Here is a 225,876-nt window from a genome sequence, read left to right as displayed (position 1 = left end):
CTTGCCCACCACGAGCTTGCCACCGTGGGGGGCCCGTGCCCACCACGAGCTTGCCACCCCTGGAAAGGAAATTCAATTTTGAACACGATTCAAAAATAAAATTCCAAAAATTATTTCGGGAAAATATTTTTTATAGACGCTTGATTGAAGGCATGTCAAAACGTCAAAATCCTTATTTAATTTTAAATACGTACCCCGATATTTAAATCATTCTGCCCGCGTTTCCTTTGTCTGCCCCACCACGAGCTTGCCACCCCTGGAAAAGAAATTCAATTTTGAACACGATTCAAAAATAAAATTCCGAAAATTATTTTGAGAAAATATTTTTATGGACGCTTAATTGAAGGCGTGTCAAAACGTCGAAATCCTTATTTGATTTTACAAAACGTAAGATCTTTACACGATATTTAAATCATTCTTCCCGCGTTTCCTTCGTCTGCCCCACCACGAGCTTGCCACCCCTGGAAAGGAAATTCAATTTTGAACATGATTCAAAAATAAAATTCCGAAAATTATTTCGGGAAAATATTCTTATAGACGCTTAATTGAAGGCGTGTCAAAACGTCAAAATCATTATTTTTGAATAGGCTACGTAAGATATTTACCCTATTTTTAAACCATTCTGCTCGCGTTTCCTTCGTCTGCCCCACCACAAGCTTTCCACCTCTGGAAAGGAAATTCAATTCTGAACACGATTCAAAAATAAAATTCCGAAAATTATTTCGGAAAAGTATTTTTATAGACGCTTGATTGAAGGCGTGTCAAAACGTCAAAATCCTTATTTAATTTTCAATACCTAAGATATTTATCCTATTTTTAAATCATTCTGCCCGCCTTTCTTTCGTCTGCCTCACCACGAGCTTGCCATCCCTGGAAAGGAAATTCAATTCTGAACACAATTCAAAAATAAAATTCCGAAAGCTATTTCGGGAAAATATTTTTATAGACGTTTTTGTGATGCTTACTTTTCTTGCCATATCACATATAGCACTAGCAGTCTGTAGCCTATATACGATTTTACGTCTCACTTTTCGTAATTGCAGTTGCTTTATCTTTGACAAGTTGAATTTCTTATTTAAATTTCTGTATTGACTGTTCATTTGGCTATGGAAAATATATAACATTTGCTTTGATGTGGTAACGAGAAGTGATTTTATCAGCTTCCGAGTGTTGCTACTTTCATCGCATTGTTTATCGCGCAAATTTTTACGGATCATTTTTTTAGGCTGATCGCGCAGAATTATTCTGCCAGAATGACGATGGTCTTAATACAATTAACATGTGGTGGCTAGAGATGTAAAAAAACGGTTTTTTTTGTTTTAAAAAAAAACGAGCTTGTTTTTTTGTTTTTTATCGTTTTTATTGTTTTTTATTCGTTTTTTTTTTGTTTTTTTTGTTTTTTTTACCTATTTTGACATTAAATGTCACAATATGCAGCAATTAGGGTAAACTCATTGTAATAGCGTCTCTTTCAACAAACAAACAGTCTCATAACTCCTATAACTTATTTCAAATCAGACTATATGTCTGGTATATTGCTTCATTACAATTTTGTAGATCTCAAATCGTTTTTTACGCTTTTTATTTGGGTAAAGGAAAGATTGATGAAAAGTTTGGCAAAAGCAGTGTAGTGCTAAAGTCTCAACTTTTAGCCCAAATCACATTTAAATGTAGTGAAAGATGGAAACATTTTGATGTTTTTTATTTTCCCTGAAGAGGTTCAATACTCCTTTGTGATGTCATAGTCATGTTTGTTTTCCCTTAATCACGCCATTGTGCTGTCATAGACATGTTTAAAAGAAGTATATATGGTTGCATTTAATCCATCCTATTTTAACTAGTTTACAGCACTTTGAGACTTTAGCACTTTTTTGTTTTTGCCAAACTTTTCGTCAATCTTTCCTCTACCAAAAAAAATATTTTTAAAGTTACGCATCATGGTTTTATTGGTGCGTAACGACAAGAGGTCAACTTCTTTTTATCTCAAAAAGTAGTAGGCCTAGTTCCCAAATAAAATAAGTTTTCATCTTTGATGTTTGTTTTGTATTTTTAGGCTATCCTGCATTGCGGGAATATGGGTAAAACTTTATACTTGTCAGGAAAAGTATTATGAAGCATTTATTCACTATGTGAACACTGAGCAGTGCTGAAAAACTCCACTTTAACGGGAAAATGTCTTCATTCAGGGCTGGTAGTTACTAGCAATAGTCAACATGGGTGGTGGGCATTTGAAAGGAACATTAACCTAAACCTTTTCGGACAAATGCACTTACTTTTTTTTTAAAAAAAAACGGTTCGTTTTTTTTGCATTTACATCTCTAGTGGTGGCACTAGTGAGTTGTGAAAGTGGGAACGCTTCTTTCCAAGACAACAAAAACAGCGAGGGGTTTGGAGAGCCTCCCCCACGGCCATAAAAAGGAAAAATTACATTTAACTTGGTGCATTCTGAGTGTGTATTCAGCTCTAAATTGTAATGAAAAGTTAAAGGGGACCTGAAATGAAAAATTAAAATTTTTTTGGTGATTCTTTAGTGTTTAAGTATTATATTTTTCAAAAAATTTTTTTGATATGCCTTTTTGTTTGGGAGATATAACCAAATGAAAATCGGCCACCTGATGGCGCTATGTGTCTTGTGACGTCATCGGCTGGCAACCAAGTAAACAGCTTCATGCATTTGCCTTAGAAACGTCGCATACGTCATTGTATATTGAGCATAAACAAGATGTCTGAAACAAGACAAGGATTTCTCTTTGAAGCAAAAAGACGGCGACTTGACAGCGAAGAACATCATTCTGATTCGTGCTCTGACAACACCAGTTCGGACAGCAGTCGGATGGAAAATTTGCATTGAAAAAAATGCAGGAAAATAATTTGCTTGAACCAAGTGGTTTATATCAACTAAAAGTAGCCTATGTATTCAGAGTTGCCTAATATGCCTTTGCCTACCCTGCCAATGTTTTACTGTCCTACTGACCTGTTTCAAAGTCTTGTTGTTTTCTCGCTTTGCTATTCGATCCAAACGCCCGATCGTACTCACAGACCTGTACCTAGGTTGATCGAGTTTTGTGGGTATACTGTATTGTATTGACAGTGGCTTTCACATATCTTGAAAAATCAAAGACAGAAGAAACAGCTTCAGGGATGAGCAGGTGTTTGGACTTGGTGCTTTGTAGCTCTGCCTGTAGATCGCGTTGGTAATCGCTGGCCAGAAAATGATTGGTGCACACACGGCAGTGCTTGTTTACAGGTGGGTTTTTGAGTTTCATCGTCGAGATCCATTTCTTCAGCTTGTCGTCATTATTCAGAGGTAAACGATGAAAGATTTGACGATTTTCCGGTTAATACAACCGGGAGCCATACAAGTAGTCACCATTTTAAGGGTGTAAAAACTCCCTTAGCACAAAATTGTTCGCTGTTTCGGTAGCCTACGCGATTTGTTCCTTGTGTTTGTACGCAAAACAATAGACCTTGTATGCCGCTTTGCCAGCCAATGACGTCATCAAATTTTTTGACCAATCAGAATCATTCAATTTAAAAAAGGTTTTTTTTAGGTTTTTTAATTAATGGTAACACAAAAAATAAAAAAATTGTTGAAAAACGTTTTATTTCAGAAAGATCTACAAATACAAAAGCTATGTATTTTCGTTGCAGTGCACCTTTAAGATAAAACTTTCGCGCTTTGCACTTTAGAAAATTGGATTTTTGCGAGCCAGATGCCGTCGTCAAAAGAGCCATATATGGCCCACGAGCAGAGGTGGGCAGTAGCGCGCTACTTTTTTGGTAAAAGCAGCTGTAGCGGCGCTACTTTTTAGTTGGAGTAGCGGCTGCAGTAGCGGCGCTATTTTTTCCAAAGTAGGCTAGTGGTAGCGGGAGAGGCGCTACTTTTTTTCTGTCGCACTTCCGCTACCTGCTACTTTTTAGTTTAAAGTGAAAAAATAGTCGTTTTTTAGCAACACTGATCAAGCAGCTATATTTACTGTAGGCTAATCGGTTTGGTTGCAAAATTTCGGTCTTTTCTAGCTGACGTCAACTTCTTCGTCGAATATCTCCTTGTGATGAAGCATATCTGCCAGGCTTTAGACATTCTCCAGTGCAAATCCAAGGCGTACCGGTATTACGAAGCCTTGCTTCCATGCGCGAATCTAAGAGTTTTTTTCTGGAGGGGCCAAAAAATTTGAAAATGAATTAAAAAGAAAGAAAAAGCTAAACAGATATGAACAATGATACTACGACATATACGATATGCTAGAAAATAGACATTAAAACAACCATTTTCATCAATTGTGATGCCGAGGGACTAATATCAGCTGTTTAGAAGCATATCAAACCATTTGATGCGGAAACATACAATTTTTTACAAAATTTCGGGTGCTTCCAACCATTACAATTTGCGTAGAGAAGTTGACCGAGATCAGTGATCTTGTGACCTGTGAGGAGTTGAGTGAAAGTCCTTGAAGTGAAGAAGAAACGAAGTGGTGAAGAAACGATTCAACAAATGCTTCAACGACATGAAATGCGTTATGGCACCATGTCTTTATCCCTCCTTCAAAACGTCGTGGCTACAATTTCTGCACTACGTTTCCTTGGATGATGTTGACGCACTGCGAGAAAAAGTCAAGACAGATGAAAGTCGACTGTTGCGGGAGACATCAAGCCAGGTTGATAACGAGAAGAGTGACACCAACACCAGTCACGACTCCGAGGATGAATTTTTTGGTGTGTTGGCGCCATCCCGTGAAACGTCGGTGCAGAAGGAAGCAGCAGTTGTGGACGCCTTTTTTTCGGACAGGGAGCAAGTCCTTGAGCTTTTCGAATAGCCTACCGAGTTAAAACATCTGTTCATACAACACCCCCATTCCTTCCAGTAGCCTACGGTAGCCTACTGCGGTGGAGAGACTTTTCTCTGTTGGAAAGATGTGCTTAAGCGAAAGTGGGCAGTACTTAGGCCTATAGTGACTCTCATTTTGAAATGCTCGTGTTTTTGAAAGATGCGTAGGCTAACAATAAATTTCCCTTAGAATGTGTTTTCTATAACGACGTTAAAATGACAGTGTAAACGAATGATAACATTCGTTTTCAAGGCCATTTTTGCATCACTAGGGGCTTGAATGTTTCCTAGTGTCATTTTATCCAAAAGTAGCGGAAGAAATAGCGGTAGCGCGCGCTACTTTGGTCCGAGTAGCGGTAGCGGGTAGCACGCTACCCAGCAAACATTGATTGCTGGGCCAGCGTCGGCTATATGCTGGGTATGTTGGCACAAGGCTGGCAATTTTGTCCAACATTTTGCCAACATTGCCAACATTACGCCAACAATTTCAATACTTCTTATTATGCGTTCAAAAAGGTCTTAAAGATTTTGTTTCAGGTTTATTTGTTTTAAACTGTAAAAATACTAACACAAACTTCTTTTCATGTGGTATTGCTTCAAAACACAGTTGTGTGATTGGCTGACATCGGTCAGAAGCATTGCCAGCGTTGTGCCAATTCATAACAATTTCGGGGTTTTCTTCAAAATTATGCAAATGTATACCATCATTTTGCTACAATTTTACATTTTAATAATAGGCTATCAATGCTGTTATTATCTTCTGATACCGTACAAGTATTCTATGAATACTTAAGACCAGCGTAGGTCAGAAGGGTAGCCAACAGTTTGCCAACAAAGTAGTTTCATTTTAGTTTGTTTATGCCAAACTGAGCAGAGGTCTAGAAAAAGGTAGGAGCAACAGAAACGCGAACGTGATTCCGTGCTTGATACTGAAACAGTTTAAGTTTCCATTTGCCCTACACGTTTCCACAAAATAAACAATTGCAATGTCGGCTATATGCTGGATGTGAGGGCACAAGATTGGCAATTATGTCCAACATGTTGCCAACAATACGCCATCAATTTCAATAACTTATTTCTTATCATGCGTTCAAAAAGGTCTCAAAGATTTTATTTCAGGTTTATTTGTTTTAATCTTTAAAATTACTAACACAAACCTCTTTTCATGTGGTATTGCTTCAAAACACAGTTGTGTGGTTGGCTAACATCGGTCAGAAGCATTGCCAGCGTTGTGCCAATTCATAACAATTTCGGTGTTTTCTTTAAAATTATGCAAATGTATACCATGATTTTGCTACAATTTTACATTTTTATAATAGGCTATCAATGCTGTTATTATTTTTTGATACCGTACAAGAATACTATGAATATTTAAGACCAGCGTTGGTCAGAAGTGTAGCCAACAGTTTGCCAAGTTTGTTTATGCCAAACGGAGCAGAGGTCTAGAAAAAGGTAGGAGCAACAAAACGCGAACGCGATAACGTGCTTGATACCGAACCAGTTTAAAGTTTCCATTCGCCCTACGCGTTTCTACAAAATAAACAATTGCAACGTTGGCTACTTTATTTCAGCTTCACTGGATTTATTCTTTGAAAATATTAATAGCCAACAATAAAATGACTCTTTAACTAAATGACTCATGTGGTTTAGTGGAAAAACACAGTTTCTTTCGCATACCGTATTCTTGTACCAACAACGCCATGATAAAAATCGTTTGTTCATATTCAATTGCTTTAGATAATTTAGTGCAATAAATGTCTTGTGATTCAGAGAACACTTCCAGAAAGTTTAGGCTTTGGCGCCTGCAATACCCAACTAGCATAATCCGTTCTTTTTACATTGATTCAACGTCTGCAGACGTTGGTAAGGTAACTAACAAGCGATAAACTTAAAAACGTGGTTGCTAATTCAAGTTGCCAGGTCTTCATTTTTTTCTTGTGTTCAACAAAAGCTTTTTTAATTTTCAAGTTTAACTATACTAAAATGTTTTGTAATATTTTTGAAAACATTTTTTCAGGACTAACCTCAAAATTTGCGTGCAGTTCAAGAAAATTTAAAACAACTTGTAAGCTTAATCGAATTCACTTGTTGATGTTTAGTAGCGCTCGACACAGCAGCATGATTGTGGTGATCATGTAATCATTGAGTTGCGGCTGCACTGCCGCCGCGCTGCTGACCTGTCTGCAGACGCTGAATCAATGTAAAAAAAATCGATTGATGCAGTATCACTTGTTGATTTTGTTCTGAGAGCAGTCTCGCTCACTGTCTGATTTTGACCACGTGGGTGAGATTCTCGTGTCGCCAACAAAGGGGCGTCTTTACTTTAAATGTAGCAAAGCTTGCACAATAGGCCAGCTTCAGGAGCAGTCATGTTGCGTCGAAATCTCTCCTCAATTTCTTGAAGCGAGATTTCACAAAACGATCGCTACTTTTACTTTCAACGATGCGGCGAATCGTTTTTTCTCCTCTCGCGGTGCATAGAACAATACTGCAGGCACAATAATTGTTGTGAAAACTCCATTATGACGTCACTACTTAAACTTTGACTGGGCAATATGACGCGTTGAAGTAAAAGAAGCAACAAAGCTTTAGAATGCGGCGATGCGTTATATCAACGTGAGGAGATGCAATTTAGCAGAAGAACTTGGTTTTTTTATGAAGGAAGACAAAGGCCATGACGTAATCCTTTGCTAAAGGGATTATGACGTCACTCGATTCACTTCGACTGTTCAATCATGGCGGTTGTGCTCAATACACAATTACGTGGAGAGCCGAAAGCACAATGCTTATGTGAACAGCGCTAAGAGGAATTTTCGCTTCTTGCATCGAAAATATAAAAAATCGAATTCAATTGAGATAGGCCTATTTACGGCCGAAAGAAGTTTTAGAAATGATCAAAATGAAACTATAGGAATGACTTACGACAATGTTTATGAAAACCTGGTAAGTGAATGTCTTTTATTTATTGAACCTGAAATAATTGTGTAAAGTCGTTTTTGTCACTAGGCTACGTTTACACAATTTAAAGAAAGTTATAAAACTCAATTTAGAGAAAGTTATAAAACTCAATGACCAATGGAAAACTTTCATATGAAATATTCTCGTGACAAATTTAGTGCCAGTGCTTCTAGATGAGTGCTAAGAAGATATCAGCAAAGTAGCAGAGCTTGTGATGTCCCACAACATGTGTAGGGTTCTGCTCAATCTTTGATTTTGCTACTCCGACAGTGTTTGCCTGACTGCTTGAATGTGTTTGTATTTTTATGTCGTGTGGATAGGTCTGTGATGGTTGTAGAGTATTTGCAAATGTAGCTTTCATTGCCGTCAACTGAATAATAATAATAATAATAACATGTTTTATTTTGCGCCCATTTCGACAACATAGCCTACAGTAGCCTACACTGCAACCTACATACGCAACAAAACAGACGACTGGAATCCCGAAATAAACTTTAAACGTTGGCTGTCATTTGTAACAGTCGAAAATGTCTGTAACAAGTGCTGAAGCTTTTTAATATGATGGATGAAACCCCTGTCATTACATTCGATTTACATTTTGCAGATAGCAAATTTAAGTCAAGCTGTTGGCAAAAATGCAAGCGATTGTATCAGTGGACTTATTACCAACTATTATTATCGAACACAACACAGTTCAAAGCATGTCGAGAAAAAAGAAAGGAAAAAAAAACGTCGTAAAGTCTAAGCACTCGTTTGAGTGTTTAAAAAAGAATCTGAAAAAGATTGTTCTTGGTGAGTACGGATAAATGTTTTTACTACGACTAAATGATTATGTCATAACTATGCCATTTTGCTCTTTTGATTAATGTATGATGTAATTGTGAAGAGTATTGAGTAATGTATGAAAATGTTTTAGTGGTGTATTCGCATTGATGTGAACAACGAACATGGTGGTTAGTAGGCTATGTCGGCATTTATATACTGATTTAACACTTCTTTTTTTACTTTCATGATTAGACATGGTGATGGCGCACGACAAAGCTGCTGCCGTGCAGCAAATTGATGAAGAGTTTCAGAGTGATTTCGAAATTGGAAGGACAGGCAAGGTGGCTGAAAACGGCAAAAACTAACTTTTGGTGAGCTTGTTATATGTTTGAAAGACAACAGCGCATGTGTTGCTTTAGTTGTTGAATAACTACTGTACACGCAATTAGAATGTATTGGAACTTGATTATTGCTCTGCGTGGCGCAGAATCGAATGATAAGTTTTTTGTCATGCACGTTGGAGAGAGGGATATTACATTGATATTGCAGATTGTCAATTAACTTCGTAGTATCCTGAACGACAACTGATCAAAATCCTACACAGTGGCGTAGCCAGAAAAATGTTTTGGGGGGGCCAAATATTTGATGAATTGAAGAGAACAACAAAGTGTTTGATTTAAAGCCATCGCCACTTGATGTGCAGTGGCGTATCCTGGTGGGTTGAAGCAATAAAACTGGTAGCGGGGTTAGAGCGTGCCGAAGGCACGCGTATTCTAAGGGGGTCCGGGGGCATGCTCCCCCGAAAATTTTTTGAAAAATTACACTCAAATAATGGATTATAGCGCTTTCTGAAAACACTTTTAGGGTAATATTTGTATGAAATTTATTAGCAGATAAACAGCTATTAACTTATTAAAGATAGTTCTTACACACGAACTGGCAAAAACTGCGGCTAAATTAGAGAACACCAAAAACACAGCTAAACAAAAACTCAATAACTACACAAAAGCCCAACAGAGTAAGCCATTCTGAAATTGCTTCCACAAATTAGTTCAAAGAAATGTAAATCGCGTAAATTTTAGGCGATTTACGATTTGGAAAATTTATTGGTGTCTTTCTGTGTGTCTTTCTGTAATTTCTGTTTCTTGTGTTTTTCTGTCTTTCTGTAAAACAAGTCCTTGGGGGTGTTAATAGCCAGATGTCTTGGAAAACGATATAAATTTCTACAAACTTTATTGCATTTTCAACAAAGGGCTCAACTTCGGAATCCAAAGTTTGAAAATTTGGGGGGGCATGGCCCCTTTTGCCCCCCTGGCTACGCCTATGATTCCTACACTGTTGCCAAACAGCCCTCTTGAATTAAATATTTTTGTTTCATTCGCAGGAATTCACAATGATAAAGATACACAAGAAAAAGCTGCTGATGTGCAATGAATCTCCATCTATCAATACGATTTGATGTGGCTTGTTTCTAATAAATGTGAAAATATACGAAGCTCGGCTGTTACTTTGCTTTGTCACAAAGGGAGAAGTGTTGCTTATAAATCCGTGTTGCTGCTGTTCTTTCGCCCAAGGATTAGCTAGGTTCAACAATAAACTTTTGGTGATGAGCGAGGTTTAAGTACAGAGACGTTTGGCAAATGTAGATGCCAATGCTGTTCAGATGTTTTATGCACCAGCTTGCTTCGCATGGCCAACCTTGGTCAAAGCGCGGGCATCACAATAGTCAATAGATCAGATGAAGCAGCATCATGGTGCATAAAAGTCAACCAGAATTTAGGCGCCAGATGAAGCAAAATGGTGCACAAGCCATCTTGCCAACGTTGGCCAGATACAGATGCCAACGTTGGCAAGATGAAGCAAAATGGTGCATAAAACATTTTGCCAACGTTGGCAAGATACAGAAGCCAACGTTGGCTAGATGCAGAAGTCGTCGTTGGCTAGATGCTGAAGCCAACGGTGGCAAGATGCATACGCCAACGCTGGCCAGATGCATCCAAATGGTGCATAAAACATTTTGCCAACGTTGGTAAGATGCAGAAGCCAATGTTGGCTAGATGCAGAAGCCAGCGTTGGCAAGATGCAGACGCCAGCGCTGGCAAGATGCATCCAAATGGTGCATAAAACATTTTGCCAACGTTGGCAAGATGCAGAAGCCAATGTTGGCAAGAAGCAGAAGCCAGCGTTGGCAAGATGCATAATCCAATGTTGGCAAGATGCGGAAGCCAACGGTGGCAAGATGCAGACGCCAACGCTGGCCAGATGCATCCAAATGGTGCATAAAACATCTTGCCAATGTTGGCGTCTGCATCTTGCCAATGTTGCGGCCAACTTCTTGCCAATGTTGCCCCAACAATCAATGTTTACTGGGTACTTTTGTAAACTGGTGGCGGGTAGCGGTATAGCGCGCGCTATTTTGGTCCAAGTAGCGGTAGCGAGTAGCGCGCTACATTAAAAGTAGCGGGTGCCTAGCCTACCTCTGCTCGCGAGCCATATAGGTTCCCGACCCCTGGCCTACAAGTACAAGGTCTGAATGTTGTTGCAATGAATTAAAATGCTGCAGCATATTGATGATTGTTTGTCACAAAAAAAGAACTGAGGCAAATTTGTTGTTATAGTGTCTCAGTTTTGATGCATAAGCTATAGAAGCTATAGTCGGCTATATATTAGACTAGGCCGAGCCTACTGCAAAACCTCAACAGCACTCCTCTATTCCTCTGTACTGTAGCGCCCCATAACTTTCTCTGACGTCACGCGCTTCGCTCTACTGGCTTGCGTCAGAACCCTGGAACAACTAGGAAGCGAAGATTGAGCTCAAGATCAACATCGATGAAAAACCCTGCTTTTCTTTCCAAACCCTAAATATTTAAAGGTAGTCCTGGGCAAGTCGCTTACTTATCGTCTACATCTGGAGTCACTACGCAAAAAGATCTCAACACGCACAGCTTTGCTATGGCTACTGGTCAGCTGTGGCTGGGGAGCCGGAGTTGACAACCCTGCGCGTTGCCACCATAGCGCTAGTTTACACTCTAGCAGAATACTGTGCATCTGTCTGGAGCCGCAGTGTCAACTGTAATCAATTTGTCACTGCCATAAATGAAGCCTTGCGTATGGTGACTGGATGCCTGCGACATACACAATCGGACAATCTCCTGTCCTTGCCGGCATCCAACCAGCTGAGCTACGTCGCGAAGAAGCCACCCTGTCACTTTCTCGCCTCGCTATAATCATATCAACTCCAACCACTTGCTCTATTCAAGTTTTTACGCGTTTGAAATCAAGACACCTATTTGTTCCAGACCACATAACTTTTTATGAAAACCGCTAAAGACCAATCCATCAGTAGGCCTATGGCTACTTGGGCAGAAAATCAATGGAGCTCGGAATTCATTTTGGTAAAGTTAGATATTATTTTTTAACTTCGCCATTAGTATTTCTAAGTTATAAAGAAAAATAAATTGAATATTGTGTCACAAAGAATAATAATTTTTAAGAAGGGAAAGCCGGACATTTGCTTAAATAAAACATTATTTTTCTTCCGAAACTATTTGAATGAATAGCCAATACCACAAAAAAATTTGAAAATTTTCATGCCACACTCGGCGGCAAAAATGTTAAGAATAGTTTTCTCAGCTCTGTTATAACAACGTGTCCACTTAAATATTTAGGTGCTTTTTGAAAAATATAGCTTCTCGTTTAATTTTGAAGAGAGGTGAACAATGGATCATTGATGAGGATCCATTGACTTGCCTCATCAAGGCGTAACCGTTTGCTCACTGATCTTGGACGCTATGGCGCAGACATGCTGCGCTGGGGCTTGGCAGAGAGTGCTGCTTGTGAGTGTGGTGAAATGCAGACGGCGGCCCACATTATCAAGGATTGCCAGCTATACAGATCACCTCATGGTATGAAAGGCCTAGTTTCTATCGATGACGACACCAGGCAGTGGCTAACCAACGGATGCCCTGACATATAACGACAACATGAGAGAAGAATGGATCATTATCCTCCAAATAAAAATGAGCTTTTTGCATAGCCTATTTGTTTTTTCAGATGTTCTTGTGTTGCATGTTTGGGGCAAAACAGAAACATATTGATATCACTTGCAGGACAGCTTAAAGGAAATGATATTTTTTTAGGGAGAAAATAGTATTCAAACAGATAGCTAGTCTGTTTGGAGACCTGTAAACAGCAAACAAGCATTGTTTGACAAACGGTTAGTTTGATTTTATTTGAATAAATTTAAAAAAATTCTTCTCGTTTTCATGCTGAATGTGCTGCTATTTTCGCCTTGCAATTGATGTCATATCACAAAAGCATTGACAGCAATGTCATCAATCCTATTGTAAAATAGACCTACCGGTGATCTTCTCGGCATTCTCTTGGATGTGTAAGTCTTAAAGGTGCACTGCAACGAAAATACATAGCTTTTGTATTTGTAGATCTTTCTGAAATAAAACGTTTTTCAACAATTTTTTTATTTTTTGTGTTACCATTAATTAAAAAACCTAAAAAAACCTTTTTTAAATTGAATGATTCTGATTGGTCAAAAAATTTGATGACGTCATTGGCTGGCAAAGCGGCATCCAAGGTCTATTGTTTTGCGTACACACACAAGGAACAAATCGCGTAGGCTACCGAAACAGCGAACAATTTTGTGCTAAGGGAGTTTTTACACCCTTAAAATGGTGACTACTTGTATGGCTCCCGGTTGTACTAACCGGGAAATCGTCAAATCTTTCATCGTTTACCTCTGAATAATGACGACAAGCTGAAGAAATGGATCTCGACGATGAAACTCAAAAACCCACCTGTAAACAAGCACTGCCGTGTGTGCACCAATCATTTTCTGGCCAGCGATTACCAACGCGATCTACAGGCAGAGCTACAAAGCACCAAGTCCAAACACCTGCTCATCCCTGAAGCTGTTTCTTCTGTCTTTGATTTTTTAAGATATGTGAAAGCCACTGTCAATACAATACAGTATACCCACAAAACTCGATCAACCTAGGTACAGGTCTGTGAGTACGATCGGGCGTTTGGATCGAATAGCAAAGCGAGAAAACAACAAGACTTTGAAACAGGTCAGTAGGACAGTAAAACATTGGCAGGGTAGGCAAAGGCATATTAGGCAACTCTGAATACATAGGCTACTTTTAGTTGATATAAACCACTTGGTTCAAGCAAATTATTTTCCTGCATTTTTTTCAATGCAAATTTTCCATCCGACTGCTGTCCGAACTGGTGTTGTCAGAGCACGAATCAGAATGATGTTCTTCGCTGTCAAGTCGCCGTCTTTTTGCTTCAAAGAGAAATCCTTGTCTTGTTTCAGACATCTTGTTTATGCTCAATATACAATGACGTATGCGACGTTTCTAAGGCAAATGCATGAAGCTGTTTACTTGGTTGCCATCTCTTCAGCGTAGTAAAATGCAAGTAGAAAGTTGTTTTGAAGTTTTGAGACGATGGTTTGTAAGAGTGATATGAATAACCCAATGAGAATTGATTTAATATTTAATTTCAGACTCCAGCAAAACGTTGTGATTTTTTTTTTGAAAAAAGCTGTGCTGACCAATGAATGGAGTTTGTTAAAAATAAAATCTTGAGAAAAATACAGGAATTTGTCACCGAGCTAGGACATAGCCTATCAATCACCTGAGATGGATCCTAAAAAGATGGATACTAGCGGCACATGTAAGTATTAGGATTTAAAGAAAATGAAGGAGTGTACCAGCAAACAGCTATAGGATCGGCCAATGAAACCCAAGATAAAATGCCCTAAAAATTCATTTAGCCTACTGAGTTCCATTAAGGATAGGGGACCTACTGACTAAAAAGCAGCTGGCCAGCAATTCTCCATCAAGTATCAATTCATTATTTTTTATTATTATTAAAAATGCACGGAAAATCAGCAGAGCCCTTTTTGTGGCATACCGGTATGCATTTCGCTCTACTGTGCTACTGTAGAGCATCATTAGTGCCTTATTCAAACAGAATCTATTTGAAATTGCAAACATATTTTTTTAGCTCTGATTTCTGTTAACTTAAATGTAGAAGATTTTTGGGGATATTATGAAAACAAGGCGGTATTTTATTGTCTCAGGTGATAGTCGCTCAATATTGTCCGCCTTATAGTAGCTCAGTGGTTATGCAGCCGACTCAATATAAAACGGCGCTGGTTTAAATCTCGGAGTGTGCGCTTGAGCAACGCATTTCAGGACTGCTCGCCAATCAGTCTCACGTAAGGATGGAATAATTCCCCGGCTGCAACACTGCAACAACTATCGAAAACTACACACTGCCAATCTCGGTAACCGGCCTGCGTCAGTACTTCAAAGCCTCTACAAGTATGCGAAACTGTCAGGATTAAGCTCTTAAAGAAAGCTTTCCGAGTCCGAGGATAAAGATTAAATCAACCAATCAAATACAGCAGTTACAAGCTATTACATGATGCTATACTCTTTCTGGTTAGTAATTGCAGTGCACAGTGCTTGATAAAACATGACTTCATAAGTTGTTGCGTCCACTGCATATCAATGGACCGAGTGTGTGCCAAGATCTCTCATGATTGTCGCCATTGTCTCCAAATTGCAATTCCGTCACTGGAAGCAAATCCTTATCCGTCAAATATCCTTCATCCGAAGTTTCAGGCGAAGAGTTCTTGTCACAATTACATTTCCACCTGTTGTTCTCACAGGTACCTGCAATGTATAAGAAACAATGCTTTGTTGGAAACAAAGCTTAACTTTTTACCTATGAAAAGAATAGATGTATGGAGGCAGTGGCGTACACAGGGAGGGAAAGTTCATTAACTTAACAAAGTTGATTTCGGCAGTTTTGTATGTTTTGGATAGACCTGTCAAAGCAATTAACAGTCTTGCTAAAGAATGAGCAAATACTAAATCAACGGACCAATCTACCTACCCCATCTCTACTTCACTACATTTTTTTAAAGCATTTATTTTTGTTTTTGCTAGCTTTGTATAGGCCTACTGTATGCACAATGAAGATTTATAGGGGCCCACTTATATTTACTTTGTGCTGCGTTTTTGGCTTGTGATTTTCCATTTTTTTTCCATTTTGAAAAACTTTTTCACTCGCTTTGCTCGCTCGCTTAACCACATTTCGTTCATCTCGACAATATTGGCAAGCATAGTTAGGAATTAAGGGAGTGGAGAGTTATTTGTGTCTACAAAAATTAAATAAATGATGCAATATTTCGAAGTAAACACTGCTCACTCAAATAGCCTAGTTAATTAATAATAATTAAATTGATAAATTTCAATATGAATCGAGATAGGTTATGAAGCGAAAATGTTTTCTCTGAAGGTGGGACGCCTCAGGTAAAATTTTCGAAGTTCTAGCCTGCTAAAAGGCTACAACACACACTATAGGCCATACAAACTTTCAAGAAATAAATAATTGAAATCCTTTTGTGGTGGTAAATTTGAAATAGTAAGCTAACTTAAATTTTCAACCAAACTTCTACAATCCAATTTTAATTTGATGAATTTGGTTACAAACAAAGTGTGCATCTTAATAAACAAATGTTGCTCTTAAAAATGCCTAAAAGTGACTAAAACAAGGTTATATTTATCAAAATTTTCTAAAAGCAAGCCCCTAACATCCTCTACCCGTTTCATTTATTTGGACGTTAAGTTTTGCATTCCATACTTATGTTGAAAATTTTACTTTGTTACAACTCTGATCTTTTCCCAACTTTTTTCTATATCCCCTTCTGCAATGTTGGCATAGTCTATTAACTATTTCTTTCTACAAAACCTGAAAAGTTGTTTACTTTTTGTTAAAGTAATAAATGTAAATTTTTCCCCACATTGAAAGAGCCTGTAGCTCTTGCCCGTAGAAAAACGATGAAAGTATTATATAGCCTACCCCTTTGACGATTCTCTGATTGCAGTAGTACAACCGGGAACCGTGCAAGAAACTACCATTTCAACGGCGTAAAAACTTCCCAAGTACAAACTTATTCGCTGTATACGTCGCAGCCTACACTACTTGTAAGTGTGTTTGTATGCCTGGATCCTGCGTTTTCATTCAATGATGTGACAAAATGTTTTGACGAATCAGAATCACTTAAATCAAAGTCACTTTTTTTAGGTATTTTAAAAGTTATGACAAAAAAAATTGTTTTTAAAATCTACGAATATAAAAGCCATATATTTTCGTCGCAGTGCATTTTTAAGTCCGGCATGGGGTGATATGTGATCAGCCGCGGATCTAGGAGTTTTTTTCTGGGGGGCCAAAAAACTTGAAAATCAACTAAAAGGAAAGAAAAAGATAAAACATATATGAACGATGATACTACGACATATACGATATGCTATAAAATAGACATTAAAACAGCCATTTTCATCAATTGTGAATGTTTAAAAAATAAATTTTGCTTGAATAAAATTGCTAAGCATGCAAAATAAACTTGAAATCTGGTTTAAAACCCTGTATGCAGTGTCCATGACCAATTGGATGTTTTTATGTTTGCGGCATATGCGGTAACTGATTGAAATTATAATGAAGACTAAAAACTATAAAACAGCCATTTAAGGTTTCAGATTGTTTCAACAGAGGTTATTTGGTTCAGAGTTGGTTTCAGCTGAGTCAGCTCCAACAAAATAATGTTGCTATTAAAATGTATTTGAAGTTTTATGAAAGAAAATAACGGAGTCTAATCGATGGATAATTTCAACCATAATAATAACAAAAAATTATTCCCCCCCCCCCGGAATAAGTTAAGTCCGCCGTGAGACTAATATCAGCACCATTTAGAAGCATATCAAACCATTTGATGCGGAAACATACAATTTCAACAATTTCTCACAAAATTTTGTGGGGGCACGGGCCTCCTGGCCCCCCCATTAATCCGCGCCTGTATGTAGGGGTGTTCAATTTCGATTATTTGAATATTCGAAATTCGAAATTCAATTTATTTTCGATTTCCGAATTTCGATTTCGAATATCACAACTATTCACCAAACTGCAAAATGTGATTTTATTGAAAGAAACGACATGAAAATTCGCTAGAAAACGCGAAAAAAAGCCATGACAATTTGCGAAAAAATAACACAAAATAACGTCTACAGCTCCAGGCCCATGTTGGTGTTTATGAACACAAGCTGATCGACATAGTCACCCGTCAGTCGGAATCTCAGCTTCGTGACGATCAGAGCTTTTGAAAACGATCGCTCCGCTGGAGCCGAGGTTGCTGGGATCCCAAACACTTCAAGTTCATTTTCACAGCGACCGATTCACTGCCGCAACATTTCACTGCAGAATGCAGAGGTTTCGACTCGAAAGCGACATCGAGTATGTTTGCAAGCGCATCAAGCTAAACGCACGCTCCGTCTACGTATGCAAATTATGTTGTTTTTGGGTGAATTCGACATCTGATGACATTGCAAAATTAGTCATTTTTACATTGATTCAACGTCTGCAGACATTAAATCAATATAAAAATGACAGATTTTGTTGTCTGGTGTTGAATTGTAGCATCGCAACTCGTTCTAGTGATTGTTTATCGCGAAGCTGTTGCGGTTTGCATTCAAAAAATGTTTTTCTGCTGCCGATCGCTAGTTCATCTATTGTTTTATGTATCAATACAGCATAAAAAGTTGCCCACACACAGAAATATGCGCAGGCCCGTAGCCAGCCGGGGTAGCCAGACCGCAGAGCAGGGGGGCACCTTTTTTCAGGGGTCTCGCCCCCCCCCCCCCTGAAAAAAATTTCTCCCCCCTTGGCATAATCTCAATATTCTCGGGCAAAAGCTACAATTATAATGATTTTGCATATTTAAATTTGTTCGGCCCCCCCTAAAAAAGTTGTCCCCCTTGCTCTGCGGTCTGGCTACGGCTCTGCCCCCACGGCTTAGGCGCCTATGGATTCGGTAAAAAATGGATAAAACTGCGACAAAGCTCAGCCTACACTTTCTGCTATTGCACAACCTAGCTATCTTTATTCTTGAGAAATTTGTGAAATTTGGCAATAAAAATGCCAACCTGGCATCCCTGGTGCAGGACTGGCCGTTGGACCCGCGAGAGCGTGTGATAGTCACGTGATCGACGATGCGCATGCGTCGAAGTCTTTTTTCGCTTGCAAAATGCGACAAGACAGATTTCGCGCCACTCGCGTTACTTTCAACCGCGTTCAGCCGAAAGGGCGGCTATAATTTCGAATATGTCCGACACGAATAACGAATTTCGAATATCACCATAATCGAAATCGAATCGAAAATCGAAATTGAACACCCCTACCTGTATGTGATTATACAATTTACGGGTTAACCAAAGTACATTAGGAGAAATTGCAACTGTACAAAAAATAATGTCTTCTAGTTTGGATGACGTAACCTACAGCAGAGAATTGATGAAGTAGCGAAACTACAAGAGTGCAATGCATTGATTTTAACAATACATTTTACAGTTTTTCCTTAACGAGTTATAAATATTTGTTCAAAGTGTAGCCTAGAAATATGCATTTTTTCATAGCTTAAAATGCAAAAGCAAAAACACTAGGGTACTTTGAAACTGCAAATCTTCAAAAATTTTAAATTTTTCTTTAAAAGCGAGGGCATCTCCTCCAAAAGATATCATGTATATATGTTCTACGCAATGTAATTTTCGTTTCACTCAGGTATTATCTATTTACAGTATGTTTATGGAAGCAGTAGAAAATTCAGCTAAACGACTTTTAGAAGTTGTGATTGAATTTGAAGAGGCCACTTTGCGTGACCAAAACTGACAAACGTATTTTAGTAAAAGCTTAAAACAATAAATGCTACCAAAAGTGCTCAATGCCAAGCGAAAAGCCAAGCAGAGCGAATTACATCAAAATTAGTTAACTAGTTCACTAAAAACCTTAACAGGCTGTTTCACCTTGATAGAATCATCAAAAGGAATTTATTCAAAGATAATTCTATTTTATTTTAAAATTATTCTATTTGAACAAGTTCTTTCTGATGATCCTATTGAAGTAAAATTTTAGTAGGCCGCCAACTTATATTTTCTGTTTAAATTTGAAGGAGCAATAAAAAAAAAAATATTTTGAAACAAGCTTACAAACCCAATTTTTATTGTTTATTGTTTTTTATCAAGTCCGACTTTGACTTCGCAGTCTTCTTTTAACAACAAGGTCTTTTCAAAGACAAGAAAAGTTCTCATGGCTTCAATACAACTTAGAGTCCCATAATGTTCTACCTTTTGTGAATAGGTTATTTGTTTTACTTTTATACACACGTACTGTATATATATCTGCACTACCAATTGTCGTTCGATTTCATTTTTGCATATTTTTTTGTGGTTTCTTTTCGTTTCACATTGCATCGGTATCTCCACACAACAACGGTATCTACATACAACAACGGTATCTACTGTACATACATATTTGATGGTTTAGAAAAAGTGACAGACGTACATAACGAGATTGTAGCAAATGACCGTTTGAATTTTATACATCATAATACAAAAACAGTAATTTATATCATATGTTATCCTTTGTTTTTTACTTAAAACTTAGAAATATTTAAAACAGAAAGCCAATTGGACAAAGCTGGTCGCTCTGATGTTTTGAGATGAAAACCAGGCTTTTCTGAAGCGAAATAGAGAGAGAGAGTGAATTTAAAAAAACAAGGTCCTGTTCGGATTCAACGCTCCCATACTTCCTCTCTCTCCATTTTGATTCTCTCTCTTTCTTGCAACATTGCTGCCATAAATTTGTGTTGACCAGTGTAATAATCAGATGTTAACGTTTATACCAATAGTTTGGAACAATGCTAAAAAGTTAATGAGGTTGTTCTCCAAGTTTTAAGCGATATAAAAAATATCAAATTTCATGTTTTGTACTTCCACCTCGCATAATTCATTGTTTGATAAATGTTGTTCATATACAGATACAAAATTATAGTTATGCAAATATTAACAAAAGATTTAAAATTTTTGAAATTTGTTATTATCAAAACATGTTCCATTGATAATAAAGTTATCTCACCAGTTTCTCCACATGCACAATAGCGGTTCCTACGTGACGTAGCTCCTCCCCAGTATATCTGTGCTGATCCATCACGTGACAACCAGGCAGCGGTTGTTGGGTTGTCGTCTTGGAACAAAGTTGATGCAACACATCGATACTGAATGAAAATAAGTGGTATCACTCGGTATCGGATGCCTCATCTACAATTCTACAACTATGACACATGAGACGTTATTACTTTAATTGCCTGAGCATGATTATTTTTTCAAGACGTTTCTGCGAGTTTACCATAATATTCTGAATAAAATCTCATCATCATCATTATATGTTCCTTCCTCGTATTTAGGGATGGATACAATGCGCCATTGTTCTCGACCATGAGCTGTTCGTACTGCACTTTCATAAGTTAATTTTGTATATTTGTGATGTTTGTTGTCCAAATCATTCTTGGTCTGCCTTTGTTTCTTTTACCGTTTATCTTCTTTTCTATTAATGATGTTTGTAACGAGTTTTGCCTTTTTCTGTGTCCGAACTTCAATTTTCTTTGTTTGACCATATGTAAGAGAATTTCGTTATAAACTGTAAGAGAATTTTACTAATAAAATTCTTCACTATTTACTTTAATGTCAAATTAGAATTTGTTAAAACGAGATTGTAACTACCGCGGTGTAGCCCGTGCAATGCATGGGCGCCCTGGAGCAAGGAGGACCGCATTGCTATGCTATATTTTATTGTTAAATATTTAAGTTAAAAGCTAAAATAAACTCATACAATCATACGTACCAACAAAATGTTAATATCTTTGGTATCTGTTCATCAGTTGCACGTTGTACTTAGCTCAGTGCATATTGAAGTTATTTCAGTCACTCATCACTACCATTAATTACAGACATATGCTTGTTTGTTTATTGTTTAGATGTAGGGCCTATTAGGTATTTCCTGAAGAGGACAAAAAGTTCTTGCCGAAAAAGTTTGAGTTTAATATGTTGTTATTTTATTAATGTATCGTATTTGTTTCAATCCTATCTTAATACGTTTTCGTACGCGGAAAGCACGTCACGGGCTATCTTAGCCTCGTGCTAATTAATCGCTAATAACTGGAGCTATGAAAATCACAGCGACAAAATATTTTACAAGATAATAGCCATGAGTATTGTACGTATAGAAATTCAATTTTTACCCAACAAATTTATTGAACTAAAGTGTTTGAGATGAAAAAATGTCAGAAAGTCGGTTTTTATTTTACTTTCCCAAAACTAGCTTCAAATTGAACTTTTTGAATTATAACATAGAGCAATGCTAAACTAAACACAAAATTACATTTGCTCATAAATGTAAGGCATTTTGGGCGTTTTTACATTTCAAAATAATTACACTAACATTTATATTGCACTAACATTAAATTATATATATCTAGCATTGCACGAAAATGTCTAGCCACCTGAAACGAAATGCTTATTGGGAAGGGCAGGAAGGTAGAAAAATGACCAGTGCAGGTTTAGAAAATTCGCAAAGAATAAAAACTAACAGTCAAGAAATTTCTCATTTCTAGCATATTTCCTTTTGAGAAATATTTCACTACTAGAGTGGGGCGTCCTCATAAAACCCCGTGTCGCTACAGATAGGGTTAAATAATGTTATTAAATCCTATTAAGTTACTGTCAGTCATTTGATTACGGTTCATGAAGCCTATGATCTGCTTCGTGCAGCACTTTCGTTTATTACTGGACGTTTTTGTCGTAGCTTACTTAGGGCTAGAGATGTAAAAAAACGTTTGTTTTTGTTGTTTTTTTGTACCGATTTTGACATTAAATGTCACAATATGCAGCAATTAGACTAAACTCAATTAGGGTAATTGTCTGCTTGCCTGTCCTTGCAAACATTGAGCCAGCTGCACTACGGCGCCAACGTGCTGTTCTTTCCCTGAGCCGTAAAGCCTTAAACCACGGCCATCTGCTACACGCAACCAGGCTGAGATATCCACCAAAACAACGGCTAAAATCAAGAAAGCCATTTGTACGCGCTGCACAAGACCTTCTGGCAGCCTCTGGTTGAAGCCCTAGCAAACAGTGGTTCCACGCGGCATGGTGTGAACAATGGTCAAGCAGCACATCCCCACTTCGCCAAGTATTCAGATCTCCGCCCGAGAACCAGCTGGGCCATGGCCTCTCTAGACTTGCCTCATCAAGGCGTAACCGTTTGCTCACTGGTGTTGGACGCTATGGTGCAGACATGTTGCGCTGGGGCTTGGCAGAGAGTGCTGCTTGTGAGTGTGATGTAATGCAGACGGCGGCCCACATTATCAAGGATTGCCGGCTACAGACCACCTCATGGTATGGAAGGCCTAGTTTCTATCGACGACGACACCAGGCAGTGGCTAACCAACGGATGCCCTGACATATAGCGACAACATGAGAGAAGAATTATTGTCTATGATCTCTATGGTTAAAACAATGATATCATTACATATGCACGTACTGTATAATGCTGCAGATTATTACTCTTAGGTGGTATTATAACTGTGTGTGTATTGTTGCCTTTTTATATGTGGTACATCGCCGTATTTTGTGCAGCGCTATAGAGCAATTTAACTATTTTGTAATATTTTTAGTCAAATTGGGCCCAAAATGGAACGTTGTTGTTTGCTGGCACGAAAGGCAATCATGAAAACACAATGTAGGCTATAAACGATTTGAAGTATTAAGAATGCAACAATATCATAGGGGGTCTGGGGGACGAAGCCTCCCAGAAGTTGGATTGACTTTGACTGCTGCGCCTCTGGACCCACCTACTTTTAACATGGTTCCTCCATACCTGGCAATAGTCTACGTGGGTGGTGGGCACTTGAAAGGAACATTAACCTAAATCTTTTCTGCCAAATGGACTTACTTTTGACAGCTAAAAATATCAGTGATAAAATCTCGTGCATTATGTCACAAATGATCTGCAAGAAGCATCAATGACAAAGTGTCTAAGACCTTACAACACACGAAAGGAATACTTCTGTTTCAAAGCATATAGGCTACATCGTTGCTAAGCTATAGCCTACGTTAAGAAACATGTTTAAACAAGCTATTGGCAATAGCTTGCATCAGCAAATTACCAGATATGGAGGAACCATTTTATAAGTAGGTGGGCCCAGAGGCGCAGCAGTCAAAGTCAATCCAACGTCTGGGGAGCTTCGCCCCCCAGACCCCCAATAACATTGTTGCATTCCTAATGCTTGAAATCGTTTGTAGGCTACATTGTGGTTTCATGATTGCCTTTCGTGCCAACTGGCGACAAATTTTCCATTTTTGAGCCTAATTTGGCCAAAAAAAATACAAAATTGTTAAAACGCTCTATAGCGCTGTACAAAATATGGCGATGCTGCCTACACACAAATAAAAGGCAACAATACAAACACAGTTATAATATTACCTAGGAGTGATAATCTGCACTCTACAGCATTATACAGTACGTGCATACGTAATGACTAGAATATTTATCTTGATTGATAGATTGCTCCACCAATCACACGTAACCACACCCACACGTGCTGCCCATCAATAGTGGGCTCAACAAAAAAGTTTGAAGATTGGATTTCATTATTAAGCTATCAAAAATAATCAAACTAGTGTGTATCAAATGAGTGAAGACCTTTTTTTAAAACTCCCTCCCTGATTTGCCGTTTTTGCTACCTTTTCAAAGAAATTTGGCTTTCAAAAGTGAGTGGGCCAGGCTCACTCAGAAAATGAAGTAGGTGGGACCAGGCCCACGAGGCCCATGTGGTTCCTCCATGTCTGTAAATTACCACAAACAAGGTAGTGTGTGTTCTGAATACTGCCATCTTGTTTTTGCCAAAATTTCGTCAGCCCAATGAGTTGTGTACAAGAATAACCAGGCCCGGTATACTAACATCGTAGGCTAACTTCCATAAAAGGAAAAAGAAATAATTAACTCATCTACATTATGCCATGTAGCAAATTGCTTTAATTCAATGTTTGTCAGGTCTACTGCCACAAACATGCCTGGGAATGAAGAAAGTGAAGCAACGTAGGACTATGCAAAAAACATAATGCTGCCAAGCACAAACACTTAGGAATTTCAGCACACCAATAAAACCATTTTTACTAGTTTAATGTTTTTCAAGAGCACTATAATAGTGAAATTAAGCTACAAATAGTAAAAAAATTGCAACTTTTCCAGAAAAAATGGGAAAAAAAAACAATAAAAACAAAAAGGGTGTTTTTTAAAAACACGCTTTTAAAAAAAAAACGGTTCGTTTTTTTGCATATAGCCTACATCTCTAGTTAGGGCTCTACTCTAGCCACTTCATGTTTAGTTCGGTTCATTTTATTCTTATGGAACTTATGTCTTGATCCCACATCAAACATCCTTTTCATTCTTTACAATTATTACGTTGTGACACAATAGTGTAGATTCAAATTTTGCAACATCCACGTTTTTATTTCGTATTTGATAGCTGCATGGCTAGAACCAGTCTAGGACAACTAGAATATTTTGTTAGCTTTTCTAAATTGCAGTAGCCTATATTAGATTTGTAATTTGAGCTATTGGAGTGTTCACATATTAGATAAAATTTAAACTAGATTATAATTAGTTAGATGCAATTGTCACAGATTATTTACTATTTGGAGAAAAGTGCCAATATGGCAACTCTGGACCGAAATGTCATTTTACCATCACAGCCATGGCGTCCTTTATACATAGGCCATGACAACAGGTAGCTTCAAATTTTAGTGAAAGCCGATTTGTTAGTAGCCAAAATTGTTGGTATACTGTGAGTTGATATCTTGAGTATTAGTAATTAAATGTAGTTATTGTATATATTTTGTTTGATTTTGAGTTACTTTTGTGCTTTTTTACCATACAAATAATAAACTAGATTTTGAAAATTATGTTAGAAATCTAAAAAGCCTCTGGCAACAGTGATATAGGTAAAAAATTGTCATTTTTTAATGTAAAACTTGGAATTTTGCAGTGGGTATCAATTCAAAAAGATACAAATTAAATTTAGCTTAAAATTTAAAATCGAAAATAAAATCAGCCTGTAGTCTGGCCTTTAGTTTGCCCGTTGTCAAGGCTTGTGTATATAGATCACTATGATCACAGTATTAAAACCTACTTTACCAAATACGTCATAACAGATGTTGTGACGTAGTGAATTAATAAGTTATACGAATTTTTTGATCTTCGTTGCTTCAGCGGTGCAATGACACTTTGAGTTTGATCGCTTTGTTACAATTTTCTTGGATGAGTTTGATAAGACAGCAGTTGCCTTTCATTTGCAGAAAATTACTGTTGGACAAACTAGAATTTTTGCCAAAACCGGTGTTTAGATTAGAACTACAATTAAATTAAACAAGTACTAATTTTTACCATATTATATTAGAATTACCGATCATTCGCTCCAGTTAATCCAATTAGACAACTAGAATCATCTATCGTTTCTAGCACTAGTTGCAACTAGTGCTAGAAAGGAATATTGTCCTGATGAACACTCAAACTTTTCAGTATTCAGTGGAATTATCTAGTTGTCTAAGTCTGGCAAGAAGCACTTAGCGAAAATGTGTATCCTTTTTTCTACTTGGCTTACAGTTTTATTGGCTGTTTTATTGAACTTATTAAGTTTTGTATTACAATATAACACTCCAGTTGACTACAATTTAGTATGAAAAAAGCGGCGGAGCACAAAAGAGACTATCTCAAAAGAAAAAAAATATTTGAGGCAACCAGAAACCCCAGCGATTGAGCTCGTGGCTGATTTATCGAAAAACATCATTTATGATACATGAAGCATTTAAAGCTGGTTACTATTTTCAGTTGAAGTCTAAAACTCCTTTCCGCTTATGTTCAAACGTCGTTTATAAGTTCACTTGCTCGCGTGATGCGAGATCGACATACATTGGTATGACCACGCGACATTTGGTGACAAGAGTGGGAGAACATCTGAATTTAGCTAAATTTAATAAAAGCAGTGCAATTAAAGATCATACATTAGAAAGACCATATATTAGAAACTGCCAATAGTGTTCAAACAATAAGTCCTCATTGAAGTCTTTCCAGATTGTTCGTAAGTGTTTGTCCGAGTTTGACACCAAGATTCACGAGGCACTAATAATTAAATCCTCCAACCCAGGGTTCAACAGGCAATTATTTGCTGGCGGAGCCTCCTATCTTTTAATCGTCTTTGATTGTCACGTGTTGTGCTGCGTAATATTTGAGTTATGCTTTTGTGTAAGCAAAAAGCAGTTTCACAATTGTTTAGAGTAGGCCTATACCATATGTTTGCTGCAGTAGCGCACCCAGAAAAAAATTTAGGGGGGGGCTAATTCAGAAATGTCGGCCTACTGATTTGCGACAATAGTGACAGTGACAATAGGCCTATACCCATCCCTTTGATTAATATTTAAAGGCACTCACGGCCCATAATCCATTGGTTGCCGATACCTGTGCCAGCGATCCAGCGGAGCGTTCAAGCTCTTTTGGAAAAATATTGATTTAAATATTTTACTGCGAGGCAGAGCGAACCATCACTTATGATCGCACAGTCAAAACAGAGCCATCACTCATCAATAATAATTAACGTTAAAACTTCAAACAACTGTATCATCAATATTTAGCGTTGCAATGTTAATAAATTGAATATTTGTTAATTTTATATTTTTAGGCCTAAATTTTATAGGCCATGAATGAAAATTTGAATAAAAGAATGGCTATTGTAGAGCTCTTCAAATCGGGCAAGTTAAGGAGTGATATTTGCAAGAACTTCAAAATTAACAGAATGTTGGTCTGAAGAACTCTCAACAAGCACAAAGAAAACTGGAAATGTCAAAAATCGAGGAGAACGTGGCTTATGGAACCATGTTCACAGTTCTCAAGAAGGATTTGAAGATGAGCCCATTTAAACACATGAAGAAACAGTTGCTAACTGCCAATACCATTGTGAAACGTCTTTCCAGTGCCAGAATTCTGCTCTCACGCATTGAAGGAGGGGGCACGCTGCCAAACCTTGTGTTTTGCAATGAGAAGAAATTTGATGTCCAGCATCATTTTAACAGTCAGAATGATCGTCTATGGTCAAGAGATGGTGACTTGGAATCCCGGCAAGTCACTCGGAGACAAGTGGCGGCATCAGTGATGGTGTGAGCCACAGTCATCGAATCAGGAAAAAGTCTATTGATTTTTGTGAATCAAGGAGTGAAATTGAACCAAGAAGACTACCGAAATGATATTCTTGAGGGTTCATTGTTGCCTTGGGCAAAAAACACTTCAAAAATGTAATTGATCATTCCAACAAGATTCTGCCCCTTCACATGGAGATAAGAGAGCGCAAAACTGGCTTTCAGCCAATGTGCCGTTCTTCATTTCCAAGGAAGAATGGCCTCCTTCATCCTCATACCTGAAACCCCTAGACTTTGGCATCTGGTCTTACCTGGAGAGCAACGTTTCGACTAAACGCCACCAAAGTTTGGAAGCGGTGAAGGCTAATCTGAAAAAAGAATGGACCAAAATACTTCAAAGAGTTACTCGTGACTCTTGCAAGTCTTTTTCGAAGCGTCTCCGACTTGTTATTGACGCAAATGGCGGACACACTGAGTAAAACTTGTTTATAATAATTTTTTATTTATTTGACAATGATTATATGTTTATTACTCAAAAATTGTCTAGCCTTTGTTAAATACAGTTGTAACGTTAATTTATTGATGACCCTGTATCTACGATGTCACAATTTTACTTATTCCTCCGGTACTTATTCATATCTAACCTGTAGGCAAAAGGTATAAATGGGGAACATATAAAAACTTAATTTTTGGTGGCGGGTTTGGGGGGGGGCTTGAGCCCCCTTAGCCCCATGCTGGGTGCGCTATAGGTTTGCTGTGATAAGCCTACTGTATGATTCCTTAGTATTTCTTATGCAGTATTTTCTTTTAGAAGCTTGAAAATGGCTATGAAAGCCGAAAACGTTCTCTTATTGCTTTTTGCTTTTATGATGTTAAATGCAGTGTTGTTACTTAATTATGCCAATTCTTATTTATAGGCTACAATGGTATTATTCTATAACTTTCAACATTTTAACACCGATGTAAATGCAAGTACTGTTTTATCGACGTATATTTTAAACTTTTGGGTTTTGCCATCTTACCCTTTTGTTGGTGTCAAATTCGTATGTTTACTTTGTCGTTCTGTACATGTTTGCGCCAGCAGCAAAAATAAAGTTTATTGATTGATTGAAGACGCTTTTTTTCAACTAAGTAACCTTTTTATAGTAGATGAAAGCCATCTCAAATTCTAAAGAGTCATGATGGCTATGAAAAGTGATTTCTTACCTTTATAAATTGCCGACAGGTTTCTGATGTTTCAATTAATGCAGCAGCTTGTGCTACCGCAACATTATATGTGATTTTTCTTCGATAGCATCTTCGACATTTAAAATTTGTTACACGAGTTTCTTCCATACTATCATGAGGGATTATGGTTTCTACAATGCAAGCACACGGTTAAAGAACCACTGGCTCTACTGTGGTTGTCATTACCATCTGAAACTCTCACATGAGTGGCAATGAATCACCTCATCAAATGCTTCGCTAAAAATATTTAACTTTATGTCAAACGTTAACAAACATTCTACTGTATCTGTATGATGTTTAACATTGATGAAATAAAACTAAATTAAAGTAGGTTAAATACTGAACTACCGGTAGCCTAGCCTACCTGTCGCATTTTCCGTAAAGTTGCAATAAACATAAAACGGCGTAACAAACGATCTGTCAGGTGATATCAAATAGAATCCCGATTGGTCAACTGTTCCATTGATGTAGTCACATGATTGAGGATGGTTTACTAAAGGTGCTAGTCAAATAAAATAAAATAAGATAGCAATAGAACGGTTGTATATTAATATACAACAAAGCTTTGGTAGAGAGTTTGCATTTTTGAACCATAGACAAGCATAATGCTTGTCTATAATAATACAACTGTGTACAATAATCTAAAATACAATACTCTTGCCTACAAATCAGTAGCGCACCCAGAAAAAAAAATTAGGGGGGGGGGGCTAATTCAAAAATGCTGGCCGAGTGATTTGCCACAATAGTGACAGTGACAAAAGGCCTATGCCCATTCCTTTGATTAATATGTAAAGGCACTTACGGCCCACAACCCACCGGTTGAAGATACCTGTGCCAGGGGAGCGTTCAAGTTCCTTTAGAAAAATATTTGATTTTAACAATGAAAATACACCCCTCTTATAGGCTCCTAACAAGGGCCAGTATACATTACTTTGCTAAATTATGCGTTTTCACTTTCCTGAGTTTCTAATGGAATAAACCAAAACTTTTTGACAGGTAGGAATGTCACGATTTCTTCTGCTTCGCGTTGCGCCCGATTCTCTTCGGCTTCTGCTTCGCGCTGCGCCCGCTTCTCCTCAGCTTCTGCTTCACGCTGTGCTCGTTTTTCTTCAGCTTCAAGTTCTGCTCGTTTTTTTCAGCTTCAAGTTCTGCTTTCCTTATTTCACGAGCAGATCTTCTATCTTTTCTTTCGTCAGCATCTCGCTGAGCTTTTTGGGCCATTATCTTGTGATACTCTTCCATCACAAACTGAGACTTTCATTGTCACTCAGCCCCATTCGTTCAGCCATGCTCCGTAAGTCTTCACTCATCTCATGTTTGACGGTATCCGCCATTTTGACAGCTTGTTGTTAATTTAGTTTCTTTCAATAGATCCTTCGGCGTTCTTCGGTATTTCGGTTTTCCCGGACGAACCCCCAGAATGTCACGTAGGGTATAAGATTCTTACATAATAAATATTTCGCAATCGGACATCTACTGTTAACATCCTTGTGACATCATGACAAACGATAATTGGTGATTGAGAAAACAACAGAATGTACGAGGTTCGCATCTTACAGAATGGTCCAGAACTACGTTACATAACAAAGATTCGCAATTCAAGGTTACTTCAGGTCATAACCGATAAACACATCGCTCAAAATTCCATAATGAAAACAGCACATTCTGTCAAGACGCAAAGCAGCTCGACGCGAGGCCTTGCACATTGATTGTGACAATCTCCCATCATTATATTATACATTTATACAATGCCTTATGTAAGCATTAAATTAGGTGAGGTTGTAACATAACTCCAGAACGAAAACAAAATTCACCAACCAACGAACTACAATTTGATGTCAAGCCGTCTTTGATGTTTCTGAAGTTCATTTAAAATTTCTGTTGGTGAAATTGGAATTTCCCAATGAATGTTCAACATTGCCAATCCATTTAGCCTTTCTTCTCCCATGCTACTTCGCAGAAAGCTTTTAATTTTCTTCAGTGTTGAAAACGAGCGTTCGCTTGTACAAGTGGTAACTGGCAAGGTAACAAATATTTTTAACAATTTGTAAATATTACAGTAGATGTCTGAATCGCATAGCAATACTGCTTCAATTGCCGATGTGGGTGAGGCGCGTCATTAGCATTAGCTTACTGCTAAACCGTTCGTTCAAAAGCGTCAATTCATTTTGCAACAAAGAATCAAAATCCAACTCCAAATCTTCGCATTCAAATTCACACAAATTTGAGAAAAGTTGTCTATCTAGGTTTGTCAACTGACATCCAGTGGGAAGTAACAGAAAAAGCGCCTCAAGTACGTTGCCATGCTTTAAAAAACGGGTGTTAAGTTGAGAGATGAAATCGTCGATGAATGGAATGAATATAGATATTCGGTAATAATCTTCAGGCGTTTCTACAACAACATTGTTCCGAGGAATGTGATGTTCAGCAATTCTTCTCAGTGCAACGCTGTCTTGAAACAAAGCAGAAACAATTTTTGCACCTTTCGTGTAAATTGCATTGAACTTTTCGACAGCATCCAGCCTCACGTCATTTAAAACTTTCTCAAGAGCTTTCTCGTGTGTAGCCTAATTGCACTTGCCATGTCCAATTGTTTATACTTTGTAGTTGCTTACTAAGTGGCAAAATGAACGAAAATATTTCGTTCGATATCAGGAGAGAAAATACGAAATCAGGCTTAGGTATTCTGCAGAACATACAAAAACTTCATTTTTGGTGGAGGATTTGGGGGAGGCTTGAGCCGCCTTAGCCCCATGCTGGGTGCGCTACAGCTACAAATAAGCACACCTCTTGATTCCATGCTGCGAAGAAAGAGCTATCTGTGACTTGATAAACTTTAGGGTAATTTTTATAAAATAAATCAGTTAAGGCTTTTTGGAATATTTTTTGTAATTTTCTCAAGCATTGTTTAAATAAAAAAGGAATATATTCAATACCAGTATCCTTTAAATCAAGGGTTTCCAACCTGGGGGCCATGGTTCCTTATAGTGGGACATGAGCCTTTTTCAAGGGGGCCATGGACAAATTTTAAAATGATATTTTTTTTAGTTTATCATCTCTAAGTCCACTCCAACACTATATAACAAAAGAAATAAATTAAAATTTAATAAAAAACTAGTAGTCTACATTTTGCCCAAATCTTTATGAAATGGTCTTTAATTCCTGGTTGTTTCAAAAATACTAATATAAGATTTCTATGTAAAGTTGTAAATAGTTTCGGCTGCTGTGAGACTAATAAACATCACTGAACTTTTGAAGACAATGCAGTGCAGTGTCTTGGATATTCAATATGACATGCGGCTTGCTCTTTCTACCACCAAACCAGCAATTAAGACATTGGCAGCAAAAACAAGCTCACCTATCACATTAACTGTATATGTGATAAAAACAGCTTAAAACATCATACTACATAAATTCTGAGTATTTAGGAAGCTGCCGGAAGCTGTAAAAAAAAGTTGCAAAAGTTGCAAAAACTTGCCCTACTGATAACTAATTAATGTAGGCTACTATCATGTTCATTGTGTTTATATCCTTTGATCATTCTAACCACTGGTTACGGTAAAAACAAGTTTAATTAAAATGATGTTTCTTAATGTTTTCAAAAGGTTAAAAAAAATAGGAGGGGCATTGATTTTTCAAAATTATTAAAAGCGGCCACGGTGTAAAAAAGGTTGGGAACCCCTGCTTTAAGTTGATAAAAAAATAAATAAAAAAATACACAAACCATAAGTATATCTCGTCATCACGGGTAAAGTTAATGACAATAGAAAGTGTTTTAAAGCGTCCACACGTAAAGGTTTCTATTTTGATTTTCTGTTTTGCAACGAACACCGAACAGAATAGGCTAGCCCAGCGTGGTCCAACTACTTTTGACTCACGGGCCACTTTACAAAAACGTGACAACTTGCGGGCCATTTCCAATAAAATGATAGTGAGTGCGTAATCGAAATTGTTAAACAATAGCAAATTGAAATTTGTTTCAAAGCTCTATCAGTGAGATGCCTGTGGTCGAGGTTTCTCTGATACTATCGTTTCTACATCAATTCCAATGTTAGTGGTAGCAAGTCGGAGACTATCTTCCAGTGTTTCGTCGATCATTCGATTTCTGTTTTTAGACTTGACTTGTTTCATTCTAGAAAATGTACTCTCACACATGTATGTGCTTCCAAACATTGAGTGCATTTTTAATGCAAAATTTTTCAGTTTGGAAAATCTATCCTTGCTGACTAATTTCCAGAAGCACTCTGAGGTTTCATTTTTCCTTGACAGCAAGAATTGGTTGCACTGAAGCTCACAGAGTTCGAGCTGAAGCTCTGGTAGCTGTGCTTCCACATTAACATCCATAGGATTTGTTTCTCGGCAGCCGATTTGTAGGAAGAATTGACAGCGATAGACACGTGTTTCGCCCATGAGGCTGGGCTCATCAGTATCGCACCGTATTCTGCTAGCGTGGAAGCTACATCGTTATGGTTGGCGAATCGCAGCTGCTCGCTGTACTAGTGAGTGCTCAGCCTTGTGCTGATAGCCGGGAAGAACGCCCCTTTCTTCACAATCCATAGGATTGTTATACAAATGGAGATTAGGTTTTAATCTGTCAAAATCTTTAAATCTATTTTCAAATTCACAAGATAAATCCTTAATATCTTTCACAAAACGGGAGCATTCCATTTCATAATCATCTACCACAAGTGCATGCAAAGAATCAAAGTGTGAAAGGTCGTTATTTTTTAAGCATATAGCAAAAAGGCGCAGTTTCCGCTGGAAAGTTTCAATGTGTCCAACTAAAAGTGAAATAGTTTGCTTTCGCCCCTGCAAATTTCGGTTTAACACATTCAAGTGCATTGTCATGTCTGCAAGAAAAGCAAGATTGCACAGGAAGTTTTTGTCGCATAACTGAGTTTGGTACATTGTGTTTCACCCAACTGTTCTGTTTGAAGAAATTATGGTATTTCCTTCCAAAGACCAAAAAAATGTTGCAGTACTTTTCCAGCACTAAGCCACCTGACATTTGTATAAAGTGGTAAACCACTGAATTGTGAATTCTGCATTTAACTCTTCTAGAAACGTAATGAAAGGCCTGTGTCTGTCCGCCTTGTTGCCGCCTCTAACTAAATTTACGACGTCGACAACTGTCTTCATGACATCACTCGTTTGTAACATTTTTCCACAGAGTGCTTCCTAGTGGAAATAAAAACGTTCGGAACTCTAGGTACATAATAGCCTGAAGCCCAGTTGTACTGACGAGACCTGATAGGTTGAAACAGTATAGGCCCTGCTGTCTACAACTTTGAATTAAATTTTTGACGCTTTTTATCCAAATGCTATACTTGTTCTAATTGAAATTACTTTCTGTAACATAAATACAAATTAAATCAATAGTGTGAAAGCTTGCCGGCCGCAAAAATTCTATCCGCAGGCCGCATGCGGCCGGCGGGCCTCTAGTTGGACCACGCTGGGCTAGCCTACAGATTAACGCAGTTATCTGCTAAAAAAAAACTTTCTGACTGTAGATTTTGTTAATCCAAGTTACACTTTTACTAAAATTAGTGAATTTTGTGAAGCTTGTACTTGCTATGACAAACGTGATTATGACCAACGATCTTCACCATGTTATATAAATGATGGCAAATAACAGAAATAAAAAAATGAAGAAGTAATTCTCAGAAAATGTAAAAAAGAGGTTGTAAAAGAGTATACACTTTAAAATGATATTTGAAATGATGTTAAAGCACTCACAACGTAGGCTTGGTAACTCTACTAACATATATTTAACAAAATTAATACAGAAGAAAATTCAAATATTGACATGTTAATAAAAGTTAGGTAAGCTAGGCTACCATAAAAAGTAATATTGCACCATCCTTACGTTCATTTTGTGCTTGTTCAGACCTATTCAGCCGAGCTTCGGTTTGCAAAAGACGCTGCCTCAGGACAGGAACCAGTTGTTCCAGTTCATTGTATTTTTGTGCCTGAAATTTGATAACTTGAGAAAACACCTATTCCCCAACATCAACATACCCATGAGGTAAGAAAGTTTTAATGAAGCGAAGTAATGTTGTTGCAGCTTAGTGTAGTTTCGTTTAAGACAAGTTGGGTAGAGAGGCAACTTTTTTAAACCATGAACAGACATAACTCAGCAACAACACTACATTTGACATTATAAAAACAAAATAATAATAACAATAAAACCAAATGTGATACTGTATGATTCTTTAGCATTTCTTTTAAAATATATTATATAGGTTGGAAAAGGGCTGTCTGACTAGCCGAAAACGTTCGCTTATTGCTTTTTTGTTATAATAATGTTAAATGTAGTGTTGTTGCTGAGTTAAGTCTGTTTAGTGTTTATTGTTTGATTTAAGAGCATGAAAAAGTAAAATGTGCTTTGATCAACGATACAAATTTTTGACATGAGGTGCAGATTTTTCTAGCAACAATCTCAATAATATCGTGACGAACAATATACAAATGAACGCAAATATTGCTGATCAAAGATAACCGTTCCTGGCCGCAGCCATGACTGGTAATGGCACTTTTTCTGTTGAGAGCAATTAAATCCAAATGCTCCCTCGCTCTTGTGTCCAAATGTCGCGTGGACATACCAATGTATGTATACAGTCCGCGTCGCGCGAGCAAGCGAACTTGTTTGGACTGAATTGAACTGAGGATTGTTCGGGCTGAGTAATTATTCTGTTTGCGATGATTAAGTTCTGTCTTGTTGAAGACCACAAAGACTTTGCATTATGTGCTGAGTTGTAGGTTCCGGCTGGTTCCGCTTGTAGCTGTGCAGTTGCTTTAGTTAAGTTGTTAAATCCGCTTGCGGAAGTTTGTTTGTTTACCTTACTGTGTTTTAAATTGCGCTTGAAAATGTGTGGGCTTGAAACAATTGGCCATTTTTTCAGGTAGCATTTAGAAGACACTGAAAAGAATCGGAAAAGCAAAAAAAGAAAATTTTGAAAAAACTAGAGTAGGGCCCTTTTTGAATTCACGTATTCAATTGGTTTCGTTAGAAATGATATAAACCTTTCTGGCAATTTACTAAACTCCTAAATATTTTAAGTTCGTCTAAGCTTCATTCCTAAATCGACTTGAACTAATGTTGGCTTGCAATAAGAATTTGATTCGCTGTAAACCTTGGTTTTGAGGTTGCAAATACAATAAACGTTACAGTTTTGTATTATTATATTATGCTACCTGAATGGCTGATTCCTTAAAGTGAGTCTCATTCAATAAGGTAGTATTCAAATCTTCAACATGGCGCCCAACATTATCTTCAATATTAAGAAAATTTTCTATACCCCCCAAAATGTTTTACTCTCCTACGGCCATGACCAAAATAAACGATTTGTTAAAATATAAATTGATTTGGAACATTACAGCATATTTTGATTTTAGAGTATTTTTCGCTGAAACACGAGAAAAGAAGCAAAAGCTTTAGTCACCTGCGTGAATGAAAGAATTCCTAGAATGAGACTGATTATCGTGATCAAGAAAGCACCAAGTATAGCAATGGTGGTCTTCGTGAAACAAAGGTTTTCTTTACCTGCAATTCAATGATCACTGAAGACACATACAATGAATTTTGCAATATGGTAATTTTGTTGTCTTGCAGAATAACCATTCGTATTCAACCACACATGCGCTTATACACAACACAACACTTAACTTCCTTCTACGCGATATATTTTACAGTCAATCTTTATGTTGAAAATGTTAACCAAACCTGTAAACAAAAACTAAACTTGTGTTAAATTCTAACAATATAACAATATGTAAGAATATAAGAATTGCAATAGATTGAGTTCCACTTTTAGCAGCATGATCTTTGCTTTCTTCACAATGTAGACATTAACAACCTGTTTTAGCCTGATGCTGCGAGTTCGTTGTGGTAATAGGGATTTGCACTAGCTGTCGGAACACAGTTCCCTAGTCATGTGCTGTAACGAATGATCACTAGTCACATGACTAGGGAACTGTGTTCCGAAAGCTAGTGCATGTCGCTATTACCACAACGAACTCGCAGCATCAGGCTAAAACAGGTCGTTAATATCTACATTGTGAAGTATAAGAATTGCTCTGTCATACTTTGAGTTGAGGATGCATTAGCGCTTGGAATCGCTGATTGATTATTCGGGATAGTGTTACCATATCCAGCTTTTGTTGGAGTGTCTCCATGCGTAGCAGAATCATAAACACCATCAGTGGCATCCTGCTTGTCAGCAAAATCCAAATGATTGTACTCTTCTTCCATTTTGTTTTAATTCAAAGTAGCAAAAATAATTTACAGAAAAACTAAAAAATCAAAAAACGAACTACATTAATTTACAAGCTACGGTATCACTTTAAGGTTAGGATTGCTTCTGTTTACTTACTTCACCAAAAAATTGTACACTGCACTCCACAAAAATATTTAAGGCAAACAGTGTTACTGCCATGATGTTGCTCTGAGCAACATCAATATTTTTAATTACTAGTTTATTGTATTTTAATTACATTGCTTATATTTTAGTCGGCTGTATAGCCGAATGGCAAGAGCAGTAGTAGGCACTCGAAAGGGCGCAGGTTCGACACCGCTCAAAAGCAAGAGGTTGTATCTTTGGCAAGACATTCACAAGTATGCATGAAAGTGGTCACGAAGATTGGTTCCTTGCCTTTCTATTCACTTAATCTAAATATTTAACCACCGGGTGTAAGACTGGATATGAAAAAAAGACAGACAACTTTGGTCTGATTGTTTTTCTGCTCTTTAATTTGAAGTTTATTTTCTTGGATTTGGCTTACTTAGCAGCATAGATAAATCTTACGCTTACTTACTAAACTAAAATTTCATATAGCAACCGTTAGCCTGTTCTCACTACTTCACTTGCAAAAGGCTGATCGAAAACTTTAGTTTGTAATCCTATGCTTCCTCTATATTTCTTACTGCTTTTAACGCGACAGGTCTATAATTAGAAAGTCATAGATTTATCAGTTTTAGTTTTAAAGAAAAAAGTAATAGCTGAACAACTGATTGACTCTAGTAGCCTGCTTAAACTGCTGATTTCTTTTACAAATTTGTAAAATGCGTTAACTCACGAAGTGAAGTGGCTGTGATGACGCGTTCATTACGAAATCCTGGAAGAAGTTCTTAACATAATTCTAAACGGAAATGCTCGTTTGCTTTAAATCTTGCTTCATTGTTTTGACATGCCGGGTTTGTGGATTAAGTTATGTACGGTACAGGGATATCTAGAGAAGGGGATATGAAGGCTCACAGCGATTGCCTTATTCTGATGACACTACCAGGGCGGTAGTTTGCAGCGCGTGAAACATGAGGTTCTTTTCAAAATTGCAGAATGTTTTGTAGTGCAACTGGTACAGTCAGCTACAGAAGACAATTAGTAAATGTTACATAGAACATATTTAAAGAATACTTGTTTGGAAAGACAGTTGAAAAGTTACCAAAAAGCTGTTTTTCTTAACAAAGCCTTTGCGGTAGGCTAAATGTAAAGCAAGTATACGGGTAGTTGAATTAACAAGTAACCATTAGCATGCAGTGAGTATCCAGGCTTGATGCTAACAGCGCAATGCAGGTTATCATAACAAGATTTATTAAACTACTATCGGTGCCAATTGTCATTTTACGATAAACAGAGATTATTTGCGATGAACAATAGCCCTATTATTGTCACACGTAACAAAAGCCTTCGTATCCCCTTCTTTAGATATCCCTGGTACGGTACCGTAGCCTACGTATTCTGCACAGTAAAGTGTCTAGAATCTATATGGTTGATATTGACAAACTCTTCACATTGCTTTTAATTAAACGCAGCAGCTGCCAGTCAGTTGTTGATTAATTTAAGGGTCCAAGTTAACATATTCGAAAAAAATTGTAAAGATGTCAAAACTTACGAATATGAACCTTTGTTTTGAATCAAATTAGTTATTACTCTCTACTAAACCCCTGACAGCCTGTTTCACCCTTAAAGAAGGATCATCACAAGGTCCTTATTCAAATAGAATCATATAGAAAATATATTCTATTGGAATAACGACCTTCTTTTAGGGTAAAACAGGCTGTCAAGGGTTTAGATAGTAATAACTATGTTTGATTTAATTCGCCCTGCTTGGTGTTTTTCTTGGCATTGAGCATTTTTTGTAGTATTAATCGTATTTATTGTTTAAACCTTGGTTTTGGGTTTTACAAATGTGCAACTTCGCACAATAGCAACCACAGGGCAACCTTGAATTTTTTGTTGTTATTCAATCCTTCAATGCAAACTTTATCTACGATTCCTTAGTTATAGTATCGTGAGACACAACACAAGGAAATAGTATGACGGTGTGATCTTCAAGAACAACTGCCAAAAAGCAACCTAGCGGAGCAAGCATACTAAGACAAACAGACGCTTTCCAACATGCACACAAAGGGAATCCCTAATGCACACCAATTTATACAAAATAATCGCATAACTTATATGATATTTCTATAAGTACGGGATGCGAAACTACCAGTTCAACGTAGGGTGCATTAAATAAAGATATTTGCAAATGCTCTTTTTAGCATAAAGTAATTGAGTAAGCAACAACAATATCAAGATAACGCTAACGTATATCAAGATCATCAGCGTACGCAGGTTCAGTTCTTGCACACGAAACAAGAAATAACCCAAAAAGAAAACAGGTATAGTTTAAACAACATCGTAATAGAGCCAAACTAAACCATATGAGCGCCTTTGAAATTAAAAATTTCTGTGTAATAATCTTTTCAACAGGCTGAATGATAGACTAATGGAAATCCATGGTCACAATAATTTTCATAGTATCCGCTAAATGAATATTGCACCTCCAGCTTCAACTTATACCTGCACCTGCACCTCCAACTTCAACTTATTTACCTTTGTTGATCAACGTGTTTTCATCATAGCCGTTAAGCTCTATTCCTATTATTGTTTGATAAAACAACTAAAACGCAACTTTCATTGTGACGACAATTCTTCTTTTGTATGACAAAACACTTAATTACTTATTTGATGCATACGCATAAACTGAAATCCCTTCTCCAACGACGCGTATGTTAAAACAGGGTTTCCCAAACTGGGGGTCACGTAACGAACTTTAGGGGTAGAAAGTGTAATAACTGTACACAATACAGTGGCGGCTCGTCTTAATAGGCTGCATCCTGCTCTCGTGAAATTGGTGAACGTCGTTATATAAGATACAACGTATATTTTACATGCAACATGCATATGCCGTTATATGGCCTAACATAAGTGCGCAATCCAGTTAACAATTATCCTGATCTTTGTTAATAACTTTTTAGCGTTTTTGAACTAACTGCAAAACAAATTTACATTTTATCAAAGCGTTTTATCATTTTGATTATTTTGATCATTTTACATTTATCGAAGCAAAAGTGTAGGCCTATCTAACAAAATCTCCAATTTGCACAGGCAAAGTAAAAATTCCATCAACGATCCTGGTCACCAAAGCATTTCCAATCTAAGATGTATCAGGTTAAAAAAATTAACACTGTTCGTTTGGTAAAGCGTTGAAGAGCAACGCATATCTGCAATAGATACAGCTTTATATAAAACTCACATTATTATTATGCAGCAAACTTTTCTTCACACATCTGTTTATTACATTATACATTATGCAGTAACGTCCGTGATATTTAACATGAAATCACAATGCCTGAAATTCAAAGAAAAAAGTGCTTGAAAAAAAGAAATATATATTTGTCTACGTTTTGTTTCCAAATCAAATCTTTTGTTGCAACAAGCAACCAAAATAAGAATAGTTAAAAATATTTCAGCCATATTTTCAATTGAAATGTGGTTGGGTTTGGGACATGATCGAACGCAGTAAATTGAGAAGCTTATAATTTTCAGAAATTTTTTTTTAAAATAAAATCCTTGCAAAAAAGTTATAAACGTTGTTAAGACAACCAGAAACAACAAGCGACAGTGAATACAATGAAAGGAATAATCTGTAAATATAATTGTTCGGTGAAATGAACAATTAATCGATGATTGAGTGAATACACTTTTTAGAAAGCAATCAGTTTCTTATAAAGTCAACAATTGATACTCAACATCTGCATTGCAATGCAGTGCATCAGTTCTAATCCTGGCTACGTCCACTGCATATCAATGGACCGAGTGTGTGCCATCCCTTCTCACTTCTGTCATCAGTGTCTCCGAATTGCAATTCCGTCACTGGAAGCGTATCCTTATCCGTCAAATATCCTTCATCAGAAGTTTCAGGGGAAGAGTTTTTGTCACAATTACATTTGTAACGTTTGTCCTTACAGGTACCTGCGTTTGAAACAGAAATATCTTGTCTTATCAAAAAATAAAGAGCCCAAAATGTAAATACCAAACTCATGTTCAGCAAACAAACGTTTCGAAAACTATACTGTCTTCATCTTCAGTGTTATACAGTAAATGTTTATTAACATTAACATTACATAACATTAACATTATTAACATTTAATTAATATATTATCAACATTTAATTAATAACATAATTAACATTAACATTTATAACACTAAAGATGAAGACAGTATAGTTTCCGAAACGTTTGTTTGCTGAACATGAGTTTGGTATCTACATTTTGGGCTCTTTATTTTTTGATTAGATTGACCAGGCGTTCCAACCATTTTGCTCCTAAGATCTTGTCTTGTTTGGTCATTTATGTTTTGTTCACGACTAAACGGAACGAAAGTAGGGCAATGTGATGAACAGCAAGAGCAGCAAATTAACGTGTCTAATTTGACCGTACTAAAGACATAGCTTTGGAGTGACACTTCAAAACAGCTTTACCTTGGATTAAAAAAACAGTAAAGTGTATAATATTTCGCTTTCTGCATCCATGGCCTACTTGAGATACGGCCTTATATGTCGCATTTTAGAGGCAAAAATTAAGAGGCTGATTGATGCATTTCGCTTTCCAAACAAACATGTGTTTTATAACCCTTCAAACGTTAATATTTGTTGAGGGAGGCATTTGCTGAATATTTCCACAACAAAAAAATGTGCAATATTGCTTCAACGATATAACAATTCAAAGATCTTGGTTCAACTCGCACCAAAGTTATTGTGTCCTTAGATAACACTTTCAAGTACAAGTTCTAAATATTGTCCCTCCCTCTCTTTGTCGAGATAGGATGGAAAATGCCACAAACGACCAAGCCAATCAGTTTTCATAATGTTTATCCAAAAATCCTACATTGTTAATTTTTTGATACATCTTTGCACTGTAAACCAAAACATCAAAAGCACAAGCAATGATTTCGCATTGAAATGAATCGCTGTGTGTGTTCTGCGCAAGCACCAAGATCACACGTATTGGGTTAATCGTTTAGCATGCACTCGACGACGAGAGAGGATTAACCTTAATTGGGAGAGAAAATGATTACAGTTTGCTATTTCTAAATGTTTGCAGTTGCAGCAGCAAAGTTGTGTTGTGAAGAGTGAACTAAATTAGCATATATCACTTTTAGTTTTGCTGAACTTAGTGAGCATATAACTTATAGTCTTTGCTTACTTTAATAGCCTACAGAACAAGTTTAATGATAGTCAAAAAGGAAGGTTTATCATTTGTTTTACATAGCTAAGAAATAGGAATTCAAGTTTAACATATTACAATTTAAGTTTGCTGGAGTTGCTAGTTAGTTTTTTCTAGTTGGTTAATTGAGAGATGCAGAATACTGTTGAACTTTCAGAGCTTGTTCATTTCACAATAACACATTAAATAATTCCTATCAAGTCTTCTTCTGATAATGTCATAGCATAATAGCCTATAGCTTATTCTGTAGAAAGTATGGAAGACAGTTATGTTATGGTATGTACTGTACACTACTGCAGTGTATTTCAAGATGATCATTTGATTGCACAAGTCTTGCAGAGAGTGAAAGATGACAAACAGTTTGAAATATTGGCGGATGCATAATTTATAGGCTGACATTCTGCAAATTGCATTTATTTTTTTATTTTTTAGCTACTGAAGTAATACAATATAGCATTTAACTTAGATATCAAATGGTAAATAAATGTGTTGTTTTCGGATGCAAGTCTTGTTATGACACAGGCGAAAATGTTGCATCGTTTCGTTTTCCTTTTAAAAAGGACGATTTACTAGCCAAATGGATTCAGTTTGTTAATCGTGCTGATTGGTCCCCATCTTCCAATTCTGTTATTTGCTGCAAACATTTTGAGGATAAACTTATAAGCAATGGAAAAAGGAAAACACTGATTTGGTCTTTAAACCCTATACCTTCTATTCATTCACCCAGTTCTCTCAAAAGGCCTTCAACATTATACACTCCTACAGAATTACGAAAACCACCAAAAGTTCGTGTCTTCCAAAAAGATCAGCTTGATAGTTTTGAGAAGAAAGATGTTATCAGTGATTTTTCTGACTTATCAGAACAAAATTGTCCAACAAATTACTCCTGTTACAAAACGAAGAGTTGCATTATTTATTATCGTCTCGTTTTCGATGAAGTCAATGATTTTCCAGTTGTGCGCGAAGCGATCAAAATTGACAGTGATCTGCATGTTAAACTCCAAGTTATTGGCAACCCTGTCCCATTGCCAACATGGTTTAAACAAGGTCGAAATGCAAAACTAACCAGCATTTCAATGTTACAAAATTTCCCAAATTATCTACAAACTTTGCAAGAAGGCGGAGATGGTGATTTATTACTAGAAATGCAAAGAAGACAACATTACAAGCCAAAAGGTCGACCTCCGTACTCTTCCGAAATGATACGATTTGCACTTCTGTTACGCTACACATCGCCTCAAGCATACAAGGTTTTATTGCAAAAACTTCCACTTCCATCCATGGCATTATTGGCAAAACTAAAATCAGGAAACGTGGATGCACTAAAAGCAGCTAAGTTGCTTCAAGACAAAGGTGCCATATCGAAGGACATAATACTAATGGCGGATGAGATGTATGTGCAGAAATGCGTCCAATATTCAGGCGGATCTTATGTTGGTGCAGATATGGACGAAAACTTGTATAAAGGAGTTGTAGTTTTCATGGTGCAGGGGTTGAAGCAGACGGTCCCCATTGTTGTGAAAGCTGCCCCAGAGGTAACTGTAAACGGAAAATGGTTGGCATCCGAATTGTCTGATTGCATAGAATCCCTTGGAAAAGTTGGGTTCAACGTTCGTGGAGTTGTCACTGATAACCACTCTGCCAATGTGTCAGCGTTTAATCATCTATCCAAAATGATTCCTTCAGATGTTGCTTTCACCATCCAACATCCTTGCAACCCAACGAAGACGTATTTATTTTTTGACAACGTCCACTTGTTGAAAAATATCCGCAATAATCTCCTAAATGTTCAAAAATTTGTTTTTCCAGCTTTCTCATTTGACCTTAAAGGTGAAGTTATAGCATCAACCGAAAGTGGGTACATAAGGTGGAGAGACTTTCGAGAAATCTTTGAAGAAGATGAAAAACAAAAAGCAAATTTGCGAAAGGCACCAAAACTCACTCACAGCTCACTTCATCCAGGCAATAACAAACAAAACGTTGGGTATGCACTTGCCATTTTTCACGAGACAACAATAGCTGCCTGTAAAAGCTATTTTCCATCCCGAAAGGATGTTGCTGCGTTTCTGTCGCTATTCAATAGATGGTGGACGATAGTAAATAGCAAACAGCGATATCATTCAAACAAACTTGGAAACGCCATAATTGAAGGCGATGGCAAAGTCGATTTTCTTCTTTCCATGGCTGATTGGTTTGAAAACTGGGTTTGCACTGCAGGCTCTACATTTTGCCTTTCTAAGCAGACCAGTTCCGCTTTGATCTGTACTCTACGTGCACAAGCACATCTCATCAAAGATTTGTTGGATGAAAATTACGAGTTTGTTCTTACAGCTAGATTGCAAAGTGATCCTATAGAAAGAAGGTTTTCACAATATCGACAAATGAACGGGGGACATTTTCTTGTCAGTTTCAACGAAGTTTCCAACTCTGAAAAACATTTACTTTGCCGATCACTCATCAAAGAAGATATCAACTTTTGGCAAGAACCAGAGCTGATCAACAATCCTCCATTAAATTTCGAACCGCTGGAAAGCTTACTGCTTGAAAACTCGGTCGAACTTGCGGAAGCTAGTCTCACAAAAGAAAGTGAAGAGATTTCTTTCTTTATTGCTGGTTACATAACCAAGAAGATTAAAGAAAAAAGCAGCTGCCAATCCTGTTTTCACTCATCTTCAGGCAGTTATGAAGATAATAACACCTATTTTAATTTACTGTCACGTGGTGGCCTTACAGTGCCATCTGCAGCATTAGCACAATATGTCTCTCACTGCTTTGCTGTTTTGGACTCAACTGACTCTTTTCTTCAACAATGTCCAAGCATACCGATTCGTGCTGCTGCCCAGTTTATTTTGCGTACCCAATGCAACAATGCTTGTTTTACCTGCGCTGCTCACTCTACTTGGGGCAATCAGTTCGCACAAAAAATCGTAATCAACATATTTTTTAACAACAAACAAAAAATTGTTAATAGTTCTATCAGAAAAGAAGCTGTAATAGCATTTAAAAAGCGGCAAAGAACGAAAGACTTATAAATGTGAGGCGGTGGGATAGCGCAGCGGGTAAGGCGCTCGCTTTCCAATTATGCAATCCTGGTTCGACTCCCGGCTTATGCTGGTTGTTGACAAACACCGCTCACCTCTACACCCAGGGTGTAATAAATTGGGTGGGCGTAGTTGCTGAAGTAAAAGCGGCCGAGAGAAATGAACTGGCCACCCTACTCTCGTTAGTACTGAGGGCTTAGTATACTGAGAACCTTATCTTCTCATCTCCCGATGTTTGGATTCAAGTGTGGGACTCACTCACCTTTACCTTTTTTTATTGTTTGTCTCATCTCGTGTTATTTTCCTGTTCAAATAAGAGCGGTTGGGGCAATATATATGACGAATCCCCCTATTAAAGCCTTTAATCGTAGTTTTCCAATTGATTTTGATATCTTCCGAATTGGTACCATTTGATAGATTATGTCAACCATGCATAGATAATAATGATTTGTGAAAGTGGCGAAAAGCGTATTACACAAGAAGGATGCAACCTTCTGACTTGGAATGAGCAGAACTAGAAATATTCAGTCATTAACAAGTGTTGTCTGTTCTAAAAAGAGATGCTTTAATATCCATTTTGGCCATTGAGTATTATTCTATATGTCAGTGTTCATTTCATTGCGAAATCATCGTTTGTGCTTTTGATGTTTTGGTTTACAGTGCAAAGATGTATCAAAAAATTAACAATGTAGGATTTTTGGATAAACATTATGAAAACTGATTGGCTTGGTCGTTTGTGGCATTTTCCATCCTATCTCGACAAAGAGAGAGAGGGACAATATTTAGAACTTGTACTTGAAAGTGTTATCTAAGGACACAATAACTTTGGTGCGAATCGAACCAAGATCTTTGAATTGTTATATCGTTGAAGCAATATTGCACATTTTTTTGTTGTGGAAATATTCAGCAAATGCCTCCCTCAACAAATATTAACGTTTGAAGGGTTATAAAACACATGTTTGTTTGGAAAGCGAAATGCATCAATCAGCCTCTTAATTTTTGCCTCTAAAATGCGACATATAAGGCCGTATCTCAAGTAGGCCATGCTGCATCCCATCGCTTCATCCAATGAGGCTATAAGCCGAGTAGAACTATTCCAAGTAAAACCGTCAACTGTTGCATTTAATTAGCTAAATCGTTTTTTTATTAGTGTCAAACCTAATTTGACGTTAACAGAGGTGAGTTTTCATCGCGATTGATCAAACTTGGTTTTAACCAGGACAACTTGTTTTGGCTGTGATGAGATTAATTTGTGGAAATTGTATATCAACAAGTTTTAAAATTTATTGTTTCATTTGAACACGACATTCTTCGGTTATATGTGATTTCAAAATTGCATCTAATCTGATACGTTTTGTGCGTTGCCGTGTTAAAGGCAACGTGGTCAACAAATACGAAATGCCGAGAATCGTTCCGCGAAAAATTGTTTTGAATAAAATACAACAAAACTTTGTTGTTTTACACAATTAGAATAAATTTAAATCTAACTTTGAAATTGTTTAGCTTACTATGACCTACGGGAATTACAAAGTGTGGTATAAAACTTATCTGCATTGCCGTGCGTATGAAAATGGGGAAATGTTTACCCATAAAAGTAACGTAATTTTGATTTAGTAGATAATCTTAAAAACATTTAGATGAACTGTTTTTCTAAATTGACATCAGTTGAGTTGATGTTGTTGATATTTTGTTTCCTGTATTTGAACTGTACGTCGGTGATCTCAACATCATCGCAAAAATGTTTCCTTTAATAATGAAACTATCTCACCAGTTTCTCCACATGCACAATAGCCGTCCCTACGTGACGTAGCTCCTCCCCAGTATATCTGTGCTGATCCATCACGTGACAACCAGGCAGCGTATGTTGGGTTGTATTGTTGAAACAACAGAGAAGCATGGCATCGATACTGAAAGACAACACACATGACGTAGTTAGCTCTTTTACCACATTACGTTAAATTGATAAGGAACATGGTAAGTCAGAAAAAGTTAAGATGAAAACAAACTTTTGAAAAAAATGAATTAAACATCAGTGTTAAAAATCATTTTTTAACAACTGTTTATACTTTGCAATAGAAACTTACGTTTCATTGTCCAATTAAAAAATTGTAACTTTTTTAACTTAACAACGTAAAATTGGTGAAGCTTACTCGCAGATCTTGCATAGCTAATCATTAGTACAAGTGCAGGCTTACCACACATTTTTTGACCTATCATAGGCCTACTTTCGTATTTGCAGTGGAGTAGAAATGTGTTAGCATGGTTGAAGGTTGATGCAGCCGCGAAAAAAATGTTTTACCGTTCACAAACATTTGTTTTGCCCACTCCTATGAAAAAGTTCTATGATTTTTACCAATTGTCAGTAAATGGTTTCAAAACAAATTTTGTTCAATAAAAATGAACTGATGCAGAAAAATCAAAAAATTTTTGATGTGAACTTTAGTAACCTATAACCAAGTAAATAATAATTAACAAAGCGAATAACATACACAATAAAGCTTATGAAGTCACATATGGTATTAGGGTTGAACTTTCGCTTTCACTTTCATCAGATAAAGGTTGAAACTTGTTTTTTTAGCAACTAGTGCTAGCTATAACTACTGCTACTGCTATTTACTACTACAAATTACTGCTACTACAACACTGCAACTAATAAGCAATTACTGCTAGCTACATATAAAGATTGCAACTACTGCTAAAAAAGTTTAATATTTCTTATTAATGCTCAAACTTATTAATATTCAAACCGATTAATGCCATTAAGTTAATATTGATGCAGATTTAAATAAATGTTAAACATTTATTGCGTTTCTTCATTGTTAGTTCTGTGGTTCAGACTTCAAGTTTTGATGTGAAAAGAAATATCGCAGTTGCAATGTCGAGCTACCCACCTTGATGAATTGTCTGCAGCTCTGTGATTGTTCGATCAAAGCAATCACTTGAGGTAATCCGACGTCATATTTAATTTTCCGTTTGTAGCATCTATGGGGTTGGCACTTGGCAACACTAATCTCATTCGTACTGTCGTGTGAGATGATGGTCTCTGAAATGTAAGAACGTCATATTATGGGAACGTTGTGGTTTCGTCACATAACAACACTCAGTGTGTTTAACGACTGTGTATTATTTCTATATATTTGTTAGATCAAAAGCGAGCATTAAATCCAGGCCTTACAGACAAAATAGATGGAAAGTTTTCGTGAAAAATCTTTTTGAGACTCAGGATGTTTCATTTTGGATTAAACCGAAATAAACAAAAATGCAATAATTCACTTTATTTTAGCTGCAAAAACAAACACACGCTTGCGTTTGGACACAAAATGTAGATTTGTATTATTTTGCAATCACGATGGCTTTAAAGACATACTAAATGAAATTTTCAAACGGGAATTAAGCATTAAAATGCGTAAGCTGAACAGTTAAGAATACATTTCAAAAAAAAATTACCGAAAAAAAATTGTTTTCAATGGCGCTGGCAAGGCCCAAACTCCAATGTTTCTATCATTTTTTTTCAAAATGACCAAAAAGTGCAAACACAGCTCGAGAATACGTCACAAAAGATAACAATAACAAAAGCCACGTTACCACATCTGATGTTTCAACATCAGATCTGAGGTTTTGAGCAAACTGTCTGATGTTTTGACGTTGAAATCTGATGTTTTGATGTACATACATACATAGCCTACAGTTAAATCGCCGACAGTAACAACTGTTGCATGATCAGCTGATTGCTCGTTTTTTGTTACGTAGACCAGTGTTTCTCAAAGTGGGCGAAATCGCCCCCCTGGAGGCGATTTCGAGCGTCATCATCATCATCATCATCGGTCATGCCTGAATAAGGCGTCGGCTACAGTGAGTCTCCACAACGATCGATTGTCCATACTTCTAATTAGGTTTTCAAAATTTTGGTTTGTCCATGTTGAAAGATTTTTGAAGATTTCCAAACGTGGACGTCCCCGGTGCCTCTGACCAGGAAATCGCCCCATCATTGCCGAGTGTTCAATTCCGCGTTTGCGGTAGACATGCCCGATAAATGTCATTTGCCCTTTTTTGATGGTTTTGATGAGGACGCCAGGGGTGCACCCAGAGCGTCTCCACACTTTTTCGTTAGAGATTTTATCCATCCAGTTAATTCCCATCATTCTACGAATGAACCAAATTTCAGCACTGTTGATCTTCTTCTCTATCTTCGGGCATACAGTCTAGGATTCACAGCCATATAGCAGAACTGACCAAATGTACACATGTAAAATTCTTATTCTAGTGTTTAGAGAGATTGAATTAGATTTCAGAATTTTGTCCATTTTGATGAAAGCTTGTTTGGATTGTGCAATTCTCGATTTTACGTCGCTCCAGCATCGACCATTCGAAGTGACCATAGAACCCAGATAGTTGAAACTATTTACTTGTGAGACTGTTGTATTTTGTATTTTGATAGTGCATACTGGAGTTATTTCTTTTGATGAGATGGTCATGCAGAAGGTTTTTGTTGCGTTCAAATTAAGTCCAAGGTTCTCACTTTGCTTAATGACTATGTTGAGTAAATTAGGTCTTCTATGTTGGTAAACTATGTTGGTACAGGTCTTCCCTGTGTTCTATCGACCTCTCAGCAAGTGTTCTTATTAGGAATGTGGCGTTTCTAGTTCCTTTGTCTTTCACAAATCCGCACTGCACATCTGAGATTTCGGGATTGATGCATCTGCGTAGTCGATGGAGTAAAGCAGTCAGAAAAATTTTGGTGATATGACTCATTAGACTGATTGTGCGGTGTAGTTCGCAATCAATCGCCCCGGGTTTCTTCGGTAATGTGATGACGATCGATTGTAATAGGTCCTCCGGAATTTTTCCGCTGTCATAAATCTCATTCGCGATTTCAGTCAACTTTTTTATTCCAAAATCGTCTAAAATCTTAAGGGTTTCTGTATGCACAGCGTCAGGACCTGGAGCTTTTTTCAATTTGGCTTTCTTTATAGCGTGACGTATTTCACTTTCTAGAATCGGTGGTCCATCCATCTCTTTCGATATCGCAAGTTTGTTTCCACGAGCATCGTCGAACAAGTCTCTGATATATTCAGCCCATCTCTCGAGGATTTCATCCTTTTCCAGCAAGATGTTACCGTTCTTGGCTTTGATGCAGCCTGTGCAGGAGTGCACAGAGTTCTTTTGCATCTTCTTCACTTGGGTGTGAGCAATGGATGGTCTACGCTCAATCTCGTCACACTGTTGATTCCACCATCGTTCTTTCAGTTGCTTACATCGAGTTTTGATTTCCTTATTTAATGAGTTGAAATTTTTCAGATCTTTCTTCGATTCTCTTCTCTTATCCATGAGCTTTAGAACTTCGTCGGTCATCCATACTTGATTGGCAGCTTTTGCTTTGTGCGGTATAACTGCTTTGGCCGATTCTGTGATGGCGGTACGAAGAGCTGTCCATTTTGAAGACAAGTCGTCAGAGCTTTCTTTATTCATAGTTGAGTCACACAGGGCAGCGTACCTGTTCTTGACCTCTACATTGTAGTCGGATTGTAATTGGGAGTTTGACAATAACTGCTCGTAGTCTAATTTTGGAGAGTTTTGTTGTTTGTTTATTGAGTTCTTGCCTAGTTTTACCCGGAGCGTGGCTACCACGGGGTTGTGGTCGCTGTTACAATCTGCGCCCGGGAGCGCTCGACAGTTCGAGATAGCGCTTCTGAAACGCTTGTTTATAGTGACATAGTCAATTTGATTTTTGATATTGCCTGCGGGGCTTTTCCATGTCCAAAGTCTTCTCGGGTGATTACGGAACCATGTGTTCATTACAGTCTGTTCGTTCGCATTGCACCAATTTTCCCAGGTTTCGCCAGGTTCATTCATGATACCAAGGCCATACGGCCCGATAACATCTCCGTATCGTCCTTCGCCTACTTTGGCATTCATATCGCCCATAACGATCGTAATTTCTCGTTTTTTACAATGTTGTTTGGCGGTGTCTAGTTGGCGATAAAATTCTTCAAGAACTTTCGGTTCTGCTGATGATGTTGGTGCATACACCTGTATAATTGATAGATTGAAGGGCTTTGCATTTAATTTAACGAGTAAGATACGGTCAGAAAGTGCCCAGTATCCCGCAATGCACTTTGCTATTGCTTGGTCAATGATCATACCAATTCCGTACATGGCCTTGTTACCGCCGGAATGAATGATGGTGTATCCATCCCGAATGCTCTTACCAGCTCCTTTCCAACGCATTTCACTTATTCCCATAATGGAAATACCCATGCGCTTCTGTTCTTGGAGTAGGTTTTCTAATCGTCCAGGTTTTGCGAGGGTTCTGACATTCCACGTTGCTATTTTGATTCTTTGGTCGGTGCGGGAAGTCGCTGAATGACGATTGGGTGACGCCTTGCTCCGTGCACGTCGGTCCCTACCGGCTGAGACACTTCCAGCATTTGACACCTGAAGTATCTTCACAGCTTTAGTGTTCAATCTTTTGTTGTGTGTCATCATAGTTTTCTTGGAAGAGTAGTAAAGACGGTAGGCTTCCGTTACTTTCCGTCTTGAGGTTTGCAGCTGGTCGGTTGTCTTAGCGCCTCGAGTCCCGCCCTCAGAGCCAAGCTGCTAGCTCTACTAGAAAGTGTAAATAACCTTCTAGATTTTACGCACATAGAAACAAGGGAGACGTTCCTTGTGGCAGCCAGTTTGTAAACGGTCAAAATACACTCTTATATGAATTGGCGTGCGCTACCATTCAAAGAGATTGTTGACAGATTAGTCGCTGACAACCCGACACTAGATTTACCGCTAGTCGTGGTGCTATACGCGCCAGAGAAACCGTTGACATAGAGTTCTTCCGCTTCCTCACGCCGCTCTAGTCTTCACGTACTGAGAGGTTACTTCTCTCTTAACGGCTTCCCAGTTTATGAGAGAACCGCACCCCTCACCTAGTTTAGCAAGTCAGTCGAGACCAGTATCCAGGGTATGCCACGTTGGTGTACGCTACCAACTACGAGGAGGCATAGGTGAGAGTTGCAGCACCGCCGAAAACCATAGCCCATGTCATCCACCATCGCAAGTCATGCGCAGAGTGTATCGTATGAGTGCGAAAAGGTGCGACTGATGATAGGACAAGGTGCTAGTTCGGCGACTGCATACCAGATACCACTGCATACCAGATACCACTGCATACATGTTTTTTCCTTCGAGCGTCAGGGGGCGAAAAAGTCAAAGGGGCGATCGGGGGGCGAAAACACTCGAAGGGGGCAAATTTATCAAACCACCAATAACAGTCCAACGCGCTAATAACAGTTCAACGCACAAACCGCATTTACTGCAAATAAATGAATCCAACTTGACCGACAATGTATTGCTGCTGCTTGCTGCTGCTTGGATATGTGCGTTTTGTTCATAATATGAAAACAAGAAGAAATGATTTTTGCCCTCAGTCTTCCTGCAGATATTCGGGCATCAAGCATCTTTAATGCACTGAGAAGCTTCTACGAAGAGAAAGGGGTTCCAATGAAGAATATTCTACAATGCGCAATAGGGTGGGCCGTTTTTGACTTTTTTTCGAAATTCAAAAACGGCTAGTCATAAAAAGTGGCACATGCATGAAAAAATTACGTGTGCAAAATTTCATCAGTTTGGGGGTGCATCTTCTGCCCCCGCAGGGGGGTCAAACTTTCAATTTTTTGAAAAAAAATGGGAAATTTCACTTTCCGTTTTAACATAATTTTTTTTATAATTTTTCTACTGGCTAGTTATAAATTGTATGTGGGATGTACCCAGAACTTTCATATGTAAAGGCATGTTCGAAGCTTAAGGTTTACTGCCCCCGCATCGACGACCAAAATGCTGAATTTTCACCAATTTGAAATGCTATTTTGTCATTGCTCAATAAACAAACTTGTTGCAAAAGGGCGAGATCGTGTTAACGCTGTACGCTCATTTATGTTCTGTCCATTAACTTTGCAGGATGATACGAACTGACAAACTATAAGACGTAGTCTTGCTTAAATTAAAAACAATAGTAGGCTACGTTTGATCAGTTGCAGCTATAAAACGCAATCCTATAATTTACTTCAGAATAAAAGCAATATGATTTGCAGGTTCCATGAATGGAATGTACTGTACAGTTCCACGTGAATTGTTATCATGATTTTGTTTACACAAATTTGTCATTTACAAACCATTAAACGCTCACTTGATAGGCTACTACAGAACCACATACAAGAGTAAACTTTGTTTGACAGCAATGTAACGATAAAAAAGAACTTGTGTTAACAAAAAAAAAAACGAAATTGTGTCAAAAATACAACAAACAACAAGGTCTTTTAGCCAGTTCCCCAGATTTTGCTCAAATTTAGTTCTGGCTGAAGTCTAATGAATCATAAAATCTTGTTTCGACTAGAACCTAGGAATTTTTTTTCTTGATTGTAATATTGATTTAATGTAGGCTACCCATCTCTTTCAACGCTGTCCACCAGATGTGATGAGCATCTGTTGTGTGTGGCAGAGAAAACGTAGAAAACAACTGTTGTGAAGGCATCTTTGTTTTGATGTGCTCTTTTATCACATTGCTGTCAACACCACGCATCGCTGGGGGTTCCGTAACTGGAATATTTTGCCAGTCTATCATCTCAAAGTAACGTTCGGAACTGAACTGCAATATTGACAAGGTAAGTTTTTGCTGAAGAGTGCTGGGAGGTGATAATATTCTTGAATTGAAAATTCTTCTCCATCCTAGTTTCCTTACATACTCTTTGGTATAACATATGATTGCAATCAGAATGTTTTCAGAATGGGCATAAAACGCATTCCTCTATATTACTTTGTTGAGGATATTGCGAGCTTTATTCGATAGCTTCTGAGCAGAGTGTAGAATTTTAAAGAAATGTTTTTGGCCATTAGTGAAATTGCTTTCCTTTTTATGGCAAACCATACTAGAATATAAACATTCATAATATAGTCCACTCGTTCCGCACCAATACAGCTGACGCGTTAGATGCAACATATAAACGTAGAATTCTGTTGGCTGTGTTCAACCATCTTGAGTGGTTTATCATACCTGGACTCCTTTATGCGAAATGAATTGATATATCTCCACTTTTCACTACTCTGTGCATGTGTAGAAAATATTTTTGGTCAGTGCTGAGGTCATTTTCATCAACTTCAATCTCTGGCGCCGGAAATGCTTTATATTTTACAACATCTACTTGTGTGACAGTGGCTATAGCTGCTTTGTAATGGGCCCAGTGAAGCTATCATGTCTGCTAGTATTGCCATATCTTTTATAAGATGCCTAAGAGGCAATTCATTACTATGGAGTAGGCATATTAACCATTAAAGTGGATTTTGGAAATGATCTTCCAGGAGCTTTATCACGACGCCTTTTTGACCTGTGATTATTGCGGTTCCATCGCATCCAATTGCCATTACATTATCGTAGCTAATTTTATTGGATCCAAGATATTCAAGAATCCCGGTAGCTATTGACACATTAGATCAGTTGGCTGCAGTAAAATGACCAATGAAATGAGAACTTGGCTCCTCAAGTAAAGTATTGTGCTCTTCAACTGCGAAATGTTTTCGAAGTCGCCCAGCAATTTCATTTTGTTTGATGGTTTAATCTTTTCGGCCATCAAAATATATGCTTTGCAAAGTTATGCACATGATAGGCCTACTTTCCATTTGAGTTGTAAACCTCATTTTTTCCTCGCTCTTCTCACTTTGCTTTTATCTATGACTGATTGAGATTCGCTATACGTTACAACTCCAGCATCTTGTAGAAATGATGAAGCAATAAGTGCTGCAGACCTATCTGAAATACCAGTACGATCGCATGATTCAGCAAATACTACTAAACTGGAAGTAACCTTGCTTTTTCTGGGGTTTTCCGAGGCAAAACTGGGTTGATGATCAAAATCTTCGCAGCGTTCTTCATTGGATGACAAAGTTTCTGAGCTTGAATAAGAAGTTAAAGGTGTTTTAACCAAAGTGCTACTTGTGCCTGCTCCTGGGTCTTCACGTAAAGAACGGAATTCTTCTGATCTTGCGACTCTCCTCTGAAAACGATTAAAATAAGATTTTGTGGCCGATTTATCATGTTTATCAATCACCATTATGCGAGTTGTTCTTTGATCAAGAAGGAATTGTTGTGCTGTAACAGGGACACGATTTTTCTGCGGGCAAGTACATTGCAGAAAATTGGAACACTCAGGCTACAACAACCGATTTCAAATATTTTTGCTTTGCAGATTCTTTCATTTGGTCCAAATTTTGCTGAAATTTAGGCCCACCTCTAGAATTTGACTTCAAAAGGTTATTTTTTATTTTTTGTAACTTTTTATCATAAATATGTACTGATGTTCGTATCTCATTCGTATCATCCTGCAAAGTTAATGGACAGAACATAAATGAGCGTACAGCGTTAACACCATCTCGCCCTTTTGCAACAAGTTTGTTTATTGAGCAATGACAAAATAGCATCTCAAATTGGTGAAAATTCAACATTTTGGTCGTCGATGCGGGGGCAGTAAACCTTATGCTTCGAACATGCCTTTACATAATATGAAAGTTCTGGGTACATCCCACTTACAATTTATAACTAGCCAGTAGAAAAATTACAAAAAAAATTATGTTAAAACGGAAAGTGAAATTTCCCATTTTTTTTCAAAAAATTGAAAGTTTGACCCCCCTGCGGGGGCAGAAGATGCACCCCCAAACTGATGAAATTTTGCACAAGTAATTTTTTCATGCATGTGCCACTTTTTATGACTAGCCGTTTTTGAATTTCGAAAAAAAGTCAAAAACGGCCCACCCTAATGCGCAACTGACGGTGCTCTGGCAATGGTTGGAAAGCATCGAGGGTTCATTGCACTGATGAAAAGAGCAATTCATGGACTTATTGCAATACATTGTGTAATAATTATTGTTGTGTTGTGCATGCCGTATGTTGTGCATGCATGAATTACACTGTAATTCACCGTCAGCATTTGGTTGCCCGGAATCTCAGTCCTGAACTGCATGAATCACTGAATATTGTGATAAAATGCGACAACAAGATAAAAGCGCAGGTCAAAATGTCTTAACTCAGTTTCCCAATTTGAGCGAGAATGTTATAACACAAGAACAACGGAAAACATACTGCTCACATTTAGACATGCTTCATAAAGACATGAAACTTCGCTTTCCAGATCTCGTGGACCTCCATGTTCCAAACTGGGTGGTAGGCTACAACCATTTTCTACCGAACCTACAGACATACTGTAGAAGTGGAACTTCAAGAGCAGTTCATTGATATGCAAACAGATTATGAGTCAAGAGTGAAATTCAGAAATGATCGATACGATTTGTTTTGGTGCCAGGTTTCTGGCAAATATTAGCTTCTCTGGAAAGAAGCTAGAATGTGGATTTTGTCGTTTCCTACTTCATATATGAATGAAAAAGGGTTTTCGGCTGTGACATTGATGCTTTCAAAGCAAAAAAATCGCTCGCTAGTTCATTAAACGGGTGATCTTCAACTCTATCTTACGAAGATGTCGCCAAACATTTCAAACCTTTGTAAAAGTCGCCAAGCTTATCCATCCCATTGAACATTATCATGTTACTGTCAATTTCGTTGATTAAATTCCCAAAACTAAATTTGTTTATCACTCTATTATCAATGTTTATTTTACTTGACAGAATTAGGGGGGAGAAATTTTATTTCAATAACGAAAAGGGGGCGATGGACTAAAAAAGTTTGAGAAACACTGAGGTAGACTGTACAGTACAGTCGCACGCTTCGCTGCTCAGGCCCATTCTGGCTTTGAAAGCTCTGACAAAAGTACGCGCGGAGTGCTGATCAGACCGCAATGGGGCAAAATTTTATTGAAAATCGTTTTATGGTAGCAAGTTAAACACAAAGAACGTGGAAAATCGCCAAGTCAGGTTTTTCCTTAAGTATCCCTTTAAGGCTATTGCGTTGTTGCATAAACCCAACTGAACTTTTTAGCTTTGACGCTTTTGCGAAAATTATTTGATTTGAAGTTTTGATTGTGAACAAAGTAAAGCTTATTCATGTTTTCATCAAATAGTTTTAGCCAGTGATACCGGCGTATTTTTTTACTTGTTTTTCAGAACTTTTTGAGGATCCTGTGAAAACTAAATAAGCTGTTAAGATTATTGTGATAGTAACTGTTTCATTTTCTGACGCATAATAGGGATAACTTTTGATGCTATCAATCTGTTATTGAGGGTATTTACCGTATTTTAGACGATTGCTTGATTTAGAATAACACAAGGGAACACAATTTTTGTTGACTTTGATCTAACAATTGTTTTTGACTAACTTTTGGGCGCTGAATCCAAAAATGACATCAGTTTTTCTCTATCACGTCAAGTTTTTGAGCTAGGCACCCACCACTTTGACTCATAACCCACAAAAAGTACAACATTTGAGACATCTGCGTTTATTGTATAAAACGTTTTAAGAACTACAAGCAATCGAAAGTAACTCCATGGTTTTCAAATAAACATTTGTACCGCAATATTTTGTTCCTTAAAACGGATAGTGCTTGTGCAAGACAAATAAAGAGCGAGTTTTAGGGCAAAAATTTACGCTTGTAGCTTTTCCTGGCATGTTCAAGCTATGGGCAGTCTCGCTTAATACTCCAACAATAGTCAGCCAGCATATGCAAGTTCCATCTTCCCCGATGTCTTTCCTCCATCACCTTCAGATCTTGGTGGAATCTTTCTCCTTGCTCATCGCTGACCGCACCAAGGTTTTCCGGGAAATTAGCAAGATGGCTATGCAAAAAATGGATCTTGATGCTCATGTTGCAGCCGAGTTCTTTGTAGCTTTCCAATAGCTTCTGAACAATTTCGATATAATTCTCTGCCTGTGTATTCCCAATAAATCCCTTGACAAAGTTTTTAAATGATATCCACGCATTTTCTTCCAACTCTGACATTGAACCACTGAAACGTTCATCTTTGATGAGTTGCCGAATTTGTGATCCATCAAATACACCAGTCTTAGTTTTTTGTATTGACAGGCCAGGAAAAGCCAAAACGAGGGAATTGAAACAGCTGCTTTCGGTTGACAATGCTTTAACGAATTGCTTCATTAGGCCGAGCTTTATATGCAGAGGTGGGAAAATAATTTTCTCTGTCAACAAGTGGCTTATGTAAAATATTGGGATCACCAGGTTTAAGGTCAAATTTCGGTCACAAAGCTACTGTCACTTCGAAAGTACGGTAAAAACGCACTTTCTTTCGATCGAAAGTATGATACCTTTGCTCTTATTCCAAGTAATTTTTTCTCATTTAGTCTGGATGCTAAGAGTTTCGAAGCTTTTTTTCCTAGTTCCAAATCTCGTGCCAAATCATTCTACTCATGTTGATAGAATACTCCACGTTCTGAATCATCTTCATCATTAGGCCTGCCATCACTAAAACATTCATCATGATCCAAATCTTCGAGCGTAGGTGTTTGAACGATAACTGGAACTGGGATTTCAACTGAATGAGGCACTGGACGTATAGCTGATGGAAGACTTGGATACTCAATTTTACGTTTGTTTTTCTTTTTATAGCCTATACCCTGAAGTTTGCACCAAGCAAAAGTAACAGTCTGTGTAACGATCTTTAGGCTCTCGCCAAACCATGAGTATTAAAAAAAACTTTTCGAAAAGAACCTTTCTGCAGGGTTCTTTTCGAAACAAGTTTCGAAAAAGAACCCTAGAGGCTTAGGGTTCTTTTGGCAAGCAAAGGGTTCTTTTTGCAATAAAGAACCTTTTTTGTTAAAAGAACCCTAAGCCTAGGGTTTTTCTCGAAAAAAGAACCCTAAACGAACCTTTTTCATTTACAGTGTAGGCTATACCGAATGCCAATTTTTCACGTCTTCCCTTGGTCTACATCCGCAAACTCTCGATACATTGCTTGCATGCCTTGTGGGGTGCCCAAGACTTATCTTGATCACCATGTTTTATTTTAAAATATGCAAAGTAGGTTTGTTTGACAAATGCACTGACGTCTTTTTTTTGGCTAGGAATAGTAAAACTGCCACAAATATAGCAAAAGGAATCCGGGCTATTTAGACACTGACGACGAAAAACAGCAGACGCATTCGCAGACAAGATAGTATTCTAACAAACAAACATGTAGTAGCCTATACATACATGGTTGAAAGTGGAAAGTAACTAACTTCAATTTTACCATTCTAATCTAGTTTCGTTGGATGCTTGCATCCTCCAACCAAAAAAGGGGGAAATATCATGGACCTAAATCGATGCCTGTGCCTTTTTTGCTTAATAATTCAGTTGACCCTCCTTGTATATAACCTACTGTATGATTAGGCCTAGCTTGTGCATTCCTATTACGTATGGAAAAGCAATAGGCTACAGTTAAACTCGTGAAAAGTTGCATATTTTGGATGTATGCTGTAGAGCAAAAACTTGACGTGATAGAAGAAAAATGGCGGCATTTTTGAAATCAGCACACCGGAATTAGCCTAAATCAAGTGCAAAATCAAAGTCAACAAAAAATTTTTTCAAAATTGTTCCCCAGTGTAATATATAGCAATACTTTGTTTAGCATCTTACCTGTGGTTGTTCCAGCGAAGTTGCAATGAACATAAAACGGCGTCACGATTGAACTGTCAGGTGATATCAAGTAGACTCCTGATTGGTCAGATGTTCCATTGATGTAGTCACATGACTTTGGTGGCAACGATGCTTCAACCATAAATTAAATATTAGTCTATTATAGACGAGAATGCTTATAGTGCTGAAATCATCAGTTAAATGTCTGGAGAGCCACTTTGTTTCGGTCTTATATTAAGCCACTCGTCTACAACGGGAGATAACGTTTGTAGTGCTGAAAACATTAGTTAGAGGTAAGTTGAATTTGTAGATAATGAAGCATATGTTATATGTTGATGGAGGTATAAACTTTTGTAGCACAAATCAAGTAAACGCAGGAAGCATCTTTGAAATACGTCTAACCCAAACAATTATGCTCACTGTAGCACAGTGTTTCTCAAACTTTTTTTGTCCATCGCCCCTTTTTCGTTATTGAAATAAAACTTCGCCCCCTAATTCTGTCAAGTAAAACAAACATTGATAATAGAGTGATAGACAAATGTAGTTTTGGGAATTTTTACAAAGGTTTGAAATGTTTGGCGACATCTTCGTAAGATAGAGTCGAAGATCACCCGTTTATGAACTAGCAAGCGTTTCTTTGCTTTGAAATCATCAATGCCACAGCCGAAAACCCCTTTTCAACCATACAGTAGGAAACGACAAAATCCACATTCTAGCTTCTTTCCAGAGAAGCTCATATTTGCCAGAAACCTAGCACCAAAACAAATCGCATTGATCATTTCTGAATTTCACTCTTGACTCATCATCTGTTTGCATATCAATGAACTGCTCTTGAAGTTCCACTTCTACAGTTTGTCTGTAGGTTCGGTAGAAAATGGTTGTACCACCCAGTTTGGAACATGGAGGTCCACGAGATCTGGAAAGCGAAGTTTCATGTCTTTATGAAGCATGTCTAAATGTGAGCAGTATTTTTGCCGTTGTTCTTCTGTAATAACACTCTCGCTCAAATTGGGAAACTGAGTTAAGACATTTTGACCTGCGCTTTTATCTTTCTTGTTGACGCATTTTATCACAATATTCAGTGATTCATGCAGTTCAGGACAGAGCTTACGGGCAACTAAATGCTGACGATGAATTACACAATGTATTGCAATAAGTCCAGGAATTGCTCTTTTCATCAGTGCAATAAACCCTCGATGCTTTCAAACCATTGCCAGAGCACCATCAGTTGCGCATTGTAGAATATTCTTCAGTGGAATCCCCTTCTCTTCGTAGAAGTTTTTCACTGCATCAAAGATGCTTGGTGCCTGAATGTCTGTAGGAAGACTGAGCGCAAAAGTCATTTCTTCTTGTTTTCTACATTGTCGGTCAAGGTGGAATCATCTATTTGCAGTAAATTGTTTGCGCGTTGGACTGTTGTTACCGCGTTGGACTGTTATTGGTAGTTTGATAAATTCGCCCCCTTCGAGTGTTTTCGCCCCCCGATCGCCCCCCTGGCGCTCAAAATCGCCCCCAGGGGGGCGATTTCACCAACTTTGAGAAACGCTTCTCTACTACATAAACTATTCAGTTGCGTGTCTTACAATGCAGATTAATTTATTTTCATGCAAATTAGTTCAAATTTATAACTTACAAGCAAAAATTAAATTTTGATCAACCAGGCTAAACCATCATTAATTTTCTTTGAGGTTTATTTATAAAAAACTATTTTTAATAGAGCTTACCCTGTTTCAATAAGTTTAAATAGAAACGATTTGAAATGCAGCCTACTGTAAATGATCTAAATAGATTTTTAGCTTCTGTATATTAAATTAAACCGACTCGGGTGAAAACGTATACTCATATATTTGTAGTACACAAAAGTAACGTAAATAAAAACTGGCTGGTTTTTCGAAGCGTAAGCTATGTGAGATTTTAAGATACTTAATTTCAATTCTGAGTTATTTTCGTAGACCATTTACAACAAAGATTTACACCGCAATTCTTGATTAATTGAAGTTAGGTAGTTTTGTTTTGAAAATGGGTTATTGTAATATTGCTTTTACAAATATTTATTTACATTGAAATTCTTCTAATTGGTTTTCAAGCTTTCGTAATCTTTCGCTGACATCTTCTGGAGTTCCTTGCTCTCCCTGAAAAATTTCAATGATTGAAATTACACTGCACTGAGTCCGAACGAACAAAGATTTGAAAACGTGGCCGATTGACAGTGAGCTCTACAAGATAAAGTCACCATCCTACACAGAAAGGTGACAGTGTTTTTGAGAAGACAACTATTTCTTGGTTAGTTTTAATCTTCATCTTCTGAAACATCCCAATGGATATTCTTGGCGGTTAGCAAAGGCCTACTTATACTTACGTGGTTTGCATAGTTTAAAGGGCTTTGAACCGCTGACGGACTGACACAGCGTCAGCTAAACACATCGCCAGTTGAAGGGCTGACACAGTGTCACCTGAACAGCTGACGCATGCCCGGTTACTGAGATTGACAAGGTTTTCTGATCTGTGAATTTATTCCTTCCACTAGGCGACGCTAAACGGGGAGATGTGCTTGAAATGCGTTATTCAAGCGCACACCTCGAGAGTCGAACTAGCTCCTCTTCATCTTGGGGATATACTTCGTGCAAAAAGTTAGATGCTGAATCAACTAAGCTATCGGGCAGATGTACACTATAAAGACTTGAAGTAATGTATCAACTCATTAATACTTATTAGTTTACATGACACAAAATTAAATTTCCGGCCTGAAACATAGGATCACTTGGCAAAAGCATGGATGCGACTAAAAAAGGGACAATACTTTGTAGGCCTATATCGCCTTACAAAATTCAACACTTACTTTTTGTCCTTTGGCCCCGAGAACGCCCTTTATTCCAGTCTTACCGGGACGTCCCTGGGCAATATTGCCATTTGAATGGACAGGTGGTTGACCAACTGACCCACCGTGCCCACCAGCATTGCAAATAAAGGTTGGTTGGCCGGCATAAGTGTTGCCAGTTCCCGATGATTGACACTCATCGTAAGCAAATAGCAAAATAATCAAAAAACTTGCTTTTAAGAAAATAACCATTTTTTTAAAAATTTCTTGCAAACTGCAAATTAAGGTAGTGCAAAATTACTTACCAAATTAAATTACTTTATGTTTGCTGCCTGGATAAGTCTCACAGTGACTGGTTGCTGATGCAGGAGGAAGCGATATCCTCTGCACTCATGGTTTGTTTCTTTAAGAACGATATGTTACCGTAAAGTAACGTTTGATTTTTGTGCATAGACAAAAGTAAATTTCTAAACAATTTTTCTAGTCAAGAACTTAATCTCAATTAACTGTCTCAAGATTGAGCGTTATGGTTGCGTTACATTGCTTAGAAAACACGTGCACAAAACAACGGAAATTTTAACTGCCTCCCACACTTTTGCAACAACGGAAAGGAGGATTTTTTTATCAAGCTTGACTCACGCAACGCAACAGTTTTCCACCTTCACATAAACGTACAATTTGCTTCCTTTATTTTGCAACATCCTTTTATTTGATGGCTTGCTCCAATGTACAGTAGAGATATTATGCTCAGAAAAAACAAACCTACATTGCAGAGCTATGTGCTCTTTTGAATAACTTCAACAACTATCTTGTCGTTAATGGTCGCGTCCAAACTGAAAGGAGTTAGCACATTTCACTTCAACTTAAAAATATCATTAAAAAATTAATACATCAAACACTTGACATAATTTGTCGACTAGGTGTTGAAGTCACTTTCAATATTTCGTTGCTTTTATTTCATTATTTTATCTGACCTAGCACGACAACAAAATTTCCATCACATAAATCTACGGCAAACAGCTGCTGTCAAGATCAAGGCATGAAGGAAAGTTTGCGGTTACCAAATTATGTTGTTTTAGGTCAAACGCATCCTGGAGTAGCCATAAAGCCAGAAGTTGTCTTCGTGCTTTCTGAGTTTGTCGAATATGCATTTGATGACATTTATTGATTACAGGCACAAAAACTTTTGAAATGAAATCTTTTAAAATTTTGTAAGGAAGTGCAAAGTATAGGAATAAAATTGTTGAAAGGGTTGGTCAATCTGATTGTTCAGTTCAGTTTAATTAATTTTACTTCTGGCGAAAAAACAAAAATACACACAACACAATAAACATAACTCATTCGCACAGCAAGGATGGCAGCGAAAGACAAAAAGGTCATCAAAGTCTGCTGCCACCAAAGAAAACTAAAGAACCTAACATGTAGATGCAAAAATCATGTCCAGCAAAGGTATCAAAAAATATATCGTTTTCATCTTTAGCCAAATGGTCTTGAAAATTATAGTGGTATTCAACAGAATTGAAGATCAAAACAGTTCAGTTTTCAAATCATTTGCTTAACACAAGTTCACTAGGCCTATTACTGTACATTTGGGCTGTTTATTTTTTATTTCCTTCTGACACCTATTGTTGGCAGCGTTCTACTTTGCTTCTTCTTCTTTAAGTTCTGGCTTTATTTCCACTTCAAGTAGGGTCGACGGTGCAGATGGCAGTCCTCCACATCATTTTGTTAGCTTTCTGTTGTTGAGGAGAACACCCTATCGAATGGTGAATTAAAAACACGCCACATACAAATGCATTTGAAATCGACTACATGCTTCGATTTTGCTGTCGCTGTGCTGACTCCATGCTCTGTCTAAGTGTCTAGCTTACTTTGCTGCTATTCCTTAAATTGGATGAGAGCTATCTCGGGTTGACGTTTCGAAACAGCTTCTTCATTATTCTTCTAATTGTTGCTGCACACAGTTGAAACTATTCAAAAAATTTAAATACAGTAGAATTCGCCTATAACGGCTTCGTTTATAACGTCAGTTCGCCTATTACGTCACATTTCGCTTGGTCCAGGCAGAATTCCTATCTTTTACGTACATTGTAGTTCGGCTACAACAGCATCGCCTATAACGTCAATTCGCATGTAACAGCACCCTTTATTGGTCCCCAGACGTCTTTTGTTTGTTTATAACGTCCCTTTAAGCCATCACCTTCACCACGAACGGTCAGTCTTTTAATCCAGTTAGCGCTGCTGCTTGCAAAATGTCTTCTTTTATTTTGCTACATCGTTCGCAGCAGGGACTTTAATTAAAGGAATTAACTTTTTTCCCGCGTGAAAAACTATCACGTGGGAAAAACTTCTTTACTACTGTATGTAACGAGCTAAATTGCGCAAATTTCCTGTACCTTCCGCTGTAGGTTATCCACCTACAGGTAAGCATAAGGTAAGGTAAGACAGGTAAGCTACATGCTCTATTAACAGCAGCGACGAAATTTATTGTATATTAAAAGTATTAGCATTTTTTTATTTAACCATCCAAGTATATTACTGATTCATTTGTTGCTATATATTTCTGAAAATTTCAGACCAGTTAGGTACAACTTCTTGCTCCAAAGCCTCTCGCGATAGGTCATCAATTAAGTGTTTAATTAAGACAATTAAACACTTGAGAAAAAGCTAAATTCTAAAAGTAAGAGCTAAAGTGACTTCTCGAAATAATATGTTACAGAAACTGGGAAACAATTGAGGTACCCTTCCGGATACAGTGCGGTCAACTGCTTTAGCCTATACGCTATTCGCCTGCAGAATACTGTATTCTTGCTTAGAACGCTCGGCACATGCTAACAAAATCAATTCCATATTAAACCAAAGCTGCCGTTTGGTTACAGGCTGTCTCAAACCAATATCACGTCGCTTCACATTCTGTCTGGAATTGCTCCTCCCAACATCAGAAGAAGCGTGACCAGCAGAAAAGAAAGAATTTGTCAGGACATGAATTTGAATCACTCACTATTTGGTCCAATTCCAGCACGCGGACTATTAAAGTCAAGGAAAGATTTTCTTGCTTCAGTTGCTCCACTGGGTTAAAATGAGGTCGCCGCCAATGTGCGGGTCTAACAGTGGAAGGAGCAGTTGGCAGCCGGGCTGACACCGGCCAATATGGAGCTTTCTACCACAGGCCCTCCTCCAGGAAAGCGTGAACCTGGAAGCATTGGCGATGCCTCAACCGCGCTTAAGAACTGGTATCGGAAGATGTAAGACGTTGATACTGGGAGTAGTCTTTGGGAAGCAAAATTTGTAAATGTGGACAGAAGCAAACGATGCAAGTACATCTCCATAAATGCCCTGTCCTAAAATCAAGTTGCTCTATACACAGGAATTAGCCGAGTTCAACGATAGAGCAAGAATTTGCGTGATGCTCTGGGATACGGCCTGTGTCACACACGATACAGAAGAAGATTAAGACAATTTATTTTCATCATTTTGATGTCAACTATTGCAATAAATTTCATTTTCAACAAAGGAGGCGGTGGTATTTTGCACTAGAACTTTGAGTGCTTAGATCGCTAGGTCTTTTTAAAATCTATCAAAAGCTTCCACCCAAAATTTAGCGTTTTTCACGATTAAAAACATCATTAATCTCTTAGACCAAACTTGCAAATGTCTTGCAAAACAGCAACAGGCTCTTTTCTAGAGTAAACTTAAACCAGTAGAACAGTTCTAAATTATAAACCATAAAAATGCATCCAAAAAGCAAAAAAGCCCAAAAATTTGCAACCCGCTGTTGCTGAAATTAACAATGAGGAAAATTGACATGAGGGAATCAAAGACACAAGGCTTTTTCTAACAATAATATGCTTACGGTATTTGAATTATTGTGAGCAATTATTCAAAGTAAAAATCATGGACGATTTTCATCAGTCTCATCTGCACCACGTTTGTCATCCACATAAGTGCGTACTATCCCACAGGCTGAAAAGCACTACAGTTTATACAGTATTATTGCGAATCAAACAGTTGTCTAAAATACCCAAATTACAGATAGCTAGCATCAAATGTTTTCCATAGGCTATATGTGCGTAAATAAAATAATTATTATCAAAGTAATGTTCATAACCTGTTTTTTTTTGTTTTTTTTCAGAATCCTCAAAAAATTCTGCAAACAAGTAAAAAAAAAGTAGAGTAGAATAAAAGTAAATCATTGTAGTTTTACGTCATGTCATGCAATTGTTTTTTTTTGTTTTTGTTTAATTTTTCAGACACATTTTGTGTATGCTATAGCCTACATATCAAAAATGATTTCAAGACTGTGAAAACATATCAACAAATGAAACTCTCTATACCAAAAGTGGAGCCCCAAAATTCATATAAGCTTGTTACGTTTCCATCTTCATATAATTTTTTTAGCCGATGCTTTCAAGTGAACATTCCCAGACATACAGAATGTGGTTACTCAAAGCTGAAGATAATTAAATTTTCTGTTGTTCGTATGCATAAGTTAGTTAAAGTGCCCCTGACAGGTTGGATCCAAGTATAGTAACTTTTTATAGCATTTCCTAGCGCAGAATTACACTTAGCGAACTTTTTAATCTTAACCTCGTAGCTCGACTGGTTAGGGCGTAATTTAATCAAACGACTGCTCCGCAGCGCCACCACAGGTGAAACTCCATATTTCACTGCTCTGGGACGACTTTGGTGATATTACGTCATCCTAAGTGGACGTCGTTAGCAACGGATGAAACAAACGATTCTAGATGTAATTGGTGGATCACAGTTTGGTCGGAGTTGGTACAAGCAGTTGCTTTTTTAGAAGATTTATTGTCTTTTGCAGTTTAATAAAACTGTACTGGATACGTTCCTACAAAACCTAAAATATACTTGAAGTGAAAATGAAGAAATCGTACGAATCATCATTCATATTTAATTCATCATCACTATTCAAAAATAAATAAAAGTTCTCTCTCTCTCTCATAATGTGCCTTCAGTTGGCCATTGAAATCCTGTGTAACGGCCATCTGGATCATGAAAATTGTTTCGAATTCGCCAAACAATGCATGACGGCATCACAATCCGATTGTTGCTTCCGAGAGCATCACCTTGTAGCATGCACTCCAACACATGCCTGTAGGCATTTTTACTTGAGTGGTATTAACAAAATCATCTTCAGTGAAGTGAACATATACGACTAGTTTTGTATGGCCCATCCCATTTTCGAACACTTGAAGAAAACTTTGACCATTTTCTTCTCAGTACCTTGTTTTGTGGGAAAAGAAAGCACACGGTGTTTGTCACTGACAATGTCACATAAACAGCAATTTGTAGTCATTGCCTCAACCATAAATTAAAGGTACTGTTTGTGAGATACTGTTGTTACACTGCAAATGGCTATAGCCAGATTAGGACAAATAAAAAAGTGTGAAAATTGTAGCCTTATGAAACTGCAATTTCAATTGAATTGAGATGCTGTTTGATAAAAGTAAACTCAACCTATTTGATCGAAACCTGATAGTAATAATAAGTTCACTTTTTCATTTTGGTAATTCTTAATTTGCACATGCTTTTTTAGACTAACAGAGCCCCACACATTCACGTTTTGCACTAGCGCACCATACTTTACCAAGTCATCACAGAGAAAGAATGTATCCTTCCCGCTTACTGTGACGTCACAGCGGTGTTGCCGTTTTTATTTTCGCAATTGAATGAGTGCCAGATTCGCCGATGTCAACGAAAGTTTGCAAGCGTGTAACTTAGTAGCCTGTTGATATTTTTTACGATTTGCTGGTCAGGGAAGTTTGTTAGTGTCATCTTTTTGGTATCTTAGGTAAATTTAGCGAATTTATTTACCTGTCAGAGGCACTTTAATTTTGTAATAAGATGTTTGCACTACTGCAGCTCATGAATTGCAGCAATTTTTCAAAAAATTTTTTGCATGTTCATAAAGTGATCATACGAAAATAAATATTGTTAAAAACGTTTAGTCGAACAACCAAACTAAACAACCGTAATACAAAGTTTGACAAAGTTTTGTTTAATTTTAACCGACAAGCAAAGTACATTTTAGAGATGATGCAGTCGAATACTTTTGATGCACAAATCCAAGAGTATGACAACAAAATGAAAGCACAATAAAAATACAATGACAACACTGAAGGTGAATAGCAGTGTACTGCATGTTGTCGGAATGGGCGCAAAACAATACATGATTATTATCAGGATTATAATTTATTATTAACACATGATTATATTGCATTATATCTGAATATTTGAAGTAATGTAGTGGTTTCCAAAAGTTCAAAAAGTTGACCTGGAATGGTTAATATTTATCAATAGCGCAAATATAAAGTGAGAGGATATGATAAACCTAATCATACAATCATGAGATGACCAGTTGACCACCTCGACTGCAATATTCGACAAGTAGAGGTAAAAGTGATGCCAGACATTTGTAAAATTTTTAGAGAAAGTCCTTTTTTCGCATTTTTAAAGCAGTGGTCAGTGGTCACCCAAAGTTTGTCCGTGATTGGTATAAGATTGAAATGAAGCAGTTTTTAGCTGTGCTACTTTGTAATAAGATTGTGAATTTATGTAGCCTACTAAACGTAAATTGATTATAACTTACAAATTAAAAAATATATTATTAAGCATTAAAAAAAAACAACTGAGAAACAATACACCTTAGGAATATAAACCTTCTTGTTTTAAGTGTTGAAGCCAGTAATTATTTTTCAGGCAATATGTTTTATGCGCAATAGAGTTTAAGTTTGCAAATGACGTGTGCAACGTTTATCTTGGTCACCGACTGGTATGCGAAAGTGTACATGATAGGCTTCTTTCGCACGGCTGCAACTCTCTGGGCAGTGTTTTTGCTTTTTTGCAAAGAACTCACCACACACGTAGCAGAACGAATCTGTTGAGTACTTGCTTAGTAACACACCCGAAGTTATGGTGGTATAACTACGATTTTTCATGTTTTTTCGCCATAAGCAAACAGAATATAACAACTGTTTTCCAAGGACAAAAAAAAAAAAATTTTACATGATGAAGCGAAGTTTGAAATTTCATTAGTAGGTAAGCTTTTAAATTTCAAATAGTTTGCATTATTATGTATGTATTTTGACAACACTACTCTATAAAAAAAGTTACATTGCAGCTTTTTCACTATTTCAGCAATAGCTGATGAAAACGTCGTTGACTATCAGTTTCAACATCAGTTTTCAAAGATGTAAGCAAGTTCCAGGGACCAGTAGATAATTTTAAATGTTTGGTTTGCAGTTTTTACAACGAAATCTTTTAAAAATGTTATTGACATTAAAGTTGATATTTGCTCTCTGGTTTGCTTATGTAAAATGTCAACCATCAGAGAGTGGCAATACTTGTACCGGCCCACCAACCTTTATTTGCAATGCTGGTGGGAACGATGGGTCAGTTGGTCAACCACCAGTCCACTTCAATGGCAATATTGCCCAGGGGCGTCCCGGTAAGACTGGAGTGAAGGGCGTACAGGGACTACAGGGTGCGAAAGGACAAAAAGTAAGTGTTGAAATTTTGTAAGGCGCTAATTGCAATACAAAGTCTTGTCCCTTTTTTAGTCGCATCCGTCCTTTTGCTTAGTGATTATAGGTTTAAGATCAGAAATTCAATTTTGCGTCATGTAAACTAATAAGTTTTAATGTCTGGATACATTACTTCAAGTCGTTATACTGTAAATCTGTCCGATAGCTTAATTCATTCAGCATCCGACTTTGTGCACGAATGAAGATGAAGACGAGCTAGTTCGACTCTCGAGGTGTGCGCTTGAATAACGCATTTCAAGCATATCTCCGCATTCAGCGTCGCCTAGTGGAAGGAATACTTCACAGATCATTAAACTTTGACAATCGGAAACTTTACTTTGTCAATCTCAGTAACCTGGCATGCGTCAACGTGTCAAAGCCCGTTCTTCTTCTTCTATGGTCTATGGTCTTCTAAAATTGCTGCAATTCATGAGCTGCAGTAGTGCAAACATCTTATTACAAAATTAACTTGCCTGATGTTTTTGCCGGGCTAAGTCTCACAATAACTAGTTTTTGATCTGTAAATTGTAAAGAAGGGATATCTATTGCACTCGCAGTTGATTATTTAGCACTAATGTTTAAAACGTAAATTAACGTTTCATCTTTGTGCATAAACAAAAAAGTATTTTACACATCAACGCTTCGGGCAATAACTTAAAGTGCCTCTGACAGGTAAATAAATTCGCTAAATTTACCTAAGATACCAAAAAGATGACACTAACAAACTTCCCTGACCAGCAAATCGTAAAAAATATCAACAGGCTACTAAGTTACACGCTTGCAAACTTTCGTTGACATCGGCGAATCTGGCACTCATTCAATTGCGAAAATAAAAACGGCAACACCGCTGTGACGTCACAGTAAGCGGGAAGGATACATTCTTTCTCTGTGATGACTTGGTAAAGTATGGTGCGCTAGTGCAAAACGTGAATGTGTGGGGCTCTGTTAGTCTAAAAAAGCATGTGCAAATTAAGAATTACCAAAATGAAAAAGTGAACTTATTATTACTATCAGGTTTCGATCAAATAGGTTGAGTTTACTTTTATCAAACAGCATCTCAATTCAATTGAAATTGCAGTTTCATAAGGCTACAATTTTCACACTTTTTTATTTGTCCTAATCTGGCTATAGCCATTTGCAGTGTAACAACAGTATCTCACAAACAGTACCTTTAATTTATGGTTGAGGCAATGACTACAAATTGCTGTTTATGTGACATTGTCAGTGACAAACACCGTGTGCTTTCTTTTCCCACAAAACAAGGTACTGAGAAGAAAATGGTCAAAGTTTTCTTCAAGTGTTCGAAAATGGGATGGGCCATACAAAACTAGTCGTATATGTTCACTTCACTGAAGATGATTTTGTTAATACCACTCAAGTAAAAATGCCTACAGGCATGTGTTGGAGTGCATGCTACAAGGTGATGCTCTCGGAAGCAACAATCGGATTGTGATGCCGTCATGCATTGTTTGGCGAATTCGAAACAATTTTCATGATCCAGATGGCCGTTACACAGGATTTCAATGGCCAACTGAAGGCACATTATGAGAGAGAGAGAGAACTTTTATTTATTTTTGAATAGTGATGATGAATTAAATATGAATGATGATTCGTACGATTTCTTCATTTTCACTTCAAGTATATTTTAGGTTTTGTAGGAACGTATCCAGTACAGTTTTATTAAACTGCAAAAGACAATAAATCTTCTAAAAAAGCAACTGCTTGTACCAACTCCGACCAAACTGTGATCCACCAATTACATCTAGAATCGTTTGTTTCATCCGTTGCTAACGACGTCCACTTAGGATGACGTAATATCACCAAAGTCGTCCCAGAGCAGTGAAATATGGAGTTTCACCTGTGGTGGCGCTGCGGAGCAGTCGTTTGATTAAATTACGCCCTAACCAGTCGAGCTACGAGGTTAAGATTAAAAAGTTCGCTAAGTGTAATTCTGCGCTAGGAAATGCTATAAAAAGTTACTATACTTGGATCCAACCTGTCAGGGGCACTTTAACTAACTTATGCATACGAACAACAGAAAATTTAATTATCTTCAGCTTTGAGTAACCACATTCTGTATGTCTGGGAATGTTCACTTGAAAGCATCGGCTAAAAAAATTATATGAAGATGGAAACGTAACAAGCTTATATGAATTTTGGGGCTCCACTTTTGGTATAGAGAGTTTCATTTGTTGATATGTTTTCACAGTCTTGAAATCATTTTTGATATGTAGGCTATAGCATACACAAAATGTGTCTGAAAAATTAAACAAAAACAAAAAAAAACAATTGCATGACATGACGTAAAACTACAATGATTTACTTTTATTCTACTCTACTTTTTTTTTACTTGTTTGCAGAATTTTTTGAGGATTCTGAAAAAAAACAAAAAAAAACAGGTTATGAACATTACTTTGATAATAATTATTTTATTTACGCACATATAGCCTATGGAAAACATTTGATGCTAGCTATCTGTAATTTGGGTATTTTAGACAACTGTTTGATTCGCAATAATACTGTATAAACTGTAGTGCTTTTCAGCCTGTGGGATAGTACGCACTTATGTGGATGACAAACGTGGTGCAGATGAGACTGATGAAAATCGTCCATGATTTTTACTTTGAATAATTGCTCACAATAATTCAAATACCGTAAGCATATTATTGTTAGAAAAAGCCTTGTGTCTTTGATTCCCTCATGTCAATTTTCCTCATTGTTAATTTCAGCAACAGCGGGTTGCAAATTTTTGGGCTTTTTTGCTTTTTGGATGCATTTTTATGGTTTATAATTTAGAACTGTTCTACTGGTTTAAGTTTACTCTAGAAAAGAGCCTGTTGCTGTTTTGCAAGACATTTGCAAGTTTGGTCTAAGAGATTAATGATGTTTTTAATCGTGAAAAACGCTAAATTTTGGGTGGAAGCTTTTGATAGATTTTAAAAAGACCTAGCGATCTAAGCACTCAAAGTTCTAGTGCAAAATACCACCGCCTCCTTTGTTGAAAATGAAATTTATTGCAATAGTTGACATCAAAATGATGAAAATAAATTGTCTTAATCTTCTTCTGTATCGTGTGTGACACAGGCCGTATCCCAGAGCATCACGCAAATTCTTGCTCTATCGTTGAACTCGGCTAATTCCTGTGTATAGAGCAACTTGATTTTAGGACAGGGCATTTATGGAGATGTACTTGCATCGTTTGCTTCTGTCCACATTTACAAATTTTGCTTCCCAAAGACTACTCCCAGTATCAACGTCTTACATCTTCCGATACCAGTTCTTAAGCGCGGTTGAGGCATCGCCAATGCTTCCAGGTTCACGCTTTCCTGGAGGAGGGCCTGTGGTAGAAAGCTCCATATTGGCCGGTGTCAGCCCGGCTGCCAACTGCTCCTTCCACTGTTAGACCCGCACATTGGCGGCGACCTCATTTTAACCCAGTGGAGCAACTGAAGCAAGAAAATCTTTCCTTGACTTTAATAGTCCGCGTGCTGGAATTGGACCAAATAGTGAGTGATTCAAATTCATGTCCTGACAAATTCTTTCTTTTCTGCTGGTCACGCTTCTTCTGATGTTGGGAGGAGCAATTCCAGACAGAATGTGAAGCGACGTGATATTGGTTTGAGACAGCCTGTAACCAAACGGCAGCTTTGGTTTAATATGGAATTGATTTTGTTAGCATGTGCCGAGCGTTCTAAGCAAGAATACAGTATTCTGCAGGCGAATAGCGTATAGGCTAAAGCAGTTGACCGCACTGTATCCGGAAGGGTACCTCAATTGTTTCCCAGTTTCTGTAACATATTATTTCGAGAAGTCACTTTAGCTCTTACTTTTAGAATTTAGCTTTTTCTCAAGTGTTTAATTGTCTTAATTAAACACTTAATTGATGACCTATCGCGAGAGGCTTTGGAGCAAGAAGTTGTACCTAACTGGTCTGAAATTTTCAGAAATATATAGCAACAAATGAATCAGTAATATACTTGGATGGTTAAATAAAAAAATGCTAATACTTGTATAATGTCCTGTATATCGACCCCACGACAGATATATGGAGTGTGGACCTCACAACGCTCGATGAACACACAATCCATTGGCTGCTGTGTCTGGATGTAACAACGTGATCTGCGGCGGTTTCAAACGCAAGCAGAAGAATCTTCTCGAACTTTTTGGGAAGATGCTTCATACACGAAGCAAGAGCTTTTCCAAGAGGACCGGAAATTCACGTGGTTCAGCTGTTAGTCCATCCAGATGTGCAAATACATGTCTCATGCAAATACACGATACTGTTCTCCAGAGAAATGGGTACTTCGCACACTCAGAAAACATTACCTTGGGCATGATCACAGATGAGAGGCAAATAATCCGCGAGCTAGGACGTAAGTGAATTCAGAAAGCTCGATCAAGACATCGCGAACAGAGAACAATGCGACGATTCTGCAATCCGCCCTTAAAATTTGACGCCAACGAATCCTACAATATGGTTGACTGGCAGGCTCTCAATCTCACCGAGCCTCCTGTGACAAGAAATATGAGGGACCAAAAACTGCGAGACATGATTGCAGCTAAGGACATTCCAGAACTTTTATTCCCTCGATTTCCGTGTCACACACAGATGGTGGAAAAGTGCGTCAAGTTGGTGACGGAAGCTTCAGCGGCGGTGTGAGGGATTAATTCGCGAGATGGATTTATACGCTCACGCATTGAATCACGACAAGAAATGTCCAAGTTCGAATCGAAACGTGACTATTTCATCTAAAGCGAGGAAGTTTGATGCATATTATCATTTCCATTGCATTGCAATAAATGTCTATGGTAACGCCAAATTCAAATACATTTGCATGTATTTTTGCGTTTTTAGTCGATAAGTAATGGCCTGGTTGCAGATCAAAAATTTGTTCGATCGAAATATACTTTTAGCACAGTGTTCTATATACCCAATGGCAAGTTTTGGCTACCCGAGCTCAGCGAAATGAGGATAAAAGTTTTACAACCCCCCAAATCGATCCACCCTAATATAGAAAAAAATAGTAAATTTTCAAGTGGCTGGTGGCAGATCAAAAATTTGTTCGATCAAAATAAAAATTTTACACAGTGTTCTTTACACCCAAAGGCAAGTTTTCCAACCCCAAGCTAAGCAAAATGAGGAAAAAAATTTTTCTCCCACCTAAATCGATCCACCTTCACAAAAGCACACCATTAAACTTTTGTCCAAGGACAGTAGTGTTGCCATTTCCACCACACGTACGATCCTTGAAGCCACCACAGGTAGCTCGTGAGTTTTTCTGGCCAAGTATTAGAAATACAAACATTTTTCACAAAGGCGATGATGCCCACCAAAGCACGATCCTACCATACTCTTGATTTGTGCTACAAAAGTTTAAACCTCCATGAACATAAAACATATGCTTCATTATCTACAAATTCAACTTACCTTTAACTAATGGTTTCAGTGTGACAAACGTTATCTGCCGTAGTAGACTGAGTGGCTCAATACGAGACCGAGACAGAGTGGCTTTGCAAACATTTAACTGATGTTTTTAGCACTATAAACCTTCTCGTCTATAATAGGCTAATATTTAATTTATGGTTAAAGCATCGTTGGTAAATCTTCCAAAGTCATGTGACTACATCAATGGAACTGCTGACCAATCAGGAATGTACTTGATATCACCTGACAGTTTAATCGTGACGCCGTTTTATGTTCAATTTGTTCATTCCAATTTCACTGGAACAACCACAGGTAAGATGCCAAACAATCTATTGCTTCATATTATTCAAAATCAAGCAATTGTCTAAAAAACCCACATAACAGATTGATAGCATCAAATGTTTTCCCTATTATGCGTCAGAAAGTGAAATAGTTGCTATCACAATAATATTAACAGCATATTAGTTGTCACAGGATCCTCAAAAAGTTCTGAAAAATCAAGTAACAAAATAAACCGTTATCACTGGCTAAAACTATATGATGAAAACATGCATAAAATTTACTTTGTTACAACCAAGAATTCAAATTAAATTAGGGGAGACTGGGGTTAGTTGGAAAGTTTTTTTTTAAGTGGAATTCAAAACAATCGGTGCATTACCTGACTACTTGAAGTGGCTTAAATTATCACCTATGGTGTCCCCTATCATACAAAAAAAAAGTATTCAGTTAATTTAACGTTTAATGCAAATTTAACATAAACAAACATACAATTGATTTTCCAACTAACCCCATGCCTGGGGTTAGTTGAAAAACGTCAGTTTACTGCACGCTAATTAACCGGATACTCTTTTTTCAACCAACAAACATTTACATGGGGTTGTAAGCAAATATGTTTATTTGCTTTGAAATCAAAATGCAATGAATTCTACACCTAATCACCGTAAAAACGTTTTGTAATAAACTCGTTGTTAGAACTTGTGATATCGTATATATTGCACTTTCCAAGTTATTCAAATTGAAATTTTTCCAGTATATCTTATTAAAACAAGTACATTTGAACTTATACTATTTACTATCATACCACGACGATATACTCGCATCATATTACATCTTCATACTGGTATCAAAACTTTTTCCAACTAACCTCACCCACTATTTTCCAACTAGCCCCATTAGCATATGACAAACTATTTTCCTGAAATTTTCAAGCATGGTGCATTTGACTAAAATTTGTTTATTTCTTGGTGTTGTAGAACACCTACAGCTGGCACACACCGAAAAACTTCTGCCTATCTTTAACGACATCGACGCAAAAGATGTTTCTTAAAACGCCAAAAATTTTACTTCGAAGTAAGAAAATACAAAATTGTCAGCCAAACAGGCATAACTGGTCTCAACAAATCGAAACTAACATGGATATGTGTTTTTATAAACTACATCACATGGTGGCAGTAAATATTTTGAAAAGTCATCGAGAGTTAAAAAAATGATAATTTTTCAACTAACCCCGCCTTCCAACTAACCCCGGTCTCCCCAAAGAATTTTTGCAAAAACTTCAAAGCTAAAAAGTTCAGTTAGGTTTATGCAACAATACAATAGCCTTTAAGTGCAACTGCACGATCGAATTAACGTTGGCTAGAATCCATTGCCAAGACATCCGGTACGGGTTGAAAAACTCACTTCCTTACAATTGAGGCCCACAGCCAGGAAACCGAAACCGAAACTTTTTCCCACGCTCTCTAGCGCTTCTCTCTCACGCTACCTGGAAGTGACAAACTCGTCTACGCCACCTAGCGATAAGACGTCACTCGTAATCGAACTTAGTGAAGACTAAACTAGACGCTTTAGGATTAGGTAAATGCGCAAATTTACAAGATATCTATAATGAAGACGCATCTTTTAGCCAGCATATTATACAAATTTAGTTGTTGATGCCTGTGTGCCAGGAGTGGTTTGCGATGCCCATCGCAGAAGGCTAGTTTTGTAGATTGGAACCGGCAAACTTAGTTATACTGAAAAGATTTTGTATTGTACAATAACGCTTCAACAATCATTGGGGTTGTTTTCTGAATCCAGCATAATCTCCATCGTCGCTAGGGTATTTTCTGCGAATAAAAGAGACAATGCAAGATGGCAGCACGACTCTGTTCGACTTGCCCAGAACTTCTCCATCCAACAGCCACTCCACCACGTGCCTATAAGCGACCAGCCTGAATTGCCTGAGAGACATAACAGCTTCGTTAAGTATGAATGGAATAATTGCACAACTAGCTCTTGAAAGGCTGTTGAACAGTAAACAAGATTACTCACTCATTTGACAACTTTCCATTGCGTAGTCTGGGCTTGTCATCTTTTTCCCAATTCTTCCTATCAACTCTGTAGAAGGTTTGTGGGACTGCTGGATTGACCAGTGCATAGAAGTCGTCCTACAGAGTGATGCAAGAGGTGCTCTCCGCCATGCCATTGAGCACCCTAACACACTGCCTGATTTTATGGCAGCAAACACATTCCTCCGCACCCAACACAACGGGTACAACGACACCACTCCAATCGTTCTGAGCAGATGGCACATTCTATGTTCATAAATTTAAAACAAGTAGGCCTAAAAACGTTAAATAGGATATACACTATGCAGCTTATAGCTTCTATTGTATAACTACAAACCTTCTGTATTGTCCGCTTTTATATTCGATGATCTCTATCCAGCTTAGAAGCAGAAGCATCAGAGGTAGCAGAAGCACTACATTTTATGGTGGGAACAGCAGATTTCTTCAGATTGTAACGTTTGCAAAATCCCATATTAACTTCAAGATAATTTGCAAAATCATGCTCAAGAAAGTGATTTGAGCAGATAACACTGCTAGGGAAGGGTCCATTCCATTTACGGACTTGATGAGCAAACTTACACCACTTAATTCGCAAACGTTGATCGTTAGGGAAGGCAAAAAATGTCACCTCGCAAGCAGGAACAGATTTTGTGTGACAGATAGAGCAAATTTTCATCATTTTAAATATTTAGCTCAGAACTAAAATAATCTAAGAAACGAAGTTGCTAGAGAAATGTTTTCTTTTAAAAGTTCATTTTTCCAAGAGATAGGCTACATTTGAACGAAAGACTTGAAACTTACAAGAATGTTACATAACATTGGTTAAGACGTTCCTCGCATGCTTTCCTTATGGGCCTATGACAGCTTTGGTCAGTCTCTTAAACCAACAATCTCAATGAACAAGACAACAAGACCTGGCTTATTTTTTCAAACTCGAGATTGTAAAGAGCCTATACTACTTGCTTTCACATAAAAAGCACGTGCAACAAGATCGAAGCAGCGAAAAAAAACTCTTCCCTCTAAGACGAAGACAACCAAAGGACTTGCAAAACCGATAGTCGCTCCGAGGTCTGACTACACGTGACGTCATAAATCCCCGTGTTGCGCAATACCATCCGCCATTACAGGAACGTGGCCAAAAATACAAGCGCGTGGAAAACCATGGTTTTGATAATTTTCATTGAGATAAATATAACCTTAAAATGCAAGGGCGAGATTGGTATTTATAGATTGAAACATGCTCTTTCAGATAAAGTGAGGTCAAAGTCATCGTGCAGTTGCACTTTAAAGCCATCGTGATTGCAAAGTAATACAAATCTACATTTTCTGCCCAAGTGCAAGCGCGTGTTCGTATTTGCAGCTGAAATAAAGTAAATTATCGCATTATTGTTTATTTTGGTTTTAATCTAAAATGAGAAAACCTGTGCCTAAAAAAAAAAAATTTCCCAAAAATTTCCATCTGTTTTGTCTGTAAGGCCTGGATTTAATATTCTCTCCTGACCTAATGAATATATTGAAATAATTCACAGTCGTTAAATACAATAAGTGTCGTTATGTGACGAAACCACAACGTTCCCATAATATGATGTTGTTACATTTCAGAGACCATCATCTCACACGACAGTACGAATGAGATCAATGTTGCCAAGTGCAAACGTCAAAGATGTTACAAACGGAAAATTAAATATGAAGTCTCATTACCTCATTACCTTTAAATCTTCACTGATATTAATTTATTCGTATGGGTTCGAGCGTCCCTCAAGGCTCTCAAAAGACGCTTGCTGAGTTGTGGGAGCTTGTCAAATAAGTTTCCCTAGCTTGACTGGCAGACTTCAGACCATCACCAACTTGTTGATTATTTATTTATGTCCTTTTTTTTATACCACAATAAGATTAAAATTAGAGTTTTACATAGAACACCAAATTATTGAACTGATATCAAGTTGCAGTCATCCGAACAGCATCCAACATCACACTGAACTGAAAAAATAACTAAAGATATTTGCATTTTTTATGGGAAGCCGCCTTTCCCGCAAATAAAGGCGCTAGCAAAAAATAAAGCGAGACGTGAATACAAGAAATTATGCCTAGACGTGAGCACCAACAATTTGACTCAGCGAGTGAGGCGAATGAGCCTCCGGAACATGGGTCTCAATTCTCAATAAAAAAAAAATATCCATCTCCACGTAGGCTGTTAAAGCGTTAACCAAAATGTAAGTTATCTTTCTCGGCAACCGATTGTAGCAAGAATTGACAGCCATAGACACCGTGTTTCGCCCATGAGGCTGGTCAAGTAGACTAATTGCAATATAATATCGATTGTTGTTCAATATTTCAGTCAAGCAATTTAGTTCAATTTCCTTCCACAAATCCTGAAATGATATTTTACTTGGAAGAATTATCCAGTTACCTGGAACTGAAAGAAAACATTATTTTTTGGAATCCTATTGTAATATGATTTGTTTGCATCTGGTGTAGATTTAGAAAAAAAACATATTTTTTGTGAAATTCTTGTTTATATTATTTTTTGTTTATATTTTGTTTACATTAAGTAAATTGACCACCATATTGCGCTGCTATAAACAAAAATCACTTAATTTTCATTCAGCAAAACTTTGTTATAAAAACACTAGTCTGTTTGCACCGATTTGTGCAACGTTTCAACAGACAACTTCAAAACATACATTTGTAAAAAAACGGACAAATGAAAGTTTTTACAAAACAAGGAGCGTCTGACTCATATTCTTTATTCGCGATGGAAGCTCAGGTCAAAATTGGTTGTTTTACTGCAACTTATTGACAGTTCTTTAAACATTGACTTCTTAACATTGATTTCAATTTTTAAAGTTTTTCAAACGTTTTTGATCTATCTTTAGTCTTTCTGTATTATCCTGTTAAATGTTATAATCCATTGCGATGTCTTCAATTATAGGTTCCCAAACGTTTTTTAGTTAATTTTTGTTTGACAGTTTTGTATACTCTTGAAAATGTCTGAAAGTCGGTTTTGGTGTTGAGTCTGTCTGTTGTCTATAAAAGAGCCACCCGTTTGTTAATGTCAGAGACTTATCGAGATGCCATATTTTTTTTGTTTTCTTGATTACAAAACTGCAAAATTCTGACTCAAATATGTCGGCATGCAGTTTCAAAATGGTTGCAAACGGCACGATGCAGTCAAATGCCCGGTGGTCAGCGCAGCAGGATATCAGGAAATCTGCATCAAAACTTGGAAATATCACATTACTTGATATACATTATTAGCCTAATATTATTAGCTTCCGTTTTGCTTTTTATGTTGTTTGAAGTGGTTTGTACAGATGGTACATGAACGCTGTATGACACTTCTGAAAGATACTCAAATGGAAACAGTTCTGGTGGAGAGTCAATCTTGCAAGTTTGCAACAAAATATAGATTATGATATAATATTGGTGTGTTTGTCCTTAACATTTAGAATGCTGCAAAGGTCATGCGCTCACACACTTCACGTTATTAGATTGGATTCAATTAGACAAGGTGCAAGACGGACGGTACTCGGTCATTTGGTCGACAGGACGTTTGGTCGACAGGACGTTTGGTCGACAGACATTTGATCGACAGGACGTTTGGTCGACAGAAGGATTCATTTTATCGAAATATACTTTTAGCACAGTGTTCTATACACCCAATGGCAAGTTTTGGCTACCCAAGCTAAGCAAAATGAAGAAAAAATTTTACATCCCCCTAAATTGATCTACCCTAATGTAGAAGGAATTAGTAAATTTTCAAGTGGCTGGTGGCAGATCAAGATGTCGTCAGATTACATTCTAATTTTAGTCAACTGTTTTTAGTATTAATTGGCAAGTTTTCTAACACCAAACTAATAAAAATTTTATAAAAAGTTTTTTCATTCCACCCTACTTGTGATGTCATGGTTAAAGGATTTAGTCTTGAGGTGAACTCATTGGAATTCGCTGAAACAATGTTGCATGCTAATGATTGTAAGTAGAGTCTGAACGCCTTGTTTTGTTTTGTGAGTATTTAAAGATCTGAGTTAACACTAGGAGCCCTGACCGATCATTTTTGACCGGTTTTGAGTTTTGGCGCTTCATAGGCTATTTTTGGCGTTCTTGCAATTTGCTTGGTCATACTCCTTGAGTTTTCCTAACTTTTGATAAATTTTAAGTAGCTGTAATAATTTTTCACTAGAACTATCGCAAACACAGCATTTCACACATCTACCTATAAGCCCTGATCGGTTGCTGTGTTTTTCAACATAATCGACTGTGCCTGCATAAATGCTTACATCATTTACTGTCTAACAACAAAATTGAAGTTGTCAAGGAGACAATTTCTTTTTGAGCTCATAAAAAAGCTTTGCAAGCCAAAAGATGGAGTGCGCTCAGCAACTTCCTACCCAGCAGCGGGTCAAATTTCCAGCACTACATTGCCACCAACCAATGTTGAAGCAGAGAGTGCCAGTTTGTGTCATGCAGAAACAAATCTAGCTCCTTCTGCCAAAACTGCGGAAAAGTCTGCTGTGGAAAACACATATCCGAAAAAGTAACAATAGTAAATGCAAAAACTGTGCTGATTGATTGTTAATTAACTGTTTTTGACATTTTTTGTTTGTGTTCGCATTCGTTAATATATTGTTTTTTTTTGTATTTGTCTGTTTAGAAAACACGAAAAAATTATTGCTTGGCTGTTTCATATCAATGTTTGAACTAAAATAAAGAAAAAACGGAAAAAAACGCGTTTCATACAACCGGTCAAAAATGACCGCAATCGTCCTTATAAGTAGGGAAATATTTCAGGGCTTCTAGTGGTAAAAAACTATCATACTCAAAACACAATTTGAGTTTATAATAAAATTGTTTAATTTATCATTTAAAGTATTTTTTGTGGCAAAAGTTTATTTAGTTCGAGAAGCAGCTGACTCGATGACTGATATAGTTTTTCCCTGCTTCCTGTCTGTTGTGCAATCTGGTTTGTTATGGTGCTATTTCATTTGCATTGTTTATAATTGTGAAATAAAAGTTTTCTGTCACTCTCTTCTCTCTTTTTTGCACATGCGATGGTTGTTTCACACCAGGCCATATTTTTCAAGACAAGCAAACATTGTTAGCACCGCTACATAAAGAATAGTGGCCCACTAATAGATTTCGTGGTGGAATAGTGCTCACACGGCCATGTATGGTTGGCCTTCTTTTCCGTTATATATGTTCATAATGCGGTTGTTTTTGTTTAAAGGACAGCTTATCCGTTTAGGCCTACTATCATGTTTTTCATAATAACATAGACCAATCTAATAATTCAATCAATAAATACAACGACAAACTCAAAGACCGTGAGAGGTTATATTTGACCAACAGATAGCCTCGGCTACGTTAAACCTTGGTCAGACTATAAAGTAGCATTGGGCTTCACTTGATCAAAAAATGTAAAAGTTTAACCAACGTTCCTCTCCCCAAGTAACAAAATCCTGTTTATGTCACTGAACGCACCCTCAATACGCGTGGTTCATTGGGTTAAGTAAGTCAACTACGTCGTCTACAGTGCTGTGTTAAGCCCTTGGTGGGCCCCGGGGCCAAAATAATTTTGGGCCCCTTATCGGCAAGCAGACTTATGATAATATAGTGTGTATGTTCACTGCACTGATATGGAAAGGTGGTTCACTTCACTAGACTTTCTCACCAATTGAGAAAACAATACAAATGTAAATAAGAGCAAGCACAGGTCCATCAAGTCATAGCTACACCTTTGCTTGCAATGAAAGCCAAAAGTGTAAACGATTTCTAAACATACTGGCAACGGTCATGAAGCGTAGGGGTCATTCAACCCAGATCTTATATCACACAGTAGAAGTTAGTATATAAATTTGACATGCTTATCACATTGAGTTCATACAATTTTTTATATCGGACAAGAATTGACAAAATTATGAGAATTTTAAATTGGTTAGTTACATTTGAAAGCAATTTTTTCCAAAAATTACAATTGGCATCTGAAATTTCACTAACCTACTATTTTTAAATGTAGCCATAACATAACAAAACAGTTTAGAAGTGCAAAAAATAAAGTGAATTCACAAATGCTTTAACAAACAACATTTTAACACTTTCACCAAGTGGTAATTATGTTTTGCCTTATAGGATCACTGGAGTGGAGGCTGACTTGGTGACCTCATAAGGTCTTTCGCTTCCTTCCTCTCTCACTTTTATGTAATGTACCATTGCATTTGGTGTAATATTTTGTGAAAAAACATAAACCAGTGATTGATTGATTAAACCACTCACCATTACAATACTTTCAAACAGCTACCCAAGTACCCATTCAAAATGCTAACATGAAAACTCAAGTGTACTCAAAACTCAAATGTGCATAATCAGGAACTTTAGTATGATAAAAACAGTAGTTACCAATCTAGTGATATACTTTCAATTCACAACAGAACAGTGGTAATTTATAACAGCACAGAGTGGCGTACATGGTTTATTAACTAGGCCTACTCACACAAGATACACTATTATTAGAAACCTGTTGTTAATCATGCTATATTTCACTAAAACATTTTTTTTATTAATTGCTTTATTTTTGAAACATTGTGGTTGTTTAATTTAAGAAGCACAATTATTATGAGCAGCAGTTGCTGTAATCTAACTGTTGAATTAACTTTACTACATGTAACTATTTTTTTCATATGCAAACACCATTGGTCATGCTAAAAACAGCTGTTATTGGAATGGTGCATGGGCATGAATGCTGACTTATGTAGATGAAGTTTAATAACTTTATCACATGTTGCAACTACTTCACAGGAATCACAGCATACATAAGAAAATTACTATGAACTTTAACAAAACGGAGCAATATTTACAGTGCAACACTAGTTAAGAGGTTTCTAGGTAAGGTCTAACAGCTTCATTACTCACTGACAACTTTGCAGTACTCAGAAAGCCTTCATAGGTTACTGGTGCTTAATCAAATGTTGTAATGCTTACTGCACAATAACTACTACCTAGTTAAACTTTTATAACTTCATAAACAACCATCAACCCAGCAGTGTACAGAACACAGCAGAAATATAATTTATAGTAAACACAGGTCTATCAAGTTATACCTTCATCTTTGCTTTGAATGAAAGAAATGAAACATAAAGCAGCAACGATTTGAAATCACAAACAAAATCCTGGCAACTGTCATAAAATACTTATTGGTATCTAAATGTATGCTGGTTACACTTGCCGATAGCTACCTCTGTAAAGTCAGGGATATTTATAATTACGGGATTGTAAATGCAAAAAATGAAATGCTAATTAATCTATGAGAAATGCTATTTTGTTTACTGTTTACAATTTTTTAGCAGTAAACAAAATATGACTGCAGAAATGGAATAGGCTACAAATAAGACAAACGTTTTTATGGCCTACATCTAAAGGCAGGTGAATTGATTATTACACTACTCAATGTCTGCTGTCCGCTTATTACTTGCTGACCTTTGAGGTCAGTTTTTGAATTGTTTGCCTTACTTTTGATGGTTGTTCTTCAGCTTGTGGCCTGCTGATCACTTTATCTGGTTCTTACCACAGCAACTAAAGACATGGGTAAAGATCGCATTAAATGCTTCATGGTTTCTGGTACAGTCAAGGTTTAACATTTGGCTCAACATAACTTTTGAAAAAAAAACTATGCAAAGAGCTTTGAGAAAAACATTCCCTTGTTTGGAACATCTGCAAAACTTTTGCAGCACGTCTGCACCATTGGTAATCATAGTAAACGAATGTACTTCAATGGCAATAACGGCAAAGCAAAGTTTGCTTGGTTTTGACAAACCTCCATGGTCAGCCATTTCAAAGAATTCCTCTTTGAGAGTTTTGTTTATAAATCTGAAATGTTTAAAGCAAGAATGTCGCTAGTTCAAACATGACATCTTCTTTATGAAATGCTGAATGAAATCTTGGTACATAGCAATGTTACACCATTCTAGAACTAGACTACCAGAGTACCAGTTGTAAACCAGTAACATTCACTTTGAAGTTAAGCTTAAGAAAACAAAACACCCTGTAAAACCAAAACGTTAAGCCAAAAGTGCAACAGCCTTAATACAGCTTATGACACTTCAAAAAAGACTTTTACTTTGCAAGTTATACCAGTAGATGTAGAAAAATACTTTATTGTTAAAAGGGATATCAATAGACCAACCAAACTTTCAGCTAGTCCAGTATTACAAAAAGTATTTTATGTGTCTTGTTTAGTTATTGGCAGACTTCAAAATCAATCGTACCTCACTCTTAAAGTTTATGCTAAAGAGAAGCTAACCTACAAAACATGAACGCTTTCACCTTACCCGGTATGCTAAAGAAATGTTTCAATCTATGCTTTTGCAAAATTTAGACAAGGCATTGCAATAAAGTTATGCAAATGTCTTACATAATTTTCCCATTTATGACAATCAATTTAAAATGAGCTGTCTACTTCGTGGTTTAACAGTAGCTTACAAAGTATGGTGATTTCAACAGTTGCCAATTCCAAAGTTCTACCACAAAATACGAAAAAATAAACAACCAAAATAATTAAAACACATTTATCTTAAACACACCTTTGTGGGAATTGGGCCCGTCTTGACTTCAAGTATTCAATTGCAACCAACCTGTTTTATTTCAAATACAGGTAATTTTACTAATGTTGTCATATTTTAACTTTTCTTTAAAATAATGTGGTGTTTTTAGAGATGTTTTGGTATAAGGGCCCAGCATCTCATTGGTACCGGGCCTAAATTATCTTCTTAATGGACAAGTAGGCTACACGCAGTAAACTTTAACAACTAAAAAACACATTGTTACTGAAACGCAAAAGTCTATTACCTGTGGGCCCCCTGAAATTCCATCACAAAATAACTACAACACATTTATTTTAAACACACCTTTGTGGGAATTGGGCCCTTCTTGATTTCAAGTATTCAATTGCAACCAACCTGTTTTGTTTCAAATATAATACAAATGATTTTACTAATGTTGTCGCAGCCTATTTTAACTTTGATTCAAGATAATATGGTGATTTTTGAGATATTTTGGTACAAGGGCCCAGGCCCGGCATCTCATTGGTATCGGACTTAAATTATCTTCTCAATGGAAGTACACGCAGTAAACTTTAGCAGCTAAAAAACATGACACTGACGCGCAAAAGTCTATTACTTGTGGGCCCCCTGAGATGGTGGGCCCGGGGGCCGGGCCCCCCTTGGCCCCCCCCTTGACACAGCACTGGTCGTCTACGCAAAACGTTATATGCGACGTCAAGAGTGTTATATTATGTTTTTTGTTTTCAATACAAATGAGTAACCTAGCTGCTGTAAACTAAAAAATTATCGTCAATGCAAACTGAGTGCGGTAGGCTAATCTTATAGTGCACAATATAACTGAATAGTTAGTATTTGCCAATGGGTGATTCTTAATTTGTTTTTATTTCAATTTGAAAAGAATTTCGAATGCCTTCCTCCCATTGAGAAAATCCTGCATACCGCACTGGGTACGTCCATTTTCAGAATAACGGATCCTTTAGTACTGACTCCAACGTTCAACCAGAACCAAATTATGGAACCGGAATAAGATGCTTGTCAAATGGCAGCCGCGTTTTGGCTCTGATCTGCAAAAATTCGATGCGTTGGTTGCGTGTGTGCAAAGTGAGAGGACACTTGCCGCGTACCTTAATCTTTGCTGAACCTCGCAGAGCGAAAGTCGAATGACAAGATTTTTCGTTTTACCACTCGATTCGCTCTCACGACGAAAATGTTTCTTACACCAACAGCAGCCATCGCAAATCAAGCGTGAAAAAAGCATATGTAGATATGTGGGCTTGCAACAGGGACGATTGTGCATGCTGTTCAGCCAAGTTTAAGCATCCTTCATAATACCACATGTTGACTGACTTTGTACAATGCCTTTAATGCTTTAGTACAGTTCATGGAGATCTAAAATAGTTAACAATATAGAGGGTATCTAAACTGCCACTCCAGTAAAAGTAGGATATCTAATTATCTATAGTCTTATGCAAGTAATGCAACTATAGAAAACGGCCATTTACTTTTTCGAGATACCGACAATGTTGTCCGCACGGATAAGGAGAGGGGGTTTGACACAGTGCAAACATTTTACGAAAATGGGGGAAGAGGGTTAATTGTTTTTCGCTATTTTATGAGGACATCTTTTATGAAATGGCTCTTCATACATCAAGCTCATAAAAAAAAACAAGGCCACATTATCGCTACCGCACTACTTTCCATTGCTCCATGACAAACTGAAGTGTAATTACGCTCTAGTTGCTTATTATCAATGTAGTTCTTGTGTGCATTGATAACTTGGCGTACGGTAACCATTTTTTTGGGTGTTCACTTTTTTCAGTAGGTTTTAAACACACCGTTGCTTTGCAGTTTGCTCAATGGCCATTCAGATCCTATCAAAATAAACTGATGTGAAATGATAAAAAGAGTTATTGACCAAATCAACCATGTGTTTGATATTTTCTAAAATATATGAACACCGAAAAACGTGTTTACCGTACGCCACTGGTGGTAAGCTGATACATACGATGGCCTCAATGCTTATAGAAAGAAATATTTTTCATCTTTATCGGTTGAGTTGCTTGGCCTGAAGGTTTGTCCTAACTCGACAATCTTTTAGCCCTCAAGGTTAGTGAAATTATGTACTTATATTTGATGACCTATCATAGGGCTTTCGTTTCAATCGAGGAAAATTATAGTCGTTTAATGTGGCATTATGTGATTTTTTTCAAACTTCCCTTGAAACTTTTCTGCATACATTCTGAATTCTGATTTCGATTTGGTTTATTGATAATCCTGACTCCTGACTATAGAAATTACCCATTGATAATCCTAATCATCAAAATGACAATTGATACTTGCCATGCAGCATGTGTTCTGAATTGGATAACGTTATCATAAATAAATTTCAAACATACCATCGTAAATATTAGAATAGGCCTACTTACAAGCAGTTGACTTTTCATGGCCATTTGGCTTCTGATTCTTAAGATGATTGCTTGCTTGCATTATTTTCTCAGATAAATCTTTCAGATTGGTGGAAAGATTTTTCGTCAATTCTAAATCAATTTTTAAGTTAATTCTTGTAAACAAACTTTCATTTTTCACAACTTTAATTTATCGCATCAACTTCAATTTAAATATTATTAAAAGTCACAGTAGCTCCAAATAGAATAAATTAGGCTCCTCTTGAGTTTTTGATGATTGTTAAAAGTAATTGATTGTTTTCCATCGATTAGGACAGAACAAAAGTGAGTTGGCAAGAACAGACAAATTTGACCTATGTTGGGGACGTTTGAAATATTATGTCAATCGTATGAGGCCTACAGGTTCGCTTATAATATATGCGTTCCACTAGTGGTACGTGAAGGTTTTTCAGGTGGTACGCGGGTAGCTTCCGTTTTGTTCACAAAAACCTGGATTCACAATTTTATATTTTGTTTATCTGGTTTTGTTTACAAAAAAAATTCCCGAAGCTTATTCGTATTGTTACATAACTATTCCTGTTGTTTCGTATCATTACGAGCTTCAAAATACAGCTCATGTCAATTGTCAACAAGGAGCACAGTTGCTTTGAAAAGCCGTACAACGCTGTGGGGCAGTGGGCGTTAATTATGTCAAATGATTGCTCTTGATAGACATCATCTAATAGCGTTGAATAATGCTAGGTGCAAGCTATAAATAGATCGGAATGAAATGTTCAATAACAGTTACAAGGAATGTTAACCAATAAACTTCTGGCTCAGTATGGCCTCTTCATTAGGCTGGCGCAAAATCTCGAAAAAATTTTTTTTTCTTTTAAATTTTTCGTCAGTTTGGAATATTGTTCCTTTTGGTAAATGTATCTCCTACACCAAATTTCACAAAAAAATATTAACGTTTGACCCTGGTTCACCTGGTTTGAATTTTTTCAAAATATAGAATTTTCGCTTATCCCTGAAACTGCTCACCCGCTATCTTCTATTGCACTCTAGCGTCCTAATGGACACAATAAGAGGCAGTAACACAAACCTGTAGCAAGCAAAGTGGTTTAATTAGCAACTCCATGAACACTGACACGTGTATTACTCTCAAAATGTCGAATTCTACCAAATTTCAGACATGATTTTCTTTGTGCACCCTTCACGTAGTAAATATCTACTGCTTTCAGTTTCTTGAATCATTTGACGATGTTTATCGATTTTCACAGGCCAACAAAACTTTTTTTATAGAAAGGCAGGACATGTGAGAGTCATTTTAAGGTATTTCGAGGCCCCTGATTCTGAAAATGCACCAAGTTTTCTCGAATTGGCTTTAGTTTTTGAGTTACAGCAAAAATATTTTTTTCGCAATTTTGAGCCCCTATAGATTTAACGTCGTGTCGTTTACTACATAGACAAAACTGGAAGTAATCCCAGGCACATTTCTGAGTTGTATAAACGCTATTTGGAACCAATCATGTTGATTACAACCCAAACAAACAGCTATTTAACGTTTACTGGCCTAGTAACAATCAAAATATGATGTGAAGTAAGCCTGAGGATACAAGATGTAGAATATATAACTTGCGTTTTGCACTAATATATTTGTTGATTTCAACAGTCTCAAACTTACTAAGTAAGCTACTAAGTACAAACAAAATGCATACATTGTTTTGCTTAACAAACTAGACAAATAAGCAAAACAAAGCTATCGATGAACAAACGCAACTCTTTATTATGATTGGCCTACTGAGCAACACCCATCAAGGTACGAAGGCCATTTATATAATTACAGAATACAAAGTTATGTTCTTCAGTAAAGTAGTTGCTTAGAATTTTATTCTTGCTGCGGAAGAACGTAATCTTGGCCTTGGAGTCAAGAATGCCATGTTGATCGAGATGAGGAGCCAAGATTGCAGCTACCACTTTTGATAACTAAATCTTTAACTACTTTAACATTACTGAAGGTATTGAGGTTACTCTCAGTCATGCCCGTTTTCCTATTGTTTCAAGCAAATCACCACTTGAAACTAGAGAGGGCAAACAAAAAACATAAATAGCAACGTCCATGCAATGACTGCCTTGCACACTCCATGTAAACATGATGTTCCATCTTCCTTCGAACATGCTCACCGTACAGAAGTATCAATTTTCATGGTGATTCCACGGCTATCTTTATGCCATGGCACTCTGAACTTCTTAGCCTTGAGCCCAGAAACCGGTTTGAGTGCAATGTTTGCATACTTTAGGAGGAACCCAGGACTTATCTTGATCACCCAGCTTCATGTCAAAGTAATAATAATAATGCTCGTTTTTATGTAGCGCTGTATCTATCGCGGAATGCGTTGGTCCTCTGCGTTGCCTCATGCAGCAAAATATATCTGGGTTGTTTGTACAGCATCCTACTTTGCAAAGGCATACTTTATTAGCCTATATGCCATTTATTTAGCCTATAGACCAGAAAAAACTTCTTGCAGCAAAGACTTGGCCTTAGCAAAGGCTTAGAATAAAACTTCATTTGTACAAGTATCCATTTCAGTAGGCCTGCATTTTCAATATAAAGCTGCATTCATAAACACATGACTTTCGGGATATTTTTCTTGTGATGTAGGCCTACTGATTCACAACTGTTTTCATGGAGTATTTATGTCTCCCTTAATATTAAACACAGTTCATTTCAACCTTTGCTTGCGTTTTGAACTTTCGTGCAATATGAACCAATTGAACTAGACAAGTGCAATTATGACATCATAATGGTAAACAGGGCTGAAAATAAGTAATATTCTAAATCAAAGCTTTTGAGAAACGATTTCAAAAATATTTTCTTTGTCGAATATCTCGAAAACTAGAGCCAATTTGAAAAACCTAAGTGCATTTTCGGAATCAGGGGCCCTGAAATACTCTAAAATGACTCTCATCTTTTGTGCCAAAATGTTTTTGCTGGTCTATGTTATAGATTCACTGACTGCGAAAAGGCTGCAAAATCAATTAAAATGACACTAAAAGCATGCACTATTAGTGACTCTCGGAGTAGGATGAAGATCTTCCACGTGGAAGTTAACAGAGGAAGTGACGTCATAATCACGTGGTCAAATTTTGAGAAATCCTCTCTTCAGATACTGCTAAACCACTTCGAATATTACTAATTTTGCAGAAAAATTCAGAATTTCTCCTTGGGTGAACCAGGGTTAAAGGTCAAAACCCAACAAAAATTTTTGGCTTACAAATATCAGTGAGCAAAATGGAACATTATTCCAAACTGACAAAAATTTTAAAGAACATCAAGATGAGCCACCCTACTCTTCATATTCAACGCTAGCTTCCCATGTTGTTCCACAGCTACTGATTGTCCCTTCCACGTGGGAATATGAGCAGGGAATTTCAGTCATGATGCACATCAAGTCAAAAAATCGAAACCGACTAGGTGCGCCCGGAAGTGACTTTCTATGCGCTGTTAGCAAATTTACACCGCGCATTGACCAATTGGTGGACAGTAAACAAAAATCTCGTTAAGTTTAGTTGTGGTGCTTTAATGTTATTTTAGTACGCCAATATTATTCTTCTGAATAAAATAAGATGCGATCAAATTAGTTGTTCTGCAAGAAGTGGTACGCTTGGCAATACAGAGCGTAGAAGTGGTACAAGATCGTAAAAAGGTTGGGAACCCCTGGCTTATATGAACGATGTTACAGAATTGTATTTCTGTATAATTTGAAACACATTCTGAAATAAAAAAAGAAAAAAAAAGAGAAGAATTATCGATCAAAACAAATTAAATTTTGCTGATTTATGATCTAAATGCTGAGCAACAGCAGTGTCAACTCTGTGATCAACTGCCCATTAATTGTTCGATGATGCTATTTCATGGTTTATCACTTTTCACATAAAGTTACAATAGCGACTGGATAGAGAAAATTTAGCAAATATTTTGCTCGATGAAATCGATAAAGAAAATTGCTTTTGTTTTTGTGGTTGTTAAGTTAGATATTACAGCAACCTATCAAAGTTGAAACATCAAAAGTTGTAATGTTCTGCTTAATAAAATTCAACACCACGATAAAAAAAATTATTAAGCTCTACCGCAGTCGAAAACTAAGCATAGGCAAAACTTGTTATTATAAATAAATAAATCTAATTGATAAGAAAAGATGTTTAAGAATATTTAAAGCAACAGTTTACCGTCAAGAGCACGTTTAACAATTTCTTCAATTATCTTTCGTTCCTCTTCATCCACATAGTTCGCCCCACCATGTCTACAACTTGGCTCAATCCTTGTCACAGTTTTACTTTTATCTTTTGGTAGGGTCTCTTGTTTGGGAGCATTTTTTTGCAAATGGTTACCTGTGCTTCAGTGCTACCACCAGCAAGCACGGAGAAAGTAATCGCCAAAGCTAAAGCATACGTCATCGACACATTCATTGCTGGGAAAAGTTGTTAAATATAGCCTACTGTTTGTACTTTGAGACGTCAACTACCAGAATGATGCATTTGGTTGAGTCAGGTCAAAATATACCATGAGTAGAATATCTTTTGGAAAACTGAAAACGAACCAATATACGTCACATCCGGTCAACGTGCCTGACACACCGAAAGCCGCGACTTTGAACTCGAAATTAAAAAACTTTCTGTTTTTTATCAAACGCGGTTTTGAACAAGAATTCAATAAAAAAAATACAGTTTGTTTATTAAATTGATTTATTTTTCAGTTATTTTTATACTGGAATACTCAACTTCACTCAATAGTTTATTTTCCAATATCAGTGCAAAGACAATAGAAACGATGTGAAGAACAGTTCTTTGCATCGAACAGAACGGTCCATTGAATAGGTGACTATCGTCACACAATAAAGATACAGTATTGCGATGAAGCTAACAACTTAGTTTGCATTCCTGCATTTCTGGACTTCGGGTCTATACAGCTCTAGAACGCCCGGCTGTGTAGGCAAGGAAAGTAATACCACGCCAAAATAAAGCCAGCTGACGGGATGACTGAATGGTTGTTCTATCGTGTTCAAGCCTTTTTGACATCTTCTTTATTCTTTCTATTCAATATTGTTAAACAATTTACTGTAGTAGCCCCTATGATGCGAATACGAATGACAACTATATGAATGGTATGTGTAATGAAACGAACCGCAGTTCCTAAATTTTCTTTTTTTAAAACGTAATTAAGTTACAAACTACATCAAACTAACGTGAATACCAGAATGCAAACAAAAATGAAACTAAGCTTAAAGACATTGTGGCGTAAGTGACGTCATTTAGCCCTTCGGAAAAGCCAAAATATGAGTCTGCAAAAATGTAATTTTTCCTGTATTGATTATAAAGAACACAATGCAAATAACTGTTTACAAATATGTCGCTAGATTGCTTGGTTGCATTGCGCCTGATGAACCACAGGGTATGGGACGCTTGCTGGAATTGGCAGGTGTTAAAGTTTTGATAAGAGTAAGTATCTACCCGGTAGATACAACGCAGTGGATAAACCAAAAAAGTTTTAAAAACTTACTTTAAAATCACTGACTAAACGCACGACCTTGAGTTTCGAAACTATTAGTCTACTGCACTAGCCTACCGTTTAATGACACATTGGATGAATAATGTCTAAGTGGATACAAAAATGGGGGAAAAAACTGAAACAATTGTCATAACAAAGAAAAAAGAAACCGAAACTTCTATTAGTAATATATCAGGTAGTGGAAACTATTTTAAACAGGTCCATAAATTCAAATACCTCGGTATTATGGTGAATTGGGATGCAAGGGACGAAACAGAACTCAACATAAGAACAACCTAAGCTAAAACAAGCTTCCAACCAATGAAACCAATTCTTTGCAATAAAAATATCTCATTTAACCATATTCGGACTGACGGGTGGACGGGTTCCGTGCATACCTAAAGCGTTCATCGATTACCGGTACATAAAAGCTACTGGCTCAAATTAACTGAAGTTTTATGACTTTTCCTAAAAATTATTCATCTTTGGTTTAGTAATAAAATGACATTTTTGTGTCGTATAGTTTTTTAGTTATCAGCAATTTTTGACACCCTACTCTCAAAATTGTCTGCAAAACTAGTAAAACATTAATCAGCGTGAAATTTAATAGAGATTAAGAGGGATTAACTTCACCGCTGGATTTTGCGTCAGCAGTTGTTGGAAGAAAGTAGGTCATGTCAAGAAAGTATGACTGGACCGTGCGTGCCTTTAACGAAGAGATTGGCGATTTCAAGGAGAATATGACAGAGACATCAGATCAATTTTTAAAAAATTGATTACTTTTAGCAAAAAAGCAATAGCAAAAAAATGGTAGAGTATGTGTGTCCACTTAAAATTTTAACTACTGTAGTTTGTCAATAATTTTGCTCTAACTTTGCGAAAAGAGCAACCTCGAAACATTTTTATATCAAAAGTTATTAGAAAATGAAAGTGTGGATGGAATAAGTCCACACGTCAGGCCATTAGCTGCCAAAAATAGCTTGGCGCGAATAGGGTTAAGAACTTAAGACAAGGTTTAAAGTTTTAAATTGCTATATTTATCCTGTCATTTAACTCTGAAACCTCAAATATCTCAAAAGAATGGCTGAAAATTTTAACGCTTTTGAGATGTGGTGCATCTGTAAAATGCCACGTATTGCATGGCTTTGCAAAGAAGACAAACAAAGAAGCTTTACAACAAGTAAACCAAACCGGATCTCTGTTAAAAAATTTTAAGTGAAGACAATATAAATTTCTCGGCAATGTAATAAGAAAGCAAAAACTGGAACATCTCTCTGTAACTGGTAAAAAATTTGATAATCGAGCACTTGGCAAACAAATACAAACTCACATGAAACAATTTAACGACAAGGCAGAAGCAATCATTCATTCAACATATCAGAGGAATACTTTGTCTAATTATTATTCGTTCGAGGCCGTCGATGCCTGGTTCAGGCAAAGTAATTTAGAAGACATATGATGAATATACAGCAGAAACGTAAACACAAGTATCAAAGTTATATAACAGGCTTTCAAACATATTTAGTGCTGACGTAGCTCGTGCAGACGTAGCTCTAATTATTATTCGTTCGAGGCCGTCGGTGCTTGGTTCAGGCAAAGTAATTTAGAAGATGTTTTGTCACACCGTGCATCCCAGTGGATCATCAGTTGAATTATAGGAAAATTTGATGAAAAGTTTAGGAAAGAAGTTTTGTTTTGGAATATCATGAATACTTGGTCTAATTATTATTCGTTCGATGCCGTCGGTGCCTGGTTCAGGCAAAGTAAGCGAAGAAGAAGAAATGTGTTGAATATACAGCAGAAACATAAACACAATATCAAAGTTTTATCATCGGTTTTCAAACATATCTAGTGCTGACGTACTGTAACCTCAAGCGTACTTTTCCGGCTTTAGATTTTTTCAGTTTGATTTCAACTATTACCTGTAGAAATAAATTTTACACTACACCTGTTTTATTTTTTTAAGCAAACCACTGATTTCAGAATGTAAGATTCAAAACCATAATATATAACTTCAACAATTTATTTACTCACAAAAAAGAGCTACTCTAAGCAATTGCTTTCCATACAAATCATGCTCTAGTCGCTTTTAGTCATTTCAGTGTCAGAACTCACTTCAATGCTAAGTAATAGGCTACAGACAGCGTGACATTGAAGTTTTATTTTAGTGTGGAAGTTGCTTCGACTAGTCTTTAAATATTTGCAACTGCCATCAGAACGATTGAATGTGTAAAATCTCTAAAAATTTCAGCAAAGTAAAAACAGCAGTTTATTTTAACACTAGAACGACGAGAAAAAGTCTATAGCCTACCAACGGACGGTGTTGAAACCAACACTTATACGTTATTAGTGAGAAACCACATCACTTTGAGTAACGTGTAAACTTTTATTTGAGCAGACATGTGAAGTTTGCTACGTTTAAAACTAAGTCAAGGCTATAAATTATGATTTTATAAAACTAAAATTGTAGTTTTGTTGATAGTGTCTCGATAGTTATTATTGTAGGACGGCGCATTCCTTGCATTCAATAAGTTTTTCATCAACACAATTTCCACAGGTTGGCTTTCTGCAGTGTTGGCAAATGGTTACAGTGTTATTGTTGCTGTTCAGCACATTTTTGTCGTTTTCTGGAAGATCTCGAGAGTTCTTCTTCCGTTTTGTTAGGTATGATTTTTGCATTTTTGTTTGCAAAGGCGCTTCTCACTTGTTCAAACAGTTGCAAAATAAACTCAGGATGGTTAATTTTGAAACTGTTTGCAAATAATTGCAAACGTACTTGGATCTGACTTAGGCTAAAATCCAAAAATTGCACTCGGCATGCGACAACTCAGCAAGTGATTCAACTTACCAAGTACATTTCAGCTACTGCCAAGTATGCAAATGAGACTAAGCAAAGCACTCCGACAAAACGCATCGCTCGATCCATTACACACAAGTGAATGGAACCGTTTACACTGTGCACGTATTTCGTGCGTTCGCACTCAGACAATCGCAAGCGATCCATCTGCGTGCAAGCTGAAGCTGACGCAACGGATCCTAGGACGGTCTCGTATTTGCTAAGTCAGTCTAAGGTAGTTTTGCGAAAAAACACCGAAGTAAGTTAGTTTTTTGTGAAGTATTGATAGAAAAATTACTTTTCACGTTAAAAGTAACTTGTTAGGCAGATTTTGCTAAAGTTTAGAAACTTTAGACTTTTTGAAAGGGTTTTATTGTATTTAGCAAGATAGATGTCTCTCAGTAGTGTTTTTCTTGATCAAACTTAATTTATTTTTCATTCATCAAGGTTAGGCTACCGTTTTGAACTTTATGTTCGATAGCTAGTTACACATAAAAAATCTATGATTATGAAGTAACAATGATCACATTTCACCTCATACATTGAAATAGGCTAAATGAATTGTCAACTAGTTGATTGAGCAATGTGTTTGTACATTTACTACTGTACCATTCCTATTATATAACCTAGTTTACATTGGTTTGTTTTAGAATGAAACCCTCGGCCCCAGAACCCCATACGACGATGATCTTATTCCTCTAAAAAATGCATACCTTGAGCATTCTGTATAAAAACAAAGTGTAGCTGATACAATTGCCATCACCGAACACTGTTTTGGCTTATCCATTGCACATTGTAGACAAAATAAAGTAATATTCCTTTTCAGAGGTTTATAGGCTATGTCTCTCAGTCACATTTTGCTATGAACATAAAAACTGCATTGATGTGTATCTTTGTTGATTGCAATTTGATTTGTTTTGCAGATATGTTTGTGGTCTTATCGAACTCGTGATGATTCTTCTGCTCTTGAAAATTGAAGTGTTGCACTTTCTCCTTCATCAAGCAAAGTCCATGATAAAAATTTAAACTACATAATCATTGTACTGCCATGGGAATATACTGGTTCTGCAACGCAGCAAGCACAAAGTATTGCCAGTTTACTTTTCTGTTCGAAAATGGAAAATTGCGAATCGGTAAGCATGGTTCGATGCCCTGTCGAATCATATTCATAATAACAGTTGGGCGTGATCTTGAAGATCAAAATCGTGATCTTGATCATAAAGATAAATTTTTTTGTGTGATCTTGATCTTGAAAATCAATAAGATCAAGATCACTTCCGAATTAAAGTTTACGTCATTCTATTACTGGTAAGAAGCATTTTTTGAACTCGCCCTGTGCTGTGCAAAGTAAATAGTGACAACTATTAAAATTACGACACTGTTAATATATGTGTCTAACAAAAGTCGATTTAAAGTCTCAATCTGATTGATTGGTGTTGTCATTTCACAATTGAAAATGTTTTTTGTTGGTCGTAAAGAAATAAACTTACTTTTATAGTTTATGTTGACGCATTATAAAAAAAATTCAACTATGTTCATTTTTCTGTTTTGTAAATTCTAAAAAAATATTTGCTTTCTTTGACCCAATCTTACTGTAGATCTTTCAAAATTTTATTAGAGTGCTATGCAAACAAAGTAAAGGTCTTTTAAAGTGGTGCATTGCATCAAAGTAACCAGACCAAGAAATTTTTTAGAGTCTGAGTATAAACAATAAATATGTTTTATGTGAAATTATATGCTGCCTCTTTTTTGTATCACCGTTGTATCTTTGTTTGGAGCGGTTTGTCTGACCGCAGACATCTGAACGTTTTTATAGCAGACAACAGACTCAAGGTTGCCAGATGGGTAAATGGTACAATGAACATTGATATAATCCAGTAAAAGTTAAAACTACTTTAATAATACTAATAAATGTATAAACCAGAAAAAAACTTGGTGAAAATAATGTACAGTAGTTCAAAAGGAAAATAAAAAGCATAAAACTAATAGAAAATTTTGTGACTCTTTCAGTAGTTTACCTTCGGCCTTGGGTGTGACGTTGCAATTCCAAGCAAACTACGACAACAACTGATAGGCCCCATAGTAACAGTCCTTAACTCACTAAAATTCTGAAGACAGCGGTCGATGATTTAAAAGTAAAAGTGAAAAGTACTAATTAGCCCTACATATAAACGGTACCCGGCCATTTTGCCGAAAGAAATTTTGCCGAATGGACATTTTGCCGAAACTCATTTTGCCGAAAGACTACTTGCCGAAAGGACTGATTGCCGAAAGGACTAATTGCCGATTGGACAGCCGATTGTGCCGATTGTGGTCGACAGGACGACAATGATCGAAATGCCGAAATGGTCTAAATGCCGATTGTGCACTGTCTGCAACTGTATTATTATGTATTTTCCTTTCGGCAATTTGTCCATTCGGCAAAATGTCCTTCGGCAATTTGTCCATTCGGCAAAATGTCCTTCTGCATAATGTCTTTTCGGCAAAATGTTCGCGCACAAATTGTTAGGTAGAATGGACAATAAATAATTAATCAATGATAGAGTGAATACAGTTTTTAAAACGCACTCAGTTTCTTATAAAGTCAACAATAATTGATGCTTTTCTTTTAATCTGCATTACAATGCAGTGCATCAGTTCTACTCCTGACTACGTCCACTGCATATCAATGGACCAAGTGTGTGCCATCCACTCTCATCATTGTCATCATTGTCTCCGAATTGCAATTCCGTCACTGGAAGCGAATCCTTATCCGTCAAATATCCTTCATCCGAAGTTTCAGGGGAAGAGTTCTTGTCACAATTACATTTCCAACTTTTGTCCTCACAGGTATCTGCGTTTTGAAAAAAATTGAAATATAATGTTTCGTTTGGTCATTTATGTTTTGTTCACGACTAAATTGGAACGAAAGTAGGGCACTATGATGAGTAGCAAGAGCAGCAAATTCAAGAGTGGAAACCTGTTGTATGTTGTGTCTAAGTTAAACGTTAACGTTGACGTTACTAAAGACATAGTTTAGTAGTGACACTCCAAAGCGGCTTTACCATGGATTAAAAAAACTAAAGAGGGTAATATTTCGCTTTCTGCTCTCATGCTTCATCTAATTATAAGCCGAGTAGAGTTATTGCAAGTAAAACTGTGAACTGGTGGATTTAAGGAGATCACCCGGGTAAGTAGCCTAGCTGAATTGTTTTTCATTGGTGCCAAAACTAATTTTTAAAAGACTTAAGTTTCCATCCTGATTGAACTCGATTTTAACCAGAGCAACTTGTGTTGGCTGTGATGAGGTTAGTTTGTAGAAATTAATTGTATATCAACAAATTTTAAAATATTTTTTGTCATTGTAACACAACGTTCTTTGGTGGTATGTGATTTAGAAATGGCATCTAATCTGATACGTTTAGTGCGTGGCCTTACGTGAGGCAACGTGGTCAACGAATACGAAATGCCGAGAAACGTTCCGGAAAAAAGTGTTTTGAATAAAACACAAGAAAACTTTTTTTTTACACAATTAGAATAAATTTAAATCTAACTTTAAATCTATTATATTAAATTGAATTTAAATATATAATTAATATTATATTATTATCTATATATAGTTATTTATATATATTATTTATTTTAATATTAATATTATAATTAATAATAGTATAATTTAAATATATTAAATCTTATTAAAATGGCGAAATGTTTACCAATAAAAGTAATGTCGTTTTGATTTAGTAGATAATCTTAAATACATTTAGATCAACTTTTTTCTAAATTGACATCAGCTGAGTTGATGTTGTTGATGTTTTCTTTTCTGTATTTGAACTATATATCGGTGATCTCAACACTATCGCAAAAATGTTTGTATTGATAATGAAACTATCTCACCAGTTTCTCCACATGCACAATAGCGGTCCCTACGTGACGTAGCTCCTCCCCAGTATATCTGTGCTGATCCATCACGTGACAACCAGGCAGAGAATGTTGGGTTGGAGTTTTGGAACAGCAGAGACCCATAACATCGATACTGAAAGACAACCAATAAGTGAGGTTTAAGTTTCTTTACTACAAATGTACTCAACAGGAAACTTAAATTCAATCCACAAGGTAAACTTGGATCCATCTTGAGGTAAATTTTATAACGAAGAAGTTTAAAATGTTCTCATTTTTTAAGTTTAACCCTATCTTAATACGAGCTGTTTTCATACGCGGAAAGCACGTCACGGGCTATCTTAGCCCCGTGCTAATTAATTGCTAATAACGCAAGCTATAGAATTCACAGTGCCAAAAAATTTTACAAGATAATAGCCATGTGTATTGTGCGTACAGAAATTAAATTTTTACCCAACAAATTTATTGAAATAAATTGTTTGAGATGAAAAGACGTCAGAATGTCGGTTTTTATTCTACTTTCTCAAAAATAGCTTCAAAATTGAAATTTCTGAATAATAACATAAAGTAATGCTAAACTAAATAAAAAGTTACCTAAAATCACCCAAAAATGTCATGTTTATGAACAAATTTGCTCATAAACATGACATTTTTAGTGATTTTACATTTCAAAGTAATTGCACTAACATTTATATTGCACTAACATTAAATTATATATATCTAGCATTGCACGAAAATGTGAAGCTACTTGAGACGAAATGCTTATTGTGAAGGAAAGGAAAGTAGAAAAATGACCAGTGTAGGTTTGGAAAATTCGCGAAGAACAAAAACTAAAAGTCAAGAAATTTTCCATTTTTAACATATTATGATATTTCCTTCTGTGAAATATTTCACTTCTAGAGTGGAGCGTCCTCATAAAACCCCATCGCTACAGATAGGGTTAAGCTATGCAAATTTTGTAATTTGACAAAACGGCAATGAACCCAATCATAATAAACAAGAGGCCTGCTAGAAGTTTATTGTCGTAGTTGTTACATTCCACTGCTAATCTCAACAATGACATTTTGTCTAGTTGAATCCAGTCTAATAACGGGAAGTGTGTGAGCACACGACGTTTGTATCACTCTACATGTTTAAGACATACCCACTACTAATATGCCATAAACTATGTTTTGATGCAAACTTGCAAGATTGAATCTCTACTAGCTAAAACTGTTTCTATTTGCGTATCGTTTAGAAATGTTATACAGTGTTCACGTACCATCAATACACATCACTTCAAACAACATAAAAGACAGCACAGAAGCAAATAACGTAAGGCTAATAATGCACATCAAGCAATGTGATATTTCCAAGTTTTGATGCAGATTTCTTAATATCTCGAGCTAACCAAGCGTGTACTTGACTGCATTGTACCGTTTGCCACCATTTAAAAACCATATGCCAACATATTTGAGTCAGAATTATCTACTTTTGTAATTTTTAAAAATAAAAAAACTAGGCTATTTCGTTTAGTCCCTGAAGATAACAAACGGGTGGCTGTTTTATAGACAACAGATAGACTCAAAACAAAAGCAGACTTACAGACCTTTCCAAGAGTATCTAAAGTTGTCAAACAAAACCTGTCAAGGAAAAATTAACTACAAAATGTTTATAAACCTACAATTGAGTAAACGAAAAGGCTCGAAAAATAACCTTTAATGGAGCTACTGCGAATTGGGTTCTTTTTGAGAAAAAAACCTTATGGACAAAGTTTTTTTCTTGAAAAGAACCTTTTTGGGGTAGTATAATGAACCTTGCCAAGGTTCGATAAAAGACCTTTCAGGTTTTTTTAGAGCCTAATTAGCGTAAGAGACATGGCTAAGGGTGGGGGTGAGTGATTAGTCCTCACACCCTTTGGTCGACGTTGCCTTACATGCGAGAGTGGAAGCTTCCGATTTTGGATTGCTCAACGAAGGCAAGTCGACCCTTGTGTTCTACCAGAAACAACTTAAGCTTTTGGTACGTAAATGGAGCGAAATCCCGAAAGCCGATCAAGTTGTTTCGTGCCACAAGGGCTTCACCTCCTTAAAACCCCTGAGTGCGCACTTGTGGTCTTCAAATAAAAAACTGAGTTGAGGCTAAAAACGTAAATAATTTCAGATGTTGATCTAAACCTGTTATTTTCTGCATTTGAAGCTTATTTGGTAGCCCGACACAAAAGTGGCAGATCGAAAAATAAATTCTGGGGGGCTTATTTTTGTTGTCATAGAAATAGCGATTTTCCAAGAGATATGATGCAAAGTGACCTGATTATGTCTACACAATCTATTATACAGTTCACTGTTGCTGTAGATACAAAAATATTGTACCGGTAGCCTATAATTGGAAAATTTACTGCAAAGTTAAACTTATTGGAAGCTTACTCCCAATATTTAACTGGAGTGGCGTGGCCAGGTGTTTGTTAAAGGAGGGGTGCTAGCCATCATTCTTGCTATACATTTACATTGCATTATCAGTATTTTTGTCAGATATAGGTCAATTTAGTCTAAGGGATATCTCACCTTTCACCTCGGGCTCCTCACCCACGCCCTAAGCTTTTTTCTACAAAATGCGTACATGTTTTGCAATGAAAATCAAGTGCAAGCTGTATACGTTATACTTTGCTGTAGTTGCGTTGTTGCTAAAAGAATCTTTCGAAAAGACCAAAGGTTCCGAAAAGACCCCTTTTAAAAAGAACCTTTCTGCAGGCTTCTTTTCGAAACAAGTTCCGAACAAAAACCCTAGGCTTAGAGTTCTATTGGCAAGCAAAAAGTTCATTTTTCAACAAAGAACCGTTTTTGTTAAAAGAACCCTAAGCCTAGGTTTTTTTTTCGAAAAAAGAACCCTAAAAGAACCCTAAACAAACCTTTCATTTGCAGTGTAATACCTAACAGGATAACGAAAAAATAATAAGAAAGATCGAAAACGTTTGAAAAACTTTAAAAATTAAAGTCAATATTAACAAGTCAACGTATAAAGAACTGTCAATAAGTTGCAGTAAACAATCAATTTTGAACTGAGCTTACATCACGAATTCAGAAAATGAGTGAGACGTTTCTTGTTTTGTAAAAACTTTCATTTGTCCGTTTCTTCACAAATGTATTTTTTAATTAAAGGGATTTTTTTGAAGTTGTTTGTTTGTCTATAATTGTAGCAAAGCTTTGAAAATGTTGCACAAATTGGTGTAAACAGATTATTGTTTTCAGAACAGAGTTTTGCTGAATGGAAATGAAGTGATTTTTGTTTATAGCAGCACTATACAGTATGGCGGTCAATTTTTGTAAATGTTGCATTGTAAAAAATAAATTAACAAAATTTTCACAAAATATGTTTTTGTCTAAATCTACACCAGATGCAAACGCATAATATAACAATGGGATTCCAAAGAATAATGTTTTCTTTTAGTCCCAGGAAACTGCATAATTTTCCCAAGTAGGATTTGTGGAATGAAATTGAACTGAATTGCTTGGTTGAAATATTGAACGATAATTGATTATATATTGCAATTATGGTCTACTTGACCAGCCTCATGGGCGAAACACGGTATCTATCGCTGTCAATTCTTGCTCCAATCGGCTTTCGAAAAACAAAACTTACATGATTGATTGATTGATTGAATCTTTATCCTCGGACTGGGAAAACTTCTTGCAGAGCTTAATCCGGGCAGTTTCGCATACTTTTAGAGTCTTTGAATCACGGTACCCGGTCATTTGGTCGTCGACAGTCATTTGGTCGACAGACATTTGGTCGACAGGACGTTTGGTCGACAGACATTTGGTCGACAAGACATTTGGTCGACAGGACATTTGGTCGACAGACATTTGGTCGACAGACATTTGGTCGACAGACATTTGGTCGACAAGACGTTAGGTCGACAGGACATTTGGTCGACAGTGTAGAATTTTGACGCAAATTCTACGTTAAAAAATATCTTTCTCGCTGGCACCAAACAGTGGATTGGATTATTATATGCGTCGCTTAGTTAATACGGTTATGCGCCTACAGCAGACAGGGAAACAAGCCAAGTAGATTGATTCTGAACACGGTTCAGTTCAGTTCAGTTGTTTTTGGTCTTGTATTCTTGAATTATGTTAGTTTATTGTGGCAGAAAGGTTGCAAGATCACAAGGTCAGAAGGTCAGAAGGTCACAAGGTCACAAGATCACAAGTTACAGGTCGCAAGTTTACAAGTCACAGGATCACAAGTTGCAGGTCACAAGTTAAGCCACAAGTTTGCAGGTATCAAGTTTGTTTAACAAATTTAGTCCGCAGATATGGGCTACTTCAATCCTATACAGAGCTGGTGGGGGACAGTTTAGTCGACTCACCGATGCAGCAGAAGCAGGGCTTGAAGTGATAATCCGTACAAACAATAATCCAAATAATAATAAGTCGCAACAGTCATACAGCAATTGATTCTACTAGTGCATCTTATTCAAATAGAATAGCACTCAAAATTTACAATTAGTAAATGGTCAAGAAATATTTAACATAAAGTTTCTCAATTTATGCTTAAGAATTAACATTAAACAGCTCGTTTACAGAATGCAGCTAGTACAAACTCAAAGAGAATTGCTCGTCTATGCTTTCACAAGTAAACAGACTTCGCTTTGCTAAGCTTTTATGCTGATTGCAGCAAAACACAGAGAAGATGTGTTATATAAAGACAACGAGGAGAAAAAATAGCTTCAATAATATGCCTTGGTTGAAGCAAGCAAGCAGATAACAATCGTTCGCCAACGTTGATACAACATCTTTCAAGATGCGGCGAAAGGCTTCGAAGAAATAACGCGCTTAGCCAGTATTTATAGTCACATACAGACACACGGCATTTATACGTTGAATTAACGTTGGCCATGCTATGCCAACATTTAAATGGATGGTGAAAAACACCGATTAATTTTCAGCCCACAAGATGACATAAATTGTTTTTTTAGAGCAGTAGAAGTTAAAAATAGTGCTTTAGAACAACACACCACAGATACTCTGGTGCCGTTTCATGAGTCAAACCCTTGCAAACTTCAATTTCTCGTCTAAAAACTGACAGCAATTATTTAAACTTGTTTTTCAAAACGAATAAAGAATTGCTAAAAATGTAATTGTTTTCGTACAATTCGATAGATCACCAACTCCGTGGAAAGAGATATAAGGATTTAAGTAAACACAAGCTTTATGTTTGTAAAAGTAACGTAATAATTCTATCAACACTAAGCCTCGATTGACGTTTCAAAGGTTTTCTTAAAACAACAAAGAATCACTTGTTCGGCTGATATACATAGACTACTTGACATGATATTCATGTCGATTATAAAATTAACAGACAGAACGATTCATTTTAGGGTTAGGGTTAGTTAACCCTAACCCTAACTCTAACTCGAACCTTAACTCTAACACTAACCCTAACCCTAACTCTAATCGTAACCTTAAACCTAACCCTAACTCTAACCCTAACCCTAACCCAAATGTCGTATCGACCAAATGTCTTGTCGACCAAATGTCTTGTCGACCAAATGTCTTGTCGACCAAATGTCTTGTCGACCAAATGTCTGTCGACCAAATGTCTGTTCGACCAAACGTCCTGTCGACCAAATGTCTGTCGACTAAATGTCTGTCGACCAAACGTCCTGTCGACCAAATGTCTTGTCGACCAAATGTCTTGTCGACCAAATGTCTTGTCGACCAAATGTCTGTCGACCAAATGTTTGTCGACCAAATGTCTGTCGATAAAATGTCTGTCGACCAAATGTTTGTCGACCAAATGTCTGTCGACCAAATGTCTGTCGACCAAATGTCTGTCGACCAAACGTCTGTCGACCAAATGTCTTTTCGACCAAATGTCTTGTCGACCAAATGTCTGTCGACCAAATGTCCTGTCGACCAAATGTCTGTCGACCAAATGTCTGTCGACCAAATGTCTGTCGACCAAATGTCTGTCGACCAAATGTCTGTCGACCAAATGTCTTGTCGACCAAATGTCTGTCGACCAAATGTCTGTCGACCAAATGTCTGTCGACCAAATGTCTGTCGACCAAACGTCCTGTCGACCAAATGTCTGTCGACCAAACGTCCTGTCGACCAAATGTTTGTCGACCAAATGACTGTTGACCAAATGTTTGTTGACCAAATGTCTGTCGACCAAATGTCTGTCGACCAAATGTCTGTCGACCAAATGTCTGTCGACCAAATGACTGTCGACCAAACGTCCTGTCGACCAAATGTCTGTCGACCAAATGACTGTTGACCAAATGTTTGTTGACCAAATGTCCTGTCGACCAAATGTCTGTCGACCAAATGACTGTCGACCAAATGTCTTGTCGACCAAATGACTGTCGACCAAATGTCTGTCGACCAAATGACTGTCGACCAAATGTTTGTCGACCAAATGAACGGCTACGTTGAATCACTGATGCAGGCCCGGTCACCGGGATTGACAGAGTGAAGTTTCCGATTGTTGAAGTCTTGTTGCCTGGGAACTATTCCATCTATTAGATGCCGCTGAATGGAGAGCAGTCCTTAACGTGCGTTGCTCAAGCGCACACCCTGAGAGTCGAACCAGCGCCGCTTGATCTTGAAGTTTTTTCGTTCCAGAAGTCACGCTCTAACCAACTGAGCTATCGGTGCGGTTGATACATATTGGTTAACGCTTTAATAGCCTGTGTGGAGATGGATATTTTATTTTTATTTACAGTTGAGACCCATGTTCCGGAGGCTCATTCGCCTTACGCGCTGAGTCAAATTGTTGTGCTCACGTCTCGGCATAATTTCTAGTATCCACGCCTCGCTTTATTTTTGCTTGCGTCTTTACCTGCGGAAAAGGTCCTGTAGCGCCAGAGAGCTCTGTCTCTGACGTCACGTTCCACGTCATTAGAATTGTTCCAGAAAGTTCTGGCCTTTGAGCACATACCGCGAACTGCTTTGCACGTCTCGGGAATTCAATTCAGTAATCAACCTTTTGTAAGGTGCTATGCAGAATTCCTACCATGGTTCATCGTTATGTAGATTTGCAGTCGTGTTGCGTTGTATGATCGTATGTAAAACTCGCTATTCCAAAGTAGAACCTCTCTTAAAGAAGCTTAAATCATGATTTTAAATCATTATGAAGAATCAAGATCAGGATATCAGTATGTCAGTATACTAGATGTCAGATATCAATGCATCAGTTTTATTGTCGTTACTGCTTCTACTTCTGCTGCCGCTGGTATAACGTTTGTATCACTTTATCATTATGTTCAGAGTCTGTATGCTATGATTTTGGTGCAGCAGTTATGATTTCTGACTCAAGACCGTTAATAATGTAGAAGCGACGATACTTTATGTCCAGTTTTCGGTGGTGGAACGTTTACCATGCGGGTGTTTTCTTTTCTCGCTTTTTGTGTTACTGGATCGAAGATATTAGTCGAAGATTAAAAATCATAAACAAATTTACTTGTGAGCAAGCACTACTCGCTTGGATTTAAGTCAGTGGATAAACAGCAGCAAAGTCGACCTCGTGTCCTATCATTCCTTGCCGACTTCACCCAGGAATGTCGCCATCCCATTAATGGCTACGTATGAGCGTGTATGCTGAAAAAAAGCGTCCGCTACAGTCCCTACCCAAAGGAAAGGCAAAATTCATTAATTTGCTTTCAATTCAATGTTTTGTTGGATGCCGTCTGGATGACTGCAACTTGATATCAGTTTAATAATTTGGCGTTCTATGTGAAACTCTGATTTTAATTCTAGTCTGGTGAAAAAAAAAACAGAGACAAATAATAAACAAGTTGGTGATGGTCTGAAGTCTGACAGACAGGATAGGGAAACTTATTTGACAAGCTCCTCAAATCAGCAAGCGTCTTTCGACGAATTTGAAGGACGCTCCAACACATACGAATAAATTAATGTCAGTGAAGATTTAAAAAATATTTATCCTTTTTTTCAATGCCAGTTTCAAACTTGAAGCTTTGATATAAAAAGAAATATCGCAGTTTCAATATCGAGCTACCAAACTTGATAAATTGTCTGCAACTCTGTGATTGTTCGATCAAAGCAATCACTTGAGGTAATGTGACGTCATATTTAATCTTCCGTTTGTAACATTTTCGGGGATTGCAATTGGCAACACTGATCTCATTCGTACTGTCGTGTGAGATGATGGTCGCTGAAATGTAACAACGTCATATTATGGGAACGGTGTGGTTTCGTCACATAACAACACTCACTGTGTTTAAAGGCTGTGTGTTATTTCTATATATTTGTTAGTTCAAGAGCGAGCATCATATCCAGGCCTTACAGTTAAAATAAATTGAAACTTTTGATGAAAAAAAATTTTTTGAGCCACAGGTTTTCTCATTTTGAAATAAACCGAAATAAACAAAAATGTAATATTTCACTTTATTTCGGCTGCAGAAACAAACATACGCTTACGCTTGGGCACAAAATGTAGATTTGTATTATATTGCAATCATGATGACTTTATTAAGGCTATTGGATTGTTGCATAAACTCAACAGAATAATTAACTTGGAAGTTTTTGCAAAAATTATTTAATTTTGTTTTGGTTGGAAACAAAGTAAAGTTTATTCATGTTTTCATCATATAGTTTTAGCCAATGATACCGGTTTATTTTTTTACTTAATTTTTAGAACTTTTTAAGGATTTTGTGAAAACTCAATAAGTTCTTAAGATTTTTGTGATAGTAACTATTCCATTTTCTGACGTACTGTATAATAGGGATAACATTTGATGCTATCAATCTGTTATGTGGGTATTTTAAATAATTACTTGATTTTGAATAATATATAGCAATAGATTGTTTGGCATCTTACCTGTGGTTGTTCCAGTGAAGTTACAATGAACATAAAACGGCGTCACGATTGAATTGTCAGGTGATATCAAGTAGACTCCTGATTGGTCAGCTGTTCCATTGATGTAGTCACATGACTTTGGAGGATTGACCAACAATGCTTCAACAATAAATTAAATATTAGCCTGTTATAGAAGAGAAGGCTTATAGTGCTGAAAGCATCAGTTAAATGTCTGCAGAGCCACTCTGTCTTGGTCGCATGTTGAACCACTCAGTCTACTACGGGAGATAACGTTTGAAGCACTGAAAATATTATTTAGAGGTAAGTTAAATTTGTAGTTCTGCCAACAAATTAAAATCAAAATTTTACAAGTGCTGTTTCTTTTCTGTTCTGCCAACAAATTAAAATCAAAATTTTACAAGGGCTCCAGTGATATTAAAAATGTTCTATTCCGTTCACATTGTACTCCAATGTATGCATGTCATCTGTGGGAAAATTATCATCAACGTGACATTAATCGCCTGCGTGTTGACTTCAATAATGCATTTAGAATTATACACAATTTGCCTAAACACGATAGCGTACGTGAACATCAAGTCTTGTGCAACATTATAAGATTTGATGCATTACTTTGGAAATATGTTTTTTCTTTTGTTGGAAGATGCGAAGTATCGTCTAACTCTATTGTTGCCTCCTTAAAGAGGTCCGACTGCCATTGTAAATCAAATTACCGTCTTCATTATAATAATTCTATGTATGCTATTATATAATTTTGATGGCTGCCATGTCATCTGATTGTTTTTATCGTTCTGAATACTTTCAGTTCTTCTAACTTGTAACACTACCGTACCATTGTCTGTAAACTTGTAACAGTTGATAGCATATTTAGTGAGATTTTGTGCATTTGCAGTTTGTGTATTATTTCGTTGTTTTTCGTTCTTGTTATTCGTTGTTTGCAGTTTGTGTATTATTTCGTTGTTTTGGATATGGACAGCTTTGTCTGATGCAAATAAATATTATTATTATTATTAATGTAGATGATGAAGCATATGTTAATGGAGGTTTAAACTTTTATAGCACAAATCAAGAGCATGGTATGATCGTGCTTTGGTGGGCATCATCGCCATTGTGAAAAATGTTTGTATTTCTACTACTTGGTCAGAAAAATTCGAGCTACCTGTGTTGGCTTCATGGATCGTACGTGTGGTGGAAATGGCAAAACTACTACTCTTAGGTAGAGGTTTAGTGGTGTGCTTTGTGATGTAATCATTGAAAGGTTCAATCTTGTGGTGAAGTCATTGGAATGCGCTGAAACAATGTCACATGCTAATGTAAGTAGAGTCTGAACGCCTTTTTTTGTTTTGTGAATATATAAAGATCTGGGTTTTGTAGCGACCAGTGGCTTTATGAGGACGCCCCACGCCAGTAGTGAAATACTTCACAGAAGGAAATATGCTAGAAATGTGAAATTTCTTGACTTTTAATTTTTATTGTTTACAAATTTTCAAAACCTCAACTGGTCATTTTTCAACCTTCCTGTCCTACACAATAAGCATTTCGTCTCAGGTGGCTAGACATTTTTGTGTAATGCTAGTTATATATATGTTAATGTTAGTGCAATATAAATGTTAGTGTGATTATTTTAAAATGTAAAAACGCCTAAAAATGGCTTGTATTTATAAGAAAAAGTATTTTTTTGTTTAGTTTAGTATTGCTTTATGTTATAATCCAGAAATTTCAATTTTGAAGTTATTTTCTGAAAATTAGAATAAAAACCGACTTTCTGACGTTTTTTCATCTCATACAATTTATTTCAAAAACTTTTTTGAGTAAAAATTTAATTTCTGTACGCAAAATGCACATGGCTATTATCTTGTAAAATATTTTGGCTCTGTGATTTTCATAGCTCCCGTCAAGCGATTAATTAGCACTGGCTAAGATAGCCCGTGACGTGCTTTATGCATACGAAAACAGCTCGTATTAAGATAGGGTAAAAGAACTAGAATACTTGAAACACAATTTTGAGTTTATAATGAAATTGTTTAGTTTATCATTCAAAGTATCTTTTGTGACAAAAGTTTGTTTAGCTCGAGAAGCAGCTGACTCGATGACTGATTTAGTTTTTCGTTGCTTCCTGTCTGTTGTGCAATCTGGTTTGTTATGGTGCTATTTCATTTGCATTGTTTATAATTGTACATTACAGTACTAGTCTCGTAACAAAGTAATAAAAGTTTTCTGTTTTTATCTTCTCTTTTGCACATGCGTTAGTTGTTACACACCAACCCAGGCCATATTGTAGTACCTAGTTTGTTGTAGCTTTACAAATCTTTATTTTATTTCAAATTTCTCAAATATACTTTTGAGACTTAATTACACTGGTCTACACAAAATTTCAGGTTTGGGTTTTGCCAACTCATTTTAGCTAATTTTGGGGCACTGAATCCGAAAATCAACTCAGATTTTCTCTATCACATCACGTTTTTGAGATATGAAATATGCCTAATTTTTGAAAAAAATCAATTTTTGCCCCCCTCTGTTGTCAAAACAAGGAATTCTGATGCAATAAACACTGTTTTACCTGCAATAATGTAGCTTTAATTAGCAAACAAGTATTCTATATTATATTCACACAAATTTGCGTTGTCTTTATTAAAATTTCATGCCTTGGAATAAAAAATAGGCATGCAAAAGAGCAACCATAATAACATCAAACGCTATATTATGCTGACGAACATGTCGATAGGACAGTGACAACTTGACAAGGTATTATCTGAATTATAGCCTACAGTTCACACAATATGCACATAGATATTCCAATGGAGTGCAGAAATTCTGAAGACACACACAGAAATAGCAAAGTGCCAAAATAAAGATTGACTCAAAGGGACTTGGGCAGGACGAGTTCAGAAACAGTCAAAAAAAGAGCTTTCATAAAATATGAACTCTTCATTTATAAGCTTAAAAATGCTCTTTTGAGGGACTTTCTTTTATGAGCAGCATCTGGAATTTCTCTTTTAAAACTCCAGCAATAGTCGGCCATCATATGACAATCCCACCGAGCTTGATAACGTTCCTCCATAATTTTAATATCCTGGTGGAAACGTTCACACTGTTCTTCACTAACTTTCCCAAGGTTTTCTGGAAACTCATCCGCATGGCTCTTCAAATAGTGAACTTTGATGCTCATCCTGCATCCCAAATCTTCAAAACTAAGCAGTAGCTCCCTTAAGAGATCTTTATAATTTTCTGCTTTTCTGTTTCCCAAAAAATCTCTCACAACAGCACCGAAAGCATTCCAAGCTCTAGCCTCGAATGGCAACATTGATTTTACAAAATTTTCATCCTTTAACAATTGCCTGATTTGTGGTCCATTGAAAATCCCAGCTCTTTTTTTCTCTTCACTGAGACCAGGAAAAGCATAACATATATACTTAAAACACTCTCCTTCATGATCCAAAGCTTTTACATATTGTTTCATGAGACCAAGTTTAATGTGAAGAGGAGGCAAGAGGATCTTTTTGATATCAACTAACTGATTACGTATGATATTTTTGTCTCCAGGTGTCAAGGTGAGCCTTGGAGGCCACTCTTCTTTATTCCAGTGCTGATCTTTGGCCCTGCTGTCCCAGTAGCATAGGAAACATGGGTATTTGGTGTAGCCACTTTGTTGCCCCAGCAAAAAGTTCACCATTTTTAAATCTACACAGATGAGCCAACCGTGCTCATGGTACTTTAACTTTTCAAGAACGGTTTTGATGTTCTGATACTCTTCTTTCATTGTCACCGAATGTCATATCGGAATAGAACCGTACACGTTACCATTGTGAAGTAGAACACACTTCAAACTTCGTTTGGAGCTATCAAGGAAAAGTCTCCATTCGTCGGCATCATACTGTGGTAATCCCATTTCTAGAAGAAGCCCTTCTATATCGTTGCAATAAACGAAATCATTGTGAGAAGCAAAATACGGAAGCAGTTCTTCTTCTCGTTTGCGATAAAATGTCACGCTTGTACCAGCTTTGAGAAGTTTCCTTTCCTGTAGCCTTGATGCCAATAACTCCGCAGATTGCTTAGGCAAATACAAATCTCTCACTAAATCATTTAATTCCATCTGATTAAACTGGGAAGGCTTGTCTGACAGATCCTCGGGTGCTGGTTGAAAAATTTCACTTTCTCCTACACTAAACGATGCTTCTGAAGACGAAATAGCCTCTTCGTGTAGTTCTGGAAGTGATGTAAATACTGGCAGTGGCTTTTCATCACTGTGAAGAACTGGCCGCAATGCCGAATCCAGATTTGGATATTTCAAACGATGTTTACTCTTTTTGTTATACCCTTTCACACTAACAAGACAAAAATAACAATCGTCAACATGATTTCGTTGCTCTCACCAAATCATGGGTATTCCAAATTTCATTTGTGAACCTTTTCCTTGCGACCAACTTCTCAGACATTCAACACATGTCTTGCACACTTTATGAGGAGCCCAGTTTTTGTCCTGGTCTCCCAACTTGACTTTAAAGTAAGCAAGATATGCCCTTTTTACAAACGTGGTAATATTGCATTGTTGAGACTTCAACGTGAAGCATCCACAAATGTAACAAAATATATCCGGATCATTACAACATTTTCTTCTTTTGCTGGAAGCAGACATAGCTTGAGATCAAATATAACCTTTCTTTGTTAGTAGTTTTCTAAGAGCAAGTTTTTCCACAGAAACATGACTATACCAAAATCTCTAACCGACTTGAACTCAAACTTATAAAGTATGAAAATACCTTTTCCTTCTACAAACCATTTTTCAGCTTGAACTCTGATGTTGGTCTGTACAATGTACATGTGCTTTATGAGACTTCTAAATAAATTTTCCTTACTAAGCAAGAATTTATTACTAAGTCAAATCTATTCCCACCAGCTGTCTTCCTACGATATTCCATCTGCACAGAGATAGCAGCTGACTCACAGATAACGCCTGAGAAGCCGAGACAGGGAGTTTAAGCCAGCATGGAAAAACTCAACGCTACCAATCTCCACTATGTCCTATTACGATTATCATAACAGGAATTTTTTTTATTTTAGAGCAAATCTGAACCAATTTATGAATTTAGTGTAAAAATATCTGTATGTTTGAAAGTTTATAGCTGTCAGAAAATAATTATATTTGACATTTTATTGCACTAAAAAGGGTAAAATTGGTAAATTTCGTAAAATAATGGCAACGATAGAAAGAAAACTTGATGTGATAGAGAAAATTTGAGTTCATTTTCGGATTCAGCGCCCCAAAATTAGCCAAAATCAGTTGTCAAAACCCAAACCTGAAAAAAAAAGTTGAAATTTGTAGACCAGTGTTATTTTTCAAGTGAAATTTTCAGCGTTTCTGCTTTTTTTTATTCAGAGTTGCATTTTTTTATCTCGATTTGTTGAAATCATCATTTTTCCTGTTAACCCTATTCGGACTGACGGGTGGACGGGTTCCGTCCATACCTAAAACTTTCATCGATTACATCTAAAACTCCACCGCTGGATTTTGCGTCAGCAGTTGTCGGAAGGTCATGTCAAGAAAGTATGACAGGGCCGTGCGTGCCTTTAACGGAGAGATTAGCGATTTCAAGGAGATTATGGCGGAGACATCAGACAAACTTTAAAAAAATTGACTACTTTTAGAAAAAAAGCAATAGCAATAAACTGGTAGAGTAAGTGTGTAAACTTAAAATTTTAACCAGTTTGTCAGTAATTGTGCTCTAACTTTGCGAAAAAAGCAACCTCGTAACGTTTTTATATCAAAGGTTATTAGAAAATAAAAGTGTGGATGGAATAAGTCCACACGTCAGGCCATTACCTCACAAAATAACTCGGTCCGAATAGGGTTAAAGACGCAGAGTTTTTCTGAAATCGAAGCCTCTGGTTTGATACGTTAGCATCGTTTCAGGAATGTGGTTTCAGAACAAGAAAGAGAAAAGCGAAACAAAATTGGGTTTTTGTATTGTTGATCATCATTTGAAATTACTATTTTAAATTACTGAACTAGTAAATCTAGTTCGAGTGTGTTATTGTTCAAAATACATGTAAAAACTTACATACAAGTTATTGATTACGGAGATTTGCTTAAATTTGATGCTCTAAAAATAAAGTCATAAATTTAAAAAAATAAAGTCGATATTTTCAATTTTTTAGATCATAAAAAAATAGCCCTGATTATCAGATTTCATCCTGTAGAAGGCCTATTCAACAGTATGTTCTGATGCATAAAATTATGAAATATGTGTGATTTCTCTAAGATTATACACTTAAAGAAATTAGAACAAGAAATTCAGAACAAGAAACATAAAGAGAAAAAAGAAGTTAGTTCCACTGACTGTCGGTGGGTGCGCTTGAGCAACACCATTCAAGGCCAGATGTCCATTCAGTGAAGCCATGTAAATGAAATAAATTACCGAGAAGGACACAACAACCGTGGCCATTTTGTGAAAATACTTGTCTTTCTCAAATCTAGCTGAAAGGAAACTCACGTGTTTCTTTGCTGGTCTTAGGGATTGGACTTGTAGGTGTAGAGGAAATGGCAACACTACTGTACATGGGGAGAGGTTTAGTGGTATGCTCTTGTGATGTCATCATTAAAGGATTCAGTCTTGTAGTAAACTCCTTGGAATGCGCTGAAACAATGTCACATGATAATGTAAGTGGAGGCTGAACAACTTTTTGTTTTTGTGAATATATAAAGAACTGAGTTAAAGAACTAGAATACATGAAACACAATATTGAGTTTATACTAATTATGATTGTTTAGTTTCATACTAAAATAATTTTTTCTGACAAAAGTTTATTAGATAAATACATTCTATTTTCCACACCAACCCAACCGATATTATAGTAACTAGTTTGCTGTGGCTTTACAAAGTTTAATTTATTTTTCAATTTTTCCTAAAATATTTTTGAGACTTAACCTTTAACATACCAAGCGGGGTCTCGTAGGGACCCCAGAGGTGAATTTTTTTATCTCCCGCCTTACCTATAGCAACAATTTTTCTCATCATCTTTGTATGTGTCATAAATTTAATCAAGTTCGGTATAGTGCAACAAAAATTAAAAAATTATTTGAAACATATGCAAAAAACAGCATAACGTTACCTGGGGTCCTGATGGGACCCCCCTTGGTATATTACGTTACAAATGCTGAATGTTATCCAGTTAACTTCACGCGAAAAATGTCCTTACATTTTGCCAGAGATTGAGAATTTGATGACAAATCAACACGTAGTCAAAGAAAAGAAAATGGTAAACTTGCAGCTTTTCGCGAAATTTGAATGGATTTATTGAAAACTGCAAAAAACTCTATAAGCCATTTGAAGAAGTAACGGTAGATGAACAATTAGTCTCTTTCCGAGGGAAATGTCCAATGAGAGAGTATATGAAGTCAAAACCAGCAAGATATGGAATTAAAGTGTGGGCAGCTGAAGACGTGAAAACCACTCGCCTGTAGAATCTCCAAGTCTATACTGGAAAACTTCCTGGGAGTGCACCTGAGAAAAATCAAGGACGTCTGGTTGTGTGTACTGTGTGACATGATGAAATCACTGTTTGCAACTAGAAGAAGTGTTACCACAGATATTTTTTTATATCAGTGCCAACTGCAGAATTTTTGCTCCAGAAAAATATCACCAAGACAGGAACACTGAGCAAAAAAGTCAGATATTCCTGCAGTTATGGAAGTTGCGAAGGGACGATATGTTTTATCGTCAAACTTTATCTTTTCAGATAAACTGTCAGTTGTAAGCTATGTGCCTAAAAAAACAAGACGGTTCGTTTACTATCTTTTCAGCATCTTGATAATTCACTGTCTAATGAAGATCACAAGAAACCCAACATGATACTTGAATATAACCGCACAAAAGGCGGAGTGGATGATGCAGACAAGTTGGTGAGTGAATATTCTTGTGCCAGACGAATGTCAAGATAGCCTTTCCGACTTTTTATGAACGTGCTTGACATTGGAGCCCTGAATTCCTATATCACTTGGGTGTTCATAAACAGAGACTGGAACAGTAGAAAATCTAATCGAGGATTATATTTCTTGATGGAGTTAGGCAAACAATTAACGAAACATAATGTCTTGCGCAGAGCATGTAATCCATCTGGTTTTCAGCTTTACATCGTTAGAGCTATTGCAGTTATGGGAGTTTCTGTAGGTCGAAACACTGAAGCTTCAAATATATCCTCAACGTCAAGGCAGCCAGTGACGGAAGAGAGGAAGATGTTTTCAATGTCCTTGAAACAACGATAGAAAAGTTAATATTATATGCTCCAAATGCAAACGTTTCGTTTGCGAACAGCACCGAGTCACCAACCCAACTGTGACAAGTGCAAAAGAATGTGAAGATGACAGTGGATGAACTGTGCGTTTATGAATAAGATCCTTTGTCTAAGTAATTTGTAGAAACACATGTGTTATACTATATGTGATGCTAAGACTAAAATTTTAGTTTTTATAACACTTTGGGATTGGGGTAACAACAGGGGTTTGTTACAGTGTCATAAAAATGGCATCTGCTTTACTTACAATTTCGGCAATCTTCCTTTGTTACATTAGCTGTATAAACTGTAATCAAGGATGAAGAAAGTAGACTACAAATTGGCTTGTGCTTTGGTGTGCCGGTATACAGATTGTATGTATTGTGAGACAACGCAAAACTGGCTCAACCAATTTGCCGTTTTGCATTTCCAAGGAAGAATGGCCTCCTTCATCCACAAACCTGAACCCCCTAGACTTTGGCATCTGGTCTTACCTGGAGAGCAGGGTTTCGACTAAATACCACCATAGTTTGGAAGCAGTGAAGGATAATCTGAAAAAATAATTAGCCAAAATACCCAAAAAGTTATTCATAACTCTTGCAGGTCCTTTTCGAAGCGTCTCCGACTTGTTATCGACGCAAATGGCTGACTCATTGAGTAAAACTTGTTTTTCCTAAATATTTAATTATTTGACAATAATATTATATGTTTATTACTCAATTATTATCTACCATTCGTTAAATGCATTTGTTTGAAGTTATAACGTTAATTATTGATGACTTTGTATATATTGTATACCTACTTTAAGCAATAGAAACGATGGGGTCCTTGGAGGACCCCACCTTGGTAAACGACGTTGGTGAGCTAGGCTTGGTATGTTAAGGGTTAATTAGTTCTTGAAATAAGATTTCTGCTTTTTCTTATGCAGAGTTGCATTTTTTATCTCGACTTGAGCCAGACCAAAGAAAGCTATGCCAATGTCGTAGGATGAGTATGAACAACACAACTACACAACTCATGTCCATTCAATGAAGCCTTGTGGAAGGAATAAATTACAGACAAAAACACAACAATCATCTCCATTTTGTCAAACAATTTTTTTTTCTTAAATCTTGCCAGAAAAAAACTCACGAATTTCTGTGGTGGTCTTAGGGATTGTACGTGTGGTGGAAATGGCAACACCACTTTCCATGGGGACATGTTTAGTGGTATGCTCTTGAGATGACATCATTGAAAGATTCAGTCTTGTGTTGAACTCATTAGAATTCACTGAAACAATGTCACACGCTAATGTAAGTGGAGGCTGAACGACTTATTGTTTTTTTGAAGACGCAGAGTGTTTTCGAAATCAAAGTTTTCAGTCTGATGCATCAGCTAGGCTATGATTTTATGAGTGCTGCTTCAGAACAAGAAACATAAATAGCAAAGGAAGCTATTTCCACTCTCGTAGGGTGCGTTTGAGCAACACAATTCAAGGCCAGATGTCCATTCAGTGAAGCATTGGGAATGGAATAAATTACAGAGAAGAAAACAACAACGATGGCCATTTTGTGAAAATACTTGTCTTTCTCAAATCTAGCGAAAGGAAACTCACGAGTTTCTGTGGTGGTCTTAGGGGTTGTACGTGTGGTGGAAATGGCAACACTACTGTCCATGGGGAGAGGCTTATTGGTGTGTTCTTGTGATGTCATCATTGAAGGATTCAGTCTTGTGGTAAACTCATTGGAGTACGCTGAAACAATGTCACAGTAGAATCTGAACAACTATTTGTTTTGTGAATATATAAAGAACTGAGTTGAAGAGCTAGAATACTTGAAACACAATATTGAGTTTATATTAAATTATAATTGTTTAGTTTCATATTAAAATAATACTTTTTGACAAAAATTTATTAGATAAATACAATCTATTCTCCACACCAACCCAACCGATATTATAGTAACTAGTTTGCTGTGGCTTTACAAACTCTAATCTATTTTTCAATTTCTCATAAATTTCAATTGTCATACGGTTGATGGAAATGGCAACACTACTGTCCATGGGGAGAGGTTTATTGGTGGGTTCTTGTGATGTCATCATTGAAGGATTCAGTCTTGTGGTGAACGCATTGGAATGCGCTGAAACAATGTCACATGATAATGTAAGTGGAGGCTGAACAACTTTTTGTTTTTGTGAACATATAAAGAACTGAGTTAAAGAACTAGAATGCTTGAAACACAATATTGAGTTTATACTAATTATGATTGTTTAGTTTCATACTAAAATAATTTTTTTTTACAAAAGTTTATTAGATAAACACATTCTATTTTCCACACTAACCCAACCGATATCATAGTAGGCTAACTGTTATAGTTTTCTGTGGATTTACAAACTTTAATTTATTTTTCAATTTGCTCTTCTAAGTTCTTCAAGTCAGATTTCCAGTGCTTCTGCTTTTTTTTATGCTGAGTTGCATTTTTTATCTCGACTTGTTCAAATTATCATTTTGTCTTCTGAAGACGCAGAATGTTTACGAAATCAAAGTCATCGGTTTGATGCATTAACTGCCACTTCTTGATAGTGAATTCAGAACAAAAAGGAGCCAGACCAAAGAAGCTATTTCCACTCTCGTAGGGTGCGTTTGAGCAACACAATTCAAGTCCAGATATCCACAGTGGCGTAGCCAGGAAAAAATTTTTGGGGGGGTCAAATATTTGATGAGTTGAAGAGAACGAGAAAGTGTTTAATTTAAGTCAAGACATCGCTACCTGGTGTGCAGTGGCGTATCTTGGTGGCTTGAGCAAGGGAAGCAATAAAACTGGTGGGGTTAGAGCGTGCCGAAGGCACGCGTATTCTACGGGGTCCGGGGGCATGCTACCCCGGAAAATTTTTGCAAAATTTCACTTAAATGATGGGTTATAGCGCTTTCTGGAAACACTTTTAGGGTAATATTTGTATGAAATTTTTTAGCAGATAAACAGCTATTAACTTTTTAAAGGTAGCTCTTACAAACGAACGGGCAAAATCTGTGTCTAAAATTAGAGAACACCAAAACTCAGCTTCACAAAAACCCAACAGAGTAAGCCATTTTGAAATTGCTTCCACTAATTAGTTAAAAAAAACGTAAATCGAGTAAATTTTGCGCGATTTACGATTTGCAAAATTTATTGGTGTCTTTCTGTGTGTCTAAAACAAGTCCTTGGTGGTGTTAATAGCCAGATGTCTTCGAAAACGTTATAAATTTCTACAAATTTTATTATATTTTCAACAAAGTGTTCAACTTTGGATCCAAACTTTGAAAATTTGGAGGGGGGGCATGGCCTCTTTCGCCCCCCCCCCCCCCTGGCTACGCCTATGGATATCCATTCAGTAAAACTTTGTGGATGGAATAAATTCCAGACAAAACACAACAATCATTGCCATTTTGTGAAAAATTTTATTTTATTTTTCAAATATAGCCAGAAAAAAACTCACGAGCTACCTGTGGTGGTTTCCATTGTCATACGGTTGGAAGAAATGGCAACACTACTGTCCTTGGGGAGAGGTTTAGTGGTATGCTCTTGTGATGTCATCATTGAAGGATTCAGTCTTGTGGTGAACTCATTGGAATGCGCTGAAACAATATCACACTCTGATGTAAATAGAGGCTGAACGAATTTTTGTTTTTGTGAATATATGACCATCTGAGAGAAGTACAGTAGATAACACAATTTTGAGTTTATACTAAAATGTTTACTTTTTCATTCAAAGTATCTTTTGTGACAAAAGTTTATTGAGTTCGAGAAGCAGCTGACTCGATGACTGATTTAGTATTTCGCTGCTTCCTGTCTGTTGTGCAATCTGGTTTGTTATGGTGCTATTTCATTTGCATTGTTTATGATTATACATTATTAGTCTCATAACAGAGAAATCAAAGTTTTCTGTCACCATCTTCTCTCTATTTTGCACATGCGTTGGTTGTTACACACCAACCCAGGCCATATTGTAGTACGATACCTAGTTTGTTGTAGCTTTACAAATCTTTATTATATTTCAAATTTTCTCAAATATACTTTTGAAACTTAATTAAGTCAAATTTCCATTGCTTCTGCTTTTTCTTATTCAGAGTTGCATTTTTTTATCTCAATTTGTTGAAATCATCATTTTGCCTGTTGAAGACGCAGAGTTTTTATGAAATTAAAGCCTCCGGTTTGATACGTTAGTAATCGTTTCATGAATGTGGCTTCGGAACAAGAAAGAGAAAAACCAAACAAAATTGGGTTTTGTATTTGATCATCATTTGTAATTATTATTTTAAATCACTGAAATCAATAAATCTATTCTATTTTGTTAGAGTTTATAGAAGAAATAATACTACCCACTCGCTTTCTTATAAAATGTCTTGCAACGGTAGTGGAGGAGACCTTGTACGGAAGGCATCGCCACGTAAAAAAAAGGCCCACTAATGAATTCCGTGATTGAGGGGGCGAGATAGTGCTCACACGGCCCTGTATGGTAGGCCTTCTTTTCCGTTGTATATGTTCATAATGCGGTTATTTTTGTTTAAAGGACAACTTATCCGTTTAGGCCTACTATTATGTTTTCATATTCACATAGGCCGATCAAATAATTCAATCCATAAACACAGTAACATACTCAAGAATAATGAGAGGTGACGATTGACCAACAGACAGCCTCGGCTACGTTAAACCTTATTCAGACTTTAAAGTAGCATTAAGCTTCACTTTATCAAACAATGTAAAATTTTATCGAACGCTGCCTGTAACAAAATCCTGCGTGCGCCACTGAACGCACCCTCAATATGCGTAATTCATTGAGTTAAGTAAGTCGACTACGTCGTATACGCAAAACGTTATATGCGGCGTCAAGATTGTTATATTATATTTTTTGTTTTCAATTCAAAATTTATCCAAATGAGTGACCTATAGCTGCTGTAAACTAAAAAATTATCGTCAATGCAAGCTGAGTGAAGTAGGCTAATCTTATACTGTACAATACAAGTGAACAGTTAGTATTAGCCAATGGGTGATTCTGAATTTATTTTTATTTCGATTGGAAAAAAATTTCGAATGCACTGGGTACGTTCATTTCAGAATAACGGATTCTTTAGTACCGATTCCAAAATTGAACCAGATCCAAATTATGGAACCAGAATAAGATACTTGTCAAATGGTAACCGCGTTCTGGCTCTGATCAAACAACTTTTTGTGCAAAAGTTTGATGCGTGTGTGCAAAGTGAGAGGACACTTTCCGCGTATCTTAATCTTTGCTAAACCTCACAGTGCGAAAGTCGAATGCGAAAATTTTTCTTTTCAGCACTCAGTGATTCGCTCACACGACGAAAATATTTCTTACGCTCACAGCAGCCATTGCAGATCAAGTGTAAAAAGAGCATATGTAGATATGTGGGCTTGCAACAGGGACGATTGTGCATGTTGTTCAAGCAAGTTAGGCAATTAGGCATCCTCCATAACACCACATGTTGAAACGTTGTATAACGCCTTTAATGCTTTAGTACAGTTCATGGAAATCTGAAATAGTTAACTGTAGAGGGTGTCTAAACCACACCTCCAGCAGAAGTAGGATATCTATAGTTTTATGCAAGCAATGCAACTTTATCATACGGCCACTGACATTTTTGAGATATCGATAATGTTGTCCGCACGGGCAAGGATAGGGGGTTTGACATAGTGTAAACATTTTATGGAAATGGAGTAGGGGGTTAATTTTTTTTTTCGCAACTTTATGAGGACGTCTTTTATGAAATGGCTCTTCAAACATCAAGTTGATAAAAAACAATTTATCTCTCTACCTTATTTCCGTAAAATGTTTGCACTGTGTCAAACCCCCTATCCTTGCCCGTGCGGACAACGTTATCGATACCTAATGTGGCATCATGTGTTGATTTTGATTTGGTTTATTGATAATCCTGGCCATAGAAATTACCCATTAATAATCCTGACCATCAAAGTGACGATTAATACGTTCCATAACATAGCATGGGTTTTGAATTGGTGTTACGGACAATCGTTCCCAAAATCAAACGTCACATAACTTACGTCATGGAATATTTTAAAACTGTGCAGAGATTGCAACATACTTCGTAAGACCTGTATAATATTGCACAATCTCTTCGCCACTGGTGGTAAGCTGATATATACAATGGCCGCAATCATTATAGGAAGAAATATTTTTCATCTTTATCGTTTGAGCTGCTTGGATGAAGGTTTGTCGTAACTAGAAATTTTTTTAGCTCACCTAGATAGTGAAATTGTGGACTTATTTTTGGTGACATATCAACGGGCTCCTTTCGTTTCAATCGAAGAAAACTATAGTAGTTTAATGTGGAAGTGGAATCATGTAATTTTTTTATACTTCCCTTGAAAAGTTTTTGCATACATTCTTAGTTCTGACTTCTGATTTCGATTTGGTTTATTGGTAATTCTAACCATAGAAATTACTCATTAATAATCCTAATCATCAAAATGACAATTAATAGCCTACTTGCCATAACATAGCATGGTTTTGAATCGGATAACCTTATCATAAATAAATTTCAAACATACCATCGTAAATACTTACATTTAACAAATAACTTCGTACTTACAAGCAGTTGACTTTTCATGGCTCTTTGGCTCCTGATTCTTAAGACGATTGTTGGTTGCTTGCATTATTTTCTCAGATAATTCTTTCAGATTGGTGGAAAGATTTTTCGTCAATTCTAAATCAATTTTTAAGTTAATTCTTATTAACAGACTTTCATTTTTCACAAGAAGCTAGAGAAGTTCCCCAGGTCCCAACATCGACCCTCGATTATCACGGCTCCAACGCTCATAATGCCTGTCCCGAGCAAGCCTGTTAATCGATGGAACTTCAGAATGGCTAACTGGGAGTACTACAGCCTCCTCACCAATGAAGCCACACAGTATCTCCCATCCCCTCACACCAACAACGTGGAAGAAGCCTACCAGGACTTTTGTGATGCAATAACATCAGCGGCAAAACAATCCATCTCCCGCGGCCGACGAAAGACCTACATACCGTGCTGGGACAAAGAGTGCGAAAGCCTCTACTCCGACTTCCTCCACGCCCTTCAGGGCAATGACACCAACAGCTCAGCCACAGCTTTGCTGGCAAGGCTGGACTCAAAGAGGAAGGAGCGCTGGACAGAAGCCGTTGAATCAATCGACTTCACGCACTCCAGCCGCATAGCATGGAGTACACTGAACAACCTAACTGGCAGATCACGTGCCTCTCGTCAACAATGTCCCGTTTCAGCAAATTCCATTGCCTCACAACTTGTGGAGAACGGGAAATACAAATCGAGAGACCGTGAATCCGATAGATCCGTCTTGCAAGAAATGACGGACCTCTGGAGGGTAACAACCCCAGACGGGGACAACATCTCGGGTGAGTTCACCCCGGAAGAATTTTCCGCCGCCCTCCAGCACATAAAGCCAGGTAAAGCCCCGGGCCCTGACCACCTATGCCCGGAGTTGATACTCCATGCTGCTGCCTCCTTAAAGTCCTGGTTAAAAGACTTCCTTTCCTGCTGTTTGCGCCACCTGAGAATTCCCAGAATCTGGAGAAGAGCCCTTGTGGTTGCAGTCCCTAAGCCGAAGAAGCCCCCAGGGGACCCGAAGAGTTACCGTCCAATCTCACTGCTCTGCATCCCCTTCAAGATCCTCGAGAGACTCATCTACGCCCGTGTCGAACCAATAATAGATCCGCAGCTCCCCCGTGAACAAGCTGGTTTCCGACACGGACGATCAACCGTAGATCAGGTCACACTTATGACCCAAGACATTGAGGACAGCTTCTCGGCTAAGAAGAAGGCTGGCGCCGTGTTTGTTGATCTCACGGCTGCCTATGACACCGTATGGCATAGCGGCCTTACCTGCAAGTTACTTCGTCTGCTCCCTGACAGACACATGGTCCATATGATGATGGAACTTGTGCAAAACCGCAGTTTTACCCTCACAACCGGTAGCGGTCGTCGAAGCAGACTACGCCGACTTAAAAACGGCGTCCCACAGGGCTCAGTCTTGGCTCCTCTCCTGTTCAACATATACACCTACGACTTGCCCCCCACCATCTCCAGGAAATATGCTTACGCAGACGACCTGGCACTCCTGCACTCAGCAGGAAACTGGCAGTCAGTGGAGAGGAACCTCAGCCAAGACATGCAAACACTATCAGCGTACCTCCAGAAATGGAAGCTACAGCTCAGCAAGTCAAAGACAGTGTCGGCGGCCTTCCACCTTAACAACCGGGAGGCACAGCGTGAGATAAACATCAAGATTGATGGGGAACGCCTGCCCTACTGTGCCGAACCTACATACCTCGGCATAACCCTGGACAGGTCACTCACGTACCGCCGGCACTTGAAGTCACTGCGCAAAAAACTATCTACACGCGTCGCACTTTTGAGGCGATTGGCGGGTTCCGGCTGGGGAGCTGGTGCTAAAACTCTTCGTACATCTACCCTAGCCCTTGTTCATTCCACCGCTGAGTACTGCGCGCCGGTCTGGTGTCGTAGTTCTCACACCCACCAGATTGATACCGCCATCAACGACGCACTGCGTACTGTGACTGGATGCCTGCGTCCCACTCCAACGGACTGTCTACCCATCCTAGCAGGCATCCAACCCGCTGAGCTACGCCGTAAAGGAGCCACGATTTCTCTCGCTCGCCGCGCTTTGGACCCCGACCATCTCCTCCATGCAACACTCAAGAGACCACCACCTATAAAGCAGCGGTTGAAATCAAGACGCCCCTTTGTGCCTGCCGCACAACAACTCCTTAAGAACGCAGAAGAACTTGATTTAAGTGCGGCACACTGGACGAACCACATGTGGAACACGGAGTGGCAAAATCACACCTCCACGCTCCGTGACTTCATACCCGACGCCGATCCCCGTCCACCAGGGATGTCCCTCGCAAGGCTTGCGTGGGTCAGGCTTAACCGCCTGCGAACTGGCGTCGGCCGCTTTCGTTCGGACATGCACAAGTGGGGCCTGGCTCCTTCATCAGAATGCGAGTGTGGTGCCACGGAACAGACCGCAGACCATGTCATCCACCACTGCCTAATCCACCGGCCTCCACACGGTGCGCATGGTCTGAGAATCCTGGACGACGAGACTGCTGAGTGGCTGAAGATTTCCTGCCCTCCAATCTAGCCTGGAAACATCGCTCATACGCCATCATCATCATTTTTCACAACTTTAATTTATCGCATCAACTTCACTTTAACTTCAAAGTCACAGTAGCTCCAGATGGAATAAATTAGGCTCCTCTTGATTTTTTGATGATTGTTAAAAGTAATTGATTGTTTTACATCAATTAAGACAGAACAAAAGTGAGGGAGCAAGAACTGAAAAATTTGACGTATGTCGGGGACGTTTGAAACGTTATGTCAATGGTATGAGGCCTAAATGTTCGGGTTCGCTTAAATGAACAATGTTGCAGAATTGTATTTCTGTATTAGGCTTATTTGAAACACATTTTGAAGTAAAAATATAACATTAGAATAATTATTGATCAAAAGAAATTTACTTTTGCTGATTTAAGATCTAAACTCTGAGCAGCAACAGTGTCAACTCTGTGATAATCTGCCCATGAATGGTTCGATGAAGCTATTTCATTGTTTATCACTTTTCACATAAACTTAGAAATGAATAGCGACTAGATAGAGAAAATTTAGCAAATATTTTGCTCGATGAAATTGATAAGAAAATTCGTTTTGTTTTGTGGTTGTTAAGTTAGATATTACAGCAACCTATCAAAGTTGAAACATTAAAAATTGTAATTTTCCGCTCAATAAAATTCAACACCACGATATAAAAAAATATTAAGCTTTACCGCTGTCAAAAACTAAGCGTTGGCAAAACTTGCTATTATGAATAAATCAATCTAATTGATAAGAAAGGATATTTAAAAATATTCAAAGCAACAGTTTACCGTCAAAAACACGTTTAGTAGTTTCTTTTATGATCTTTCTTTCCTCTTCATTTACGTAGTTCGTCCCACCATGTCCACAACTTGACTCAATCCTGGTCACAATTTCACCTTTACCGTTTGGTAAGGACTCTTTTTTGTGACCAATTTTTTTGCAAATGGTTACCTGTGTTTCAGTGTTACCACCAGCAAGCAAAGAGAAAGTAATCGTCAAAGCTAAAGCATACGTCATCGACACGTTCATTGCTGGGAAAGTTTTTAAATCTGTCCTACTGTTTGTACTTTGAGACGTCAACTACCAGAATGATGCATTTGGTTGATTCAGGACCAAATATACCACGAGTAGAATATCTCGTGGAAAAATGAAAACACGTCTCATAACGTCTCAAAACGTCTCAAAACGCGTCATAATACGTCACATCCGGTCAACGTGCCTGACACACCAAAAGCTAAAACTCTAAACGTGAAGTTAAAATAGTTTCCTGTTTTTGTCAAACTCAGTTTTGAACACGAATTCAATAAATAAAATATAATATGTTCATTAAAATGATTTATTTTTCGGTTATTTTTATAATGGAATACTCAACTTATCTCAATAGTTTATTTTCCAATATCAGTGCAAAGACAGTAGAAACTATGTGAAAACAGTTCTTTGCATCAGACACCACAGTCCATTGAATAGATGACCGTCGTCACACAATAAGACTACCGTGGTTCGATAAAGCTTTAGAACAGTTTAGTTTATAATACTGCAACATTGGCTTCCGTTCAATACAGCTCTGGAACACCCGGCTATGTATGCAAAACAAGTAACACGTCAAACAAAAAAAAGCTGACGGGATGACTGAATAGTTGTTCTATCGTGTTCAAGCGTTTTTGAAATTTTCTTTATTTGTTTTTCTATTCAATATTGTTGAACAATTTACTGTGATAGTCCTTATGATATGAATACGAATGACATCTATATGAATGGTATGTGTAATGAAACGAACCGCGATTCCTGAATTCGAGGTTTAAATTTAATTTTTTAAAACGTAATTAAGTTGCAAACTACATCAAACTAACGTGAATACCAGAATGCAAACAAAAAAAGAAACTAACCAGACATTGTGAGTTGTGACGTAAAGTAACGTCATTCAGCACTTCGGAAAAGCCAAAATATGAGTCTGCAAAAATGTTGTAATTTTTCCTGTATTGAATAGACGGTAACAATAAAGAACACAATGCAAATAACTGTTTACAAGTCTTTCGCTAGATTGCCTTGTAGCCTAATGAACCACAGGGTATAGGACGCTTGCTGGAATTGGCAGGTGCCAAGGTTTTTGATAACAGTAGGGGAGAGTGGGGTTGGTTGAATCGGGGGTTGGTTGAATAACGGTCGACTGCGCTGAGACTAAAATCATTGCACTGAATCAGATGACTTGTTTCGCAAGGCATGGCCATCATTTCAGCATGCTGCAACGCACGAGTTTCGAAGTTGGCGTTTTTGAGTACTCCCATATTTTATAGCTGTTTGTAACATTTCAGTGTTGTTAGTATTTTTCGTTTAGCGTTAGTTAGATAGTGTGCAGATGAGAAGGTGGAAGTTATTTTTGTAGCCAGTTAGCTACGTGTTAAGAAATCAGTAATGACGGCCAAGCTCAAATTCAGCATAATATAGCTTTTACTCTTATTTTCTGTGATATCTTGGTGGGGTTGGTTGAATCACGTGATTCAACCAACCCCGTTATAATTTAACCTGATGAAATCATTAATCAGAGATGAGTCAAATAATCTGCTAAATGAATCCACTAACCAATGTGATCATATTCAAACGTCTGTGATGTCACAGAGCATTGGGTTGCTGATGAGCCACCAGCCTCGAACGAAAGCCCAATTTCTGAGGTGCAAGGCCTGTTGGCCGCCACAAACGATGAGGAACCGGTCAATACACCTTCAACCTCTCGTTCATGTCGAAAAAGACTCGCATTGACAAGTCCCGGAGTTAATTCAATGCCATTCAGCCCTGAAATGGTGCGTGCGTTCCCCAAGGCCCCTGTCAAAACAGGTAAAAGAAATGGAGGAAGAAATCGCCTCAAGTGTGCGATAAGCTACTGACAAACACTCCAGAAAAAAAAGCAATTAGGCATAGGACTGCTAAGAAGCTTCAAAAGAAGAGCAAGATTCAATCACAAGAAAAAGAGGTTCAGCAGCTACTGCAGATGGAAGAGCATGGCTATGCAACCAATGGGGAGAAAATTACAATAAGAGTGTGTTGACAAAGAAGCTTAGGTGAAATGTATTGTAATGGGCTCATGAGCTCTGTACAGATGGGCTGTTTATCTGCACAAAATATGTTAAACTATTTTGCTTGTTTTTGTGGAATGCTATAAATATTTTGCCATTAAGTTAGTTTGTAGTTATTCGAAAGAATGTGTTATGTTATATAACACAACAAAGAATTTATGTCATATAACATCTCAAAAAATAGTACCTTTTTTGAAATTGGCATCAATTTTTACTGCTTTGTAGTATCTATATGAAACCATTTTCATCTAGTAGAGTGTATGTCCAAGTATCAGCAGACCAATTTTCACCATGATCCCTAGTCTGTGGCGTCCACAAGCGGAATAAAACCTTAAAATGATTCAACCAACCCCACTCTCCCCTAAGTATCTACCCGGTAGATACAACGCAGTGGATAAACCGAAAAAAGTTTTAAAAACTTACTTTAAAATCACTGACTAAACGCACGAAATTGAGTTTCGAAACTATCAGTCCAAGGCTTCCTAAACTGGGAGTCGCGGCCTTGCAATGGGTCGCGTAACGAACTTCAGGGCTCGCAGAGAGTGTACCAATTTTACTCAAAGTACTGAATATTAACATTTCTGTGCAAGATATTAAATGTATTGAGAGTCGCGCACTCAGTACGCGTATGTTCGCAAATTGATGTGTGGTAAAACGAAGTCGGAATTTAAAACCCTTTTATTGCTATGTGAAGTAAGAAAGCTTTTAAAATTTGAAGCTAAAAATATTAATTAATTATTAGTGTTGAAAATTGAAGTAGAGATTTTTCCAACGAAAAAATAAATACAGACTTTGCCCGCCATTTTCACAATGACATCTGGTTCTTGAAATTATGCTATTTATCAGATTTGCTTAAAAAATTGAACGAATTTAACTCGTCCCTCTATAGAGAAAACATCTATGTTTTTACATTAAAATTTAAAATTAAACCGTTCATCAACACATTAAACATTTGGATGTAAAAAGTTGAAAATGATTCATTTGAAAAGCCTTTGGTTATTAACCATTTGCCAAATCTTTTGAAACAGTTTCAGAAGTATTTTCTTTCAGAATTGGACAATACCAAATTATATTGAATTCAAAACCTATTTGCAACGCAAAAACAAAGTAGTTAGCCTACCGAGCACTTCTCTCAGGAAGATATTACTGATGTATCTCCTGACTTAAAGTTTAAATTTTGTAAAAATTTATAAATTTTATGCAAAACACCTTCACACTTTTTTGCTTAACGTTAAGCGGAATATCTACCATTACCCGATTCAGCAGTAGGCGTAACCGCATTCATGTCGTTTGTTTAGACGTATTTGTCTTGAAAATTTCCAGCAGAGGAAACTGAGGCAAATGCTGGGTACTGGTCATAGCCAACACAGATCGTCTCACCAACGACGCAATTGCAAAGATCAGTTAAAGTCTCCTTCAACCCAGCAAACATTGATCTAGAATCGTGGGAACAACTTGCCAATGATAGGTCAACCTGGAAGAAGAGAACGAGGGAAGGCACGGGATTTTTCGAAAAAACAAACAAAGCAGGATACAAAAGTTTCAGAAAAAATAAAACATTAGAAAAAAAGCTAATACAACCACGTTCCCAACTCTCCTTACAATGTGATTTTTGCCCCACGTCTTTTCCACTGCAGACTAGGCCTCCAAAGCCACATCCGACAAGAAAACAAAACCAATGCTCGGACACGAGCTGGAACCGACGACGACAATTTGTGCGAGTCAGCGTTTTTAACGTTGATGAACAGACATCATCAAAACTAAACAACATTGAAACCGCCTTGGGACCAGCATTAGCCAATTGAGCCACGACTGGACTTGCTTTGTAGCAAAAAAACGGTCGCATCCATCACACTCATATCCATCTGAATAAATGTGCTTGGTTTTTTGTTTTGTTTCCAGTAGGCTGCGTGTAAACTGAACGTAACAGTCATTGCTATGAGTACCATTAACTTGCTTTAAGTTTTCGTTTGAAAACCTTTTCATCAATATCACAAATGTAGGCTATATTTCGCACTGTTTATTATTTTAACCGTGAAGGGTCGCGGAAAATTGTAAGAGATTAAAAGGGGTCGCGAGCAAAAAAGTTTGGGAAGCCCTGTATTAGTCTACTGTACTAGCCTATCGTTTAATGAGGCATTGGATGAATAATGTCTAAGTGGATACAAAAAAAAAATGAAACAATGGTCATAACAAAGAAAAAAGAAGCGGAAACTTCTATTTGTAATTTATCAGGTTGTGGAAAAATTTTTAAACAAGTCCAAAAATTCAAATACCTCGGTACTATGGTGAATTGGAATGCAAGGGACAAAACAAAACTCAACATAAGAACAGCTCAAGCAAAAACAAGCTTTAGCAAAAACAAGCTTATAAAAATACTTTGTTTAAGACAAGGTTTAAAGTTTTAAATTGTTATATTTATCCTGTCGTTTAATACAACTCTGAAACCTCAAACATCTCAAAAAAATGGCTGATAATTTTAACGTTTTTGAGGTGGTGCATCTGTAAAATGCCACGTATTGGTAAGGTAAAGGTCCCATACTCAGATACTGAGCTTTGGGGAATGAGAAGATAAGGTTCTCATTATACGAAGCCTTCGGCACTAAGGAGAGTAGTGTGGCCAGTTCCTTTCTCTCGGCCGCCTTTACTTCAGCAACTACGCCCACCCAATTTATTACACCCTGGGTAGAGGTGAGCGGTGTTTTTAAACAACTAGCTGAAGCCGGGAGTCGAACCAGGATTGCATAATTGGAAATCAAACGCCTTATCCGTTGCACCATCCTACCCACGCCACATATGCATGGCTTGCAAAGAAAACAAACAAAGAAGTTTTACAAGTAAACCAAACCGGATCTCTGTTGAAAAATATTAAAAGAAGACAATATAAATTTCAAGGCAATTTAATAAGATTGCAAAAACTGGAACATCTCTCTGTAACTGGTAAAATGTTTGGAAAACGAGCACCTGGCAAACGAAGACAAACTTATCTGAAACAATTTAATGACAAGACAGAAGCAATCATTCATTCAACATATCAAGGGAATACTCGATCTAATTATTCGTTCGAGGCCGTCGATGCCTGGTTCAGGCAAAGTAATTTAGAAGACATATGATGAATATACAGCAGAAACGTAAACACAAGTATCAAAGTTATATAACAGGCTTTCAAACATATTTAGTGCTGACGTAGCTTGACAGGTTTGGGTGGTTGTTCGTACTTAAAAGTCTTAATTGTTTTAATATTTGTGGATATCATTTGCTTGCTCCGAATGGCATTGCAACCTTTTTCATAGAGTTTTCTTTGGTCAATATTCATTAAGTTTACGACTTACGTTGTTTACTTCCTTCCGACGTAAAATAATTTCATTTTCAAACATTTCTTTCTTGAAATTTTCAAAGAAACTGATTTTTCTTTCTTTAAATTTTTTCAGTTTGATTTTAACTATTCCCTGTAAAAATAACGTTTACACTACACCTGTTTTATTTTTTGAAACAAACTACTGATTTCAGAATGTAAGATTCAAAACTATAAGATATAACTTCAACAATTTGTTTACTCATACAAATAAGTTACTTGAAGCAATTGTTTTCCATACAAATGATACTCTAATAATTTTCAGTCATTCCAGTGTCAGAACTCACGTCATTTGCTACAGACAGAGTGACGTCGACGTTTTATGTTTGTGTGGGAGTTGTTTGGACAATTCTTTAAATATTTGAAACTGCCATCAGAACGATTGAATGTGTTAAGTAAAAACAGCAGTTTATTTTAACACTGGAACGACGAGAAAAAGTCTATAGCCTACCAACGGAAGGAGTTGAAATCGACACCTATAGCCTACGTTATAAGTAAGAAACTACATCACTTTGAGTGACGTGTAAAACGTTTGTTTGAGCAGACATGTGAAGTTTGTTACGTTTCAAACTAAGTCAGGACAAACAAATTATGATTTTTTAAAACTAAAATTGTAGTTTTGTTGATAGTGTCTCGACAGTTGTAATTGCTGCAAGGCGCATTCCTTGTATTCAATAAGTTTTCCATCACCACAATTTCCACAGGTTGGCTTTCTACAGTGGTGGCAAATGGTTACAGTGATATTGTGCTGTCTAGCACATTTTCCTCGTTTTCCGGAAGATCTGGGGAGTTCTTCTTGCGTTTTGTTAGGTATAATTTTTGCATTTTTGTCTGTAAAGGCGCTTCTCACTTCTTCAAGCAGTTGCAAAATAAACTCAGGACCGTTAATTTTGCAACTGTTTGCAAACAATTGCAAACGTACTCGGATCTGACTTAGGCTAAAATCCAAAAATTGCACTCGGCATGCGACAACTCAGCAAGTGATTCAACTTACCAAGTACATTTCAGCTACTGCCAAGTCAGTCAACATCACTAAGCAAAGCACCCCGACAAAACGCATCGCTCGATCCATTACATACAGATGAATGGGACTGTTTAGGCTACACTGCACACGTATTTCGTGCGATCGCACTCAAACAATCGCAAGCAATCCCTCTGAGTGCAAGCTGAAGCTGACGCAACGGATCTTAGGACGGTCACGTATTTGCTAAGTCAGTCTAAAAGGTGGTTTTGCAAAAAAACACCGAAGTAGGTTAGTTTTTTGTTTAGTATTGACAGAAAAATTACTTTTCACATTAAAAGTAACTTGTTGGCAGATTTTGCTGAAGTTTAGATTTTTTGAAAGGGTTTTATTGTATTTAGCAAGATAGATGCCTCTCAGTAGTGTTTTTTTGATTTAACTTAATTTACTTTTCATTTTTCAAGGTTTAGGCCACCGTTTTGAACTTTATGTTCGATAGATTGTTACACATAACAAAAACTTTAATTATGAAGTAACAGTGATCAGTGATCACATTTCACCTCATACATTGGAATAGGCCATATTAATCGTTAAGTAGTTGATTGAACAATGTGTTTGTAGATTTATTTACTGTACGATTCCTATTATACAATCTAGTTTACATTGGTTTGTTTTAGGATGGACCCTCGGTCCCAGAACCCCATACGACGATGATCTTATTCCTCTAAAAAATGCATACCTTGAGCACACTGTATAAAAATAAAGTGTAGCTGATACAATTGCCATCATCGAACACTGTTTTGGCTTATCCATTGCACATTATAGACAAAATAAAGTAATATTCCTTTTCAGAGGTTTATAGGCTATGTCTCTCAGTCACATTTTGCTATCAACATAAAAACAACAATGATGTGTGTCTTTGTTGATTGCAATTTGATTTGTTTTGCAGATATGTTTGTGGTCTTATCAGACTCGTGATGATTCTTCTGCTCTTGAAATTTGTAGTTTTGCTCTTTCTTCTTCATCAAGTAAAGTCCATGATAAAGAATTTGAACTACATAATCTTTGTACTGCCATGGAAATATACTGGTTCTGCAACGCAGCAAGCACAAAATATTGCCAGTTTACTTTTCTGTTCGAAAATGAAAAATTGCGAATCTGAAGGCATGGGTTCGATACCCTGTCAAACCATACTCATAATTACAGTTGGGCCTGATCTTGATCTTGGAGATCAAAATCATGATCTGATCTTGATCATGAAGATAAGTTTTATTGATGTGATCTTGCTCTTGAAAATCAATAAGATCAAAATCACTTCCGAATTAAAGTTTACGTCTTTCTAATACTACAGTAGATAGAAGGATTGTTTCGAAATCGTCCTGTGCAAAGTAAATAGTGGCAACTATTAAGATTAAGACACTGTTAATATGATATGTGTCTAACAAAAGTCGATAGTCTCAATCTAATCGCTGTGTCATTTCACAATTGAAGCAAGTTTTTTTTGTGTGTTGGCTGTAAAGAAGTAAACTTACTTGTATACTTTATGTTGACGTATGATAAAAAAATCATTCAACGTTGTTCACATTTGTGTTTTTTAAATTCTAAAAAACTGTTTGCTTTCTTTGACCCAATCTTACTGTAATGTTTCAAAAGTTTATTAGAATGGCAATTGGCAATGTAAAAAAAATAAACTTCACAGTCGACTTGGTCTTGTAAAGTGATTTATTGCAACAAAGTAACCAGACCAAGGAATTGTTTAGGGTCCGAGTATAAACAAATACATTAAATGTGAAATAATATGCTGCCTCTTTTTTGTATTACCGTTGTATCTTTGTATGGAGCAGTATTTCTGACGACAGACTTCTAAGCGTTTTTGATAGCAGACATCAGTATCAGGGTTGCCAGATGGGTAAATGGTGCAATAAATATTGAAATAATCCATTGAAAGTTAAAACCACTTAACACGAATAAATGCTTTGCATTTGAACCAGACAAAAACTTGGTGAAAAATGGTTTAGTTCAAAGGCATTCATAGCATTAATAGCAACAGTCCTTAATTCACTATAATTCTGAAGCCAGCGATTGAGTAATTAAAAGTAAAAGTTAATAGTACCGACTATATTCAACCAGATTACTTAAGTATGTATATTGTTTGCAATCTCATTAATAAAAAACTGCATTTTTTGTTTCAAGTAGACCTACAGAAAAAGTGATCTTGATCTTAAAGATCACCAAAACTAGTGATCTTGCCCATCTCTGCTCATTGTAATTCAGCTATTTGGAATTGCTTTGTTTTTACTTCTGATGTGTGATTGTAATATGGATCTGGGCAGCATTTGAAAAGAATAAAACGATCTCAACCTCCACTGGACTCCCAATCCAACTAAAATCAACAATTGTCAACACTTACGTTTTACCAGTCGTGATAGCAGTCTAGAATGCATAAATTGGACCTCCGTAACATTGAAAAAAATCACAATTTTCCCAATTTACATCATTAAAAGCATGACTAACAACTGGCTATTTGACCACATAAAAATAGAAGAACTATTGACTATAACAAAGCTACACCCAATTGCAACTATGAAATCAAAAATTCTAAAACTTTTCGGCCATACCAAAAGCTCAAACTACGAAGTCAGCAAAATCTGCATGGAAGGTAAAGTGAACAGGAAGAAAAAATAGGCAGACCACCAAGGCGATGACATGACAGCATCCAGGCATGGACCGAACTCAATTTAACGATACTGGGCGAGATGGCTAAAAACCGTTACTCATGGAAACAGATGACCCATGTTGATGCGCAATCTTCTGTAAGCGAATATGGAGATTGGATATATCATATAGACTATCTTGAGTCTGATGCAAATAAATAAATACCATATAGACGTTTTAAAATGGTACTTACCTTATTCCTGCTTAGAACTCAGCAAAGGAATGGATTCAAATAAATGATAATGTATAGGCCTACTTGACAGCGCATCTATATGGCTGCCTTCACTGTCCGTTTGTTAAGGTGTTGAAGAGCAACGCATATCTGCAATAGGCTACAGCACTACTGTATTATAAAACACACATTGTTATCATACAGCAAAATTTCTTTTTTTCACTCTTGTGTTTATTAAGTCATAACTCTGGTGAGATTTAACAAGAAATCACAATGCCTGAAATTTAAGGATGAAGTGTTTGTGAAAAGCGAATATTTGTCTTTTTTATTTCCAAACAAGTCCTTTGTTGCAAAAAGCAACAAAAACAGAAACACACAAAAATATTTAAGCCATGTTTTCAATTGAAACATGTTTGGGTTTCGCACATGGTTTAACGCAGTAATTTGAGCCAAGAGTATAGTTTTCAGAAAGTTTCGTTGAAATAGAATCCTTGCAAAAAATCTGTAAATGTTAACACCAGGAGGAACAACACGCGATAGTGGATACAATTCAATGATTAATCTATAAGTATAATTTTCAAGTAGAATGGACAATAATTGAACAATGATTGAGTGAATACACTTTCTAATAAACAATCAGCTTCTGATAAAGTCAACAATTACGCTGTATTTCAACACAGCGCATTAGTTCTAGTCCTGACTACGTCCACTGCATATCAACGGACCAAGTGTGTGCCATCCACTTTCACTACTGTGGTCAGTGTCTCCGAATTGCAATTCCGCCACTGGAAGCGAATCCTTATCCGTCAAATATCCTTCATCCGACGTTCCAGGGGAAATGTTCTTGTCACAATTACATTTGAAGCTGTTGTTCTCACATGTACCTGTATTTTAAAAATATCGACATATAAAGTTTCGTTAGGTCCTTTATGTTTTGTTCACGACTGAATTGGAACGAAAGTAGAGCATTGTGATGAGTAGCAACAGCAGCAAATCAAAAAGTGGAAACCTGATGTCTTTTGTGGCTAAGTTGAAGTTACGGAAGACGTAGTTTTGTAACGACATGCTAAAGCAACTTTATCATGGAGTAAACAAAATAAAATTGGTAATATTTCGCTTTCTGCATCCTACGCTTCATCTAATTATAAGCCGTGTAAAGCTATTTCAAGTAAAACTGTCAACTGTTGGATATAGAGAGATTAGCCAAATTGTTTTTCATTGGTGCTAAGCCTAATTTCTAACAAACTTGAGTTTTCACCTTACCCTAGATCGCTCGCCTTTAATCAGACCAATTTGTTTTAGCTGTGATGAGATTTATTTGTAGAAGTTAAATTTATATCAACAAATTTTAAATATTTTGTGTCATTTTAACACCACATTCTTCGGTTATATGTGATTTCGAAATTGCGTCTAATCTGATACGTTTTGTGCGTGGCCGTGTTAAAAGGAACGTGGTCAACAAATACAAAACGCTAAGAAACGTTCCGCAAAAAGGTGTTTTGAATAAAACACAAGAAAAATCTTTTTTTTGAAATTGTTCAGCTCACTATAACCTCCTGGAATTACAGCGTGTGGTATAAAACTTATCTGCCTTGCAATGCGCATGAAAATGGTGAAATGTTTAGCCATAAAAGTAACGTAGTTTTGATTTAGTAGATAATCTTAAACACATTGAGATTAACATTTTACTAAATTGACATTAGCTGAATTGATGTTGTTGATATTTCGTTTCCTGTATTTGAACTGTATGTCGATGATCTCAACATCATCGCAAAAAGATTTCCATTAATGAATGAAACTACCTCACCAGTTTCTCCACATGCACAATAGCGGTCCCTACGTGACGTAGCTCCTCCCCAGTATATCTGTGCTGATCCATCACGTGCCAACCAGGCAGCGTATGTTGGGTTGAATTTTTGGAACATGACTGATGCAACACATCGATACTGAATGAAAACACACCTGACGTCATTAGCTGTTTTATCACATTACATTGAATTGATAAGGAACATGGCAAGTAAGGAAAAGTTAAGATGAAAACAAACTTTTGAAAAAAATGAATTAAACATCAGTGTTAAAAACTCAATTTTAAACAAGTGTTTATAATTTGCAATAGTTACGTTTGCAATAGAAAGTTACGTTTCATTGTCCAAGTTATCCCTATCTGTAGCTGTTCAACTTATCCCTATCTGTAGCCACACGGGGCTTTATGAGGACGCCCCACACTAGTAGTGAAATATTTCACAGAAGGAAATATTCTAGAAATGTGAAATTTATTGACTTTTAGTTTTTATTCTTTGCGAATTTTCTAAACCTAAACTCGCAATTTTTCTACCTTCCTGCCCTTCACGATAATGATTTCGTCTCAGGAGGCCAGACATTTTCGTGCAATGTTGGTTATATATATGTTAATGTTAGTGCAAATACTTTGAAATGTAAAAACGCCCAAAAATGGCTTATATTTATGAGCGAAAGTAATTTTTTGTTTAGTTTAGCACTACTCTATGTTATACTTTATGACTACGTAATAATTCAAAAATTTCAATTTTGCAGCTATTTTCGGGAAATTAGAATAAAAGCCGACTTTCTGAAGTTTTTTCATCTCAAACACTTTATTTCAATAAATTTATTGGGTAAAAATTTAATTTCCATACGCACAATACACATGGCTATTATCTTGTAAAATATTTTCGCTCTGTGATATTCATAGCTCCATTTATTAGCGATTAATTAGCACGGGGCTAAGATAGCCCGTGACGTGCTTTCCGCGTACGAAATCAGCTCGTATTAAGATAGGGTTAACAACATAAGGTTGGTGAAGCTTACTCGCAGAACTTGCATCTCTAATCATTAGTGCAAGTGCAGGCTTACCAGGCATTTTGTGGCCTATCATAGGCCTATTTTCGTATTTGCCGTAAAGTAGAAATAGGTTAGCCTAATCTAGTTGAAGATTGATGCAGCCGCGAAAAACATTTTTTTAGCTCTATCCTACGAAAAAGTTCTATGTTTTTTATTGATTGTCAGTAAATGGTTTCAAAACAAATTTTGTTCAATAAAAATGAACTGAAGTACTTTTTGCAGCATTGCATGAAGATAATTTTTTTTTTATTGCGATTATTATACAACTTATAGCATAATGACTAAGGCTTAATCAACCTATTGGCATGAATACTTTGCTTTCAATGGAGGAGGGAAACCGATTAATCTTTTTCAGCAAAACTTGTTATATTCATCCGATAAATGCTAAAGTAAAAGCATTCCAGTTGTTGTATTGCTTCTAGACGATTTGCGCACAGTGACAATGCTGACTATCAGCATGGCCCCCTCTGCAGTCAGCAATGCTCTCAGAGCGGATAACATACACAACAAAGCTTATGAAGTCACATACTGCATTAAGGTTGAACTTTCGTTTCCACTTTCATCCAATAAAGATTGCAACTACTGCTAAAAAAGTTTAATATTTCTTATAAATGCTCAAACTTTTTAATATTCAAACCGATTAATGCCATTAAGTTAATATTAATGCCATTAAGTTAATATGAATGCCATTAAGTTAATATTAATGCCATTAAGTTAACATTAATGCCATTAAGTTAATATTAATGCCATTAAGTTAATATTAATGCCATTAAGTTAATATCAATGCCATTAAGTTAATATTAATGCCATTAAGTTAATATTAATGCATATTTAAACAAATGTTGAAAATATTTTGCATTTCTTCGTTGTTAGTTCTTTGGTTCAAACTTGAAGTTTTGATGTGGAAAGCAATATCATTGCTATCTTCAAGCTACCTACTTTAATAAATTGTCTGCAACTCTGTGATCTTTTGATCAAAGCAATTGCTTGAGGAAATGTGACGTCATATTTAATCTTCCGTTTGTAACATCTTTGAGATTGGCACTTGCGGACACTGATCTCATTCGTACTGTCGTGTGAGATGATGGTCTCTGAAATGCAAATAACATCATATGGGAACATTGGGATTTCGTCACGTTATAACACTCAGTGTGTTTAACGACTGTGCATTATTTCTATATATTTGTTAGTTCAAGAGCGAGCATCAAATCCAGGCCTCACAAACAAAACAGATGGAAATTTTTAATGAAATGTTTTTTGAGACACAGGTTTTCTCATTTTTGTTTAAATCCGAAATAAACAAAAATGCGATAATTCACTTTATTTCAGCTGCAAAAACAAACACACGCTTGCGCTTGGGCACAAAATGTAAATTGGCATTATATTGCATTCACGATAGCTTTATTAAGGCTGTTGCATTGTTATATAAACCCAACTGAACTTTTTAGCTTTGAAATTTTTGCGGAAAATCATTAAATTTGATTAAAAGTTTTGGTTGGAAACAAAGTAAAGTGTATTCATGTTTTCGTCATAGTTTTGAAAGAGATTTATTTTTTTACTTGTTTTTCAGAACTTTTTGAGATCTTGTGAAAACTGAACACGCTGTTAAGATCATTGTCATAATAGGGCGTGTTGATGTAAATTATTTTGGAACTATGCGAGGGAACGTATATAAAAACATGTGTAGGCTATAGATATCTATAATTGAAATCCAAAATTATTATTCGATTAAACAAGATTTAGCTTGGTAAATTTACGTTTATTTAAAATACAACAAATAAAAAAAAATTGTTCCGATTATGGTCATTTTTTAGTTATAAGTTCTTCAATTCCATATAAATATGACTTTAAATTGTTTCTAATTTGTTAGTCTTCATTTAAAGATACTTTTTCAGCTTTCAAGATTTGTTTTTATATCAGATGCCTATTTTTGTAAATCCATATCGTTGTTTTGTATTGCTGTTACCACGTTGTTATCACGCTATTATTACGGTGGACATTCGATTGGTCGACAGACATTTGGTCGGCAGTCATTTGGTCGACAGACATTTGGTCGACAGGACGTTTGGTCGACAGGACGTATGGTCGACAGACATTTGGTCGACAGGACATTTGGTCGACAAGACATTTGGTTGACAAGACATTTGGTCGACAAGACATTTGGTTGACAAGACATTTGGTCGACAGGACATTTGGGTTAGAGTTAAGGTTAGATTAGGTTAAGGTTAGGGTTAGTTAACCCTAAAATGAATCGTTCTGTCGACCAAATGTCCTGTCGACCAATTGTCTGTCGACCAATTGACCGGGTACCATTATCACGTTGTTATCACGCTGTATTTTACTTTATTTTCAAGGTTAAAATATTTACATTAACTTGTTGAAAATAAATTTAATAAAGATGGCTTCTAAGTAGAGGACTAGACAAGGGACTTTGACGCATATGAGCAATCTTATAGCAACAGGTCAAGAGATGTTGCCTTCTGAGCTTCCCATTCTGAGATGTCTTCTGAGATATGGGCTACTGTTGAGAGAACGAAGCTGTGAGGATGTGAGAAACTACCCTCTATCAAATCTGGCAATGGACATTTACCCTGAACAATTGAAAAGATGGGGCCGAGCAAATTGTTGTTTTGCATACCTACAGTAATTATTACGTGTCGACCAGCAATCTTAAAAAAGATTCATTTGAGCTGGGAACAGGCAAAGATATATCTCTTGGAAAAGGAAAGATTCAAGTCAAAGAGGCATTTATTGCAAAGCTTGACAGGCTTTTTGATATCTTAAATTGTAAATGCAACATTATTTCGTGTTCCGAGTTTGGTTGCTGAGCAGATATTTGCAAATACAAATTCACATATTATGTACGTGCCCAAAGGAAAAGAAGATTCCAGGGAAAGAGCTTGCTTTTATCAACGGCCAGAGAAATAAGATCGGATCAATTGGGCCACATCAGATTGCCTTGCCAGATACACCTAAGCAGTGAGCACAACAGGCAGGTCAAAAAACAGAAACGACAAGAAGATGAGAGAAGAAGACTGATTGTGGAGGATTTTGAAACAATTAGGGAAGAGGTTTCAATATCATCTAACCAAACCATGTCCTCCGTTGATGAAAATATTGGTGATGTTCAATATGTGACATCAAGCACAGAAACGCCAAGCAAATCTTGTAATAAATTACAACACAACACATTAGAAATATGTAATGTGGCTATGACGAGCATTAGATATGGTCTTGGCCTACGTGCATCGGCTGCTATGACCACTGCTGCCTTTATGGATGGTGGCTTGATCACACAAGAAGACAAGAGACATGTAGTTGATCATAGTAAAGTCAAAAGAGCCCAATTAAAAGTCATGAACGCTTTGGATGCAGAGTTTGAAGAGTTTTGCAAGGATGGTAACATTAAATGCATCTTTTTTAACGGCCTCCAATACATGACAAAGGTTCTAATAAAAGCAGACAATTCAAACAGACAATTCCCGAGCATCATCAAAGAAGAGCACTATTCAGTATGCAGTGAACCAGGAGGAAGATATCTTTATTATTTCACTCCTGTGAAAGGATCTTCCAACAAAAAATCCTGCTGAAGTGATTACAGATAATCTCGTGGATTTTTTCGGTAATAAAGAGATTGACAAAAGTCTGCAGGCACTATGTCTGCAGAACTCTAAGCGATTCCACGAATGCTAATACTGGCTGGGCGGGTGGTGTTATCCATTGGGTAGAAGTGAAGCTCAGACGCAAGCTGATATGGTTGATTTGTGCCCTCCACACCAACGAGTTACCCTTAAGGCATTTAATGAAAACAATCGATGGAAAGACCTTGTTTAACAACAAGTGGACAGGTGACACTGGGAAGATGTTAGACATTGCCACAACACTTGAAGTGGATACTTCATTTGTTAAACTTCCCATTGGAGAACCCCTTATTGCTTTATCTCAAAATGTTATAACGGATCTGTCCACTGATCAAGCTTATGGATATAGAATTACCGAGGCCGTTAAAACAGGAAAGCTTCCTGCTGGTTTGGCTCTCCTTGAGATTGGTCCTGTGAGCCATTCCAGGTAGCTGGCAACAGCAAATAGGGTTTGCAGAATATGGATCTCAAACCATGGCCTTAAAGGCAATATTCTTCATAATTTAAGAATGGTTTGGTTTGGTTTGGTTTTGAATCTTTATCCTCGGACTGACAAAGCCTTGGTAGGTTATTCCTGGTACTTGTTCGCATACTTGTAGAGGCACTTGACGCAGGGCCGGTTACCGAGATTGGCAGAGTGAAGTTTTTCCGATTGTTGAAGTCTTGTTGCCGAGAAATTATTCCATTCACTAGGTGCCGCTGAATGGAGAGCAGTCCTGAAATGCGTTGCTCAAACGCACACCCCGAGAGTCGAACCAGCGCCGTGTGATCTTGAGCCCGGCGCGTAACCACTGAGCTATCGGAATGATGGTAGAATTTGTCGTCGGGGTATATTATCCCTGTTGGTTCAATATTAAAATTAAGCACTCTTGGATCGAAGGGCCACGTCAAATTCTGCGCCAATTCCGGCTAGTCCGGATGCAAAACAAGACAGTAGTGGATGCTGTCATGCCAACCATCAAACGTTCAGCATGGTATGCATTCAGCGAAAACATCATCCAGACTCTTTTATGCTCTGAAGACATTGAGGAGAGAAAAGCTGGAGTACAAAAGATTATAGATCTGATGGGAGGAGATGATGACACACTTGGAGATGTTTCAGTACCACCCAGAAAGACACCTTTCGTTAACCCAGATACTTCATCTCTAATTGAGCTAATCGACTGGTCCGACAGGGTGTACGAACCACCTTTGACTTGCAAGCTTACAATAGATCAAGTAAAGTGCTTGCCAACCATCAAACGTTTTATTAAGCTTTATTATTTATAAAGTTTTATTAAGAATCAAGTCGCTCAACTCTTGCGTGATGATGTTATTGAACCAAGCACGTCACCATGGCGTGTTCAATTGGTAATTGTAAAAAATGAAAACCATAAAAAAACGCATGTGCGTGGACTACAGTCAAACAGTAAACAAATTTACTTTGCTTGATGCCTACCCGATTCCGAACATGCAGAGCATTATAGATAAAGTTTCTCAGTACAAATGGTTTTCTACTCTGGATCTATACGCAGCGCTTATCACCAAGTTCCCTTGCTGCCTGAAGAACAAGAGTACACCGCCTTTGAAGCCAACGGACAGCTGTATCACTTTAAAAGGATTCTGTTTGGCCTTAAGAATGCAGTGCCTTGTTTTCAACGAGTTATCAATGGAATCATTTCGAAATATGCTTGCAAAGGAACATTTGCCTATCTTGATGACGTTACGGTGTGTGGTGAGACGCGCGAGGAGCACGATAAAAATCTTCAAGTTTTCCTGGGTGCTGCAAAAGACTGTAATCTAACGTTTAATGAAGACAAATGTAGTTTTTGCGTAGAAACAATAACATTGTTAGGATATCGCATCTCGAAAGATGTGGTTGAACCAGATCCTGAAAGAGTAAAACCAGTTATCGAAATGCCTGTTCCTAACACTGCTAAAGAACTTCAGCGCGTGGTAGGCATGTTTGCTTACTATGCGCAGTGGATCCCTCAGTACTCGGAAAAAATTAAACCTCTGGTTTTGTCAAAAACTTTTCCACTTGATAAGCAAGCTATACAAGCTCTCTCCACGTTGAAAAAAGATTTGAGCATTGCTACTCTTGGGACAGTAAATGAACAACTCCCGTTTGTGCTTGAAACCGACGCATCCGACAACGCAGTATCAGCAACACTGAATCAGCAAGGACGCCCTGTAGCTTTATTTTCGAGGATGCTAAACAAGAGTGAAATTCGATATTCCAGCGTAGAAAAGGAAGCTTTAGCGATCGTCGAAGCAGTACGAAAATGGAAGCATTTCCTAAGTGGTCGTCATTTCACGGTTGTGACGGATCAAAGGTCAGTTTCATTTATGTACTCAAGCACAAATCATAACAAAATTAAAAACAATAAAGTGCAACGATGGCGCATGGAACTAAGTGAGTTCAATTTTGACATTGTTTACCGCTCTGGGAAATATAACTCCGCTCCCGATGCACTGTCCAGAGCATACATTGCTACGATGCATAATAATGTGCTACACGATATTCATGTATCTTTATGCCATCCTGGTATAACTCGTTTGCTTCATTTTGTTCGAACTAAAAATCTACCTTATTCTGTCGAGGACGTTCGGAAAACGGTGCAAAACTGCAGCGTATGTGCAGAAATCAAACCTAACTTTTATAAACCACCTAATGCGCATCTTGTTAAAGCTACCCAGCCGTTTGAGCGACTGAGTTTAGATTTCAAAGGCCCTATGCCGTCTGTGTCCAAGAACAAATACATGCAGTTGTGGACGAATTTTCTCGTTTTCCTTTCGCGTTTCCTTGTGCAAGTACTGATGCGCGAACTGTTATTTCTTGTTTAAACCAATTGTTTGCGTTGTTTGGTATGCCTGCGTATGTACACTCCGATAGGGGCTCGGCTGTCATGTCCAAAGAACTATCATCGTATCTTAATAGTCATGGTGTTGCATGCAGTAGAACGTCTGTCTACAATGCTCCTGGAAACGGACAATGTGAAAGGTATAATGGAATAATTTGGTCTGCAGTGAAATCAGCATTAAAGTCTCGTAAACTTGACATGTCGCGCTGGGAAAGCGTGCTATCCGACGCTTTGCATTCTATCCGCTCTTTGTTTTGAACCGCTACAAATGAAACGCCTCACGAAAGGTTATTTGTGTATAAACGTCGATCGTCATTTGGAATTTCTATGCCGACATGGTTATCAACACCAAATAAAGTGTTTCTACGGCGTCATGTTCGTTTATCAAAGTATGATCCTGTTGTTGACGAAGTAGAGCTCATGCATGCCACCCCTAACTATGCTCGTGTTCGTTTTCCTTCTGGCAGAGAAACAACGGTTTCTCTCAAAGATATTGCACCATTGAGACAATCGGATGAACCTGTTTTACCGGTTGACCAGGATGTTCCAGTCGAAGCAAACTTAATACGTTTGCCTCCTCCAGTGGCGAATGGTGAGGCTATTGCTCTACCCAATGGATTTGTAAATAATGACGTGACTTCAACATCACCGGATGTAAATTTTTTAAGTGTGCGTAGTGACGATGGCAACATTGTACAACGTGAAACTACTGATCACTCTATGTCATCGTCTTCGCCCACCACTGATACAACACACTTACGCAGATCTACTCGTATTCGTCGTTCGGTTGATCGTTATGGTGCAGTGCCATATTTTTAGCAGTCTGCTTTGATTTCAGGTAAAATCACGCCTGCTGTCCAAGTTACGCTTATGAACTATATTTTGCGTGGTTGTGCTATATATTATGCAATTTTGAGAGGGGGAGAATGTCGTGTGTTTCTGAGCACGGCGCTCTGTCCCTCAAGCTTATTACTCAGTTAATTATTGCCTTGTTTTCTGCACGCCTTGGTTCTACGTTTTCTTTATTTGTTCATTCATTCAGTTCTGTTGTTGTAGCATTATGTACGTTCGGAAGCAGTTATTTATGTATTCTTTTATTTGCAGATGTAGTTGCTTTCTATTTTATTAAAGCCTTTGCAAGGTTGTTGTACAAGTGAATTAAGTTTACTTCAATTAACGAACCTATGAATGTTCCACAGTGGCTTTGTCATGGTCAGTCAATTGAAAGATACGTTAAGCATTTAAGCAAGTCACTAAGGCAGCTGGAAAAGTGTATACGCATGAAAGACGTGAGAGTTGCATCAGGGGCCAAGTAGCAAGTCGGCGCATGATGTCAAGAAATGAATCAAAACAAGACTTGATGAAACTTGTTGGTTAAGAAAATACCATTATTTTGTGTTTTATATTGTCATTTTATCGTTGGTTATTGCTGTTCGTAATCGTTAATGTTAGTTGATTTGTTTTTGGTAGGCGACTTAATTTTGGTCTACAAGTATTTACATTAGTTCATGGGAAAAAATACATTAACAAATTGCAATAGGATGCTTATCTTCATACTATAGTACTAACGCGTATAACGTTAAATATTGAGAAACAACTGTAAAAATTTTCAAAAATGTGAATCTGGGAAAAAAATAGCTTGTGGAACATGAAAAATGATCTTTAAAGGGAGAAAAACTTCCTAGTAATTAATAAACATCGTATTACAGTCAACTCCGCTTAATCGGACCACATCGGGACCAAGCCAAATTGGTCCGATTAAGCGGGTGGTCCCATTAAACGGGGAGAACGAATTTCGTTATTTTTTTCATCGTTTTTGAAAATAGTTTAAGCATTTTAAGCACCTCGTTGGCGTTTACGCGAAGCTGTAGCTGCACTACCATTATTCTCATGCTTTGCCCATGGATCTTGCAATTTCCTCTCCTGTACACGTAGCCTTCTTAATGTTGACTTTGGTAGGCCAACAATCTCGGCTAACTTCCTCTCTGACGTTCCCGAAGGCTGGTTTTTCATTTTGTTAAGAATGTCTATTTTTTCTTTAAGTGTTCGATCTACGCGAGTTATTGCTGCCATTTTTATTCAAGCGCTAAAAGCATTCATTCTTCTGTACAGTACAGTATTCGCTGCTGCATCACAATTACTGCAATTCTGATAGATGACAATTGACCTTATGAAGTGACAACAAGCGTTTGTTTATCTGTAGCCTACTTCACTTTAAAATGGCTTAGCGAGCACGTTGCCCACATCAACTCTTGACGCGTCACCTCGCAGAAAAATGTACAAAAAGTAAAAAACGTTAACCATAAAGGCCTATTTTAGGGCGGAGGGTGGTCCGTTTAAGCGGAGGGTGGTCCGTTTAAGCGGGGAAAATTGTACAGAAAAATGGATTTGGATTCGGGACCAGTGCAAAATGGTCCGAATAAGCGGGTGGTCCTATTAAACGTGGGCCGATTAAGCGGGGTTGACTGTATTATGGAATTAAAGAACACATGTCTCATTAGAAACAATAATCGGGGAAAAAAACAAAGTATTTTTTATTTGTGGTTTTTTTATCACTATTTAAAACAAACAAAGATTTACCAAGCAAAATTTTGTTCAATCAAAAAAAAACTTTGGATTTGGTTTATTCACGGCCATACACATATTTTTAAATATTTAAAATATTTTTAAATAAGGTCTCATCTGAAATTAAAAAAAAAAATCATTTTTACTCTTTAAATCGACACACCTTATTGTCATAATAACTATTTCATTTTCTGACGTATAATAGGCATAGAGTATGATGCTATCTATCTGTTACGGGGGTATTTTAGACAATTGCTGCATTTATAATAATATAAAGCAATACATTGTTTAGCATCTTACCTGTGGTTGTTCCAGTGAAGTTGCAATGAACATAAAACGGCGTCACGATTGAATTGTCAGGTGATATCAAGTAGACTCCTGATTGGTCAGCTGTTCCATTGATGTAGTCACATGACTTTGGAGGATTGATCAACGATGCTTTAACCATAAATTAAATATTTGCTTATTATAGAGGAGAAGGTTTATAGTACTGAAAACATCAGTTAAATGTCTGCAGAATCATTCGGTCGAAGGGAAGCTGAATTTGTAGATAATGAAGCATTTGTTATAATATGTTGATAGAGGTTTAATCTTTTGTATCACAAATCAAGAAAGCGGAAGAAGCATCTTTTCAAATACGTCTAACCCAAACAATTATGCTCACTGTAGTACATAAACTATTCAGTTGCGTGTCTTATAATGCAAATTAATTTATTTTTCTGCAAATTAGTTTAATCTTGTACAAGCAAAATTAAATTTTGATCAGCCAGGCTAGACCATCTTTAACTTTCATTGAGGCTTATTTAAATAAAGGAGATATTTCAATAGAACTTACTCTGTTTGAATAAATTCAAATAAAAATGAATTAGAATCCAGCTTACTTTAATGATTTAAATAGATTTTCAGCTACTCTATATTAAATAAAACCGATGGTACAACTGTTATATTTGTAGCACACAAAAGTAAGTTACATAAAAACAGGTTGGTTTTTAGAAGCATAAGCTACGTTAGATATTAAGATAATTAATTTCATTTCAAAGTTATTTTGGTAGACCATTTACAACAAAGATTTACACTGCAATTCTTGATTAATTACAGTTAGGTAATTTTGTTTTGAATATTGGTTACTGTCATATTGAGTTTACAAATAAATATTTACATTTAAATTCTTCTAGTTCGTTTTCAAGCTTGCGTAATCTTTCACTGACATCTTCTGGAGTTCCTTGCTCTCCCTGAAAAGGTTTCAAGCATTAACCACATTTAGTATTATTTTTCATCTTCTGAAACATTCCAATTGATATTCCTGGCAGTTTAGCATAGGCCTACTTATAGTGTTTTGCATAGTTTAACGGGTTTTGAAGCGCTGATGTATGCTTGGTTACTGAGATTGACAAAGTAAAGTTTCCGATTGTCAAAGTTTTATGATCTGTAAATTATTCCTTTCACTAGGCGACGCTGGACCGGGAGATATGCTTGAAATGCGTTATTCAAGCGCACACCTCGAGAGTCGAACTAGCTCGTCTTCATCTTGGGGCTACTTCGTGCACAAAGTCGGATGCTGAACCAACTAAGCTATCGGGAAAATGTACAGTATAAAGACTTGAAGTAATGTATCAAGACATTAAAACTTATTAGTTTACATGACACAAAATTGAATTTCTGGCCTTTAATATATGATCACTAGGCAAAAACATGGATGCGATTAAGAAATGACAAAACTTTGTATGTCGCCTTACAAAAATTCAACACTTACTTTTTGTCCTTTAGCACCTGGAACGCCCTTTATTCCAGTCTTACCGGGACGCCCCTGGGCAATATTGCCATTGGAGTGGACATGTGGTTGACCAACTGACCCATCGTTCCCACCAGCATTGCAAATGAAGGTTGGTTGGCCGGCATAAGTGTTGCCAGTTCCGGATGATTGACACCCACCGTAAGCAAATAGAAAAATAATCAAAATACTTCCTTTTATTAAAATAAGCATTTTTGTTTAAAAATTTCCTGCAAACTGTAAAGTACGATAATGCAAACTATTGCTTACCAAATTAATTTACCTTTTGTTTTGCTGCCTGGATAAGTCTCACAGTGACTGGTTGCTGATGCATGAGGAAGCAATATCCTCTGCACTCATGGTTTGTTTCTTTAAAAACGATGTGTTACCGTAAAGTAACGTTTGATTTTTGTGCATAGACAAAAGTAAATTTCTAAACCAATTTTGCTAGGTAAGAACCTAATCTCAGTTACCTGTGTCAAGATTGAGCGTTATGGTTGCGTTATATTACGTAGAAAATACGTGCACATGAATAACGGAAATTTTAATTGCCTCCCACACTTTTACAACAACGGAAAGGAGGATTATTTTTTTTATCAAGCTTGACTCACGCAACGCAACAGTTTTCCACCTTCACATAAACGAACAATTTACTTCCTTTAGTTTGCAACATCCTTTTATTTGATGGCTTGCTCCAATGTACGGTAGAGATATTATGCTCAGAAACACCAAACTACATTGCAGAGCTATGTGCTCTTTTGAATAACTTCAACAACTATCTTGTCGTTAATGGTCACGTCCGAACTGGAAGGAATTAGCTCACTTCACTTCAACGTAAACATATCATTAAAAAACAATGACATCAAACACGTGACATGATTTGTCGACTTGATCTTGAAATCACTTTCAATATTTAGTTGATTTTTTTTCATTATTTCATCTGACCTAGCCTGACAACAAAGTTTTGATCACATTAATCTACGACAAGAGAACTGCTGTCTAAGATCAAAACATGAAGGAAAACTTTGCGGCTTCTATATACGGCGACATTTCTGATTTCTTTCTGAAAACGTTTGGTCACAATGCAGGGACGGAGGAACCATTTAAAAGTAGGTGGGCCCAGAGGCGCAGCAGTCAAAGTCAATCCAACTTCTGGGGGGCGAAGCCCCCCACACCCCCCATAACATTGTTGCATTCCTAGTATTTGAAATCGTTTACACCAAGAGTCGGCAAACTTACGGCCCGCCAAGAAAAATCATCCGGCCCGCCGCTCCTTTACAAATTATAATAATATGTGCTCAGGCCAGCGGTTTATTACAGTATAATCGAATGGAAGAACAAGTACTTTTCATTAATCATTTTAGTAGGCCCACGTCTTTGATTTGCAGCGTTTCTGTTTGTATAAACAAAGAAGTTCAGTTCAGTTCAGTTGTTTTTATTTCTGACCATCATATCAAAACAATACACGTCAACATAGCAAAGGTCGAGAAAAAGGTAGAAGCGACAAAACGCGAACGTTAAAAACGTGCTTGTGACCGAAGTAAGTTATTGAGTTGAAAAAAAATATCAAAGAACTCAACAAAAAGAGCCATTATGATACAAAACATACTATTTTTTCCAAATTAATGGGTCAAACAAGGAACGGCAAAGTTAATCTAATCAAAAATAGCTTTAAAACAGCAAAATTCTCTGTTACGAAGGAAAGGAAAACCAATAAACCTAACAAAAAGTGATTGTATATCTACAGTTCTTCGCAATGGCAATAGATGAGAGCACGCAGACACGACAGATAAGCCTACAGCTGAGCTGGCAGTATTTGTGCGCGCAGTAAACAAAGATTTTGATGTTTAAGAATTTGTTCAGCAGATTCCCGTCAAGGATATTACTAGCCGATATTCTGAAGGCATTAGGCTACGTCAACGCCTTGAAATCATGCCTCAGAAATTATCAAAACTGGTATTAATAGGCTACGGCCCGCCAAGACCATGTAAAGTTTGGCTTTGTCCCGCTGTTAGAAAAAGTTTGCCGACCCCTGGTTTACACATTGCGTTTTAATAATTGCCTTTCGTGCCAACAGACAAAGTTTTCCATTTTTGGGCGGATTTGGTCAAAAAATTTACAAAATTGTTGAATTGCTCTATAGCGCTGTACAAAATGTGGCGATGTACATACAAATAAAAAGGCAACAATACACACACAGTTATAATACCACCTGGGAGTAATAATATGCAGCATTATACAGTACGTGCATATGTAATGATATCACTGTTCTAACCATAGAGAATAATTATATTGATTGATAGATTGCTCCACCAGTCACACGCAACCACACCCACACGTGCCGCACATCAATAATGGACTCAATAGAAAAGTTTGAAGAATGGATTTCATCATTGAGCTATCAAACATAACACTGGTTAATCGAATCTGACGAGTAAACAGTTCATAAACAGTTGCCATGGGTCAATGCACACATCAGACAACACACATTTTGGTGCCAAGAAAGTTTTAACGGTTTTGGAGTATTTTGATGCCGCTGAATCCGAAAATGACCTTGGTTTTTACGAATTGGCTAATTTTTGAGATATTCCATGGTTGTGCTCCAAAAAAGTGCTAAAAATATGCAAATTTTGACATTGGTATTTTCTTCATGCTATAACTTTGATGAGACCTTGTCTGTCTTTTACAAGCATGTCCATACCTTATTCTTACATTTTTGATGGGATTCTGTAAAATATGACAATTGTTATTGCAGAGAGCCTTTTTTAGGCAAATCATGTTTTATGTGAAAATCAAGCAAAAATTCAAAAAATTGAACAATAATAGCAGCAAACAACAGATTTTCGTTTGCAAAAACAAATGGCGTCCAAGCACAATCACTACTTTTAGTAACAATCGAAATACATTTCGTAACTTGTTAAAGCACATTAATCAATCCCATAATGCGAAAAGATTAGTCGATATTTACACATTTTCCTTTGTAAGACTTTCTAAATGTGATGTGGTCAAGCAGTCACGTTGGAGACTCCGACAGTAGCCAGCCATCATGTGGACATCCCACCTGTCCTGGTACCGCTCTTCTATGACCTTAATGTCCTGGTGGAACCTTTCTCCGTGCTCTTCACTTGGGTCTCCAAGGTTTGCAGGAAAACGATCTAAGTGGCTGAAGAGATAGTGAACCTTGATACTCATCTTCACACCTAAATCTTTGAACTTGGAAAGCATATCTTCCACCAATTCTTGGTAATTTTTAGCCTTTTTGTTTCCAAGGAATTTCTATGTGACTAAAATAAACGATTGCCATGCAACAGTCTCCTTGTTTGCAATAGACTGCACAAAACGTGCATCTTTTATGAGTTTGCGGATCTGAGGGCCATCAAAAATGCCTGCTTTCAGCTTTTCTATTGTCAAAGCAGGAAATGCTCTGCAAATATTACGTGCCCGGCTCAAGATCATGCGGCGCTGGTTCGACACTCGGGGTGTGCGCTTGAGCAACACATTCTAAGGACTGTTTTCCATTCAACTGCACCTAATGGATGGAATAATTTTCCGGCAACATGACTTCAACAATCGGAAAACTTCACTTTGCCAATCTCGGTAACGGCCCTAGTTAGCTTCACCAACTCTCATGTAACCTGTAGGTGGCCACCTTTTTTCACCAAGTGATTATTACGAGCTCGGCTGTCCCACAAGCAGATAAAACGTGGATATTTTGTACAGCGCTTTGCTGGCAAAGCAAAAAAATACTATTTTCAAGTTTACACAAATTAATCATTGGTGAGAGTCGTAATCCAGTTTCTGTGATATCGTTTCAATGTTATTGTACCCTTCTTTTATTTTGAAGAGCTTTCTACCTCTTCATGAAGCTCATCATATTCCATGGCCATGTCAAGTAAATCACTAAAGTCAGGCACAGACACTTCCATACAGTGAGGCACAGGTCGGCGAGCAGATTCTAAATCTGGGTAATTCTAAGTAGTGCTTTTCTTGTGACGATTGAACCCCTGTAGGTCTACCAAACAGAAGTAGCAGTCATTGAAATGGCTTTTTGGTTCTCTTCAAACCATTGGTACATCAAAATTAAGATTTTTAAGTGTACCTTCAGTTCACTTTCTCAGTCTTTCTACACATGCTTTGCAGACAGTATAAGGTGCCCATTAGGGTGGATCGTTTTTCAACTTTTTTTCCTTAATCGCTTATTAATAGTGCGGAAAAGTTGTGCACTGACATTGTAAGCACAACACAAAAAAAAAATTTCAAAAATTTTAGTATCTTGGGTTGCCCCAAAGAAGTTGAAATATTAGAAAAAGTGGAAAATTTCCAAAAATTTTATTTTTTGTTTTAGTTTTTAATCGCTTTTTGAGAGCGTGGAAAAGTTGTGCACTGACATTGTAAGCACAACACAAAAAAAAATTTCAAAAATTTTAATATATTGGGGTGCCCCAAAGAAGTTGAAATATTGGAAAAAATGGAAATTTTCCAAAATTTTTATTTTTTGCTTTAATTTTTATTCGCGTATTAAGAGTGCGGAAAAGTTGTGCACTGACATTGTAAGCACAACGCAAAAATAAATTTCCAAAAAAATTAATATCTTGGGGTGCCCCAACAAAGTTTAAAATTCAAAAAAAAAATTGCAAATTTTTAAAAATTCCATTTTTACACATTTGTAACTGCACTGCCTACCGCGAATCGTTGTAAATTACGCAGAAAATCAATATTTACAAGTAGAATTATGGTACAAGTACATGTAAGATAAGCAAACCTTTTAAGAACATAATCTAAAATCTTGTTTTGTATTGAGATGGGGCATGTCTTTGCTGGACTGTAGCCGACTTCTGATGAATCCTACGCGGTTAGCGGCACTAGCACATACTGCAACAAAGGCCTCCGTGACAACCTTGACACCTCGCTCGACTGCTTGCGTGTGGCAGGGGAAATTGAGAAAATGTTGGCTTGTGTTGATGTTTTTGAACGACCATAGTTCTCTGTTGTCATTTTTATAGTTATTGGAGGTTTGGTTTTGTCGTTATCGGTTTGCCAGCATATCATATCAACATAACTGACAGCATTAAAATTGAATTTTGGCAGTTTGAAGCGCCGGATTTCAGTGTAAACGGGAGTTTCTCGTGCAAGCAATATACGGCGTATTCCCAGCTCACCCACATGTGATTCTTTGTCAAACAGCATTGATAAAAGTCTGTTTTGGCTGTGGCCAAAAAATCCATTTCTTTGAATAACAGGGTCAACAATGGCTTTTAGTTTATCCGACAGGTAGCAAGATTTGCTGATGGTTTGCCATAGATGAAAAGCACTGCTGATACAGAGTAGATTGCACTTTATTTCGAACCACATAGGAGCATATACCTTCATGATAAAGGTAGCCAGCGTTTTTAAATTATCAGAGAGTTCTGTGGTCCCTATATACAACCGCAGAATGCAATTCCCCGCAGTTAGCCAGCGTGAGTGATTAAGCTTACCTGGACTGCTTGTGGCGAGTGAACCGGGAATTTCTCCTGTACAAACGAAATGACAAATGAACCGGAGGTATCTTTGGTCTGTGCTTAAATTGGTCAAACCCATATGAGAAAATTTACTTGGTATTGATTCAAATCGTCGGATAGGCATTTTATCACATGTAAGTATCGCCTGTAATTTTATCACATGTAAGTAAAGCCTTTCCAATCTGTCAGGAATACCCACGAGGATCAGTTGTTCTGCCATCCAAAAACTCAAAAAGATGCTGCAGGGGTAATTTGTTTGCGTGGAGTTGACATACCAACCATTGCAGCGTTTTTTGAAACTCTAATTCCAACAGTCGGATAACACCGCCTGCATGACCCGTATTTACCACAGTACCATCACACCCCACGGCTGTTATTAAGCTGGTGTCTGTGCCTCTATCATGAACTGCTGATATTATGGAGTCGGCAATGCTTCTGGCTGTTCACGCGGTTGGACTTGCCTGGCCAAAATACTGAGATCCAGGTTCGGCGATAATAATACACACGCTCTTCAACAACAGATCTTCTATAAGACACCCCATGATCATCTACTTCAATCTTTAGTGTCTTGTCTTTTCTGCCATCAAAATACAAACCGTGTAAAACGTCCGACCTGGACTCTTGCAATTCTTCTCGATTTCTACTTCTTGATCTCCGAACTTTGTTTCTATCAATAATACCAGTTTTATCAGCACTAACCATTACTATATACCTACGTCGTGCAACGCAGCAGACGCTACAGCGGCCGCTGCTCGATCAGAGATGGCATAGCGATTCCACATAAGTGCCATCAAACGCATCGCCACAGGTCTGGTGGTCTAGTATGGTGGGACGAAATTAGAGTCATGGTCGTCGTCATGAAATCGATTTGCGATCCGTGTAGCTGCGTGAGAGAGATACAGCTTGAAACCTGCAGTAAGTCAAGTGTGTGCTGCGTAGCCTACACATAACGCACAAAAGGCCCGCACTAAGCCTGCGTGATGCTCTGGGCTACGGCCGTGTGACACACGATGAAGAAGAAGAAGAAGAAGAAGAAGAAGAAGAAAAGAAAGAAGAAGAAGAAGAAGAAGAAAGGGGAAGGAAGCAAACGTTGGTGAATGTTCATGTTACAGGATACAAACAACCATGACATCAGCAATGCAAAGTAACTATTAATTTTCGGAAATTTTCTGAAACGGTTAAAAACTAAAACAAAAAATAAAATTTTTGGAAATTTTCCACTTTTTCTAATATTTCAACTTCTTTGGGGCACCCCAATATATTAAAATTTTTGCATTTTTTTTTTTGTTGTGCTTACAATGTCAGTGCACAACTTTTCCGCGCTCTTAAAAAGCGATTAAATTCTAAAACAAAAAATAAATTTTTTGGAAATTTTCCGCTTTTTCCAATATTTCAACTTTTTGGGGCAACCCAAGATATTAAATTTTTTGAAATTTTTTTTTGTGTTGTGCTTACAATGTCAGTGCACAACTTTTCCGCACTATTAATAAGCGATTAAGAAAAAAAGTTGAAAAACGATCCACCCTAGTGCCCATGGCTTATCTTGATGATCTAGCCAAAATTTGAAAATATCAATATCTCAAAAACTGGAGCCAATTCAAAGACACCGGTGTTATTTTCGGATTCAGTGGCCCAAAATTGCCCAGAAACCGTTAAAATATCTTCGGCACTCGGAAAAAAGTTTGTTTTGTTGGCCAGTGTAATCAAACTACTATGTGTGTCAAATGAGTGAAGACCTTTTTTTGGAACTTCCTCTCTGATTTGCCGATTTCGCTACCTTTTCAAAGAAATTTGGCTTTCAAAAGTGTGTGGGCCAGGCTCACCCACAAAATAAAGTAGGTGGGCCCAGGCCCACGAGGCCCACGTGGTTCCTCCATCCCTGTCACAATGTCACCAACAAAAGTAGAAGTCTGTAAACTTTAACAAATTATATTGTTTTAGGTCAAACGCATCCTAGTGTAGCCATAAAGCCAGAAATTTACTTTGTGCTTTCTGAGTTTGTCGAGTATGCAGTATGATGACATTTATTGATTACAAGTACAAAAACTTTTGAAATGAAATCTTTTAAAATTTTGCAAGGAAATGCAAAGTTTAGGAATAAAATGATTGAAAGGACTGGTCAATCTAATTGTTGATTTTATCTTTTTTTTTTCTGTTGGCGATTAAACTAAAATGACACAACAAAATACACAAAAATTAATCGCAAAAGTAAGCAAAAATAAATAAAATAATTCATAGTTAAGCACATACAAAACAGAGTAACTTGTTTCATTGAAGTTACTTTGTTTTGTGTGCAGTGGCCTACCAATGCAAAATGGTGCCCATGGAAAAGTTTAAATGTGCGCCCTTTTTAACAATCTAAGTTAAATATTGCATACAAATCGTTTATGAACAAATCACGAAGAAAATATATGTGTTATTGCCATTTTATTATGTTCAAAGGCAGTCACGTGAGATCGTTTCGTCATGCAAGTTTTGTTCTCTCTGCGGAGCTAATCAATTTGATAGAATGCTGCGCTATTGCGCCTTTCCAAGTTATTTCCCACATAAAAACTAGCCAACGCGGCTTATTACTTTTTCATCTGACGCTGTGTATACTGTAGCCTACTACCAAGTGAATTATTGGACATAATCGGACATAAGTTTATTATGACATACTGTATATAGGCCTACATGGACATAATGTGTTCATAGTCTTTTACCTACAGGCCTACTTAACCCTATCTTAATACGAGCTGTTTTCGTACACGGAAAGCACGTCACGGGCTATCTTAGCCCGTGCTAATTAATCGCTAATAACGGGAGCTATGAAAATCACAGAACCAAAATATTTTACAAGATAATAGCTATCTGTGTTGTGCGTATAGAAATTAAATTTTTACCCAACAAATTTATTGAAATAAAGCGCTTGAGTGAAAAAACGTCAGAAAGTTGGTTTTTATTCTAATTTCCCGAAAATAGCTTCAAAAGTGAAAGTTTTGAATTATATCTAGACCAGTGGTTTTCAACCTTTTTGGTGGAACGGAACCCAATCAAACATTCCAAAAGCTCGAGGAAACCCTGTTCAATAATTTAATTGCCCTATGCAAAAAACATCATTTGATTAATAAAGTTAAATTAAAATACTCATGTTCAGATTTATTTATGTACAATAAAAATACAAACTGTAAAAAACCTAATACTGGCAAAACAAAATGATCTCTAACACGTTCACGGCAATTTGACCCACCGGTGTACAAACGATGAAACTGTCTGAAAGAACTCCTTGAAGTGAAGAAAACATGTCGACGAAATTTGGCAGGAAAGCAGAAAGTTAAAGGTAATCGCACGACAAGAAAACAACGACAATTCAGGATCGCAGCGAAGTGTAGCAAATGTATTAATAGTGCCAAACGTAATAAATATTTGATAATATTTTTAAACAATATGCATCTAATAATAAAATAGACTCTCGAATTTGAACGTAAACTTGCGGAACCCCTAAACTTACTGGCGGAACCTTAGGGTTCCGCGGAACCCTGGTTGAAAACCACTGAACTAGAATAAACAAAAACTACTTTTGCCAAATAATATAAGGCATTTTTGAACGTTTCTACATTTTATAGTAATTGCACTACCATTTATATTGCACTAACAAACCCATTAAACGCCGCACCTATTTCTAGAAGTTATTTTTTTTTCATTTTGTGATATGTTAGTAGCACCCTTCCAGTTTAGATAATTAACAAAAAAATTTGAAATTTTTTTGTTTGTTTATACAAAGCGTTGGTGAAGCGTATACAAAGCGATCTGAAGCGTTGCAGAAACGCAACGTCAGCTGTTAAGCGATAAATTTTTTTTTAATTGTTTGACTAATCGAGTGTTAAGTCTCCTTTTCCTTTGCTTCTTCTGCGTCTCTCTATTGACTGTTTTCTTTTTCCTCTGAACATATAAAAATCTAAGACCAAATTTTAGTCAAGTGCGACAACATAGTTTTCTTCCAGCTTTTCAGCTTCTTTGCTTACAGGAGAAAATAAGAAAGAAGCCCTTTTCTTACTCCATTTTACTTCCGATAAGCTGCATTTTTTCTTCGAAAGTGGGGTCGTTAGCACATCATCACTTTGTACTGGGTTGCAATGAATTTCAATCTCTCCTGCAGCGTCTGGTAGCACTGCTTCACTTTCTGTCAAATCGTTTTCGTCCATACCTTCTTCGTCGCTAACTACAGTATGATCTGGTATTGCTATGACCAAATTGACCATGTCAATTTCATCTTCTTCACAATATTCCATATTCTCGAAACCGGCTAATACCTTCTCTACAGTAGGAAACTTCTGGCGAGACATTATTTAGTGTAACATAATGCGTTCGGCGTAATTGAGTGTCGTAACGGTTAGTGGAGTGGTTCCTCGCTCTAACAGTCCGCGTCCAATACTCGGTGCGTCACGGGAAGCCTCACTTAACTCTCTAAACTACGTTTTTCCGTTCGGTTAAAATAACAATAACTAGGCCTGCCTCTTGTAACAATCAGTTTCGGTGTGAGACAGAAAACATAATCCCGCTCTTTTTCGGCCAAGCCATCACTAAGACAATTAAGTATCGTTTAGAGTTGGACAACTGGTTACTGGCTAGTAATTCTCAGAAATCATTTGCAAATCAGGTCAATTGTCACTTTATTGTTTCGTAAATGCTTCGTTAGCAAACAAACAGAAGTTTTGAAGAAGAACAAACGCCGGTAATCAGCATCTCTTTACGAAAAAAGGTGCGTGGCTACTACACTGCATAATAAAGTATCGGTTTTACGCTGACGTTGCAGAAATGGTACAGCAAAGTTTGCACTTAAATATCTCCGGCTCTTCACACATTTAGAAGATGTGCTTACACTGGTATGTTCAAGCATCACTACACTATACTTTAAGCCAATTTTTGAAATTATTTTATTGAACTAATGCATATAGAAATACGACTAACAAAATGCGCTCGAAATGCGTGAAAAATGTCGTAAAAGAGCGATGATTTTAAATATACAAAAAAAATTATTTTTTTAAAATAAGGTTTTAAACACTTTATTTAGAGTTCAAATGACAAGAATATTCATTTTTTTAGATGGAAAGTTGCTTTTGAAATGCGTTTATAGAGGCTCAAAGTAAGCGTTGCAGCAACGCAACGTCAGCGGTTAATGGGTTAACATATATATAACTAGCATTGCTCGAAAATGTCTAGCCACCTGAGACGAAATGCTTATTGTGAAAGGCAGAAAGGTAGAAAAATGACCAGTTTACGTTTAGATAATTCCCAAAGAATAAAAACTAAAAGTCAAGAAATTTCACATTTCTAGCATATTTCCTTCTGTGAAATATTTCACTGATAGAGTGGGGCGTCCTCATAAAACCTCGTGTCGCTACAGGTAGGGTTAAAATTCATCTCAATAGAGCGCTGTGTTGATGCAACCGGCGGTGACCTACCTATAGATACGGGAATTTTTGTCGGATAACTGTGGATAAAAATAAAACGACCCAAGTCCGGCAGATTTTTTCATAAACTAATATTAATTAATTTAATTTGCCGCCGACTTTTTTGGCATGTCGGCGGGTTTTGTTACCGTTGGGTTGTATACTAACTAGTGATTGAAGAAACTGCTAGCGAATCATTCCCAGTTCCAACATTGGTGTGTTCTACTACGAATTGCGTTTATTTTATCCGCTTGATAACTTGAGGAAGTTAGGTAAAAGTACTAAAGCACAGCTTGTGAAGTTGTGAATTAACCTCAAAACTTCAGACTGCTAGGCAGCGCCAGCACAGCATGTAAAAATAAATCACACCTAGCCTAATTCTTGGTCTCAAAATTTCAAATAATTATGCTTATAGGCTTGATAATGCTTTAATGCTAATTTCCTCCTAGAACAGACTGAGTGATCTAGTCAGGCCAAATTGAAGTCATACAACATATTTGATTTATAAATTCTTATACGCTGTCTGACACTGAAACTGTCTGCTTTGTAAACCGCTGAGGAGCAACGCATGCTGCGATGGGTACAACGCTATATACAAACTAACATTATTATTATTATTATAAAAAGAAATAAGTAAGTTCTGGCGCTGGTTCAAAGCTTCAACTAATCGTTGCTTAGCGACTTTCTTAAGCATCCAATTGTTGCTGACTGAACGCAATACCAGCCAGGAGAAGCACAATGTTGCTTTTGCAACGTCACAATTCCATTTTTTAAACATATTTAAAAATAATTTAAATTGACATCAAATACTTGCCACGAATTGTCAACCAGGTCTTAGAATCACTTTCTGTAATTAGTTGCGTTCTTCTCTAATTTTTTACTTCACTAAATCTGATGACAAGGCTTCAATCACATGATCAAAACAACGATCATACTTTTTGAATATAGAAATATTATAAAACTTGAGTAGCTCACTTAGTTATACCAAAAACACGACTTCAGACCCATCTTAAAAGCTGGGGGTGGATGCTGAGTTTTATTGCATTGAAGGTAGTTTTGTCACTTCTTTGCCATAAAGATTAAGAAAGGGAAAATGAATTTATTTGATATTCATAATCTATAGGCTATTAGTTGAGTTTAGTTTGTTTTTATTTCTGACCATCACAGCAACAAACAATATATCCCAAACATAACAGAGGTTTAGAAAAAGGTAGAAGCGACAAAACATGAACGTTACAACGTGCATGATGCCAAAGCAGAATAATCAGTTTAAAATATGGCACGGTCGCAACACCTTGATTAGTTACACAGACACACATTTATTAGTTTAACACCTATAATATGGAATAATAGTTCAAAATTGTGTAGCCGACACGTTGGTTAGTAAGGTTTATCTGAGACATGAAGTTTGCCTCGGTAGGTAGACTACCAAAAATTTGTAGCGGCACGTTGCTTGTTAGTATGCCCGCTCATACACAGTCGTCGATGCGACGACAACACTTCTGGGCATGAGTATTGCGAGAAGTGATCAGGACACGACGACCTTCGCTATTGAATTGTTTATTGATTAATTCCAATATAATACGCTTGACGTTTGTTTGTTTGTTTGTTTATCTTTATCCTGCATTGCGGGAAAGCGGACTTGAGCGCTATGCATCGGTGTACGCCTTCCGACGTACACCTGACCCACGCTGCAGCCGACTGCAATGTCTGTTTCCGGTTGTCTACTCTATTTATGACTTAAATTTGGTACTACCCATTACTCGAAATCGATCACTGGGTAGAGGCAATTGTCGTAAAGTTTCTTGACCAGAGAAACAACAGCAAGTTCGGGTGGCTGGAGTCGAACATGCAGGCTCTCGACTGCGAGCCCAACGCGCTAACCACTCGGCCATTGCTGCCGTTGAACGACAGAATCCATGCAAGAAGAGCAACTAATGAAAGATACCGGAACGACTGACAGTTCTATCACCAGAAATTAGCACAACGCTCTGTCGTCCTACATTGCCAACTTTAATTTAAAAATTAAGAGTTCTTCTTGAGTGGGTGAGAATAAAAAAAGGGGCGCTGCAGTAGGTTGCTGTGGTAGACCCCAAGCCGTGAATCTTTAGTGCAGTCATAAGAGATTTTTGTGGGAAATTTTTTTTATCAAGCTGATGCTTTGCTGAGACCTTCCCCATACTATGCAGATGGCTCAGAAAAAAATCCCCATCAATCGGATGATGGGAGACCACCTTTTGGGCCATTTTGCCAAATGACGTCACAATCCCTTTGGGTCCAAGATATGAAAACTTCAAGTTTTTCAAAATAGGACATATTATACATCATTTTTTACCTTTTTGGAAATGGAACAACTTTTTCTATTAACCAGAACCCTGAAACTGTACAGACAAAGAGTTATTACCGATTAAGCAAAAGGATAAATCTATGAATTTCAGGCAAATTTGAAATTATTCGTCACTGTTGGACTTATTCCTCTATATTCATTTACAAGAATTGAACAAAGTAAGCGAAACATAAATTGAAGGTATCATCATCATCAAAAACGTCAAAGATGTTGTTTTCCTCCTCGTCTTGTTCCGTTTCATCTTCATTGTACGAGCGTTCCTCTTCTTCGGTACCAACATCGACGTTATGCAAAAGTGAAAATAAGTCTTCATTCTTAAGTTTTTCGTCTAGTCTCTGGAGTATGTCGTTCATACTATAGTTATTACTCAGATAAAAAAAAGATGTGAAACTATCTTTGTATTTCAAGCATACTTAGGCTACTATAGTATTAAATTCAACACCATGACATTCACCACACGAAGAAGCACATGCCATTCCATACTTGCGACAGGTGCAAGTTTTCGTTCCACATGGATTTTTTGTTGATTTCTTACATCTGCATTTAATTACTTTGGTCAATGCTTCTGGTGCTATAGGCATATCCGTCATTATTGGGACAAATTCGTTGTTGCTATTGCTTCTCCATCCTCATTCACAAACATCATAGCCATCAAGATCTGGTATGGTGGCAATGACGATTCAACGCTTATTACACTCAGGTATGTATTTTTACATAGGGAATATATAGTAATGTTTACACTTTTAAGATATTGTCCAATTCTAGATATGCTGTATGTAATATTTATCTTTGTTCACTTTTAGATATATCAAAGATATGTACATGGCATGCAAAGGGATAATTGCATCGGAAAAGCTACTACCAAGCCAAAAAGCAGCCTACTTCCACTCATCATCAAAATATGTATTTGGGCTACAAACTCATCATCAAATATTGTGCTGGTCTTTACTTGATGAAGAATTTAAACTCAATGTTTATGAATGGGGATGGAGAAATAATAACAACAATAAAAATGCATTTTAAATTGCATTGACACTTAATCTATCGTTGCTAAGCTAATGTCATTGCATCTTAACATTCTTAGAATTTAGTTCCGTTTAAATGAGCGTTCAGTTTGTTTTTTATTACTTATTATCACGATAAAAAATAGTTTAGGCTATGTCATCGTAAGAAGTCAGGCAAGTCGGACAAATGATAGGAGCTATATCACGTAGAAACTAGTTTTATAGTTAAAACAGCTCTTTAATTAGAATTTTAATAGATTTGATTTTTTACATGTTTCTTATGTAAACAAAACAAAAAATAAATACAGCAAATATTCACGAAGAGTAAAAAATGTGTTGTTTCGCTCATACTGTACATCTCTTTATGCTTGTCAACTTTGGCACAATTATCGCTGTTCTTCGATCAATCGGATTAGAATTGCTTATAATGACTCATTTCGAATTCTACACAATATGCCTCGCTTTACTAGTGCTCGTGAATGTCAAGTTAATGCAAATGTTACAACTTTTGATGCTATGTTGCGGAAAACAGTTTATGCCTTTGTGCAACGTTGTTACAAATCTCTCAATTCTCTTATCATAGCATTAATGTCCTCAGACGCTTTCTATAAAACGACATATTTTAAGCACTACAATGATATGTTGCACATGTCATCCAAGTGACTCCTTACGTCTTGTTTTTTTTGTGTTTTTTGTGTTTTGGCTTTAATATGGACAACTTTGTCTGATACAAATAAATAAATAAATAAAAAATTAACATCTTATTATCTGAATTATTGACCTAAAGTCTTATAGTTTAGCTATGCATAATATTTGATCTTTTCTATTCTTTTACATAATATTACTTACTTTTTTAACAGTTTCATTAAATTTTATAATCATCTTAATAGTATTTCATTCTTTATTATTGCAGATTATACTGATGAAGCCACACTTGTGTGGCGAAAGCTCTGTATTTAAACAAACTGATTCTTCTGATTCGGTACGATATTGTTTACTTTGTTTAAAATGTTTTGTCACACCGCGCATCCCAGTGAATCATCAGTTGAATTATAAGAAGATTTGACGAAAAGTTTAGGAACGAAGTTTCGTTTTGGAATCTCTATTAAACCTTTATTATTGTTAAGTAGAATACATAGTAATCGATGATTGAGTGAATACAATGTCGAAAAAGCAATCAGTTTCTTGGAAGGTCAACAACAATAATCGATGCATTTCCTTTAATCTGCATTACTATGCATTGCATCAAATCTAGTCTTGACTACGTCCACTGCATACCAATGGACCAAGTGTGTGCCAGGCTCTCTCATGATTGTCTCCATTGTCTCCAAATTGCAATTCCGTCACTGGAAGAGAATTCTTATCCGTCAAATATCCTTCATCCGAAGTTTCAGGAGAACGGTTCTTGTCACAATTACATTTCAATATGTTGTCCTCACAGGTACCTGCAGCGAATCAAATAAATTTGTAAAGTCTATTGGGCCGACTTACGTTTCGTTCACGACTAAATCTAAACATGATTGGAGCAATAGAATAATAATAATAACAATATTTATATAGCGCCACATCCACAGTCAAACTATGCTCCTGGGCGCTGTACATGACAATGGTGATAATTAATACGGTACTTTCAGTAACGATGTTCATTGAAATAGAACGTTTTCAAGCGAGCTTTGAATTCATTTAAATTTTCAGCTTTCTTTACACAAATAGGCAAACAATTCCAGCAACTGGCAGCAACAACTGGAAAGGTGCGATTTCCATATTGTGTCTTACATGAAGGGTTGCACAAGAGCAATTGATGTTGAGAACGCAAAGTTCTGGCAGGTTTATAATGAACACGCAAAGTGTCCAGATAGTTCGGAGCAAAATCATGGAAAACTTTTTAAATTAATAGACATATTTTGAAGCGAATACGATACAATACTGGAAGCCAATGCAGGAATTTTAGTATAGGAGTGATATGCTCACGTTTACGTGTTAAAGTAATTAGCCAAGCGGCAGCATTCTGAACTCTTTGAAGACGCAAAATAGTACAATGTGGAATGTTATTTAACAATGAATTTGAATAATCAAGCCTGAATGTTACAAGTGCATGCGTTAAAGTTTTGCAAGCAGCAACATTTATAAACTGTCTGATAGAACCAATATTTCTAAGATGAAAAAAGCAAGATTTAACAGTGGAACTGACAAAGTTTTCTAAACACAAATGTTGATTTAATGTTACACCAAGCAATTTAATGGAGTTAGAAGAAGAAAGATTGATATTACTCAGGTAAGGGTCATGTCGTTGAAATTTGAAATATACCGTTTCGGAGAAAATACGATATACTCACATTTTTCTTGGTTCAGTTTCAACATATTATAAGACATCCAATTTGAGATATCAACCATGCATTTTTTGGAATTTTGATTTAATACAACACAAGGATTCTTCATCAGTAACACGCAAATACAATTGTATATCATTGTCGTGAACTAATACATACTTTATTACGCAAGCTTATATTAGCTTTAACAAACTAAATGGAACATCTAAATAAATATAAACAAATGAATTAAGCTTAGTACTTCAGACAATAAGATTATCAACCTGAACCGCACCTCAACATAACAAGCAAGTAAACAGAGTGGGAGCGCCAACTGAACAGTTGCGTTGGCCAAAGGCATTATGCGTGGAACGCGGCAGGAGTTTCTACTGTAGCATACAACGTAAATTACACGACATTCACCCCTTCATAAAAATTACAGTACAATAAATACACAAACGCTCAATTGTAGTTCAGCCTTTTTGGCGGGTTTTTTATACGAACAGAACGCCAGTTTTTCTGTGTTTGCAATTCAACATTAGGTTCAATAGGTTGCGTGTTAATAACCGCACCATCGTCTGCAGAGCTCCTCTCACAGGTAATTTCACGTTCGACGTCATCAGAAACATTTCTAATTCTGGAGTTCACTTCATTCGATTTCTCCACTTCAGCAGGGTTGACGGGGTCGGCAAAGTCTCGTCCTGGCGCTGCCAAGTCTCTGGCAGATACAGTTGCTTCCCTTCCATTTGGGAACTTTACCACAGCATAGTTTGGATTTGCATTCACAAGTTGAACCTCGTCCACTAGTGGATCGTACTTGTTACGTACAAAACGTTTTACCAGTACCTTGTCTTCTTCAGTCAACCACGAAGGTACACATAACCCAAAAGTTGAACGTCGTGGAAAATTAAAAAGTCTTTCGTGAGGCGTTTCATTTGTGGATGTGCACAATAACGATCGAAGTGAATGCAATACTTCTGGAACAACTAATTCCCATTGTGAAATTTCTAAATTTTTAGTACGAAGAGCTAACTTAATTGCATTCCAAACAACACCATTATAACGTTCACACTGTGAATTGCCACGCGGATTATACACTGACGAATGTGTTGTGGATATGCCTCTCTCACTTAAGAACTGTTTTATATCTTTGGATATAAAGCATTTTGCATTATCACTATGCACTACGGCTGGCATACCAAACATGTTGAACAAAGATTTCAAACAAATAATTACAGTATGAGAAGTAGTGTTACTATAAGGAAAAACAAAGGGGAAACGCGAAAATTCATCAACAACAGTTAAAAAGAAATGATTTTTAGTATTTGACGGCAATGGTCCTTTAAAGTCAATACTCAAGCGTTCAAATGGTTGCGTTGCTTTAATCAATGTAGCTTTTGGAGGTTTGTAAAACCTTGGCTTCACTTCACAACAAACTTTGCAATTTGTGACCAATCTTTTCACATCATCTATCGAGTATGGCAAATTCATTGTTCTTACAAAATGTTGCATTCTCACAACTCCCGGATGACACAAATTTTCATGAATTTCTTTCAGTGTGTTCCCAGTTGTACTGGCACAATACGCACGAGATAAAGCATCAGATGCCACGTTAAGTTTGCCTTCGCGATACACGATATCATACGAATATTGTGCCAATTCGACTCGTCAACGCATTATCTTGTCGTTTTTTACTTTTCCTCTTCTTCTGTGGTCGAACATAAAAGCAACTGAATTTTGATCAGTGATCAAAGTAAAATGTCTGCCTAAAAGGAAATGTGACCACTTTCGAACCGCTTCTATTATGGCAGTAGCTTCTTTTTCGATACTGGAATATCGCTTTTCGTTCGAATTCAGGGTCCGAGAAAAAAAACGCCACAGGCCTTCCCGCCTGATGTAATATTGCGGACAACGCAATATCCGAGGCATCAGTTTCGACTGAAAAGGGCAAGTTTTCATCTATTACCTTCAAAGTGGCTTCTGCCAAGACTTGCCGAAGTTCGTTAAAACACGAGATAGCTTAATCACTCAGGGGAAACCTATTACTATCAACAAGCGGTTTTATTTTGTCCGAATATTGCGGTATCCATCGAGCATAATATGCCATAAGACCAATAATTCGTCGTAGCTCTTTGGCTGAGGTTGGAACCGGCATTTCTAATAACGACTTCACTCTTTCGCGATCAGGGCTTAAACTGCCATTACTTATTTCATACCCCAGTAAGTTGATCTTGTCCGTGGAGTAGGTGCATTTGTCATTATTGAAAGTGAGATTGCACTTGTTTGCAACTGTTAAGAAATGCTGAAGGTTTTCATCATGTTCTTCCTTTGTCTTACCGCACACGGTAATATTGTCCAAATAAGCAAATGTGCCTTTACAATCATTGCTCTCGATGATATTGTCAACAATTCTTTGAAACCAAGGTACAGCATTTGTTAATCCAAACGATAGTCTTTTGCTTTGATACAATCTACCATTGGCTTCAAAAGCTGTATAAGGCCGATCTTCCACAGGAATTTCAACTTGATGGTATGCACTTTTCAGATCCAATGTGCTAAAAAATGAATAGTGAGCAATCTTGTTGACCAAATTTTGCATGTTAGGCAATGGATATCCGTCTAACAACGTAAACTTATTGATAGTTTGACTGTAATCAATGCACATTCTTTTCCAGTGATTTTCTCCAGATACCACAAGGACTTGAGCTCGCCATGGTGCAGTGCTTGGCTCAATTACACCTTGCTGAAGATCTTTTTGTATAGTTTCAGTTATAAATCTTTCGTTAGCAGCAGACTGCTTTCTGGACTTAATCACAATAGGCTTACAGTTGGGCGATAAATGTTGAAACAATCTTGGACAAATATCCGTTTTCACGCATTTTAGTGCCCCCAGATACAAAGGAGCTTCGCTACCTCCAAAGTTAATTTTTACGTGCTTATGCTGAGCCAAGAAGTCCTGCCCCAGAATAACGTCCGTTAACAAATTGCATTTTTTTATAACATCATTCTTCACTAAGAAAATAGTTTTGATTGTAAAGTTATAGCGTCTCCTTTGGATCGTTTTTAGTCCGGCATCTCATCCGCAGCCGTTCCAACATGGTTAACCAAGTGTTGGCCGCTCCTGACAGGAGTGCTCGCAGCCTCCACACGCCGCCACGAATAGCAAATTTAAAAAAGCAAATTTAATGCACGAATAGCAACTTTAAAAGAAACATGCGCAAACTACAGAAAATAATAATCAGCACCAACTTAATTGAACATTCATGAGACCACATGTAATGAATGTTCCAAATAAATTGCATGGCCCAGTAGCCAACAAGTGCTTTCGTCACTGATACACACTGATTGCATGTTGCTTTTTTGTGACGTCTCGGGTGTTGGTTTCAAAGTGCTTGGTTTCCATTTAAACGCCTTAATTGAGGCTTTTATGATAACCAATGGAGGTAGCCCTTTGTAATTCTGATGTTTTCTTTGCAGATTAAATTAAGGTTATAATAATTATTTAATATCTTTTCAGGTGTTATCGACTTATTACTTTTGCATATTTTTCAGGACCTTCTGATGATCCTCCTGTCAGGGTGAAACAGGCTGTCAAAACCGAGTAATCACTATATTTGATGTAATATTAATATGTACATACGGCAATGGTACTTATATCGGAATAATCGGCATACGAAGCCGAGTAACGTAATCAAGTGTAACATCTTCAAGTTTATTACATATAGAAACACAAATAAACTTGATCACGTTACTCGGCTTCGTATGCCTATGGTTCAACAAGAAAAACTTTCTACCGAAGCTCTATATCGAAATAATTTCATCATAATCATCAGAACATTTCCATTAATGAAACTGTCTCACCAGTTTCTCCACATGCACAATAGCGGTCCCTACGTGACGTAGCTCCTCCCCAGTATTTCTGTGCTGATCCATCACGTGACAACCAGGCAGCGTATGTTGGGTTGCCGTATCGGAACATGACTGATCGAAAACATCGATACTGAAAGGCAACCAATAAGTGAGGTCTAAATTTCTTTACGACAAACGTACACACTTTTGTAATCAAGAAACCGCCAAGTGATCCCACTTAAAATCAAAGCTTAACTTATACTGAATTGTTCCATCAGGTAGTACTGGAGAACTCGTAGATCATCTACAGAGAGATCACCAGGCTTTCGACTAGGTTGAATGCTTTTGGTGTATGCGCCAAATAGTTTCAAACGTTTTGTAATTAAGAAAACAAAAAACCAGGGTATCCCGATAAGTGTCTGACTCTGTAAGTCTCTGACATTAACAACCAAGTTGTTCTTTTATAGACAACGGAGAGACTCAACACAAAACAATAGACTTTCAGAAATTTTCAAGAGTATTCAAAATTGTGAAACAAAAGTTGTCAAGGAAAAATTATCTAAAAAATGTTTGAGAACCTATAATTGAGAACATCACAATGGATTATAATACCTCATAGGATAATGAAGAAAGACTAAAGATTAATTGAAAAACTTAAAAAATTAAAATCAATGTTAAGAAGTCAATGTTTAAAGAACTGTCAATACTTTGCACTAAAAAAACAATTTTGACCTGAGCTTCCATCACGAATACAGAATATGAGAAACGTTTCTTATTTTGTAAAAACTTTTATTTGTCCGTTTCTTTACAAATGTATTTTTTAATTTTAAGGGACTTTTTTCAAGTTGCTTGTTTGTTTATAATTGTAGCAAACCTTTGAATATGTTGCACAAATCGGTGCAAACAGATTATTGTTTTCACAACAAAGTTTTACTGAATGGAAATGAACTGATTTTTATTGATAGCAACATTATATGGTGAACAACTTTCTTGTAAATGTTGTGTTGTAAAAAATAATATAAACAAAAGTTTCACAAAAAATATGTTTTTTTCTAAATCTAAAGATGCAAACGCATAATATTTAAATAGGATCTCAAAGAATAATGTTTTCTTTCAGTCCCAGGTAACTGCATAATTTTCCCAAGTAAAATATCATTTTAGGATTTGTGGAATAAAATTGAACTGAATTGCTTGATGAAAATATTGAATGAAAATCGATACTATATTGCAATTAGTCTGCTTGACCAGCCTCATGGGTGAAACACGGTGTCTATCGCTGTCAATTCTTGCTACAATCGGCTGCCAAGAAACATAACTTACAGCTTGGTTAACGCTTTAATAACCTGTGTGGAGATGGATATTTTTCTTTTCATTGAGAATTGAGACCCATGTTCGGATGTTCTGGAGGCTTATTCGTCTCACGCGCTGAGTCAAATTGTTATGCTCACGTCTCGGCATAAATTCTTGTATTCACACCTCGCTTTATTTTATGCTTGTGCCTTTACCTGCTGGAAAGGCGCCTTCCCAAAGGTAAGACAAAACTCTTTTGTTTTCTTTCAGTTCAATGTGATGTTGGATGCCGTCTGGATGGCTGCAACTTGATATTAATTTAATAATTTGGTGTTCCATGTGAAACTCTAACTTTAGTTTAAGTCTGGTATAGAAAAAACAGAAATAAATAACAAACAAGTTGGTGATTGTCTGAAGTCAGCCAGACAGGGATGGGGAAAAATATTTGACAAGCTCCTTCAACTCAGCAAGTGTTTTTCGACAGCCTTGAGAGACATTCCAACCCATACGAACAAATTTATGACAGTAAAAATTGAAAAAAATATTTATCTTTTTTTTTCAATGCCAGTATTAAACTTGAAGCCTTGATATGAAAAGAAATATCGCAGTTCCAATATCGAGCTACCAACCTTGATGAATTGTCTGCAACTCTGGGATTGTTCGATCAAAGCAATCACTTGAGGTAACTTGACGTCATATTTAATCTTCCGTTTGTAACATCTTCGAAGTTCGCACTTGGCAACACTGATCTCATTTGTACTGTCGTGTGAGATGATGGTCTCTGAAATGCAACAACGTCATACAACAATGACTGTGTATTATTTCAATATATTTATTAGGTCAGGAGAGTATATCAAATCCAGACCTTACAGACAAAATAGATGGAAATTTTTAATGAATTTTTTTTTTGGATCAAAAGTTTTTTCATTTTAGTTCAAAACCGAAATAAACAATAATGCGATCATTCACTATTTTAGCTGCAAAAACAAACACACGCTTGGGCACAAAATATAGATTTGTATCATTTTGCATTCACGATGGCTTTATTAAGGCCATTGCATTGTTATGTAAACCCAACTAAACTTTTTAGCTTTGAAATTTCTGCGGAAAATCATTTAATTTGATTTGAAGTTTTGGTTGGGAACAAAGTAAAGTTTATTCACGTTTTCATCATATAGTTTTAGCCAGTGATAGAGGTTTATTATTTTTTTACTTGTTTTTCAGAACCTTTTGAGGATCTTGTGAAAACTAAACACGCTGTTAAGATTATTGTGATAGTAACTACTTCTTTTTCTGGCGTATGATAGGGATAACATTATTTTGATGCTATTGTCACATTCAATGTGCGAGGTCTCGCGACGGGCTGCTTTGTATCTTGACCGAACGTGCTGTTTTAATTATGGAATTCTTGAGCGGTAGGTTATTATCGGTCAATGACCAGTAGTAACTTTTGATTGTGAAATCGTTGTTATGTAACGTAATTCTAGATGATTCTGTAAGATGCGAATCTCGAACATTCTGTTGTTTTTCTCAATCACCAAATATCGTTTGTCATGATGTCACAAGGATGTTTACCAATGGATCTCTGATTGCGAAATCATTATTATGCAATGTATTTTCTAGAATCGTTTACCCTACGTGGCAATCTAGAAACTTCTGTTGTTTACGATATAATGCAACTTGACAGAACAATCAGTCCTATGATATAACATTACGTAACCTTCTCGAAGTTACTAGACCGAACAACCTTCTATAAATAGTGGTGTAATTTGCGTAATCAATATTATTATGAGCTGAGAGATTGAGTTGATTATGAGAGTTGTGTTATGAGTTGTGGGTTGGTAAAAGGTGCAGAAATTATTGGTGATTGAGATTTGAAGTAATTGAATACAAGTAGATGAGAATTGGTGCTGATATAAATTGTGTTCGAAATTAGAGTTATTTGAGAAGCCGTTCGTTAAAGTCCTTCAAGAATTTTCATTATCATTTTGCTGGTAGATCTATCCGACCATTTAATTTACTGCGTTTCGGTTATACCCATTAAACTACGTCATTGAACCTTTCCAAGTCTTTTTCCTGGTAAGAGATAGAAAGAAATCGAGACAGCTATCAATCTGTTATGTGGGTATTTTAGACAATTACTTGATTTATAATAATATAAAGCAATACATTGTTTAGCATCTTACCTGTGGTTGTTCCAGTGAAGTTGCAATGAACATAAAACGGCGCCACACTTGAACTATCAGGTGATATCAAGTAGAAACCTGATTGGTCAGCTGTTCTATTGATGTAGTTACATGACTTTGGAGGATCGACTAACAATGCTTTAACCATAAATTAAATATCAGCTTATTATAGATGAGAAGGTTTGTAGTGCTGAAAACATCATGTAAATGACCGCAAAGCCACTCTATCTCGGTCACATATTGACCCAATCAGTCAACTACGGCAGATAACCTTTGTAGTACTGAAAGCATTAGTTAGAGGTAAGGTAAATTTTTGGATAATGAAGCATGTGTCATGTAATGAACATCAGATAAAAATGAACATATTGTTTCACCTTAAAGTAAAGACTTTAATCAACTAAACAAAATATAAACAAACACAAATTAAAGTCTGCCCATCACAAACAACTAACATAAGATAACTGAATAACTAAGTAAACCAGTCCACAACCATCTAGCTGCACGTTCAGCAAGAAAGCAACAACAATAACAAAAAGAAGAAAGCAAGGATTAAACGCCGCACCAACTAATCAGCTTGAAGCAACATAAAATTTCACAACACGTTATTGATAGAGGTTTAAACTTTTGTAGCACAAAGAAAGCGGAAGAAGCATCATTTGAAATACGTCTAACTCAAACAATTATGCTTACTGTAGTACATAAACTATTCAGTTGCGTTTCTTACAATGCAGATTAATTTATTTTTATGCAAATTAGTTCAATCTTACACAACGTCAGACTAATAAAATAATGGCGTAACTCATTTTTTCTTGTTTTGAGATAATCGAAAAAAACTGTCTACACGGTTGTTTTTATCATATTTATTGTACAATTAAAGGATAATAGCAATCTTACTGTACGTACATCAGCAAAAATTAAATTTCGATCAGCCAGGCTAGATCATCTTTAACTTTCATTAAGACTTATTAATACAAGGCAGATATTTTAATAGAACTTACTCTGTTTGAATAAATTCAAATAAATATGGTTTAGAATCCACCTTACGTTAATGATTTAAACCGATTTTTAGGTAAAGGTGAGTCCCATACTTGACTTCAAGCATCGGGGGATGAGAAGATAAGGTTCTCATTATACGAAACCAGTGTTTCCCAACCGGGGGGGAATTCCCCACTAGGAGGGAATTTTGCAATTTTCAGGGGAAAAATTGATCAGCCAGGCTAGATCATCTTTAATTTTCATTGAGGCTTATTTAAATAAAGCAGATATTTCAATAGAACTTAACTCTGTTTGAAGGAGTTGAAATAAATATGATTTAGAATCCAGCTTACTGTAAATGATCTAAATACATTTTTAGCTACTCTATATTGAATAAAACCGATGATACAACATTTACATTTGTAGCACACAAAAGTAAGTTAAATAAAAACAGGCTGGTTTTTATAAGCGTAAGCTACGTTAGATATTATAAGTTACTTAATTTCAATTGTGAGTTATTTTCATTGACCATTAACAACAACGATTTACACTGCAGTTCTTGAATAATTAAAGTTAGGTAGGTTTGTTTTGAATATGGGTTAGTGTCATATTGGTTTTACAAATAATCATTTACATTTAAATTCTTGTAATTGTTTTTCAAGCTTTCGTAATCGTTCACTGACATCTTCTGGAGTCCCTTGTTCTCCCTGAAAGATTTCAATTATTAAATTACAATACACTTAATCCGATCAAAAAAAGTGTTGGAAGCCTGGCCGATTGGCTGTGGGCTCTACAAGATAAAGTCACCATCCTTCACAGAAAGGTGACAGTGCTTTTGAAAATACAACTATTTGTTCGTTAGTTTTAATCTTCTGAAATATTCCAATGGATATTCCTGGCAGTTAGCATAGGCCTACTTATACATACGTGGTTTGCATAGTTTAACGGGCTTTAAAGCGCTGACGCATGCCAGGTTACTGAGATTGACAAAGTAAAGTTTCCAATTGTCAAAGTTTTGTAATCTGTGAATTATTCCTTCCACTAGGCCAGAAGTCCGCAAATAGTGGTTCGCGACCCAAATTTGAGTCGCGAGACCATCCACTCATAGGTCCACGGTTAATAGGTCCACCCGCTTATTAAGCTCAATGTAGTCCATTCCGGAATTACTGAAAGTATATGAGTGGCAGAGAATTGTCCCTCGCTTAATAAGCCCAAAATTGTCCGGTGTGAATGTGGATTTAATACGCGGAGACGACTATATTGAAATTGATATTAAATTGCAAAGTATTTTGAGCAAAATTATATGCTTCCGAAACGTTTGGGTCGCGAAGAATTAAAAGCATTGTCTTTTGGATCGCGCCAACAAGTATTTGCGGACTCCTGCACTAGGCGACGTTGAACGGCATAGATGTACTTGAAATGCGTTATTCATGCGCACACCTCGAGAGTCGAACTAACTCGTCTTCATCTTGGGGCTACTTTGTGCACAAAGTCGAATGATGAACCAACTAAGCTATCGGGATGATGTACTGTACAACGACTTGAAGTAATATATCAAGACATTAAAACTAATTAATTTAAATGACACAGAATTGAATTTCTGGCCTTAAACATATAATCACTAAGCAAAAGGATGGATGCGACTAAAAAAGGACAAAACTTTGTATTATAATCAGCGCCTTACAAAAATTCAACACTTACCTTTTGTCCTTTCGCACCCTGTACGCCCTTCACTCCAGTCTTACCCGAACCAACTGACCCATCGTTCCCACCAGCATTGCAAATGAAGGTTGGTGGGCCAGTACAAGTGTTGTCAGTTCTCGATGATTGACATTTCACATAAGCAAACCATAGAGCAAATATCAACTTTAATGTCAACAACATTTAAAACACAATTCTTTCTAAAAATTGCAAAACCATCTTCAAACCATCTGCACTTTTAAAACTATTTACTGATCACTTGACCTTGATTACATCTTTCAAAACTGATGATAAAACTGATGTTAAAACAACGTTTTCATCAGCAATTACTGAAATTGTGAAAAAAATGCAATGTAACTTTTTTATAAAGCAGTGTTGAAAGCATACATACATAATAATGCAAACTATTTGAAATTTAAAAGCTTAATTACCTACTAATGAAATTCCAAACTTCGCTTATACTTCTACATTGTTCTTTACAACACTTTGAATTCGGGAACTTTGCGCTTCGAATAACAATATTTTCAAAGAACGATCCGATGACACAAGATTTCATCAGACTAGATTTAATGAACTTTGCAGTAAATTAATTTTTCCAAGTCACAATCTATCAAACATCAACAAAACCGTTACAAAGCCTAGATGTCTCACTTCACTCACGAAGAAGGATTGATTGACTTTGGTTAGTCATTCGTGTAACTAACTAACTATTAATACCGTGCAAATGCTGTTTATGGAAAGACAGAAACCAATATGCAATTGGTTACTTGTATCCTTGCTGCCACTACCGGGGCCGACATGTGGACATGATGCAGAATCAGTTTTCTCAAAGTTATTTTAAAAAATTTTCACTGCGCAATAATTTTTCGGTGAGTACTGATATTTTTTATGCTACGTTTGCAAAGTTGCGAGTAAATTACGAACCTAGAGAATTGTTAGAGAAGAAGTCTCTAAGTATCAAAGAACATAAAAAAATTCAAACTTAATTTAAACTCTTTCTTTGCTTTGCCGTTTTCCGGTGATCACTCACTTTCGTTTCACTGTCGTCGTCTATTAACTATTTCTAATGCTTTAGTTATAAAAATTTTAACCGTCACTCAGTAGCGGATCTAGAAAAAAATTAAGGCCACCGAGCTCCGTCCAAATAAACTTTTTTTTTAAATGAACAGTATACAATTTGAGGCATTGGGAAATATTGAAAATAGGCTGAGACCTGAGAGCTTGCTCCCAGAAAAATTGACAAATTTGTACCAATTTGTCGTCGCTTTTTACTCTGATATTGCTTTTTGTGTAAAATGCACACTTTAATTGTATTTTAGTATAATTCAACAAATCACAGATAAAGCATTTTTAGTAGAACACTAGAGGAAACACTGATCTCGCACAGCATGGGGCCCATGTGTTTGAGACCATTGCTTTACACGGAACGAAAATAAAATGTCAACAAAATTTGACATAAAGACTAATACAAACTTGCCTTTACACAAGCAACACTATGCCATTAATAAGGTTCGCTAACTGTGCTTTGTTACGCCCTGGTGCGTCGTTATAATTTTCCAAATGCGTCGCACAATGATTTTGTTTCGTGTCTAAGTTCAATTGAAATAATAAAACGCTCATCGATATTATTTTATCTAGACATGTGCATTCGAACATATTATTACGAAATTGAAGCTATTGATTGTGACATAACAATCACATTACACACTTCTGATTCACTTTATTTGAGTGAGACAAATAAACGTTTCGCAAAAGGTTGAGAACCACTGTCAATTTATAAATATAAATTTGTTGTAAATGTATATATTTACAACTGATTTCTTTTATTCGTAGAAACAAATGCTTGTAAAAGTATTTGCTACAAAATTTAAAAAAATATGCGCTAACTTTTTTCTTCTGAAAAAACTATTCAAATTAATGTCATCAAATACATTTATATTTTCTCATGTCTTCTATTGAAATTTGTTAAACAATATATCGCTTTATGATTTTGCCCACCAAGCAAAAGGTAAACATGCCCTCCATGTTCAGATAGATAGCTGAAATTTTTAACAGTATTTTGAGGCCCATAACACTGGTCAACAAAATGGGAAATATTTTCTTTGGCAGGACATCTAAGAGTGTTTTCTGGGGTTTTTAAGGTCGCTGATTACGAATATGACATTGGTTTTGCCAGATTGACTCTAGTTTAGAAGATACCTATACCCCTAGATTAGCCCAAATGAGTGTATCTACCCCCTAAACATCTCACCAAGAAGGACGTAAATCTTATCAATTTTGTTTTATATAACATAATAATTAGTAACGAAAGCTAATTTAAAAATCTTTGCTTGTCAAATGAGCAGTCTGAAGTTCTTCCATCGCGACTCCAAGAAAAAAAAAACATGCTGGATTCTGGTACTAAAGTACTGTAGGCTAACATTTTACAGGACACAGGAAGGCAGCTTGCTTAAGTTCTTTTCCAAAGAAGATGATCTTGTTTACTGCAATGATGTTGTTGGACTTCTTAGTCTTATGGGGGTATCACCGTATGGCTGTGAGAATTTGCGGCTCTTTATAGATAGCCCTAAAGCAATAAGGTGTGTCAATTTAAAGAGAAAAAATGATTTTTTTGAATTTCAGATGGGAACTTATTTAAAAATATGTGTATGGCCGTGAATAAACCAAATCCAAATTTTTTTTTGGATTGAACAAAATTTTGCTTGGTAAATCTTTGTTTGTTTTAAATAGTGATAAAAAAACCACAAATATAAAAACATTTTATTTTTTTCCCCAATTATTGTTTCTAATGAGACATGTGTTCTTCAATTCCATAATAATACGGTGTTTATTAATTGCTAGGAAGTTTTTCTCCCTTTAAAGATCATTTTTCAGGTTCCACAAGCTATTTTTTTCCCAGATTCACATTTTTGAAAATTTTTACAGTTGTTTCTCAATATTTAACATTATACTCGATAGCGTTATAGCATGAAGATAAGTATGCTATTGCAATTTGTTAATGTAATTTTTTCCATGAACTAATGTAAAAACATGTAGACCAAAATTAAGTCGCCTACCAAAAACAAATCAACTAACATTAACGATTACCAACAGCAATAACCAACGATAAAACGACAATATAAAACACAAAATAATGGTATTTTCTTGACCAACAAGTTTCATCAAGTCTTGTTTTGATTCATTCCTTGACGTCATGCGCCGACTTGCTACTTGGCCCCTAATGCAACCCTCACGTCTTTCATGCGTTTACACTTTTCCAGCTGCCTCAGTGACAGCACCTTTCAATGGACTGACCATGACAAGGCCACTGTGGAACTTTCATAGGTTCGTTAATCAAGCACTTAACTTGCGCTATTGTAAGTTTGCAAGTCAAAGGTGGTTCGTACTGGGGGCTCGTCCAAACACTCTGTCGAACCAGTCGATTAGCTCAATTAGAGATGAAGCATCTGGGTTAATGAAAGGTGTCTTTCTGGGTTGTACTGAAACATCTCCGAGTGTGTCATCATCTCCTCCCCTCAAATCTATAATCTTTTGTACTCCAGCTTTTCTCTCCTCAATGTCTTCTGAACACAAAAGAGTCTGGATGATGTTTTCCCTGAATGCATACCATGCTGAACGTTTGATGGTTGGCATGACAGCATCCACTACTTTCTTGTTTTGCATCCGGAGTTGGCGCAGAATGTGACGTGGCCCTTCGACCCAAGAGTGCTTAATTTTAATATTGAACCAACAGGGATAATATACCCCGACGATAAATTTTACCAACATTCTTAAATTATGAAGAGTATTGCCTTCAAGGTCATGGTTTGAGATCCATATTCTGCAAACCCTATTTGCTGATTGCCAGCCACCTGGAATGGCTCACAGGACTAATCTCAAGGAGAGTCAAATCATCAGGAAGCTTTCCTGTTTTAATGGCCTCGGTAATTTTATATCTGTAAGCTTGATCAGTAGACAGATCCGTTATAACATTTTGAGATAAAGCAATAGGGGGTTCTCCAATGGGAAGTTTAACAAATGAGGGTCTGCTACTATTCGGCTAGTCCGATTCGGCTGGTCCGATTCGGCTGCAGTCTTTTTCGGCTGGTTTGTTGGATTTACGAAAGAATTTTGTTGGATTACAGAAGGATTATGGTTGGATTTTCAAAAATTTGACAAATAGGGAACTAGCTGAGAAAGACTGTACCCGAATAGGGAGCTAGCTGAATCGGACTAGCCGAATCCGACAGCCGAATCGAACTAGCCGAAACGGGCCATTCCGAGCAAATGAAGTAATTGAAGTATCCACTTCAAGTGTTGTGGCAATGTCTAACATCTTCCCAATGTCACCTGTCCACTTGTTGTTAGACAAGGTCTTTGCATCGATTGTTTTCATTAAATGCCTTAAGGGTAACTCGTTGGTGTGGAGGGCACAAATCAACCATATCAGCTTGCGTCTGAGCTTCACTTCTACCCAATGGATAACACCACCCGCCCAGCCAGTATTAGCGTTCGTGGAATCGTTCTAATTGCCTGCAGACTTTTGTCAATCTCTTTATAAACGAAAAAATCCACGAGATTATCTGCAATCACTTCAGCTAATTTTTGTTAGAAGATCCTTTCGCAGGAGTGAAATGATAAAGATATCTTCCTCCTGGTTCACTGCATACTGAATAGTGCTCTTCTTTGATGATGCTCGGGAATTGTCTGTCTGAATTGTCTGCTTTTATTAGAACCTTTGTCATGTCTTGGCGGCCGTCAAAGAAGATGCATTTAATGTTACCATCCTTGCAAAACTCACCAAACTCTGCATCCAATGCGTTCATGACTTTTAATTGGGCTCTTTTGACTTTACTATGATCAACTACAAGTTTCTTGTCTTCTAATCAATCCACCATCCATAAAGGCAGCAGTGGTCATAGCAGCCGCTGCATGTAGGCCAAGACCATATCTAATGCTCGCCATAGCCACATTACGTATTTCTAATTTATTGTAATTTATTACAAAATTTGCTTGGCATTTCTGTGCTTGATGTCACATATTGAACATCATCAATGTTTTCATCATCGGAGGACATGGTTTCGTTAGATGATATTGAAACCTCTTCCCTAATTGTTTCAAAATCCTCCACAATCAGTCTTCTCTCATCTTCTTGTCATTTCTGTCTTTCGACCTGCCTGTTGTGCTCAGGTATATCTGGCAAGGCAATCTGATGTGGCCCAATTGATCCGATCTTATTTCTCTGGCCATTGATAAAAGCAAGCTCTTTCCCTGGAATTTTCTTTTCCTTTGGGAACGCACATATTATGTGAATTTGTATTTTGCAAATATCTGCTGAGCAACCAAACTCGGAACACGGAATAATGTTGCATTTACAATTCAGGATATCAAAAAGCCTGTCAAGCAGAAAATTTGAAAATCAGTTAAAAAGAAACAAAAAGCTAAACAGATATGAACAATGATACTGCGACATATACGATATGCTATAAAATAGACATTAAAACAGCAATTTTCATCAATCAGGGTTCGATCTTAGCGGTAGTCCGCTAGCCAATGGCTAGTGAAAATTTGCGCGGACTAGTAGAAATGTTGCAGTACTAGTCCGATTGGCTAGTGAAAATATTCGCCGGTGAAAAGTTTTGGTTCACAAAATGGCGATCGACGATGTCACTCTGAAATACTGCAAAAATTTGCTTGCCAGAGACGAAATTGCACGAAGAAGGCGGCAAAGTCGGTCAACTGAGCACGTCGTGACTACTTTTTTTCTCGCATTTTCGCTAGACACTACACGTGGTAGTAGTGAGCACGCCAGCACGGAGAAGTCAGCATCCCAACAAGCAGCAATTAGCGAAATTAACGTTTTTTTGTTGATATATCATGATCAAATGCTGATACAACGTTACTGTGTAATAATACGTCCCCAAGCTTGAACATTTGTACAAACAATAATTTGTTTGACTTTTATTTCGTTTTTCCCTCTTCTTTGGATTGCTACCTTGTCGTAGTTGAAGAGCTCGTGTGCCTCCGTGACCTAGAAGGTGTTTTTGTGCATATTGTTGCTCTCTTGTGCGTACTGAAATCTGAAAGCCTTTAGTTAGTTTCAGTCTTAGCCAAAACACTTATCTTAATACGTCATCAGACAAGTGAAAAGTCAGTAAACTGGTCGGACTAGTGAAAAATTGTGCGGGCTAGTGAAAACGGGGAGCAACTAGTCCGGTGGGCTAGTGAAAAAAAAAGTTAAGATCGACCCCTATCAATCATCATCATCGGCCATGCCTGAATAAAGCGTCGGCTACCGTGAGTCTCCACAACGGTCGATTGTCCATAGCTCTTATTAGGTTTTCAAAATTTTGGTTTGTCCATGTTGAAAAGTTGTATGAAAGAAAATAACGGAGTCTGATCGATGGATAATTTCAACCATAATAATAACAAGAAATTATTCCCCCCGGGATAAGTTAAGTCCGCCGTGGGACTAATATCAGGTGTTTAGAAGCATATCAAACCATTTGATGCTGAAACAGACAATTTCTCACAACATTTCGGGGGGGGGGTAGCCCCCCCATAAATCCGCGCCTGGCATCTGATATAAAAAAAATCTTGAAAGCTGAAAAGGTATCTTTTAAATGAAGACTATAACAAATTAGAAACAATTTAAAGTCATATTTATATGGAATTGAAGAACTTATGACGAAAAAATGACCATAATCGGAACAAATTTGTTGTATTTTAAATAAACCTAAATTTACCAAGCTAAATCTTGTTTAATCGAATAATAATTTTGGATTTCAATTATTGATATCTATACACATGTTTTTGTATACGTTCCCTAGCAAAGTTCCAAAATAATTTAAATCAACACGCCCTACTAAAGCAAGCCTAAAAATTGTACTATTGCACAACGGAAACAAATTTGCTCCTGTACCAATTGGACATTCTACCAAGATGAAAGAGGAGTATGATGCCATCAAACTTGTCCTTGAAAAGCTTGACTACAATACCCATAAGTGGCTCATCTGTGTTGACATAAAAATGGTCAATTTTCTGATTGGTCAACAAAGTGGATATACCAAGTGTCCTTGGTTCCTGCGTTTGTGGGACAACAGGGCGAGAACCCAGCACTGGCGCAAGAAAAACTGGCCAGAACGCACCAGTCTTCAAGTTGGGACAGCCAATGTAATCAATGAACCTTTAGTTCCCGGGGATAGAATTGTATTTCCTCCTCTGCACATCAAATTAGGGTTAATGAAGCAGTTCGTCAAAGCATTAAACAAGGAAGGGATATGCTTCAAGTACATTTGTAGTCAATTTCCTGGAATCTCCGAAAAAAAGTTATAGCTGGTGTCTTTGATAGACCTCAGATTCGAACGTTGATGAAATATTCGGATTTCACCAGTCACATGAACAGCAAATGAACTCACTGCATGGAACTCGTTCAAGGATGTAATACAAAACTTCTTGGGGAATCACAAAGCACCTAATTACAGAGAATTAGTTCGGAAGATGTTATCTGCATTTGAAAAACTTGGAGCTAACATGAGCATTAAAGTTCGCTTCCTATTCAGCCACCTTGACAGATTTTCTGACAATCTTGGTGGTTACAGTAAAGAGCAGAGGGAAAGGTTCCACCAAGACATCAAGACAATGGAAGAAAGATATCAGGGCAGATGGAATGAGCACATGATGGCAGACTTTTGCTGGAACCTTTTGAGAAACTGCCCAAAAGTTTCTCACAAGCAAAAATGTTACAAGAGACATTTTTTTGGCGCAGATTAGTTAATAGTTTTAATCTTATTGTATTTCATACCATTGTTTCCAATTTACAATGAAAAAGATAATGTGGTTCCTTTTATCTAAATTTTATGACACAAGGTTGATTGACTGATTTAATGCAACATTTTTTAGTGTTTTATGTACTTACACTACTGTATATGATTGTGTATTTTGTGTATATATAAATTTATAAAAATTTCGTGATGTTGCTGTATTTAAACTTAAACTGTCTTTATTGTTTACAATTGACCATTAAATTGCATTTCTGAAATATCTAATATGGTTAAACTGTTTTTATAAGGGATTTTGGTCAAAATGACCCTATGCAATATCTACTAAACTAGAGCCAATTCGGGAAAACTAAGGCCATATTCGGAATCAGCGCCCTTCAAAACCCCTAAAAACACTCCAACTTTGTTTGCCAAAAAGTTGTGTTTACCAGTGTAATCTTTTCAAGAGATCTCATTAGTAACGTGCCAAAATTATGCTCTAAACGGCCTTGGATGGATATGACAAAACAATTAAAGTTTGCCTAGCATGCAAGATAACCTTTCGCTGGTACTCAACACATTGAGTTTGGTAAAGTGACCAAACCACAACATTTCCATCAATTGATATTAGGCTACTTGCATTTCAGAGACCATCATCTCACATGACAGTACGTATGAGATCAGTGTCGGCAAGTGCCAAAGAGCAAGATGCAACAAACGGAAGATAAAATATGACGTCACATTACCTCAAGTGATTGCTTTGATCGAACAATCACAGAGTTGCAGACAATTTATTAAGGTTGGAAAGTCAAATTTAAACATTTCACCACGCTTCTACTGTGTTATAAACCACGAACTAGCATTGAAGAAAAGTATCAAATGGTTAAGGTTTCTTCTAATCTGCACTAAAACTCATATAATCAAATGATCGGTTTCTATGCAAATCTCAAAGATGTTACAAACGGAAGATAAAATGACTAAAGAGCCGCTGACAGCAAACTTAAAGATGAAAACGAAGATTGGATTCATCTTAATCTAAATCTTCAACTACCGGACATTAACCTAAAAAAGAAAAAAAAGAAAACTATAACAAACCACAGATTGCCAGCAAATTAATGAGATTGAATGAAATTATTCAAGCAATGTAATAAACTAACGGACACATCGAATTCAAAGGTTTTCGTCAATTCTATGCCATGCTGAAAAAATAAAAAAATAAATCTAAGCAAAATCAAAGATATCTTCAAATAATGCTAAATGCCTGTCAAAGATGCTGTACTTATTATTTGCAACACTAATAAGATATAAGTACAAACAAATAAAGAAGCAGATGCCAAAGTTGCGAAAACTATTCTGTTGGCAATGTAATCACAAGACAAATGTAGTATTGCGAGATTGCAAGTGGTAACAATAATTCAAGCAAACGACGTTATAAACTCGTGTCATTCTTTTAAATTTCTCGTTTCATTCTTAACACTAGAAGGACCAAGATTTGCAACTACCTATAATTAACGGGTGACAGATTTTAAGGGGTGACAGATGTCAGTTTTGACTGGTGCAAAAAACGAAATTCGATCAGAATGTGTCCATCAATGAAAAAATAAAAATCTGGAAGTTTGAAGTTATTGAGTTTTTTACAATACGAATTGTAAGCATTTAAAAACAAAAGCACGTCAAATAACGTGCTTGGTCCTTGTAATGTTTTAATGATCAACACGAAATTGACTTCCTTGCCAGCTACTTGATGAAACCTTCAATTACGAGGCATGAGCCTGGATGCGACAAAAGCCAAATTTTGTTACTGACAAATGAATGATATCAAATTAATGCGATTCAATAAAATTACAATGCAAAAATAAACTACAATAACATGTTTGAACTAAATATATTAAATTGAAACAAAATAAATGCAAACAATTAAAGAAACTTGAATATTGTACCAAAAATCAACTTTTTACTTTAAGAAACATGTATCGAAGTTGTTAAGACCTTTTACTACAGTATAGTCACAAGAAAAGTAAAACATTGCGACTTAAGAAGCAATGACAATATTATGAAATGTAAATTAAGCAAATAAATATCTGTAAATTTTTATTATGTAGATAAAAATGAACATTATTAAACGCTTACGTTTGTTCTTTTGCTTTAAACCTTTGATCACTACCTAAAAGCATGCATGGGACTAAAAAAGACCAACACTTTGTATTACAATTAGCGCCTTACCAAAATTAGACACTTACCTTTTGTCCTTTAGCACCTGGCACGCCCGTCATCCCAATCTTGCCCGGACGCCCTTGGGCAATATCTCTATTGGAGTGGACAGGTAGTTGACTAACCAACCCATCGTTCCCACCAGCATTGCAAATGAAGGTTGGTGGGCCGGTGTAAGTGTTGGCAGTCTCCGATGATTAACATTTCAAATAAGCAAACCAGAGAGCAAATATGAACTTTAATGTCAATAACATTTTCATTTTTATTTTATCTTAAATCGTGAACCCAATTAAGTTAGAATCTTATAGCCTACTGGTCAGCTGAACTTGAGCACACTTTTGATAGTCGCCAATAAATTGATTGTGAACAACATTTCCATTTGTCATTTCTCAAATAAAGAAAAAACGGAGCAATACCTCATCAATCACTGTCAACTTGATGTCATACAATTTTTTTTTTTTTAATTGAAAGTTCAATTTCCTGTTTATAAAGTATTTTACAGCACTTAGTAGTTGGAAGACATTAATCATGTTAACGTAACAAGTAGTACTAGCAGTACAACCAACAAAGAATATTTAGTGGTAAAACTTGTTGCAAATATACAACATTGGGCTGTAGAGGGTCAATTGATTATGTTTTTGTTTCATTTTTTCACAAGTATTCAATATGGTCTTCCAAAGTCAAGTAATTTCCAAAAATTTTTGTAGCGTATAATTATGCAACGTTAGGCGCTACCAGGTTAAGTATAGTTTTCATTACTTTGGCATGCGTGGTTAGTAGCCTATAAGCACATGAGAATCAAATTTCAGTTCAGCTGTTTTTATTTCTGACCATCACAGCAAAAACAACCCACATCAACATAGCAAAGGCCAAGAAAACGGTAGAAGCGACAAAACGCAAATGTTAAAAATTTGAACTTATTGCTGCACATTTGTATTTCATTGATTTAAATTATGTATGTTCCTCACAGTAGAGTGGCTCGATAGCCATCAACAAATTCTTTACTTTGTGGTGGATCTAGACGCAGTCGTCAGTCAATCGGCATCGATGGTGCAGAATTGTCTGCCTGCCTGCTGTGTTTTCAATCTTGGACAAATGTTTAAAACTCGGTTTTCTTTAACCTACTTAAGAATTAAATGCATGACAACCATTTGTTATTTTCGTGGTTAAAAGATATAAGGCTATGCACGATATTAAGCGTATTATCATCTTAAAAATGTTATTATTGTTATTTCTATTTAACACAAACTTTATCGACAAAATCTTAGTTCTATGTTGCATGAAACACAAAACAAGTAGCCGATCGTGGCCACCAAAATAACTGACTTAGGCTAGCTTACAAACCAAGTTGAAATTTTCATACACAAACTTATCCACAATTATCAAAGCTTTCTAGAAGCACTTGTTTCAAAAATACCTGATCAGAGTAGAGTTTGTTAAATACTGTTTGGGGAGTTTGCCAGATTTTTTTGGGCCAAAACGCAATTAGGAAATGCTAAAATTTAAAAAACCAGCGCATTTTTTCTCACGTCCGCTTGCATCCAATTCTTATTTTGCACAAGTGCACAGTTCATGTGTTTTAGTAAAAATCTGTCGGCTGCATAGCCGAGTGGTGAGAGCCCTGGAACGATGTTCGAAAGGGCGCCGGTTCGCCACCGCTCAAGAGCATGCGGCTGTGTCTTTGGCAGGACACTTAAAGACGTTTCTGAAGGTAGACACGAAGATTGGCTTTCTTGCCTTCTCGTCCACTTGATCTAAATCTTCAATCACAGGGAGTAAACATGGATACGACAAACAAACATTAAAAATCTGATGTGTTTGTTTTTGTTGGCCTCTCTTTATTGAGAAGTGCCTTGTTTGTTTAATTCCAGTATTTTTTTATAGTTATAAAGTCGAGGAATACCAATGGGACGTAACAACAGTATCCTCTTAGTTTTGGAATACGTCTGCAATAGTTTTTCTACCACTTTCGCACCAAACTGTAGTAAACCTCTTTCCATTTCCAATATCCTGTAATTCGATGGCTATGCTTCAACGCACCAACGCAATGTTAATATTCTTAGAAAGAAGTAATGCAGGGCATGTTTGCAGCTATGAGTTAGCGTAAGCTACTACTTTGCTATCGTATGCGGCAACTTCAATAACTTATACTGTACACTTTACAGAATACTGCAAAGAATCAGCACATTTCACTTTAACTTAGACATATTTAAAAAAATTAAATTGACATTGTGGTAAATTTTAGTTGTAAGTGAATGATTTTTATGTTGTAACACTTATTAATTAATGTTTAAGATCTGTTTATATTTTCGATTAATATTAAGGCTGTCTGACTACCTGATGAACATTCTATCTATCTAATTTAGCTATCTTAATCCATTAAACTACTTCCACACAATTGTTACTCGAATTATAATTTTTAGTTATCAGAAGGTCTTCGAACAATATTATAACAAACTGGGAGTGAATGCTGAGTTTTATAGCATTGAATGAAGTTTGGTCAATTCTTCGCCAAATTCGTTGTTGCTATTGTTTCTCCATCTTCATTCATAAACATCATAGCCATCAAGATCTGGTATGGTGGCAATGAAGATTCAACGCTTACTAAACTCAGGTATGTATTTTTACATAGGGATTATATAATAATGTTTACACTTTTAAGATATTGTCTAATTCTAGATACGCTGTATGTAATATATATCTTTGGCTACTTTTAGACATGGCAAATACATGCATATGGCATGCAAAGGAATAATTGCACTGGAAAAGCTACCACCAAGTCAAAGAGCAGCCTACTTCCATGGGCTATGAACTCATCATCAAGTTATGTGCTGGTCTCTACTTGGTGAAGAATTCAAATTCAATGTCTGTGAATGGAGATGGAGAAGCAATACCAACAACGAACAAGAACAATTCATAGATTTATCCTTTTGCTTAATCGGTATTAACTATTTTTCTGTACATTTTCAAGGTTCTGGTTAATAGAAAAAGTTGTTCCCCTTGACAAAAGCTAAAACATGATGTATAATATGTCCTATTTTGAAAAACTTGAAATTTTCATATCTTAGACCCAAAGGAATTGTGACATCATTTGAAAAAAGGGTGCAAAAGAGGGTTTCCCATCATTCGATTGATGGGGATTTTTTTCTGACCAATCTGCATAGTATGGGGAAGGTCTGAATAAAGTATCAGCTTGATAAAAAATTTTCCCACAAAGACCACTTTTTAAGGTTCCACTACTTGTGTTTTTAGCTTTGCTGTTTCGAATACATTTGCAATAGTTTTTAATATTTATGCTGAGAACAGTTTTCTTTGTTACGTGCAAAATTGTCAATTACTCTGGCACATTCCTCTCTAGAAATTGTCCTGATTTTGGCACTGATGTTCAGGGATAGTATGGGGATTGTCCTTGTAGATATTATCTTTCTCTCGTTTGACTTTTGAGATAACACCACAGATAAAAATCTGGGGGGTGAGGTCCTGCGAGTGTGAGGCCCATTCAGGATCACACCTCCTACTGATGAGACGATCACCAAAGCGTTCCCGCAGCCATTGCAATGAGTCATTTTAAGTATGGGGAGTTGCTCCATCTTGTTGTGACCATTGTTCATCCCTCACAACACCTCTACGTCTACCCAAGGCTGTCCAAAACTTCCTAAGAACCCCTAGATAACGCTTCGTATTGATTGTGACTGAATGTTGGTTAGTATTGATTGTGACTGAATATCTTCAAACCAACATGGCCCAATTATTCCATGCTTGGAGATTGCAACCCAAGCTGTGCACTTGATGGAATGAAGTGGCCTTTGCAGATTTTTAGGTACGACTATCGCTGAACTGAAGACAGCCATTAGTGCCAACATCAGGTCAATTTCTAGAGAGGAATGTGCCAGAGTAATTGACAATTTTGCACGTCGCATCCAGGTGTGCTTGCAACGCAAAGGTGGACATTTAGAGCACATACTTGAACGACACTAAAACAAAGATGGTTTGTTAGAAATCATTGAAATTGGGTAGACAGGTCAGGCAAAGCATGAACTTTATGTGTACCAAATATGGATGAAATACAGAAAAGAGTGTGCATTTTATTGATGTTTTCATGGGTGGCATTTTTTTTAGGTCACCCGGTGTAGACTACTGCAGAGATATTTGCTGTTTTATTGCATCACCAGGCCTCTTGTAAAAATTACAGGCCACTTTTTATTACACAACTTTATATTGTGATGATCTGGTGATTTCTCATTTTGCTTTTGTTGGAGTCAAATTGGCCTTCGACAAGAACATTCGCCACTTAAACCTAGTTTTTAACGTGATTACAATAAGTCACTTCTGAAATGAAAGGTAGCTTTAATTGTTCCAATGATGTCATAATCATATTTTCAACTCGTTTAAAATGACTGTAAAACAAGTTTCTACTTCATCAAAGCAAAATGTATGTTGAAAAATCTACATTTTGCGCTGACGCAGTTAAAATTGAAACTACTTTTCCTCTGGGAAACTAATCGGGTTTACAAATTGTTCCAAATACGTGGCAGCTGTAAGAGTGTAGCAATGAAGTGGTGGAACTTTAAAACAAAATCTGACTGAAATGAACAAGCCTTTTTAAAACTAACAAGTTTACTGCAAAGTCACAACCATCAGACAGAGGCATCGTAAACCAAGATTTTTGCGGCGCCACAATATCACACGAGTTTTTCACCAAGGAAACTCCGTGTAATTTCAGCCTTTTAAGATAAAACAAAGATACCTCCACAAAATCAATGTCAATTTTATTGTTTTTAGTACAAGACAAGCACATGTCTTTACATAGCATATTTACAAACAGTCGTTTAAAAGCTATGAAATTACATCGTCTCCTATGTTTTACGTAGCAATGAACGTGGCATAGGACATTTGGCATAGGACATTACAAGTCACTGTAACTTATCTCTGCGAAAATGGAGAAAAGAGCTATCACAATTTTAAATCTGGTAGACAGGCTTTTTTTTCTGCTGCTTCACACTTGTGTTTGTTCCGTGATAACCCAAGTAATATTTTAAATGAAATACAACACTTAGCTGAAAGTTAAAGCATTTGAGAAAAATCAAATATTTGCCAGTTGATGATTTTTTTTCAGGAAAAGCAAATCTTTGTCACGAATAGCAACGAATATTGGAATAAACAATCATATTCAAACCATGTTTTCATTTGAAATATGTTTCAGTTTAGAATAATGCAAATTTTGGTACAAGTCGGTGAATTGCACCAAGGTTTTTTTTTTCCAGAAAATTTCGCCCAGAAGCAATTCTTGCAAAAATTTATAAGATGGCGCGTAACAAGCGATAGCCGATACAATCCTGTCATTAATCGGTAGATGTATCGTTGTTTAGAACATACAAATTAGAACAACTTGTTTCATTGAAATTAATTTGTTTTGCATGACTGTTCCAGACAATTGTTCACCTAATCAAACGTCATATAAAAACCGTTCAGGTCTACTGAATCTTAGCGTATTACGTCATGGAACTTTTCCTAAAAATGAGCCAAAACGGCACCATCGTTCGTAAGACTTGTGTCAAACCTGTTTAAACATGAAACATTGGATCACCACCTTTGAACACCTGTTAGAATTGCGTGACAATGTCTTTCATTATTGCGTCACAGTTACTGTTTACGTGAGTTTGAGATATCGCAAATTATTCTAGTCATTTTAAAATTGTTGCTTGAAGAGGTTGGTCGCATGTTTAACTGTTTTGCTTAGTGCTTGTCAGCTGGACGAAAATTTCCGTCTTTTATCCAAGTAATCTGTTCTGTAGTGACAAGTTTTTAGTGGTGTATCGCGTTGCACCCCATTTTCGACAGCTTTGAGGCTATTTTTACAGAAATACAATTCTCGAATAGACGTTTCCTGAAGAGTGTTTCTTTTCGGTCATTACATACAGACGAACGGATCTGGGAATCTTATGTTACAATTTTCCCAAGAAGAGATTATGGTTTACCGCTGTGACCAATGACTGTGATACAACAAATCGAGCTCTCTATTAAAGATTTATTATTGTTAAGTAGAATACATAGTAATCGATGATTGAGTAAATACAATGTCGAAAAAGCAATCAGTTTCTTGTGAGGTCAACAACAATAATCGATGCATTTCCTTTAACACTAGAACGGCCGAAAAAAAAGTATACCTCCAACGGCCGCTGGTGTCGAAATCGACACTTCTACAAAAACTTTATTTTTCCGCAAAATTAACAGTTCGTTTTATTTTACAGTGATAAAATTATCTGAAGCACTTATTACTTTTGTCACCTATTTGTGCTGTTCATTTTTTAGTTTTAGACGAAAATTATGACGTAGGTTAGGCCTACTAGGTTTTGATCAGTTCGAAGCTTGACTGTATCTGTATCTTGACTTTGTACGATAATCTAAAAATTCAACAGAGCGAAGACATAATTATCATAAAAATAGCACAAAGTTTTCTTATTCAGGAAAAAAAATCAAACAAACCAACAAACACTTTACGCAGTGCAGCCTTTGCACTCTGTGACTGTCCTGTCACCATTATCACACTTCCCACTTTCGACTGTGGCGGCAAATGGTAACTGTATCGTTTTGGCAATAATGTCCAGCACATCTTCTGCGTTTTCTAGATTTTCGTCCCTGCTCTTCTTTTCTCTGCAGTGTCGGCTTCCGTTTTAGCACATGAGCGAGCAGTTCTCAAGCTCTCAATCTAGAGGATAAAGTCAAGTCGGCTGATGTTGCTGCCGGAACGTTTTCTAAAAATAATCCAAGAGTTCAAAGCTGCAATATCTATCTAGCATATTTGTCCAAACTGCAAGAGGCCATCTTTTGCTTGCTGCATGTGTGGTGCATTTTCTTGCCATTTGGTCAAACACATCAACTGCTACTTTGTTTTCGCTATAAAAATGGATCACAAAGGATTTCTTTTTTGTTTGTTGCATCAATACTGGGGCTGTCATGCATAGTGGAAAGGACATTTGCATTTTTTGCACTGATTGTTTACAAGCATGCAGCTGTTCATTGAATTGTAGAAGAATTTACCGGAAAATCTTTCTGTCTTCTCTACCCTTGGTCATCTCCTTTGTCAGTCCTTTACTGTGAGCTCGAACAGTTCCAGCGATGGTTATAGCCTATTTCTTTCCTGTAGCAAATCAGCAAGATTTACCCTAGTAAAGAAGTTAACTGTTGTGACGTTGTACCCGCTTTGTGTGTGTAAATTGGTGGTGATCCTGATCACTGCATCCTCGGGGAGAAGCCTTCCATTTCGTTGCTTTCTTTCAATAGCTCCGAGGTACGATAATTACGGTACGGTATTGCATACGTATTTGGAATGAACCGCGGCTAACACCCAGAATTTTGTGCCAAACTTGTCTGGTTTGTTTGGCATGAACACGATAAAAGGACATCAGTTTTTCATTGGAAATAGCTGTTCATCGATTGGCAGGCTCCAATCCGGAGTGTAATTGTTGAAGCATTTACCAACAAGTCCTTCCACTGGCTCTCGAATATGAATAAACTTATCTGTTGCAAATCGCTGATAGGTTTGTGGAAAATGTGTGTAAACTCAGTACGATGACCTAAAATCAAGCCAAGCGATAACATACATTAAGCCAGGCGTTAGAAAGTTACCATGAGAAACGCTATAAATAAGTGTGAAAACTATTGAATTAGTTTTTTTCACACAGAAAATCTTTTACACTACTGTATACAAATCTTATTAAATTTGTATGAGGTGTCGATTTCGACACCTCGGCCGTTGGAGGTATATCTGCACATTGTAGATAACATAAAAATATTTTTTAGAAAAATAATACTGAACTATAAAGTGTAAGCATAATTGGAAAGCTACTGAAAGTTTGAAAACGTTGCGGTAACAATTAAGGCCCAAAATAGTGAACTAAATTTCTAAAAGTGTCGATTTCGACACCTCGGCCGTTCTAGTGTTAATCTGCATTACCACTCATTACATCAAATCTAGTCTTGACTACGTCCACTGCATATCAATGGACCGAGTGTGTGCCAGGCTTTCTCATCACTGTCGCCATTGTCTCCAAATTGCAATTCCGTCACTGGAAGCGAATCCTTATCCGTCAAATATCCTTCATCCGAAGTTTCAGGATGAGAGTTCTTGTCACAATTACATTTCCAACTGTTGTCCTCACAGGTACCTGCAGCGAATTAAATAAATTGTATAGTCTATTGGGCCGACTTATGTTTCGTTCACTACTAAATCAAAACATGATTAGAGCAATAGAATAATGCACGATCAGCAACCTAAAAGAAACATGAGCAAACTACAGAAAATAATAATCAGCGCCAAGTTAATTGAACATTCATGAGACCGAATGCAATGTCCCAAATAAATTGTATGGCCTAATAGCTAACAAGTGCTTTTGTCACTGATACGACGATACGACTGCAGAAAACATGGCTTAGCACGTAACAGCATGTGGAGAGTGTCGTGGGGAAACTTGTTGCAATCTCAGTTGTGTACAAGAAGACTGCCCTGAGGATTGCGCCATTTTGATCATGCTTCAATAAATGATTTCATAAAAAAATGGAACGTTTTGCCCTTTTGATTTTATGAGCGACCGAGCATAGAAGTTCACACCAGTTAAGTGATGTAGGAACGCTACTGCAAAGGCTGGACTGAGTGTGAAAATGAGCCTAGAAAACGTATGAATTTTTTTTCTTAAGTTTGCTTATGATAATAAAATATAAAACAATATCTAATGAAAACAATTGTACGGTACGGTACCACATAGTTCATGGCGATCTTTATTCTCCTATGGCAGGAAGGCGGCTGCTTCGTTAATACATAGGGTGGTTGCCCAGACTCACGCGCGATTTGCCAGTTTTTCTTGTTTGATGGATATTTGTGTATTGCCCAAATTTGGGCTACCCGAAAGATTCCACTGGATAGTTGAGCAGTGTGAGTCGAATTTTCACCGTCGACAAGAACAAGCAGCAGTGGCCAAGTGGTTAGCGCGTTGGGATCGCAGTCGAGAGCCTGCATGTTCGACTCCAGCCACCCGCACTTGCTGTTGTTTCTCTGGGCAAGAAACTTTACGATAATTGCCTCTACCCAGTGATCGATTTCGAGTAATGGGTAGTACCAAATTTAAGTCATAAGTAGAGTAGACAACCGGAAACAGACATTGCCGTCGGCTGCAGCGTGGGTCAGGTGTACGTCGGAAGGCGTACACCGATGCATAGCGCCCAAGTCCGCTTTCCCGCAATGCAGGATAAAGATAAGAAAAACAAACAAACAAAATAGTGCCACGCCTTCGGCACTCGACTGACAACCATTTCCTCGAAGGCATAACTATTGAAGTAAAGTTTTAAAAATTTCGCACTTTTTGTATAATGCCCATAATATACTCTCGCCACTTGTAGCGCTTAGCTTCGTCAGTAAACGGGACCTGGGGTAAAAATGCCCTCTTAAATCATTGTATGAAGCTCCGTTCTGTCTAAAAACGATCTTTTAGAACAAATGTATTGGATCTGCAATTATCAATGGGCTGGGAGTAATAGGTAAGGATTTGTAATTTGATGACGTCATAGTGACGTCATTTAAATATAAAAAATATTTTGTCAAATGTGAGTTGTCTCTTTCTTATACACGTAGGGAAAAAGTTGAAAATGAGACTAGAAACTTGCGCAAAAGGAAAAATGCACTTTCGCCACTAGCGGCGCAAGGTGTTGCTTAAAAAACGGCCATAACTTTTTTTGCCAAGGGTCTCTGGTTGGAGGAGAGTAAAAATCTTAATCTAGAGGAGTTAAGCTTTCCAACGATACCTAATTTGTTAAGGTCGCAATTTATTCCAGGTCAATACGTTTTACGCTCAGACTATATGGCGGAGAAAAGTACAGCCGACCAACATAGCAATCGACTTTCTTTTCTTGTTTATTATCGAGTTGCTTTGCTATTGTTTTAACTTTCACCTGTTTGTTTTTAATTCGCTTGTACATTTCTCAAGGTGTTGCCACCGTGCCTAATCCTTGCATGAATTAAATCATTTCCATCTCGAGCACGCTTTAACTTTCGCGTTTTTTTACACTCCTGCTGTGTTATGGCAAGTAATATTGTTCGTTTTGATGGTCGGAAATAAAAAGTGAAGTGAAGTATGTGACTTTAGAAATGCAACTTAATGTTTGATATTATTAAGTCTTTCATTCAATAGGCGCTGTCAAATAAATATCTATTTTGTATTTTTCTCCATTCCGACAACATTATTTTTGTCAGTTCTGTTCATGTTCAGAATTTGTGCTAAAGATGCTCTCAGAACGCACCAAATTCAATGTTAATTTTAAAAACTTTCTGGGGGAGCCCCACCCCAGACCCCCCGCTGTTGCTTTGCCGTCACTGAACACCCTGTCAAAGTAGTCACGGTACGCCACTGGTCAACTTGACATGCGATGTGCATTGTGTTCAACTAAGACAAGAATTAAACTACTAACTTCAAAAAAGAAGCTAAGCTATTGATTTATGTATAATGGAAAATAAACTTTATTTTAAAATCCAAAACATGTAAAATTTATGCAGTTTGACTTTGATTCATACTTTAAACGAGAGAAGGAAAGCAAAAAGTTTTAAAAGTGACGCCAAGGGAGGTGAAACCAAAAACGTTTGAAAACCCCTGCTTTATTGATACCAATTCAGTTGATATTGTTGGTATATTGTTGAAAATTGAAATTATATGTATCAACTAAAGTGGGCTACTGCGTAAGAAAGTATTGTCATATAGCTACAATTACATACATACAATTTACAGCGCTATGTTAATGTACCATGTTACGATATAAACCAAACTAGAAACATAACTTGGCTTTAATCAACTTAAATTCGTGCTAAACAAACAAAACAAATATAAGGTTAACTAAATATATCTACGGTAGACATAGTTCTGCACAATTCTATTCTCCTCGTTCTGCCAGTACAACTGCAAGATGAAACAGTGGCAAGGCTAGAGTACAGAACTAGAAAGCGTACAATTACCTAGGGCACACATGATTACGTAAGCGAGTAAGCAAGGTGAACTACAGGCAAGCAATCATTACATTCCTCCCCGCTGATTTATGAACATGTTTAGAATTTCGATACTTGTTGTCTCAAGAAAATAGATACATCAATGTTTCACATAAGCACCATATCGGTCAGGTTCTTTTCGTAGCCGAGAGGATCTGCGAAGGGCAGGAACCTCAACATCGATCACGGCCGGTTTGTGCGAGGTGTTCAACAACCGGATTTTCGGGTGTAGACTTTGGAGATTCAAGTCCGGACTTTGGTGATTCAGGTGCAGGTTGTGAATTTAAATCCAGTAGTTTGGGTGAGGCGGTAACGTTGCTGTCTTCTGCTGGTTTTTCTTTTTGCGGACAAGGAGCAAGGTCTGTAGTCGATACAGTTGATTCTCGGCCATTTGGATATCGAACATGTGCAAAGCTAGGGTTCGCATCGAGCAATTCAACTTCATCTACTAATGGCTCGTCCTTGTTCCTGACAAACCGACGAAGCAGGACAGATCCTGGTTGGAGCAACCAACCAGGTAAACTCTTCCCGAGCATTGAACGTCGTTCAAACCTAAGAAAACGTTCGTGCGGAGTAGCATTTGTGCTGGTGCATAATAATGATCGCGCTGCATGTAGAGCGTCAGGTAGGACTTCTTCCCACCTCTCCTGTGGAAGTTGACGATCATGTAACATTAACTGTACGGTTTGCCAAATAGTTTGATTCGTTCTTTCTACTTGTGAATTACCAGTGGGATGATATGGTGTGCTCCTACTGGTAGCCACACCTTTACTTGTAAGGTAGGTTTTTACATCATTGGACATAAAGGCCGACCTCTATCACTATGTACGTATCCAGGAACGCCAAATAGTACAAAAAGTTCTGATAAACACTTTAACACTGTTGATGAGGATTGGTCTTTGCATGCGAAAGCAAATGGATAACGAGAGTACTCGTCAATAACCATTAAAATGTATGGTTTGACACCTTTTACTGGACCCTTGAAATCGATACTTATTCTTTCCCAGGGACTGGTGGCACGTATTAAATGTTGGTTTTTATCCAAGCTGTGATAGCGAGGCTTCACTTCACAACACGAACGACAGCTTTTGCAAACATTTTTCACATCATCTAGAGAAAACGGCAAGTTTTTTGAACGAGTGAATTGCCAAAGACGAGTAACTCCCGGGTGCCCAAATTGGCGATGAATGTCTTTTAGATTGGGTTGTTGAGAGTAGCTAGCGATCACTTTGGAGCGAGATAGAGTGTCAGGAGCAACGTTATCGACTCCTGGCCGATGCTCTACACTGTAGTCAAAGCAACCCAATTCTGCTCTCCAAAGTTGAATTTTGGCATTTTTGACTTTACCTTTGCTAGTTGGGTCAAGCATAAATGAAAGAGCTCGTTGATCAGTAATTAATTTAAACTTTTTACCATGAAGATAGTGACACCAACGTCTAACTGCTTCGATTATAGCTAAAGCCTCTTTTTCTACAACAGGGTACGCTCTTTCGCGTTTTGAAAGTGTTTTTGAGAAAAAGGCTACCGGTCTCCCCCCTTGGTTTAAAGTTGCAGCTATTGTATGTTCAGATGCATCACAATCAACCTGAAAGGGCAAGTCATCACGAATAAACGATCGACAAGTATTCATAGGTCCTTGTCTTAATGATTCAAAAGCTTGTAACGCCAGTTGAGATAAGAGGAAGGTGTTTCCAGTAATTGCGAGGTTTAGTGGACGTACCTTTTGTGAGAATTGAGGTATCCAACGAGCGTAGTAAGCGAACATCCCAACGACTCTTTGAAGTTCAGTTTTACACTTTAGAACGGGTAAATCCAGTAGTGGTTGCAATCTTGTGGGATCGGGTTTGATTACTCCATGAGAAACCCTGTAGCCAAGTACGTCCATTTCGTATTTGCAAATAAGAGATTTTGAATCGTTAAACGTTAAACCTTCTTCATCAGCAGCTTTCAAGAGAGCTTTGAGCTTATGATCATGATCTTCTTTACTTGTTCCAGCAACTGTGATGTTGTCTAAATATGCATATGTCCCTCGGAGTTTATGCTTGCGGATAATATCGTCTATAATTCTTTGAAATGCTAATACTCCATTTGTAACTCCGAAAGGGAGTCTACAGTATTGAAACAGTCTCCATGCGGCTTCGAATGCAGTGTATTCTCGATCTTCCATGCACAGGGGAACTTGGTAATAAGCTGACTTTAGATCTAATGTGCTGAATATCTTTCCGTGGACAATGGCATTCACTTGGTCATCAATTCTTGGTAAAGGAAAGGCGTCAAGAAGTGTAAACTTGTTAATGGTGCGAGAGTAATCTATTACCATCCGTTTTTTATGGCGTCCGTCATCTGCGATTAAAACTTGAGCTCTCCAAGGTGAAGTAGAAGGCTCTATAACCCCATCAGCAAGGAGTTTGTTGATTTCCTGGCGAATAAAATGCTGATCTTCTGGATTAAAACGTTTAGACTTCGTCACGATTGGTCGGACTCCTGGATCCAGATTCTTGAATAGACGAGGTGCTGTGACTTTAGCCGCTGCAACACTACAGTTTGAAGGTGTTATTATGATATCCTCTTTTTTACCATTGAATTCAAAACTCACCCGTCGATGCAGCGCCATGAAGTCTTGTCCGAGGATGATGCCTGCACAAAGTTCGCGTCCAACTCCCAGTTGTAAATCATATTCGCGATTAAATAAAGTCATTTTAGCAGCAGTCTTTCCGAGACACTCAAAATTTTGAGTTACGCGAGCTGGTGAAACTGAAGAAATGGGTCTTGATGGAGGATCCAGCCCAAGCCATTTCGCAACCTTCCAGTCAATGTGGCTATCAGATGCCCCGGAGTCTAGAAGGGCAGTGATGTGTTTTCCGGCTATTTCCACGGAAACTGAAGAAGACGACAAACAGGATGGCACACCGGCTAAAACCGACAATAAATAAGAAGAAACTGTTGAAGAGACAATGCCATCTTCAGATCCAGACGATAAGTGCTGATCTCCCAGTATGGAAGCAGATGTAGATTGTGCTTTGATACGATTGTTTTGTCTTTTTTGTAATTTTAAACAGGCTCTTTCGAAATGACCCTTTTTTCCACATGCTCGGCAAGAAGCGTACCGAGCAGGACATTTCATCCTTCCGCTCGGGTGCAGTTTTCCGGAGCAAAAGTAGCATTTCCTTAGTGGGGTATTGGCATTTCTTGAAGATGCAGCGTAGAACAGTCCTCAACAAGGTCGTACACTTCAGGTGACAAATAGCAGAGCAGTAAAGCTATTTTATCTACTGCTGAGAAATTCTGAGAGCTTTGGTCGCCTTCAGAGGGTCCACGGCTTGGCACAGAACGCTGAACTGCTTTCAAGAAAGGCGTTAAACGTTTTCAGCCAATGTCTGTATTGCTTAGCAGCAAGTGCGTCACTCGGGTCAAGGTCTAGCACTTTCGGTTTCAACAAACGTTCCATCACCAGACAAATAAGTTGATTACATTGTTGCGATATAAACCAAACTAGAAACATAACTTGGCTTTAATCAACTTAAATTCGTGCTAACCAAACAAAACAAATATAAGGTTAACTAAATATATCTACGGTAGACATAGTTATGCACAATTCTATTCTCCTCGTTCTGCCAGTACAACTGCAAGATGAATCAGTGGCAAGGCTAGAGTACAGAACTAGAAAGCGTACAATTACCTAAGGCACACATGATTATGTAAGCGAGTAAACAAGGTGAACTACAGGCAGGCAATCATTACACCTTATTTTCTGCACATACAGTATACAATTTCATTAATATGTAATATTAATATTTGCATACGACAATGAAACTCATATAAGAATAATTTCATTATAATCATCAGAATATTTCCTGAACAATCTCACCAGTTTCTCCACATGCACAATAGCGGTCCCTACGTGACGTAGCTCCTCCCCAGTATATCTGTGCTGATCCATCACGTGACAACCAGGCAGCGTATGTTGGGTTGGCGTTTCGGAACATGTATGATCCATCACATCGATACTGAAAGACAACCGATAAGTGAGGTCTAAATTTCTTTACTGCAAATGTACTCAACAAGAAGCTTAAGTTCAATCCGCAAGGTAAACTTGGATCCATCTTGAGGTAAACTTTATAACGAAGGAGTTTAAAATTTACTCACTTTTTAAGTTTAAACTATGTAAATTTTTTAATTTGACAAAACGGCAATGAATCTAATTATAATAAACAAGTGGCCTGCTAGGAATTTATTGTCGTAGTTGTTTCATTCCACTGTTAATCTCAACAACGACATCTTGTCTAATAGAATCCAATCTAATAACGTGAAGTGTGTGGGCACTCGGCACACGACGTTTGCAGCATTCAAAATGTTAAGGACACACACTGCCACACACCATTATTATTTCATAAACTATGTTTTGTTGCAAATTTGCAAGATTGACCTTCCACCAGTTAAAACTGTTTCTATTTATGTACCTTTTAGAAGTGTCATAGAGCTGTGTTCACGTAACATCTGTACAAACCACTTCAACCAATATAAAAAAACAAAACGTAAGCTAATAACGTAAGGCTAATAATGTATATCAAGTAACGTGATATTTCCAAGTCTTGATGCAGATTTCCTGATATCCTGCGCTGACCAAGCGTGTACTTGACTGCAAGTGCATTGTGCCGTTTGCAACCATTTTGAAGCCACATGCCTACCTATTTGAGTCAGAATTATCTACATTTGTAATAAAAAAAACAAAAACTAGGGCATCTTTATTAGTTCCTGAAGGTAACAAACGGGTAGTTCTTGTATAGACAACAAACAGACTCAACACAAAAACAGACTTTCAGACATTTCCAAGAGCATCCAAAACTGTCAAACAAAATCTGTCAACACCAAAATAACTAAGAAACGTTTGAGAAACGTAGAAAAAACAAAATAAACAAGTCGGTGATGTTCTAAAGTCTGCCAGACAGGATAGGGAGACTTATTTGACAAGCTCCCTCAACTCAGTAAGGGTCTTTCGACGACCTTGGAGGACACTCCAACCCATACGAATAAATTAACGTCAGTGAAGATTTCAAAAATAATTTCTCTTTTTTTTCCATGTCAGTTTTAAACTTGAAGCTTTGATATGAAAAGAAATATCGCAGTTTCAATATCGAGCTACCAACCTTGATGAATTGTCTGCAACTCTGTGATTGTTCGATCAAAGCAATCACTTGTGACAATGTGACGTCATATTTAATCTTTCGTTTGTAACATTTTACTGCTTCGCACTTGGCAACACTGATCTCATTCGTGCTGTCGTGTGAGATGATGGTCTCTGAAATGTAGCAACGGCATATTATGGGAACGTTGTGGTTTCGTCACATAACAACACTCAGTGTATTCAACAACTGTGTATTATTTCTATATATTTGTTATGTCAGGAGCGAACATCTAATCCATGCCTCACAGACAAAATACATGGAAATGTAATACAAACGAATTTATTTTCACACAGCTAGCAGCTAGATCATCTTCAGTTGAGTTTATTCAAATAGAAACTATAGATTTTAAGATGTTTATTGTATGATTAAACTGACTCCTGTGAAAATAAATTCGTTTGTATTACAAGACATGTAACCGAGTCGTTTATATCAAGCATTGTTGTGGGTTTGACACCTGTCAGAAGATATTTTCATTTTCTCGATCTTAGATGGAAATGTTTAGTGAAAAAAAAATTTTTTGTGAGACACAGGTGTTCTCATTTTTGATAAAACCATAATAAACAATAATGCGATAATTCACTGTGTTTCAGCTGCAAAAACGTGTGTGCGTTTGTTTCAATGCAAGCGTGTGTTTGTTTCTGCTGCAAAAACAAACACACGCTTGCGTTTGGGCACAAAATGTAGACTTGAATTATTTTGCAATCACGATGGCTTTATTAAGGCTATTGCATTGTTGCATAAACCCAACTGAACTTTTTGGATTGAAGATTTTGCGAAAATTATTTAATTTGATTTGAAATGTTGGTTGGGGACAAAGTAAAGTTTCTTCATGTTTTCATCATATAGTTTTAGCCAGTGATACAGGTTTATTTTTTTATTGTTTTTCAGAAAACATTGAGGATCCTGTGAAAACTAAACAAGCTGTAAAGATTATTGTGATACTAATTACTGTATTTCATTTTCTGACATAAATAGGGACAGGGATATCTATAACTACGGAATTGGAAACTCTATCCAGTGCTATACATCAGTAGCGTCATCACATTACTACGATTACAGAGACATTAACATAATAAAATACCGACTAAAAGATACACAAAATTCGATTTTACAATATTAATACAAAATGTCCACTCACATTAAAACTTAATTGATTATAAAAGTACATTTACGTTGCTAGAATAAAAAACGATGAATCCAAAAAATGAATGAATGCAATGAGTCCAAAAACTGCCTACTGTTGTTCATTAGCATTTTGCGTGCTGCAAATCCGATCAGAAGTAAACAAAAAGTGGTCAGCAATCAGTGAAATATGCTGTTGTATCATGAACTTGTTCACAGACCTATCAAGTACGAAACTAATCCGTTTACGATGTCATCAGAACTAAAACCAATAGTCATTCTGGAATTTTTTTAAGCAGCAAACAAAATACAACATGACTGCACTAATGGAATACAAACAAATAAACAAACCAGGCAAGCGTAGACCTTACAATTTACAGCAGGTGTTGAGGTCAATTTATGTGATTGTTTATCACAGCAGCGCACAAAGAAAAGTGACCCTACTGGTGTATAAAATAGTTTTCAGTTCCACAGAGTTTCCAATCCCGTAGTTATAGATATCCCTGAATAGGGATAACATTTGATGCTATCAATCTGTTATGTGGGTATTTTAGACAATTGCTTGATTGAGAATAATATTAAGCAATACATTGTTTAGCATCTTACCTGTGGTTGTTCCAGTGAAGTTGCAATGAACATAGAACGGCGTCACAATTGAACTGTCAGGTGATATCAAGTAAACTCCTGATTGGTCAGCTGTTCCATTGATGTAGTAACATGACTTTAGGGGATTGACCAACGATGCTTTAACCATAAATTAAATATTAGCCTATTATATAGACGAGAAGGCTTGTGGTTCTGAAAACATCAGTTAAATGTCTGCAGAGCCACTCTGACTCGGTCTCATATTGAGCCACTCAGTCTACAACGGGTGATAACGTTTGTAGTACTGAAAACATTAGTTAGATGTAAGTTGAACTTGTAGATGATGAAGCATATGTTATATGTTGATGGAGGTTTAAACTTTTATAGCACAAATCAAGAAAACGGATGAAGCATCTTTTGAAATACGTCTAACCCAAACAATTATGTTTACTTTAGTACATGAACTATTCAGTCGCGTGTCGTGGAATGCATATCAGTTTATTTTTATGCAAATTAGTTCAATCTTACATGAGCATAAATTAAATTTCGATCAGCCAGGCTAGACAATCTTTAATTTTTAGTGAGGCTTCTTTAAAGTCATACTATAGGAAAAACCTGACTTGGCGATTTTCCACGTTTTTTGTGTTTAACATGCTACCATAAAACAATTTTGACAAAAATTTGGCTCCATTGCGGTCTGACCACCATTGCGCGCGTGCTTTTGTCAGAGGTTTCAAAACCGGAATGGGCTTGAGCAGCGATGCGTGCGACTGTACAGTGTATGTCACTAGCGACTAGCAATCAGCTGATCGGGCAAGAGTTTTTCTGCGTGAGTTTCAAATGGCAGATTTTGTTCTTCAAACAGTAAATCAGCTTCTTTTACATGGATTCAACGTATTCAGGCGTTCAATCAATGTCAAATAAAAATGTAAAAAAACAAGTTTTTGAAGGCAAATTCCACAAAAGCATGTGAAACGATTTCAGCTAGGCAATTCAGAAGGCGTGGAGTAATCAGCATTTTTTTACATGGATTCAACGTGTCCAGGCCTTGAATCAATGTGAAAGTTCTTGGAACGCAACAGGTCTGAACTTTCCTACCTAACGCGGGAAAGCACTTTTGATAATGCTACTGCTAGTCGCTGGTGACGTAATTCTCGAGCAGTTTTTCCACTTATTGGTCATTATGCAAAAAATAAAAAACAAATGAAACACTGGACTTTGCGCCTTGCCAGCGCCATTAAAAACTTTTTTTTTTCAGTAATTTTTTATGAAATGTATTGTTGAGTGTTCAGTTTACGCATTTTAATGCTTAATTCTCGTTTGAAAATTTCATTTAGCATGCCTTTAAATAAAACAGACATTTCAATAGAACTTACTCTATTTGAATAAGTTCAAATAAATATGATTTAGAATCCAGCTTACTTTAATGATTTAAATAGATTTTTAGTTACTGTACTGTATATTAAATTAAACCGATGCTACAGCTTTTATATTAGGAGCACACAAAAGTAAGTTGCATAAGAACAGTCTGGTTTTTGGAAGCGTAAGCTGCGTTGGATATTAAGATACTTAATTTCAATTGTGAGTTATTTTCGTAGACCATTTACAACAAAGATTTACACTGCAATTCTTGATTACTGTAATTGAAGTTAGATAGTTTTGCTTTGAACATGGGTGATTGTCATATTGGTTTTACAAATAATTACTTACATTTAAATTCTTGTAGTTCGTTTTCAAGCTTGCGTAATCTTTCACTGACATCTTCTGGAGTCCCTTGCTCTCCCTGAAAGATTTCAAGCATTAAATGACAATGCACTGACAATCGAACAAAGGGTTGGGAGCCTAGCCGATTGGTAGTGAGCTCTACAAGATAAAGTTACCATCTTACACAGAAAAGTGACAGTGTTTTTGAGAAGACAACTATTTCTTGGTTAGTTTTAATCTTCATCTTCTGAAACATTCCAAAGGATATTCCTGGCAGTTTAGCATAGTAGGCCTACTTATACATGTGTGGTTTGCATAGTTTTACGGACGTTGAAGCGCTGACGCATGCCAGTTACTGAGATTGACAAAGTAAAGTTTCCTATTGCCAAAGTTTTGTGATCTGTGAATTATTCCTTCCACTAGGCGACGTTAAACGAGGAGATGTGCTTGAAATGCGTTATTCAAGCGCACACCTCGAGAGTCGAACTAGGTCGTCTTCATCTCGGTATAACGACTTGAAGGAATGTATCAAGACATTAAAACTTATTAGTTTACATGACAAAAATTGGATTTCAGGCCTTAAACCTATAATCACTAGGCAAATTGGTGGATGCGACTAAAAAAGGGACAAAACTTTGTATTGCAATTAGCGCCTTACAAAAACTCAATACTTACCTTTTGTCCTTTCGCACCCTGTAGCCCCTGTACGCCCTTCACTCCAGTCTTACCGGGACGCCCCTGGGCAATATTGCCATTGGAATAGGCAGGTGGTTCACCAACAGACCCATCCTTCCCACCAGCATTGCAAATAAAGGTTGGTGGACCGGTACTAGTGTTGCCAGTTCCCGATGATTGACATTTCACATAAGCAAACCAGAGAACAACTATCAATTTTAATGCCAACAACATTTTTAAAAGATTTCTATATAAAAACTGCAAAACTAAACATTTAAAATTATTTACTGATCACTTGGCCTTGATTACATCTTTGAAAACTGATGATAAAACTGATAGTGAACAACGTTTTCATCAGCAATTACTGAAAAGGTGAACAAAATGCAATGCAACTTGTAAAAAAAACATAAATTGAAAAAAAGTTGATGCTGAACTAATTAAGCCATTGGGCAGAATAAAACTTGTTAGTTTGCATGACACTAAATTGTATTTCTGGCTTTAAACTTATAATCACAAGGATGGATAAACACAAGGATGAACTTATAAGCAAAAAGATGGATGCGAATAAAAAATGGACAAAACTTTGTATTGCAATTATCATCTTACAAAAATTCAACACTTACTTTTTCCTTTCGCACACAATACGCACCCGCAACCTAGTTAAAGGTAGTTGGTATTACTAACTGTTCTTTTTAACTAGTCAATCGCTGACCTAAGAACTGTAATACGTTAGTTACTGTTGCTATTAGGTCAATTAATCGTTGTCGTAGTTTGCATAGAATCGCAACGTCACACCCAAAGCCGAGGGTAATTGCAGTACTGAAAAATTTACCAAATTTAGAAATGGTTTTATGCTCTTTATTGAACACCACTGAACTGCATCGTTTTTACCAAATTTTGTGCAGTTTATATGGGAAGCTTTTATTCGTGTTAGCGTACTAAATATTTTCAACTTTCACTGAATTATACCAATGTTCATTGCACCATTTACCCATCTGGCAACCTTGATTCTGTTGTCTGCTATAAAAACGTTCAGAGGTCTGCGATCAAACAAACCGCTCCAAACAAAAATACAAAATATTTACAGAAAAGAGGGAGCATATCATTTCAAATTTAATACCCACACTCAAAAATTTATTGGTCAGGTTGATTTGCTGCAACAAACAACTTTACAGTTTACATGACCAAAGTCGGCTAGAGAGTCCAGTTTTTTTTAGCACTGTCATTCTAAACTTTCAAACATCTAAAATCGGGTCAAAGAAAGCAATTTTTTTTAAAATTCACGAAACAGAATTGTGAATAAAGTTCAATATGATGTTTTAACATACTTCAGCATGAAATATATACGGAAGATGACATATCGTCAGACTAATAAAATAATGGCGTAACTCACTTTTTGAGGAAATTGAGATATTAGTGTTTTGTAGGTCCTTAAAATGTAGCGCAACTTCAACATAATTTTCTAAGACCTACGTTAACGAAAAAGTGGTATTTTTGTAAAAATGTCAAATGGCCTAACTCAAATGCATGACTTAGGCCATTTTACAAACCGTTTTAATCGTTTGCTGGAAATAAAGCGTTCTTCCAACAGAGCAGATGGTCAGAAGACGACGATCTAAATTGTACAGAAATAGAGCTTCCACTTCATCACGTCTAGACGATTAATTTAGCACAAAATAATTATGCTTTTTTCTATTGTATGTATCGTAATCTTGGACATTTCCAAGTAACTACCCTACTTAAATCAATCTGTTTTCTTTCTGTTCCTTTGAGAAGCTTCATTTTCCCAGCACTCTGGTAGTGCGACTTCACACTGTGATACAGGTCAGATCTCCTCATGCATCGTTTCTCGGAGTCTTCTTGCACCCATGGCAGGTTTTTGTAGAAAGCCATTGTTGGATACTTAATTAATTCTCAGCTTAATATCACACTTAGCAACTTTATAAGCTCGTTGACTGGTTCTTTGCCACCATTCTTGAGTTTCACTGATGGGAGAAGGAGAACATAGGAAGACATAGATTTTAAAACGTCTGAATTGACTTTTATGAGTAGGTAAATGTGCCAAAGTGGGGAAAAAAGGAAAATCACTTTTGGTGAAATTTCTCAATGATTTGCCTACTGTAGATTCCCATTACTGTAGAAAGGTCACAATGTACAGAAAGAAGAAATTCTTGTACCTGGAACTACCATAATCCAACTTCATCGGCAATACAAAGAGCTTGCTGAATCATCAGGAATACGATCATTGAGCAGAGCCAATTTTGGTAAAGTAGCCTATTTCATAATGAGAACTTCTCCGTTTTCATCGTCGGCTCCAGCTCGTGTCCGAGCATTGGTTTGTCTTCAAATTGAATTTGGCTTTGGATGGTGATGTCGTATGTGGCTTTGGAGGCCCAGTCTATGATGGAAAAGACGTGGGTAAAAGGTACTGGGAGACGATCATTATAGATCCGCCGCCAATGTGTGAATTGTGAAACCGGTCTGGAAGCTTCCAGCTATACCAAGTCTGCCCCCATTACCAGTGATATCATCGCCATTGGCCTTTGTTTGGCCCAGTTCCAAATTGAGACAAAGGCCATTCGCTTGTATGTTTGTTTAAGGTGGTCGTAACTACACGAAGGCTACGCACACACTCTTGGCCAGCTCCATGTCCACGGCAGTCCAATAAGATCGAAACGTGCAGCTTCAGGGGAACTGGTTGCAACGGGCTGCCGGGTGCTCTGTTCATGCTACGTAAGGATCAGTGTGACGTGTGTGTTTCATTCAAACACAGTAATATTACAAAGGAACAATACGATGACCATATCAAGTTGAAGAATGAAGCTTGAGATGAGAAGACAAAAGACAAAGACTCCCGCTAGAACAGTAAAATCCGTATGGACAATGGATTCACAGGCTGTACTTCTGTGTCTCACAACTAAGGCAAGCAGTATGTAGGCCTACTATAAAACCAAGCTGCAGGAAAACAATTTTACACTATTCAATCTTGAATCAAAAGATGCTTCTATTTAGAATGAAACAGAAGGTGATTTACGCAGTGAAGTATTCGCTTTCTTGCAGTTTAATCATTTCAAACGGGTAATTTCTGGAAACCCCGGTCTGGAGGAAATAGTTATTTGGAGTGATGGGTGTGGATATCAAAATAGAAACTCTAATGTCTCTGGTGCTGACTGTGCCCTTGCATGGATGCAGGGCATCACTATTACTCAGAAGTACCTCGTGGCTGGTCACACTCAAATAGAGTGCGATATCCTGCACAGTATGATCGAGCGAAAATTGGTAAACAAAATTTTTACGATGAGAGATTACGATATTATCATCCAGAATGCCAGGATCAGACCGCATCCCAACAATGTACAGAGGATGCAACACAGTAATTTTATGAAAATCGATAGATGATGCTTGTTGAGTATCAGGCCTGGAAAGATATCTGGCGATCCCATGGTTCATGATCTTAGAGGTTTGAATCATGAAAGCTGTGGAAAGGTATTGCACAATGTACAAGGTCCCATTATGTGAGACTGCACAGTGGGAAGATCTGCCACAGCGGTAACAAAGAAACTTAGGCGACACTACATGAATTCCTATTTTTTCAAGCGCTGTTCCAATCAAATTGAGGAGATACAATGATCTCCAATCTATGAAACATGTTATGCCAACAGGATGCCACTCCTTTTTTGGTAATTTGCCTCATCACTGATAATTTATTCAGCTTGCCTTGCCAACTCTGAACTGTTTTTGGGCGAAATATGCAGTCTAGCATGAAATATAACTCCTATCGTGAGATTGGAGTTGCTATTAGGGATTTTCCTGTTAATTCTAGTCGTATTACTACTGTTATTATGTCACGGTTGAAAAACTGATATTGACAAACTCAAAATATCAAATGGCCTAAGTCACGTCTGTGCAATCGGAAAATGGCCTAAGTCATCCCAACACATCACGGGATGCAAAATGAAGCAAATCAAATTGTACATGCTCATTGTACTTGTGTCGACATGCTATTTTCGTTTAACTGTACAATAAATATGATAAAAACAACCGTGTAGACAGTTTTTTTTCGATTATTTCAAAACAAGAAAAAATGAGTTATACGCCATTATTTTATTAGTCTGACGATATTTATTATGACCAATGTAGAAAACTTTTAAATTTTTGAAATGACAACACTAACCAAATTAGTTTGAAAGTTCAAATCGACATTTCTTGGACACATATCACATGAACAGCGGCTTAATATTTGTAATTGCCACTTGTTTGTTTGTCGTATCCAGGTTTACGCCCGGTGGCTGAAGATTTCGATTAAGTGGAAGGGAAGGCAAGGAAGCCAATCTTCATGTCCACTTTCAGGCATGCCTTTAAGTGTCCTGCAAAGACACAGCTGCATGCTCTTGAGCGGTGTCGAACCGGCGCCCTTTCGATAGCCTTTCTAGCGCTCTCAACACTCGGCAATGCAGCCGACATATTGCCACGATTTACTTTGTACAGTAGGCTAGAAATTCTAAAAACATACCTCTTTCTAGTGAGCAAACTTCAATTTTAAAGTGATCTTGATCTTATTGTTCTTCAAGATGAAGATCACACAAAATAGGTGGTCTTAAATCAAGATCACCAAATAAAAGTGATCTTCAAGATCATACCTATCTCCGCTTATTTGTAACTTACGAGCATGGGCTCTATCCAAGGAGGAGTGAGCAATTCAAAATCACCCCCCCCCCCCCACACTCATTTGGCTTTGAAAAGGTTGTGTGATATTCTATTGATCGAATTTTGAAAAAAATATCTTGGCTGGTATTATTCGGCTGTTACTCAATTGGCTTTGAAAAGGTTTTGTGATATTTTATTGATCGAATTTTGAAAAAAATATTTCGGCTGTTATCACTTTTTTGAATTTTTGATTTGGCAACCCTGAACTATGAGCCAGGCGTTTACACGGTGGGGTTTTAACTTAGTTTGCTTACACAAAAATGCCCTTCCGACAGTGGTGCCAAATTTAATTGAAGATTGGAGGGGGTAAATCAAAATTTTATTATATTTTAGATGATTTTAAACATTGGGGGGATGCATACTTTTATACACAATTTAAGTGGTACTATTAATTTTTTTAAGCACTCACCGGACCACGGTAAATTAACTGCTAACAGCATAATATACAGAGAAGAAATCATAGAGATGAAAGCGCTATCTGTGCTCTTGTGAATGACTGCTGCAAGATTAAGAAACCAGCAAAGACAAATTGGTACCTCCAGCGGGATTCGCACCTATGAACTTCCAATGAATACTTAGTTTTTCCAAAAAAAGTCAGAAGTTATACTTTTCTTCTTGCCCTCTCCTTCACTACACTTAGTGCACTATAGGACACTGGTCAGGAGACTGAAAACAATCGAAGATACAGAAGAACACTTGCAAATTTATGACAAAAATACTAACTTTCAAACGCATCACAAGAACTTGTTACAACCGAACATATTGCTTCTTACAGTAGTGCGCATTAAAAACTCATTTGCACTGTGATTTATGCTGATATCATTAAGAATATTTTGGTGAATGTTGCAAACAATGCTAGCATTTAACCTTTCCTGTCCCAAAGTATTTCTCAGCCAGGTTTCCAATCTACGAAGAGAATGGTTTTCCAATCTACGAAGATTGGAAAACGACCTCTCACAAGCAGCAGAGCTTACTGGGCAAATCAATTCTTAATCAGCTGAAGTATTTGAGAATAGAGAGGTTTTTCCAACTCGGACAATGCCTGGTAATCTCTTTTAGCATCGTACAGAGACTTTGCCCCTGTTGCCTTGCTGAATCAATCAATTTGATAACTCATCGATTGTCTATTCAGCTCTGGATAATTTTTGACTATTTCAGGAACTAAGCCGGTCTTGAAAATTCGTGCAAGTTCTTTGTACTTTGCCGAATCGGAATTCATGCTACTTTCAAACCGTTCGGTTAGTTCAGGGACAACTCTGTCCATGAACTGATTGTAGCCTAAAGTATTTTATAATGCAGTTGACTGTCTGCAGTAGTTGCCATCGAGCCTCCACCCAATCTTTCAGGGACTATTCTTTGCCGTGGTGCTCTCAAAGGCGTGATAAAATTAGCAGCAAATTTTTCCGAAAGTGAAACTGCATTTTTATATTATTGTTCTCAAACTCCAAATCACGATATTTCTCTCGATTGAGTTTCAGGGTCTGAAACAGCTCTTCACAAGAGTCAATGTCAAGCTTTTCTCCTTGCAACGTGAATTGCTCTGAAATTGCTCTATAAGTGCCAAAGGCTTCAAAATCAGCACAAAGTCCCAAAGATGTTTGTGCAGTTTCTTCATTACTGCAGTGCCTTGGCCAGTTGCCTGGTCCAACTCGTCGTTAATACCTTCAATGAAGGTTCTTCATTGTCTAGAGTCAAATCTAAGACAAATTAGAACTGTGATCAAACATCAATAAAAGAAAAACAACACCAGTTCGAGATGCTTGCAAACAACTAAATCGAAGTACAACTTCATTCTTCATAGCAAATATTTTTTTTCTGAATTACATGTATTGGGAGGGGATGCTGACAAAATGTTGGTGGGGATATATACCCCTCCTCCCCCCTACTTCGCACCACTACCTTCCGAAACATACTTTGTGAAACGATTTTGAAACCATGTGCAATTTGATGATCAATGAAGGTCAAGGTACAGTGGGAGGTCTGGGGGAGCGTAGCCCCCCAGAAGTTGAAATGACTATGACGATGTTAGCCCACTGTCTAAAAATCATCCCCCACTCCCGAATTCTAAAAGTGGATAGAGCCCTTGCTTACGAGAAAGCGATATCCTCTGCACTCATAATTTAGCCATCAGCATTAATTCTTTAAAGATCATATGTTATCATAAACTAGCGTTTATTTTTTGTATATAGACAGAAAAGTATTTTATAAACTAATGCTTCCAGCAAAGAACCTAATCTCAGTTGACTGTCTTGAGCTGCAATTAAACAAGTGCTCTGATGCCTAAAGACGACGAGTCGATTCGAAGACTAAGAAGACTAAGAAGAAGACTAAGAATTCGAAAACTAAGAAGAAGTCGAAGACTACGTTTCCATTGTTCGCTGTTGGTAAATCTACGTTTCTGTTCGCAGTTTCAGCTTGTGCAGGTTGTAGTGAAAATGTTGGTTTAGCTGGTTTGCTGAACCCTTTCCTTCCCGAATTATTTTCCCGTATTTCAAAAAATTTTAAATTCCGGCCATGTTTTACATTTAACTTCCGAATATAAAATCTAAAAAAAAAATTAAGAAATTTTGGTTGCTATAGCAACAGCGAAATGTTGCCATTCGGCAACATTGGTAAGATATGGTATGGATATCTGTAATATTTCACAACAACACTTTATAATTTCTGAAAGAAATTTTAATGTTTTTGTGTACTGCATGTTGAGAAATTAAACACAAACACATATAACTGCAGCGTGCACAGCAATTAAAGCGAATTCGGTACCAGTTATGTCTTTCGTCAAAGGGTGCCCCGCTGACCAAAATCACTTGGTGTGAAAGGCCAAAAAGCAGTTGTTTCTTTCATTCAAGCAGAGTCCCACAAGGCATTTGCTGCACTGCACCCGGGTGTAGCCTGATGGGCAGTATCTGCACCGCATTATTTTTGTGCCAGGAAGGGGCCAGTGGTGCAAGCCATCATATTGCACATCTGCAACAGGTAGAGCTTTTTTGGTCTTCTTTGATGAGGACGGGCTTTCATCATTCAGAGATGGTCTTCCACGTTTTTTCATCCTACTCTTTCCTGCCAAAGTTAGAGCAGAAGCGATACTGCTGCGAAAGTCCTTTAGTGGAAGATACCTTGACTGGTTGTTCTGTGCCAAATGTCTTCGATACAACAACCACGCGTTTAGCACTGCAAGATCTAAGCAATAGTACACGATGCGCATGTACCATTTTTTACTCCGGATGTCTGTGCTATATAATTCCATCATCATGTCGCACAGATCCACCCCTCCCATGTGTTTATTTTACTCTTTGACAATGTGTGGCCTTTCCACATCAATCCGCTTCTTCTCAGCAACACTCCAGCGCTTACATTTTTCTGTTCGATCAACGCTGCAGTATGATGAAATCAAATGGACAGGTTTGCTGTCGTACCATTTCACAACGCTGACTCCTTCAGTATCTTCACATTTGCAATCCAGGCTTCCACGTCCGCGCTGTTTCAGTTCTTTGTCGCTCTGGAGTGTGCATCCTTTCAGTCTGTTTGACCGGATAGTGCCAACTGACCATATGGTTTGCTGCTTGAGTAAGCATACCAGATCAACCGAACTGAACCAGTTATCAAAATATAGTTTGAAGTTCTGGTCTTCTGGAAGTTGGTTTACAAGCCTCATGACAACATTTCCAGCAACGCCTAAGTTTCCAGGCAACTTCATGGCTTTTCCGGTATAAATCACAAAATCGTAAATCATTCCAGACATGCCTGCTCTCGCAAACACCTTGAAGCCCCGACGATGAGGCTTACTTTTTATGTATTGTTTGAGCCCAGAGCGCCCTTTGAAAGGGATCATCTGCTCGTCAACAGAATGGCGTTCTTCGGGCTCCAGCTGTGACATGGCATCACGCAGTCTATTCAGAAGAGGAGACACTTTGAAAAGTGGATCATAGTCTGCGTGGTCACGGGACTTCATGTCGGCATTATTGTTAAAGTGGATATACCTGAGAAGATCTTGAAAGCGATTTCTTGACATTACGTCTGCTATCAAAGGAAAGCGTGAAAAATTGGACCAGTACATAGTATAAGCTCTGCATTGAAAAATCCCTGTAAAGAGCAATATCCCAAAGAACTGCTCTATTTCTTTTGCTGATGTACCAATGACTTTTCCATCTTTAACATGAGCATATCAGTTCGTTTGCTCTGCAATGTACACCATGCAATCATCGTTTAGAAACAATTTAAAATACTGCAATGGCGTCAGAATTTCATCTGGTGGACTTGAAAATTCACCTTTGAAAGTAACGTCTGGAAAGGTATATGGTTGTTTCCTCCAGCTGTAGTTTTTTTTCTGCGTGCTGTTGGTTTGGTTCTCCACGCCCATTTGACTATAACTACAACTTGCTGATGCTTGATCTTCTTCTTTGTCGACAGAGACAGCCACCTCTTCGATTTCAATTTCTAACGGCCCAGCATTTACATCTTGATCTGGATTATAATCTGGGTCAACAACATCATCATCAAAGTACATTTCCTCATCTCCTTCATCGCCATCTTCCACATCTGACTCGATCCCATCAGGGAGCAAAATATAATTAGTCGCATCATCAACTCCAAATCTCTTTGCCATTTCATATAAAGGTAGCACTAGTAACTAAACAGTAATTTTTGACAGATAAGCTGCAATAAACAAAGCTAACATCAATCCTTAAAGTTTCAGCAAAACACTTACACTCACTTGCCTAACTTCCCATTGTTGCCGAACAACAACATCGCAAATCAAATAATTCTAGAAAGCGAAACACATGAAACTGAAGTGTGCTTTTCCGATTATGTACTTTACCATCACTAATCAACATGTTCTCAAACAAAATTGCCGAATATAGCCTGTCTATCCTTCAAAACTTATCACTTACAATACTGCACTTTCAGTAGTCTCAACCACCACACTGAACACGTGTGTTTGATGAAGCAAAACCAAAAAACGAAAAACCATTCAAGCGAAACAAAAGTCTCAAAGCAGTTTAATTTGGTTCTGTTTGTGATCTAATCTTCCCAATGTTGCCGAATGACAGCAGATGAAGGAGAAAAGCATCACAAAAGTTGATGTTGCCGTTCGGCAACGCTGGGAAGGAAAGGGTTTTAAACGTTGAATTGTCATGTAGTGTGGCTATTGATTTTGCAGATTCGAGTTTTCAGTTTAATTAAGCCACATCGTAGTTACAACATGTCTTAAGCTTGACAAAGTTACGTTAAACTGCGTATAAAACACGTGCACACAAACAAAAGAAAATTTTAATTACTCTCCACTCTTCTAAAACAAGGGAATATCTTTTTCATTAAGTTTGAGTAACGCAACGCAACAGCTTTCTATTTTACATAAACGTATAATATATTTTTTTAAGTTTGCAACATCCTGTAATTTGATGACTCACTCTTACATGGAGTTATTATTATCATTCTAGGAAAAAAAGCAACTGCATTCGCAAAACTCTGAGTTATATTGGACAACTTCAATAACTATCTTGTCTTCAGTAGTTACGTCCGAACTGCAAAGAATCAGCGCATACTGTAATTATTTCACTATTTCATTATTCCTATTTCATTTGTTATTCCATTTATTTTTCTTATTTCACTATTTCATTATTCCGTTATTTTATCTGACAACAAACTTTCGATCACATGACTAAACGACAAAAAAGCTGTCTGGGAACAAAACAAAATGAACACTTTGCTGCTTCTGTATTTACAGGCAATTCTGCTTTTATTTTTAAAAACATTTGGTCAGAATGTTGACACAACTGGACAACATCAGCAGATGTCTGAGAAATTTACCAAATCTTGTTTTTCCAAGTCAAACATGTCCTGGAAAGTAGATGTAGCCGCATGAATTGAATTGCTTATACTCACTTATACTTGCTTATACATGTATTGTATACTCACGGAAATGATTCCATGAGTGATTGAATGGGTTGAACTCGTTTACACAATTAGACAAATCAAACAGCTTCCTTATTGATGTCTATCCAATGAAGGAAATGCAGTAGCTACAGTAGATGTGGCGCTAACCTTGCCAGTAAATCAATATTTTGTGCATGATCCAATTAAAATTTGTAGAAGTTTTACGTCTAGAAATGTTGGACGAATGTAAAAATAAATGAATTGCAATCTAAAGATTATTATTTGAGTTTTTTTGAACAAGATACAATGTTATTGTTTGATTTGTAGTCTTTGTCATCAACTGAATATCTTGTATTTTAGAAATGTTTGCAGAAAACATTTTGAACGCGCATACTTCTGAAGTTGTTTGTCGGTCTGGGCAAAAACTTGTTTTATCCAGACTTACAATATCTTGTTAAAACGCTCAAACTTTTCCTCAAAACATGACGTCATAAGGACCAGGGAAAAACAATACAATTAATGACATTTAGACATGATGATTGATGATGTCACAAAAAGCTCGAAGCTTTTACTGAAATATTTTTTGCTCATAATCATCTCAACTATTCAAGGTCACTCCCCCTACACATTTCCACAATGCAAAATACCGAACAAAAACCCTCACAAGGTTGGAAAAAATTGATGCCAGGAAGCATTTGTGTCACTAAAGATATTGCTAGATATACATCTATTGCTTCAGATTATGGAATTGAGTAAGAAATCCGTCATCTCAAAATAATAAAAAGAAATTTGGTTATAACCAGGAGCGGATTTACCTATGGCGCCGGGGCGCCGCGGCTCCCCCTAAAATTCCAATTTATTTTTTTATGTTTGCATGCAAATTTCCTTTTTATGCTATACTTTAATTTGTAAATTTCCATTTTACTAACGTAAAACAATGCGTGATGTTTAGTCTCGGCAAGTAGACCTGCTGACCGCTAATAACCTTTTATTGTGTGCGTAACAATGTGTTTTATTATTACTGTGTTTTATTATTTAACGTTGATAGATCGGCTAATCCCATTTTGTTTTCGAGAAACTTGTGCATACATAAAAAAAACTTTTTTTAACTCAAGTTTAAATAATATAACGCATGGTAGCAATCCAGATTTTATGGCAGTTTAATCAGAGAGATAGGATGGAATGCCATTCATCAACCTTTAGGACAGTAAAGCTGGATCTGGTCTTGAACACATCTCTGCTAAATTTATTACATATTTTATTCAAAACATGTTTGTGATCGAATTACTTGTTTGAAAAAATCTAATGTCATTTTTATACGTTGTTACAAATTACAATTACGTATTGAGACGTTTTTGCAACATTATCAGCATGAGTAGTTTAATCGTATTGTTCTTTTGCTCAATTGCATCATTGTCAGTTCACAATATTTTGTTTTTCTGATAGGACATAAGCCCGATTTCGCTTATTCTACAAAATAGAAATAGTAGACTCTTATTGCTGCAACCTGCAAGCGCTTTGTTCATATTTGAATTATTTTTTTATTTGCAATATCTTAACTGAGTACCACTAACTTGTACTAAGTACACCTAGGCCTCACCGTTTGAATGTTTTTTATAATGCATGTTTTGGGCTATGCACCAGTGAGCTTCAGGCACTCTAGATTGGTGATTTATTGAAATGGATTTTGGTAGTTACCCCTTTTCATTCACTTGGAGCAATCACTGTGGTATAGCCTAAAGATTTAGTGGAAAATACCTAAATTATCATTTCACGTTCGTTATTGCTTTTAATTGCCACGAGCGGCATTGCCTCAACTTTACAACTGATTGTCACTTGTGGTGTTGATTTGTGATGTGGGAATGACTGGTAGCCTACCTGACTTATATAGGCAATTTTATTGATAAAAACGCAAAAAAAATTTCCCAAGCCATTTGCGGCGAGGTTGTTCCATACTTCTTTGGCGCCCCCTAAAATTTTGCCCTAAATCCGCCACTGGTTATAACTTAAAATCAAAATTCACTTGACAAGTACTTTTTTTGGCACCTGAGTTGTCAAAATATATTGATAAATTTTAGGAAACACTTGGACGTTGCGATACAAGGAAAATAGAAATCCATCACGAATTGGTACGTGAGAAACTTGCCGGAATGAGGAAATATTCTTCCAACAATCTCTAGTCTTTTGCGAGCATGGAATCCTTTCATGAAGAAGACTAAACATCCATATTGCACAACCTGCTCACCAAAGAAGCGAGAACTAAGAAACTTTCGTAGGATATCCTTGTTAAATAAAGCGTACTTCCACTACTTGGTGATCTTAGAGGCTCACACGACGAAGAACAAGTTGTTGGACATTGACAATAACTACTTGCGTAGTGCAGCGGCAATGATAGGAAATGAATTTGTTCAGCTGCAAATTTCAATCCAACATTATTCTGTCACAAATTCTTGCCCCACCTCCTTACTGGATAATTGTATTTTGCCATGTTGCCAGAACTTTCAATGTTGTTTTCTTTTATTTTCTATACCACCAAACTACACACATAGTGCATTTTGTGTTTTGCAAAGCAATATTTTAAACAGCAAAAACACTTAGAGTGAGCTCCTCTCCTCTATTCTACCCCAACAAGACAATATTTTGTGCTAAAATACTCCTAATATGACATATGATAAACAAAAGTGATTGTACAAGTTTAGCTGTTTGAATGAAATTGAGAAAATCGTAGAAACATTAAAAAGATTCTTTGTTTATTTATTTTAAATCTTAAACCTTAGACTCATCATATCATATTAACTACACTGCACACGAACAAAACGTTTCGTTTAGCTAATGCATACCTAATTTTAGAGTCGAAATACGCAATAAAATAATTTGAAACGAGACTGCAATTGGGGTTCTTGGCTTCTCTCCCAGAGACCAAAACCTGAAACTCTATTTTTCATCTTTCAATATTTCTGAAGGTAAATCACACAAAAATCACTTTTAAAACGTAAAAAACTCGAAAGTACACATTGTCCCCTACTATGCATCTAAATCTTTAACTACCCGGCGTGACAGCGAATACGTTTAACGTTTAACATACTGTACTTTTCCAAAGCTTTTTTGTTATTAATTTTGGAATTTAACTTTTTGTTTGCTTGCGTTTGGTTTAGTTTTCGTAACCTAGCTGTATTTTTCCCCTTCAACAAAAGTAAACTGATCGTACAACTTCGCTTGTTACGAGCTGATCAAAAACTTTAGTTTTCAGTCTTTGGTTGCTCTGAATTTCCCATTGCTTTCAATACGCTAGGTTTATATTGTAAAGTTGTGTAAGTATCAGCCATGGCTTTTAAAGGTACAGAAAGGGAAAAAACTAGGCAACTGACTGTAGCAGCCTGCTTTATCTTTTGATAATCCTGTGACATTTTACGTTGTTTTTTTTTTTACAAATTTGTGAAGTGCGTTAAGTCACGAATTGCCGTGGCTGTCATATGTTTATTAAAAAGCATGAAAGGTTGAAATGAATTTCACAACAGAATTCTAAACGGAAATATTTGTTTGTTTTAAATCTTGCTTCATCGTTTTGGCAAGTGGGGTTTGTGGACTTTAAACACGTGAAAGCTTTAATAAAAGTTATGTCTATTACTGGAAGTGTTTGCCTATTTGTGTACTGTAAAAGAAGCTGAAAATTTACATGAATTCAAAACTCGCTTGAAATGGTTCTATTTCACTGAACATTATGACTGAAAGTACTGTATTAATTATTATTATCGCCATTGTCATGTACAGCGCCCAGGAGCATTGTTTGCACTGTGGATGTGGTGCTATATAAATGTTGTTATGATTACTATTATTATTAATCATGGAATACAAAATACAAACCTGTAGGCAACGATTGAAAGATACTACTTTTAAAACTGCATTAAAAGAATCCACATGTAGATGATTAATTTGAATTATTGGACAAAAAAATATTCAATTTTTTTGTCCAGTTCCACATTTTCATTGAGATAATCTTTGAAAACACTCATAGTTTCTAATTGAGGCATAGGCATATTTAGTTTGTGATGTCCATGTAAGCTTTACAATGCCTACGCATGCAATTTTTGCGCTAGATGGTTAGTCTTTGATCATATTCTGTGAGGGTAGTGCATTATGGAATAGATAATTGCATAATCCACTCTTTTCCAATAATGTTTAGTTGAAGTAACCCATAAGTGTAAAATCTAGGGGTGCGGGGGAACAACCGCACTCCTAAAATTTTTGTTTTGTTAAAAATTTGGGTAAATTTAGAAAAAAAAGGGCAAGAACTTTTAACATATTTTACAAATTTACTAACGAGTAACGTAGACGAGGCACACAAACACTTCTGCAATGACATAATGGGATTCCGAGTGCAAAATTCTCTTTAGTTCCTGCTGTAGGCCTACAAAGCCGTTGGAAGGAAAACTTGAGCCAGTAACAAAGAGATCAACTGTCACCTGAATTTTCAAGACACGATTGAAAAACACTTTAAAAGAGAAGCATCCAAAAGGGAAATGCTGATAATTTCGTTGAGGAAAGAAATAGTATCGGTGATGTACCCCAAAAAAGCAGGCGTTGTTTTCACAAATGGATTACATGCAAATACACTGCGTCTAAAGTAATGTAAACCGACACGCAATTCATACTGTGAAAAGAATGAAACTGAGTGAAAATTTAACAGATTTGATTTGAACGCCGCACGAGTCTTCCAATCAGCCGTTTATACCCTGTACACGAAAATTTTACGTTTAATTAACGTAGAACTTAAACAGTTAGGTCGAATACATAGTATAGGTGAGTGAATAGAATACCATGTCGGGAAAAGCAATCAGCTTCATATATAGTCAACAATTACGCTGTATTTCAATGTTTTCAATATTTTCAGTGCATCAGTTCTACTCCTGACTACGTCCACTGCATATCAATGAACCGAGTGTGTGCCAACCCCTCTCACTACTGAGATCAGTGTCTCCGAATTGCAACTCCGTTACTGGAAGCGAATCCCTATCCGTCAAATATCCTTCATCCGAAGTTTCAGGGGTAGATTTCTTGTCACAATTGCATTTGAAGCTGTTGTCCTCACAAGTACTTGCGTTTTGAAAAAAATTTGAAATATAATGTTTGGTTTGGTCATTCATGTTTTGTTCACGACTTAATTGAAACGAGGGTGGGGCAATGTGATGAGTAGCAAGCAGTGGCGTACCTATGCAAAATGGCGCCAATGGCATGTGCGCCCTTTTTAACAATTTAAGTTAAATATTGCATACAGGTCTTTTATGAACAAATCACGAGGAAAACAAATGTGTTATTGCAGCTTGCAACTTCTACTTTCGTCTCTTTCGCCCTTCAGCCCCACTTTCCTTTTTCTTTGTATTGGTTTGTTTCATGGTCTGTTTTTATAATCATTTGAAATTAAAAGGGGCAAGTAAAAGTTAAATTAAAATAATAGACTCTATAATTATAATGTATAGGCCTACATGGAAGCGCTGTGTTGATGCAACCGGCGGTGACCGATCTGTAGATACGAGTATTTTGTCGGATAAAAATAAAACGACCCAAGTCCAGCAGATTTTTTCAAAAACTAATATTAATTAATTTAATTTGTCACCGACATTTTTTTGGCATGTCGGCGGGTTTTGTGACCTTCGGGTTGTATTCTAACTAGAGATTGAAGAAACTGATAGAGAATCATTCCCAATCCCAACATTGATGTGTTCCACTAGGAATTGCGTTCATTTTATCCGTTTGATAACTTGAGGAAGCTAGGTAAAAGTACTACGGTAAAGCACAGCTTGTGAAGTTGTGAATGAACCTCAAAACTTCAGACTGCTAGGCAGCGCCAGAACAGCACGTAAAAATAAATCACACCTAGCTTAATTCTTGGTCTCAAAATTTAATATAATCATGTTTATAGGCTCAATAAAATGGTAATTTCCTCATAGAACAGACTGAATGCTCTGGTCAGGCCAAATTCGCTGGACAATCAGTATAAAATATGGCACGGTCGCAACACCTTTGATAGTTACACAGACACACCTTTATTAGTTTAACATCTATAATATGGAATAATATTTCACAACTGGGTTGCGGGTTCGTTAGTCGGTAAGGATTTTCTGAAATCTGAATTTTGCCTTGGTAGTGTGTAGACTGCCAAAAATATGTAGCGGCACGTTGCATGTTAGCATATACAGTCGTCGATGGGACGACAACACTTCTGGGCATGATTATGGCGAGAAGTGATCAGGACACGATAATCCTCGATGTTGATTCGTTCATATTCATTCCAACATAACAAGCTTGACTTGGAACGGCAGAATCTAGGTAACAAAACCACCAAACTAAAAGCACTGGAACGACTGACAATCCCACCACCAGAAATTAGCACAACACTCTGTCGTCCTTCAAAAATTAAGAGTTCTTCTTGAGTGAGTGAGTGAGAATAAGAAAAAAAGGGCGCTACAGTGGGTTGCTGTGGTAGACCGCTAGCCGTGAACCTTGTGTTTTTAGCTTTGCTGTTTCGAAGACGTTTTCAATAGTTTTTAATGTTTATGCTGAGAACAGTTTTCTTTGTAACGACAACTTCTCCGTCTACAAAGCATGTTGCTTATTCTTGGGGTCAAATCGGCCTTGAACAGTGTGACGTAACATTGCCTGTCGAACATTTACTTCATAACATGATCGATGAGTGGTTGTTTTGATCTTGTATTAACAAGGGGCCTGGGAACCCAAACAAGACAGCAACTCAAGGAAATGTGCAGTAAAATATTCAGATCACTGCTAGAGCTGTTGAAAAACGAATAGTTTTCTTTCCAAACGATAATAATTTTCAAAAGAGAGATGCATCTCGAGTGGTAGAAAACAAGTGCAAACGCATTTACATTGCAATGAT

At 37.1% G+C, this 225,876-nt stretch overlaps 2 protein-coding genes and 1 long non-coding RNA gene across 3 annotated transcripts; 1 reads left to right on the top strand and 2 right to left on the bottom strand.

Annotated features, from left to right (window-relative positions):
- Positions 1–8,545: 8,545 nt before the first annotated feature.
- On the top strand, positions 8,546–10,052 carry LOC145771372 (uncharacterized). Its single transcript, XR_014289199.1, has 3 exons — positions 8,546–8,578; positions 8,804–8,922; positions 9,936–10,052. It is a non-coding gene; the product is annotated as an uncharacterized LOC145771372 (long non-coding RNA).
- Positions 10,053–14,482: 4,430 nt separating this feature from the next.
- Positions 14,483–209,038, bottom strand: LOC145771234 (uncharacterized). The gene is made up of 16 exons (XM_082582969.1): positions 208,398–209,038; positions 207,729–207,801; positions 175,549–175,608; positions 62,092–62,151; positions 60,039–60,176; positions 48,369–48,520; positions 47,246–47,384; positions 41,001–41,183; positions 36,970–37,128; positions 36,327–36,427; positions 35,487–35,666; positions 34,751–34,853; positions 29,249–29,386; positions 28,864–29,015; positions 20,549–20,687; positions 14,483–15,252 (listed from the first exon to the last, which is right to left on the bottom strand). Exons 1-16 carry the CDS (start codon positions 208,629–208,631, stop codon positions 15,059–15,061), a joined length of 2,205 nt encoding a protein of 734 aa, XP_082439095.1. The 5' UTR covers positions 208,632–209,038; the 3' UTR covers positions 14,483–15,058.
- On the bottom strand, positions 138,097–151,782 carry LOC145770332 (contactin-associated protein-like 4). Its single transcript, XM_082581936.1, has 6 exons — positions 151,535–151,782; positions 150,941–151,013; positions 150,082–150,219; positions 141,672–141,823; positions 139,681–139,819; positions 138,097–138,757 (listed from the first exon to the last, which is right to left on the bottom strand). Exons 1-6 carry the CDS (start codon positions 151,763–151,765, stop codon positions 138,564–138,566), a joined length of 927 nt encoding a protein of 308 aa, XP_082438062.1. The 5' UTR covers positions 151,766–151,782; the 3' UTR covers positions 138,097–138,563.
- Positions 209,039–225,876: the final 16,838 nt, after the last annotated feature.

This window comes from Aplidium turbinatum, chromosome 5, assembly GCF_918807975.1.
Source record: "Aplidium turbinatum chromosome 5, kaAplTurb1.1, whole genome shotgun sequence".
Classification (NCBI taxonomy): Eukaryota; Metazoa; Chordata; class Ascidiacea; order Aplousobranchia; family Polyclinidae; genus Aplidium; species Aplidium turbinatum.
This window is presented reverse-complemented; position numbering and strand designations above follow the sequence as displayed.

Bases quoted from the DNA above. Each gene is read 5' to 3' on its own strand.
- LOC145771234 (XM_082582969.1), bottom strand. From the start codon at position 208,631: ATGTTGTTGGCATTAAAATTGATAGTTGTTCTCTGGTTTGCTTATGTG. The intron at 62,152-175,548 runs GTTTCTACTTGA...AAGGAACTCCAG, and splicing joins TAGAACAGCTGACCAATCAG to AAGATGTCAGCGAAAGATTA. The intron at 37,129-41,000 runs GCCAGGATTAGA...ACAAAATGGAAG, and splicing joins ATTGATATGCAGTGGACGTA to AAGAGTACAATCATTTGGAT.
- LOC145770332 (XM_082581936.1), bottom strand. From the start codon at position 151,765: ATGCTTATTTTAATAAAAGGAAGTATTTTGATTATTTTTCTATTTGCT. The intron at 150,220-150,940 runs GTAAATATTTAT...TTATGGTTAAAG, and splicing joins CGAACTAGAAGAATTTAAAT to CATCGTTGATCAATCCTCCA. The intron at 139,820-141,671 runs GTAGGTAGCTTG...GTTTTCATTCAG, and splicing joins GTTGCAGACAATTTATTAAA to TATCGATGTGTTGCATCAGT.